The sequence below is a fragment of the Stenella coeruleoalba genome (assembly GCF_951394435.1).
Source record: "Stenella coeruleoalba genome assembly, chromosome: 9".
In the NCBI taxonomy this organism is placed as follows: domain Eukaryota; kingdom Metazoa; phylum Chordata; class Mammalia; order Artiodactyla; family Delphinidae; genus Stenella; species Stenella coeruleoalba.
The window spans coordinates 82614509-82902866 of record NC_137155.1 but is presented as its reverse complement, the minus strand read 5'-3'; the positions used below and the strand labels follow the sequence as shown (position 1 = coordinate 82902866).

At 42.6% G+C, this 288358-nt stretch overlaps 2 protein-coding genes across 13 annotated transcripts in view; one reads left to right on the top strand and one right to left on the bottom strand.

The window, feature by feature from the left end:
- UBE2H (ubiquitin conjugating enzyme E2 H) overlaps nt 1-86410 on the top strand; it is a 98138-nt gene extending 11728 nt beyond the window's left edge. The window contains exons 1-7 of one of the 3 annotated variants that reach the window (XM_079932656.1): nt 11882-12478; nt 43302-43378; nt 43964-44038; nt 60999-61038; nt 62346-62398; nt 76977-77105; nt 81989-86410. In XM_079932656.1, coding sequence (XP_079788782.1) covers nt 12453-12478; nt 43302-43378; nt 43964-44038; nt 60999-61038; nt 62346-62398; nt 76977-77105; nt 81989-82113 — 525 coding nt within the window. In that variant the 5' untranslated portion in view covers nt 11882-12452 and the 3' untranslated portion in view covers nt 82114-86410. Of the gene's footprint in view, nt 1-11881; nt 12479-43301; nt 43379-43963; nt 44039-53162; nt 55107-60998; nt 61039-62345; nt 62399-76976; nt 77106-81988 lie in introns of those variants that run through there. The other 2 variants (XM_079932655.1, XM_079932657.1) reach the window with 2 other exon arrangements.
- Nucleotides 86411-147997: 61587 nt separating this feature from the next.
- On the bottom strand, nt 147998-284168 carry NRF1 (nuclear respiratory factor 1). 10 transcript variants are annotated; one of them, XM_079932660.1, is made up of 14 exons: nt 284063-284168; nt 237232-237463; nt 229264-229378; nt 226220-226346; nt 211827-211967; nt 199491-199649; nt 198274-198471; nt 197126-197227; nt 190514-190671; nt 190220-190325; nt 188873-188931; nt 182690-182814; nt 151426-151467; nt 147998-149200 (listed from the first exon to the last, which is right to left on the bottom strand). In XM_079932660.1, the coding sequence occupies exons 2-14, from the start codon at nt 237452-237454 to the stop codon at nt 149037-149039; spliced, it is 1719 nt and encodes a 572-aa protein (XP_079788786.1). In that variant the 5' UTR covers nt 237455-237463; nt 284063-284168; the 3' UTR covers nt 147998-149036. The 10 variants fall into 10 exon arrangements, with proteins under 10 accessions (XP_079788786.1, XP_079788785.1, XP_079788787.1 ...); XM_079932659.1 differs by lacking the exons at nt 188873-188931; nt 190220-190325; XM_079932661.1 differs by lacking the exons at nt 188873-188931; nt 190220-190325 and having other exon boundaries at nt 237232-237460; nt 284063-284155.
- Nucleotides 284169-288358: the final 4190 nt, after the last annotated feature.

Genomic DNA, 288358 nt, shown 5'->3' with positions numbered 1-288358 from the left:
ATGTTATCTCTTTACAACAGTAGATTAGATGGCATTGCATTTGGTATTCTTGAGATGTCTGAATTATATATGCCCTGTCAATAATTTTTAAATAAAGTAAGCCTTGTAAAAGTGCCTGATTTATGAAAGCTTTTATCAGGATAGAATGGCAGCATGCTGTTCTTTCAAAATTTTATGTATTTAATTACCTAAATTATATTTTGGTTTTTAAAAGGTAAAGTTAGGGAATGTGAGTATAATTGAGTAAAAGAATATGCCCAGAACCAGTGAAGGATCCTATCGGAGTTTGAAACAGTTTGGTACTTAAGCATCTAAATATTTTTTACCTTTGTCCTTTTTTCCCCCCTAGATCATATTTTAAATTTTGACATAGAGATATTTCTGTTATAATGCCACAAATGCATTACTAAAATATCTTGCATTCTGCAAAGTCATGAAGTGGAAATAATAGTGCTTATAGATACCTTATATCTTCTAATACTCTCCAGATATTTAAAATATATCTTTTGAAGAAAATTTAGTTGCCTACATTTTTATTGATATTTAAACTGAGTGTCTCTAGTGGATCAGTTTTGCTTTGTGTTATGGTAATTTTAATTATTAGTCTCAAGACAGCCAAACATGTACTTTAGATGCTTAGTTTCTTAAAAGTTGGGATGATTTTTATAACAGAAAGCTTGGGATATAAGCTGCCCTGCCTTTTTTCTACTGTTTTTGCCTTAATATTTTGATAACTTTTTACTTTTTTTAGGTAAACTTTTAATTTTAGATTTACAGAGACATTGCAAAGACGATAGAGTTCTTGTACCCCACCCAGTTCTGGTCACCCCTGTTATTTATATTACTGAGACGTGTTTCAAAACTAAGAAACCAACATTGGTATGTTACTATAAACTAAACTCCAGGCTTTGTTCAGGTTTCACCAGTTTTTCCATGAATGTGTTTTTTTTCTGTTCCAGGCTTCCATGTAGGATAACACATTAGTTAGTGGTCATGTCTCCTTAGCTTTCTCTAGTCTGTGTCAGTGTCTCACTCTTTCCTTGTTTTGCATGACATTGACAGTTTTGGAGTACTGGTCGGGTATTTTTTGGAGTGTTCAGTTTCAGTTTATCTGATTTTTTTCCCCTCATGATTAGACCTCATAATAGTGAGGTATTAAAATTTAGCCAAGGGACTTCCCTGGTAGTGCAGTGGTTACGAATCTGCCTGCAGGACACACAGGTTCGAGCCCTGGTCCGGGAAGATCCCACATGCCACGGAGCAACTAAGCCCGTGCGCCACAACTACTGAGCCTGTGCTCTAGAGCCTGTGAGCCACAACTACTGAGCCTGCGTGCCACAGCTGCTGAAGCCTGTGCACCTAGAGCCTGTGCTCCTCAACAAGAGAAGCCACCGCAGTGAGAAGCCCGCGCACCGCAACGAACAGTAGCCCCTGCTTGCTGCAACTAGAGAAAAGCCTGCGCGCAGCAACGAAGACCCAACACAGCCAAAAAAAAATTTAGCCAAACTCATTGTGGGTTTTGGAAAGAGTACTGCAGAGGTGAAGCGCTCTTCTTATCACAAGTCGGGTGTGTGTGTGGGGGTTACCTGTGTCCTCATGACGTTACTGGTGATGTTAACTTTGATCCACTTGGTTTAGGTGGCACTTGCCAAGTTTCTCCACTGTAAAGTTACTATTTTTCCCTTCTGTATTCTATTCTTTGGAAGCTAGTCACTAAGTGTACCTGACACTCAAGGGGGCCAGAGGAGTTAGGCTCCACCTCCTGGAGGGAGTAATTGTTTTTGACTTTTTTTTTTTTTTGCTGTACGCGGGCCTCTCACTGTTGTGGCCTCTCCCGTTGTGGAGCACAGGCTCCGGACGCACAGGCTCTGCGGCATGTGGGATCTTCCCGGACCGGGGCACGAACCCGTGTCCCCTGCATCGGCAGGCGGACTCTCAACCACTGCGCCACCAGGGAAGCCCTGTTTTTGACTTTTGATCATAACGTAATAGTGCATTAATCTTAGTTATTAGTGGATTTTGTACAGAACTTACACTTGATTTTGAATGAAGTGTAAATTGGTACTGCCTTTTTTGAAATAAAATGGGATGTAAAAATATGAGGATGTGGTCTAGGAGCACACAGATTTGATGGGTTTGTTTATTTAGCAGTTTGCATGCAAATTTAACTTTCAGCATTTGGCTGATTTTAGATCTATAATAACATGTGAAAATGAAGATAAACTTAAGATGAGTTGCAAAAATATTAGTTAAAAGCCTTATAACTCAAGGAATTCTATCATCTTGAAGAGTTTTAGATCAGAAAGAATTTGGGAATGGGGTAGTGATAAAATGCCATTACATTCTGTATACCTTCTTAACTAGTTATATAGTTAACTTAGAAGAATATGTTATTAGCTGTGAATTCTAGCAAAGGGTCATTATTTTGGCCCATAGACACGTTTTATTCTATCTTAAAGGAGCATATTTTTCACCATTTTGCTATCTGGTTGTTTTTTCTTTGTTTTTTGCAATTCTATTTGTAGTTTCAGTGAAAACCTTGACATAATTGTAGTTGGCGATATTAACCAGAAATTCAATTATTATGGGAAGATTAACTGTGTAGAACTTCACTTTTTCTTCAGAATTTTCTAAGCAATTGAAGCTTACTCCTTTAAATGAGAAAACTTGTTTACTTTGACAGTTTTTGGTGTGTTTTTATTTTGGCTGATTTTTTCCTCCTTTCTCCCTGGGATAACACTAACTGATTTTCATATGATGAAAGTCTTAAAGTATATATAAAACATTGTTTTCTTGAGCAGAGTATATTTATAGTTGAGGTTATTGGGTAAGTGACCTCTGAAGAAGTATTAGAGGTTAAAATTTGGCCAAACCCATTTGGTTTCTAGGCTAAAAACTTAAGCCAAATTATTTATGTCTCAGGGGAGTCCTTGAAAATAGTGAGGAAATTGTGGTAGCAAGGTAGCAAGAATTAGTATCTTGCTAGTAGTAATATATTCTTTAAGACTGTAGAGAATAGTTCAGAATTTATGAATAGTTCAGTATTTATCAACTCATGGGGACACCTGGGTTTTTGTGTGGTATGTGAGTCAAGTGTTTGTAACCAGCTGTTTACTGGTTTAGTGACCCTGGTGGTGCATTTTTAGACCTTTGACCTTAAATAATGCGAGCACCTGGATGTCATGTCAGTGCTAAGAGTCAATAGTGTGGCACTTAGTGCCATCTTACTGGCGTTATGACTCTGGGCAGATGTTCAGCTGGTTCTTTTGTATCCCTGTTTCCTTTGCTCACTTTCTTAAGTTTGAGTGCCCTGGATGGCTTTTTTTAAATTAAGACTGTTTCTTTAGAGCAGTTTTAGGTTCACAGCAAAATTGAAGGAAAGGTACAAAGATTTCCTATATCCCCTTGCCCCACTCATGAACAGCCTCCCCCATTATCAGTATCCCCCACCAGAGTAGGGTGTTTGTTACAGATGATGAACCTACACTGACACATCATTATCACCCAGAGTCCACAGTTCACATTAGGGTGCACTCTTAGTGTTGTACATCTGTGGGTTTGGACATATGTGTAATGACATGTATCCATCATGGTATCATACAGAGTATTTTCACTGCCCTAAAAATTCTCTGTGCTCTACTTATTCATTCCTCCTTACCCCACCCCCTGGCAAGTACTGATCTTTTTACTGTCTCCATAGTTTTACCTTTTCAGAATCATACAGTTTGTGACCTTTTCAGATTGGCTTCTTTCACTTAGTAATTTGCATTTAAATTTCCTTCCTGTCTTTTTTTTTGGCTCATTTCTTTTTAGAGGTGAATAATACTCCATTGTCTGGATGTACCACAGTTTGTCCATTCACCTTGGTGAGCCATTTTTTTGTGAACAGAGCTAATAACTCTTTTAGTGGTTTCTCATTTTTCCAGATTAGCCTTTGTACTTAAAAAAAAAAATCTCTTAGTAGCAAGTAGCTGAATTTTATACTGCTGCCCCATTCTATCGTCAATTCTACCTTTCTTATCCCATTATACTTGTTCTGTAATGTGCTACTTCTCATTCTAATATATTTCACATTTATTCTGGTACAATCCTTGCTTTGAGATATTACGACTCACTTTATGTAAATAAGAAACCTGAGTTACAGAGATTGGTTGAAAGTGCTGAGATCACAGAGTTAAGCCCTCCTTGTGATGGGTCTGGAGCCTATGAGAGTTTCTCATGCTTTTGTCCCTTCTAGCACATATTTATCTTTGCATATGAAGTAGGTGTTCAGGAAACACCTGTTAAATGAATTTTGATAAATAATATACCACAGGTTTCCACCAAGTCCTTGGATCAGTTTTAGACTGAACTTTGTTTCTGTATAGAAACAATATGGAAACCTCACAGGAGAGAGGCAGATCTTCCTTATATGATAAGAACTTCAGTTCTTTTATGTGCAGATGCCATTTGCCATTTCATATACACTGTTCATTTTTCCACATGTGACGTGTATTTGTGTTCTGAAATTGTCCTAAATGCTAGTACTTTAGTTTATCAAATGCCATTTTCAGAGGAGTTCTTTTTAAAGATTCCTTGATTGCTGGTTTTATTTAAGATCAAAGGAAGTTATTAAGATTGGGGATTGGGGAAAGAAACAGCTGAAACTTTTGTTATTTCACTTGTAAAATAGAATACCTTAAACTCATCAAATCATTTAGCTTACTAGTGCTCTATTTTGTACTTTGTAAAGTGTCTCAAGTCCCCCCTTACAAATTAGTGGTTCTGAAGGTGACTTTTACTAGCTTAATATTTGATACTATGAACTTCTTGGTTTGTATAGGATTTTATTGAGGACCTTACTTTATTTTGTGTTTATTTTTACCTTTCACCCATACTCTGTGAAGAAAGGAGATTTAAGAAATGCTTTAACAGCTCACACCTGCTATAAAAATTATATGCCGTCTATTTTTAGTTACTCAGAATAATGGGGGAAATGTAATAGCCAGATAATTAAAAATAATTTTTTTTAATCGAAGTATTAGTTGATTTACAATGTTGTGTTAGTTTCTGGTATACAGCAAAGTGATTCAGTTACGTATATATACACACACACACATATATATGAGTGTGTGTGTATATATGTATATTCTTTTCCAGATTCTTTTCCATTATGGTTTGTTACAGGATATTGAATACAGTTCCCTGTGCTATACAGTTGCTATACAGGACCTTGTTGTTCATGCATTTTATATATAATAGCTAATCCCCAACTCCTAATTTATCCCTCCCCCACCCCCTTTCCCCTTTGGTAACCTTGTTTTCTATGTCTGTGAGTCTGTTTCTGTTTTGTAAATAAATTCATTTGTGTCACATTTTAGATCCCACATATAAGTGATATCATGTATTTGTCTTTCTGACTTACTTCACTTAGTATAATCTCTAGGTCCATCCATGTTGTTGCAGATGGCATTATTTCATTCTTTTTAATGGCTGAGTAGTATTCTATTGTATATATGTACCACATCCTCTTTATCCATTCATCTGTCATTGGACATTTAGGTTGCTTCCATGTCTTTGTAACAGTGAGATATTTAAAATCTCATTTTACAGATGCAAAACTTGAGGTTTAGTGATATATTTAAACTGTATAGACACATGAGTATATTTTTTTTCTTTCTGTGTGCGTGCACAGGCTCTTAGGAAAGAACAAATTTTTGCTCCTTAGGTTTTTGGTAAGTTCTTCAGTCATTTGAACCCTCTAACAAAGGTTGGAGGTTCCAAAGTTGCCTGCAGACCACTGGGGATCCCCAGGATACTTTCAGGGAGACGGTAAGGTCAAAACTTGTTTCATAGTTACATTAATTAATTTTTTTGCCTTTTTTGTTTATTCTGTAGTGACATTTGTACTGATGGTGCAAAGGCCAAAACCAACAATGGATAAAACTATCAAAGCTTTGGGAGTTCTCTGGCGGCCCAGTGGTTAAGACTCCACACTTCCACTGCAGGGGGCAAGGAACTAAGATCCTGCATGCCTCGTGGCCAGAAAAAAAAAAACCACACACACACACAAAACTCTCAAAGCCTTAGCGCATCAAAACCTTATTAATAGTCATTCTTCATCACAATACATGTAGAGTTTTTTAAAAAGACAGTTTCAGTTGAACATGCTCTTGATAAGGAGTAATGACAATAACTTTTGACCCTCAAGTACGTCTCTTTACTCTTCTGTGTGTTGAAATGGGGAGCACCTTTCCTGCATACTGAAAGTATGGTGGTGGTTTCCAGAAAAAGCACTTAGGGCAACCAGCTGTTTGTTTGTTTTTAATTGAATGCCATTTGAACTTGAAAGTATGATTGACTGACAAACTATGATTATTCAGAGTTGGATGTTTGTCAGACATTTTCTCAGAAGGGAACAAAGTGAGCCCATCACTTTAAGGAAAACTGATAGTGTGTGTTGCTGATGATAATATACAAACTTTAAAGTGAAAATCAGAATTTGGGAAAACTTGTATCTGCCACCACATGCTTGACAGTTGTCTAATACTTAGACATTTCTGATGAGATCAGTGGTGATATTAACATAATTTTTTGATATTGTGTGATGAAATGTGCCAGTGTTTGGAAGATCTGTATAAGTCAGTGAACCAGTATTTTCTGAACAGCTAATGCATGATAGAAAAATCATGCTTGGATAAAAGATCTGTTTAAAATACAAGGTGGACTAGTGGATTTTAATGTAACAATATGAAAATTTCATTGGTACTATTTCAGATGCCACATTGCAGTTAGCTTTTAGGAATCTACCACTTGTCAAGTTTTGGTGTAATATCAGTGAAGAACGTCCAGAATTTTCTGAAAAGTCTGTTGAAGTATTCTTCTCTTTCCTAACTACATTCAAAACATATTGTACCAGATTGAATGCAGAAGCAAATTTGAGAATCCAGCTCACTTCTATTAAGCCAGACATCAAAGAGATTTGTGAAATTGTTTTTTCTTTTGGAAATTAGTTATTTTTTTCATAAAGATAATATGTTAACGTGTAAGATTTATTAGTACTTTGTAAAAATATTTATTTCTTTATTTACTTATTTGGCTCCGCCGATTCGTAGTTGTGGCAGGAAGGATCTTCGCTGCGGCGCACAGGATCTTTTTTTTTTTTTTTTTTTTTTTGTGGTACGTGGGCCTCTCACTGTTGTGGCCTCTCCTGTTGCGGAGCGCAGGCTCCGGACGCACAGGCTCAGCGGCCATGGCTCACGGGCCCAGCCGCTCCGCGGCATGTGGGGTCTTCCCAGACCGGGGCACGAACCCGCGTCCCCTGCATTGGCAGGCAGACTCTCAACCACTGCACCACCAGGGAAGCCCGCACAGGATCTTTTAGTCACGGCATGCGGGATCTAGTTCCCTGACCAGGGGTCAAACCTGGGCCCCCTGCATTGGGAGCGCAGATTCTTAACCGCTGGACCACCAGCGAAGTCCCTTATTAGTACTTTTAAGTGAATTAATGTTTTAAATTTTTTACGTGGTAAATATCAATAGATATTTTCACATAAAGAAGCTCTTTGGGGTCATCAATTTTATAAGTGAAAAGGGTGCTAAGACCAAAAAGTTCGAGAACTGCTACTCTAACAAATGTGTGTCAGTTGAGAGGTTGTCATGTTGTTATGAAGTCTAGGATGCACTTTATTTGTATATAGCATAGTGTTGGCAAAATAGTAGGTTCTCTAATAACATATTTGAATCAGATTGAATTGTACAGTAAACCATGTAAATACATATTTAGCCAAGAAGGAAAATTGATGTGTGAAGATGGCAAGTGATTTTATGATAGTAAAGAATGTCAGGTTTACATCATATTTCACAGATTCTAAGACATTTTTTCCCTTAACGTCTTTGAAACTGAGAAGTCTTAGAATTGGTCGTGAGTCGGTTTGATTGTCAGCTGTTTTCTTTCTTGGTGTGTCGTAGATGTGATGAAATAAGGTAGTGCTTGTTGTGTGGAGATGAGGAGGAAACACATTGGATAGCAGTTTACTTCTTGGGCTACAGTATATGCTGCATTAAATGTTTTTGTCAGGCACTGAGTTGACTATGGGCAGTTGACAGTGGGCCCATTGTCAGAATATTCCATTCATAAAGCAGTTATCTTTATTCCAAGCTGGAAGACTAGACTCTAATGCTGGAATTCAGGCTTTTAAGATAAAACGTAGAATATGATATAAATTTGGGGTTTTTTTATATGTAATGTTTTTTGTTTTTCTATTTAATCATATTGTTGATGGACCATAATGGTGAGTATTGAGTTATTCCCATTTCTGTTGTAAAGCAGGCTTTGGAAGGTTTTACTGTGTGGCTCTTAGAAAATGAATGAAGAAGAGTAGCAGAAATAAATTTTTTTAAATTCTTTTGATTAAAAAAATTTTAAATCTATTAATACTTTACTGAAGCTTGAGGAATTCACAAGTTCACTTTTGGCGTCTGTTATTCTGAATCTGAACGCTGTTAATATTTATTCTGCATGGTTTTATCAGGACCTGGGAGGTACAGATGCTCATTTCTTCATCTTTAGAGCTTTTTCTGTTCTCTTGAATAGGTCTAGTAAATGATAAGTTACTGGGTTCTATTATTAACCTTGTGCCTCTGTTTAATTCTATAAAAAAAAGAATAAGACCATAATACGAAGATTAAAAGATACTGTACAAATAAATAACAAAGGCATCCTTAAAAATAAGTTTAAGGCTTCCCTGGTGGTGCAGTGGTTAAGAATCCGCCTGCCAGTGCAGGGGACACGGGTTCGAACCCTGGTCCGGGAAGATCCCACGTGCCACGGAGCAACTAAGCCCATGCACCACAACTACTGAGCCTGCGCTCTAGAGCCCGCAAGCCACAACTACTGAGCCCGCGTGCCACAGCTACTGAAACCTACGTGCCTAGAGCCCATGCTCCTCAACAAAAGAAGCCACCACAATGAGAAGCCCACGCACCACAACGAAGAGCAGCCCTCACTCACTGCAACTAGAGAAGGCCTGCACGTAGCAACGAAGACCCAATGCAGCCAAAAATAATTAAAAAAAAAAAAGTTTAAAAAGAGGGTAGGAGCTTGGAAAAGTAAGGAGTTGAGTCTATTCAAGAAGGCTTCTGGAGGAAGCTGAATTTCATAGAGACAGGAGGTAAGTAAGCAAAAAGGTACCTGTGGGGATGGCAGGTGGTTGGTGGCTTAGACTGATGAAAGGATCAGAGGTTGTAAATTATTTGTCACTGTAAGTATGTATGTACTAGAGTGCAGTGTGTGTGACCATGATTACGTGGGTTGCTGTAAGGTGAACAGGCTGAGTCTTGTTGCTTTTTATCATCTAATGGACACTCTGGAACCAGTAGAGTCTTGTTGCTTTTTATCATCTAATGGACACTCTGGAACCAGTAGGGCCACACCTGTTATTTGCTGGAGGTATGATCTCTCATCTTTAGTCAACCAAAGAAGGACTCTTGGTAAAGAATTTACTCACATAGGTTGTTGAAATCTGGTCATGGATTGGCAGGATTTTAATGGTGTTAGTAGAAGGGAATACATGGATTTTATGGCAAGTTATATAAGAATGATTAAGATAGTATTTTGAGGGGCTTCCCTGATGGTGCAGTGGTTGAGAATCTGCCTGCCAATGCAGGGGACATGGGTTCGAACCCTGGTCTGGGAAGATCCCACATGCCGCAGAGTAACTGGGCCCATGAGCCACAACTACTGAGCCTGCGCGTCTGGAGCCTGTGCTCCGAAACGAGAGGCCGCGATAGTGAGAGGCCCGCGCACCGCGATGAAGAGTGGCCCCTGCTTGCCGCAACTAGAGAAAGCCCTCGCACAGAAACGAAGACCCAACACAGCCAAAAATAAATAAATAAATAAATTAAAAAAAAAAAAAAAAGATAGTATTTTGAAATGCATATACTTTTTTTTTTTCTTTTCGTGATACGCAGGCCTCTCACTGTTGTGGCCTCTCCCGTTGTGGAGCACAGGCTCTGGAAGCGTAGGCTCAGCGGCCATGGCTCACGGGCCTAGCCTCTCCGCGGCATGTGGGATCTTCCCAGATCGAGGCACGAACTCGTGTCCCCTGCATCGGCAGGCGGACTCTCAACCACTGCGCCACCAGAGAAGCCCCTAAGCTCAGCTTTTAAATTAGAGTTTAAATTAGCTGTTACAGCTGCACATCTTTTAAAAATTCAGCACTTAGGGCTTCCCTGGTGGCGCAGTGGTTAAGAATCCATCTGCCAATGCAGGGGACGCGAGTTCGAGCCCTGGTCCGGGAAGATCCCACATGCCGCAGAGCAGCTAAGCCCGTGCGCCACAACTACTGAGCCTGTGCTCTAGAGCCCACGAGCCACAACTACTGAAGCCTACATGCCTAGAGCCCAGGCTCTGCAACAAGAGAAGCCACTGCAATGAGAAGCCCGCGCACCTCAGCAAAGAGTAGCCCCCGCTCGCCGCAACTAGAGAAAGCCCGCGTGCAGCAATGAAGACCCAACACAGCCAAAAGTAAAATAAATGAAATAAATAAATTTTTTAAAAAATTTAGCAGTTTACATAGAATTAACTTGAAGTGTACCCCCATATTCATTGAATTGATTTTTTAAAGCAAGGTGACCAAATGGAGCCTAGATTAGCATTCATTGTATATGTATTTTTTTTTTACACAAACTGCAAAGGTAGGATACATTTTAGTAAAATTTCAGCTGGATGTGATTTTGGAATAGATTCTTTGGATTAACTGAAAATTGAGCAGAAGAAACCCTTTTGATTTGAATCTATATTAAAATCTTTTAAAAATAGATTAATCCATTTTTCTGCCCTCAGAAAATGTGGAATGGTAAATACAATTGGACCCTCAAGATTAAAGACCAGAGGCAGTGATATAGTCATCCTAATAGAAAAATGATAGTGGCTGCCACAGAGGCTGTTGAATCAATTAAGTGAGACTGTGTACCTAGAGCTTAACACAGTGTCTGATATGTAAGCATTTCAAATGTTAGCTTTAAAGAAAAATGTGTACGTATTGATTTGGAGCTATAGACACCAGGACATTTGCAAGATTACTTTTTTTTTCTTTTGATTTATTCTAGTTATTTACTCATTTAGAATGTTTTTAAAATGACGAATTATTTTGAGCACCACAACAAATATGAGGAGTAAGATAATGATAGTAAAAGAGGTTTTGTCAGGTCTTAACATATTGCCTTATTTGCTTCAGAGAATTCATTTTTAAAAAGAAGTAAGACCTGAAGTTACATTGAATCCCCCTGTGAAATACTCCCAGATTCTACTTCCTTCCCTCGCTTATGAAATAGAGGTAGCTACTATGTTGAGTTATCTTTCCAATCATTTTAAAAGACTTTCTTATATATGTACATATCCATAAATATGTAGCATTGTCTTGCATGGTTAAATAAATGATAGCATACATTTTAGTTCAGTATTACTTTTGAGATTTGATGTTGATAAAAGTAGATCTACTTCATTTGTAACTCATTTTTTTTTCCATTATACCGTTTATTACTAATCATCATTCTTGTTGGTACTCTTATTGCTGTCGTGATGGTCAGGGGGAGCCATGCATCTCTGGTGGTCTCCATTTGTAACTCATTTTTAATTCGTTTGTAAAAGTTACATGCATATACCATATTTTACTTATCCATTTTGTTAATTTTCATTTAGGTTATTTCCTGATTTTCACCATTATATATAGTGCTGTAAAGAACATTTATGAATGTCTTTTTGAGCGCATATGTGTTTCTCTATGACAGTGTTTTTAGACTTTTTTGTTCATTGGACACAATAAGAAATATACTTTACAGTGAGACACAGCATATATATATATATATATATATATATACACACATACCATATATATATATATATACACACACACACACACACACACACACACACACACACACACAGAAATTTTACTTTTATAATAATATTTACTCTGAAAAAAAGTTTAGGCATACACCCTTGAGATATCTCTCTGAAAAAATGCTAATCATGCTCTACTTTTGACAAATAATGGCCCAGTGTATTTAACCTGAAGTAGAATTGCTGGTCTTAATGGTGCACATCTTCAGCTTTGCTAGAGATGAAAACATTACTCTTCGAAGTGGTCGTACCAGGCTTTACGTTTCAGCAGCATGTGAGACTTTCTGTTTACTCATATCCACACCAGCACTTGTCTAGCTTTCTAATGTTTGCCAGTCTAATGAATGTGATATGGTATCCTAATGTTTTCTCAGCCTGTTTCTAATCAAATATTTTGAGTGCCTTTTCTCTGTCAGACCTTCTGCAAAGCAGGACAGATGCTACCAAGACAAGTGAGACATGGCTTCTCTGTTCTAGGAGAGAGAGGTGAACTTTGTCGATCTATGAGTAGCAGAGGGACACAGGAAGGGGCAATTTGCAGCCCACTTGGGTATTTTTGTTGCGAGGGATGAAGCTTGACCTTGGTCTTGAAAGGTGAGTAGGCATTTTCAGACAGCACATAACAGTTGAAGGACATTACACGTGGAGAGGAGGGAACTAGGCAAAGGAATAGAGCTGTAAAACCACATCATTCAAAGAACTTAGTGTTAATGACTGTGCATAGAGTCCCAGCATTGGGAGGCCAAGGGAGAGGCAGAGGAGAATCTGCAGACGTATGGGCAGGCTGAAGGAGTTAAGTACTGCAGGCATCCATAGTCACTGGTGAAAGTTTTAAGCGCAGGGTATTAGCAGGAGATTTTTTTAAGTCTAGAAATGAATTTGTGTATTTTAAAAGTTAATCTAGTTTTTGTTTTAATTTCAGTTTCAAACTCATTAGCTTGTCTCTTTTTTTTTTTAAGATCTTTATTGGAGTATAATTGCTTTACAATGTTGTGTTAGTTTCTGCTGTATAACAAAGTGAATCAGCTATATGTATACATATATCCCGATAACTCCTCCCTCTTGCGTCTCCCTCCCACCCTCCTTATCCTACCCCTCTAGGTGGTCACAAAGCACGGAGCTGATCTCCCTGTGCTATGTGGCTGCTTCCCACCAGCTATCTATTTTACATTTGGTGGTGTATATATGTCTATGCCACTCTCTCACTTCTTCCCAGCTTACCCTTCCCCCTCCCCGTGTCCTCGAGTCCATTCTCTATGTCTGCACCTTTATTCCTGTCCTGCCCTTAGGTTCTCCAGAACCACATTTTTTTTTTTTTTTTTTAGATTCCATATATATGGGTTAGCATATGGTATTTGTTTTTCTCTTTCTGACTTACTTATTCTGTATGACAGACTCTAGATCCATCCATCTCACTACAGATAACTCAATTTCGTTTCTTTTTATGGCTGAGTAAAGTTCCATTGTAGATATTTGTGCCCCACCTTCTTTATCCATTCATGTGTCAATGGACACTTAGGTTGCTTCCATGTCCTGGCTATTGTAAATAGTGCTGCAATGAACATTGTGGTACATGACTCCTTTTGAATTATGGTTTTCTCAGGGTATATGCCCAGTAGTGGGATTGCTGGGTCATATGGTAGTTCTATTTTTAGTTTTTTAAGGAACCTGCATGCTGTTCTCCATAGTGGCTGTATCAATTTACATTCCCACCCACAGTGCAAGAGGGTTTCCTTTTCTCCACACCCTCGCCAGCATTTATTGTTTGTAGATTTTTTTGATGATGGCCATTCTGACCGGTGTGAGGTGATACCTCATTGTAGTTTTGATTTGCATTTCTCTAATGATGAGTGATGTTGAGCATCCTTTCATGTGTTTGTTGGCAATCTGTATGTCTTCTGTGGAGAAATGTCTGTTTAGGTCTTCTACCTGTTTTTGGATTGGGTTTTGTTTTTTTTTTTTTTTGATACTGAGCTGCATGAGCTGCTTGTATATTTTGGAGATTAATCCTTTGTCAGTTGCTTCGTTTGCAAATATTTTCTCCCATTCTGAAGGTTGTCTTTTTGTCTTGTTTATGGTTTCCTTTGCTGTGCAAAAGCTTTTAGTTTCATTAGGTCCCATTTGTTTGCTTTTGTTTTTATTTCCATTTCTCTAGGAGGTGGGTCAGAAAGGATCTTGCTGTGATTTATGTCATGGGGTGTTCTGCCTATGTTTTCCTCTAAGAGTTTGAAAGTGTCTGGCCTTACATTTAGGTCTTTAATCCATTTTGAGTTTATTTTTGTGTATGGTGTTAGGGAGTGTTCTAATTTCATTTCTTTTACATGTAGCTTTCCACTTTTCGCAGCATCACTTACTGAAGAGGCTATCTTTTCTTCATTGTATATTCTTGCCTCCTTTCTCAAAGATAAGGTGACCATATGTGTGTGGGTTTATATCTGGGCTTTCTCTCCTGTTCCATTGATCTATATTTCTGTTTTTGTGCCAGTACCATACTGTCTTGATTACTGTAGCTTTGTAGTATAGTGTGAAGTCAGGGAGCCTGATTCCTCCAGCTCCATTTTTCTTTCTCAGGATTGCTTTGGCTATTTGGGGTCTTTGTGTTTACATACAAATTGTGGAATTTTTTGCTCTAGTTCTGTGAAAAATGCCATTGGTAGTTTGATAGGGATTGCATTGAATCTGTAGATTGCTTTGGGTAGTAGAGTCATTTTCACAGTGTTGATTCTTCCAATCCAAGAACATGGTATATCTCTCCATCTGTTTGTATCATCTTTGATTTCTTTCATCAGTGTCTTATAATTTTCTGCATACAGGTCTTTTGTCTCCTTAGGTAGGTTTATTCCTAGATATTTTATTCTTTTTGTTCCAATGGTAAATGGGAGTGTTTCCTTAGTTTCTCTTTGAGATTTTTCATCATTAGTGTATAGGAATGCAAGAGATTTCTGTGCATTAATTTTGTATCCTGCTACTTTACCAAATTCATTGATTAGCTCTAGTAGTTTTCTGGTAGCATCTTTAAGATTCTCTATGTATAGTATTATGTCATCTGCAAACAGTGACAGTTTTACTTGTTTCCGATTTGTATTCCTTTTATTTCTTTTTCTTCTTTGATTGCTGTGGCTAAAACTTCTAAAACTATGTTGAATAAGAGTGGTGAGAGTGGGCAGCCTTGTCTTGTTCCTGATCTTAGTGGAAATGGTTTCAGTTTTTCACCATTGAGAACGATGTTAGCTGTGGGTTTGTCATATGTGGCCTTTATTATGTTGAGGAAAGTTCCCTCTATGCCTACTTTCTGGAGGGTTTTTTAATCATAAATGGGTGTTGAATTTTGTCAAAAGATTTTTCTGCATCTGTTGAGATGATCATATGGTTTTTCTCCTTCAGTTTGTTAATGTGGTGTATTACGTTGATTGATTTGTATATGTTGAAGAATCCTTGCATTCCTGGGATAAACCCCACTTGATCATGGTGTATGATCCTTTTAATGTGCTGTTGGATTCTGTTTGCTAGTATTTTGTTGAGGATTTTTGCATCTGTGTTCATCAGTGATATTGGCCTGTAGTTTTCTTTTTTTGTGGCATCTTGGTCTGGTTTTGATATCAGGGTGATGGTGGCCTCGTAGAATGAGTTTGGGAGTGTTCCTCCCTCTGCTGTATTTTGGAAGAGTTTGAGAAGGATAGGTGTTAGCTCTTCTCTAAATGTTTGATAGAGTTCGCCTGTGAAGCCATCTGGTCTGAGGCTTTTGTTTGTTGGAAGATTTTTAATCACAGTTTCAATTTCAGTGCTTGTGATTGGTCTGTTTATATTTTCTATTTCTTCCTGGTTCAGTCTTGGAAGGTTGTGCTTTTCTAAGAATTTGTCCATTTCTTCCAGGTTGTCCATTTTATTGGCATATAGTTGCTTGTAGTAATCTCATGATCCTTTGTATTTCTGCAGTGTCATTTGTTACTTCTCCTTTTTCATTTCTAATTCTGTTGATTTGAGTCTTCTCCCTTTTTTTCTTGGTGAGTCTGGCTAATGGTTTATCAATTTTGTTTATCTTCTCAAAGAACCAGCTTTTAGTTTTCTTGATCTTTGCTATTGTTTCCTTCATTTCTTTTTCATTTATTTCTGATCTGATCTTTATGATTTCTTTCCTTCTGCTAACTTTGGGGTTTTTTGGTTCATCTTTCTCTAATTGCTTTAGGTGTAAGTTTAGGTTGTTTATTTGAGATTTTTCTTGTTTCTTGAGGTAGGATTGTATTGCTATAAACTTCCCACTTAGAACTGCTTTTGCTGCATCCCATAGGTTTTGTGTTGTGTTTTTGTTGTCATTTGTTTCTAGGTATATTTTGATTTCCTCTTTGATTTCTTCAGTGATCTCCTGGTTATTTAGTAGCGTATTGTTTAACCTCCATGTGTTTGTATTTTTTACAGTTTTTTTCCTGTAATTGATTTCTAGTCTCATAGTGTTGTGGTTGGAAAAGATGCTTGATATGATTTCAGTTTTCTTAAATTTACCAAGGCTTGATTTGTGACCCAAGATATGATCTATCCTGGGGAATGTTCCCATGAGCACTTGAGAAGAAAGTGTACTCTGTTGTTTTTGGATGGAATGTCCTATAAATATCAGTCAAGTCCATGTTGTTTAATGTGTCATTTAAAGCTTGTGTTTCCTTATTTATTTTCATTTTGGATGATCTGTCCATTGGTGAAAGTGGGGTGTTAAAGTCCCCTACTATTGTGTTACTGTTGATTTCCCCTTTTATGGTTGTTAGCATTTGCCTTATGTATTGAGGTGCTCCTATGTTGGCGCATAAATATTTCCAATTGTTATATCTTCTTCTTGGATTGATCATTATGTAGTGTTCTTCTTTGTCTCTTGTAATAGTCTTTATTTTAAAGTCTGTTGTGTTTGATATGAGAATTGCTACTCCAGCTTTCTTTTGATTTCCATTTTCATGGAATATCTTTTTCCATCCGCTCACTTTGAGTCTTTATGTGTCCCTAGGTCTGAAGTGGATCTCTTGTAGACAGCATATACACAGGTTTTGTTTTTGTATCCATTCAGCCAGTCTGTGTCTTTTGGTTGGAGCATTTAATCCATTTACATTTAAGGTAATTATCGATATGTATGTTCCTATTACCATTTTCTTAATTGTTTTGGGTTTGTTATTGTAGGTCTTTTCCTTCTCTTGTGTTTCCTGCCTCGAGAAGTTCCTTTAACCTTTGTTGTAAAGCTGGTTTGGTGGTGCTGGATTCTCTTAGCTTTTGCTTGTCTCTAAAGGTTTTAATTTCTCCATCGAATCTGAATGAGATCCTTGCTGGGTAGAGTAATCTTGATTGTAGGTTTTTCCCTTTCATCACTTTAAATATGTCCTGCCACTCCCTTCTGGCTTGCAGAGTTTCTGCTGAAAGATCAGCTGTTAACCTTATGGGGACTCCCTTGTATGTTATTGTTGCTTTTCCCTTGCTGCTTTTAATATTTTTTCTTTGTATTTAATTTTTGATAATTTGATTAATATGTGTCTTGGTGTGTTTCTCCTTGGATTTATCCTGTATGGGGCTCTCTGTGCTTCCTGGACTTGACTATTTCCTTTCCTGTATTAGGGAAGTTTTCAAGTATAATCTCTTCAAATATTTTCTCAGTCCCTTTCTTTTTCTCTTCTTCTGGGACCCCTGTAATTGGAATGTTGGTGCGTTTAATGTTGTCCCAGAGGTCTCTGGGACTGTCCTCATTTCTTTTCATTCTTTTTTCTTTATTCTGCTCTGTGGTAGTTATTTACATATTTTATCTTCCAGATCATTTATCCATTCTTCTGCCTTAGTTATTCTGCTGTTTACTGCTTCTAGAGAATTTTTAATTTCATTTATTGTGTTGTTCATCATTGTTTGTTTGCTCCTGAGTTCTTCTAGGTCCTTGTTAAACGTTTCTTGTATTTTCTCCATTCTATTTCCAAGATTTTGGATCATCTTTACTATCATTACTCTGAATTCGTTTTCAGGTAGACTGCCTATTTCCTCTTCATTTGTTTGGTCTGGTGGGTTTTTACCTTGCTGCTTCATCTGCTGTGTATTTCTCTGTCTTCTCACTTTGCTTAACTTACTGTGTTTGGGGTCTCCTTTTTGCAGGCTGCAGGTTTGTAGTTCTGTTGTTTTTGGTGTCCGCCCCCAGTGGGTAAGGTTGCTTCACCGGGTTGTGTAGGCTTCCTGGTGGAGGGGACTGGTGCCTGTGTTCTGGTGGATGAGCCTGGATCTTTCTGGTGGGCAGGACTGCATCTGGTGGTGTGTTTTGGGGTGTCTGTGAACTTATTATGATTTGGGGCAGCCTCTCTGCTAATGGGTGCGGTTGTGTTCCGGTCTTGCTAGTTGTTTGTCATGAGGTGTCCAGCAGTGGACTTGCTGGTCATTGAGTGGCACTGGGTCTTAGCATTGAGACAGAGATCTCTGGGAGAGTTCCCATCGCTTGATATTACATGGGGCCAGGAGGTCTCTGGTGGTCCAGTGTCCTTAACTTGGCTCTCCCACCTCAGAGGCTCAGGCCTCACACCCGACTGGAGCACCAAGACTCTGTCAGGCACACGGCTTACGTGTAAATGGGTTAAATTCTCCAATCCAACGACACAGGGTGGCCAGCCTTCTGCACTCTGCTCGGTCTTCCAGCCAGGTGTTGTCCTCCAGCCCTAGTCGATAATGGAGAGCCTGCTTTGGATCCAGGTCCAGCTGCATTCCCTAGTGTCTAGAAGAAGCAGCTGACGCCCCCATCCTCCCCTGTCCCTGCTGCAACTCGTCATGATCCTGGAGTGCCTGAGGCTCCACCCCCTCATGCTCTAGCTTGTCTCTTATTTATTATTGCCCATTTGAAACAGAAAGATGATAGAAATTGATATTTTTTCCTTCGAACTGGAGTTGGTCACTTGCTTTCCAAAATAGAAATAATTATAGCGTAGCACATGATGCATTTGCTCTCATCCATGCTCCTTGGTTTTAAGTGGGACAGCAGATGGTCTTCACAGTATTTTATTTCTGTTATCAAATAGGTATAGGTTTGCACAGAGATGGTAATTTTAAGAATTTGTGGTTTTGGACAATGCCTTTTGTAAGGAATTTTCAGTCTTCATGTCTTTCGCTACATCATAGCAAATATTGTATAGTTGAAAGAACTTCTTTAGGAAGCTTGAGTGCTTTTTGTCAGCCAGCTCTGTGTGTATGTGTGTGTGTATAGGTGATCTGAGAGGTCTTTTGGGGGTCCTTGTCGCTTTTGGCATTCCTCGGCTGCCAGTTCTTTTTCATGGGAGTATTTGTCTTGCTTTAAGGCATGGAAGTTGAGGCCTCCCAGCACCTAATTTAAATGGAAGCGATTTTAGAGACCAGGTTGGAGAGAGTTACAGTATTTTGAAAAACTCCCTGCCTTAAAAGAATGAATGTTAAACATCTAGCACAGAACAGTCAGCACTTGTAACAGATCTCACACTTGTGTTAGTTTTAAGGAGAGTGTTCAGAGGTATGTTCATTGAGTTGCTGGGGCAACACTGAGTACTGCATAGATATTATTTTTAATTTAGGAAAATCATTTGCAAGTAGATTCTTAAACGAACTTTTCTAAACCTTACAGTTCAAAGTCTTAGTTGTCTTTCCTAGCTGCTTGATACCCTAAAAATACCCGGTTCCCTCCATGAGATCTCTAAAAGGGCTTTTTATTAGTATAGGACTTAATCCAGGGAGAGCTCTAATGGAGAGGACCATGCCTGGGATTAAAAGAACTAGAAGTTTGTGTTGCCCAGTCATCCTGCCTGTGTCCTTTCCTCTCAGAACCTCCCACAGTGTTGATTCTCTCAGCCTCATCATCTCTTAATCACCCACCCAGCCTCCAACACACATACACACACAGTTACAGGTGGGGAAGGAGTAGGGATATGAGGGTCTGTCCTCGGGGTAGGAGCTAGGTCTGTTGTATTTACTTACCGCCTCTAGCAAATGTAATACATGTTAACATCTTGGCAGCAGAAGTAGGCTGGGTCATTTGGATACAAGGTGACTGTTCTAAAATAAACAAAATGAAACAGCATAATCTTGAATTCGTGAGCAACATGTGAGACTGAGCAAATGAGACTTTTGCAGGTGGTTTGGCCATTAACTGTGAGCATGCTAGGAGTATGTTAGGCAAGTGGATAGGATGTTCTCTGTGTGTACTGTATAACCTTGAAGACTTGCATCTATTTCCATTTCCCCAGGAATGAAATCTAAAACAGAAAAGCTACTTCTTAGCTTTCAAAACAAAAGTGAAGTTTATAATCTGAACTAGACTGTTGCATAGTGCTGGAGAGGACGGCTCTGTTCCCGGGTTTGATTTTTGGTGAGGATTTCCCTTTTTAAAAAATTCTGTTAGAAGTTGAACATAGATAAATGGTTTTGAAAAAATGAGAGGAAAGCCCAGGACATTGATCACTGTGCATATTCTATAGCAAATGGCTGAGAAATTTAACCAAATCTGTTGAGGTCTGTATAAGCTGAGCATTTTCTTTTTTTAATAAATTTATTTATTTATTTATTTATGGCTGCATTTGGTCTTCATTGCTGCACACGGGCTTTCTCTAGTTGCGGTGAGCGGGGGCTACTCTTTGTTGTGGTGCGCGGACTTCTCGTTGCAGTGGCTTCTCTTGTTGCGGTGCGCAGGCTCTAGGCACGCGGGCTTCAGTAGTTGTGGCATGCAGGCTCAGTAGTTGTGGCATGCAGGCTCAGTAGTTGTGGCTTGCGAGCTCTAGAGCAGAGGCTCAGTAGTTGTGGCGCGTGGGCTTAGTTGCTCTGCGGCATATGGGATCTTCCCGGACCAGGGCTCGAACCCGTGTCCCCTGCATTGGCAGGTGGATTCTCAACCACTGCGCCACCAGGGAAGCCCAAGCTAAGCATGTTGATTTCTGTAGTAGGTAAAGCCAGTGTCATATCTGAAGACTGTTTTCCTATTTTTTTTAGATCCCTTTGGAACTGGATATATTTAATGGCAGAGGATTTCTACGTTAAGCCAGTTATAGTGCCCATCGAAACTTTGTGTTTAGAGTATGAGAGTTCTGGACTAAATAAATGTGATTATCTGCCTATAAAAAAATCGGTAAAGTCATTTGAAGAAAAATGAACAGGTGCAGGAATATAAGCCATTTGAAAATGTAAAGTGCATTTGAGAAAGCTTTCTGAGAGTCAGAGTGTTTTATGGATTTCTTGTCATTAATAATTGAACTTGGTGTGAAAGACACATTTTAGTTGCATGGACTTACAAGGCTTGTAAAGGACAAGGAATTTTTTTTATTATAGAATGTCTTTGCATTGCCTGTGATCTATTTCTGTATCTTGAGCTAATGATTGAAAGAAAAATCTGTGGAACTCAGTACTATTATGGCTTTTGAGTTGGGGGTGGGACTTAAAGGTGACTGCGTGTTGGGGGCAGGGGGAGTCCTTTTGAAAGACAGGCAGACTGGGGTCGTGGGCCACTTAGCCTGTTTGCTTCTGCTTTGGCCACAGGTGCAGGCAGGCTGTTTTACAAAGAGTTAAAGTTCTGCTTCTAAACAGATGCCTTTCCAGTGTTTCTTCCTGGCTTTCTGAAAACCATATGTGGGGGGAAAGAGTCTTGTTCTGTTTAAAGGTTAAGGGCGTTGCCTGCCTGAAAGCACCAATAGTATTATTTAATATTTATTTTAAGGTTTGAGGCAAGAGATGAAGAAAACTTCCCGACATTAACAAAATGGAGCCAAGCCACCGTTTTTTTTTTTTTCGGGTGGAGGGAATGTTTTTCTACTACTACTCCTATAAAGCTGTAAAAGTTAATTTCATATCCTCAGGGAAAGATGTTGCTTCCCTTAAAGATCTGTTCTAGGAGGGTTGGAAGTTGACTTGTCATTTGGTCTGTAACTTAAACTGATAAAAAGGTTTTTTGAGTGTTTACTGTGTGCCAGGCCTTGTGCTTTAGCACTTTGGATATCTTGCTTAATCCTCAAAAAACCCCAATAAGTAGATCCTATTGTCATTTTTCCTGTTTCACAGATGAGAAACCTGAGGTTTAGGCTCCAGTCTCATGCCAACTAAGTTGCAGAGCTGGGTGATAAACTCAGGCTCTCTGACTCTGAGCCACTAAACTCACACTGTAGTACTGGTATTTCCCCAGACCACGTGGCAAGGAGGGGGTGGTCTTATTTCCTGGAGGGAGTGGACTCAGAGAAGATACGTAATTTACTGTCATAAGGCTGGTGTTGAAACCAGAATTCAAACCTGGGTCGGTTTGAAGTGAACACCCGTGTTCTTTCCACTAAGTGTATTGTATTACCTCTTAGAGTACATTACTGTAATATCTGATTTACTAAGATCTTTTTATTTCTTGTGTTGGCTGCCCTCAGTTTAGAGAGGGAGTTGTTTAAAAAGTTCATTTGTGAGGTGGTGGTTTGGAACTCAGAATACATTGTCTGCTGGCAACAAGTGTTGTACCTGGTTATGGTTCCAAGGCCAGAGCCCCTTGGGACAATCGATATGCTTCACCTTCTTTACGCTGTGATACCAACCTGGGTTCTAAGACCTGCTTTGAGTTCCAAGGGAGTAAGAGAAGCAGATATGTGTTCCTAGTTGTTTCCAGGTTCCGTTTGTCCCTTTACAGATGTTATCTCCCTTGGTGTAGGTAACAAACTATAAAGTATGGGGTTGAGGATAAGTGTGGAGCCTCTGAGGTCAGACCTGGTTCTGATTGTGACTGCACTAGTTACTGGTTCTCCCACCCACTCTCTACTAGGTGACCTGAGATGAGCCTTAACCTTTCTAAGGCTGAGTTTCCTCATCTGTAAAATGGATGGGTACTGTCATTGTAGGGTTAGAATGAGACAAAGCATTAGGTGCTCAGCATAGTATCTGGACATGGAAGGTGTTCTGGAAATGATGGCAGTGGTGATGGAGACGGTGATGATTTATTCTCCTTCGTGGGCCATCTCTTCTGTTACCAAAGGTTTTTGTAGTGGTGAATATTTTCTGGAGTAGACTGTGGTGTAACATTCTGAATTGGGTATAAGGTAAAGTTTGGGATTCCCTTTATTTTGTAGTCATGTAAATCAGTAAATTGCCTCGGAATTTAAATACTACAGTATTCTCAAATTATATGTTGTAAATTTTTGTATACTTTAAAACCTTGATTTTAATTGGAAATACATTGGTTGATGAAAGGCTTTGATACTAACAACTTTCATGAGCCTTTTAAGTTTTTGTTGCATTTAAATATAAATATAATGGACTTTTTGTTTTTCAAGTGGAGAAACTGAGGTAGGAAGTAGGGATGGACTTTTGTCCAAGGGCCAAAAAGTAAATATTTTAGGCTTTGTGGGCCACACAGTCTTTTTTGCAGCTCTGCTCAACTCTGCTATTGCAGCACAGAAGCCACCATCAACAATTCACAAATGGATGGGCTTGGCCTGGTACAATAAAATTGTATTTATAATAACAGACGATGGGCCATAGTTTGTGCACCCCTGGACTAAAGAAACATATTCAGTTCTATCTCATTGTAAAGCCCTACCTTGGTCCTACATCTCTCTCTATAGGCTAATGTAGATTTATTAAAGGTTGGTTTTCCCATGGGCTTTATCCTCATTCTTCTTTTCACATAACACTTCCTTTACCATAAAATGATTCATATATACACATCTTCAGTTGAATTGTTTCCCAATCTCTAAATTAGTATAGCTGCCTGCCTTCCAACTTCTCTCCAAGAATATCCCAACAAGCCCCTTAACATGTCTGATACTGATTTTAGTACTGTAGCCTTCAAAATCAGACTGTAGTCTTTTTATGTGTTCACTCATCTGTTACCCAAGTGGGAAACATAGATATTCCCTTAACTCCTCCCTCATCCTCTTTATTCTGCCCCTTTGAAATCTCTACTCTCTCCCCTTCTCTCCATCCCTACCACCACTTCTTTATTCAGGCACTCATCATATACGTGGACTGTTGCAAATCATCTCTCAACTTCAGAGCTCCCTATGTCTAGCCTCTGTCTCCTTCCAGTCTGCCTCTCGTTTTGCTGCTAGAGTGATCCTGTTTTTAGTACATTTGATCATGCCACTTCCTGCTTAAAACCCCTCAGTTGTTCTTTAGTCTCTGTGGTTTAAAGCCTAACCTTAGTATAAAAGTCAATTCAATAGAGAGGTATTGCCTCCTTACTTGACAGTCTGAGATGTGGTGCTGCACCCACCCTGCAGTACGCCAGCCTTCTCAGAAGACAGTTCCTAACTGTTCTACATAGTTCCTTTCTCTTCTTCTGGCTAACTTTGGTTTATTCTTTAGTTTTCACCTTAGGCTTTGCATCTTTCTCAAACACCCCATCTCCATATTTGCCTTAGATGCTTTTCCTGCCTTCTACCTATTTTAATAGCACCCTTTATTTTCCCCTCAGATGAGCCGTTACCACTTTATTATCAGCTGTGCTTGTGGCTCCAACTCCCACCTCTTTCAAGCTGCCCCTTGGAGGATATATACTGAGTCTTTTATACCTTTGCCCCTAGCTTCTTGTACATCTGGGTTTGGACATTTTGAAGAGTGGTAAATATTCATTAATAAAGAGGTGGGGACACATGTACATTTTTCTTTCCTTTTAGTGGGGGGGTTCTTATTTCTGCTCTTCCAGGGGAATTAAAAGCCTAAGGAAAGTGGCAAAAGGAAAAGATCCTTGGGCTAGGGTCTGTGGTACGAAGAATGCACAGTGGACAGGCCTGGGGCTTAGAACTGTCCCCTTACATGTTCTTCATGGCCTGGCAGCTCATTCCCTAGAGCAGTGGTGCTTCAAAGAATGTATGCATGTCTGATGAATACCTACTGCCCACTATCCCCACCCAGTTAGCAGTAGGGGCAGCGGATGTTCATGTCCTGTTGATTCTTCTACATGTATATTTCTTCTTTGCATTTCCAGTCATTTCTCCCACCTGACATTTTCTCCCTGTTCCTTCCATTTCAGAGTTCTTCATGATGATTCTTCTAATGTCTTATTTCCCTTCTTCTGAGAGAGGGGCTCTAGATGCAGCGAAGTTCAAATGATGATGATGTTAGCATCTCAGTGTACAACTCTGGATGCATTGGTACTTTCTAACAGAAATATTGATATAGATGAGGATTAACAATCCAAATAAAATAGTGTACTTCAGATATGAGTTAAATTGGCTTTTATTTGTGAGAAATTACATTCTGAGTTTTAAGAAATTTTGAAACAAAACTTAAGTCTGTTAGTTAAGGGCTTACCTGCTGTGGTGAAGTTACCATCATGCTGTACCCTTTGCTGTACCCCCCCCTCCTTTAGTACCCCGATTTCTTAGCTTTGCAGATAGTGACCTAAAAGTTCTATAAAGGCACCATTTCTTGGGAGGAACTCCAAGTTGGCCCCTCTGGAAGGTGGGTTGGAAAATGGGGAGGAGGTGCACATTTGTATTTCTCTGCAGTCAAATCAGAAAGGTTCAAACAATTATTTGCTGTCATATTTAGAGTACACTTGGCTGGTTTTGAGATTGAGTTTATGCAGATAGTTAGCTGGAGCCTCTAAAGAAGAAAGCTCTTTATTCTTAAATGACTGCTTAGTAATCTACATAACAAATGAGCCATTTTGCTTCAGAGATGTGAAATAGGCATCTATAAGTGAATAGTTTTTGAAACTAAAGTTGTTAAGACAAAGTTCATCTTTTCACAGTAGGGTTTCTCCAGAAAACCCTCTTTACTCTATTGAAATGCAGCTAGTTTGAACTAGGAAAGCATATTCCAATAATAGGCCCATGCAATTAGCCTTTACTATAATGGAGTGGATGCTGGAATTTTTTTGTGTATTATTATCATCAATTGATGTTAGTCCCAGGGGAACCGCATAATAGCTAGAAAACCTTGATTGAGAGATGCAGACAAAGGTTTCTTATTCATAGGCGTGCTTTAGTTCTTGAAACTAAATAAATGTTAGGCTCTTAAATCTTATACTTTTTTAGTAACCATCTGTCGATGGTTAAGATTAAGAATTGGTGCTTCAGAACTATGTCATTATTTTGAATTAGAAGAAAATGTTGTCACTTCATTTAGTGCCATATTCATACGAGACCTTGTGTAGAAATGACACAGTGGTGTGCTGGTGAATGCTGAACAACCACCTATGGGGGGATAAAGCCCTGATTTGTAGCATTTACTGATTTTTGAGGTATAAATATACTCCACCATGCCTGATTTCAGACTACAGATGGTGAGGTCACTGAACTTGAAGTTGGGAAGAGATGCATATAATCAGTTGGCTTCAGCACACTGCCAAATTCACCTCAGCCACTAAATGTTTAAAATCTTACAGCCGGTACTTTTAATACTTGTCTCATTCCTGACTGTACTTTTGTCCTTTATTTTCTAAAAACTAGCCTTATGGATGTATAACTTACGCACAACAAAATGTAGCAGTTTCAGATGTACAGCTTGATGAGTTTTGACGAATGTGTGCCCCGCCACAGTCTTGACACCTATTGCCTCTTCTGCGTGCAGTCGCCAGATGGATTTCCCCAGATCTTGCTTTGCATCCACTGCTCACCTGTGCCATATACTGTTCATACGATAACGTGCAGAATTCCGTAGCCTGGCGCTCAACCATCTTGCCTCTTGTTGGCTTCTCTGGCCTTGTTTACTATGGCTTGGCTACGTGAATCTCTTATTAAAAAACAAAACAAAAACTGTTCAGCTGGTTTCTAACACAGTTCCTGTATCTGTCCCTCTGCTCGTGTCTGTACCCTGCTTGCAACACTACTGTAACCTCACATTGCTCTTCTCTTGACTGTCCTGCCTTTCCGCAAATCTGGCTCACATCCCATTTTCTTCTTATACAATCAAGTCTTTAGTGATTACTCCCTCATCTGACCTATTGTACCACTGTTCGGCACTTAAGTTTGCAACTTATATTGAAGTTCCAGATTTTTTATGGAGTAATTTGGTCTTCCCTAGCAAAGTTGTAAACTATGATAGGGTAGAAAATGTCGTACAGCTCAATTTTTAGCACGTGGCTTTGTTTAAAAAAAAAAAAGACTTAAGCGGTTCTTCTTTTTTTTTTAAATTTATTTAGTTTTGGCTGTGTTGGGTCTTCGTTACTGCATGCAGGCTTTCTCTAGTTGTGGCTGTGTTGTGGTGTGCAGGCTTCTCATTGTGGTGGCTTCTCTTTGTTGCAGAGCATGGGCTCTAGGCGCGCCGGCTTCAATTGTTGTGGCACGCGGGCTCTAGAGTGCAGGCCCAGTAGTTGTGGTGCACGGGCTTAGTTGCTCCGCAGCATGTGGGATCTTCCCGGACCAGGGCTCGAACCTGCGTTCCCTGCTTTGGCAGGGTGGATTCTTAACCACTGTGCCGCCAGGGAAGCCCAATAAATGGTTCTTGATGACAGTAACCTTTCCAGTGGCTCTTCCAAATCAGCTACCAACTCAGTGACACTGTTGGGGAGAATAGTACTGTGCTATATCATAGATCTCTTAGGGGATGAAAGTTTGGTTTGTCACGGAGTATAAATTTATAAATGGCCAGTAAAGTCTCTCAAAACCAGTGTTAGTCATTAAAATGCACAGTGGAGCTTTTATATCTGCCTTGAACATTCATCCAAAGGTGGTTAGCATCATGGACTTTGAACTTTTGGCAAGATTTAAACATTTAAAGTAGGTCCCAAAAGAAAATTCTTTGTTCCTTTCAACCAGCTTTATTTCACTTTTTGGAGTCCTAGTAAGAAGTCAGTAGGGTGTATCTCATTGATTTCCTTCCTGTTCCAGGAAGCCATATTATGGTATTCTGAAAGAACTTTTGTGTCTTTCTCAGTAACTTTACTGTAAGATTGTTTTTCTTTTTCTTTTACTTTCTCTGTGCAGATGTGCTTTGTAGAAATCTGACGTTGAAAGATAACCTAACAAATATTTAGGACAATTATAGGTGCCTTTCTCTATTTCACAGCCTACCTTGCCGGTTTCTTTTCTTCCATCCTTTAAATAATGGATTTACTCAGGTTCCTCATCTTTTGGTAGCTGCCATGCCTTTCTTGGGTGATTTCATCTATTGGTGCCCAAATACAAGTGTCTCCAAATTTTAAAAATTCCATATCTCTTGAGTTCCAGTCTTGGATAGGCAAATGCTTACTGGATATCTTCAATTACCTGGCCTTCAGAGACCACAGATTCAACATGTCCTAAATGGGACATCTTCTACAAGTCTAATGCCCTCTCTTACTGCTGATGCTGTCTTGCTGAATGGTATCACCATCCCCAAATAACTGAAGCCTAAAACCTTGGAATCATCCTTGGCATGTCCCTCTTCCCTCACCTTCCATATCAGTCAGATTCACCTCAAACATTTCCCTTAAATCCTTTTCCTTAACTCTGTTTGAAGTCAGGCTAACCTCATGCTTTGTTGGGAGGGTGACTTCCCCACCCCCCAAGTCTTTAATTGGTGAACTAAGAGCAGATCCACTTCCCTGGCTTCAGATTAACCGAGCTCATGAGTCTGAAATTGGAAAGCTAGTATATAATTTTCAGTGTGTTCTCTCCTAGGCATAGCCAGGAGCCCATACCATAATTAGAGAAGGTTATCTGAGAAGGAATCAGAACAAAAGCTAAATCAAATGTATAATGGCTTGTCACGATCAGATGATACGATACCACTGTCTCATAACAGGGAGATCCCTTGTGACCAAAAAACTCATCTATGAGCAAAGGCTCCTCCTCTCCTGCCTAGTTGCTTCACTGGCCCCTGCCAGCCTTTCTCTTTTTTAATTCTTCTTCAGTGCTTGCAGGGGAGACCATTGCTGTTGAATACCTTGTTTCTTTACATGTATGAATGCATTCTTTCTGGCTCTGCTTGAATCTTGTTTTGTGGCAAACCAGGCTTTCTCTTTTAGATGGCTTGCACCCCTCTCTTACTAGTCATTATGTGTTGATCTTGAGTTGAAGTTTGAGGGCCTTCTTATTTCTTGTGTTTGGAGAAAACTTCATTGTAGCTGCTGAGAGCAAAAGGCTAATCTCCCCTTGGGTTCAGCTGGCAACGTTACCTCCTGAAAACACCCTCTCCCTTCCCCACCCTCCTGGGTTTGGAGCATCCTCTGTATACCTCCTTCGCACCTCTGGGTAACCCTTATCATAACACTCATTTATTTCACCGTTTGGTAGTTGGTTGCCTGTCTGTTTCCCCATAAGAACTTGAGCTGTCTGAGGGCTGATCCCACTGTCTAGCATGGTGCCTGGCACCCATTTACATAATTCACTTTAACCAGTGTTTGTTGAGCACCGACCATAAGCCAGACAAAGAATAAGTGAGATAAGGTTCCCTGCCATCTTGGAACTTAGATTTTCTGGAGGTGAGGGAGGATGTAAACAGACAAAATAGTACTGTGGTAAGACATACAAGGAAACAGACAGTGGGCTGAAGTAGAGAATAGTTGGGGGTCTGTTGGGGTATGTACTTCAGGTGATAAGAAAGATTGCTGAGGAAGTGGCATTTAAGACACACCATAAAGGATAAGAAGAAGCAAGCTATCTGTAGAAGTAAAGAAGTCAGGGCTAGCCAGAAGTAGCCATTGCAAAGGCCCTGAGGAGGGCAAGAGCTTGTGTTTCAGGAAATGAAAGACCAGTGTAGCTAGAAACAAAGGAAGAATGGGCCATGAATGTACTGTGTCGGTCATATTATGGGCTCGGATGAGTGAAATAAGACAACTGTTGATACAGTGATTCACATAGGTTAAGATTTGTTTGGAACTAGAACTTGGTTATTTGTTAGAACTTGTGATTCTAAGTTTTCTTTTTGCATATTCCTTTCTGGAAAGTGAATTTTCACAAATAACGATTGAAAGAGAACTGAGAATTTCAGTCTTCTGTGAAACATAGCCTACAATTGGCCAAACACTCATAGGAAGTTCCTTTTTATGCCTAAGTTTCTATCCCTAGGGAGCCTATAGTACAGCCAGATAAGCCTTCTATATCATACTGAGCATTTTCACTTAGTCTTACTGACTGTCATTATTTTCTGCTGGTTGATCTACTATTTCAGCACAACTCTTGAGATAAATATTATTAATTTAATATGATATCCTCATCTGAAAACCAATTCAGGATAAGCATAGCTGATTTAAACTTGTATGAGTACATTTTGTTTTGTACTCATGAATTTTGAATTATAATGATTGAGGTAACTTTAAAATACTATTTAAAAAACTATATTTTGGGGCTTCCCTGGTGGCACAGTGGTTGAGAATCTGCCTGCCAATGCAGGGGACACGGGTTCAAGCCCTGGTCTGGGAAGATCCCACATGCCGCGGAGCAACTGGGCCCATGAGCCACAACTACTGAGCCTGCACGTCTGGAGCCTGTGCTCTGCAACAAGAGAGGCCGCGACAGTGAGAGGCCAGCGCACCGCGATGAAGAGTGGCCCCCGCTCGCCGCAACTAGGGAAAGCCCTCGCACAGAAACGAAGACCCAACACAGCCAAAAATAAAATAAATAAATTAATTAATTAAAAAACAAACAAAGAAACTATATTTTGGGGGCTTCCCTGGTGGCGCAGTGGTTAAGAATCTGCCTGCCAATGCAGGGGACATGGGTTTGAGCCCTGGTCCGGGAAGATCCCACATGCCACGGAAGAACTAAGCCCGTGCGTCACAACTGCTGAGCCTGCGCTCCTGAGCCCACGTGCCACAACTACTGACCCCACGTGCCACAACTACTGAAGCCCGCATGTCTAGAGCCCATGCTCTGCAACAAGAGAAGCCACCACAATGAGAAGCCTGCGCACCGTGACGAAGAGTAGCCCCGGCTCGCTGCAGCTAGAGAAAGCCCACACACAGCAACAAAGACCCAGTGCAGCCATAAACAAATAAATAAATCTATATTTTTAAAAACTATATATTTTTAAAAACTATTGTTTGGATTTTTGTTAGGTGCAAGACTACTTTCCTTCCCTTCTCATCCATTTTGTGCCTTTCTCTGCCCAGGTTGCTTAAGCACTATTGGGCTTAATGGGGAGCAGAATCCTGAGTAGGTAGACAATGAGTAGCAGCTCTACCACTTACCTTGGAAGGCGTCACAGACTGGACATACCTTCATCTTTATAGTGGAAGAAGTACCTGCATGATAGGCATTGAGAGGATTAAATGAAGTAATATATGTATGACACTAACATCTCTTTGTAGAGGCTTGGTAAGTATTTGGCACCTATTAACCTTCAACTACCCTGTGCATAAATATGATTATCTCCACTTTTGTACAGGCGGGAAAAGCAAGCCTTAGAGAACATTCACTTGCTCTAGGCTGGTGCTTCTCAAACTTTTATGTGCACACAAATTAATGGCAAATATTTTTAAAGTGCAGATACCGGTTCAGTTAGTCTGGAATGGGACCCAGTTTCTGCATTTCTAACAAGTTTGCCACCTTGAGTAGTTAGACCCTAGGCTACTTACCTAGAAAGTGGTGGAGCTGGGCCTGAAACCCAGGTTTGGTCTAAAGAGAACTATTTAAAATATCAGATTCACCCAAGAAATAAGAAATTAACTTCACATCCTAGTTGGGGCATAAGTTTAGACGTATAAAAGATTTAAGCATTTAGAGAAGTAGGTAAGATACTACTCCTGTCATTTAATTGAGTGATGCCATGTCAGACTAAACTTTCCTTGTTTTCAGCTTTTTCTGTCCAGGTTCTGGAGTTAACCTATTCGATGAGTTAAGTGAGATTTAATTGGCTAGCTTTGTCTTTGAGATAGTTAGTGAAAAGGGCTTCATATCCTAGTGTGTTTTTGTTCATGAATCTTGGAGGGCCACCTTCACAATCAGGTGTTGTGTTGGAGAGGCAAGAAGGAAGGTCAGCAGAGTGGGAAAAGCTTTAATTGCCAATATTGTTGAGAGTATGAGGAAAACAGGTTGGCTCATATGACAGTGGTTAGAAAGTGACTGTATGCACCCTTTTTGAAAGACATTTAGGCACTATCAAAAGTACAGCAAGGGGCTTCCCTGGTGGCGCAGTGGTAGAGAGTCCGCCTGCCAATGCAGGGGACACGGGTTCGTGCCCCGGTCTGGGAGGATCCCACATGCCGCGGAGCGGCTGGGCCCGTGAGCCATGGCCGCTGAGCCTGTGCGTCCGGAGCCTGTGCTCCGCAACGGGAGAGGCCACAACAGTGAGAGGCCCGCGTACCGCGCAAAAAAAAAAAAAAAAAGTACAGCAAGATACGCATACTGAGATGTTCATTGTAACCGTGTAATAGCAAAACACTAACAGCAACCTACCTGCTCACTAATGGATGCTTAGTTATTTAACTTATGGTACATGGACATTGCACAGGCATTTTTTTTACGGGAGCTTAGATCTATGTGTACTAATAAAGAGGTCCTCCATATATAACCTGAAGAAAGGTGTTTACAGAAGAGTTTACACCTGTCTGTCTGGGTGTACATGATGATGTTAATGTGTGTATATATAAACATTAATATAGACAATAATAATATCTGGGCAGTGGGATTAGAGCGTTAAGGGAATGGGGAGGCTGCTTTATGCCCCACACACATTTTAAAAGACAATTTTTTAAAAACCTAGAACTCAGTGCTTCACCAGATGAGGTTATTTAGCTGTACTGTAAGGCGTTCTCAGAACTGCACTCTTGCCCTGTGACTGTGCCGTCAGCAAACTGTTTGTCTCACTTAGTGGCACCTGAGCCTATCAATCCTACTTCTCCCCATGGTACAGACATGGGAGAGGGAAACCTAATAGTTTTGTCACCTTTTCAATGCCAAATTTTCTTACTATATATATACCCACTGTTGTGTATGTCTAGGTTTATATTCTCTTGTTTTGCTAAATAACCAATTTTTTCCCCCTCATTGTTTAATTATTCAGGAAACACTCCTAGTGAGAACCTTGATTTTTTAACGTCTTAACCATAACTCATAACAATACAGCCTTTATTCACTTTATTGTGTGTGTATATTTAAATCTCAAACTTCTGTTTACTTTAAATTATTAGGCTAGCTTATCACATATTTATCACTCCCATGTCTCTTAATTGTACCTGACAACCCATTTCTTAGTATGTATTAATCATTTCTGTTGGTCTTGAGCTAGCAAGTTTACTAACATAGGAAGAAAGCTTCCTTTCTCAGCTCTGTCACCTGTTACTTGTATGATGCTTAAAATAGCTGCAACCTCCCTTGTTGTATCACATTGCACACCTAGTTTACAGTCCACTTTCACCCCACATCTCTTGACTTTCCAGGGTTTTCTACTTAACTCAGTCACATTGGGGTTGTTTTTCTTAGGGTAGGATGTTTCTTTAAAAGAAACTTTTTTTTTCTATTTTAAAATATTATTTCTTTCGCTTATTTTCCTTATGGACTTTTTTTTTTAAAGCAACATTTAAAGTTTCTGGTAATTTTTTATCCCATTTTTTTATCCTAATTATTTATAAAGGTAATAAATGAAGGCAGCTTATAATGGCTACTTGAACATATCAGATAGAGTATTTGCCTACCAACTACCCTTGGATATAGTTTTTAAGCAGAATTTCAATCAAGAAGACACTGCTATTTTCTGTATCACTTTAGATTACTTTTTAATCCTTTTTTATACTGTTTAGCCAAGCCTTTATTAAATTTCCAACAGATACTTGCTATGTTACCTCTCATAAGTCTTCCAAATGGGTAATAGAAACTGGCCCAATTGAATAAAAGCATATTCGTTTGTTGTGGAATGCAGAGTTCTCTACATGGTGGATTGTGCTTTAATTTAGCATCCTATCCAGTGTATTCATCTGTAGTTGTGCTTTTTTCAGTATAAAATCTTGACAGTGATCTTGAACCTGCCACTTATTCCTTTGTACATGTATTGCTTTAAAAAAGCCTGAGTCTGTGCTGCTCACTTCCCCCTTATACTTTTTATGAAATCAGGGTTGTTATTAACATTTGACATCTACTCTGCCTAATGAACATGGAGTAGTAAAGGGAATGGCAGGCATTGGTCATTCATGTTCTGGGAAAGAACTAGGGAGTGAGGAGGCACTGAGACCAGGGCTTACAGAGCAGTGATTTATAAGGGCAAGCCAATTGTTATCTTTCCCCCTTTGTTCTGGGTTTACAGGCATTTATATTTGAATTTTAAAGAGCTTGCTGTAAGAAATTTTCCTTGAGATTATTGAAGTCATAAAATTACGATGAGGAATCATTGGTCTCTAGAGACACAAACTCGTAATTAGCCAGTGCAGAGAAGGAAAGGAAGAAGAGCCATGGCCTGGGTCGCGGACCTGGGTCTTTCCATCAGTAGTTCCATGACTTCAAGGTGTGTTGATTGTTCTTTTTTTTTTTTTTAAGACTATGACCATATATCTAAGATCTGCTTCTCATTTCTGTGATCCACTGTTTTTCACTCTTCCATAATCTTCATCTACTAAATGGGTACCACTGCTTGGTATTTGTTAATTTTCATGGTATTTATTAATTTTCATACATCACCTTGCATTTGTAATGTACTATATTTCACTTGGAGACTGGCAAAGAAAATATTTCCTTTAAAATGTCACTGCTTACTGTGAAAGACTCACATATGCCTTGATTAGAATATCTGTGGATAGGGATTATCAAACACTTAGCTTAATTCTATTTTCATTGAGTGGCATTGTAGTCTGCATGTCAGGTGTTAGGGTAAAACCTGGTCTGCTATATTTAAAATGAATAAAAGAAGTAAAATTCTCAAGGATTTTCTGAGAAGAGAAGAACACTGGAAACATGATTACAAATACACTGCATAGATACTCCATAAAGCAGTATTAGCTTCTTACTGAGAAGCTGCTTCATGATGCACTTTGCTCTGCACTGTGGATGGCTTGGTTAAGTAGCCCAGAAGGGGAGGTAGAATGTGTTTTAAATAGACGTTTCCGTTAGGATTTTGCAGATGGCCACCTGACTGTGGGGAATTCATCTCTGGGGAAATTATACGTTGCCTGGGACTTTGAAGTTTTCAGGTGCTATTGTCATCTATAAGGTTGTGATTCATGTGTTTTTCTTCTCCAGCCTTCTGTGATTAGGTAGTCTGCCTTTGGAATGACAGCGTTCTTTCTTTTAATATGTCCTATCTTCTAAAAAAATTTTTAACAGATTTTCTAGATCATTGGTTTGGATTTTCATTGTCAACTTGATGTCTCTGGGGTATCCTGCATCTTGGGAATTTTGCAAGTCTTTATTTTTTCTCAGCAGTTCAAAGTTGTATTCCAAGTTTACACATTTAAACTGGGTGTTTGACCAGCTGATAGTTCTTTAGCAGTGAGTGTCCCCTATCTACATAAGTAGAGTGTAGTTAAATATATACAGTCTTATGATTTTAAAAAAAAGAAATGATAAGTATTGGAAATTAAATAAATAATGTCATTAAAATTTTCAAGTGTACACAAGATTAAAGATTACTTTAGGGCTTCCCTGGTGGCGCAGTGGTTGAGAGTCCACCTGCCAATGCAGGGGACACGGGTTCGTGCCCCGGTCCGGGAAGATCCCACATGCCGCGGAGCGGCTAGGCCCGTGAGCCATGGCCGTTGAGTCTGCGTGTCCGGAGCCTGTGCTCCGCAACGGGAGAGGACACAACAGTGAGAGGCCCGTGTACCGCAAAAAAAAAAAAAAATTAATGAATCCCCATTATCCAAATTAAAATTTTACAGTTATCAGTATTTTCTCTCACATCTGTTTCTCTTCTTTATGAAATATTTTAGGGTAAATCCCAGACATTGTTGTCATTTAACACCTACATATATCAGTAGGCCCCTCTTAAAAATGTGAACGTTTTCTTAAATAAGCATAATGACATTATCACACTTAAGAAAATAAGCAGTTTTGGGGGAAGGTGATTTATTTTTAACGTACTGTGAATCAAGCTGTAACAAACCAAATTCTGAAAAGTAAGCTTTTCATTAACCTTTTATGAGTTATTTAAGAGTAATAATACTATTTAAGTAATACACTGTTAATTTATGTACATGGATTTGTATATTTTTAGTTAAAAATAAGCAATGCTTTGTTGCCATAAAATAGCAAAGCATCAAAGTATATTAGGGACATCCCTGGTGGCGCAGTGGTTAAGAATCGCCTGCCAATGCAGGGGACACGGGTTCGAGCCCTGGTCCGGGAAAATCCCACATGCTGCGGAGCAACTAAGCCCGTGCACCACAACTACTGAGCCTGTGCTCTAGAGCCCGTGAGCCACAACTACTGAAGCCCGCGCGTCTAGAGCCCGTGCTCCACAACAAGAGAAGCCACTGCAGTAAGAAGCCCGCGCACCGCAACAAAGAGTAGCCTTCTCTTGCCGCAACTAGAGAAAGCCCACATGCAGCAAAAAAGACCCAATGCAGCCAAAAATAAATAACTAAAATGAAAAAAGAAAGTCCTGGGCTGCAGTTGTCCAACTTGAAATAAAGATCAAAAAAAAAGAAAAGTTTGTATGTTAAAGAGCTGTTTCTATTTTATCAATAGCCTTCTAAATATTTTGAGGTGTTTAATAGGAATTTGAACTTTTTAGAAAATGTAAATCTTATTTCTGTTTTGAGTATTTTCTTGGTCTCAAGATGGCCTCATTGTTTTTCCATATTTCCCTTTGCTTTTCTCTCTCTCACTTCTGCAACTGGGTCATTTCTGACTATCTGACTTTGTAAATCTGCTGTATAAAACATTTTGTTGGGGTCGAATGGCGCTTAGATTTCTTATGTATCTCTCTGATACACTTCTTTTTTCTAAAACCTATTTGAAAAAATTATTTTCCATAACTTATGACTCTTAATTTTTCTTTTGAGTTTTTTACTTTATTATTTGGGAATCTGGTAGCAGAATAATGCATCTAGGGAAGAGCTAAGTTATAATGATTTTCCCATTTAACATTTACTTATATCATGCCAGTGTTTACTTTGGTTTCTGACATGGAAGCTTTAAATGAAAGCATAAACTTGAGAAGAGAAAAAAAAAAAAGCCCCAAAACTCCAAAGGCTAGTATGATTTACAGTCTGCTGGGTGGTAATGAACATGCTTGCTGTTTAACTTAATTTTTGCACTATCTTTGTAAAATTTAAGAAATACATGCATGCTACTTTTTACCCCTTAGTGAGTCTTAAGTGTTCAGTATATCATAGTAAGTTGTCAGATTGTTGCTTTACTTACTTCTGGACAATACATATTTATTTTGAAGAGGCTATTTTTAAATAAGTGATAACTTCCTCACTCTGAAGTTGTTTAGTTTAGTTGTAAACCTGAAAACATACAGCTAAAAATTATGTATTTTATTTACTGGAGAAAGTCTTGCTTAGAATTATTTACCCTTTTAAAAAAAAAAAATTCCGTGAACTTTGGTTATCTGATTTTTGCATCCTACCATAGATACATTTGAAGGAATGGTAGCCCAGTGACGGCTCTCAAACGCACCTAAAGAAGGAAGAGAAACTAGGAAAAGAACCTGCCAATCCCTTCAGCCTAAGAGTATGGGAAATTTCTACTTCAGGAAATAAGTATATCCCTTACGGTTCCTAAGGGCATCATTGTATTTTGTAGTACTGTATAGCAACTATTATTCATAATGATGACTTAACATGAAGAAAGGCTTAAGGGGCTTCCCTGGTGGCGCAGTGGTTGAGAGTCCGCCTGCCGATGCAGGGGACACGGGTTCGTGCCCCGGTCCGGGAAGATCCCACATGCCGCGGAGTGGCTGGGCCCATGAGCCATGGCCGCTGAGCCTGCGCATCCGGAGCCTGTGCTCCTCAACGGGAGAGGCTACAGCAGTGAGAGGCCCGTGTACCACAAAAAAAAAAAAAAAAAGAAAGGCTTAAGGATATAGAAGGAAACTTAATTTTTTTAGATATTGTAAAAAAAAAAAAGTGTTGCTTAAGTAAATTTTAGTCACATGGAAATTAGTCAGCTTGTGTATTTATTTTATGTTAAAAAAATTGAATTCCTGGTTCTGTCTGACGCTGAGCCAGGTAGATACCTTTGTAGATAGATCATTTCATCTTCAACAATTCTGTTTGTGAGGTAGTAACCCCTCCCCAAAGTAAAGCCCCCCCCCTTTTTTTTTAGAGATTAAGAAACAAACTCCAAGTTAAGCAGTTTACAAGGTAACTCCTTTTAAATCGCAAGTTTCCCAAGCTGCTTACAGTATATTGCCTCTTGGTTCGTCCATTTATACTTCAGATTTAGCATGTTCAGAACTGAACTTAGCATCTTTGTTCCACTTTGCCCTTAATAGTATCACCTCATCTCTCTGACAAACCTAAATCTATCCTTAGATCTCAGACTGGCAGCCTCAGTCTATGCCTGCCTTACAGCTTCATTCATGTGTTCATTTTATACATATTGATTGGGTACCTACTGTGTGCCAGGTACTCTTCTAGGCGCTAGGAAATGGCAGTGAACAAAATAGACAATCCTATTGGCGCGCGGGCTTCAGTAGTTGTGGCTCGCCGGCTCTAGAACACAGGCTCAGTAGTTGTGGTGCATGGGCTTAGTTGCATGCCGCATGTGGGATCTTCCCGGACCAGGGCTGAAACCTGTGTGCCCTACATTGGCAGGTGGATTCTTAACCACTGTGCCACCAGAGAAGGTCCCTCATAAGCTCTTAAGAGAGCTGCAGTAGCTAAGTTCTTCTAAATTGTCATGCTTGTTAAATGCTAAAGTTCTGATAACTGACTACATTAATTTTTCAGAACTTTTATAACGAAAAAATTCAAACTAGAGAGAAAAATATAATGAAAACCCCATGTACCCATCACTCAGATTCAGTAATTGTTGACTCAGGACCAATGTCCTATCTTCTGTACCTCTCTCTCCTAACTCTTCCCACACTGGATTATTTTGAAGCAAATCCTGGACCTACATTTTAATTAGTAAATATTTCAATTTATATCTCTAAAGGAGAAGGTTTCTTTATAAACATAACCCTCACAGTATTATTTTTGTGATATTTTGTTCGTTAGTGGATTAGTAGACATACCATATTTTTATCAAGAAAACTAGGTAGTGAAGGTTGCCCAGTTTCTTCAACTTTCGTGATGTGATTAATCTCAAGGAGAGTTTAAGCAGACTGGTCTGAACATGTGGATAGAAAGCCCACGCAAATTGCTTTTACCTTCTGCACAGAAGCAACCCGTTCTTTATCCTAGTCCCTTACTGCCATGGGCACAGCTCAGGGAGGCCACCTTCCTTTATCTTACAGACTCACTATCAGCAAATTTAGGAAGCAATGCTGTATGAATCCTTGACCTGTTAACAGGCTTAGCCCTTGGCTCCCTTTCTGGAAAATCCCAGAAGTATATAAAAATCATTTCTAAAATCCCGACAGACACGTTTTGCCAAGAATGTCAGTTATCTCTTGACGGCTTGGCATTAACCTTTAAATATTACATTGTGTAATCATAATGCCATTCAGGGAAAATAAGTTGGTGGGTGGCTGGCATTTTAAAAGTGAAATGAACTTGGGTTCCTGGGAATGTTAATCATTATTCTACTGAAAATGCTGACATTTCTTAATAGTGAAATGCTAAGTAAGTAAAAAGCAGTATTTTACAAATAACTTAGAGGTGAGTAAAATGTGATTTTTATGGGTTTATTTAACATATTTTTACCAGAACAGTATCTGAAGGATATTTTATATTTTCAAGCTTTGAAAGTGAGAAAGTAATGAAGGAACCTTCTAGTGAGTTCCCACCAGGCTACTAGCCTGACCAGCACATCTCAGAAATAGATCATTGTAACCTGTCATTGTAACCTGCCTTCTCATTTGCCTTCCTTGTCCTTGACTTTGCAGCAGGGAGCAGAAAGAAACTCGTGGCCTCTACCATAAATATACATGGTAACAGTAGTCAAGTAATTTTATATTTTTTGTGGGTAAGTCATTCATTCATGGTGATGGAATGGCTTATTTTTAATGCAGTGTTTTTCTTTCAACTAAACTTAAATTCTTTTTTTCCATCTGATTTAGTGTCTGTACCACTCCAAGGCAGCATAAATTTAGTACAGCTTCTTCATTTTACCAACTTGGTAGAAGTTTTTAAAGGTTTCATTCAGTTTACTTTTAGCTTTTCATGTGAAATGGACTATAATAACACTTTAATTTACAGTATAATGTGTAATTTAAGACAGACCCAGTGTATCTGGAATGTGGGTTATACCAGGGATCATGGGAAAGAGGAGGTTTGGAGCATTAATTTCTAATCTCATTTTCACATGACCTTTTCAAAAGGAGAATCTTCTTTGAAAAGTAGGTAACAGCATGGACTAAATCCCAAACAGATCACAAAATGGAAGAAACCCAGACTTAACTGCATCTACATAAAAGATAGAAAAGATATCTTCAGTTTTCAAGAGGGGACATTCATGTGGATAACTTATAATTTTAAATGATTAATTAAGAGTAATTGCTGTAGATTAGTGTCATTCATAGCAAGTTAGGTCTGATTGATAGGGAATGCTGCTTTTACAGATTCTTATATTGTAAAATTAGTTTGACTTCTTTTGTTAAACTCATTTAATCCTCTACCTTACTTCATTATTATCCTTGCAAATTTATTTAGTTTAATGTCTGAGATATCTTTATATGTGGTACTACAGTGTATTCATTTTGACTACTTCTGGATACCCCAAGTTAAACAGAAACATACATTAGAGGAGCTCTGGTTGGGGAGAAGACACTAGTAAACAATAATAGACACTAGTAGCAGCCTGTTGCATAAATGGCTTATAATTCTTTTTCCTATTGATAAATACTTAAATTATTTTCATTTTAAAAATTTAAATAAAAAATATCTGTACATGTATCAGATAGTCTTATATTTAGTAAACTTCTTTTATTAAATAGTAACATATGTATAAAAAGTGCACAAATCATTTTTGTAACTCATTGATAAATGGAACTGTAAATAAAAGTGTAATCAGCACTCTAGAAGTCCCTCTCAAACCCCTTTCCAATGACCAGGCCCCACTAGAGGGTGACCACTATCCTAATTTCTAACACCTTGATTCATTTAGCCTGTTTGAAATGTGTGTAGATGGAATCATATTGTATGTGCTCTTTGGTATCTGCTTTCTTTCACTTACTGTAATATCTTTGAGACTCATCCATTTACATGTACAGTTAATTTTTTATTGCTGTGTAATATTCTGTTGGGTGACTGTACCATAATTTATCCTTTTTACTGTTGATGAACTTTTGGGTTGTAACCTAATTTTTGGATATTACAAGTAGTGCTATACGAACATTCTTAAACGTGTTTTGGTGAACATAGCTATTCCTGTCTACTGGGAATAGTGCTGATGAGTGTGGGACATGCATGTGTGCAGCTTTACCGTGCCAACAGTTTTCCAAAGTGGTTGAAACCGTATCACACTCCCACCAGCAGTGTCTGTTTTTTGTTTTTTTAAAAATAACTTGAAAGAAGTGAAATTTGAGTAAAAGAGTAAATTCATTTTAAGTAGTATAGTGCTAAATTTGTCCTCAGGAATACCAATTTATACTCCACTGAACACTGGGTTTTATCTAGCTCTTTCATCTTTATGAATTAATAGTGGAAAATATCTCATTTTTAAACTAATGAGTTGGACTTTTTATGGCTTAATTTCAATTTTCTCAACTTGGCTCTTCTGGTCTTTTCTTTTTAGTTTGTCCTTTGTCCTGACTTTATTTTTTATAATATAGAAGTTTTAAATGTGTGTCTGTGCTTGCATCTGCTGATTTTTCCCTCTGTGGTTTCTGGCTTTGGTGTCATTCTTAAGAAAGCCTTTTATCCCCAAGGTTTTTTTTGTTTGTTTTTTTTGAGAACTTAGTTATTTGTAATTAACTTTGTTTATTGTAACTAGATTTGACTTTTACTAACACAAGGGAGCTTTTTTGGTTGTTTTTGTTTTAAAACAATTTAAACATGTACTTTAATTTATTACATTAGCATTAGCTTTGGAATATTTTGTAAGGAGGTGCCAGGAAGAATTTAGTACACCAAAGCATGCATGCATGTTTCGTTTGACCATGAGAAATGAAGCCAGTTTTCCAATGTGGATACTATTTGAATCCTTTCAGTGTGCATGTTATTAAAATAGTTTTCAAAAAGAATGAGATCAAATAGGCTGAATTATCTTATTATTTAATATCTCTAGTGGATACTGTTCATTGCTCTTGAGCAAGGACTTTGCCAAAAATACACCTGGCCTCTGTTCTGTGGCCTACAGGACAAAGGATTGGAGAGCCAAATACTTAATTTCAAGCCTTTAAAACTAACATTTTTCTCTATTTAAGAGATCACTTAAAATTTCTTTGGCTTTTTTTCTTTTGTATAATAGTACACATAATTAAAATGTAATTTGCACTGGTGGTTGAGAAAGATGAGACCAGTCTGTCATATCTGGTTGTTGTTGGTGGTTTTTTTTAAGGTTACAGTGGGATTTGAGAGCTCCCGAAAGCCCCCACCATCTAAAATTTTTCTAGTAGAGTCATTATTGGGTTAGACCACAAAGCAGAGACAAAACAGATATTAAGCCAGTAGCCCTCTCTTCTGCTGATGTGGGTTGGTTTGGTTTCTATAATCAAATCTTAGTACCTTAAAGGGGTGGGTCTCGGGACAAGTAAATTTTTGAGGAAGGGCACACAGAAGTGTTAGTGCTCTGTGATTCCAACCCCGAGCACATAAGAACCTAGAGGCCAGTCTCAAGGGGATGGAAAAGAGGGAGGAAAAGAGTAGGTGAAAATAAATACTACAGATAAGATTTAAAAAAAAAAATTTTTTTTTTGCTTGTCTTTTGCATTTGGCAATGCTACTTATAGCAAGGTTATATCACTAGTTATTTTGATTATTCTCTAAGCTAGGGAGAAAATTATGGGGACTTCCTGAGTAAATGTGTAATTTTAGGAGCACAGCATTTCCAGTTCAGGAGAATCGGTGTTTTGCTGAGTGCTTGAATTTGACTAAAGGGAATGCTGGATTTATGTTAAAGGGTCATTGGGGATAGGATGGGGTGGGGACAGTACAGAGGGGAGAAAAACTAAAATTAAGTGCCTATTTTTCATACTTATATATACAATGTGGTCTTACACATTTTACATACTTAACCCATTTAATCTTCACAGAGGTCTGTAAAGTGGTGTTTTCCTGATTTGCAAAGGAGAACAAAAGGCTCAGGGAGTGAGTTTACATTATTTTGTCTAGGCTCAAATTCAGTATATGGCAGTTCTAGGATTTGAACCCCAGCTTCTCTGAATCTAAAGCTCATTCATATTCTTTTCACAAGAGCGTATATTGCCTTTTAAATTACAAGAATTATTATTCATGTTTTATATTTTATTGCTTTCATTATAAAATGTTGGTAACACTTTAAATGGCATATCTTGAGGAAGCCATCTTTAGTTCTTCTGGGTAATACAAAGCCTGTGTAATTTCCTTTACCTTCCACCTTAGCATCGAGAGTAAGCATGAGGTTACGATCCTAGGAGGACTCAATGAATTTGTAGTGAAGTTTTATGGACCACAAGGAAGTAAGTATATGTGTTGGTATGTGTTTTTTATTACAATCTTTTACTCTATTCCTTAATAGACAGTGAGAATATCAAGGGAGATGGTGATATGTGTAGTTTTTGAAAAGTAAATTTAATTTAATTCTAGAAGCAGTGAGGAAATCTTGCTCTTATCATAATTACTTTATATGCTTTTCTCTTTTATCTCTGTGTGACAGTATTAAACATGAATTGTGAATTCTGGGTTTTGTGGAAATGTTTTTTGTTGTTTTTTGGGGGTGAGGTGAGCATGGTATAGATTGAGACAGTAGGCTATTACTTACCAAATAACTGAACAGTGTTTGATACTTTAAAGAATCAGGTAAATTTGGGGGAGAAAATGAACCTTTGCTAACTCTAGATTTTTTAAAGAAAAGTATTATAATTGAACATAGAGTACCTACTAGTTATAGTAGTTAGTTAGTTATAAGAGTTCCCTGACTCTTGAAGGAATTAATTTGCAAGGTTCTCAAAACAGGTTAGGATTTAATGTTTAACTTACGTTCAGATTTATCTTCTGATTTGGAGGCACAATCCTAATGTTTAACTTTTTTGCTTTTATTTCAGCACCATATGAAGGTGGAGTATGGAAAGTTAGAGTGGATCTTCCTGATAAATACCCTTTCAAATCTCCATCTATAGGTATGTAACTACCCAGTTTCTCTCCTTAGAGAGTTTTGAAATGGAAAAAAAAAAAAATCCTACGTTTTATGGGAGATCATTAATTCCAGAAATATTAACTTAACTGAATTTTTTCCTTTTTTGGCTTAGGTTAATTAGTAATTTGGTGGGGAGGGTACTTCCATAGTGTGATAGAAAATGTTTAAATATACCCTTTGCATGCTTGTAATGACTATAACTCTAGATTTTTCTGTCAGGGTCAGATTAAACAATTTTAAGACCCACTGTCCATTCAGGCTATTAGCAGTAAAATAATAAACATCTTAAATCTCATTTTAAATGTCAGATTGTTGGAATTAATATTTTACAGTGCCTATTCTAATTCTGCCATTTAAAAATCCTGTGTATATCCTACTTTACTTTTGTTCACTCCAACTCTGGGTACCCTTTGCCATTCTCTGCATTCCTAATCTTTTTAGCCCTCTAAACAGCTAAAGAAAGTAGAGAAGAAACCTCAGTGGGGTTGTATAAAGGGTATTTTTTTCCTCACCTTCATCTTCTGCCCTAATTGTTGATATTAACCTATTACCCCTATTAAGGCATTTAGTGACAATTTAGGTATTTTAGCATCAGATGCTATAGAGGTATATTTGATTGAAGATTGATAACCTTTAAATAATTTGAGACTGTAGAATGGTAGTAACTTAGCTAACTTAAGCCCACTTTTAAAAATTTCATTCTGTAGATGATTTTAAAATGCTATAAAATATTGACCAATTTTAAGAAGGAAGAAGAAGATAAAATTGGAATATATTAGAGCATTCTCTGTCACACTGAACCGCATGTTCAGAATTGTTAGTTTCAGATATCTTGCTACTGCTGTGGGCTTGTCTTCAGAGCTAATGCCAGAACTCTTGGAATTTAGACTGCCCCACCACCCCAAAAGGGTTTTTTAAAAGAGGTGGACCAAAGACATTCTGAGCTATATGTTTTGATTCTAGGCCCCCACATTTCTGTCTCGGATAAATAATGCAGGAACGTTAGAATAGTCACAGGCTAATTCCCAGTCAGATGCAACGGCCTAGCCCCCTGACATCTAGCTACTTTATATGTTTTAGAATTTCATGCTATAAAAATACTACAGAGTATCTATAATCGCTTCTTAGACTGGGATTCTTAGTGCTCATTTTAAGAATAAACTGGTGATTTCCTCTTAAGGGCCCTAAAGTTGAGTTTTTAAACTCAGTAATTGAGAAGATACTTTATGGATAATTGAATTACTATAAGGGCCTCCAAGTTTTAGAGTTATCAGCTGGTGATGTAGGAAGAGTGCTGTGAGGTGCTGAATCTTTGAGACAATCCCTGAATGTATCTGACTTAATACCTTAGCATACTTGGGACACCAGCCCTTTCTCAGTTCCATTCCAGTGTGGTGGAATGTAGGTTTCACTCAGTTCGGGAGGGCTTTTGTGTCACATTGGTTCCCTATCCTCCATTTGTCTTTTAACTTTAGGGTGTTTCTTTCTATATAGGCATTTAAAACTTTTATGTAGTTGAGTGGTATGATCTTTAAACCTTTACAAACAGAATGTCCAAACCATGTAAATTCATTCAAATATATTTCATACATACCTATTTACTTAAAGACTAAAAATTGGCTTGGTAAATCTAGTTTTGTTACCCTAGATTCCTAGTCAGAAAGGAAACAGTATAGCTTGTTGAAACTAACAATGAACCTATAGAAATGCAATTACATATCCTGTAGAAATGTAGTTTTTTCTCAAGTCTTGTCTTAACATATATTTCCAGGTAATATAATTATTTCATCATAACTTTCAAAGTGTAAATATCTAAACTTCAGACATTGTTTATTAACTAATGACACAACAGAAGCCTCTGTACTTTCTTAAATTAATGATGTAACATGAAATTGGTTAGGACAAATGACTAGGCAAATTTAACTTCTTTATAATTTTTCCTTTGCCTTTCTGTGTGCTTTTAGAACTTGGTAATACCTGCAAATGTGTACCATATTCTCTTAGGGAAGTAGATCTAGTTGAAATATTTGTACAAGCTGTCCTTGTTTCCTCCAAAGGAAGATTGCATAAGAGAGTTTTAATCAGTTGTGTGGGGTGACCCATTTTCAGGTCGTCAACAATGTAATTACTGTTAGAATGTGCGTTAAACATTTTGAGAGGTGGTGGCTCATGTAGAATAGGCAAAGATTCCTTTTTGAATTGTATAGATAGTTGCAGAATTATACAGAAGGGCAAGGAGATAAGATAAATCCAACTTCACTGCTCTTTTTAAACCCTGCCTCTATAGTATCTAGGCAGGCATACCCTTCTTTCTGAGCCAAATTTTGAGATGTGCAAATTTAGATTAAGTATTTTAATGTTTAGCTCTTGGAATTTTAAAATGTATATGTATATACTTTTTTGTTTAATATTACTATGTATTTTTTAAATTGTATAAATGCTCCATATCCACAGTAGGAATGTGAGAAGGTCCAGGTGAGCAAAAGTAAAGAAAAATTAAAATGTCTTATAGTCCTATCCCTCAATAGATATCATTATTTGCATAAAGTGCATAAAAATGTACTTTAAAACATTTTTCTATGCATATATAAGTGTATATGCAATGTAATTTGACAGGCTCATCTTTGGTATATACTCCAAATACAGTTTTAGAGAGTTTTCAGTAGTTACATGATTGCATGAGGTATAACTACAAAAGTCCTTTCAGAAACAGTTTACGTCTTTAAGTAAGTTTTTAACCCCCAAATAGCAATAAACTCCCTCAACTCCTCTGTGGAAAGAGAAGGAATATAAACAGACTCCTGGGGAAGTTATGAGCTTACTCTTACAATGCCATCATTGTTCCAAACATCTTAAGCTCATCTTTTGGAATTTTACGTTCTCTTTGAATATCATGAGTGATGGCAAATCTTGATGCTTTGAAGCTGGATATAAATTTTTGAAATGGCTAAAGGTCATTTAATTCTAGAGAATAAGATGAATTGAAAACAAAGTAACATCAGTTGAAATCTAAAATGAAATATGGTTGTGAAAGTGACTTAAGTTTAAGGATTATGTTTTCTTTTAAACTGGCCCTATGGGCTCTGTCAAAAGGAAATTATAAAACTCCTTTAATCAATTGTAATGTCATTGAAATATTTGCATTGTTTTCCAGAGAGACTGCTTTGATGTAAATTATATTTGAATCTTTAAGTTCTGATTTATTTGAAAGTACAGACTTTTATCTTTTTCATTCAGAAACATTCCTAGAATGCTAGCAGTGCTGCTGGGTGTGTCACTGTGTAGTTAGGCGAATGTGATTGGTCAGTGGACTGGTTCAGGAAAGAGTGGGAAAGAATGGTTCTGGCCCTGATTCTCCTTGACTGTGAGAATGATACTTATCAGAACTGTTGTTTCCTCTTCTAGAAAATGAGATAATGGAATTAAATGAACTCTGTATGTTTGATATTGACCAATGTATTAAATACTCAGAATACATGATATATGGCATTCTACCCAATAGTTAGGAAGGCTGTGTAAGGCTTTCACTAGTTGGGAGGAAAAAGTCAACACATACAAAATACTGCATTTGCTTTAGTGACAGCATTTCCTTGCTTTTTAGGAGAAGTGTGAATTAGCAGCTCAGTTGAGGAAGAAAGAGTATATGGAGGAGATAGGCTTTTACAAGAATTGTATTTCACATATTGAGAATAGTCTTTACAAAGCTTCAGAGATGTGAAGGTGAACGTAAGGACTTTACAAATACTCTTTCAAAACCGAAGTAATGCCCAGCCCATGAAGATTATGTTATATGCAGAGGAGTTTCTACAGAGACTGCCATATTCCATACTTCAGATTCACAGTTTTCAGTCATTACACGTGTGCTCATCTACTAAGGAAGAGCTTTTATCCGTCAAAGATAAGACTTGCAGTTGCTGTGTGGGGAAATAAAAATGAGTGATCTCATATATACAGAGGTCACATGGAGCAATTTTTTATAAAAATTAAAAATAATCGATAAGCATAGGATACAAATGGTTTTGTGTCTAATCCAAAGAATGCAGATTAAAAAAATAAGAGAATATATGACTTATCAAATTGGCAGGTTAAACATTGTTGGCAAAGTTATTATGATGTAGCCAGCCTAACAGTATATATTGATAAAATTTTGTATCCTTTGAGTGATTTTACTTAAAATAAGGAAATACCCAGAGGTGTACACTAAGATTTATATACAAGAGTATGTAAATTGCAGTGTTATTTTTAAAACTTAAAAGTTGGAAGCAACCTAAATCACCCAGTTGATAATAAAGTAGTTAAATTGTGGTACATTTTAATGGACAAAATGTTTCACAACCATTACTCATATTTTAACACCATCTTTAAAGGAACACATAGGAGGGAATTCCCTGGCCAACCAGTGGTTAGGACTTGGCACTGTCACTTCCAGGGACCTGGGTTCAATCCCTGGTCAGGGAACTAAGATTTTGTAAGTCACACGTGCAGTGCGGCCAAAAAATGAATGAATGAATAAATAAATAAATAATGGAACACACAGGAAAATGTATAACATTATATAGTGTAACAATAATTTTTTCCACGCAAATTCCAAGTATGAATGCCAAATACTGGCTATAGTTATCCATGGCTGTTAAGGGAATTAAAACCATTTTTCTGTAATTCCCAAATATTCTGCAGTAAGTTCCCTTTTGTTATAAAAGTAAATATTTAAAAACATATGGCAAGTGCATGTCTTTTGAGTGTCCTGTCTACATCTTTGTCTGAGTCTATGCTTTTCCTGTGTTTTGTTCTAGAAAGCCACCAAGCAATCCTTGGCCAGAATTCTTACCTGGTAGCTTGCTAAGGGCCTGTTGGCCCCCATGTTTCCCACCACCCTCCTTTCTTTTTTACCTTCAGTTTTAATTATTTGTGCGTGTAAGTGTACCTACTATTTCCTTTGTTTCTCTGCTTACAGTTTAGTTTACTCCATCTTGGAATAAACCTTTAAGTATAGCTATTCTACACTCCTTTTCTTCCTTTCCCTTTTCCCTTCCCTTGTTACTTGAGCAATTCTTATCTGCTTCTTTTTTCAGTCTGACTCCTCCACTTGTGTTTCCCTTTGTTCCATTTTTCTCTTCATATGAACCAAGAAGGCTCCCGTTTACAGCTAATAATAACAGTAATACTTTTTTTTTTTAACAGAAGGGGAGGGGAGAATCTGTTCTCTTATTTTCAACAGGCAGAATTTTTATTTTTATTTATTTTTATTTTTTAAATTTTATTTATTTTTTGGCTGCGTTGCGTCTTCATTGAGTCACTCAGGGACTACTCTTCGTTGCGTTGCGTGGGCTTCTCATTGCAGTGGCTTCTCTTGTTGCGGAGCACGGGCTCTAGGCACACGGGCTTCAGTAGTTGTGGCTCGTGGGCTCCAGTAGTTGTGGCTCGCGGGCTCTAGAGCGCAGGCTCAGTAGTTGTGGCGCACAGGCTTAGTTGCTCCGTGGCATGTGGGATCTTCCCGGACCAGGGATCGAACCTGTGTCCCCTGCATTGGCAGGTGGATCCTTAACCACTGCGCCACCAGGGAAATCCAGTAACAGTAATACTTTGGAAAAACCTCACCCAAGAGGGCAAAATTATGTCTTCTGATAAAATACAACATACAATATTAAATTTAAGCTTTTCAGCCTCTAAAGCAGCGGTCCCCAACCTTTTTGGCACCAGGGACTGGATCTGTGGAAGACAATTTTTCCGCGGGGGGCGTGGGGGCTTGGGTGGTTCAGGCGGTAACGCAGGCGATGGGGAGTGGCAGCTGAAGCTCCGCTCACCCGCCCGCCGCTCACCTCTTGCTGTATGGCCCAGTTCCTAACAGGCCGCTAGCAGTCCATGGCGGGGGTGTTGGGGACCCCTGCTCTAAAGGTCTTGAAAGTACCTTGAAAAGTTCCCTTCAAGATCTACAGTAGTCTCCATCAGATCTACTTATTTTACTTAAACACTAGCATTCAACAGAAAATTTTAAAGTTGTCATTTAATCTTATTTTTAAATGTCTACTGACTAGTATATTAATAGACATGTATTCTACTAATTTCAGATAGAACTATAGAGTATTTTAGAATCTTTTGTAGATAGCCTTAAGACCAGCCTGGGAACTCTGTCACCATTTATACTTTTTTAAAATAGAAAACTCTTTTGTAAGAGCCAGCTAACAAGTCTAGAAACTCACTTTTGAAATACTGCCTGTGTGTATCTCCATATTAACAGTGAGGAGGACCCTCTCAGGAGCAGGCTATATGCTATGTGTGTCTGGACTGTAATTTGATGATACCAAAGCTGACTGTGTAAGAGGAATGGTTGAGAACAAGATTCTGGAGAGACCACTTAATGTGTTTGCCGAATGTTGATAGAATGGCCAGGGAAAAACCCAAGCTCATTCTTCAGTGTAATTGATGTCAATAGCATATGGCAAGAGCTAGCCAAGTCCATTTGAGTAAATAGAAACAAAATGAAAGAGTCATGGACAATAACAAAAATTAGAATGGTATTTTGAGCTATACCAGTGGCCTTTACAATTAGGTCAGACTGTCATCTAAATAGAATGGTTTTAGGTCATTCTTTTCCAAAGGAAACTAGACTAGATAACCTGTCTGAGTTCCTTCTAAATTTCCCAATCTGCCACCAGTTTTTAATTAAAAGATATTCTGATATTCAGTGCACCATATTCTTTTTACTTGTGCCAGTGATTAAAGGAAATGTTTTCACCTTTTTCATTGGCAGATTCACAGACTCTTCTGGCATAATACATTTTTTATTTCACTATGGCCAGAAATTACCTCACAGTATTTTTGGAATGGAGTTTTATAACATATGGTATGACTAACTGTAGAGTTTAGAATATTTACCATTTACTTTGTGTCTTCCTAGCTGGAAACATTGTACAATTACTCCCTCAGGAACTATTGTGAGTAACTTAACTGAGCCCTGCTTAGTCAGGAGTAGACCAGGATTGGGAGTAGAGAGGAGTGTGTCATGCATGAGAGGTTTGGGGTCAGTCATTTAACAAAGACTACTTGAACCACTATATTTCCACAAATAGAATGAATTCTTAGACTGAGGAAGCAAATTCCATTAAGATCACCTATATACTTCTCTACTTTTGCAACCTTGGGTTTGAATTTAGTTCCTGTTTCAGTTACATTCTAGTAGAAAAGTTTCCTAAAAAAATTTTTTTAGATAATGCTATGAGAATGTAAGCCATTGTTAAAAGCTCTCCTTTTACTGGAGTTCTGAAAACGAGATTTTTCAGGATAGATTTTTGAAAAGATTATGTCTAGCAGCTGAGGCACAACCTGCTTTCTCATAAAATGGATACATCTTGCATCATGTCTTCTAATCAGCTCCACAAATTTATCAGATACCAGCTGTGTGCAGGGCATTATTCTAGGTGCTAGGGATACAAAAGTGAACAAATTGCTCCCTTCACCCTTAAATCCTTTTGTGATGATGGGAGGGGGAGATAAAACAAAATTTTAAATGTCTGATAGCTTTATGCAGAGAACTGATGTGATAGAATTGACATGATAGCTATCTTAGATTAGGTATTCAGGAAGGGCTTCTCTGACAAAGTAAATTTAAGCTGAGGTTTAAATGAAAAGGGGAAAAAAGCCAGCCCTGATCCTCCAAGGTCAGGGATTGAGAGCATTTTAGGCAGAAGAAATTGTGAAGACAAAGACCCCGAGGCAGGAGCTTTGCATGCTCAGGGAAGAGAGATGAGGCTGGGAGGCTGGGTCGAGAGTGTGAGATATGAGAAGCGGTCCAGGTGGTAGGCAGGGCGAGGTCCTGAAGAGCTTCGCTGGCCAGGTTAAATGGTTGAGTTATATTCTTAATGTAATGGAAAAAAAATCATTGCAACGTTTTAAACAGGTTCAGTGATCACTCTGCTGTTGTGGGGAAAGAGTAGAGATACTGGTGGTTTGGATCAAGGTGCCAAGGTTGAAAACTCTGGTGTATTGGGTTGGCCAAAAAATTTGTTCGGTTTTAAGTAAAAATAAAAGACACATTTTTTATTTTCACCAATACTTTTATTGAACAATTATTCACTAACCGAATGAACTTTTTGGCCAACCCAATAGATACACATTACTTGAAGAAACCTATCTATATAGAGGAAAGCATACAAATGAGGCTGTTACCTAGAGGAAGATAAAAGGAAGGCTTTACTTTTTATTTCTTGAATAGGAGATTTTGCTTCTTGCAGGGAGTTGTCTAGAAGAGAGGGAAAGCTTGGTGATGTTGGACGTCAGGAGGAGAATTAAAGGAGCAATGCCTTTGACACTGTAGCAAGGGACAAGATCAGAACACAAATAGAAGACTGGTGCTTGAGAAGACCATGAACATGAACATTTGAGCAAGCTGTTGAGGCAGGAAAAATTAGCATGTGGGCGGCTGGATTTTGTTGGGGATGATGAGGGATCCTGCCAATTGGCACCCATTTTCCAAAAAAAATGGGCAGGGCTATTAAGTCAAAGTGAGAAATGGAGGGGCAAAGGGAATGGGAGATTTGCAGAATAATGGTAAAATGTCCAAGTCATTGGAGAATGGGGGAGCAAGCTACTAGAGAAAGAAGAGAGGAAAATTATAGGGGATGTTGAATCCACAAAAGTTGTTATAGAGCATACTTTTTAAAATTGATACATTTGTTTACTTACATCTCTCCTCCCTGCCAACCCAATAGATATAAACTCCATGAAGGCAGTTCCTGGGTCTGTTTTACTAAAAATCCGTCTCCCCACCTCCAGGCTTTATACATTGCCTGTTCTGCAGAAGAATATCTGTTGAGTGAGTTAGTGAATAATGAGTGAATGCCTATTTAGAGACATCCTCAAGTCCAAGAATTGTGAATGATTGGTTTTCTCCAGTTGTAGATGGGTATTTTGGAGGGGAGAGGGCAGGGGATTTGCAGAGAATTGCCAGAGAGTGATGATGGTGATAACTCTTAAACCTAGTTAGGGGAAGACATGAAAATAAGAGGGTGGTAGGTAGGAATAAAGAGGGAGGGTGAGTGGATTAGAGTTCACAGGTGAAAGAATTGTTCATGGGGTGGGAAGCTCTTTGACAAGGATAGGAGACCGTAGTGGGAGAGGGTATGTCTGAATTTGTGATTTTGGAAGTGAAGCTATTTGTAGGGATGCCAGACTTCAAGGCATGTCCTGGGAGTGTGAATGAGATAGAACTGAGGAAAGATCATTAAGAAGAAGCTTAGAGAACTGAGAGGCCCCAGGGTGTGAGGAGGGTGGTCTATGTAGGTAATAATGTCACTAAAAATGACAGGAGTTGGTGGGGGAGAGACTTGGCTTAGGTGCTGAAGTTCTCAATGATGGAAGAAGTCAGTAGTCACATTGGCCCTGTCAATGAAAAACCTGTTGTTAGCAGTTTGTAATATCTAAATTTATTCAGCTTCATCTTGCTGTATAGCCAGAGTAAAAATAATAGTCGGCTTTGATTTCCCTTCCCCAGGCCACCTCTAAGGGGTAACCTCGCTTTTGCACATGCTTGCTTCTGTGAGAAGGTTTGTGCATTTCCTTCTTGAAGCTGGCTTATGTCAGTTTTAATTCTGCCTTTGGCAATTCATTATTATATAATCTTCCCATTTGCTGTATAAAAGTTCCACCTAACTTGCTGTTTAGGTTAGTTCCTACTTGAACTTTAGTTCCTCTAGCTTTTGAGCTGGTTGGTTATTCTGACATCTTCTGGGCATAAAATTCATTTTCCCTTTAGGATTGGTGTTATAATGAAAACATATTCTTAGCTTCATTTTTCTTTAGTTAAACTGAAATTCTTTTAAAAACAAATAAGAGTAATATCTTAGTTCCCTTGGAAAAGCTTGTTCACACAGTTCAAGATTTGTTCATATTCTTGGTGTTGGTGAAAACCATATTGCTAGAAGGAACTTTGGAGATTATATCATCCTGTTCCGTTATTTGAAGGATTGTAAAAATGAGACTCAGGAAGGCGGAGATATATTATTACTAATTAGTTGCAGAGTCTGCCTTCTAGCTTCCAGTCCAGTGTTTTTTCCATATGCCAAATACAATCAGAACAATCTTTTTAATAGTAAATATTAGAGTAACTGTATTTGCCATTTCCAGTGTGATAGGGTTATTAAAAAAAAAACTAATATCCCATAATCAAAATACCTTCTAATGCTCTTGACAATTGCTAAAGGATTAAGAGATGGATATGTAGGGGCAGATATTTTCATTTTTAGGATGAGAAAAGTGAGATGAAATTACTTGCCTGAGCTCATGAGTTACTGGTCACATGCTGTGCATATATATTCCTTAAATCTTGGTGACAGTCCTGTGATATGTGGATACCATTATTTAACCCAGCTTTATGAATAAGGAGACAGAAAGGCAAAGAGATACAGTAGGTCTAAGTGGAACTTAGGCAGTCTGACTGGAGCCTGATCTTTTAACCACGACTTTGTGTAGTAACAGTGGCAGAGACTTGAAATTAGGTCTCGAAATTTCAAGTCCAGTGTGTTCTGTCCATACTCTGCTGCCTCTGACCATGAAAATAAATCCTGCCTGATTCAGACAGTGTGGTTATATGAATGACCAGGAGAGAGAAAGATAAACTATGGAGATAGGAAAGAGATTACAGTCTTCCAAAATTGGATGTGCAGGAGAGTAGATTTAAGGCTGCAGGCTTTGGTAATCTGCTAGGTTGGTAGAAGAGTTACACTGTTGAAGGATAACACTTCACCTTTTCTTAGTTATAAATGAATAAATGAACTTTTCTTATCCATCCAGCCCATTCCTCAGACTCCATATTATCAGAGAGAAAGGAAGAAACAGAAAAGAGGACCCCTTGTTGAGTTTAGATCTCCTGAACACACACAGGATCAGTTCAGAAGTTCCCATGACACAGGGCAATGAGAGTGAGCTCCTTGCTTGGTTCCTCACCCAAGAAGAGACCGGCCCAGGTCCATCTCTCCTGAGTAGGAAAGGCTCAGCTCTCGGAAGAGACTTCTGCCTGGGTGCAGGCTGCCACGGGCTGGGCCTGGCTGTCTGAGGTAAGATGAAAATCTATCTGAGAGTGCACTAATGCACAAAGCTGGCAGTATAGCTGTCACCAGTGAAGCTGGCAGCATCCCCACCCCTTTTTTATCTGGAACACCCTAACTCTGATCACCTCCTGCATGCTTGGAATCGAGATCCAAGTTATTGCCCTTAAAAAATTTATAGTCTGAGATACTTCTAGGAGAGATAGGATTTAATCTTTAATAAATATATTTTAAATAATTATATCTACTTTAAAAATAGAGAATTAATCAGTTTCATTCTGAATGGTCTACTTTATGTGGGTATTTGTCCTGAAGATAGAATATCAGAGTAATTAAATATATTTATTTACTGTTTTCTCACAGGAATTCATAAGCTTATAATTAAATCATATCAACCACAGCTGCCTCAACCATCTGCAGTCCAGGTTCATTTTATCTCTGGGATAAAGTTTTCATTTTTGCCTTTTGTGCTTTTCACCCTATTACCTTAGGGTGGATTTACCTTGTTTCATGTGTCACCTTGTTTGACCTCATTTCTTCAAGATTATTCTGGATGAAATTTCTGGATAGATGACTGGCCCTTAGGTATTTCGTTGTATCCACAAATTTGATCACTAAAAATATCCCCACTTGTAAATGGAACAAAGACAGAAGTATAATTATTTTTTGCCTCTTTCATGTACATATTGACCCCAATATCAGTTATTCGAAAGTGTACAACTTTGTATAGATCCCCTCCTGGGATTGGACACAGAAACAGTCTGAAATAAAAAACAGTTTTCAGCATGACTCGGCACAGCGTTATTTACTTTCTCTCTTTATTAGCCTATGGGTCAAGAGATTTGTTATTCTAGAGCAATTGAGTATTGGAGTGGAACAAGCAAAAGCATGGCATATTTTTCTATTTTAATAATCTGTGCTTTTGTTTTCTAAGATATGTAGTTTTTCATCAACTAAGCATGGTTTGGATTCCTCCTCCAGAATTATAAATCTCCTGATTCCCTTCTGATAAGACAGAGGACAGAGGTGGTAAGATTTTTAGCTAAACCTTTGTACCTGTTGTCCCCCTTTTTTATAAATGCTTGATCCATGCCAGAGAATAATTGTCCAAAAAATTTAAACAAAGGAGTTCTGAATTTTATCTGATCAAATCACTGAAATGTTATCATTAGAAAATGTCTGGTAGTGAATAAAATCTTAAATCATATGGATTAAATGTGACTTGCTGCTTCCACTTATCATGTTTCCATAAAAGCAGTTTTCAAAATATGTTCTCTTAAAATATCTTCAAAATAGTTCCTGGTCAAATGGAAACAAGTGTTGGGAAAATTCTCTTGTTGCAGACAAATTCATTAATGTGGTGATAGCATTGCCAAAAGGAAGGAAAACATGCCAGGGCAAACACACTCAGTCCTGAGAATGTTCCTTCTCTGAATTCCTAGCCTGTTCTTTCTCTCCTCCCCTCCTTGTGCAGAAGTTCCATTGTTGCCATCATTATCCAGAATGTAAATAGCTTTGCCAGAAATGCTGCCCACAGCTTGTCCAAGGACAAATTTAAAGGAGATATATATATATATATATATATATATATATATATATATATACACACACACACACACACAGATATAGATAAATCTACCCCTTTCCATTTATTTGCGTTGGGTATTTTTCTAACAATAGAAAAAGCCTGGTATAGGAAGAGATGATTGTAGTGTGGAAATTGTTTTTTAGTAGAAATGGTCTGGTTGTGCTTGTTGCTCAATGGCAAGTTTATAAACTCCATTTCTGCCTACTTTGGAATAGTCAGTGGATTTTGTGTCTCTTTGTGGTATTTTAGCATGTTAGTAACTTTGTATTATATTCTCCAGAATACTTATGTACCTAAAAATGTGCCTCACAGAATTAATTTCCTTTATGGACTTAACCATTGGCCATTTCCCCTTAAGTCCTCTGTTCTCAGAGGTCTGGCCATTGTTATTAAATCCCAGATTTTAGAGCTGATGGTCCTTTTACAGACAGAATAAGAGTGGAGGTTTTGGAGGTCATGTAGCCCAGCTGTTTCTCTTTGCAGGTAAAGAAGCAGACCCACAGAAGTATAGTGACCTGATCAAGGCCTGCAGTTAATAGCAGAGTTGGGACTAGAAGCCAAATCCCTATTAGTACTTTTCTCTTTCCAGTCCGATTCTGCTCTCCACCTCAGAGCTCAGATGGGGTTTTATATTTATCAGGGGCACTGGGGACTGGGCTCCAACCCATTTATTACTAAAGAATATGTTTACTAAGCCCGTTTTGGCCCTCTTTCTTATATAGTCTTGGACTCAACCAAGCCAAAATCTAGATTAAATTGAAAACAGTGTGGAAACTATATTGATTCCAAATGTAATCTCCAGACCTTGTACAAGGAGGGAGGCAGGAACCTTAATCTTTCAGAGACAGTTTTGATAAACATTTAAAGCTTTTTTCACCATAGCTATTTCCTTGACTTATACCTTTGAGGTTCCCTGTGACATCAAATTATTGAAGCTTCATTCTTTTATTTTTTTAATTTTTTGTTGAAGTATAGTTGATTTACAGTGTTGTGTTAATTTCTGCTCTACAGCAAAGTGATTGAGTTATACGTATATACATTCTTTTTTCATATTCTTTTCCATTATGGTTTATCATAGGATATTGACTATAGTTCCCTGTGCTATACAGTAGGACCTTGTTGTTTATCCATCCTGTATGTAATAGCTTACATCTGCTCACCCCAACCTCCCACTCCATCCCTCCCCCAACCCCCTCGGCAGCCACCAGCTTGTTCTCTACATCCATGATTCTGTTTCTGCTTCGTAGATGGGTTCATTTGTATTGTATTCTTTCTTTCAGACTTACTTCACTTAGTATGATAATCTCTAGTTGCATTCACATTGATGCAAATGGCATTATTTTGTTCTTTTTTATGGCTGAGTAGTAGTCTATTGTATATATGTACTACATCTTTATTCATTCATCTGTCGGTGGACATTTAGGTTGTTGCCATGTCTTGTGAATAGTGCTGCTGTGAACATAAGGGTGCATGTATCTTTTTGAATTATAGTTTTGTCTGGGTGTATGCTCAGGAGTGGGATTGCTGGATCATATGATGATTCTCTTTTTAGTTTTCTGAAGCTTCATTCCTTCTAACCCATTTCCATTGCTGCGATCCTACTTCTGGTATGGGGTGGGGCTGGTTTAAAAAGGATAACGGAGAAAATATCCCCACCACTAAGAACTAAGCACTGTTGATATTTGTACATATTTGTTACCAGTTTTTTATCTATGTGCACACTTTTTAAAATACCAGGGCAAATAATATACAAGCACATATATCTTTTTAGTATGTGAGCTGCCGAAGCAAGAGCTAGCTCTTTTTTAAAGGAATATAGTTTTACAGATAAATTCATCTTTAATCACCATTCCTCATTCTGTTACCTATTCCCACCATGACCTTGACCCTGCACCCTCACTAAAATACTCTTATAAATTTGGTATATGTTGGTCCAATACAGTTTTCTGTACTCGTTACCATAGAGAATATGTAGTGTTGCTTTGTTTTAGTTTATGTAAATGGTGTCATGCTGTAAATATATCATCCTGCAACTTTTTTGTTTCCCCTCAGCTTTGGCTCTATACATACTGACCTAGTGCACTACCTTGGCTGTATAGGACTCCCAGTATAAGGATGTACTACAGTCTCTCCCATCCCTTGTTGATGGAGTTGAACTTGGTTCTTGGCTTTTATAAACACTGCTGCAACAGATATCCTCGTAGGCCTTCTTGGACACATGTATTAGTGTTTTTCTGAGGTTCGATAGAATTTTTATTCTTCTTTTTTTTCTCAACATTAAGGCATGAACATTTCAATTGGCTTAGTATAATCGCCTCATAAACACATACCTTGTACATCTAGACTTTGAAACATCTTGAATGAAAAATGAATGTGAAATGGTAATTGGACACAAATCTTTTTGCATCAGAGTCATTTAAACATTGCATGGGCTCTCTTGATAGTAATAAATAAAACATTAAGCTATTTCAACACAAAAGATTAAAAAACAAAAATTGGAAGCATGATTAGTACTTGGAGTGGCTAGAGCACGTGAGGATTGGAATGTCTGGGATTTCATATAGTCTCATCCCGTTTTCTAAGTCTAGAGAAGTTTCTTAGCTTTTTGGAGATGACCTCTGTCACACCTCATCCTTGAGGATCTTCCTTTGATGCCACTTGTCTGCATCTTTCCTGACATCTTCCTCTCCTCATACATGCTTCCCCTGTCACCTCTTTTTTTTTTAAAGGGCTTCAAATGCTTGGCTTTTTTTTTTTTTTTTTGGCTGTGTTGGGTCTTCATTTCTGTGCGAGGGCTTTCTCTCGTTGTGGCAAGCGGTGGCCACTCTTCATCGTGATGCGCAGACCTCTCACTATTGCGGCCTCTCTTCTTGTGGAGCAGACGTTCCAGACGCGCAGGCTCAGTAGTTGTGGCTCACGGGCCTAGTTGCTCCGCAGCATGTGGGATCTTCCCAGACCAGGGCTCAAACCCTTGTCCCCTGCATTAGCAGGCAGATTCTCAACCACTGCGCCACCAGGGAAGCCCCCTGTCGCCTCTTTTTGCACACTGCATTATTTCTTTGTGTGTCTTGTCCATTGCTCCAGTGACCTCCTCGAGAATAGAGTACTGTCTTTATTTGGTTTTGTACCCTAAATAAGCACAGTGCCTGACACATAGATGTTGACCAGATATATTTTGAATGAATGAAAGAGAACATGTAAGGTGGGGGTGGGGTGAGGGAGGGTGGGATTGGGACGTGGTGATAGCCACTTAATAAGGAACTTCAATTTATTGAAAGGAGGGTACGGAATAAGGAAGTCTAAAAAGGAAGTAAGGGGACTTCCCTGGCGGTCCAGTGCTTAAGACTCTGTGCTTGCATCACAGGGGGCACGGGTTCAGTCCCTAGTCAGGGAACTAAGATCCCACATGCCGTGTGGCACGGCCAAAAAATAAATAAATAAAATTAAATTTAAAAAAGGAAGTAAGGCGATAAGGATGACAAAATGAGGGCTTTGACAGTGGATCTCTGCTTTAGAATACTGTCATTTGCTTGTATACAAACTGATTAACTCACTGGTTTTGAGTTAGAAAATAATTTCTTTTTGGAATTTAAATATCAATATATTTGTTTAAAAGTCTATACATACTTGTTTTTCTAGGAATAAATCAAAAAATTTGAATCCCTGACAGATAACAGCCATCTTACAGAATTTTTTTAAACACCTTGCCTAATTTCTTGGTTGCCCCAATTTTAATCAAAACTGGGTTTCCTGGAATGAGTAGACTAAAGTTAAAGGAAATACTTTGGTCACTGTTCTTATGAAATCCTTTGCGGTTTGGAAGCAGTACTCCTTTAGCATTTCAGCAGCTTCATTCATGTTCCGCACACGGTGTAGCACAATGATACGAGTAACTGAGCTTCGGAAGGAGAAGTTCAAATGCAGAACCTCCACATTTAGTGATTGAACAATAAAACTTTGGGGAGGAAAGTCAGAGTAGCTTTCTTAACTTTTATCATGGCACTAGTTATAAACCATTTAGTACTATAAATTTTCTTGGCAAGTACCTTCATAGCTCAGAAAATAATTTCTTGTAATGATTATTTTGTATTAGAAGCTGCATTGCTCTCAGAGTTTGCTCATTTGATTAGTAGAATTCTGATGTATTTTAAGTAATTGGCACATTCAGGAGAATATAGTCTTACCGGTAACCAAAGATCTAAGATTGAAAGTAATGAGTTATCCTAATACTGAAATTGTTTCCGTACTGAAATACTTTTAAACTAATTGTTCTCTGGATACTTTTTGCTGCTAATTAACATCTCTTTTTACAGGATTCATGAATAAAATTTTCCATCCCAACATTGATGAAGCGTAAGTAACTGTTTAAAAATGTTTAAATCTTAGCAGCAGCTGCTCTTGGTTAGAGTTCATCTCTCTGTTATTAAAAAAACCTCAATTATCTTTTTGGATTTTAACAACAGATAGGACTGTAAGAATGGTCACTTCCATTATAGAATCCAGGACTACGATATTCCACCTTAGTTCAGGATCCACTATTGGACTGCTTGGTTTTTTCCACTGTCATGAATGGGTCTTTCATTTCCCTTGATATCCAGCTAACATTTGTAATATTCCATATCTCTGTTTTCTTTGTATAGACACTGTCCAGAGATCTGTCTTCAGTGTACAGATTATATTATTTTCAGCCCTTAAAGTATTTCTCAGTCCTTGAGAGTAAAGCAAACAGTTAATGAATCTTAATTATCCCTTTCTTTCCTTATAATATTTTATTAGTGATATTTTAAAATGTGATATCAGTGCCTCCTATTTTATACTTCCAGTGCTATTTAGAATACTATTTGTCCTGCAGTTTTTCCTTGTCATGGCACTAAATTTTGATATTACACACACGCACACACGTGCATACATATGAAGTATTCTGAACTCTGAGGGGTTGTATGTACATATATACATCATGCCCCATGGTCCTTTAATACTTTCATGTATCAGTCATCTTAACAAGGATGTTCTCTTATGTAACTGCAGTATAGTTGTCAGATTCAGGAATTACATATTAATGCAGTACTTTTTCATCTACTGCCATATTCTGGTAATGGACTTTTTAGCACTTTTTTTTTTCATTCATTAAAGGATCCAGTCCAGTATCATCTACTGCATTTAGTTGTCATGTTTCTTTAAACTACTTCAATCTGAAACCATTCCTCAGCTTTTTATAAAATTGACATTTTTAAGGAATAAAGACCAGTTATTTCATACTGTCCCTTAGTTTGGGTTTGTCTGATTTTTTCTTATAATTAGGTTCAGAGTATGCTCTTAAGGCCAGAAAACCAAAAAGTGAGATTGTGTCCTCCTCAGGGTATCCTTTTTGGAGGCACACAAGTTTGTCTGCCCTGATAACCAATGGTAATTCTCATCACATGGTTAAGGTGTTGTCTGGTTTCTCCATTGTATAGTTACTGGTTTTCCCTTTCAATCTGTAAGTAGACACAAGACTTTGTGTATATTCTGCTCCTCATCATGTTTTCCCCAATTGGGATTCTTTGGTTTTTTTTTTTAATCTATTAAAAATATTTTTCCTGATGATTAAACTAGTTGCCAAATACATGCAGCTAACTTTGTAATTTTTTTAAAAATGCCATTCTTTCCATCTGTTTCAGGTCAGGAACTGTGTGTCTAGATGTAATTAATCAAACTTGGACAGCTCTGTATGGTGAGTTTGGCCATGGAATATTTTTTAGAGATGTTGAGACACTGCCTAAAAAAATGTTGTTTGGATTTTCTTCTCTGGTTTAAAATGTTTTGTTGGGAATGGGAAAGGATTTTGAAAGCCGGTGGGAAAGTTTAATCAGTGAAAAAAACGTTTTCTCATGAGTACAGACTTTGGTTTAGCAGTGGAAGTTTGAAATTATCTTGTAAGATTCTGAAATTAATGTACAGTGTTACACATATGCAGACACACAAATACATACGCAGACATTTTATATATGTGTTATTCTGAAGCACATTGTATACATGTTTATCTGTAATGCCTTTTAGTTTTGGAAAAACTCTTAGGAATGTCCCTTTGAAATGAGATGGTGTATTAAGAGGTTTGGGGGATCATCATCTGTTTCAAAGGTGAAAACTTTGTTATGAAGCAAAGAATAATTTAGCCTTACCTTCAGTGCTGAAATTGACATATGATCTCTTACAGTGAATCAGCATGTAAATTGAGATCACAGAGAGAGAGAAGCCTTATCAGGCCTTGTAACTTGCTTGGGGAGCTAAAAGTATTTTTAAATATATTTAAAGTTTATTAGGGATACAACAAATCAATCTGTTCTCCCCACATGTCCAAGTTCTCAGGCTTCACAGACTCTCCCTCTTCTCGTGCACCCACCTCGTGAAGCTTCCCCTGATGCTCCAGCTGGAAGTAATCTCTGGACATGCCTAAATTTTATAGCTCTTTTTTTGTGGCCTGCTTTTACTTTCTACCTTGTGTTTGTTGTCTGTGCCTACATTTTCTGTGCTACTGGATTATCTCCTGCCCTAAGGGCTGTCAGGGTGCTGGTCTGATTTGTGTTTAAGTCCTGGCACTCCTAGCACGGTGCCTCGCACCAATGTGTTTGTAAGAATGAGTGGTACAGACAACAAACACTTGCTGAGAGGTGCAGAGCGGGAAAGATCACTTCAGGCTGGGGTTACCTAGAGACGGCCTCCCCTTGTTGGAGAGTTGTGAGACCTTTTAGCGGTCTTAAGGTACATAAGACCCCTTATTCCAGCCACCATCTGCAAGTCACCTTGTTTGTACTAGGATGGTGATAAGAATCACAGAGGTTGGTCACCAGCAGCACACAGTTAATCCTTTTTTTTTTTTTTTCCTCCTCCTAATTCCTTCAAGAGTTATTTCCTCTGCCTGGAGTTATCCTCCCTGATCTTTGTGTAGCTGGCACCTTCTTTTATCATCTCAAACATGCTTCCTTAGAGAAGCCTCATTTCCTGGCCACTTGATCTGAAATAACGCCCCTCCATAGCACAGCACCCTCTTTAAAAACCTTAAAATTTATTTATTGTTTATCTTGTCCTGTCAGATTGTAAGCTCCACAAGATCAGGGACTTTGTCTCATGTGTGCGCATGCGTGCATGTGTGCGTGTACATATGTACAAGTGCCTAAAGCAGTAGCCCATGTACAATGAGGGTTCACATATTTGTTGAATTAATAAGTGAATTAATCATGCCCAGTACTGTTTAACATGAGAGTTTTAGGGAAACAGCAGCTTATAAGGAGATGAGGCAACAAGAAAGGACATATACACTGAGGTTGGTTAAAGGGATTCCTTTTAAGATGGTTTTTCGGTAAAAATGTCTTGTGGCAGGTTGCCTGGAATATCTGATGTAATAATGTATTTTCTTAAACTGCATTCACATTGTAGAAATATACATAACTAAATGCTGCAAGCTGGTTCCAATGACAATAAAGTAAATTGGACTTTAGTTTAACTAATTCTTTTACTACTGACCAGAAGAGCTTTGTGGAAGAGGTTTGCTGATTGTCAAGTACCTCACATCTCAGAACAGATTTTTTTTAAATAACAGTTTTATTGAATTATAACTCACATACATAAAATACACCCATTTAAAGAGTGTAATTTGATGATAGTTTTTAGTATATTCACAGTTATTTACAACCATTCCCACATTTTTATCATAGAATATTTTTATTACCTCAAAAGGAAACCCTGTACCCTTTAGCTATCATCCCCTCATTTCCCAGCCCCATCCCCCAGCCCTAGGCAATAACCAACCTTCTTGTTGTTTGTGTAGATTTGCCTATTCTGGACATTTCTTGTAAATGGAATTATACGATATGTGGTGTTTTGTAACTAACTTTTTTACTTCATATAATGTTTTCAAGATTCATCTATGTTGTAGCATGTATCAGTACTTCATTCCTTTTTATGGCCAAATAATACTCTGGTCTACAGATATCATTTTTATTTGTCAGATGATAGACATTTGGGTTGTTTACACCATTTAGCTATTATGAATAATGCCTCTATAAATATTTGTGCACAGGTTTCTCTGTGGACATATGTTTTCATTTCTCTTGGGTATGTACCTGGGGGTAGAATTGCTCGGAGATATGGTGACTTTGTTTAACCATTTGAGGAACTATTTTCCCAGGTGGTACCATGTTAACATTCCTGCCAGCAGGTGTATGAGGTTCAGAATAGACTTTCAAGCAACAGGCCAACGTGACTAAGGTTTCATCACATCTATAAAATGTTAGAATATGTTCTTGTATTACCTTGCAAAGCATTTAGTAAGTAACAAGAATTAAACCACATTGATGAAAGTGAATTTTGATTTCTGTATTACATGTGTACAAGTTACCACTAAGTGTTCCATAATACAAGAACATGAACACACTAACAGGTAAGTGTAGGAAAGCAGGAAGAAAATATTTTTATAGTATAGTCAAAATTATACTCAGCATGGGAAAACTGTTTTGACATTTTTCTCAAGTCCAAACTATTCCTCAAGAAAATTCAACATTTCTTTCATGGAAAGATTTAGGAGCAGGTAAATACAATCTATATGAAAGTACTGGTAGAAAGGGTTGGTTTAGATGACCTTGAAGTTTCTTTTAGACTTATCTGATCTTGAGATCTAAACTGAATTTTTATTACAAGCTGCTAAACCCTCCGGCATTGAAGGTTAGTTTCGTCATTGGTGAATTTTGAATCACTCAATTTCCTGCTGTGATTCTTGAATTTTAGTTCAAAGGACAAAAACAAATCTAACTTAATACGAAACAACTAATAGGAGAAAGTTGGCAAGTTAACACAGATATTCAACTGAAAAGCAAAAGGCTTAGCTTGGTAACCAAAACTTGTTTCAACTCTACTATATAATATGGTAAGGAGCAGGGAGTTACTTGTGAAATTTCCTGCAATTACCTTTGCCCCAGGGCATGCATGTACTGTGCAATAGATATACATATTTTTATTATAACAGCAATTCCCAGATGAAATTCAGATTTATACTCATCATAACCTGATAATAAACAATGTTTATGTTTATTCCTCCACCACCCCTCACCAACTCCACAAAAGAAAATTGATTTCTGGCAGCCCATTTGACTCCTTGCCTCTGTTCTCCTCCTGTTTTCCTTTGCCAAGTGTACATGCAGTTTGTTCATTCAGAAGCTCAAAATTGGTATAATTGTAGTTTAATCACCCAGTAATTTAAAATTTTATATTTAATCTTGAAAGAGAGCATATTATAGTGGTTAATTTTGTAAAGAAGCTTGTCATCAATATGAAGCTATCTATTGAGTTTGAAGTTACTATTGTTACTCTTTGTGACATTAAAAGGAAAGTAGCAGATGCCATCACAGAATTGATTCATTTTGGCTTCCTGTATGATGGCATCTTTTTTTTTTTTTTTTTACATCCCTTCGTGCTCTTCCAGACAGGAATGATAAAAGCTCTGGAAAACTTAAAATTCAGCCAAGGGGATCTGGATTTCAATTTCAAAAACAACTAATTTTAAAGACTGATGAAAGGAAAGTTCATTAAGCCATAGGTAGCTTGTTTTCTGTTTTCCTTTTTACTCAAATATATTTTATCCATAGTTGTGTTTTCACCCCACACTCCTGGAAGCTCAGGTACCTTCACTGCAGTACAGCTTCAGTTTCCCTCCCGCCATTCTGAGCCATGCATACTTGACCCTCGTAAATTGTGTTTCTCTCTCCGACTTTCGTTTTACTCATTTCTCGACTGACTTGGTAAATTACTTATTTGTGGACTAAGTTGTGGACAAGTAATGTAGAAGACAATTTTCATATAAAATTGGGCAGTTTATAATTTTATTCTCACCTTTAGGGTTGCTAGCCAATGGACTGGATAGTCCTCTTATTTTGCTGGTGAGAAAAATCAACATTTGGGAAATTATTTCCCCTAGAGTCATTTGGGGGGGCGGTCAGTAACAGACAAATGAGTTTGACTACAACAAAAGGAATGCTTCAGGAACTTTGGGATTAGAATTAGGAGAAACAGTGCTTCTTTTTACTAGGCATTTAGAAAAATTTTAAATCATAAATTTACTTAATAGTACTATGCTGTAACCTAATGATTTTAAGCGGCTAAATGAATTTAAGCCTTTTTATGTTGGAAGTACATTGTTATTACATACCTCTTTTCAGTCAGGTAGCCTGTGAATCTTTCCAAACAACTCAAATTTTGGCTGAGGGTAACTTTATCTTAAAATAATGCTTTATGCTGCATGAGTGCTTGCTAGCTATGTTTCTAGACATTTTAGTATAGTTGCAGAGATAAGAGATACATTTATCTATCTGCATGGATGATTGAATGGCCAGCAACCACTGTTTCAACAGGCTTGAGAACTCAGTATTGATCCATCCATGCTGGAATCACAAACATCATCCTGCTTTTGGAACAGCTGGATGTCATTATGAGTCTCCTAGACAGACCCAGGTAGAGCAGTTTCTTTCTAGTACTATGGAGAAAGGTCAGCTGTAGTAGATAAAGAAGAAATATGCTGAGTTTGGGATTTGATGGTTTCCACAATGCTAGCTCCATGATCCACCTCCTTTGTCTGCTTGTAAATATTTAGATTTGGTGTTGGCATGTGCCCCAGGAGTTTAATTAGCTATACATAGAAAAATGGGGCTTTCTTGGGTTGAACAACCTAGCAGAAATTCGTTAAAAACACCACATTCACTGACAGTCAGCATTAGAACCATGGAGTGGTCCAGGCTTTGTGGATCGTGGGATATGAGCCAGGCTATGGTCCTGAAAGACAGCCACAGCCATGTTTTTCTTTCTTTGGGGCTGTAGCTTCAGGGCTCCATTGTGATTTTATGGATTTGTTTTGTCTTCATTTGCTTGTGATCACTGTGTCTAGGTAAAGTCTTTCCCCATGCATGGTCATTTATCTTATAATTGCATGAAGTTATCTTGTTCTTTTCTGACATTAAAGACAAACTAAATTATTGCCTAGTAATTTAAAACTTTAATAATGAATTTTAGTATGACTGTAAGAATACCCAACTAGCTAATTATACATTAACTGCCCTCATTTCTAGAAGGGTAATAACAAATCCTACTACCGTGTTTTAGCTTGCAATCTTTTAAGGTAAGCAGGGTCATACCAGGTTTAAACCAGGATGAATTGACCTCTCAAGAACACCTAAGTAAGGTGGGAAGTGTTTTGAGATCGACATGGCAACAAGGGGAATGTTTTTTGGTGAACAAAAGTCTGTTTTCTTCATTCTGATCTATGTAGTAGCATTCATTTCCTTCTGCAGATCTCTACGGTTTAAATACATTGTGGAGAGGGAGTTGCAATTAGGCAATGGATGGAAGATGATTTTCTAAGACAGTGGAATGCTTTAAAACGTTCCGTGTTATAAAACTACACACCTCTGGTTGGTGACCTGGTGATCTGGCAGTTAGGATATATCTGGTATTCCACCAAGTTTTAATTAGTACCCTATGTCTTTGACATTGCTCTTTCCCACATATAACAGGAATACCTATTTTTAGCTTGGAATACTTAAAAAAGTGTAATGGTAGTGTAGTGAGATTAAGTATATCTCTCAGGAATATTGCAAAAATTCTTCAAGTGTTTGCTGATTCTTATTAATTCCTGCTGATTGCTCTCTCTCTTTTTTAAGAGGTGTGAGGAGAGAAGAGTTTTGTTTTTTGCATGCATGACCCTCTTCATGAGACTTTATTCTATCTTTAAAAGATCCGCATGGACTAACACGAGATCACGTGTACATCTAATGAGTTTCACACCCTTTGTATATTTTATCCACACAGAAGACCCTCTCAGTTAAGTGATTGGACACATTCTTGAATGTATCATCTGGGATACTGGTTTGCTGTATGTATTATTCCATTAAAGCATGTTAGCATTCAGTGGCCAGCTGGTTCTGTGTCACAGCACCACACAAGTCTTTGTGGTGGTCTGCTTCAGCTTGCCACATGTGTGCCCTCAAACAGCTAGTAAGAGAATATTTAATCTCAAGGCCATTTCTTTTTTCAAATCTACCTGCCTATCTGAAGGCATTCCTCCTAATTGGCTTTATTGAGGTTTTCCTCTAGGGGATGTCTGTCACCTTTTAGGGCCCACTGCTTACTCAGTCTTTCATACATAACAACTGCTTGACTATATGCAATGCTGATCCTCCAGCTGAAGAGAGGTATAGGTTTCTGGCTCCTCCTCCTTTTAGGGGGTAGAATTTCACTGTTTTTAGTATTCACAGACTACAAGCAGAAGAAAATTAAAGTAAAAGACTCAAATTCATCATTAATAGTGCAACTTCTTAAGAGCTGACAAGAGTAGAAAAGTAAAGATCTATTAATTAACCCAAAATTCTTAGATAACCTGAAGAAATCTGGAAATTTTATTTGTCCTCTTTCAGTCTTGTAAACTTTGACCACATATATGTCAGTGTGTTTTCATACATATTGTTAGATACCACCCCCCCCCAAAAAAAAGGACAAAAAAAAAAAAACCTTGAGCAAATGAAATGGAATTCTATGATTGTTTTTATTTTGAACATGTAACTATAAATTCATGGCTTGCTTAGCAATATGATGAATTAATTACGGTTCCTTATAAGATGAGCAAAGTCAATCAATGGGATTTTGAAAGGTCAGCTGATGATTTTCTCTAGCAAATCAAGGATAGCATGGGTTTGTTTGGTTTTTTAAAATTATTGTATTTTTGGCTGAGTTGAGTCTTGGTTGCTGCGCGCGGGCTTTCTCTAGTTGCGGAGAGCAGGGGCTACTCTTTGTTGCGGTGCGCGGGCTTCTCATTGCGGTGGCTTCTCTTGTTATGGAGCACGGGCTCTAGGTGCACAGGCTTCAGTAGTTGTGTCACGTGGGCTCAGTAGTTGTGGTTCACGGGCTCTAGAGCACAGGCTCAGTAGTTGTGGCGCACAAGCTGAGTTGCTCCGCGGCATGTGGGATCTTCTTGGACCAGGGATCGAACCTGTGTCCCCTGCATTGGCAGGCGGATTCTCAACCACTGTGCCACCAGGGAAGCCCCGGATAACATGGTTTTAATTCCCAGGTGATCTCAACTTACTTAGCCATCAGCTTCAACTATAATGGCCAAAAGCCATGGAAAGAGGAGGTCGCAGTCATTGGTTCTGGTTCACTAGAATCTACTTCTTGTGGGTTTTTACCCAGCTTTTTACCTCTCTGATTGTGAGCAGGACTTTTCCTTTCTTCCTCTCCTTTTAGCCCTGCTCCCTATTGAATTACAAAACAGTTAAATACCTTAAGGAGTCATGGCTAACTCAGTGATTCTGAGCTTTGGAAGCCAGGAGTCCTCCAGGAGGGAGAAGGTCAGAAAAATGTAAGTTTGTTTGGATAGCATGCTTCTGGAGTACGAAGTTTTGTAGGAAAAGAAAAGGAACTTGCTCTTGATGGGCAATGACCTGAGTGTTTTAAGGAAGTGTTCTCTGCTTCCAAAGGTAAGAGTTTGGAGGCTGGAAGGCCATCCAGAGATGGTTGTCCTAATCCAGGTCTAGAAAGATACATTGGGCTTGATGTAGTTACATGCCAGTGGAAACAGAAGAGGAACTAGAGGCATTTCACTAGGATTAATAGTGAGTCTGGGAAATTGACTGAGTACATGGAATAAAGGAGGAAGGCCTAACCAAGGTCCTTCCGGAGGTTTGGAGCCGTCGATCTAGGTTTTAGGAGAAAGGAATAGGTGCTCAGGGAAATAATTTTAGGCATGTTTAAGACCAGAAATGTAAAGGACCAATTAGAAGGATTTGCTAGTTATCAGCATAGACTTATTTCTTTAAAATTGTGAGATGATGAGCTTCCTGGAGTAAGAGTATAAAATACACTCTGTATTACAAAGACCACAGAATTCACATTGCTGAGCAAGTGGCTGATGTCTTTCCAAACAAGTTTTTTTGTATGTTTTTTGTTTGTTTGGCTTTAAAAAGAAGGAACCCAGGGCCTCGGACATCTGGGGAACAAGGAGTGGGGTGAGAAAAGGGGGGAAGGATAGGTGGCATTGGAGAAGGGAGAAGGGCTATGATGGCTGGTGGTACCTGGCCGTGACTGTGCTGTACCATGGTGGTGTTTCCTGAGTCACAGCATTTGGGGTGTTAAATCTGAAAAACAAACAAAGATTATGCAAGTTCAAGTCTCTGAGAGGACTGCTGGCTTGGTAATTGTGGTTCCTGATGGGGCTGACCAAATCAAGCTTTGGCATCCACAGGGTTTTAACCTGAAGATAGCAGTATGCTTTACAAAGGTTTCCATTTTAATGTTCAAAGGAAATAGAGGAAGAAGAAATAACTTATGGTCACTGGTTCATAAACAGCCAAGAATAAAACATGAGATATGTGATTCATCCCCTCCTGAGTGTCTTCTCTTTTAAGCCATGTACCCATCTTTTTGTGAGTCACCTGGAGTAGGGTGGCTTTACTTTAGGAATTGGTGCAGGGTGTCCTTGATGGCACAGTGGTTGAGAATCCGCCTGCCAATGCAGGGGACACGGGTTCGACCCCTGGTCCGGGAAGATCCCACATGCCACGGAGCAACTAAGCCCGTGCGCCACAACTACTGAGCCTGCGTTCTAGAGCCCACGAGCCACAACTACTGAGCCCGAGTGCCGCAACTACTGAAGCCCACGTGCCTAGAGCCCATGCTCCACAATGAGAGAAGCCACTGCAATGAGAAGCCCGCGCACTGCAATGAAGAGTAGCCCCCCGCTTGCCACAACTAGAGAAAGCCCGCGCACAGCAACGAAGACCCGACACAGACAAAAAAAAAAAAGAATTGGTGCATTTTTGTGTGGGTGACTCATTTTAATTATTAATAAGTATTCCTTGAGGGATACAGGTAGCTGTAATTTCTTCTGAGAAGATGGCATATTTGTATTAATATTTTAGTCCTTTGATGTAGTTTGAAGCCTATTTTATAGTCATTTTTAGAAATGTGTATTTCTTCTTGTAAGGAGCTGCAGTATTCTCTTTTTGCAGATGAAGAAATTGAGATGCAGAGAGGAAGAGACCTGCTTTCCTACCTATAGTTTGGAATACCTCCACCTGGAGTGAATGATGGTGACAGCAGTGTGCAGAAAAAGGACAATGAAAGGGTCAGGGAGGGCTACTAAATTAGAGCCTCTTCAGCAGCTTAGCTGTCAAGACCTAAACATTTTCTTGAGCTAGAGAACCCACAAGCACATAGCTCTTCCCATTTGGTCTCTGGGGTTAGGAGTGTGTAGAGTAGGCAGTGCATTTCTGCACACGTATCACAAACATGCAGATGCTAACCAATCCTAAATCAGAAGCCCTGGGGTAGGTATGCATATTTTGAAAAACCCTGTGGGTAATTTTAATGGACGAACAACCAGGACCTAGACTTGCCCAAGAACCATTGCTGTAGACTGAGTGGGGTAAATGCTGCTTTTGATGAGAGATAAGTATAATTTGAGTGTTTTTAAAAATTAAATATGGATATAAATCATTAGTTTATGTGCCTAAGCTGAACTATGAGTGTTGTAATATTGTTAACATTAATACTGTAAGATCAGGTTGAAGAATCAGTCCTAATGAACTGCATTTTGGTAAGTGCTGATTTAGTCCAAGGCAAAAGTAAGAGCTGTTTGCTCATGGTAGACCATACTTATCAGGGTTCTTGGGACTTTCTTTAAAAATTAAGGTATCCAGGGCTTCCCTGGTGGTGCAGTGGTTGAGAGTCCGCCTGCCAGTGCAGGGGACCACGGGTTTGTGCCCCGGTCCGGGAAGATCCCACATGCCGCGGAGCGGCTGGGCCCGTGAGCCATGGCCGCTGAGCCTGCGCGTCCGGAGCCTGTGCTCTGCAATGGGAGAGGCCACAACAGTGAGAGGCCCGCGTACCGCAAAAAAAAAAAAAATTAAGGTATCCAGTAATGGGGGCACTGACTGTAATCTCTAGATTGTGCGATCCATGTCTGGTTCTCTCCCTTCCAAAAAGTGGAAGGTCAGTGTTTTTTAAAAGACTTTGGAACTGATAGATGTTTTATATTATTAACAATTCTAGGGGGAAAAATTTTTATTATGATGGATTTTTCCAAAGATGAGTATCTTTATTTCATTCTTGGTTTATGGTTTATGTCTCTTCTGCTAGAATATTTATCTTGAAAGAAGATTTTGTGCACATCTGCATGTTTGAGAGATGTTTCTTTGGGGAGGAACCTCTCAATGGTAGTCATTCTGTTAGCCACTTTCAGGAATACTTTACTGCTTTAAAATGGCCATGGCAACAACATCCTGGCCTTCAAAAGCTGTCATCTTTACCCAAAACTGGGCTGCGTACTTTTCCTTTCCTGCTCTTCTGTTTTAGAGGTGTGACTCAGCACATCTGTAAAGTGGATCAAAAGTATGTTGATGTCGGAAGACAGTAGACACAGGAAAGGAGAAACCAATAATTGAAGGTTCTTTTTTTTTTTTTTAATTGAGGGTTCTTTTATTTGTTTGGAACAAATACATAGGCAAAGCCACTTATTGGTAGCTTGAAAAACTTAAAAGTAATGGTGAGGGGTATAAAATCTTTTCATGGAACACATGAAACACCTAGTTATGAGACATGTTGTCTGCAGTATTTCTCAAGTCCTGAAGTGCTTCTGAACTTAAAACCTGCACTTTATTTTTTTTCAAGTTTTTTGTTGTTTGATAGGAACATTCAGCTGTTAATCTTTTGGGGGCAGCACCAATAATGCTGATGTGGCAGGAGAGGTCCCCAGTTTACTCCTGAACATTCTCTGCTTAGAGACCATCCTGTTGGCCTTGAACATGTGAGAAAGAGAAACTTTGGGGAGGAGGGTGGCCATTTCTGAGGGTATACAGTTTGATGCAGAGATGTGGGGAGCTTTTGCCATCATGGTTGAGACAGTGTTCCTTTCATCCACTAACAGAAGCAGTGTAGTGCATAAGCCCAGGTTTGAAACCCAGCCCCTTGGACAAGTTACCTAACCTCTCTGTGCCTCATTTTCCCCATATGCAAAATGGAGATAGTAATGGTACCTACCTCATTGGCTGTAGTGAAATTAAGAGTGTATATAGGGGCTTCCCTGGTGGCGCAGTGGTTGGGAGTCCGCCTGCCGATGCAGGGGGCGCGGGTTCGTGCCCTGGTCCAGGAGGATCCCATGTGCTGCAGAGTGGCTGGGCCCGTGAGCCATGGCCGCTGGGCCTGCGCGTCTGGAGCCTGTGCTCCGCAACGGGAGAGGCCCGCGTACCGGAAAAAAAAAAAAAAAGAGTGTATATGTAAAGTGTTTACAGGGCCTGGCTTGTAGTAAGGGCTGTGTAAGTGTAAACTCTTGCTGCCATTACTATTACTGTTACTATTATTAGTGTTACTGTAACTCTGCTTTGGGATCATGTTCAGTTTGTAAAACTTGGGGTTCACACCCCTTTTCTTCTTAATTTGCTTACCTTTTAGCATTTTCTACCATTGCCTTGATAACCCACCCACTTAAGGGTAAAGAGAGGAAAATTTTTTTCAGACTTTCCATGTTTTATTAAATGTTTCAAACATATGCAAAAGTAGAAAGGACACATTTATATGCAAATACTATTTTTAAAGGCAAAAAAAGTAAAGTGTCATTTGAAGTGTGAAAATACAAGCCTTTTGCTTTGACATAACTTTTTTAAAATTTTTATTTACTTTTAATTTTTCCTTTTTTTTTTTTTGGCTATGTCAGGTCTTAGCTGGGGCACACAGGATCTTCATTGAGGCCTGTGAGATCCTTCATTACAGTGCGTGGTCTCTTCGTTGTGGCACTCGAGCTTCTCTCTAGTTGTGGCCTGCGGGCTCCAGAGCGCATGGGCTTTGTAGTTTGCAGCACACGGGCTCTCTCGTTGAGACATTCAAGCTCGATAGTTGCAGTGCACGGGCTTAGTTGCCCCACGGCATGTGGGATCTTAGTTCCCTGACCAGGGATTGAACCTGTGTTCCCTGCATTGGAAGGCAGATTCTTTACCACTGGAGCACCAGGGAAGTCCAACATAACTTTTAAAATATTCTTATGCATAACTTTTAAAATATTTTTATGCATCATACTGTGTACATCATTGTAATTCTAGAGAACATAATATTTTACAGACTTTCTCTATTCAGCATTAGAACATAAGCATTTTTCTCTGTCCCTTAGCATTTACAAATAGTTTCAATGATTTTGTACCATGAATAGTTATTGGTTTGTTAAATATGTTGCTTCCTTTAAAATATATATATGTAAAACAGCAGTGAAAATCCTGCCACGGATGGTTGGGGTTATGTTGGAAGATCATTTTTGTTTTGCTTTTTTGATTAAGGATCTCTGCATTTGTTTCCTGGTATGTGGGAATTTTACTTTAATGTGGTTCTTTGGAAAGTTGGCCTTATCAGTTGGCCTTATTGGCCTTATCAACAAGTCCCTAAGTTGGGGTTGAAGGTAAACCTGCTCTGTGTTAGTATCTGGTGCATGAGGATAGGACTGTGCTGGCTGTCATGAAGTACAGCTAGCACAGTCCATATATCACTCTGTAGACCTGAGTGGTCCAATATGGGATCTACTAGCCACATGTAGTTATTTAAATTTAAATTAATTAGAATTAAAGATGAAAGATTTAGTCCTCACAGTCAAACCAGCTATATTTCACGTGCTCAGTAGCCACATGGCTACCATATTGGTAGCAGATGCAGATCATTATCATCATTGCAGAAAGTTCTATTGAATAGTGCAGCTCTAGGTTTTTTTTGACTGCTCAGTTTTTTTACCTTATAGTGACAAGGATGATCTGCTTCTCATAGGATTTTCTAGAGCAGAGGTCAGCAAACGTTGGCTGCCTGATTTTGTATATAGTTTTATTGGAACACAGCCACACCCATCTGTTTATCTATTATCTATGGCTGCTTCTGTGCTAGTGGCAGGGCTGAATGTTGAGTAGCTGTGACAGACCAAATGTGGCCCACCAAGCCTAAATTAGTATTTACTCTGGCCCTTTACGAAAAAGTTTGCTGACCCCTTTTATCTAGACCAGGGTTTCTCAACCTCAGCACTATTGACATTTTGGTCCCAGATAATTATTTGTTGTGAAGGGCTATCCTGTGCATTGTGTTGTAGGATGTTTAGCAGCATCCCTGGCCTCTGTCCAGTAGACGCTAGTGGCACCCCTGCACCTTCCCCCACCCGGTTGTGACAACCAGAAATTTCTCTACACATTGCCAAGTGGCCGCTGGGAAGCAACATCACCCCTGGCTGAGAATCATTAATCTAAAGTGACATGGCTTGACAAAACATTCACTTACAATACTGCATGAGAGCACTCACTCTAAAACAAAATCCATTAGAAAAGCAGAATAAATTGAAGAGTAGTTTCTATGCTACTATACTTTAGCATTCCCTCTTGAAACAGAAATGTTTTTTATAAAACATGATGAGTAACTAGAGTGGGCAGAGAGATGGAAGCGCTAAGGTTCCACAGTTCACTGTCTGCTAACTGAGCAGCGAATAGAATGGAAGTTAGAGCATCTCTGAAGTTATGTGGATATGTGGTTTATTTTACAGGTTTTCAAGCCCTACTTCCTTTATAAAACACTAGGTAACTGCAGGGTTTTTGTTGTTTTTGCTGTGTATGTAGATGTGCACCCAGCACCTTGTGCTGAATCTAGTAAGAAGGGAGTTGTTAATGTTTATTAAAATGATTATTAATAAAAGCAGTAAATTGGTACTTATCTGTCTTATGATTATGATTTTAAGTGATTCATATAGGTTCCTACCCTCATTACCTAGAATAATTGAAAAACTGGTTATATTTACCTCCATTAGAAGTTAGGAGAATTGAATTAAATGTCAAGGCTTATATAATTGTATTCAGTTCTTTTAAGATCTGGTGCTTGAATACTTTCAGAGTGGGGATTTTCAAAGCTGTAGAAAATGGCGATGTTAAGAAATTAACTGCTTGCTTTGTAAGAATGTAGAGTGCTGTACAGTATTGGGGTACAAGTTTTAATAAACCATGTAGTATTTCTAAAATCTCAGTTTACAGAGTGGAGTGAATTCGAATTGGGACAGTTGCCTTTCAAAGAGAATACCAAGTGTACCTGGTTCTTCAAATTAAAATTAAAAATTGGTATTGAAAGGAATATATAAGTCACATGTAATGGACCACTATTTTATGAAAAAATATCAGTGTAGTTAAATATGTTGACTACTGAATTCAAGTGAATTTTAGGTGAACTTGCTTGTTCCATGCATGATATATTTCTTGCTTGTTTTTCAGATCTTACCAATATATTTGAGTCCTTCCTGCCCCAGTTGTTGGCCTATCCCAACCCCATAGATCCTCTCAATGGTGACGCTGCAGCTATGTACCTCCATCGACCAGAAGAATACAAGCAGAAAATTAAAGGTAAGGCAAATAGCTTAGCCTTGAGACAGAAGAACTTAAGTCTGTTAGGTTTTGATCATTAAAAGCCCTTCTTAGTTACTCGTAATTTTTCTCAGGCCTAAAAAGAGACAGCTGTGGGCCAGAGCAGAGCTCACTAGCCTCTGTAGGTTCAAGGGTCAGAGACACCTTTAGAAAGCTGGAGGTTTCAGCAAGAAAGGAGAGAGAAAGCAAAAAAGGAAAGATGAGGAAATGGGTGACTTATTAGTTGGGTGGTAAGTAGACATAACCCTGCCAGAAATCCCTGTGACCCCCTATTTGAAAGAAACTTTGCTTTCATTTGCTTCCTCTTGTCTTAGAAAATTAGAAAATTGGACTGGAGAGTAAAGTATTAATTGAAAGGCATAGTCTCACATTGGTTTATAAATGGAATCATCCTGGCCCTTCAGGACAGCAGTTAACTTTGGGAGTTGGGAAATAATTACCAAATTCATCTTTAGACTTCGTTTTATTATATCATTTTACCTGTTGAATAAAAATTACCCAACTGGCTTCTTTTCTTGGTCCCATACTGATTTGCTTACATTTTGGGAAGTTTACATCGAAGGCACATTTCTACTGCAGATACCTGGCCCCAGTGCCCTGGTGCTATGGATTTTTCTATTAAAACTTAAAATGTGCTATTAAAGTTTAGAAATGTGCAAATGGTGGTAGCACTAGTTAGCTCATCCTTTAAGATTTAGGATCCTGTTTTCCCATTCTCAGTTTACAGGCTAATGGGAATTTCATTAAAATGAAAATGTGGTTGTGAAAGAACAGCTAAAGCTACACACAGGGTTACCAGCATTCACCACGTTGTCCTTTTACCTCTGTCTATGTTTGAGAACTTTCATAGTGAAAAGTCTAGATACATAAAGTTCCACCAGAAAGGAGAGGAGTTCAAAGTCCATGAAAATAGGCCTACTCTTCTTAACAAATGGCAGGCATTGGTATTTACCCAATTTTTAGCTTGACTCGTTCATCTGCACAGCAGCTCAGAACATGAGCTTCTGCAAAGTGTATAGCCCCTCTGAGTACATTTGCAGGAGATGGCAGTAGAAATAATTTATGAGAGCCCAGAATGCATAGGTCTTCACTCTTAAATATGAAAGTATGAGACAGGATGTGAGCATCTGGGCCTATTTGTTGAACAGTAGTTTTTCCTTTTCTTCGTCTTCTCCTTCTTCCCTGGTCTCGTAGGGTATTGTTTGGTACTTTTTGTTGAGATAAAGTAAAAATAAATCTACTCTAATTAACTTACTTAGGTCTCAGGTGCTTTGCAAATTAATATCTAATTTATGTAACCAGACATAGCCAAAGAAACATAATTCAAGAAAACATGTATTTCATTTTTAACCAGATAAAATTCTGTTATGAGACTGTCTTACTTTGACATAAGAATCACTTAACAGTGTCTGCAACCCACAGATATCTCTGTGCAGAGCATATTTCTATAGTTCTTGTATTCATTATGCCTCTATTTAACACTATTCCTGTTTTAGTACATATCTGTTATAGTCCCAGTTACAAAAGGAACCTAACCTACGTTTTTATCTTTGAACAGCAAGCTCTAGCTTAGGGGGCTCTAGATTTCTGAAACATTAGTGTTGGCTATCACTTCCTTAGTAATCTGAGAAGATCATGACTATCAGACCTGAGCTCACCCCAGCTTCCTACCTTTATATATATCGGGCCCCCCCCCCGCCCCCGCCAATCTTTTCTTTGTTTCTTCCTACAGGAAATAAGAGATCTTATTTCTCGGACCCAGTCCCCCCACCAACATGATCTTGTTCTCCATTTATCCTTCCTCCTAGCACTGTTGGTCTTCCTTCTCTTCCTGGTTACCCACCACCCCCATACTCAAAGGTATCCCCATGTCGGAAGCCTTTATCTGTTTCTGTGGACTCCTTTAGGAGTCCTGCTGTTTGTTTCCCCTCCTCTCTCCTCTTTTTTTTTTTTTTTTTTTTGTGGCTGCATTGGGTCTCACTGCTATATGCAGGCTTTCTCTAGTTGCGGCGATCAGGAGCTTCTCCTGTTGTGGACCACGGGCTCTAGGCGTGCGGGCTCAGTAGTTGTGGCTCACAGGCTCTAGAGCACAGGCTCAGTAGTTGTGGCGCAGGGGCTTAGTTGCTCCGCAGCATGTGGGATCTTCCCGGACCAGGGCTCGAACCTGTGTCCCCTGCATTGGCAGGAGGATTCTTAACGACTGCACCACCAGGAAAGTCCTCCTGTCTTCTTAATCATTTGGATTTTTCTCATGACCCATTTTCCTCTCTGCAGCTTTGGTATTTTACCCCTTACCTTTCTGAAAACTTTTCTCGTTCCATTCCTAAACGTGATCATTCTCATAAGATTTGGGTCCTTCGGCCCCTCTCTCCTTCCTCCACCCGTTAGGGAGCTAATTCACCCCTTACCGCTTTAGATAATCCCCTCCAGGTAGTCAGTTTCCACGCCTGACATCTGAGGTCAGTGTATGTAACCTTTCTTACCGTGAACATGATTCATATTTAGTTGGTGCTATTTTATCTTGTAAATTATTGGGCTTCCCTGGTGGCGCAGTGGTTGAGAGTCCGCCTGCCGATGCAGGGGACACGGGTTCGTGCCCTGGTCTGGGAAGATCCCACATGCCGCGGAGTGGCTGGGCCCGTGAGCCATGGCCGCTGAGCCTGCGTGTCCGGATCCTATGCTCCGCAATGGGAGAGGCCACAACAGTGAGAGGCCCGTGTACCGCAAAAAAAAAGAAAAAAGAAATATTGGACTGTCTGTAGGATGGGGCACCGTTGGAGCTGTCTAAAGATATGTCACTTCTCAAAAACCTTCCCTGAGTGGCATCTTAGCCTGCCATTCAGGGCTCTCTTGTTACTGTGTGTGATCTACATCTTTGCCTTTACTCCTCTAAATATATCAATATGTAACGCACAAATTGGATGAATTTTAGATACCCAACTGTATCTGCTTCCTTAGTTCTTCAGGGAAAGTTTTCAACCATACAGAAAAACAGAGTGACTTAACTACGTACCCACTATCCAACTGTAGCAAAACCTGTACATTTTGCCTTACTTGCTTCAGATTTTTTAAAAGAAAGAAAACAAATATAGTTCTCTCTTAATGTGTTTTAATATCCCAGCCGCTTCCTTCTCCCCTGTGCTTCGGCGAGGCTGTCTATGCCTTTCCCCTGGAGTGGCGTCTCCTATGCTGCAGCTGCCAGAGCTGCTTCAAGGGTCAGTGCAGATACTGCCTTCCTGGCTCTCAGGAGCCACAGTCCCTTCCTCCTGCTTCCCACTGATGGCACTTAACCCCCTAACTGCTTTTATCTTTGTCTGTGTTTCCTGCTCATTAGTGACCTTGCTCTTCATTTTTCTATCTCCTGAAAGGCCTTATCCCAGTAAGCACTTAATACACATTGGTCTCCTTGAATATACTGAAGAAGGCTGATAGTGTCGACTTACAGTGTCCAAGAGCAGTGCCAAAGTGCAGCAACTTCTTTCTACAAAGGAAGAAAAAGTAGCCAACCCAATAGAGAATAAAAATACAATTTCTAAGACTTCAGTAAACATTTCTCTCACTCTCAAAAAAATGAAGGCAAGTTCCTACCTAGCCAGGGGCTTTTGAAATCTCATTATCTCAGCATAAAATTTTGCTCCAATGAATCTGTAGGGGTGTAAGTCAGAAGCCTGCAAACTTTTTCTGTAAAGGCCCAGATTTGGCCACATATGGTCTCTGTCACATACTCATTCTTTCTTTCTTTCTTCCTTTTTAACAGCCCTTTGAAAATATAGAAAATAATCTTAGCTGGCCCTGCACTGCATCATTCAGACTTGGCCCATATACCTTCTCTTCTAGTCCCTGCAACTCCATAGGAGGAAAAACAAAGCATTCAGACGTGAGGATGTGTTTTTCTGGATAGGATTCTGTCCTGTCTTTTCATATTGTGTGTAGGCTACTTACTTGAAAAACCATCTGCACCTAGAGTTCTAGGAAAACGTTTAATTGTGTATTCAGCAGTTCTTAACATTTTTTTCAGCTAGCAGATACAGCCTAGGCTATAGCATCATAAATCTTCAGGTAAATAAATTAATAGGTGGTAAAGTCACTCAGGCTAGCTGTGTCCCCAGGCAGCAGCTCATTCCTGAGCAGATTGAGAGACTGTCTTCACCAGCTGCTTCAAAAACCTGACAGGCAGGATCTGTTTAGACTAAAATCTATTTCTAAAATAATAGATTTGGGCTGACTGTAATTATATAACTGCAAATCTAAAAATGATGCGGGATTTCCTTATAAGTTACTATGGAATCATAACTAGTCCTGTTCTATCTGGGGGGTGAATAGTTTTATTAACATAGAAAGTAAAAGAAAATGTGAGGTTTACATTTCCCCCGTCCATCAAGTTTGGAGGAGTGCAGCCATATCAGTAGGCAACAAGGAGAGAGTGGGAGCGCCCTGGCTGGAAAACTGGGGCCTGGTTAACCCCAGACACTGTCCTGGACGTCTGCCGACCTTCCTGAGCCTTGCAGGCGAGGCCCAGGGTGCTCTGCTGTCTTCTACACATCCACGTGGGAGGTAATGGCCCAAAGAAGATCTAGCATGGTGGTGCAGTGTATCTGTTCCCCTGCAAATCAAGTGTTCAAATTTGCCTCTCTTACTAAGAGGGTGAAATGCATAAACTCCAAAGACACCTCCCTGCACAATTTTCCCCTTAGCTTTAGTGACTATAATAACTGTCATCTTTGTCATTGTCTGTTCCCTACTTCCCAAACCGAATAGGGAAAGCTTGAACCTCCCTGGGACTTGCCAGCTTTGGGGTCGCTGAAGCACATGCCTGCCTGCTCACTATCCTTGTGTTTTTTTAATCCCAACCCCCTGTGCAGAGTACATCCAGAAATATGCAACAGAGGAGGCACTGAAAGAACAGGAAGAGGGCACCGGAGACAGCTCATCGGAGAGTTCTATGTCTGACTTTTCGGAAGATGAGGCCCAGGATATGGAGTTGTAGTAAAAAAAGCACCTGCTTTTCAGAAAGACTATTATTTCCTAACCATGAGAAGCAGACTATAATATTCATATTTAAACAAAGCAATTTTTTTTATTACTAAACAAGGTTTTTATGAATAATAGCATTGATATATATATATTATATATCACCCTTTAGATCTTGATTTCTTGGTCATTTCTCAACCTGAGGTGCATAGCATATTCCCACATTCCATTTTGGTAGCAATATGCGGTCCGAATGCATGCATTCATAAGTCCATTTAGCCAAGTCAGCCTGTGTGCTACTGAACTGTCAAAAGAAACAGCCGCTCTGATAGATAGACATGAGTAAAAATAACAGGAAAAAGTTGCTTCTTTTATTGACGGTTCCAAAGAAACAAACCAAACCAACCAGCTCTTGGATGTGAAGATAGAATAGTACTTTTTCAAACTGGAAAGGAAGAAATTGGGGAGGAAAAGCCCTGCTTGGGAGCATTTAGAGCCAGCCATGTCAGAATCAGAGCTGCTTCTTCCTGTGCATCCTAGGTGGCCCCATTTCTGTGGAGTAACAGTATAAAACAGGGAGCTAATAATTTTTTTGACTTGGATTTTAAGTACATTTTTATATGTAGATTCCTGCCCTTCTCGCTACCAGGCCCTGCAGCCACAAGTGTTTTGCTTTGGAGAACCTTTTGGAAATGTTTTCTGAATCTGATTCTTTTTCTTGGGGGTAGAATTTGTAATCCAGACCTGTTTTTTGAGAGGACAGGACAGGAAGAGAAAAGTGACTGGGAAGATGTTTCCTCTCATCCAACACGTGCAGAGTCACATCCTCATCCTATTGTTGGCCACTGTGAGACTGCTACCCTGGACTCAGAGCTTTATATTTGAGGATGGTTGTGGGGTTTGGTTTTTTTTTTTTTTTCTTTTTGGTGTGTGTGCATTGTGCTTAGGTTGCAAATTTAATCTTCACCTACCAAGAGATGGCCTCCTCCTTGGACAGCCACTCAGTGGACCATTAGACTTGGGAAGAAGACCCTTCTGGTGGCTGTGACTCCTGGGTACTCTCATTCAGGTTTTGATTTTGTTTTCCCTTCTGCTGCTGCTCTTGGCAGCAGCCTGATCATCGTCTGCTCGTGGGAGTGGGAAATAGGTATTTTAGACCCAACTCACATTCTAAATTTAAAATGAGTAATAATTGGAACAAATAAAGGTTCTTGTACCCAAAGTGACTCTACATGGGAAAAACAAACAGCTTTTTTTTTTTTCAGAGTGAGACTGAATAGGAGGAAAGGATTCAGAAATATGATGTAGAACAGGTTTTGAAGGAAGAGAATTTTCTCTCCTGTATGTGTTAAGAGGAAATCAGTTTAAATGCCTGCTAATCAAATGTTTACTCAGCTAACCATATGTCCAGGTTGCTGGCAGAGTTTCTTTCAGATCTGAGTGTTGCCTGCTGAATTTGGAGAACTTCAGACATTAGCTGGTGGGGGGGGGTGGGGGGGTGGTTGACACAACCAGTAGGACAATAGCAAAATTAGCCAATCCTGAAATCTTCTCGAGATGATTTTTGAATGTCCTACTGGGATAATTTAATCCTTCTCTCTGTGTGTTTTTAGTTTATAAGTGCTATATTCCGCAAAATTTGAGTCAATGAGATTGAAGATACCCTATCTTTTTTATTCAAAAAGCACAATCTTTTCTTTGAAAATCTATATAAAGTACAACTTGTTTTTAGCATGATTATTTTCCTAAATAAAAACAAAGAATTTACTTATTTTATGTTAATTACGGGCATGAAGCAAAAGGTTTTCTTTTTTAAAAAAAAAATTAAAAGTGCAGTTATGTAGGGCTGTGGTTAGTTAACCGTACTGAGTTATCTATCTAGCATTTGTGGCTTGTTGGAAGGGTAGTATTAACTATTTAACATGTAATGGAGTACTTTAACTCTTATCTAGCACGTTGTCTTCTCATTACTTTGGGGGAGGGAGGGTCTCTGCTGGCACTGTCTAACTTGCTTACCTGCTGAATTAGCAGTTTGCTTGTGCTATAACCGTTATTTGTAGGTGCGACTTAGGGTAGGCTTAAAGTGCTGGGTGGTGATTTGAGTTCAAACAATAAAAAACTGTATTTTTTCAATATTGTATAAACAATAGTGTTCTAATTACCGTTCAAAGAAAATAATGTCCAGATAATAATTGCTTTTAATCTTGTCAAAAAACAAAAACAAAAACTAGTAGAACCAAGTTTAGGGATGGTATGTGAGCAGTGCCACAGCTCTGCTCCCTGACTAAATCCATGTTTCTCTAACCAAAAGACATCAGCTTGCCTGTGATCGAGAACTCCAGCACTAGGAATCTGTTGGTGCAGAATTTCCAAATGAAGATTTGTTGGAGGTTGCAGGGGTTAAGAAGCAGATCTGAGTATGGCTACAGTGTGTATGCACGTGTGTGCGCGCCCATCCAAGTCTGTGTGATAAAGGTGTAACTAGGCTTCTCTGCTAGCACTGGAAGCTCCTGGAAATTGCTGCTCAGATCACACTGTACCCTCTCATTCTGTGCAAGTCTATCCTTTTTGGGCACTAACCTTGATCCCATGCATGTTTTTGGCTCTGTGTGGAGCTTTTCCTCTCCACTTGGAAATTGACTTTTGATATGTTGAACAGAATCCCTTCTTACACTAACTTTTCGTCCCTTCCCTGTGCCTGGGAGAGGTAGGAGTAGGAGAGGAAGCTGGAAGAGGGCCTGGCTGTGATTCTGAGGACTCTGGGCCCCCAGTAGTAGATGGTAGAGTGAGTCTGGAGCAGGGGGTGGTATGACACCAAAAGCTTTTCCACGTTGTCCCATCATAACACTCAGAGAAGCATTCAGAGCCCCTCAGAAAGGCTGCACATTATTGCTTTTAAAGGTGGTGGTGGTAGGTCAGAGCTGCTTCTGGCAGTTTCCCTTCCCTTCCCTTCCCTTCTTTAGTACCCAACATTTTTGAAATCCTGCCTTGTGGTTTACCAGCGCAAGCCATTCTTTGCCCCTGTTCAAATGACTGAGCTCCAGCTCTCGCCAAACACCAACAAGCAAGATGGCTGCACCACAGCAGCCTGCAATCCGCTACCCTCCAGCCACCCCAGCACCGGGGCCTCGTGGGTTGCGTTTTAAGGTAGCCAACCTAGACACTGGCGTATTTGCTCTTTTGTCTTCAGTTGTATCGCGCTACTTGAGGTTGCTGTGCAGTTTCAACCAGCGTTTTATACTAGTGAGATAATTATCAGAAGTTGCCATATCTCTCTCCAGTACCTAACGTTTTTCTTCCACTCCAAAAGCTGTTCTAATTGCCAACTGGCTGATATAAGCTCCAGAAGAGTGTCTCCCCTCGAAGGAATTTTTTCCCTCACAAGGCTCCCTGAAGCCCTAGTTGGCCTTGGCCTGACACTTGCTTTTTATTAGGCCTCCTATTGGGATGGCTGAGAATCATGAAAGACAGATCCTCTGCTAGCCCCCGTGGTGAAGTTGTTAGATACCAACTTTCTGGGAACTAGTGTTTGACTTTAAATGGCATGTGACCCTTCTGTGTTCTAGGGACTCAATTAGAAAAGTGAAAGCCATTAACAAAAGTTAGAGTTTTATTCATCTCACCAACTTCCTGACTGGGTTCACAGCCTTGTTGACTGAAATCATTTCTGATTGAGCTCAAAGACCTGCATTTCTTTGGACTTCTGAATCCATGTTCATATTTTCTCTGGCCACTGAACACCTTGGTGATTCCATTAGGGACTGAATGGAGTGGAGGCCCCTTGGGGGGAAGGGAGAGTAAACCCTCAGGTATGCAGTTTCTCCACTCACCTGAGGAAGGGCCAGGACTCTTAATTCAGCAAATATTCATCTTGGCCGTGGGCTTGGGAAGAAATGGCCATTATTTACTGATTGTATTTGGTACATATTGTGTGATACTTGAAGAGATAAAAGGGACTTACCAGCCCTTAATTGAAATCTAAGCTTTTTATCACTTATTTTTTCCTTGCCCCCTCTCCTCCCTTCCACCTTTTACCTTGCATTGTGATGATCTAGTGGGCACTTCTGTCAACAGGACAAATGCCTCCTCTGACTATAACCTCTTAATAGTTGTGTATAATGAAAACTGTAAACTTTTTTAAATAAAATGTGTATATACCTTGGCAAATGGCTGGACCTTGATCAATAAGATAATAGCCCCCATGATTACTAAGCCCGATATTTTAGAACACCCTCCCTACTCATCCGGCTCCTCTGAGCAGCAGACGATGGCTTGCTTTTTTTTTTTTTTTTTTTTTTTTAACTGAGACTCTCCTACGAGGCAGGTGACTGGGTTAGTTTGGGAAGGGATTGTCATATGTAGGCAGTAGTAACTGAGAGGCCCTGCCTACAAGAGCCCTACCCCTATACCTGGAGTGGCAGGTGACTGCTGGCTATAAACAGGGCTGGCTCTGAGGCTTCTCTACCAGAGCCTTGAAAATCCATCTGTTCTGTGAAGTCCTGTAGCCTGGAGGACCCCGCCTACCCCCATGTGGATCAACAGGTATGGCTCCTGTGTTGCTGTTCAGCCCAAACCTCTAGACCCTGTTAACTAATGCTGAGCAAAGGGTACCCACTTGGTCTGGAGTTCACAGACAGTACAGCTTCCTGCTGGGGCTGGTCTGCCTCAACAAGGAAGGGGGAAAGCCGTGGGTGTTGCTTCTGAAGCTGATCACTGCATTAGCCCAACATTTCAGTTCCTTTCTAAAAGCATATGTCCTCATCTGCCACCAGGTGGCGATGTTGCCTCATTAGTCTATTTACTTTTGCTGGATTTAGTTAGAAGAGACCCTTTAGACAAAGGGAAAAGTTGTCCTTGGGTCACATGTCCTCATTCCCCCAACTCTCTTCCACTGTTTTCTTCTCCTTATTCATTTCTCCCACACTCCCTTTTTTTCCTCACTGCATCCCGATGTAGTTGACTGTAGGCACAGCTTTGTATCTACCAGAGAGGAGGAGGGTAATAAGGCCACCCAGGAACCCTGCCAACAGACATCTCAAGCGCCCCTGGCTGCCTCCAGTGCTCAGAAACGAAACAGTCAACAGAAGGCTTTGCTGTTGGTCTTCACTAACTCCTCAGCCATGGTCACAGTGGACCAAAGGACGGAACCAGTGCTGTGAGTCCTGGTGCCATCTCTTCTGATAACCAGCTGTGCGGCCTTGAGCTCTGTGGGCCTCAGGTTCATCTCTAACATGTGGTCCCTAAACTAGTAGGTTCTGACTGACACTTTGTGACTCAGAACTCCATACAGGCTCTGAAATGAAACCATACCATAGGACTCAGTATCCTGAGAGAGGATATTATATCAACCTGAAAAACACCAAGGTTTCAAGACCAGAGGTTAGAGTTTTAGGACCCAAAGAGCTTTGGGGATTTAGAGCACCCATTTTCCAGCTGAAAGAATTAGATCTATGGGTCACATGAACAGTCATCCTATTGATCTCACGCAGGCAGCTGCTTTTAAAAACCCCATGAGGGGGACTTCCCTGGTGGCGCAGTGGTTGGGAATCCACCTGCCAATGCAGAGGACACAGATTCGAGCCCTGTTCCGAGAAGATCCCACATGCTGCGGAGCAACTAAGCCCGTGCACCACAACTACTGAGCCTGAGCGCCACAACTACTGAAGCCTGTGCGCCTCGAGTCCGTGCTCTGCAACCATAGGAGCCACAGCAATGAGACGCCCGCGCACCGCAACGAAGAGTAGCCCCTGCTCGCCGCAACTGGAGAAAGCCTGCGCGCAGCAACGAACACCCAACAAAGCCATAAATAAATAAATAAATTCATTTAAAAAAAAAAACATTCCATGAGGAATCTCAGTGCATCCAGTGGGGCTTGGGTCCCTCCCCCACCAGTAATTTCTCCCAGCATCACTCTTACCTCTCAGCCTCAGTCCAGCTGCTTCCCAAGCAGCAGGTGGCTCTCCACTGCCTGCCCGAGGCACTGCCCCTTTCCTGAGAAGGGGAATGCAGGGTTTCTGAAACATATTGTCCTGGAACAGAAAGTTATGGGCTCAGAGCCCCAGAACTTTTACTTACTTTAAGCTCTTCTTATCTCTGAAGGCTGCTCTCTACCCCAGGGAATAAATTTCTATGACACTGGGCCCTGGTGTTTTCTGCTCCCTACCTAGAACGAGGGCAAAGAGGATTTGTTTGGCTCCCACAATCCTTGGACCTGCAGAGGCCTGGGGGCCACCTGGCAGACTGAGCAGCTTTGCTTATGCGGAGCCCACAGGCTTCTCAGGGACTCAGATGCCCGAGTGAGCCTGGGACAGTCTGCCTCGGGCCAACCCTGCTCTCCAGTGCCTCACATGGTAGGGTTTGTGCACCCAGAACTTCTTAGAACTGCAGAGTTACCCTTACTAGGGATTTAATGTTTGAAGGTAAAAGACACAGGGGCGTTTCCCCTCTCACTTTGTGTGTGTGTGTGTTGGGTGGGGGGGCGGGGTAGACGCATATATGTCTATAATGAAGGATGTTTAATTTTGAAAAAGGGCCAGGGCTCCTCAGAGCTATTTGGGGCTCAAACTTGGCTTCTGGTGTCAAATGACGGGGGTGGCAGGAACAGACCTGGGCTCCCTAAAAGACAAACTTGGCCCTTCTGGCTGCCCCATCATTAACAATTAACCTGGGAAGGGGCTGCTGGACAGCCGGTAGGGTTTGGCCTTCAGGTCTCTCTCAGCTCCCCTTCCCTTGGCTCCTACCACCTAAATCAGCCAGCACAGAGCTAGCAGCTCCCTTTGAGAAGCTTCAGCCTAAGTTCTGTTCTCTCCAGCTCTATAAACAGTGGATCAGGTGCCTGCCACAGTCTACTAACGTGCATGTAAAAGTGTGGAACAAAGCGTTTAAAAGATGCTCTTCGGGCTTCCCTGGTGGCGCAGTAGTTGAGAGTCCGCCTGCCGATGCAGGGGACACGGGTTCGTGCCCCGGTCCGGGAAGATCCCACATGCCGCGGAGCGGCTGGGCCCCTGAGCCATGGCCGCTGAGCCTGCGTGTCCGGAGCCTGTGCTCCGCAACGGGAGAGGCCCGCATACCGCAAAAAAAAAAAAAAAAAAAAAGGTGCTCTTCTACAGATTTCAAAAACGTATGTGCTGGTAACAAATCAGCATTCCAGAAACTTGTGATCACAAGTCTTCCACAGTGCCCTCCTCCGCAGACAACCAGCATCAGCGGTGGCCGGAGAGGCCTTCCCCTTGTGATCCTCACACTGGCCCTGCGAGCCCCTCTGGAAGTGGACCAGGACTTGGCCCCTTCACATTAACTCCTTGTGAGGTGCCAATACACCTGGGCACACAGAATTCGTGGCACAGCCAATGCTGGACCCACATCTTCAGGCCACAGATGAGTGTTCTTTCCATGCTCGACTGGGGCTGTGGGCACCTGTGTCTGTGTGAGCCTCATCCTGCCACCTGGGGCTCCTACGAGATGCCTCCTGGTTGACCGGGTGAGCCTGGCTGACCTGCCCAGAGGCCCTGTGGGCTTGGTCCTTGAGGGTCAGGGCCTTTCCCTACACACATCCCCATTTCCACTGATAGCAGTGACCCCACCCTCTGGGCCCTGCAGTGGAGTCAGAAAATAAAACTCAGACTGAACCCTAGAGCAGAAATATAAAAATAGAATGCCATCTACATAAATAATTTAAACTTTCTAATAGCTACGTTTCTTTTAAAACAAAATTAATGTTTTGTTTAACTCAATCCATCCAAAATATTATTTCAGTGTGTAATTACTATTTAAAAATGAATGAGATATTTTGCATTCTCAATTTTGTACTAACTTTGAAATCCAGTGTGTATTTTACACAGCACATCTCAATTTGGACGCTTACATTTTCAACGTTAAAGGTAACACGTAGTCCTACCAAAATAAAGTTGGGTTACAGAAAAATGTACACTGCTTGTTTTAAAATTTAAGTTAATTATAATTAAATAAGATGAAAAATTCAGTCCCTCAGTCACCACCTGGCACGGGTCAAGAGCCACAAGTGGCTCGTCGTGGCCACCTACTGGACGGTGCAGCCCTGGAAGCCTCCAGGTAGAGCAGGAATTTTTAGGACACGCAAATAAACCACAAAAGCGACTTCTATGGGGGATCTGGCGCAGAACCCATAACCTCACCCTCCGCAGGGAATGTTCTGGGGTCGTGCAGAGCCCACAGGCCGCGGGCGAATCGGGGCCGGGGTTGGTGGGGGGGGCACCCTCTGGGTCCGGCCGCCGCAGCCCCCCGGCCCGGGGGCGTGGCTTCCAGGACGCGAGGGCGGCCCCGACCGTGCGCCCCGCCGCGCGCTGCTGGCTAGAGCCCGCGAGCTCACGCTACAGTCCCTCCGGGGGCTCGCAGGTGTCCCCTGTGGGGACGGAAGTGGCTCCTCCACGAGTCTGGGGACTCTTCCTCGAGCCGGCTGCGGCGAAGGGCCCGGGGCGGGCGCGGAGGGGCGCGGCCCAGCCCCGGCCATCTTAGCGCGCCCCCCCTCCGCCACCAGGGGGCGCGCGGGTCTCGCGCTGCGGCGCTGGCTCCCGGGAGGCCCCGCCCTTCAGCCCCTGCGCCCGCCCAGCCGACCCGGTTGGGACCCGGAGGCCTCCGGGCGTCTCGCACGCGGGAGACACCACTTGGACCTGCCGAGGTGCCCTGCAGTTGCCAGAAGGAAAACCAACGAGGTCACGCAAACACAAGCCTGAGACATGGGCCCCACCCGGGGTCCCCCATTAGTGTCGCAGAGGCCGCCCCCCGCCCCCCCTTCCCCTGGCCTTGACCCTCCTTGCCCGTCTCAGTAGGATCCAGAGCCTCCCAGCCTGTCTGCCCCCTTGGCCGTGGCTCCTGGTGGCCAGCGACAGATGAGAGTGCTTAAGTAAGCAGCGGCTTGTTGGAAGGTCAAGGCGGGGCCCCAGAATTCCTGGAAGGCTCTAAGACCAGACTTGGAAAATGAAAGGAGCTGAGGAACTTCGGAGAACGGCCTCGGGAGCAACCTGGCCAGAACAAGTCCACCCCTCAGACTGCCCGGCCACCCACTGAATCTAACCATCCCTCCTCTCTGCTTCAAGTGCTGAAGACAGAAAAGTCCCGGCAGAAGCCAGGACGCTGTGCTAGTGGGTGGGGACCCGGAGGCGAGGGATGTAGACCTCTTCAACGTGAGGTTTCCCTCTAGGGAAAGAGCCCCCAGAGCAGAAAGGGAATTCAGCATATAGGCACCAAAGTTGATGTGCGTACTACCACTGTGCCCGCCACTCTACAAACCCTCTGTTACTCCCGGAAGGGGAGAGGCAACTTACCCCGCCTGACCTGGCCTCCCCAACTGACCTTTTGGGCAGGGAGGAATAAAGTTCTCAAAAGAACCACAAACCACAACGAGGGGGCTTCCTGGAAGAAGGGGTTTGATCACGGCCTGGCTGGATGGGAAGGGGTTGTATAGAGAGAGAAAGGCACAGGGCAGCCCAGGTAAGGGAGTGGCCAGGGATGAGCAAGGAGGTGTGAGTGGGTCTGGGGGGAAGATGAAGGGGGTGGGCAGTCTCAGGGTTCTAGCTGGCCTGGAGGTAGGCAGGGAAAGGAGATTGAATGGTGGCTTGGGGCCAAGTCAGGCATCAGAGGCACAAAACAAAAATACAGAAAAGGAGAGAGAGAGACAGTAGTGGACAGGGGCCCAAAGTGTTCTGCAGAAGTGAGAGGGTTGGGCAAGGAGGGACAATGGCACAGGCTGCAGGGGCAGGTGGGACAGGGCAGCAGGGCAGGAGCAATGGGGGTCTGGAGCACAAGGGCAGGAGAAAGGGGCAGGAAGGATAAGAGAGGCTTAGGGGGTATTGCTTCTGAGACCCAGTGGAAGACCACAGCCTCCACCTTGAGCGCCCTCTGTCTTGTTCCTTCTTTCTGTCTTGGGCCTCTCGCTATAGAGGGTGGGAGTCAGCTGATGGGTTTTGAGCTGCCCTTTGGAGAGACCCACATGACTGGGAATTGAAGCCCTAAACTAGTGGCTCCTCCAGACCCAGTCAAGCTAGGAATGACTGCAGCCCAGGCCTCACGGATCCCAGATTCCCGACCTTCAGAAACTGAAACAGAGAAGCAGTGTTTGTAGTTTTAAGCCTCTAAGTTTGGGGTGTAGTTACACAGCCATAGATACCTAATACTCTGTGACCTTGTGGAACCACTATATTAGCCCTAGACTGCTTATCTCAACACTTACATTATAGGAGAGAGAAAAATAATTTCTATCATATTTAAGCCACTGCTTTAAAATTTTTGTTTTGTTTTCTATTTATTACAACTGAACCTAATATTAAATTACTCAATAGTATAGCCTAGAAATAACAGTGGAGTGGGAAGTTAGGTTCCTACTCTCTGTCTGTCATCCTAGCTTTGGCTTCCACTTTGCACATGTCCCCTCACAGTCCAGGAGAGCTGCTAGAGGTTCAGAAATCATATTCCAAATTCTAGGCAATAAGAAGAAGGAAGGAGGGAAGAATAAAAGGTCTTTATCTCCCACCTGACAACTCCTTTTAAGGAGTCTTCTTGGAAGCCTCTTCCACGCTTCCACTTATACCTCCTTGGCCAAACTGAGGCACAGGGAAGTGGGGGAAATGTACTTCTTCAGCTGGGCACATTGCCCCCTTGAATAAAACTGGGGTTCTACTAATGCAATATGTGGACCTCGTGTTTTGGGAATCTGTTGGAACAGTCAGTTATTTAAAAAATTATGAGACAATTGCGGAAATTTGAACAATTAGTGGTATGTGATGATATATTTTATAGGTGAGAAAGGTATTGTTTTATATTGTGTGTGTATACACATGTTCAAAGACTACCTTTTAAAAATACATATTGAATTTATGGATGAAATAATATGAGGTTTGGATTTGTTTCAGAATAACCCAGTAGTGGGTGGGGATGTAATAGATGAAACAGGATTAGCCATGTGTTAACAATTGCTGAAGCTGAGTGATGGGTACATGGGAGTTCATTATACATCCTCTCTACTTTTGAGTAGATAATAAATGTTTCATTATAGAAGTTTTTTAAAGTTCTGCTATTAGGTAAAAGTATTGTGATTTATATTTTAAAAATTTGGGTTCTAAAACGCTGGAGTTCTGTTAGTAAGGAGTAGCTCCGGGGACACACTGGCAGTCTCTGCCAGTTCTAGCAACTTAGTTCAATTCCTACCTGGCAGAGATGGCGCAAATGTCCTATGATCTGATGTCCCTCCAGGCCATGATACCAGCTAGACACTTCTATTGGCTGGTATTTACTGGATCCTTCTGTGTGCCCAGATTTGCATTATGGGTCAGGGAGGAAGGGGGTGTAACTGAAGGCATATGAGACCTAGGCCCTCATCCCAAACAGTTTGTAATTTATTTGAGCAGACAGTGCCAATGCAACGACACCCACATTCCACGTGGTCACTCCAAGGTAGGAGATAAATAAGTGACAGATTGTTCCATGTGTGTTCCTTCAGCAAGAAGGGTGAGGCCAAGGTGTACAGGAGGGCTGCATGGAGGAGGATGCGGGGATGAACTGGGCCTTGACCTGACTTGATAGGGAGAGGAGGCCCATCTGATGAGAGGAGCATGAGATCTGGAAATGGATAGCAGTGATGGTTGCACAACATTGTGAATGTGCTTAATACCACTGAAGAGTACACTTCAGTTAAAACAGAACAAACCAGTTAAAATGGTATATTTTATGTTATGTGTATCTTAACCAAAAAAAGGGATGTAAATGAAAAATGTAAAAGAAAAAGAAAGAAAGAAAGAAAGGGTAGAATACCTGATAAACACCTAAGGAAAGGTAGATATTTATATTCCATACCCTGGTGGAAAAGACAGACACGGGACTGGACAGTTATAAACTCTGCGGAAAGGGCTGTGATGGAGACACAGGCAGGGCGGCATGGGGCCGTGGTGCTCAGGGAAGGCTCCTTGGAGGAGGAGACCTGAGCTGCATCTTCCGAGCTGAGTGGCAGCTGGGGAGGTGGAGGATGGGGGCGATACCCCAGGCTGAGGAAGAGGCCTAAATTAATGCTGAGAGGCTGGAACAGCCTGAGGGGGACCACACAGACATTGTTCCCAGATCCTGCAGTGGGGGGTAGGGGGAGTGAAAGGCGCAGGGGTGGAGGTGCAGGCAGGGCCCGGGAGGCAGGCAGAGCTGTGGAACCACGGTAGGAAGCGGGACTTGATCCTGAGATGTGGGAACCGTGAATGCGCTGGAAGCAGGGGAGATGTGAGCGATCGTGCACAGGGCAAATGGTGTTATTCTGCAGGCGGGGAGCCCAGCCAGGGTCTGTCGGGGGTCGAGGATGGTGTTGGTCTGCACCAGGGTGGAGGCCAGGAAGATGGATCTCATAAAAAGGGGTTTCTGGGATGGAACTGGAAAGACTTGGTGACATGGGATGGGGGAGAGGGAAATGACAAAGATGGCTCTGGCAGGATCACAGCTGTGGGGAAAGCAGGGTGGGGGAGAGTTTTGGACCTGGTGAGAGAGCGAGACCCTCCGGGGTGTGGAGAAACTCTGGGGATGCCCGGAATCTGCTTCGCTGCCCAGGTGGAGGCCTATGGGGCCAGCAGTTGGCCTTCCACGGGGAATCAAGATACCCAGCGCTGCTGAATTATTCAACGGCTGCCTCTCAGCTGTGACTGCATGAGCAGGGCCATGGCGGGCGCTAGAAACCCAGGCTGCTGAGCTGGCTGCCTGGGAAGCTGGGGACAGCGGGGGCCCTGAGCCTCCAGGGAGAGAGCCCACCCCTCGCTTGCTGCTGGGCCTCTGAGCCTGGCTGGGCTGGGGCACGCTCTCTCTCTCTCTGATACCCTCCCTCCTGCCCAGGGGCCTGGTGCCCTGGACGGGCCAACAAGAACCAAGCTCGGAGGGTGGGTGATGTCCTCACCCTGGTCCAGGGTCTCTGCTCCCACCATCTGTCTGCTTATCTCTCCAGAACCCAGTTCTACCACCAGGATCCCCAGGTCCAGGGTGTTGACGCTGGGCAGCTGCAGCCACTAGGCAAGGTGGGCACTGGGGCGAGGCCTCTGGTCCTGACCCCCAGAGCCTGGTGTTGGGCAGTCAGTTGAAACTCTGGGTTCTTGTGAAAGCTTCAGCCAGAGAAGACCACTCTGGTCATCCTGTCCCGAGACCCGTGTCTCTGTCCCGGCCTACACCCATTGTGGACCCAGATGTCAGCCTCCACAGGTAAAGGTAGCTCTGTTCAGAGCCAGTCTGGAGATACACTCAGGGCCGTGGGTGGGTGAGCAGGAAGTGGGCTGACTGCCCTCTAGGGTCACACAGCTGGCCACCCAAGGAGCCTGGGCTGGCCCCGCCCTCCCGCTTCCCTCTTGTCTGCACTTTCTCAGTGCCTTTGGGCTGCCCCAGACCCCCACTTGCCCACCTAAGATATACCCCCTCCCCCCAAAGTTTCCCTTCCTGCACAGGCCTATCCATCCTCTCGCCGAAGGCCTCATTTCTGGAGGTGTTTTCTTCGCCAGTGTGATATGTGTTCATGTAACAATGCCTTATCTCTCACAGGGAGAATTACAGGACTCCTAGGAGAAGCATTTTGGGGTGTCCAGGTCCTTCCCACCCAAGGACAGCTGCCAGAGACAAGTCACAGGCCCCAGCACAGAGCTGGAGTCCCTTGGGGACATCCCAGAGCAGCTGTGGGAGTGAAGGGTGGTGCAGGGGGAGGCAGGGCCCAAACCTCTGCCCCTGGGAAGGGAAGAGGAGCTTCCTGCAGGCCCAGGGTGAGAGAAGCTTCCCAAAGCCTCCTCCCTCCCTCCTGGGCCAGAGGATGGCTGAGGTGTGAGCAGTGCCTCCTGCACCCCGCCATTCTCCTTGACTCTTACCATCCTCCAGACCTACTTGGTCTAGGATGCCCTCTGAGGAGCCCCCGCGGCTGGGCCTCTGCTGCTCTTTGGCACACACAGTTACCCTGCTGTGGTCTGACTGCGGCCCTGCCGTGTCTCCCACCATCCACTGCAACCCCCATTAGGGCAGGGACCAAGTCCCAGAACCCCGGAATCCCAGCCTCAGAACAGACGTGAGCACTCCAGGTGAGGAAACTGAGGCCCAGCCCAGAAAGGCCTTGCACTTCAGCCAAGGTGCCCTAAGAGGTCTCCCAGGTCACCTCCTAACACTTGCATCTTGAGGAAACCTCTGAAAGAAGTGACAATGTGAATAAGCAGTGCTCAGGATGTCGGAGGAGAAATAACTTCTTTGCTTTTCATTTTGATGCAGAGATCGAGGACCAGGAAAAGAAGAGGTATCCGATGGTCCCACCATAGGTTGGAGTCTGGAAAGCAGGGGGCACCTGGGCTCCGGTTACTGCCCCACTCTGGAAACAGGGCGCAGGGCCAGCAGGATCAGTGGATATTACTAATGCATGTGCTGGTGGTGGCCAAGAGGCCATCTCAGGCTCCCCAGCTGGGCCCAGGGTGCATGTGGGTGGAGGCTCAGGGGCCCATGTTCACCCAGCTCTGGCCCCAGTGACAGCCCTGAGGAAACGCAAGCTGGTCTGCGGAAAGAGCCAGCCGCCACGTTCTGAGAGCCCAGACCAGCAGAAAGGAGGAGTCAGGTGGAATCCCTGTGTAGCACTGTCATGTGACGCGATCACCTGTCCTCACAGCCTCTCCGGACACTTCTGTGCCCAGCTGTCTTCTCTGTGCTGATACCACCTGAGATGTGAATTTCATTTTTGCAAGGGAAATGACCTGTATTCCTGCCAGGGCCTCCACCCTGGATAATCCTGACTCTTCCTGGGGTGCCCGGCACCCTGCAGGCCACTCTGTTCAACGCAGCTCCCCGCCAGACACACACCAGGCAGCTCTCTCCCCATAGAGCCAGGATCAAGATGCTCCTGGGATGCTTGGGTACATGGCTTTCCTGGGCTGGGCCTCACTCTCCACCCTGGACCCCGATGCTGTGGGTTGTATTGGTCTGTCTGTCTTTCTGAGTTTTTTGGTTTTGCTTTGTTTTAACTATTTATTTATTTATTTGGCTGCGCTGTGTCTTAGTTGTGGCATGAGGGATCTAGTTCCCTGACCAGGGATCGAATCTGGGCCCCCTGCATTGGGAGCGTGGAGTCCCAACCACTGGACCACCAGGGAAGTCCCTGTCTGTCTGTTTATACCCTGCCTTGTTGCAGAAAGGATTTTAGACATTGACATTTTGTACCTAGTAACCTACTCGGTCCTGTGAGATACAGAGGGCGGATTCCTGCCCTGTGGGACATGAGCAGCCACAGGTGCTTCAGCGCAGAGTTTAAGTGACTTGCTTAAGGCCAAACAGAACTCATCCAAAGTCACACACCAGCCTCCTTATCGCCAGCCCAGAGTTTTTTCCACCAGACTCTATACCTCCCAATGAATAATTTGTGCCTGGCTGGCAGGGCAGTCATCAACCACATCCCTCTTCTCACTTTTCTGGAGCATCAACGCCAGCCTCTCTGCTCTCCCTCTGACAGTTCCCCGTCCACATCTGTGAGCAGGAGAACCCGTGTGTTCAAAATTCTTAGCCAGTTCCTTCCCCTCCAAATAATGTCTCTTTCCTTCTCAGGTGAGCCTCTCATCTCCTGAAGCAGCCTTGCATCATCCTGATTAGAATCTCATTCATAAAATCATTCATTCGGTTCTGGCCCACACATAAATATGAGACGTTCACACACACACACACACACACACACACACACACTCACTCACTCACGGGAGAGGCCACAGCAGTGAGAGGCCCGCGTACCGCAAAAAAAAAAGAGTAAGAGGAAATGTACCTTTGCATTCTATATGCAAAAAAGTGTTGAGTAAATAAATAGCATAATTGAGAAAAAAGCCTTATTTAATATCCTACGAGGGACTTCCCTGGTGGCACAGTGGTTAAGAGTCCGCCTACCAATGCAGGGGACACGGGTTTAAGCCCTGGTCCGGGAAGATCCCACATGCCGCAGAGCAGCTAAGCCCATACGCCACAACTACTGAAGGCAGTGCACTCTAAGGCCCACGTGCTGCAACTACTGAGCCCGCATGCTGCAACTACTGAAACCCACGCACCTAGAGCCCGTGCTCCGCAACAAGAGAAGCCACCGCAATGAGAAGCCTATGCACCGCAATGAAGAGTAGCCCCCGCTCGCTGCAACTAGAGAAAGCCCACGTGCAGCAACGAAGACCCAACACAGCCAAAAATAAATAAATTAATTAATTAATTAAAAAAATATATATATCCTACGAGAATTACATGCACAGGGTTCTTCAAGTTTGCCTTTGGAGTTCATGGCAGGGAGACTGGCTGATGGGAGGATGTCTCCTCAGCTGCACCCTGGGTCCTGAGACCCAGACCTCTGATGGAACAAATCCCAGGACCATTTGGGTACAGCCAGAGCACTTGTGACCTTCATCCGTGTATGCCAAAGGAACTCATGCTTCCTGAAACAGACGCTCTGATCGGATCCTTGGTCCCCTTCAACATGGAGAGCCCCAATTGGGGCTCAAAGCCTCCTCAAATGCTCTTGGCCTCCCTGAGGTCCAGTCTGTGGTCCAATGACTGGCACAAGCATCTATCCTTGGCACTGGACAGGCTGGTGAGGGGGATTTCTCCGAAATCCGGGGCATGTTCTAAAAGGAGCACCTGGTGGCTTATACAGAACAGGGCTGAGGGTACAGAACCTCTCAAATACCAAAGTCGATTGTTCCCAGGTGCTTCAGAAACATACCTGACAACTAACCATTTGTAATAGCAAAACAATGGAAACAATTCAAATGGCCACCACAAAGGAGCAATTGAATAAACCGTGATATATTTACATATTGCAGCTGTTAAAAAAAAGGAATGAAAAATATCTCTACTTCCATAGATAGATATAGATATGGAAGATATATTAAATAATTTTGTGTGTGTGTGTGTGTGTGTGTGTGTGTGTGTGTGTGTGTGTGTGTGGTACGCGGGCCTCTCACTGCTGTGGCCTCTCCCGTTGCGGAGCACAGGCTCCGGACGCGCAGGCCCAGCGGCCATGGCTCACGGGCCCAGCCGCTCCGCGGCATGTGGGATCTTCCCGGACCGGGGCACGAACCCGTGTCCCCTGCATCGGCAGGCGGACTCTCAGCCGCTGCGCCACCAGGGAAGCCCTAAATAAAAATTTTTAAAAATGTTTAAGGTGGAACTCTTTTTCTTCCTTCTTTTCCCTTCCCTTCTCTTTCTGAACAATTCATTCCAAAAGCCATGAAGTGGGCTGAACAAGGTAGACATGCATGCTGTGGTGCAGGTGGGACCCTGAATCAGGTAAGGAGGGCATTGGTGCAGGAGGGCGTGCAGCTATAAAAAAGAATGAAGATGACTTTTAATTTTATGAAATGATACTGTGCTGAACAATGTATAGATAAACCAATTATATAATAATGAATGTAATCTATATTCATATTTGCCTGCATTTTAACACACTCTGAAAGGATAATCAAGATACTAATAAAAGTGGATGGAAAGGGGAAAATGAAAAAGAGAGGCCGGAAAATTTTTCATTGTATATCTTTTTATGTTGTCTCAGGTTTTGACTATGTGAATGTATTCCCTCTTTAAAAAAATTAGTTAAAATGCCATTTAAAAATGAAACGTAAGGGACTTCCCTTGTGGTCCAGTGGGTGGGACTTCTCTCTCCCAATGCAGGAGACCCAGGCTTGAGCCCTGGTTGGGGAACTAGAAACCGCATGCATGTTGCAACTAAGAAGTCCACATGCCTCAACTAAAGATCCCGCAGGACACAATGAAGATCCTGCATGCTGCAGCTAAGACCCGGCACAGCCGAAGTAAATAAATAATAAATAAATTAAAAAAAAAAAATGAAATGTAAAAAGAAATTCCTAAAAATCAGAAGTGGACTAAAACAAAGGAACCCTTATGTCTAGTTAAAGGTCATATCCACGAAGAGAGAAACTATAGCAAGTGACTTTTATTTTTGTTTGTTTGTTTTTGGGTTTTTTTTGCCGTACGCGGGCCTCTCACTGTTGTGGCCTCTCCCGTTGTGGAGCACAGGCTCCGGACGCGCAGGCTCCGGAAGCGCAGGATCCGGAAACGCAAGATCCGGAAACGCAGGCTCCGCGGCCGTGGCTCACAGGCCTAGCCGGTCCGCGGCATGTGGGATCTTCCCGGACCGGGGCACGAGCCCGTGTCCCCTGAATTGGCAGGCGGACTCTCAACCACTGCGCCACCAGGGAAGCCCCAACAAGCGACTTTAAAACACGGTACGTAACTTAACTGCATATTCCTCACAGAACATACTCAACAGACAAAAGAACTGAAAACACTGAAATTTAGCAAGCATGCTGTTGGTGGTGGGGTTAGCTTTGTTGCTCTGAGCTGCGTTGTGCGTGAACTGTAGAATAAAACAAGTGAGCCGTTATGTTGGTGTCCTTGAGAACTGACATGGATTTGGCACGGTTAAAAGCAAACACAGAAGATCAGTGAGGTTAAGTAAAAACACTTGGGTCAAACAAACAAACAAACAAACACTTAGGTCTTAAATTTGAATAGAAATTTCTTGCTTGCTTGCTCGCTTGCTGTGTTGGGTCTTCATTGCTGCACACAGGCTTTCTCTAGCTGCAGAGAGCGGGGGCTATTCTTTGTTGCAGTGCCCCGGCTTCTCATTGCGGTGGCTTCGGTTGTTGCCAAGCACGGGGTCTAGGTGCGAGGGCTTCAGTAGTTGTGGCACACGGTCTTAGTTGCCCCGCGGAATGTAAGATCTTCCCAGACCAGGGCTCGAACCCGTGTCCCCTGCACTGGCAGGTGGATTCTTAACCACTGCGCCACCAGGGAAGCCCCTAAAGAATTTCTTTTAAAAAATTATTAAGACGGGCTTCCCTGGTGGCGCAGTGGTTGAGAGTCCGCCTGCCGATGCAGGGGACACGGGTTCGTGCCCCGGTCCAGGAAGATCCCACATGCCACGGAGCGGCTGGGCCGGTGAGCCATGGCCGCTGAGCCTGTGCTTCCAGAGCCTGTGCTCCGCAACGGGAGAGGCCACAACAGTGAGAGGCCCGCGTAAAGAAAAAAAAAAAAAAAATTATTAAGACAAATAATATTTCCTAGCTCTGATGACTGGAAAGGACTAGAAATAATGACCAATCCAGTAGCAGTGAGTACCCCCTGACATCCAGATTCTAGACTCTGAATATTATCTCCCACTAAAAAGAAACAGGTGTCATTGGAGGAATTGTTGATTCCAGGTCTGAGGCAGAAAATGTCCAAGATGAATCTAGAACTTGTCTACCAGAAAGCAAAGATGCTCTCAAGGAAAAATAGGACTGAGTCAAAAGGACTCAGGAGCCAGCATGAATAAGCTGCTCGGCATCATTAGTTATCAAGGAAATGCAAATTGAAGTCACCGGTGAGACGATGTGAACATCATAAAGGATAATAGCTGCAGTGCTAAAACACATCAATGCCATTCCATCCCTCGCACCACAACAAAGCCCTCTCTGATCAATGGAGGGTGTTAGGGAACCACTTCATTCTGAAAACTGGCAAATAAAAAGAAAGAATCAAGTGTGTGAACTGCCTTTCCTATATGAACTGTACCAAGGAGCTAATCAAATCAAAGAGGGGAGACCCCTCTTTATGGAAGTAGTGCTGTGAATAAATGGAGAAGGAGTGATAGACGGTCACCGCTTTGAAACGTTTAATGAAGCAACAGATCTAGAGCAGCAGTTCTCAAAGTATGACCCTGGACACAGGGGGCCATGTGATCCTAGGATTTTCTTCATATATTTCAACCCAAAAAACATATCACAACAGATTGAATGCAGAAGCTGATAGGACAGTCCAGACGTTGAAGACATTTGCAAAAATGTAAGACAATGCCATTCTTCTTCTTAAGTACTATTTTTTGTTTTTGAAAATGGTTATTTTCATAAAATATGTTATTTTTGTTAACATGTAATACACTTACTGTTGTTATTTTTGAAAGAACTAATAGTTTTTAAATTTCTAAGTTTTAATTTCTAATAAAGTAAATGCAAATAGATACAACTCACATAAATAAAACCTCCTTGGGGCCCTCAATAATTTTTAAGAATAGAAGTATTCTAAAACCAAGGATTTTGAGAACCACTGATCTAAGCAAAATGTCATCAATGGTTGATAACATCTGAAGAAAGTCTTCGGTACAACCTACAAAGTATCTTGCCTAAATAAAACCTGAATATGATCAAAATACCAATTTATAGGAAAAACAAGAACAAAAGAATGTATTAAATGACCCCACGGGGATGCAACTGAAAATATCCTGACTGTGAGAAACTCTACAAGATAAATGACCAGATTTCTTTAACCAAAAATTGGAAAGTGGGACTTCCCTGGCGGTCCAGTGGTTAAGACTCCACGCTTCCACTGCGGGGGGCACGGGTTCGATCCCTGGTGGGGGAACTAAGATCCCGCATGCTGTGTGTGGCACAGTCAAAAAAAAGAAAATTGGAAAGCAACTACAACAACAAAAGGAAATGGAGGGCAAGCGGGTAGACCTCATTCTGTGTTCTTATCACAATAAAGTAATAAAATAGAATATAAAATAAAATATTTTTTAAAAAGCAAATGAAGGGGAGCCTGTCTTGGGATCAATTAGAAGAGACAAGAGACATATCAATCAACAGCTATGTATGGACCACAGATGGATTCCAGTTCAAACAAACAGAGGGGGTGTTATGGACAGAATGTGTGTGTCCTCTCAAATTCATATGCTGAATCCTGAATCCCCAAAGTGATGTATTTGGAGGTGGGGCGTTTGGGAGGTAATTAGGTTTAGATGATGGAATGAGGATGCAGGTAGTGTCGTTATAAGAAGAGGGAGAGACCAGAGCTCTCTTTCTCCCTGCCATGTGAGGACACAGAGAAAGTATTGGTCTACAAACCTGGCAGAGAGCCCTCACGAGACACCAAATCTGCCAGCACCTTGATCCTGGACTTCCCGGCCTCCAGAATTGTGAGAAATGTCAGTTATTTTCAGCCACCCGGTCTATATTTTGTTAAAGCGGCCCGAGCTGACTAAGGCACCAGGGGCCTTGAGGCTGGGGAGATTAGAAAGAACCTGCTAGCAGAGACAACGCTTGCTCTGCGTTTTGAAAGATCAGCAGGAATTATTCAGGCAAAGAATGTTCCAGAAGAGGTACAAACTATCCTCATTCAGGGAACTGCAGTAGTTCAGTGAAGCTGAAGTGTAGGGAGCATTGGAGAGTGGAGAGGTGAGAGGGTGGGATAAGCAGGGCCATACCATGCAGTATGTGAGCCCCAGATCGGAGAGACGGGGTCAGCTCTGTTTCAGGAAGAGGGGCTGGTGTGCATCCCGCCACCCCACTGTGCTCCATCTCTCTGACGCCTGGCCATGCAGGGAACAGCCAGGTCCACATCTGGTCACAGTCACTGGTCACAGTGGACTGGGCCCATGTGACATCTGGCCATTGTTATAGAACCTTCAAATGGTGTGGCATGAGGCCCTGGTGGCATGCAAACAACTGTGCCGAGAATCCTAACCTTCAAGACGGGTGACAGTGTGCTTATGGCAGTTTGGGGATCAATATAAAATAATTATGCTGGAGTTTCAAGGCGATATACCAGGGGACTAGAGGCTTGATGAGCCCTCACTTGGGGTGTCCTATAGAACCTCCTTTGCGACAGGCTGACAGGTAGCCACCAACTGGAATATGTCCCCCAAGAACCAAGAGAGGAGCCTGGAGGAGCCGTATCTCACCAGCAGGTATCCTGGGAATCCTTTGCTGAACGTGGATCCTTCCCACTGGACACAGTAAGTTGCATGAGAAAGAAGTGTCTGAGGGTCACCTTCACCAGTCCTTGGTATTGCAGGGCTAACGTGAAGTGGTGGAGTGTAAATGGAGAGGTCAGCGAGGCGGTTACTCCCAGAGAGAACAGCCGGTGACCTGCGTGAGGGTGCAATCCTGGAGATGGAAAGACCTGGAAGGACTGGGAGCTATTTGGGTGGCCTGAATGTGGGCAAGAAAGTTCTCCCAGGTTAGAGTGAGGTGTACCATTCATGCGAGGGGGAGCCTGGGAGAACGAGTGGGTTATGGATTTTTTAACATATTGGCTTTGAGATTCCTGTGGGACCCACACGAGGCTACTGGGAACAGAGATCTGAACCTCAGGCTGGAGATCCACTGAGAGAGACAGATTTAGCCATCGGCAGCCTACGGTGGGTGGTGGTGGGGCTCTGGGTGATGTTCCAGAACACCAACCATATTTATTTTGTGAGGCTGCTGTTAAAAATTACCACAACTGGATGGTTGAAAACAACAGAAACATATTCGCTCAGTTCTGGGGCCAGAAATCAAGTTGGCAGGGCCCCTGCCTCTGGAGAAGCTGGGAGCAAATCTGTTCCATGCCGCTCTCCCAGCTTGTGGGGGCAGCCAGCAACCCTTGGCCTTCCTGGGCTGGTATGGGCGTCACTCCAATCTCTGCCTCCGTCCTCTCACTGCCACCTCCTCTGCTGTGTCTGTCTCCTCTGTGTCTCTTATAAGGACACTTGTCACTGGATTTAAGGCCCACCAGGATGATCTCCTTGTCTCAAAATCCTTAACTTGAGGGGCTTCCCTGGTGGTGCAGTGGTTAAGAATCTGCCTGCCAATGCAGGGGACATGGGTTCGAGCCCTGGTCCGGGAAGATCCCACATGCCGTGGAGCAACTAAGCCCGTGTACCACAACTACTGAGCCTACGCTCTAGAGCCCGTGCTCCGCAGCAAAAGCCACCGCAGTGAGAAGCCCACACACTGCAACAAAGACCCAACGCAGCCAGAAATAAATAAAATAAATTTAATTTTTTAAAAAGTCCTTAACTTGATTATATCAGGAAAGACCCTTTTTCCAAGTAAGGTAACATTTGCAGGTTCTAGGGATTAGGACGTGGGTGGACATATCTTCGGGGGGGGGGCCACCATTTAACCCACTACACCAGCCATTAAGGAGAAGAAACAGGCAAGAACTTGGTGAGTGGGAGCTCACCTGGACCCTGCGGGGCTGGACCTCGGATGCCGCAGGACTGCAGAGGGACCCGCTTGGGGATGGGAGAAGGTGGGAGTGGATATTTCTGGTTTGTTTGCTTTGATGCTACTTCTGCTCCTTGGATTTATTTCCTTTGGTGTTTCACAAAGTCTCTTTTGAAAGTTCTAGTCTGTCTTGGCTGTGTTGCAAAGAACCTGGTTGTTGGACCAGAGTAACAGAGGGGGCTCAGCTCACCTGGGCCAAGGTGGTGTCAGCAGCCCTCAAAGGGAGACACTGGGGGAAAGGAAATGAGGGCACAGGCAGCTCCTTGAGGCCAACGGGCCTGCCCTCCTGGAAGCCTCCTCTCAGAGCCGAGCCTCAGAGAGCCAGGGTTCTGTCCCATCAAGGAAGTGGTGTCCTTTACACAAGGCCTCCAGCCTGGGAAGCCTCTGGGCGCCGGTGGTGCTGATGGAGAAATACAAAAGGCAGAGAAGAGGCAGGAGTTGGGTGGGCTGCGGAAGGGAGGGGAGGGAGGTGGGGTCCAGACTCTGCAGGTTCCGGCTGCCCCCCGTGCCCGGGGAAAAGAGCCTTCTAGACTGTGAGCCCCAAGAAGGCTGGGAGAGCCCCTTCCCCACCCCCGACGTTAGCCACACGGAGGGTGGGCCGACGTGGCCCTGCGCCATGAGCAAGCGGTCCAGCGTGGCGTGAGGGAGGGCAGGCGCCCGGGCCAGCCCCGCCAAGGTTCTCTCTGAGCCGGAGGCTGGAGGCAGGCGGGGGAGGGGCTGACACTTGAGAACCTGGAGAGAAACGGGCGGCCCACCTTCCAGATCGCCCCACCCCCACGGTCGCCGGTCGCCAGCCAAAGGATATAATAATAGTGCCGGTCTGGAGGGCGATTGTTGCGCGAGTGAAATAGGCTGTTGCTGTGAAGCTTTTAACACACACCTACTCAGTGGTCACTGATGGTATTAACTAATGGTCAGTGGTCGTAAGCACATGGGAGGCGGCAGTAGACTGAGGTGGCTCGCAGGGAAAGTCGAGCACCTCTGCAGGGACAGGGTGACAGGAGCAACGGTTTGGGGGATGGCGCTGGGAGGGTCTGGGGTGATAATCCATCTCTCTGAGGTCCCCCCCCCCCACCTAGAAAAGTGGGAGTTCATGTCCTGAAAGCAGAGAAGCCCCTTGAGAGAGGAATATCTTAGTGAATCTCACAACTCAGGTCATGGAGGCATCATCCAAATTAGTGGGGACCCTAGGGGAAGACCCGTTGGTTCGATTCTGGTTCCCCAGGCCTGAGAGTGCTTTCCAGAAGAACTTAAGGAGGAGGTGCCACGCCCTTCCTTACCTTCCAGTTGCCTGTCCTCAGGAAGTTCTGCTTGGTATCTCTCGGAAGGCTCTTGTGCTGCAGCCCTGGCAGATGCCCTGTGTTGGGCTGGGAGACGTAGGCAGAGGGTCTTTGGGGGGCAAAAAAAGAGACATACAACAGAATTGGAGAACTCTGCCCAGCTCCATGGTGACAGCTATACACCCTTGGCTTTGGGGGGCAGGCAGGTGGGGAGGTGCCTGCCCACCTGCCCCCCAGGGACTCAGTCTCTGTCAACTTCAAGAGCAATTTCCTTTATTACCAGCACCACTGGCTGGAACCCTGGATGAGCAAATGAATGTTGGAAGCAGGTGGGCACAGTTAATGCCTGTGGACGGCTTTATGTTCTCTCAGTGGTAAACAAAGATAATCTGAACTCTAAACAGCTAGTCCAGGCTGCCCACGCAGTCCTCGCCACCCACAGCAGCCCTTGCTCAGCAGATGATGGGCTTGTTTGTTTAAAAGACGCCAGGGCCCTTCCTTAACTCTGTCCAGATTCAGGGCGGTGGAATCACAGGATTCCACGAGGAGGGGGCCGCCCTCACCCTGCCAGGGCCGCAGCTCTGCGAGGAGGATCCTCCTGCCACTTCCCGGCCCCTCACCTACTCCAGCCTCTCACTGCCCCGCAAACAGGAAGTCCTGCTGCGCTGCAACCGCCACGATGATCTTGTGACACCCAGAGCCTCCAGGCCAGACTGGCAGAAGGGGTAGAGGCACCTGGGCACCCCAGCCCCGACTCCCCCGACATCTGCTGGGCAGGGTCTGCTCCCTCCTTCTGCTGGGCCAGGACTGGCTGGGCTCCTGCAGCCTGCGTTCAGGAATATCTTAGTGAATCTCACGCCTCAGGTCATGGGGGACGTTGTGCAGATTAGTGGGTACCCTGGGGGTAGGCCCCCTTGCTCCACTCTGATTCCCCAGGTCTAAGAGTGCTTTCCAGAAGGACTTAGGGAGGGGATGGCACGCCCTTCTCTGCTTTCAGGACCTGAACTCCCACCTTCCTAGGTGGGGGGGCCTCAGGCTGCTTACTGCCCCAACTCCCCTCTCCCAGACCCCATGGCCCCGAGGGCAGGACACTGTCATAACTCAGCAGGCCTTTCCAGGGGCCGACAGTGCAGAGCCCCTTAAGGGCACCCTGCAGCATCCGAGGCTGACTGCATGGGGGTCCCAGGGCAGGGCCCCCACTACTGATGCCTGGAAGTAAGAATACCCATTCCTAGCTTTTGAGCACTTACTATGTATGTGCTGAATTGCCTCTCATACTGGGGCTCACACAGATTTAAGGTGGGTTCTGCAGGAGAGGTGGTCTGGGGGTGGGTCAGGAAGCATTGAGGCAGAAGAGTTGGCGTGGGCAAAGCTGAGGCAGGAACATGGGGTCTGGGGACCTCTGGCCAGGAAGGGGAGTCAGAGCAGCCCCTCAGAACACAGGAGTGGACACTACCCTCCCTAAAACCCTCAGGAGGGGCCTGGAAGCCCTGGAATGGCAGATGGGAAGTGGGGTGTATTAAGGGGTTGCAGTATTGACAACCTTCCCTCGGGTGGAGGTTTCGAAATACCTGAAGGGTGATTGAGGGTCATAGTCTAGTTCCGTCACTGGGTGTTACTAACCAGCTGTTACCTTGGTCACGTCATTCTGGTCGCTTAGTCTCAGTGTTCTCATCTGTAAAATGGGGGCATAGGTTGGGGCAAACTAAACCACTAGTCATTTTTCCAAATTTTTTTAGCATTAGAGCCTGGAAGCTTTTCCTTAAAGGAGGTCTTTCTTGGGAGGCTTAAGAACAATGGATAAAAATGGAGCTGTGCCAACTGACAGTGGGAGGGAGAAGCCCAGGGTCTGATCAGGTTCCCCTCTTGTGTCTGCCCTGGGAGGCTGTTTGACAATCTCTGGGTTTGGTATCTGTCACGATAGCGACTCCATGGTCCTGACCCCACCCCACGATGGTCCCCTGACCCCCACCGCACATCCCCAGCTCAAGCAGGTGACCCCACCTTCACGCTGGCCCCTCCCGGTCTGTTGCTGGCTTTGGAAGAGGGACAAACGCCCTAAGTCCCAGTCCTGGAAAAAGAAGGAGGAGTTGGCCCGGCCCCCAGTCCCCTGGCATTAGTACTGAACTGTCCGTATTTCTGTGCGCCCAGAACCCCTGCACCCCGGAGCAGGGGAGGGGAACAGCCCTCCAGGGACCTAGGATGTAGTCGCAGGACCTGCCCGGCCTCCGGAGCCGCCCTCAGCCCCGCCCCCAGCAGACCCCGGTCCAGGGGCAGTTGTCCGATCTCCCAGGGCTATGCCCGAGCACCTACTACATACACAACTGGCTCGTTGGCATTTATGACACTGTGTGTGGCTTCTGTGATATGAACCAGTAATGTTTTAAATTTGCACACCCTTTGACATATACATATATATATTTATCAAAATATATCTTTTAAAAAAAATACGAGGGGGACTTCCCTGGTGGTGCAGTGGTTAAGAATCTGCCTGCCAATGCAGGGGACATGGGTTCAAGCCCTGGTCCGGGAAGATCCCACATGCCGCAGAGCAACTAAGCCCGTGCGCCACAACTACTGAGCCTGTGCTCTAGAGCCCGTGAGCCACAACTACTGAGCCCGCATGCCACAACTACTGAAGCCCGCGCCCCTAGAGCCCGTGCTCCACAACAAGAGAAGCCATGGCAATGAGAAGCCCGCACACTGCAACAAAGCGTAGCCCCTGCTTGCCGCAACTAGAGAAAGCCCACACGCAGCAACAAAGACCAGTGCAGCCAAAAATAAATAAATTAAAAAAAACCAAAATACGAGGGACTTCCCTGGTGGTCCAGTGGTTAAGACTCCGTGCTTCCACTGCAGGGGGCACAGGTTCATCCCCGGTCCTCGGGGAACTGAGATCCCGCATGCCACAGGGCACCACCAAAATAAAAAAAAAAAAAAAAGAATTTGTGTAATAACAGGAAATTGGAAACTGCCCAAATGTCCTTAAGCTGAGCTTGATAAATTAAGAATAACCATAGGATGAAATACTGCAGCAACTAATCGTCATATAATGTAATCTTCCCAAGAGGGAAAGCTTACTCAGTGAGAAAAGTGAGGTACCAAACAGTACATACAAAATGGTCTCTTTTTTTTAATTATTATTAAAACAAAATGCACGGTGGAGAAAGACAGGACGACCCTGCATTGGGTGGTGGTCCATGGGTGGTGATGGCGGCTTTCTGGGATTCCTCTTCGTGGTCTTCTCTGTCTGCAGTCTAGGGGTTACTTCCATGATGGAGGGGCAGCAAACATTAGTTTTAAAAGAAAATTAGAGAAAAAGGAAAAAAACAAAACCCCAAAGCCTCCAAACAAATTCTGCCAGGAGGCACACCCATGGGCCTGGCATTTCTGTGGCTGCCCTCCCCTCCCCTTTTTCCTCTGCTTCTGTGTCGCTCAGGTAATGTGACCCTCCTGGTGAGGAGGGTCTCCATTCCCTGGGCTCCTCTTTCTGAGGTCAGCTGCTGTTTCCTGGGCTCAGGGCTCAGGCCTGAAGAGGGAGATGCTGCCTCAGGCTGTACAGCGAGCCCAGGCCGTGGCTAAGAGGAAGTTCCTCTAGTTCAACACTCACTGCGTCCAGGAGTTGGACTGGGTCTGCAGGACCTTCTGAGTTTGTGTGGGCGGTCCTGTCTGCCAAGGGCTTCTTGCTCTTTGGTTAGTTATCCCGTAGTGAGACACTGGAGATGGCCCCTGGCCTTCAGAGACAAAGAGGAGAAACCTATTTCAAGGGTCTCCCATTCCTGCGCCCTGTGCTCAAACCTCTACATAGATCACTGAAGTTAAGTCTAACGTTCCTATGAGGGGGATAAACTTTTATCCCCATCTTCCAGATGAGGAAACTGAGGCTCACAGAGGTGAGGTAGCTTGTTTCAGGTAACAGCAGCCACAAAAGCTAGCAGACGCTCCTAGCCGCTGGCAGGGCTCAGCCCCAGTCTCCCAGGCTTGTTCCAATGGGGCCAGGTCTTACCCCCTTTCCTGGGTCAGGAAGGCAGTGGGACGTCCCTTCTGCTGCCGCTCAGCTGGGCCCCCGGGTGGGACACGTCTGACTAGGCCCTCTGCTCCCAGGCCCAGCCAGCTCTGCCATGGGTGGGTGGGGCCTGGGAGCCTGGCCATGCACAGGCTGTTCCTGCTGCCTGCCCCTCACTGGGTGCAGAACGGACAGTGTTTACCCCTTTAGGGCACATGCCCAGCTGCCCTTTGGATGGGCACCAGCCTGTTCCAGTGTGAAGAAGGGTCTCCCGAGAGGCTGTGGGTGGTGTGTGGCCTGGAGGCCCAGGTTTGTGTTTCTCACATCACGGGGAGCCGGGCCCGACCCCCCGTACTCCCTCCACCCTCCGGGGTCTCGCCTTCCCAGCTGTGCGGACTGCCCTTTGGGGCATCCTCAGCAGCGGTGTCCTTCGCTGCGCTGTCCAGCGTCCCCTAGGAGGGCAGCAGGGTGTGTGCGAGGGGGGCCGAGGGGGGAACGTCTGAGACAGACAGCAGAGGACAGGAGGGCAAGATGGAGACAGAGCCAGCAAGAGCAGGCAACAGAAGGATTCAGAGAGGCTCAAGGAGAACACAGGGGACACCCACTGGGCCCAGCAGCTTTGGGGACTGGGGGTGCAGTGGGGGATGGAGGCCAGGTGGAGTTGCCAGATTTAGCAAATAAAAATATGATTTCCAGTCCAATTTCAATATCGAATAAACAACGAATACTTTTGGGGGGTATAAGTATGCCCTATGCAATACGGTTGACCCTTGAACAACACGGGTTTCAATTACATGGGTCCAGTTACAGGCAGATTTTTCTTTCCCTCTTCTTTCTGCGGTACGTGGGCCTCTCACTGCCGTGGCCTCTCCCGTTGCGGAGCACAGGCTCCGGACGCGCAGGCTCAGCAGCCATGGCTCACGGGCCCAGCCACTCCGCGTCATGTGGGATCTTCCCGGACCGGGGCACGAACCCGTGTCCCCTGCATCGGTAGGCAGACTCTCAACCACTGCGCCACCAGGGAAGCCCTACAGGCAGATTTTTTTCAATAATAAATCCTACAGTACTACACCATCCGTGGTAGGTTGACTCCTCAGAGAACCTCAGATATAAAGGGCAGCTATAAGTTTCCATTGGGTGGAGGGTCGGCGCCCCAACTCCCAGGTTGTTTAAGGGCCAACTATATTTGGGACATATTTATACTAAAAAAAAAAAAAATGATTCATTGTTATCAGAAATTCCAATCTGACTGGCATCCCGTTTTATCTGACAACCCTAAAGCCAGGGCCTCTGTTTTCTTCAGCCGCAGAGGCCACTCAGAAGGCACTGAATTGCTCCCTCTGGCCACTGACCCCCAACTTCACACAGCCGGGAAAAGGCCTCCCAGTCCTGGGACGCGCTCAGTCTCATGGGGGTCAGGCCTTCCCTCAGGGTAGGGATATGCTGACCCACAACAGGGCGCTCCCTTCAAATGCCGGCTCAGACTCAGAAGCCACTTTACCCTGACCTGTGACGTAACATCCTGAGCTCCCAGAAACCATGCTGTGGAGCCCAGGTGGGCTGAGGTGGGTTCCTCAGGGATGAGTGGCAGCAGATGGTCTGGTGCAAGTGCCCAGAGGATGCGCAGCTTCTGCGAAGGGTATCCAGGGGCCCAGGCTTGGGCGCGGAGACCAGGGAAACACCCCAGCCCGCACCAGGCAGTCTCTTAGGACAGCATAGAACACCTGGGCTGGAAGGGAGTTCCAACTCTGCTTTAGGCATGAGTGCCCGGAGGCCCAGAGAGGCAGTTCTGGGGGCAGAGCCCAGGCCCCTTGGCCCTCACAGCAGTGCTTTCCACTGCGGTGTGGAGTGTCACCACACCACTGTGGCCTGTGGCCATGACATATTACTGCCCCTCATGGGGATCCAGCATTTTCTATTTAGCAAAACAAAGTTCTCTCCCCTCCTTTGTCTCATTTGGGGTGCACAGCCACCCTAGATGCCGATGGAACCACCAGCATTGGCCTTGTTTTACAGATGCAGACCCCGAGGCACGTATATGAAACTAGCCCAAAGTCTTCCAGAGAGGTGGTGGTAGAGCTCCAAGCAGAACCGGAGCCATCTTTGCTGCAGGCAAAGTGAGGAACCCCAGGGCAACTTGTTGCTCATTCTTCAGCCAGTCTGGGTAGGGACCCAGAGAAGTTACCTAGCTTCTGTAGACAGAAACTCAAGTTAATGGACATGCTTGGATGACGGAATATTCTGTGTATTTGCAAACAACTTCACCCAACCCCGAGAGTCTTGGTAGATTCCAATTCATGCAAGAAGGGACTCTACAAACTTCAGAAACATAGCAGAGGTGCCTCCGGCAGCACCTCCACTCCCCCTCGCTGGCAAGCTGAGCCCCACCCTGCTCTCTGCGAAGGTGTGGGCTGGCCTTGGAGCCCAGGGCTCTGAACTCCCCACTGCCTGCTCGGCTTGAATGGATTACTTCTGATCCTCCCCTGCACCTCAGTTTCCCCACCAGTGAAGTGGGTGGAAATACGCTGTCATCTCAGGCTCTTAGGGGCCCAGAGTGATGCCCTGTTTGATTACAAAGTGGATTAAAAGTCTTGTGTACTTGATACAAGTAATTCTATCCTGTACATGGATAGTTTCATTGAAAAGCAGCCTCAGGTGGCCTTTCACCAGCCTCCCTGCCCCTCCCTTCAAGCCCCCATGGAATGGGCTGTGAAGGAAAGAGAGAAAGATGATAGGCTCTTCCTGGTGCCCTGAGGTATCACTGTTGCTGTTCTTTCTTGCAGAGGGCTCCCAGGAAGACCCAGGGGGGCTGGGTGTCTAGGCCAGGCAGGCCCCAGTTCATACCTCGTTCCTCCCAAGCTGGAAGTTTGTCTCTCCCAAAAAGGGCCATAATGGCTGGACAATGGGCTCAGAGCGGAGGGCCAGGGTTCCTGCAGAACACATGGAGGCGCTCAGGTGCCCAAATGCATAGCCCAAGCTCAGATCTGGCCTCTGGCCAAGACCTGGTCCCCTCCTGTCCCCCGGACGTCTAGGTAGAGTGAGAGTGTAAGCTGCCCCAGGGGAAGCTGCAGTCCTGTTGCAAGGCCACCCTTACTCTGTTCCTCACAGTGCAAGTAGGAAGGACTCAGCTGAGGCCCTGAGGTTGGTGCATAGGTAAGCGTTCGGTCACCACTACATTAGCTGTTGGTTCGGTGTGTTTCTGTCCCCCTCCTTCTGTGAGGGTTTTGCTGTTCCTTTTCTGTGCACAGCTCTTCTGCTGACGGTCTTTCATCGTCTGCTCCTTCTGGAAGCAGGCCTCAAATCAACAAGTGCATGAATGATATGTGTCCCGGTGGTTTTCAGGAAGTTGGACGTTAATGGAGCAGCATTCCCATCCCCACCATGACCACCATCTCCCCCTCCCATAATGCTGACACCCAGGCCCCTGGTGGCCTTGACCAGTCGAAGCCGCAGGCTGCAAATAGCTGTTGTGTGCAGCCCGCTGCCTGCACGAGCTGGAATGGCTGGGCCGGCCTGTTTGATTTCAAATGGATAGAGAGACTCCTGGACTTCATACTTTGGAGCAGTGATGTTCTCCTTTGTTATGGCTGATGCTGGATTCGGAGACACAGCTCTAGAAGAAAGTTTGAAACTCATAGTTTTGTGAGCAGCGACTACCGTCACTGGCATAGTTGGCGAGATGGGGCCAAGGGCCGTCTGGAGCTCAGGATGTGGGGCTGCCTCTCTGCCCACTGGAAGCCAGAGGGTCCCTCCAGGGATATCCACACTCACTGTCACATAATGGCACTCAGACAGACTTGGTCCAAGTCCTGGCCCCACCCCATCCTGGCTGAGAGACCAAATTCCTGAACCTCTCCAGCCACAGTTTTCTCATCCATAAAATGGGCATAATAATGCTAACCTCACACAGCTGTGGGGAGGAGTGTAAAGCGCCCACGCAATAAGTGTGATTTCCTACCTCCTGGGTTTTTAAATAAATTACAGATCAGAAAAAGAAAACATGTTCATTAACAAATGCCATTTATATATTCAACAAACATTTAACAAGTGCCTACTGTGTGCCAGAAAGGTACCGTTAGCACCTGAGCTCTCAGACAATTGCGGGGTGGTGCCTGAGCTTGCAGGTAGGAAGTACACACAGGGACACATAGCCTGTGTGGTCATGAGGCATTTTGCATTTGGATTTTCATGAGGGAAATGGAAGGTTCAGCAAATGTGACAAGAGTCTTCAGGAGGAATTTCATGGTTTTCTAACCTCTAGACTGAGGGCAACCTGAAGCAAGATGTCCAGGAGTCTTCAAGGCAAGGTCAAAGCCACCATGTTAAGAAAACAGTCCTATAAATGTGGCTCAGCGAGAACTAGCTTGGGGCTGGCTGGGGCCTAGGGCAGATGGCCTGAGTAAGCCCCTACTGAGGCCTCCAGTAGACTGGAGTGGGGCAGAGTGGATTCCTGGGATCCTGACAGCCAAAAATCTAGGGTTCAAGTTTCAGCTCTGCCACTCACTAGCTGTGGGACTTGAGTGAGCCAATCTCCTGGAGACTCAGTTTCCTCATTGGTGGAATAGGGTTGTCCTGAGAATCCGATGAGATGACGTGTGTAAAAGCTGTTTGTAAACAGCCAAAGTGGCATTATCGGGCTTGGGAGTGAGAAAACCTGGGTCCGAGCCTTCGTCTGCCAAGGGCCCTCTTAGTGAACTTGAAAAAGGCACAGTCTCAGCAAACCTCAGATCTTCCCATGCCACCGAGATCTGAGGAGGAGAATTCTGTAAGCCGTGATCTATCAGGTCGCAGTCAATCCGTGGCCTAGGCGCCCCAGGTTTCCCTGGTGGCTCCAAGGTGCCTGGAGCCCTTCACTGTGGCGCTGCACTCAGAACATTTCCTCAGTGTAGAGAACAGATCTGTGGTTTCCAAGGGGGACACAAGAGTGAGGGAGGGATGGATTGGGAGTTTGGGGCTAGCAGATGCAAACTATCATATACAGAATGGATAAACAACAAGGTCCTACTGTATAGCACAGGGAACTATATTCAATATCCTGTGATAAACCATAATGGAAAAGAATATGAAAAAGAATGTATATATAACTGAATCACTTGGCTACACAGTAGAAATTAACACAACATTGTAAATCAACTATACTTCAATTAAAAAAAAAAGAAGAGGAACATTTCCTCAAAACACAGAGCCAGGGAGTTCCCTGGTGGTCTAGTGGTTAGGATTCGGCGCTTTCACTGCTGTGGCCCAGGGTTCAATCCCTGGTTGGGGGGAAAAAACACAGAGCCAGGTCCTTGTTCCCAGCCCCCTCAAAACTTACCCGTCCAGGCCAACAAGCACATGAAAAGATGCTCGACATCATTAGTTATCAAGGAAATGCAATTTGAAACCACAAGGAGATGTAGCTTCACACCCTCTAGAAGGCTAAAATGAAAAAGACTGGCCAATCAAGTGTTGGCAAGGATGTGGAGCCGCAGGAACTCTCAACTGGTGGCAGCACGTTGATAGTTTCAAATTGCCATGATGGGAGTACTCATACCTCAGAAACCAACAGAGGCTGCAAATCAGGGCTTCCCTCCATTCCAAAGAGCTGGTTGTTAAACATTTACCAGCATAATTTCTGATGGAAACATGCCCATAAAGAGACTTGTACATGAATGTTCATAGTAACATAGTATTCATGATAGCCTCAAATTGGAAATAACCCAAATGTCCACCACCTGGTGAATGGATGAACAACCTGTGGTACATCTAGGCAACGGAATATGACTCAGCAATAGAAAGGAGTGAACTAGTAACACACATAACAACGTGGATGAATCTCAAAGGCATGCTAAGTGAAGGCAGCCAGGTTCAAAAGATTACATATCATAATGGCATTTAGATGAAATTCTAGAAAAGGCAAAACTATAGTGATAGAGAGCAGATTAGTGGTTGCCAGGGGTTGGAGATGGGGTGGGGGTAGGGAGGCAGGGGAAGGAGGTTGACCTGGAAGGGGCATGAGGAAAATTTTAGGGGTGATCAAAATGTTCTATATCCTGACTGTGGTGGTGGTTACGTGGGTGCATATTCTTGTCAAAGCTCATCTAATTGTATGCTTAAATTGATTAATTGTACGAAAATTATACCTCAACAAAGTTGTCCAAAAAAAACCAATACCAAGACTTACCCATTCTGTGTCCCACTGCTTTAGGTCCCTCTCTCTGCTGACATATATGGGATACTGTGGGTTCACGGGCTGCAGGACCAATCTTAGGCAAAACTCCTCACCTGATGTCTACAGGATAGGCCGATGGGAAAGCGATTCTGAAGCAGGAGATGTACCTCAAGTTACACCTCCTCCGAGGTGGGCCAGGGCCTGCTGGAGTCAGGGAGGGCAAGACTGGGCACAGGCTGCTGTCCCTTTCAGTGGGCGTCCTTGCCACCTTCTGCCCCCCACATGAAGTCACTAACCTGTGGAGCTGACTGACAAAACTTATGTTTCCCCCAAAGCCTAGTGGAACTGAGACAACTGGGGTCATTGACGCTAGAGGAAAGATGATGGGAGGGGGGTGAGGGCAGGGAGGGACCAGGACCATGTCATTATTTACCACGTGTGCTTAGAGGGTTAGCATATGGCAGATAATAACCAGCTGTTCTCTGTCGGTTCCAGATGGATTCAGAGAAAAATGGCCTTGGTTGGTAGCATGAAAGATTTAGGTGGGCCACAGTGATGAACTTCCTGAGAGAGTTCTTGAGAAAGTGGACACGTGTGTGCTCACTCACGTAGGTGCGTGAGTGTGTGAGGGTGCATGCGTGTTGTAAAACCAGAGCAGGGGAAGCAGGCACTGGGTGTACATAGCTCCTTTCTCTGCAACACTTCAGGAATTGGAAAGACCAACCTCATTCTGAAATGAGCCTGGGTCCCTCTGGGCTGGGGACAGAGCGATGGCCTCAGACCCTTTCTCTAGGTACCTTGGAGGGCAATTAGCTAGCTTGTCCATCAGTAAGACCCCCAAACCAGAAGTCTGTGGAGCCAGATGGGTACTCACTTCCATGGCCCGACCCCCCTTCCAGACGGCCCTGTGCACTCTCTTCCCCATTAGTGCAGAAAAGACCATCCATCACCAGCAGGGATGGTGATGTCACAGCTGCAGGCCTGCGAGTGCACAGGAAGACTGCTCCAGCCCCTCCAAGGTGCTAAATCATTCATGGGGTAGAGAGCCTGGGTGGCAGGAGATTTACTGCTGAGGAAACACTTTAGGGACTAGTGGAAATCAATTCTTTAAAGAGATCCCATCAGCTAGCAGGTGGCCTAAGGCTGAGGCTTGAGCATGTGATAGGGACCCAGTGAAGTGGGAACTGGCAGCGGGCGGGGGCAGCTTCCCAATTCCAAAGCAGAGGATGGAAGGGAGACCAAGGCTTGGGGCCCAGGGTAGGTCCAAAGCAAAGGCAGATTCCCAGCACCCTGGGGCGGGGGTGGTGGTGGTGTAATGGGAGGGCGGCTCTCAGATCTCCAGCTCTGGCTCACATACTCCTCCTGTCACCCCCTATGGGGCTTCCGCGCCCGTACCCACAGGGACTCTGCAGGTCAATAAGACAGAATAAGGAACATTGTTGGAATGTGTTTGCTGAGACGCTTGGCTCTTCCATCTTGGACTACCTCATCCCAACCAGTCCCTGCCGGAAGGGGAGTTCTAGGCCAACTTTGGTTTCTCTGAAGTGGAAGTTGGAGCATTCCCTGGCATTCATCTTCTTGTCTCAAAGAGAATGTGAGCTCCTAGAATGCTCAAACAGTCTGTTTTATGATGTAGAATTCCAGGACTTGATTCAGCTCCTGGGGTACCATGTGTTAATTTATGTGACATCCAGAAGCAGCCTGGGACTCCTGCTGCCCCACACCATGCAGCACACAGTGGGAGCTTCGTATCCAGCACAGTAGGGCTCTTCTGGTCCAAGTCCAGCCCAGCTCATTTCTATAGCCACAGCATACTTCCTCCATGTGTCTGTTTTTTTTGGCTGTGTTGGGTCTCTGTTGCTGCGCGCAGGCTTTCTCTAGTTGTGGTGAGCGGGGGCTACTCTTTGTTGCGGTGTACGGGCTTCTCATTGCAGTGGCTTCTCTTGTTGCAGAGCATGGGCTCTAGGTGCGCAGGCTTCAGTAGTTGTGGCACACGGTCTCAATAGTTGTGGCTCGCGGGCTCTAGAGCACAGGCTCAGTAGTTGTGGCGCATGGGCTTAGTTGCTCCACAGCATGTGGGATCTTCCCAGACCAGGGCTCGAACCGGTGTCCCCTGCATTGGCAGGCAGATTCTTAACCACTGTGCCACCAGGGGAGTCCCCCTCCATGTGTCTTGAAAAAGAAAAACGAAGGGATGAAGGAGAAAAGGAACAGTATTTTTAGATCAGCTTTGGAAAAGCAGACATAGCTCTAGGGTTTCCTTTACAGATAATGAAACTGAAGCCTAGAGGGGGAATGGACTTGTCCAAAGTCCATGAGATGGGAAAATGGAAAGAGAAAAGACCCCCAGAAGTCATGCTGAGCAGTTTCCACCTCCCTTGAGATGACCTTGGTCATCGCTAGCTAAAAGGGGTGATGTAGAGCAGGCAGCTGTGATGGAGAGAAAGAGACCAGGACAGGTTCTGGTCCTTGTCCTGCTGCCTGGCTCCTCTGCAAGATGGGTCTCACTGTGCTGCAGGGGGATTCCTGTGGGACCCTGGTTGTGACTGCACTCTGTACCCTGGCTCATTTATTCACTCAAACACATATTTATGGAGGGCCTTCCAAGAGTCGGGCATGGGGATACAGCAGTGAACAAGACAGATGTGGCCCTTGCCTTCCTGAAGCTTGCATGTTATGTTACCTGGGACTAGTGCTAAAGGCCGGGGCAGGTAATCTCCCCAATCCAATCCACCCAAGGAGGCTGGGCCCAGCCCTGATCCAGCTCTGCAGGGTGCTCATAGCAGCTCCACATCCTTGACTCAGGCCAAAGGCTGCTTCCTACAGTAGGGACCCCACAGTTTTCAGGGCAGGGCTTCCACTTACTGTATAAGCTGCATCTTCACCACTTTGGCCAGCCCCTCCCTCAGCTGCCCTCAGTCTCAGGAGGGCCGGTCTGAACTGGTTCCCACAGGGCAGGAGCCAATGCTGGACTCTGGTTCTAGGTAGAGCTTTGTGTGAAAAGCAGACTCCAGGAGAATCAAAGAGATTCAGGAATTCCTGATCTGCCCAGTCGCTACTCCCCACAGCCCTGCATCATCTAGGGCAGGAGGGAATCTTGGCTTGCAGCCCTTGTAGCTAGGGACCCAAGATACCCTCCTTCTAGACATCCCAGCACTTGCTTTGTGCCCACCACCCCTCAGGTTTGTCCCCAGGAAAATCTCTGCAGCTTTGCAGGTCCCCTCAGCCCCCCGCCCTTGGCTAGATGCCCAAGCCCACCTAGGGGACCCGGGTGTTTCTGAGGCCGGGAGCTCCGGCGGACGGTGGGGGGGAGTGCACCCTCAGTATTTCTTAACCACTGTTCTAGGAGTTCTCTCTGGATCCGCCCAACTCAGCCCAGAGGTAGAAGCCCCCAGGCAAGCAGCCAGAGAAGTGTGCTCTGGTCGCGGCTCTGGCCCCAATTAGGGGCCTAGCTGGGTCTCTGATCCCTCCCGTGAAAAAACTGAGGGGTTGGGTCAGACAACCTCCACAGCCCTGGGAAGGTCGGAGGGGACGCGCGGCAAACCAGATGGACCCCAAGGCCGACAGCGAGTGTCCGCGAAAATGCGGGGGCCGGCTGGGCGCAGGGCGTCCGGGAAGCGGCTGCGGGGAAGCGCGCACCGCAGGGAAAGGGCCCAGGCGGTGCGAGCCGGGAGACGCCTCCCGCTAGGAGCGAGAGAGGAAGGACGCCGTGCCCCTGAACGGAACGCCTCGCCCCCTCCACAGCTGTCTGCGAGCTGGGAAAAGACCATTTCGTGCCCGTGCAGGTGCTCCGGGCTCTCAACCAAGAAAGGCGGACAACCTGACCCCCTCGAATTGGGGTGGTGGCTGCAAATCTAATTTGGGAGGACGAAAAAGAACTGTCCCCTGAACAAATACTTTGCAACTTCCAAAGCGCTTGCAAAAAAACATTTCGTTATTTGATTCCCCCAGCAGTTCTCTGACTTGAACAAGCTCCCAATTTACAGTTGAAGAAACGTTTAGAAAGGTCAGGCAGGCACCTCACAAACACAGACGTGTTAAGTGGTTAAAAATGCAGGTTCTTCTAATTTGAGACAATTAAATCCTCACTCTTGGAAGCATCCCAAAACAGAAATACAGGTAAAAGCAGTTGCCTGGTTTGGGGGCTGAATTATTCAGTTAAATTCTGCTTTGGACATAGGAAGTGAAACATAGCCCGTGGCCAAAACCATTTCTGGGTCATCGACCTTTGGATAATCTGCTGAAGGCCTCGGGACCCCTCCCCCACCAACTGCAGACACAATCTCTCACAGAACCTCGGAGTTCCTGAGCCCTGGAGACGTCCCCGGGCCTCGGATTGGGGTGGGAAGCTAGATTTCTAGCCAGGAGAGACCCTGGCCGAGCTCTGGCCCACAGGGCTCCTCTCCAGGGCCATGCACCGATTTTCTCCCTCTTTTCTCCAGAAGGAAAGTGCGGTGGGTGTTCTCAGCTTATTTCGCAGAAGAGGAAACCGAGGCTGTACTCAACCCCAAGCGGTGAGCTCCCACCCAGTGCTCGGTCCCCTATCCCCACCAGCTGCCTCCTTCGCTGACTCCGGTCAAGGACACCTCTGAGGTGGGCGCTCAAGCCTTGGCTGCCACCGGGGCCAAACTCAGCCGGGGTGTCACCTGGTGGGAAGGTGGGAGACGGAATGCTGCAAAACTGCACTGGCCGTGCCCGCTAGCTCCCCTCCCCCGGTCGCCCTCGCTCTGAGCACGCGTTCTGCACCCGCATCGCCCCGGAGCCGAGAACCCCGAGGCGCCCGCCCCGCCCCCCGCCTCTCTCCGCCCTCCGCGCCCCAGTTCGCTGTCTCTCGGGCTCAGCTCTCTCTCCGATTGACTCCTCCAGGCTTCAGCATCCCGAATCAGATTTTTAAAAAACCAATTCCTGCAGTTTCTTTTTTAACTGAAAGTTTAATACAAGCATGTGGTAAACACATACACTTCAGATAGTCCAGAAAGACGTAGAGCAGAAAGTCCCCTGCTCTCTGGTCCCCGGTTCTCCTGCACGGAAACCACCCCTATTTGCTGTGTCTTGGGTCTCCGGGCAGAGGCTTTTTGCGCATAAAATAACCGACACCTAGACACCCCCTCATTTATATTTTTACACAACCAGAAGCCCATGTGTCCTTTGCGTTTTTCACTTAACATCCAGGATATTTTCCAGAATATATAACGACTATATATTTTTTCCTCACTCTTTTTAAAAGCTAGAAGATTAATTTCTATGACAGGATCGCTTTTCACTTGTCTATTTTTCTCGTTGTTTCTCCATCCTTTCATTCACTCCCCGCCCCCAGCCCGAGCTGGATCTTGGGGGTTCCCCGCCCTTTAAGAACCTTACAGAGACATTGTGCTGCTCGAAGAAAAAACGCACAAACGCACAAACACACCGTTTTTCGAAAAATGTCGGGGGATTAGTTGGGTTTCGAACACCCCTGCGAGTGTCGACCGAAGCACATCACATCTAAGATTCTAGAACAAAGCCCCGAGGGCTGGGCCTGGGCTAAGATCGAAAGACAGCGCTGCGGCTCCGCCAGGGGACTGGAGCCCCCGGCACGTGGCCCTGGCGTGGCCTGGGTGGTGGTGGTGGTGGCGAGATCTCGAGGGGCGGCACCAGGAGCCTGGGATGTGGCGGCGGGGTGGGGTACCGGGAAGGCATCCCACAGGCCGGGATGCAGGGTCCGCGCCAGTGATAATACGGGCTCTGTAGTTGGCAGAGATCTACGGGTCACGAAGTACGCGCGTGCCTACACGTGCATTCTTTTTCTTCCTGAGAGGTGGGAGTCACTCTAACCATTTTGCAAATGGGGAAACTGAGGCTCTGAGAAGTGAAGTGAATCACTGAAGAACGCCCAGCTGGTAACTAGCGTGCAGGAGGACCCAAAGCCGGGGCTCGGTCTCACTGGGGAGTACTAGTTACGCATGTCATGGGGCGGAGAGCCAGGGTCAGCGCCGGGACCCGACCAGTCCGAGCGAGGCTAGTGACAGAATTGCCCCCGTCAGGGCGGGTCTAGGTGGGGGTGGGAGGCCTGCCTCCCACACACCCCGCCTCCCAGCTCTGCCTTGTAGAGTGGGAAGAGAGCGAGAGGCCAAGGGTTGATGGATGACCTCTTCGCCCAACATCTTCAGCACAACGGGAACTGCCATGGAGGGGGCGAGGTTGGGGGTAAGGGAAGCAGAGTGGGGCAAGGGCCAGGAAAAGAACTAAGATGGCCAGAGAGGAAAGTCGAGACGCCAATAGAAAGAAAAGCCGTGTCCGGGGTCAGAGCTAAGGGCGCCGAGTCCTCCAGGTTGGAGTAAGCAAGGCAGTCCTTCCTAAAAATTTAGGGGTCCTTCCTAAGCCCGACCCGTCGGGGAACCCAAAACTACACGTCGCGGATGCACGGCTTCGGGCGGAGACGGATGTCGGTGGCGAAGCGGAAGGAGTCTCTGTAGGGGGGCGGACGCCGCCGCGGGCCAAACAGACGTCGGACTTGATGAGGGAAGGCAGGAAACGGGCGTAGGGTGCGCGGGACAGAGCAGCAAAGTGAGGACCTGAGGTCGGCCGAAGCCACCTCCTCCCCCGCCTGCGCCCGGAGCCGAAAGGGATCCGGGGTATCGGGTCCCCAGGGGCCGCCCCTTCACCGTCGAGGTCCAGCTCCGGTTACCGGCCCGGCCTGCTCCCTAAAATATGTATGAGCACTTGCGGGTGCAGTTTCGCTGCCCCTCCCGGAGTGGGGCTGGGGGCGTCGGGGTGCTCGGGGAGCCACGGGGGGAGAAAGCAACGCTGGCTCCTGAGGCCGGGGCCGTCTCGACTTTCAGCCGCGCATTTAAGAAAAGGTGGAAACTGGATCCGTCTCGGCTGCGCCCCCGCCCTGCCAGCCCCGACGGCCGGACCGCGCGGCCCGGTGGCTCGCTTTGCGCTGTTTGGTGTCTGGTTCTCAACAGCAGGTGAATGGGCTCGGGCGGGGCGCGCCGCGCACGGGAGGCGGGGCGCGGGCTATAAAGGGGGCGCTGCAGGCTGCGGGGGCCACTCGAAGCCGGCAGGGCCTGCGCTCCCGCTCTGCGGTCCCAGGCACACCGCGAGCTTACCACCCAGCATCCTACAGTCCTCGGGGACCAGGTAGGGCGCGGATGGGGACTCAGCTAGGGAAGTTCAGGGCGACCTTGCTGGGTGAGGGAATGCGTGCGGGCCGGGGAGGGGTTAATGTGGAGCCAATCACCTTCCCGCTTTGGCCTGTTGGGCCCTGTGCGTTGCCCCTGATCTCCCCAGTCCCGGCCCTGGCGCACTGCGCCCCATCTCTGGCTGCGCTGAGAGCGACAACAAGGCTGCGCGACTCGCCTGGCCAGCGCACCTGGGGTGGGGGTCTTGCCTCCTCCTCTGGCTGCGACAACCAGGGCTGGAGCAGGCCCCACCCAGAAGTCGGACCTATTGAAGGGTTCGTATCAGCACGAGCACTCTCGGCCCCTCCCGGCACGGAAGGGGCGGAGGTGGGAAGGGCCGTAGACCTCCACCCCCATCCCACCACCACTGCCTACTCCCTTCCTTCGCTCGAGCCCAGGGCACGGTGCTAACGGTCTTCCATCTTAATACAAGAGACCTTTAGATTTGATGGGGCCAGGAACCTTCATCTTTAGGGGCTTCTCAACCGCCAGACATTCAGGGGTCGATCAGGAGAACTAGGAGCTAAACGGGAGGAGGTCGGATTAACGTTTTATTTTAATCTTGTTTTGTACCGTGGTTGCCGTCTGGGGCAGCCAGGCGGGGCTGAGACAGGGAAGGGCGCCCAAAACAGCAGGGGGTGGGGGCGCACGGGTGCTCAGGATGCTGGGGAGGGAGGAAGAGGCCACCCCAGCGCTGACAGCCCGGGAGTCTCCTAGCCCCTGCCCCGCCCCTCGGAATGCTCCGGCTGGTGTCCGAGCGAAGGACGGCTGAAAAGGATCTAATCCACGCCCGCGCCCCAGCATTTGCCCGCCCCGCCCCCTCCTGGGGGAGCCATTGCCGCTGTGGGGGGGAGGAGGAAGGGGGATGGGGACGGGTCTGGGGGCGGCTCCCCTCCCCTCCCCCTTCTGGGACAGGCAGCCTTTGTTCACGGCGGCGGCAGTGGCCAGACACCTGTGGGGCCGCAGAGCTGCCCGAGCGCAGGTGGGTGAGGCCGTGGCGTAAGCCCCTCGTACCCACTCCAGCCCTGCGCCCCCGGCGGGTCCACTGAGACAACTCAGCCTTGCGCACCTTTCTGCGGGGGAGAGTGCGGAGATCCGTCCAGCGGCCCCACAGTGCGTCCCAGCTCCAAACGCACTTCCCTTCCCCCAGTCCAGGATCGGATTTCCAAGCTTGCTTGCTACGCTACACACACCTCGGCTAGCTCCCGGCTCAGAGGGCGGTGGGGTGGCAGGGCGCTGGGGCGCACCTCGGCCAGCTGCACCCCGGCCTGAAGGCAGGAGGCAAGGAGAGAGGGCGGACGGCAAGACCCCTTGTGTCCGGACCCGGACGAGTTGGGCGAGCAGGCGGGGCTCCCGGCGTCTCCGCAGTCCCTGTCGGGCGTTCCCTGCGCTGTGCACCAACCGGAGCCACATTCAAGGTGAATCATCCCGGGCCCGCCCCCTGCCCCTCCCCCGCCTCACGGCACCTGAGCCAATGGCGCGGCGCAGGGGGCGGGCGGGGCTCAGGGGGCGGTAAACCCTCCCAGAGTCATTATCTCTGCACTCGGCGTAGCCCCTGCACCTCTGTGCCGGAGCCTGCGAGCCTCTCTGGCCTCGCCGTCCAGGGCACCCTGCGCACACTTTTCCTCGGGCTTCGGGGCCCCCATGCCTCTCCTGCCCTACCCCGCCTGCCGCGCGGAGGCGGCTCCTCCTCAGGTGGCCGGGCCAGGGCCTCCCCCAGCAGACCTGTCACCCGACACCCAGGAAGCGCGCGGCCCCATCCCGGCTCCTCTTTGTTCCCCCGCCGGGCTCCGCGCTCGGGCGCCGCCGCCTCCAGCGTCGCGCTGTGGAGGTTCGGGGCGCCGCCTTCGGTGCGGCCCGGGCGCGCCTTGGGTTCCGTCCATTGGCCCGCTCCGAACCAGCGTACTTTTTGCCTTGTTTCTCCGGTATGGACTCCTCGCGGAGCTGGAAGGCGGCGGTGCGCCCAGCTCGGAGCCGGCGCAGGTGAGTGTCCGGGGCGGGGCCAGGTGGAGCCAGCGCCGGGAGAGGAAGAGAAGGTGGAGGCGGGCGCCCTGGGGCGAGCAGTGCTAGAACCCGAGTTGCGGGCGGGTGGCCGGGCGGGCAGGGGCTGCCCGGCGCGGGCGGCCTTCGGGGATGACGCGGCAGTGCGGCCTCCTGGCTCTCGCGCGCCTTCCGGAGTCGCCCACGCGACCCCGAGGTCCCGGGTCCCCCAATGGAGATTGCTGTGAGCCCAGGGCTGTGCCCCGGACTTGGGGCGGCAGCGCGGCTTGAGGGCGGCTGGTGTTTAGCGAGGTGCTGATCGGCGCGGGCCCGCGCACCTCCCTGGGGAATCGAGCGGGGGTCATGTAGGCTTTTCGCCGCCCTGGTGGGCTCCGGGGGAAGCGCAAGGCTGAGAGGAGGGCTGCAAACCAGAGCCGGGAGGGAGTTCCTGCTCTGAGAATTAGTTTCTTCAGTCCCTTCTCAGGGCATCACTGCAAGTCGTTACCACTTTTGTGGCCCCGGGGTGGCCCCGCCCAGTCTCAGGGGGCAAGCAGTTCTCGGACCTTCTGCTTCGCTGCCACCCATCCTGGGAGCCTCGGAGAACGCGGCTGAGACATTCTGCCCCCTTGCCCCTACTCCCATCCCTGTTTGCTCTAGGAGCACCCGAGGCCCCTGAGCTCTGCTCTGGGGTGGGCGGCGCGTCTCCAGCGCCTCACCGGTGAGCGCATCCTACGGATTGCGCTGGGAAGGTGCCGCCCCGGAGTCTGGGATCGCCCCATTCCGTGGCCCCCTCCAGGCTGAGCCATTCACTCTCCCTTCCCCCAGCCCTGGCATCCCTACGCTGTGTATAGACGTACCCTCCAGGGGCTGGGGGTGCTAATACTGGCTCAGAGAGATTAGGAACTGGAAGCCGGCGGTGCCCTAATCAACCTCTCCCCACCCCCATCGCCACCCCCATCGGTTAGGTGAGGACCGAGCCTCTCTGCATTCTGCCCGGCTTTGCAAAGCTCTTGAGGATTAAAAGCCCGATTTTCCTCCTGGGGGCCAGGTGGCGGATGTCTGCATTATACCCCTGGTTCTCGGGGGAGGGGGGGGTCACTGGGCTCAACCGGGTGCGCACCACCCTCTGCCCAGCCCGCAGTGGGCCCAACGGGCACCGAGTCGGCAGGTCTCCCAGCCGAGAAAGAAATCTATCCTGTCTGTGGACCGAGCGCACCCAAAGGAACGTGGTGGCCCCATGCCCAGCTCTTAGCTGCAGCCGGCCAGCACATTCCCCGTGAGGTTGGTTCTCGGTTCAAATTCTGGCTGCTGACCTGCAGCCTCCGCTGCTTGTCTCTTTATCATTCATGACCGCCCCTTCCTGCACTGAAGACCCTGGCCCTGCTACTGGGAGGGAAGGGGGAGCCTCTGGAGTCGGTCTTATGCAAAGAAGAAAAAATTCCGGGGTACCAGTCTCGCTTGTAAGAATTTTGTTTATGCCTTTTCCTCTACGAAGTGGGTGAATGGGGCGCAGTGGCTCCTGGCTTGAGCCCACACAACTCCTGCCACCGTGTTAATGGTGGGTGCACTGGCGTCCAGGACAGCGAGGAAAGCAGCTTTGGGCCCCTCCCCTGCGACCTCATGGGGAGAAACGGCGGCAGGTACCGCGTCTGTGGCATGTCCGGGGGCCCCAAACACTCCTAGCCTCCAGCCCCTTGGACCTCGGGGACATTCGATGGAGACCCCGTCGCTGCCGGGAGCGGGTAGCGCAGCTGGGATCCGGAACTCCAGAATCACTGTATAGAAGTCAAGGGGAGAGGCTGGGGGCTTTAGGATGGTCAAAGACCCGGAATCTCGGAGGGCTCGGCCTCTTGACCTCTCAGGAGCCCTTAGCACAGGAGGGGAACATGGGACCTGCTCTGTGCTCCAGGGCACCTGCGCTGAGAGAGGGAAACCTCTAGGGGAAGTGAGACTCGGATGTCAAGAGGTCCTAGTACAGTGCAGGATGGTGGGGCTGAGACCACCGGGGAAGGGGTTTGTCAGCAGAGACCTTGTAGGGTGTGTAGGATACAGGAGACCCTCAAGTATTTTGGGCAGTTTGCTGGCACTGGTGTCAACCTGCCCCCCTCACCCGCCCCCCCGCAGGTCAGCTCTCCTTTTGACCTGCGCCAGCCCTTGGGTGTTCTTTTCTTTGCCAGGAGCTCACTCACGGCCAGGGTGGGAGATGGGGACCAGCCTCCTCGGGGACCTTATCTTCATCTTCCCACTCCCAGAAGTGGATTTCTGTGCCTATGGATTTCAAGGTCAGGGCTGTGTCGTCCCCCCCACCCCGCCCCCCAGGGAGGGAAGAGGGGGTGGCTCCGATGACCCCCTCAAACCGCAGTTTTCCCTCTTGACTTTTCAAATGAGATTTTTGTTGCTTACGACCCTCCCAGCTCTCCTTGCCCCCCCATTTTCCACAGAGCGGGGAGATCCTGCTTTCCCGGGGGCCAGGCCTGAGCCCACCTTAGTTGAAATTGGAGACGTACTGCAGGGCCCTGGGGCTTGACCCCAGCGGGGGTGGCAGTCGCGGCGCCACCCAGGCACTGCGGCACTGGGGCCTGACGCACTCCCGTTAGCAGGGGTGAGGCAAGCGCAGGGGAGGAGCCTTGCCCAGGTCTGCGCTGAGAAATGGAGGCTGGAAGGGGATTTGGCTTTGTAAGCTGTTCTCTGCAAAGATGAGGAAAACGGAGACCGCGTGTCTCCAGAGATGCCCCGTTAGTCAGGAGAGCACCTAAGAACCTGGGGACCTGTTATGGCGCCCTTACCTGTGGTCGCTTTTACTTCCAGGGCTGGGGGGAGCAGGATCCATGACTACAGTCCTCTCCCCAGACCTCTGCCTGCTCCTTCGTTGCCTGGTGCCAGGCTAATGCCCAGTGTTGCCCCCCAGAGAAAAGAAAAAAGGAATTCGGGGTTCTGTTTAAATACCCCAGGTAAGGCTTCTCATTGCTTAGAGTGGAGGCCTTGGGAAAGAGCTCCCGGACATTTCTCGAAGAGGATCTGCATCCCCTGCAGTGGAGTGGCCTGGGTTCCTATTAACATGCAGATTTGTGGGTGGGCCTCCTAATCTGCATTTCAACGGCCCCTTGCCTGAGTCTGCAGGTTACACCCAGGGCGCCGTTGAAAACTACCTCCCCTGGACACACTGTCTTTGCTAACACGGCTTCCCCAAACCCCCCTCCCGCCCCCCAGGCTGGGAGATACCCTGTCTCTTCTTTTCTTTAGCAGAGTTCAGAGTTGTAGTGGGGGACACTGAGACAGACTGCCAGGCAGTGACTTCTAAAAACCTCCTTCCCACCGGGCTGGGCTGGCTTCTGGAAGACCAGAGCCCAGCAGTGGGATGTGTTGAGGCAGGACTGGGGAGTACCTGGGGGTGGGGAGGGTGAAGCGTAGAGCAGTGATTTGGGCCCCCCTGGGCACAGGTGACTGGGGCAGAGTTGGGTGAGAACTTGGCGTAGGTGCAAGCAGCCCTGAGGTCACTGGGAGAAGCATTGCCAGGGGGTTTTCAGGGTTTCCAGACCAGACAACGCTGGGGCTCTTCTAGCCACTGTGCCTCTGGGCTCCAGGCTGCCCCGGAGTAGGCCGAATTACTGCTCTGCTGAGCCCCCAGCCCTCTGGGCACCAGCTCCCCTGGGGCCGACCCTCTCTCCCTTCCTCCGCCTTCCCAGGGCTCCTGGCACCAGAGGCAGGAGCTGCCACAGTGACTTCTCGAGGTAGCTGCTCTGGCAACCACTGATGCAACCTCTCCTTGCCCCTCCCTTGCCTCCCTCGCCTCTGCTTTCCTCTTCGGTTCCCTCAGAGCCAGCCAGAAGCGTCTCCCCTTGCTGGAGGGCAGCTGTGTCTCTAGCTCCCTCCGTGCTGCCTGCCTGGCCGTGGGTCTTCCGGCCCACCTGCCCTCCTATCCTGGCCTTCTCCTGCCTCGGTCCTAGCCACAGGCCAGAAGCAGAGATGCCCAGCCTGGGCAGTTCACGGTCTGATCTGGTTTGGGATGGGAATCCGGGGAGCAGCAGGTTTGGTTTGCCCCCTGGGGCTCTTTCTGCCATTACGGGGCAGGCTGGGGATGGTGGATGGTGGAGACCAAGGCCTCTCGGAACAGGACTGCTGGTGTCTATGCTCAGGCCAGGAGAGGTGCCCTGGATGTCCTGCTGGTCACCGTTCGTTCGGGTCCTGGCGTGACGGGCGGAGAGGAGGCTCTGGGCAGCTGCTGGCTGCTCTGAGCTGGATTTACTCCATCCCCAGCCTGAGCCAGGGTGGGCCGGGGGATGGGGCAGGGGCTGTGGTGGGCTTTCAGGTCGAGACAGGAAACACCTTGATATGGACATCTCCCCCACCCTTTTCAAAGCCAGGCGTTCGGCCCTTCTCCCCTGCTGTCATTGTCTCCCCAAAGGTCAGCTTGCGCTGAGTGGCTTGTGAAGGTGTGGGCTGCGGGGGCTGCCAAGCAGGGGTGGGAGGCTGGGCCTTGGGAGCGGGAGTCTCTCCACAGGGTCGGCAGGCTGGAGAGTGCGACTCCTGTTCTGTGTATGGCACTGGTAGAATTCACTGTGAACAGTCTCAGTCAGTGAATTACCGAAGGGCCATAAACAGAGCAGAGACAGATCCGCGAGTGTCTCGGGAGCACCTCACCCCACTCTGGCCTCCCCAGTGGGCCTGGACGTCGGAAACGGGCTTCTTCCAGGGAGTGCAGGGATGCTTAAGATACCCACCCCTCCAGCGGGTCCCCAGAGGGTCCGCACCACTACCATCTGCTTGGCCGATTTTGGCACTAGCACATTTTTGCTTGTGTCTCTCCGCTCTGAGCAATCATGTGCAGTGCCAATATGGGAGAAGCGGGATGCTGCAGCCTTTCACCTCCCCCCGCATCTTGTGTCCGGGCCCCAACGCTCCTCGCTGTCTCCCTGGCCCATCTGGCTCAGCTGCCGCGAGGGCCATGGCCCGTGGGCAGCCAGATCGCCTTACACTGCCTGGGGCCACAGCAGAGCTGGAAGCCCGGCAATCTGAGCTGGGCCAGCAGATGGGGCTGCCTGCGGCAGTGGAGGGGGTGGGTCACCATCTGTAGGGCCAGCCTGGGTGGTGCCATGGGTTGGAGAGGCTCAGCTCGGCTCCCAGCACACCCTTGGGGTGAGACCTGGGCTGGCAGCACAGGGCCTGGCCTTCTGCTGCAGGAACTGAGGGAGGCAGCTCCTGGCACTGGGGTGGCCTTGAGATCAGGCTGGGTGTTTGCGGGGGGCTGTTGTCCCTGGGGGAGCGCCTGCCATGGACTGCGTCATCTGGATAGCGCTAAGAGCAGGGTACTTGGTGAGCTTGGAGTTGGAGTGTGGTTCAGGCCCTGCCTCTGGAAGGTTCTGGGACAGAGGCCAATGGTCCCCTTCACACACCACAGACAGGAATGTGGCTCCCTGGCTCCCTGGGTAGGGGCTTTGATTATTGAATCTTTGCTGTCGTTGGTGTATCAGGTGACATCACATAAGTCATCTCGTTGATCTCCACTACAGCCCTAGCCCTGTGGGGTGTGGGATTTTTAAAGTCATGTTACGGACAGGGTACCAGGCTCTGAGAGGGAAGGGCCTGGCTGAAGAGCCCAGTCAATGAGTGGTACTTCAGCCACCAGCCACAACGTGGGTGGGGTCAGCCCCATTGATGGGTTTTGTGCTGTGGGCCCCCAGGGCCTGCAGGCACCTCAGCTCTTGAACCTATCGGCCTGGGCTCCCGAGGATGCCCCCAGACAGCAGACATTGAGGCTGAGAGGCCCGGACCCAGGAGGCCTGCCAGCTGACCTGGGATACTGAGCACCTGGGAGCTGTCAGGCCTGAAGTCACTGTCCCTGTCCCTGACGGAGCTGCTTCTCCGTGGAGGGGTGAGCCTCAGGCAAGGGCTGGTGACTTAGTCTGTATCAGCAAGAGCCAAAATAAGAGGCAATTTTGGTTTCTGGGCCAGGGAGTGGTGGGGGGAGGATGCCTGGTTGAGGCTGTCAGTGGAGGACAGCTGGATCCAATGGGCTGCTCCCAACCGCCCCTCAGGACCACCTTGGATGGGCCAGCCCATTTCCCTGCCTGTTTCCCAGCAGGGAGGAGCCCCTTCCTAGTTCCTCCTGGGTGTGGTGATGGTAGTGCAATGCAGCAGTTCTTACGAGCCCTGCAGAAAAAAGGAGCTGTTGGCTTATTTCAGGGTAGACGGGGAAGGGGACTTCTGCCCTGGTTAGCTGCCCCTGCAGCTGGATCTCCCCTCTGACAGCCCAGCCCCACACGGGGCGGGCTGGCCGGTGGCTCTCCCTGTCTCTGCTCCAGGCCTAAAATGGCTGACCTGCCGGAGAGCTTCCCCACCAGAGCTCGGGGCTCTAGGTCTGAGGGGCAGGGAAGAAGGGAGTGACCCCTGGCCAGCAGGGGCGTTGGAAGCCCACTGGGTGCGACAGAGCATCTCTGGGACTTCTGGAGGGTGGCCCTTGCAGCTGCCCCTCAGATCCCGGGTGGTCTGCAGCTGGGCTCCAATTCTTCCCGTGGCTTTGCTTCTGTGCCTCACACCTGCCCAGGTGGGCACCTTTGCTGAGCCCTGCCTAGCAGGTGCCAGTTAGGGGGTGGAGGGACCAGTTCTGTGTCTCCAGCCAGCCTCCATGCCCTGCTGCCTCTGGGGGCCCAGCTCAGGGGTCCCCGGGGAAGACCGCAGGCCCCAATTAGTTTCAGTCAGCCCCTCACTTCTGGATTGAGAGATGAGTTCGCCCACAATAGTGATGACCCCAGGATGGGACCCCTGCAGCCGGCTCTCCTCCCCGAGATCAATTTCCTGCCAGTTTGGGGTGGAGGGGGAAGGCTTTCCTTTGCCTCCCCACCCGTCTGTCCCGCCTTTGTTCCTCACCACCCTGTACAATGGGGCCTGAATCCTTTGCGTGTTTCCCAGGGGAAATGGGCAAAAGGTTTTACCCATTCAACAGGAACCTCGGAGTCTGGGAGATGTTTAATCCATCCAACGCCCTGTGCCCCACAGGAATTCCTACGGTCTGACTTAAGTCTCTCCCGCTGCAGCTGAAAGCATTTTCTTGTCAGAGTGGGAAGGTGTCTGGGAAGCACTTTGCTCTGGTTTCGGGTGTTTTTCAAGAGCAGCCGCTCCCGGGTGTCTGCCTCCCAGTGCGGGGCCCCTCGCCCGGGGGGCTTGGAGCCGCTGGAGCTGGCAGCTCCCTGGAGGGGCTGTGTGAGGTGGATTTTCCTGACTCCCCGCCCTCCCCCGCACTCCATTTCCGTAGGCAGTCCCGGCCATTATCCCAGTCCCTGCCCTGGCTCCGCGAAATGCGATCCGGCTCCATTGATTGCCCGTGGGGGCCGCAGTGCTGCCGGGCTGGTGCGCCCGTGGCTGAGAAGGCCCCCCCTCTCAAAACGGCGTTCACAGGCCCCAGGCTGCCCTGCGGTGTGGCCCCTGCAGATGGGAAGGGCGCGACCCTGCCCACCTACACACTCTTCTGGGAGCCCCCGGGGGAGCCTGCCTCCTGGCCGAGTCGCTGCCTGGGCAATTCTCTGGGACCAACAGCCCCGTTTGCTCTGGTGCCTCCAACAGGGCTACCCACGCCCACAAGCCGTGCCCTTGCTCAGCGCTGTGCCATTCACCATCCAGCAGATTTCTCTCCGCAGGGGAGCCTCTCCCAACAGGCAGGCCCACTGGCCCCGCCCGGAGCTACAGGCACCCCTCCCCAGAGGGGTATCTGTCCCGGTGAGTCACAGCTGAGGATGGCCTGGCTCTGTTGTGTGCATCTCTCTTCTTCCCAGTGGCGGGGCTGCTGTCTCCCGGCCCCTGCGGAGGGCCACAGCCCTGTGGGATGGAATCGGCTGCTTCTCCAGCCTGGGCTTCTGGTTTGGAAACAGGCCCACCTGTGATTTGGTCTTACTGGCCAGGGGCCTTTAGGGCAAATAGATCCTTCCAGCCTTGGAAGGCTGGGCTGCCATGTGGACTAAAGACGTGAGGACCTAAGGGGCTTCAACACCCCTTAGGAAAGGACCTGACTACATCTGGGGGATGTGGGGCACAGGTGTGTGCTGTCTCTGGGGTAAGTTACCTGGAGGCCTGAGGAGGTGCTACTTTGGGGAACCAGACTGCCCTAACCCTCCACGGTGTATGGAGTGGAGGGGCTGGTGTGGGTGTATGTGGTGGGTTCCTTGGTGTACATGGAATGCTGTGTACATGGGATAAGCTGGCTCTGGCCTGGCCCATTCCTGCCACTGACTGGCCAAGATGAGCGAGGTCAGTGCACCCAGAGGCTACCCTAGCCCAGTCGTGGGTGGAAGGCCCCGCCCAGGTGTTCACGACCATCCTCAGGGAAGAGGCGGCAGCAAGTGGAGCGAGTTGCCTCTTCGGGGCTTGATAGGGAAGAGTATTATGTACAGAAACTCGCCTGCCTCCCTGCGGAAGGAGGGACTGCCATGGAGGGGTCTTCCTGGATCAAATGGGCCAGTGACACGGAGTGCCTGGTAAACGGCAAAGCTCTGCCACTTTAGCTGGCTCTTCTCTAGAGCCCAGGCAGAGGACTCCCAGGTTTAGAGAGGTGCCCCAGTCCCTGAACTCCCCCCACCCCCTGCGGCACACCTGTCCCCTGCTGAACCCCTTGCTGGTGGCCTGGAGTAGAGATACCCGGCCTGGGGTTCCCCCGAGAGCAGGTGGGCATAGCCTCGAGGCCTGGGCTGGGTCCTAATGGCTGCCCCCTCCATGTCCCCTCCATCCTGTCCAGTGGGACTGCACAGGGACTGCGAGGAGAGGGAGGGACCGAGGAGGGGCTGGGCTCCCACACCAGGGCAGCCACCAGGAAGAAGGACGTAGTGACGTCGTCCTAGCTGTGGGGAGGGTGCCTCCCTCCTGGCCCTCCCCGGACCTCACTAACTGTCCCTGTCTCTTCCCTCAGCACAGGCCTCGGCCTCCCCAGCCTCCGGGGTCCCGGGTCTGCCGCCGCTTGCCTCCCACTGTTTTTGGCAATGGTAGAACTCACACTGGTGAGGTATTGGGATCCGGTGGTTCTAGACTTGCCAACTATGGTGCGAGGGCTCAGCAACTCTGCAGCCAGCCGCCGAGGGAGGGCCCACGCGCTACCAGGACCTGCTGCCCCGCTGGGACAGAGGGGACTCGGATCCGCAGACCACCGGGCAGTGGCAGAGGGCAGGTGCAGCTGGAAGTGACACTCGGTGTTTCCCTGCATCCCCCTGAGGTCACAGGTCTCTGAATCAGCGGGAAAGCTGTTCTCTGGCCCTTGGAGCTACTGAGAGAGCTTGCGGTCCCGGCCGAGGTGAGGGGGTGGGTGGGGTGCCGGGCTTAGGAAGGAGGGAACGCTGGGGTTCCGGTGCCCTCATGGCTCTTCGAGGTGATGAGCCTCTTCACTCTCTGCGTCGGAGGCCCTGTTCAGGGTGGGCTCTTGAGGCCCCTGGGGAGGATCTCCTCTTCCACACTGAGAGCAGGTCTTCCCATTGGGCTGTTGGCTGGGGGTATGAGGGCAGAGGGAGGGCTGGCTGTCCATCCACAGGCATCCAGTAATCTTCCTGAGGCAGTGGAGGGACAGACGGATGGGACAAAGGCCCCCGAGATGTGATGTTTAAGCGGCTTGCATGGTACGGGACTGGCTCCTTGCGGAGCTGGTGGCCCGTGGGCTGGACCGCTGCCTCCAGCTGCAGCTCTGTGCTGGGTGGATGGGCTGCTGATGCCTCAGAGTCTGGTAACAAAGCCTGCACCTGCCTTCCCAGAGCCTGGTTGCAGCAGGAGCTCCTTGAGACAGACCACGGGGTCAAGGACGTGGCTTGGGTCAGGATAGGTGGGAGAGTGGGGTGAGGCGTGGCTGTTGGGGAACCTTCTGTGCCTACAGAAGGCTCGGGGGCAGCTGGACTAGAGCTCCAAGCGTGTGCGTGCGCGCCTGCCTCTTCTGACTCACGGGGAGCCATACAAATGCAAGGTCCTGCCCCCCTGCTCCCCAGCTCCAGGCCTGGCCAGCCTTCCATTTCTGGGAAGACCCCATCCCCTGCAGCTCTAGCTGTCTTTCCCTCTCACCTACCCTCAGAGGGTTGTCAGAGGTTCCAAACACTGAGGCTGATGGTGGGCATCGCCAGGCAGCCCGCTCTAGGCTTGCCCTGGTCCATGCAGCTGCAGCCTTTCAGGAAGAGATGGGCCGAGTGAGGAAGTCTGAGGGAGAAGAAGGCTGTTGAGCGTGTGTCCCCCAGAAGAGGGCATTGAGCCTATAGCTCTTAAGAACGAGAAGGGGACTGTCCTTTCGTAGGAGTTTAAAAACCTGATGAATTATGGCCAGGCGTGGGGAGGTCGTGGGTTTGTTCCTTGTGCCACACGTTTATTAAGTACTCACTGCGTACCACAGTGTACAGCTGGAACAGGCAGTGTGAAGGGTGTGAGGGGCACTTGCCGGGATGTGGGAGCCCTGGAGGATGAGAGACATGGAACTGGGATGAGGGAGAGGAGGAGGAAGGGAGCCGTTGGAGAAAGTGCAGGTTTCCTTGGGGACCACGCCAGGCTGGAAGGCAGACCATTGTTGAGGGCCTTGGAGGCTGTTTGTCCTTGAACCCGAGGGTAGTGGGAGCCGTGGAAGGCAGAGAGAAGGGATGTGATCAGGTGTGTGATTTGGCAAGATCACTTGCAGTAGGCGGAGGTAGAATGGAGGGACGAGACGGGCACGGGTCCCTGGTGAGGGCGCTGATCCGCGTGTTGATCTGAGGGGGAGATGGTGGTCTGGATGAGTGGAGGCGGTGAGGTTGGATTGGGGCGAGAAGAGTAACCAGAAACAGACCCCTTGGGAAGGCGAGTGAGCGAACATGGGTCTCCTGCCTTAAACGAGTCTGTTCCTAAGCCTGTGAGCGGCGAGGCGAGGGTGAGCTGTAGTAATAACACCGCAGGCACCTTCAAGGGGCAGCCCGTGGTCCGCTGGGCGCAGGCCCTGTGTGGTGCTCCAGGGCAAGCTCTGGGCTAATGGCCTGATGAGAATAAATTATCATCAAAGCCAAGGAGGTGGGCAGAGCAGGAGGTCAGGGCGCCCACATCCAGCACTCTGGGCCTCTTTCCTGCTCCAGGGAATTTTGAGGCCTGGAAGGGCAGACAGGAATGGGATTATTCTGGGGCCTTGGTGGGGAGTTGAGGAAATCGGGGGGTGGGGGGCTTTGGGCAGATTTAGTCAAGGTGAAAGCGACCCACCTTTGAGCAGCTTATTATGTGTATTTTCGTGATTTCAATTAATCCTCACACTCAATGGGCCAGCCGGGATCAGGGTGGATGAAGCGCCTTGACCTCAGTGAGGGGCAGGGAAGCCCACCCCTGGCCATCTGCCTCCCGAGGCTGCGAATGAATGCTGCTTTGCATGCCTGGAAGGAGCTGCCGTGGGCTGTGGCCCCTTTAACCGCTGCAGGGTCCTGCCCTACCCTGGGAGCCATGGTTGCCGGGGCGATGGAAATAGCCAGGGCTGATGGAGGGGACCTGGGCACCTGGGCACTGTCACCACTGCTGCCTCCCAGCCTGTTCCCCAGACCGTCCTCAGCGCTAATCTGACCATCGCACCCCGCCCCTCCCCCACCCCAGGATAAACCCAAGCGCCTTACCTGGTTTACGAGGCCGGCCCCCTGTGACCTGGCCTGCCACCTTGTCGCTGCTCCTGGTTTCCCTTCGTGCTCAGCTAGGAGGGGAGTCCCCGTGGGGGTCTTGCCCCGCCCCTCACCTTTGTCGGTGTCCTTGAATCTACATCTATGGTCTGGCAGTGACCCAAATGCCCGGGACTCACCTCTTCCCCAGTCCTAGCCGCCTCACTGAAAGCATCTGCTAGCAGATCCACTTCCCAGGCCCGAGCCTCACTCATACTTTTATGCCCAGGGCCGGCAAGGTGTGTAACAAGGCATGTGACAGGGAGGCCCTGGAATGACAGGGCATTGAATTGTAGCTTCCACACTCTGCATGACCTTGGGCACCTCCAGGATCCTGGTCACCCCAGAGCCCCAGTTGCCCACAATTGGGAGGGACACTCATGGCACAGGTAGCCCATCAGCCCCCTTAGGTCGAAGGGAGGTGCTCCAGTGAGCCAACTGATACTCCTGTTGGACCTTAACGGCAAAGGGCTGGGCTCGCTGCTGGAGGGTGTAGACGGGGCCTGTCCTGCCATATACAGCTCAGCTGGGGTGGTAGGACAGGTACAGTAACAGCCATGTAGGTGGAGGGCAGGTCCGTGCAGTGGAGATGGTAGGAGGCACTGGGCCCAGAGGAAGGAATGGCCCCCAGGGCAGGGCTTTGAGTAAACGCAGTACCTAGACTGAGCCTTAGAGGAGAGGATCACATGGAGAGAGAAGCGGGCAGCAGTGGGCTACAGGGGGACAAAGCCATAGCCAAGAGAGGCCAGAAGAGTCAAAAAGGAGTAGTGGGAGATGAGGCTGAGGAGCCCTGGACTCACCCCTCAGAGTCTGCTCAGCCTGGAGGACGTGATCCTGTTCTCACCACAGTCACTGGCCACAGGCTACCGTCAGAGCATGTCATTGACACAACCAGGACAGGACAGAACAGTGGCCTCATGGGGGCAATTTTTGCCCCGCTGGGGGACACTTGGCAGTATCTGGAGACTTGATTGTCACGACTGGAGTGGTGGTTGCTACCAGCATCTAGTGGGTGGAGGCCAGGGATGCTGTTCAACACCCTACAATGCACGGTATAGCTTCTCACGACAGAGAATGATGGGCTCAAAATGTCAAGAGAGGTTGAGAAACCCCAGTACGGAGTGATAGATGAGAAGCACCAAGTTGGCATCTGAGAAGAATAAGTGTGAAACCCTATGTTTCAGTTAGAAGAAAAATCAGTTGTACAAGGGCAAGAGTGGAGGAGACCAGACTGCTGAAATGAAGGTGGAAGAAAGCACTGACGACTCTGGTTAACTACATATTCATCTGGGACGGCACTGAAGGAGGGACTGCAGCAGGTCATGTGGGCGTGGTGGGGTGGGAAGGGGATAGGGTGTGTGAAAAGACCATATCTGTGCCTTGGTCAGGGGCTGGTACAGTCTTCAGAGCATCTGCATCAGAGATCTGGATAAGTGACAGTCCAGGGACCCAGGTTCCCATCTGCAGACTGATTACTTTAGGGCTAGCTCGTTGATACATTTAAAGAGGTATTAAAAAATATATTTTTTAATGCAGTTTTTTTGGTTTTCCCTGGGAGGGTCCTTCAGGAAATCTAGTCCACTTTATAATTAGAAACAGCTCACCAATCTCTAGGAAATGTCGGAACTGGAGATTTTAGCTATGAAAAGGTTTGGGTGGGAATGTGAAGGCTGTTTTCAAGTATTTGAAGGCATGGAGACCTTCACAGTTCTCTGTGGCCCCAGAAGCAATGGGTAGACTTTACAGAGTAGCAGATTCTGTTTGTCTCACAGAACTTCCTGACTGGTGTGTCGGGCTGTGACTTAAGACGGGTTAAGTCCCCATCTCTGGAGATGTTCTAGCCAAGGTGCTGGGGGGCTGCAGGGGATGGCAGCCTTAGAGGGGGCTGGACCAGATGTCCCTGTTCCAGGTGTCAGTTCAGGCTTAGGCTGGTTTCTCAGTCAAGGTGGGAGTGGGGGGCCTCTTGCACCTCCTTAAACTTCCCGGCCACAATCTAGGCATTAGTCAGCTCACACACAGCTTTTTTTTTTTTAAATGATATTTCTTTTCTGTTTTTATTTATTTATTTATTTCGGTACGCGGGCCTCTCACTGCTGTGGCCTCTCCCGCTGCGGAGCGCAGGCTCCGGACGCGCAGGCCCCGGACGCGCAGGCCCAGCGGCCACGGCTCACGGGCCCAGGCGCTCCGCGGCATGTGGGATCTTCCCGGACCGGGGCACGAACCCGCGTCCCCTGCCTCGGCAGGCGGACTCTCAACCACTGTGCCACCAGGGAAGCCCTAAAGGAGGCGCCCTCTTTTGAGGGTAATACTTTTTTTTTTTTTTGGGATCTTCCCGGACCGGGGCACGAACCCGCGTCCCCTGCATCGGCAGGCGGACTCTCAACCACTGTGCCACCAGGGAAGCCCTAAAGGAGGCGCCCTCTTTTGAGGGTAATACTTTTTTTTTTTTTTGGGATCTTCCCGGACCGGGGCACGAACCCGCGTCCCCTGCATCGGCAGGCGGACTCTCAGCCACTGTGCCACCAGGGAAGCCCTAAAGGAGGCGCCCTCTTTTGAGGGTAATACTTTTTTTTTTTTGGGATTTTCCCGGACCGGGGCACGAACCCGCGTCCCCTGCATCGGCAGGCGGACTCTCAACCACTGTGCCACCAGGGAAGCCCTAAAGGAGGCGCCCTCTTTTGAGGGTAATACTTTTTTTTTTTTTGGGATCTTCCCGGACCGGGGCACGAACCCGCGTCCCCTGCATCGGCAGGCGGACTCTCAACCACTGTGCCACCAGGGAAGCCCTAAAGGAGGCGCCCTCTTTTGAGGGCAATACTTCTTTGTTTTTTTTTTTTTTTTTGGCGATACGCGGGCGTCTCACTGCTGTGGCCTCTCCCGCTGCGGAGCGCAGGCTCCGGACGCGCAGGCCCAGCGGCCACGGCTCACGGGCCCAGGCGCTCCGCGGCATGTGGGATCTTCCCGGACCGGGGCACGAACCCGTGTCCTCTGCATCGGCAGGCGGACTCTCAACCACTGCGCCACCGGGGAAGCCCACACACTGCTTTGTTAAATGTGTGTAAGTGCTGTTGTGATGAACAAACTACAAACTGAGTTTTGCATTCATGGTGGCTGTATCTTTTCTCAAACACCAGATACTGGAAAGTTAATTGCTGCAGTGGTAGGGCTGGTGGGCTACGGGGTTTTGATGGTGGCTCAGTCCCATATAAGGATTCTCAAAGCTCTGCTCTAAGTGTTGGCCGAAGCCTGACTTGAACCTTCTGGGAATGAAGGTCTCCCCCTGCACTGGCTCCACTGGGGTTTCTCAGGGTGAGAGGCCGGCCAGAAGAGGAGGCAGCCGGCCTTGGGCAGGGCGATGGAGGTGGCAATGAAGGCTCCCTCTTCCCAGTCTGGGCCCCCTGCCCAGCACCATTAACAGAGACGTTTCTGGAGGGTCTTATGTGTGTGCTCCCCTGCCCACCAATGTTATCTGCCCTGCCCTGCCCTGGAGGTCCCTACCTTCTGCCTCCTCAGCTCTCCTGAGAAGGCGGCATGGGGGCAGGATGGGGGCTGGAAGTCTTTAGGACCAGAAGAACAAGGACAGCTTCCTGTGGAGATTATCAGGGGAGGTGAGATGCAGGCAGAGGCGCTCCTTGTGTGGAAATAGAGCCCTTCGTTGCCACAGATGGACCGGCAAGTCTGAGGTGTCTTCTCTTTATGAAACCAAAGGCATCTTGCCTTGGTGGGTTTAAATACAAAGCGGTTTTACTTTCTGCAGTCATTGCCTTTACGATGTTCTGTTGACTCTCCCTTCTAGTTCCTTAATGAGGTTTTGAGTGAATTCCATAATTTTGTAAATACGGTCCATCATTAAGTCCAGACCATTTGAAGCTTCAGTCTCAATCCTGAGTTCAACTTCACCCTCTTCCATGCTTGGAGGGAAGGCAGGACCTGCAGTGTTTGGGGTGGGGTGTGGTCCAGATCCTCCAGGATTGGGGGGGGGGGTGGAGCGTGGTTGGCAGGCAAGGAGGACGGGAAAGGAAAGGCAGAGATCCTGTTAGCTATAAGCACTTTCCTCAAGACCAAGGACCCCAATAGCTCCTCTCCAGTTCCCTGCAGGTCTTATACAGACAGGGGAGGGACCAGCTGGGGTGGCAGCTGGAGGCGACAGGGCTGTTTTCGCCTCTTAGTGAGCCCTGGTGGAGGAGAGTGGCTCCTGTGATGGGTGATTTTCAGCATATCACTATGCTGACTCCACAGTTGGCAAATGTGTGGCCTCCTTTTATTTGGTCTTGATTTATTCTTTTTTCTTATTTCACTGCATACATCCTTCATGTAAAATGCTTCAAATTATTTTTGGAGAAAAGTGTTAAAAAGAACCCCTTTCCTTTGGGGATGACGATAACGTTCTGAAATTGGATTGTAGCGATGGCTGCGCACTATTGTAAATACACCGAAGACCCTTGACTTGTGCACTTAATAGTATGTAAATTATATATCATTAAAGCTGTTTTTAAAAACCTCGAGGTTATTGGGGATAGCGGGAGTGGGGAGATGGGCACACAGTTACTCAATGATCCCTAATTTTCGGACTAACGACATTCAGACTCAGGAGGATCTTTGGTAGAGGCAATGAGGGGCAGTGGGAAAGCTGTTATGACCCCAGCTTCACTGTTCCCTGGTTGCTGCAACTTCAGTGGAAATGACGGCAACTCCCTTTTGGTGGACCCATATTCCAGCCCCTATGGGGCTTCTCTACCTGTGGGATAGGCCCCCACCGCCCATTCCCCACAGCCGGGTTTGGGTACCCCGCCCCATCCCTGATTAGCCCGGAGACAGACACGTGACCTCAGCCGGCCAATCAGCTGTGCCCTCCTCCCTGAGACCGCAGCTCCCTGTTGCGGGGTGCGAACTTGGACAGACCGAGGACACCGGTCTGTCTTTGTCAGGCACCTCTGGGATTTCTGCTGTTCACAACCGGAAAGGTTTTGATCACTAGTGGGCACCAGGAGCTTTCCGGCATCATCTCATTCCGTCTGCGCAGGCGGGCGGGCAGTGCCAGGGCATGGACAGCACACTGAGGCCAGGACTCACAGCCAGGATACTCCACCTGGACCAACCCAGCTCACGTGGCTCATCTGTGGAACAGGAGTGACACTAGACTCAGCTACTTCATTGGGAGAAGCAAGGGACTCCACTTTACGTTGGTGATAGGGTCCCCAGAAATGTCCATTGTCCACGGAGTTTAACCAATGTTTTGTATAGATGACAACTGTGGGCCAGGATAAAGAACCCTATTGTGTGATTAGTCTCCCTTAACTTTTCTCTTGTGAATTAAAAAAAAAGAAAAAAAACCCCGCTGTCTTTAAAAATAGTTCTGGGGGGACTTCCCTGGTGGTCCAGCAGTTAAGGATTCGCCTTCCACTGCAGGGGATGTGGGTTCAATCCTTGGGCAGGGAACTAAGATCCCATATGTCGTGGAGCAACTAAGCCCGTGCGCCGCCAAGTAAGAGCCTGCGCACCGCAACGAAAGATCTCGCATGCCACAAGGAAGATCCTGCAACTAAGACCTGACACCACCAAAAAATAAAAAAATCCCAGCAGGATTAAAAAAAAAAAAAAGTTCTGGGGATTTCCCTGGTGGTCCAGCGGTCAAGACTCCGTGCCCCCAATGCAGGGGGCCCGGGTTCGAACCTTGGTCAGGGAATTAGATCTCGCATGCTGCAACTAAAGATCCCACATGCCAAAACGAAGATCCCGAGTGCCAACTAAGACCCAGCGCGGCCAAATAAACATTAAAAAAAAAAAGTTGTAATGAGAGCCATACCTTTCCAAGACTGGGCTTCGTGCTAGAATCATATTGAGACAATGCTTAAAAAAAAAAAAGAAAAAAGCGTAATGTGACTGCTCACGCCCAAGAATGTGTTCAAGCACCAGCAACTTCACTGCCTTTCACCCTTGGGACAATCTCACAGGGCCAGTTTTTCTTAGGAATAAAATCAACATTATTTTACATCAAACAGTGTTAAAACACTTAACACTGGATTTTTGCAGAAATATTTTGAGTAATGAGGATGTGTGGGAATGGATGTTTTGGGTTCCGTGGATTTTCTGATTAAGGAATCACTGAGAAACTAAGGTCTCTCATTCGATGGGATGTACTGGGCGCCTGCTGTATACAAGTTCCTGTGTGTGTTTGCGTGTGTGCATGCATGTGCCGAAAAGGCCCAGCCACTGGGAGGCTGCTCTGGGTGTGGCAAGCCCTGGGCAAGGACCACAGCCTGTCCCTTACGACCTGCTCAGAAAACACGGACCACTGGGAGAGGCTGCACATGGGCTGAGCTCAGGACTCAGCTAGAGGTTACTTTAAAAATGAGAATCCAGGGACTTACCTGGTGGCGTAGTGATTGGTTGAGACGCTGCGCTTCCAATGCAGGGGGCCCGGGAACGATCCCTGGTTAGGGAACTGGATCTCACATGCATGCTGTAAGAGTTCACATGCCACAACTAAGGAGCCTACCTGCCACAACTAAGACCAAATAAATATTAAAAAAAAAGAGAATCCGGATGTGCAGCCCGTTTTCTGTCACCTGCCCCGAGTGGTTGGCACAAAGGGCAAAGCTTCTAAAGGCAGACATATCAGAGTCTGACCCCAGTCCTCCATTTACTAGTTCTGCATTTACCTTGGGAAGTTGCCGAGTCTCAGTTCCCACACCTATAAAATGGAATCAAACCTCCATCGGAGGTTGTGGAAAGGATTAGAAATAAAGGCGTAAAGCATTTTGCATAGTGTCCTATGCAGAGCAGCCATTTAGTAACTGATAATTGTAACTATTAGTTTCTTAAAGGGTAAGTTCAGAAGAAATTTGAGTTGAGACCCAGTTAATTTAAGTTACACCAACAATTTTACTTATAAATGCATTAAATTTGGGGGACTCTTTCTAGCTTTCTTCCCCAAATATTAAATAAGCTACCTCTTAACCTCTCTGTGGTTCAGTTTGCTCATCTGTAAAGTAGTGACAATAACAGTACTTTGTAAAAACTAGTAAGTTAATATATAGGCAAATCTCTTAGAACAAGGCACATTGTAAGGGCTGTATAAGTGTTAACTATTATTATTGCTACCATATAAACACTCTTAATTGCAGATAAGCCATAGTTCTCATAAACTAAAGCTAGAAACACCTCTGAACAGGGCTGGGGGCACAGGCCTGTCCTTGCCTTATAAGTTGGCGCTGGATAAGGCCCGGGTTCTCGGGGGATCCTCATTCCCCCCCTCTGCAGATGAATATTATCCCTGTTCCTTTGCCTTTCCCCTCCCAACTCTGCAGAAATACACTCCAGTACTCAACAAATATTTGCTAACAGGTCAGCGGTTTTCAGGAGGGAGAAAGTCAAATTCAGGGTGGGTTGGGGACTCATTCAGGGGCCCAGCAGCACCAGGAGCTGAACAGCAGGTGGAGAAAAGCCTACGTTCTCCAGCTATTTCAGGGTCCAGTCCTAACGCCATATCTCCCCGCTCTGTGCACCTCCTTCCTCTGTGCTGCCTCCACCGTCCTGAGTGGATCTTCTCCAAGAGCTGCCAACCTGGAGCAAACAGCAGAGGCCAGGTGGGAATGCACTGACGGGTGCCCCTGACTCTGGCATCTGAGCATGAGCTGTGCTGAGGCCACAGGCTGGCTTGGGCTGATGACCTGGGCAGCCCACAGCCCACTGAGATGGAGGTGAGAGCAGAAATGTGGGCTTGTCTTCCTCACCCCACGTAGCCTCTGCTCCAAATAAGCTTTGAAGTTTCCCCTGATTGGTTTTGGTGCCGACACCAAAGGGAGCCACCACGGGCCTAGTACAACTCCATCCATAGCTAAGGCTTTGGGGGCATGATAGAGGAGGGGAGAGGAATGGCAGCAGGTAGGGAGGAAGGCGAATGCAGGAGCAGGCCCTCTTCCACCTGAGAAGCGGCTGGAGATGAGCCTTGCTTGGGTCTGAGTGAGGCTAGCGCGCATTGGCAGCCTGAGCTCTTCTTACAGAGCGAATAGTCCCTTCTCTTCCCTGCCCTTCTGGTTCTCCTCGGCTCACTTATCTGAGTTTGGAAGACTCCAGTGGTCACCAGCATTGTCAACAGATCTTCTCAAATGCAGGACTTAAAGCCAAAAATTGCTAGCCCAGTATCTTGGTTTCGCTGAGCACCAGATTCTTGTCTGCAGCCTGGATGATAAACTACTTAATGCAGAGGACCCTTAAGGAGATAAAATGAGATAATATAACTCACCCTGCCATGGCACTCTGTCCAGACGGCACCTTATCACACCGGGCTGCTGCGATCTGTTCACACGAATATCTCCTCATCTCCTCCCGTTTCTCAGGCAACTGCCATGACTTATTCACCTGGCAGTGGTAGGCATTCACCAAGTTAAACAAAACTGACCTACAGGCCAGAGCTGGTCTACAGGTGGGTTTTATTTTGCCTGCAGAGTATGTAAAGGAGTTTTGATTTGTTGTTGAAATCAGGAGATTCATACACAAACCTGGACTGCCCAGTTTCTCTGGAAAATTTAAAAGATGGGGCTTCAGGGCCCATGTTCCTCCCGCTTGGAGACGATCTGCTAGCACTCAGGAGGGGCTGCTCCCTTTAGACAGATGCTCTCCACTCTGTCCTCTCCATCACTCCTCCTCCTCTCACCACTGAATGGCTTCCACTTTACGCATTGATTCCACCTGCCTGGTCCCTGTAGGCAGCTGAGTTCGCAGCTCCTGCTGGTGGTTTGGGCAATAATGAAAGCAAAGGTCTCCACCTACCCCACCAAAGAAAGTTTCGATACATGCTTGCTGAAAAGGCAGCATCTGGGTCTTGCCAGGCAAACAGAATGTACTACACCTCTGGAGAGAGGCCATCCCCACAGACGTACTCTAGACAACCCAGCTGCTCCCTGGGTGGCCAACGGCAGTGATGTTTGGTTCATCTGGCTGCCATCAATCCTTCCTGGGGTCCACCCTCTCTGGTGACAACAGGTGATGACGTGCCATTTGTTCAAGAAGAGAGGGAAAAGGTGGCACTGGCTTTATCGAGCCCCTGTCAGGCAGCAAGGAAAACACTTCTGGCCTTCACATGCAACTGTTCTAGTCATTATCACCAGGAAACCGACCCAAACATCCAAGGACAAAAGGAAAGAAAGGGGTGGCGGAGGCGGCAAGGAGCGCATCACTCCAGGCTGAGGCTCGCAGTGGGCACGAGGGGCACAACGCGGAGGGGCAGACTCAAGGGGCTTGGAAGGGCCTGAAGCTGGGGCTGTGGCAGGAGGCACGGGCGCAAGAAGGGCAGCTGCCACATTAAAGTAGCGAGCTGTGCGCGAGCCCAGGGAGTGAGGGCCCAAAGAAACAGTTAATGGCTTGGGGCTCCTGCTTCAAGAAGAACAAGCCACTGCAGTAGTGAACAGCACTCATGTGGGGAGGACACAGATGGACGGGCACCACCACCCACCCTGATGTTTAATGTGGGATGCAGTTAACCCCTAGAAGGGGGACTCCGGAATAGAAGTTTTCAAAGTAGATCCCCCTAATCCCCCAGGACAGCATTTTACAAAACTGATTCAACAGAGCTGCTCTGGTGATGGGGGACGGACAGGAGGCCCCAGCCTCACCCTAGCACTCCCCTTACAGGGCTCCACAGCGCCAAGGAGCACAGTTCAAAGATCACTGAGCTTGAGTAAAAGCACCTCTGCCTTTTACAAAGCAGAACAAGCCTCCCCGAAAGAGAATTCCTAAGAGGCTAAGTGTTCCTACAGAGATGAACAGTTCCACTTCCTGTTGCCACTTTGTTACTATTTATTGAATGAGGCAGTAATAGACAGAATGGAAAACGACACAGAATCCATGCTCTGCTACTGGGGTCTTGCTTTTCTTCTTCTTCTTCTTGGCAATTTCTCAAACTATTAGGAGGTTATTTCACCACAAAGGAACACGGACTTTAAAGCCCCTGGACAGTTTCACAACGACGATAAAAAATAATAATTAAAAAAATAACAAATTGTAGAACTAGGGCTGTTTTATGTAAATTTCCCCTCCCTCCCCCATTACGTACAGAAAAAAACATACAAAGAACATTGGATAGTTTTATATAAAACAAGCAAATACAAGAATCTGAAACTTTTCTCAAAGGCTGAGCAAGATGTGAAGAATCTTTTAATGTCGCATTAAAAGAAAAAAAACATTAAATACACTATCACACATGGGGGGCCCGGGAGGAGGGAGGAAGAGTTGTCCCTGTACTCAAGGAGCAGAGATTTGGCCTGTCAAAGTCAGGTGAATTTAGCCGCTGGAGACTTGGGGCTTGCAGCTGAGAAATCACAGAATTTAGTTACAAGAACACCCAGACCAATCAACACCTGTGAGAAGGAAGCTGTGCGGGGACCCAGGCCCAGCAGGATGCACCCGGGAAAACTGCAGGGTTCCTTCTGAAACAGGGCCTGATCCAGGAGTGCAGGAAGCACCCTCAGCCCTCTCTCTCTAACTTCCCCCAGCGTGACGGCCAACCTTCCACGAGCCAGGTGCCCCCGTCAGTTTCAGTCTCCTCTGTTAAGCTACAGAAAGTTACAGGAAAGGAAAAAATTGCTCCCATTGGTGTAACCTGGTCTTTGAAGATTTTTCTCTCCCTCCTTCCTTTCCCCTTCCAACCCCTCCCACCCCCCCCATTCTCTCCCCACCACGCACACACTCACAAGCACACTTAACACGCACGCACTCCTCAAACCCTTAATACTTCTGTTACCTTCAATTCATATACACGACCAATTCAGGACTGACCTTAAAACCAAAGTGACATGTTAATAGTCATGAGATCAAGAAGGTTTCCTCGGGAGGGGAGGAGATAGGAGGCTGAGGAAAACCCTCTCACCCCTGCCTGGGAGTTTTAAGGACGTTCACTTGCCCGTGGCAAGGTCAGCACCTGGGCCAGCCCGAGGAGCGTCCCAGCTGCCAGATCACGAGGCCCTGGACCCTGCAAGCACAATTTCTGGACCTCACCCCATTCTGGAACATCCTTCCTCAGGCAAGTCCAGCAGGGAGAGTTCTGGGTGGCCACTGGGAGGCAGCTTTGGTGAAGGGCATGGTCACCTCTGCCTGAGTTTGTCAGTAGCTCAACGCATGACCCTGGTATGAACAAAAACCGGTGGCTGTGTCTGGCCACGTACCCAACACCCACTAAACTGGGTGAATTATTTTTTCCACAGCTCACCTTGATCTCATACAGATAATTCCATGCGGGTTTCATACATACATTACATATATATATATATATATATATTTATATATATATATATACATATACATACACACACACGTATACACACACACATATACATACACACACACATATATATACTTTATATATATATGTAAATGCGTATATCCATATGTACACATATACATATATTCACACTCACACATACAAACACGGAACTATACACACGTTTTCGCAGAAAGAAGTCCTTGCCACAATTTGGCTTTTTGGGGACAGTGAAATTGACAACGCAGTATCTTGTTCCACCAATCCCAGAAAATCAAGAGTGGTGCTTTAAAAAAATGCAATTCCAAAATCCGCTGCCTTTCTTCCTTTTTAAAAAAAAGGTTAACAAAACTTTTCTTCCAAAGTCGAGAGACTTAATTTCATTTGATTGCACCTCTGCAAACGTGTAAAAAATTTTGAAGTAGACTAGAAAACGATGCCATGATATGGCTGCATGTCACTGTTCCAACGTCACCACCTCCACAGCCTGGCCGTCCATGGTGACTGCGCTGTCCGATATCCTGGTGGTCACAGGGGCCATGGCCACCTGCACCGGCCCATTGCCCTGGGCGAGGCTGGTTACCACAGTCTGGTACATGCTCACAGGGATCTGGACCAGTCCTGGGGAGACAAGGGGAGACGGTTGGTGGGGATTGGGTGCAGCTTCCCAGATGCTGGCTGGACAGGGCAATGAGCTCCAGCCCTCAGAGTATCACTGTCTGCAGCCTCAGGTAACTGCACACCCACTGTCCAGGCACGAATACAACCCTTTTCTCACCCCATTTTAATTCTTTAAAACAGACTATCAGGAAAGAAAATTTGGAGAAATTGTAGAAACATGCCTCAGAACAGGGCCTCCCCAACTTGCCAAGAGATGACCCTGCCTGCCGGCCTACCTTCAACTTTAGGAAGCATACACAGGCCCATCAGGTGTGAATTCTCCTCTCAACAAGTCCATCTCTTCTGACTGCCTTCTTCTCCAGGAAAGGCCACCATTAATTTTCTCTGATATTCTGCTACACTGACTTCTTCAACCCTCTGGCTGCCTATGCTCGTTTCTCTCAGCTTGAAAAAACTTCTCCCTCAATCCTTTCCTGTCTTCTGGCCATTATCCCTCTCCTCAGAGTCAGCTTATTTAAAAGAGAGAAAAAAAAAAAAAGCCTAGGTAATTAGTTTTCTGATATTAGATTTCATAGACCAGTAAAATTTTTAAATACGTTCTGGGGTCAACTTTAAAAAAAAAAAAGACCTCCAACTACCTCCTAATATCACTATTATTTTAGAAAGGAGGGTTTAACAGAAAGAAAGGAGGAAGCAAATAATTTCAGAAAAGGGCAGTCCTCCCTAAGAAAGGAAAGTTGATAATTTTATATAACATTAAAAAAAAGATTTCCAATTAAATAAGACAGAATAAATGCACATATAAAATTCCTCTTCCTTCTAAAATAAAAATTATAGTGAAGGAGGAAAAAAAGATATAAATGAGGGATGTCAACATATTTCTGGAAGATGCAAAGCAAACGTAAAGGCGTTCTGACTTATCAGAGAAGGGGAAGCTGCAACTCCTGTGTCCCAGAGAGCTCAGGACATGGAGGCTCAGCCACTGCAGAACGAGAGGAAGAAGCCAAAAACAGGCGTTAGCTGACAGCTTGTATTCAACTGACTGGACCAGCGGGTCCCACCAACCCCAACACCCAGACCTTTGTTGACAGGACATCTGAAGTTCACCCACTGTATTGAGAAACTGACCCGGGGAGGCTGCAGGGAAGACCTACGGTGACATCTGGTGGGTGGGGAGGTGAGGGGAGGGGGGTGCGGAGACAATGAAAAACCTGGCTTGCGGCCCTAATATTTACCACCCCAAGGCCTACAGGCCACCCAGCTCTGCCCTGCATACCCCAACTATCAGTGTTTCAGTGTTTCACTCTTAGGGAACACAGAGGGAACAGAGACGATGTGGGGAGCAGAAAAAAACAAAAACGAATGCCCCCAAACTCTAATATCTTCAGAGAGAAAAGGCTTGTATCATAAAAGTGGACAGCTTTATTAAAAAGGAATGAGAGAAAACTTCTTTAAAAATCAAATAGATGAAATCCATGCCACAGAAAGATCAGAAGGTTAAGTCAAAGAAATCTAGAGAGCAGGAAAGGTTAAAAGGTGGAAAGCAGGAGACCTTAAGAGGTCCAAGCTCTGATAAAAGAGAATTCCGAGACCAGAAAAAACAGAAGGTAGGAAATCATCAGACATGTTGTAAGTAAATTTCAAGAACTGAAAAATGTGAGTTTCAGATTGAAAAGGCCCACTAGGTGCCCAGCAGGACAGATGAAAAAAGATCCAGACGCTAAGACACAGCTTTGCAAAATTTCACAACACCAGGGATAAAGCAAAGCTCCCAAAAGATTTAAGGAAAAAAAAAAAATCGTCATATACAAAGAACTGGAAATCATAATATTGTGGGACTTCTCAAAAGCAAGCCTGGAGGCTAGAAGATGATGGAGCAATGTTTTCAAATGTCTGAGAGAAAATGCTTTCAGCCTAGAATTCTCTCTCCAGACCATATATGAAGTGACACCCAGGTCAGTTAAGCGTGGGGGCAGAATAAACACATCTGCAGACTTGTACGGGCTCTAAAAATTGGCCCGCCACGCACACTTTCTTTCGAAGCTCTGAAGGATGTACCCTACAGAAACGAGAGAGAAAACTTAAGAAATAAGTGGCCGTGGGGTCTAGGAGACAGAGAATCCACTGTAGGGAGCGTGGGGGCAGCAGGAGGGCCCAGGAAGGGGGCTGTGCAGCACGTCTGAGAGGACAGGGGGGAAGTGGCATGAGCTCGTGGGATAAAGTACCTCGAGGGGTCTTCCAGAATTGGGTAGAACCGGTGATTACTCCTTAAAAAGTAGAAGAAAAAAAAAAGCAAGGATTAACCATACCCACTCGTCTTGGCAGTGAACAATTTTTTTTTTGAACAATTTTTACGTTTATAAAATTTTATGTTTCTAACAATATAAACATAGAAACTGAGTTATCAAAAATTGATAACAAATAACGTCTCAACTCAAGACTATTGTTTAGAGCAATAAAGATACATACCAGAAAAAAGAGCATGAAGTGTTGCCCTTGGGGTACAAATATTTTTTTTAAAGGCTTTTAGTCCTTTTTGTCATTTAAAACTATATATCACTTTGATGAAAATAAAAATTAAAAAATTTTAACAGAATATTTCCTAATGCAAAAAAAAATCAAACATAAAATAAAATGTTATTTTACAATGTCAAATTGTATCTAATTGTTTTCGAGGGGTAAGTGTTGCCAGTTTAGAAATAAGTATTCTATGATGCAACCTGAAATGGGGCTTGAGGTTCTGCTTTGTCGACATTTTTGGAAATCCAGGCTCACCCTGGTGTGTGTTAATGGAAATGCAAGGCATGGCCCACCATCCTCACACTTGAGATGCTGGGACCTAAAAGGAGGAAGGAGGAGGCCAGCTCAAGCAGGCTGAGGGGCCACGGCACGCACTGGCTTCAGAAGGCTGTCGGGTTCAATTTCTTTCATCTAGCCCTTTGCAAATGGCTCTTACATGTCTCTAATCAATTCCTCTTTCCGTTCACCCCCCTTCCTGCCACCTGTTATGTTTCTATAACTCGTCATTCCCCAACCTCAAATTTTCAAATCCCCTGATGTTAAAAAGGTTCACAAAGCCTATAATAAAGTTCAAATGTTGGGTATGGTATTCAGAACCTCTTGTGATTTGTCCAGTCTCATTTCCCTTACTCCCTGTGCTCTGGGTATCACCCTGGACTATTCTCAGTTCCCCAACATATTGGTCACATTCCTTTCTCTGGGCCTTTGCTCAAGTTGTACACTAACTAGAATTCCCTTACTGCCCACTCCTTCCCCTTTAAAACCCCTCTTGGAAGCCTATCCCAGCCCTAGTCAATACTGATAGCAGCCTCCTTGGGGTTCTCAATAACCACTCGACAGTGGGGTATAATCTGGCTTGGCCCAGTTAATGTATGTAGATAGGCCTTCCCACTAGACTGAAGGCTCCTTCAAGGCCAGGCTTGGCTCTGGTTCATGTTCTATTCCCCACAGTATGAGGTACAAGGTGTGCCAAACACTGGCATCAACACGGCCTCAAGGGCAGCAGGCCAAGGGACTCTATTGTTGGCCTCGACCAACATGCAGCTGGGCTCTACTCCCCAGGGTCTAGACTCCAGGCATGGGCCTGAGTGTATCTGAAGACCAAATGACCCCCTTCCATCACCCCAGTGTATCTTGATCATCTTCACTTTCATCCTCTCTTCTGGTCACAACAGAAAAAGTTAGTGAAATAACCCAAAATGCCCTGTGGCAAAACCAGGACACCTCCAAAGAACCCACATGTTAGTAAACAGCAACCAAAACCAGAAGCAAAGATCAGTCTCATTTCACTGTTGTTGCTTATGGGCTTGATTCAGTTCCAAAAGCTCCAAGCTTGGGGAACAAGTTACATACTTTACAAATACAGTGAATACTATGGGTGGGGAGCTTCTTCCTGACTATGAGCGACCGTCCTGGGTTAGTGATGGGGTGGAGAGAACCTTGAAGAACTGTGAGACTTAAATCTCTTCCACCCTGGCTTACGATGTGTTTGGGTTACCTAGGGTGCGGGTCCATGCCCAACACTGTTGTTAAAACACTTTTTAGTATCGTGGAAGATTTTCCCCAAAATAAAATGGAGAAAGGTTCAAATGCAAAACTACAACACTGCTATAACCAGAATGATCTTTTGAACACAAACTGATCTTGTTGCACTCTTTTACAATTCTTCAGTGGTTTCCAATGGCCTGTGTGGGATGTAAAGTCCAGATCCCTTTGCAGGTATTTCAACCCTTCACATCAGCCCCTGTTGCTCAGTTCAGCCTGGTGATCCATGAATCCTCACCCACTGTACATTCCAGGCAGGTGAACTATTTGATTGAGGTTCTCTCCACACACACCTCCATGGTGTGCACACACTGTGACTTCTGCCTGGAATGACTGTCCCTGGCTTGTTCCTCGAATGGGCTTCTATTCTTCCTTCAATAGTCAGCTCCAATCTCTCCTCCTCTGTCTTAGCTCCTCTTTCCCCAAGGGCCCACAGCACTTTGCACTGGCATCCATGGAGGCAATGGTCATATTCTTTATCACTGTTTGCATGTCTTGTCTCCAAGGAGACTGTAAATTCCTTAAGGGAGAGATGGAGTCTCCATACCTGAGTCCCTAGCGATCAGCAGGTGCTCAGTAAATGTTTTCTACACTCATGAATGAAACCTGCCTTCTGAGGTTTCACAGGTGTCCTCGCCTAGGGACTAAATGACTGAAGTGGGTGAGTCTTCAGGTGATCAGGCTGTTTCAGAATGGGAGCTCTCAGTCCAGAGAAAGCAATACAAAAACAACTACACTCAGAGCTCATCCAAATAAAACCATTTTTAAAGATTTCACCTTCTGTCCTTCACCTCACATCAGGGAAGGAGTAAATTTGACCTCTACAACTGGGTGATAAAATGACTCCCATACAAAGCTGTCTCGAGAGTGAGTGACTGGTGACAGCGACTACATATCTAAAAAGCTTCTCGGAGGTAGAAATTCCATATACAGGGTCATTTCGTAACCTCTAATGCCTTGAAATCCCAAGTCCGTTATTTTCTACATGCAGTTTCAGTCTACCTCTACCTTAAATAAGTGCATTACCATCCCATTGTGGGGATTTTAGAATCTCTCTCTCTCACACACACAGCCATTCTGACATGGGATTAGATTAAATCGACTCAGTGTCTCTGACCTAGCAGCCTTTATGTCTGTGGAAAGGGGGAGGGGGCTAGAGGCTTGGAAACCCAGCGTGCACTAAATCGGCGGCTGCCCTTGGAAGAGAGATGATTAAATGCTGAGGTTCAGTAATCAGGCCAGGATTGTCCCTGCATCTGCTCAGCCTGCCCCTGATTAGCCCTAATCTAGAAGGCGTATGTTAATCTAAGCTTGTATTCGGGGTCATTTTGATTGATTAGGCAACAGGAAGCCCCTCCCATTCTACTTTAAGGACTTGAAGTTCCCCTTCAAGAGAACTTCCTAGTAATAAGACTAGCACAATCCTAGTAATAAGACTCTCCTGGCATTTGTGCAGCACTTTTCAAAGCCCTCTCACACCCACTGCATATCACTAGATTTCTGCTAAGACTCTGTAGCAGTAGGCAGGGCAGGTATTCTTCGCTTTTGCAAATGATAGGCAAGTTCCTTTGGCAGAACTACGGACTTATAAAGGCACGTACTTAACAAAATCCTGAAGATTTTAGTACCCCAATCTCTAATACCCCCATCTTTCAAAGCTATAAGAAACCTTAGAGTTCTTCAGTTTAGAAAATCTAACCCCCCTTTTCTTTAAGTTCAAAAGTAAACAGATAAAAAGTTTACTTAAACAAAACAAAACACGGACTGAGAGAGACTGAGTGACTTTTTTTCCCCCTCAAGATGACCGAGTTTGTGGTAAAGTGAAGCATCTGGGAGCCTTTGCACGCACTAGTAAGCCCTTACCATCGAACACTATGTCCAGCAGGGACCCAGAAGGGAGAGGACTACCCACTTTGGGCTCACTGCTGCCTCGCCTCTCAGGCTTCTTGGTAAGGTTTACAGAATTGGCCAAAATGGAAAAAGAGGCCAAAAGAGACTCAGGAACTTCACGTCCCAGCACAACGATTTCCTTGTCAAATAGCAGTCAGCCCCAAACCCTGGAGGAACTGCTGACTCCAGGACCACATTCCCCTGTAAAAGAAAATGAGACCTGACCCTGCTCTGTTTTTCTACCAGCTGGGTATCATTCTTGAACCCAAATGGTCAAACACACTCCTCCCACTCTTCTCCCACCTCAACAAGTGGCGATTACATCCTTCCAGTTGCTCAGGCCAGAAACTTGGAAGTCAAGCCATCTTTGACTTCTCGTGCAATTCATCAGCAAATCCTGTCAACCCTCCTTGCAAATATAAACCCAGGATTCAACCACGCTGACTGCCACCATCCTGGACAAACTCCTATCCTCTCTTGCCTGGACTACATTTTAGCTTCGGCCCTGGCCCCACTGCACCCTGTTCTCCCCTCCACAGAAGCCAGAGGATCTTCTAAAACTTCCACACGAGGTGATGGACATGGAGGCACATTCTGAAAATTCAGACATTTGCTTGGCCTTGTTTTCTGCACAACAGGAGGTCATGAGGTTCTGTAGTGGTCTGTCTCTGATGGTGTCACCAGGGGAGGCTTTGTGGTAGACCACGGGCACCAATGAGAGTAAATTAAAGGTTAGTGTCACAGCCTTGCACACTCTGGATTTATCATTCATGAGCTGATCTACTCTATTCCTGACCCCTCGTGAGGTAATGAGTTTCGTCACTTACCTACCATGTAATGGATCTCTCTCACGCACGCGCGCGTGTACACACACACACGCACACACAAACATATGCGTATAATTGGAAGTTACTTAGGGGAATTAATTCATTTTTCCCAAGACTAACTTCTTTTAGTATTCTGAGATTTGATGAATAAATCTATACAGCACAGTTAGCTAAATCTTCTTGAAATATTGTTTGGCAGTGGCCACCCCACCACCTCTCCCTGCCTTTTTGGCGGCTCTCTACTAAAGGAAAAATAAAGTCCAAATAGCTAATAGATGAGGGATTACACCAGCCTTTCCCATAAATACTCTATATTACCCCTTCATCACAACCATATCTGTCCTCTCAGTATACCCTAACCATCACATGTATTTACTCAGGCAGATTCCTCTGGCCTAGAATTATCCCTGCCAACCTAGGTCCTGTTCTTTCAACGATTTCCCTGTCTTTCAGGGGTTCCCCTAGACACAACAGCCCACCAGGTTCTCTCCTTCAGGGGATTTGACTGCCTCACCATTCATTCGGCACCAGATCTTTGCTAACCTGTTTCCAAATAATTCGGTTTTCCCTATACAAATCTGCTTACTTAGATTGTTGGCAGGACTATGTCTTTGAATACTGAGCAACCTGAACATAGTAGATGTTAATAATTGAATATGACAATTGATCATGTTCTTCATGATTTTCAGAAACTTGATTACATTCCCATTAGCCTTGGCCTCTGCAGCCTGAAGAGGCTTAGAGCCTTTTACTCTGCTCCAGAATGAGTAGGATTTTCTCCACAACATTATTAAGGTAGCACAGCCAAATGCCGTATGGTAGTTCAGGTGCATTTTATGTGAGGGTAAAATAGAAGGTTTTATTTCCATTAAAGGCTTCCCAGGCAGAAAAACCTACGTGTGAATCCTGGCTCCTTCACTTACTGGCTTGTGAGCCTCACTTTCCTCATACATAAAATGGTCATTACTAATTTCACAGCGTTGTTGAGAATTAGATATGCTGACATAGATAAAGTCTGGCACAGTGCCTGGCACACAGTAGGTGTACAATAAATGTCAGCTGCTTTCAAAGATGACTTTGAATAAGAGGTTTGATGAAGTCTGGCTAGGGTCACAGATGTTAGACTAAAGCTCTCAGGAAGCAGAAAGGAAAGCAGAGACAGCACAGATCTCCTTTCAGCAGCAATTTGCTCCTGCCAGGAAGCACATCATTCGCCAAAGGCCTTCAAAGATGTAAAGATTAGAGATAAAAACCATGAAATCAGGGCAGATGGGCTGGCAGGCAGCTTCCTTTCTGAATGCAGCTATGGTCAGAACAGGCACTGGAACTGCACCATGACATATATGAAATAGCTGCTGATTCAGTGCATCAGTAAATAAAAAACCTAGGCTAAACCATTAATCAGTATTAAGAATGTTAAATATATGATCAGGGACAGTATGATATGATATCATCATGCTGATAAACTTCTAAACCCAAAAACTAATAACACAGGCTAGAGCCCAGTAGAGCACAGAGCTGCAGGCCTAGTCAGGGTCACCCAGAACCACAGACTGCCCTCCCCCCACCCCACTCCATGACAAGATAGAGCAGGACAGACGGCCTGAGGAAGAATGGGCCTTTCATTTGCCCTCACAATCTGGGAAACCTTTGGGAATTGTTGTTTGCTGTAACTGAATCTTTCAGCCCAAAGGCCTTCCAAGTTGGTCATGGAAATATCTTTAGCTGGAAGAAAAATATTGATAGTTGTGAGAGAAAAACAGCTAAACAAATAAATTATCAAATAAACACAACAGTTGGTGGAAATGCAATAATTCTTAAAGCCCAAAGGAAAAATTCACAATGTAATGCCTTCTGTGGCTTATGGACATGAAAGCGAACTGTATGTATCAATATTAGGAAAATGCTGGCTTAAATGGGGAACCAGAAGACTGTGACTGGAAGGGATCAGAATAAATAAGAAATGAAACCATGTATTGTATCACCTAAGTCACTTCTGCAGTTTTTAAAGAGCCATCGAGGGTATCTATAAGTGTTTTTAGGGATGACAGGCAGGAGGGAAGTCCTTTAAAAAATCTTATCTTCAGGTCTGGAAAGAAGTTTACATCAGTGCCTGACATCTCAGGAAAGCCACTATTATATGAAGAAAAATAGGCATGTTGTGTTCTGGTATAGAAATGGGAGAATATGAAGGGAAATCAGGTAAAGAAGCTAGTGCAGTAGGCAGGTGGCAGGCAGATAAAGAGGCTGAGAATAACAAACATGGACCAGATGGAAAGAGGACAGACGAGGGCGAGAAAAGGAAGGTCATGAAAAGAATGTCGATATCAAATGAAAAAGGAGCTCCAGGTAACCCTCATAATAGTAAGACAAGGGGGAAACAGAAACAGCATTTCTCTCCCAGTGGTTCTGTTTCTGTTATATTAGCTGCTTCTGGGACATTTAATCTTCCTTTTCCGTGTTCTTTAAGTCCGTGGCTTTTGAGGGCATTTGAGGGATTTATGGATTAAAATATGTATTACATCTGGCAAGTACTGAATATTCTCATGAAGCCAATAGCAGCCTCACAGGTACCCTGGTGTAATAGGCACTTCTCAGCATCCAAAGTTTTCTCCCCTCTCTCTGGGTAGGACAGTGTCACTGTGTCCTTAGCCTTGATTTTGCAGACCACCAAGAAAATCCTCTTGCCTGTATCCCATAAGCCAAACGTTAAAAGTGAATTCATTTTTACTTTATTAGTGAATGTATTTCAAAACATATTTTGGAGATATAATTTCACAATTCCCTCTTGAAATTACTGAAGTGCCCAAGAACATTAACGAAATCAGGGTTTAGTGCTTCAGAGTTCAGAATCACCATGGTTTATATCCTGGAGACTGAACTCCCAATGTGAGATTGAACAAGCCGACTCCAAGGCCTGTTGTCTGACCAAGAGGGCTTTAAACTGAAAATGGCAGGAAAGGAAAGTGTTCAGCTAAAGCCTGTGGGACATGTATATGCTAGGGAGGACATCTGATTAGAGATGTACAGAAAAGGGCAGGAGCTATACAGTAAATTTCCAGAGATCACTGGGAAGGGAGATAGGGAGAACACCCAAAGTCTCCAAAGTCTATGTTGTGGACAGGGTGTGAGCAATATGTGAAGAGCTTATATCTTTAAACAGGAAATAGAGCCCACATGACAGAAACCTCAGGAGAAAGCTACCAAGCTGTTTAAGAGTTTGCAATAGTCAGGTGTAGAAATGAATACGAGGGCCAATCAGGAGTCATCCAGAGTTAAGAATGGAGAGTTATTTATTTTTCTGTTATTATTTTCAATTTTTTTATTATGGAAAATTTCAAATAGGTGCAAAAGGAGAGAGACGAGGGTAAGGACCCCCATCCCCAGCCCCATGTGCCCAGCATCTGGCCCTTGCCTCCTCTATCTGAACAGGGAAAGATGGAGGCAAAAGGCTTCCAAAGATGCTCTCCTGATTCTTCAAGCCCTCACTTAGCCCAGTCTGTAGAGCACCATTTAGAAAGCAAGCAAACAAACATCACTAGAACTTTCTAAGAGCATGCAAAGGGCAGAATTAAATTTGCTTTAAGCAGTAAGACACCTGAAGACAGCATACTGGAAAGTGGAAATAAACAGTTATGGGGTTTGACGGTCGCAAAGAAAGAAATCTATCTTATAAACTTCATTTTAATCGATTATTTATCCTGCCTTTCCTACCTGGACTGTATTTAGCATAACCAAATTGTTAATGGGAACAAGTTCTTTATAAAAGAATTCCAGCTAATAAAGGCAGAAGGAATAATAACAATAGAGAAATCACTATTTTGAAACTCTTGGTGAAATAATGGATCTACACAAAGTCATCAATGGTTACTAAAACCATTAGGTGATCGGGTGATGAAGAGTGTAGAACAGAGGAATCCCACCACCCAGGCAGGATGCAGCACCTGGAAGGGTATAGCCTCCTAGTTACTCCACCCTCTAGCCGCTTCCTTCCTTCTGCAGAGATGAAGCCCCTGTGGCGTTCTGTCAGCATCCACTCGCAATGGGCCATATGCCATACAGAGGCTTGACAAGAACACAGAACTTTTAAAAAGCACTGAGCAGGAAGGGCCCCCAGAAAGTGGTGTGGAGAGGCAGCGGCAGGAAGACTGCCTCCACCCACACCCTGGTGCCTGGGCCACAAAGGTGTCTCTGACATCCACCTGTGGAGGTTTACAAATCCTTCGGCAAACATGCCAGCACAATGAGCGCCGATGATGCACATGTGTCTAAAAGCAGATCTTACAGTCGGCTCTTAGCTGAGCCAAAGGCAGGAGAGGTCATTTCCTCCTCACCACGCCGTTACACTGGAACTTATGATGTGCTTTTCTTGTAGCAGACTGACTTTCTTTCTTTCTTTTTTTAAACATCTTTATTGGAGTATCAGACTTACTTTCTAATTATGTCTTCTTTAAGCTAATATGAAAACTAATTTGTATTCCTTAAGAACACAGCAGCTGGCTGGGGGTGAAGGAGATGGGCCAGGCTTACCCTAGCTTCCTTAGAGAAACTGTCCAAGGATTTAAAATGTGTCATGGGTCATCTGCATACCAGATAACCTGTGTGTGGCAACTAAGAATTGACTATGTTTACATTTATAAAAGTGACAGGCCATTTCTGTCTCATAGGGCTGCTCTGAGGATAAGCAACATTATATTTATATGATTTAAGTTCCTGAGAAAAGAGGTACTATTATTTCATACAGGTTTTCTCCCAGGAGTCAAATCAACCATGTAGTAGCTACTAGAGGCAGACAAATGGAAGAAACAAGCTTAAAGGTCCTGCCCTTGCTCCCCAGAGGAGCTGAAAATGGAAGATGCCACCAGCTCAGTGCTCCACTCCCGGGAGTGTTGTTCACGCCCCACGCCGTGCACAAAATGAACAATCCATATACACGCTCTTGGCCCCTGAGTGTTCACACGCCCTCTTGTCCATGAGAAGCTCTGTTTAATGAGAAAAGAACTCTTAAGTCAAATAGCAGGGAGGGATGTGAAAGCTTAAGGAAGGGAAGGCCAGGAAGCAAGCCAGCTGTAAGTGGGCATTCCTAAAATTAAAGTCCTTTCTCATGGTTACAATTCATTATTATCATCATTATTATTGTTTTGTGAGGAGTGAGCAGGGGGTGGGGAAAGGACATGAGATTCTTGGAGGAAAAATAATTTTAAGGTGAAAAGACAAAACTTATAGTCAAGCAACATGGCTGGAAGTTGTTCCAAAAACATTCAGGCAACTTCCTTTTCCCCTTCCAGCAAGCCTGAAATTCAAAGTCCAAGGCTCACTTAAGCAGTCAAGACATTTCAGGAGGTACAGACCAATCTCTGAAACAGTCCTGTACACAAGAACTCACCGTGAAGATGGGCACACTGTATTTGTGCACTGACAGTAAGGTGGCTATAGAGTACTTGAAACGTGGCTAGTGTAACTGAGGAACTGAGTTTTTAATTTTATTTGATTTTAGTTAATTTCAGTTTAGAGAGGGCACAGATCTAAAACCTTCCCAGAGCTTCCAGTGAGCCAACTCCACACCATAAGCATGCTTCAGTTGCACACACACTGTAGAACATAAGTGTTGCCTTTGTTTAGATGGAAACTCAATCTGAAATTGGATGCTCTGCACTTGCCTAAAATATATTTCCCTGGCATTCCTCTTATTTATATCGCAGGTTTTTTCCTTTGCTGCCCTACCCCATCAACTTATTTTAACATACCCTACCTCCTAGGCTTGTGGGTGAGAAAATTTATCAGCATTTGAGAGTACTATAGTATAGCTATACATTATAGCGCTACAAGTAGTAGGGAGAGGCTGGGCTGGGAAGAGTCAGAGAATTGCTGGACGCCTCTTTAGTGAGCCAATCTGATAGCAGCGTCTTTGTAGTCTCGCTCAGAGCAGTGTCTCAGTTTCCATATTTAGACCCCTTCAATGATTCTCAGATCCATTTGCTAGCTTTACAACGGAAAAGATGTTTTTACCAATTCTACTTTTGAAAATCTCATTTAGGCTCTGAAAATCTCTAAATTGGGGCCTTTCTAATAATGAAGATTTGGTATAATTATAATGTCACAGGCAATTGTGCTGACAAAGTAAAACCAATATGTCTCCTTGCTGGGCCTTTGCTCTCAGTCTGACCAAGAGGAGGAGAAAAGAGGCTTTGTCAGGAGCAGATACGCAGTGGGAGGCGCCGGGAAAGCAGATCTGCTGAATGAAGCAGGTGCCACTTAGACATTCACTTTACTGACTCCGACCACAACCTCCCTTTCATTTGATAGCCTGCTCTTGGCAGGAGGATGGGGAAAGAGCATCACACAAAAAGGAAGCACGTTCATCCTGTTCAGTTTACTGCCCTGCTAGGCTGCTGCTGCGGGGTTCTGCACATTTGCTCTTTATGAAGCAAACGGTAGAGCTGGGAAGTGAATCCCTGTATTTATACAGGTAATCTGAGAGGCAGAGGGCCCCAAACCATACTGGCTGAGCTGTGCAAGCTATTAGAGTTAATAACAGTGTGCTGACATTCCTTCAAAATCCTAATGGAAGCGTAAGTAAAGAGAGGAAAGTTCCCTTTACCCAAGAACCTTAAAAACTTTATTCTGTAAGAATTTTTCCTGTTATGATATTCTGTTCTTGTGTGAACAGTGATTAATCCCCTTTTTACATGCTCAATTAAAACCGTTTTTTCATCCACATATTGAATAGAAATGACTCCAGTTAAACTTGCCCAATTATGGCTCTGGATTTGGTATGCAAAAAAAAAAAAAAAAAAATCCCTTTACAGAATATTACCTGCAATGACAGGCACCAAGATTCTGTCTTGGTTACAAGGAGCTGGAATCATCTAAGACCAGAATCTGTCTTTCGAATACAAAGACTCAGAAAGATCTGGGGACCTAAAGGGAAGGAGAATGAGATAACGAAACATGTAACTTGGCCTTGAGGACACAGGGGATGGAGAGGATACCATGGTCAGTGGTATCCATCTGCCTGATGGCAGGCACCTTCTTGGGAATCTCTGCTCTGAAGCCCTGACCTGAGTCCTCTGCCCAGAATATCCCTGGCTTGTCAAGTTTCCCCAAGCTGAGAACACCTGATACAGTCAGACCAACCTGGCTTCACATGTGTGCTAATTCCCTCTGGGGCCCCAAGGAGCCAACTCTGAAGACATTCAGCTTTCAACATGTAAAGTATCTAAAAGCATCTGAAAGACACGGCCATGGCTCAGATGAGTACTAAGAATAGAGACCAAAGTATAGTGGTCATTCCATTGTAAAGGCCCTCTTTTTCTCTGCAGGGCCTAGATTAGCAATTCCTGGTATAAAATGATAAATGCCTGAGGCCACCCTGGTGTAGTGGAGACGACACATCCCCTCTGGACTTCCAGACTCTGCAAGGAGAAAGATGAATCTAAACATCACGACACTTTTTTTTTTTTTTTTGGCCGCACCATGTGGCTTGTGGGACTTTAGTTCCCCGACCAGGGATTGAACCTGGGCCCTCGGCAGTAAGTGTGGAGTCCTAACCACTGGGCCGCCAGGGAATTCCCCACAATGAGAGCTATTCTGGAAGGCCTTTTGGACTTCAGGAGGTCACAATGAAGGGAGTAGGAAAGGAGGACAAGCTTCTATGCTGTGAAAGGGCTGGGTGAGTAACATACATAGGGCAGAGAACTGTAACTCCCTTTGGGCTCTAGAATCAAGAGCCCCATTACACATCTCCATGTTCCCATTTCTCAAAAGCAGCCATGTTTCCTTGTGAAATCTGGAATTCACCCAATGGTAATAGCTTCTTTCAGCCTGTAAGCCACCAGGCTCTGGATATTTAATTCTTTTTGGGGTCATGATAAATCCATTAGAGCACCTGACCTGAAGACAGCTGGAGTTGAGAAGAGAAATTTGCACTTGCGGAGCATCCAAGTGGAAATGGCCAAGTGGCCTAGGTCATGAATAAGGCGACGAGGAAGTGGGTGTAGGTGTTGCCACTGCCTCCTGGCTCAGGTTTTCCTGCTCGGAACTCTGCAGTGCACAAAAATAGGCCAGTTCTTCTTGCAACCCTCTGCCCAGCTGTCCACTGGCTGCGGATTACTGTAGTCACGTGGCAGTTTTTTAGCAAAGGCTGGCTGTCTCTGTGCTGAGGTCACTGGGAAGGGAGGCTCATGACGCATTTCTGCTGCCCTCCCCTGTGCAGAGGGGCACAACTTGCCAGAAGACTACAGTATTCCTGCCACAGTCTTTAGATCGGCGCTGTCCAACAGAGCGTTCGGCAACGATGGAGATGTTCTGTATCTGTGTGGTCTATTAGTAGCCACTAGCTACATGTGGCTATTTAAATTTAAATGTGAATAAATTAAAATTAAATAAAAAATTCAGTACCTCAGGCCACATACGGTTATTAAGCACTTGAACTGTGGCTTGTGTGACTGAATAACTGAATTTTAAATTTTATTTAATTTTAATTAACTTGCATTGAAATTCAAATAGCCACATATAGCTAGTGGCTACTGTATGGGACACACTTTTATTTTATTTTATTTTTAAAACTTTTTGGCATGGCTTGCAGGATATCTTAGTTCCCCGAGCAGGGATTGAACCCGGGCCCCAGCAGTGAAAGCACCAAGTCCTAATCACTGGACTGTCAGAGAATTCCCGGGACACACCTTTAGATCTTGGGTTTTGATGCCATTTACTTATTGGCTTCTGTTAAGATTCATCATGACACTGACTTCTAAAGTGAGCAAAATATGGCTATGACCATTCTTCAAAACAAGCCTGCAAAAACAGTGAGCCACATCAAGTAATAGTTTAATCAGATAAACAGTAAAGATGATTTTCATTTGTTTTATACCTTCTTTACTTTCTTGGTTGGGTGGATTGGCAAGATGGAGTGAAGGGGGAAAAAGGGAGCCCACAGAGGCAGTAGAAACAGTCCTGGAGATCTGGGTTTGGTTTCCAGTTTCACTATTTAGTAGCTGAGTGACCCTGGGCAAATCCTAGCTTTAGCTGCCTCTGCAAAACAGGGCTATAAGCTCTGTTCTACCCACCTTACTGGGTGAAGGTAGAACAATGCAGACTGCTTACTTAGTCAACTGCAAGGCAGTGGCAGTAGTAGTAGTAGTAGTATTGGTTAAAAAAAACAACACAAAAAACAAGAAAGGAAGAAAAGGAAAGGAAAGAATGTAGAAAGAAAAGAAAAAGATGAAGGCCCTAAATAATAATGCTTAACGCATACAGTCAAAAGGCAAATAAAGAGCAAAACTGAAACAGTTATTTTCCCGGTATGACATCTACCAACATGCTTCCCAGAACGAAAACTTCATCTCAGGAGAAACGTTAGCTGGCTGAAATGGGGAAAACCCTGTCTGCAAACAAAGTGTGTTTCCCAGAGCAGCCTGGGGAGGACAGGCTGCGAGGCGTGCTGTTCCGAGCGCTGCCCTGGCTACTGCAGTTCCCAGTGTGGCACCAGCTTCTCAGGCAGCCTCAGATGCAAGTCCTGTTCATGCACTCAGCCCTTACCCTTCTTCTTTCTGAGTCACAGCTCAGAGCTCTCCTTATCTTATTTGTTCTAAGAAGTAATCTTTTCAGGTCTCTGAAAAGTATGTCCCACTACCCCTCCGCTTAAAAACAAGACATGATTCTGAAGGGGAACAGTTGTATTACAGATGAACCTTCATGTGCTTTTTCTTACAGAACAGGAAATGCCTCAGCTTGGTCTGACTGACACCATCCTAGTATCTTAGCTTCCCTTCAGGTCTCCCTGTCAGTGGGAAAGAGGGCCATTTACTTTACAGGAGGGTGGCCTGCAAACCCAGAGTGCCATAGGCGCTGCTCTCTAGGGACTGTCAGGGTGCGGGGCTTGCAGCCTGGGACTCTCAGCTCACACTAAACACTGGTGCTCAGGAGCTGCCTGCTTCCAGTCCCGGAGGCACTGAACTCCCCGTCTTTGCATTAAAGGTACAGTATCAAAGAACACAACAGTTCTTTTCAAGCTATCATCATGCTTTAATGGTGACTGAATATGCACATTTACAGTAAAACTACACTTAATACCGTGGACACATTTCCTAAATTAATTTAATATTTACATCTCCACTGACTCATTTAGGAACAAGTCCTTATACTAATGTGTCCAGAGAATGAGGAAAAGGGAGAATGAGAGATGTATTTTATAGTTTATCAAGATGAAGACTGGCATTTTCTCTCTTATTTTTAAAGAAGAGCTGGAACAGAAGGACATGCTGTAAGTAATAATGGATGATGGTGGTGGTGATAATAAGGAAAAAGTGAAAAAAAGTCACCTTTCATGATGGAAGCTGAAATGCTGCTGGAAGAGAACAGCAGCCCTGGCCCAAGGAGAGTGATATAACCAAATGCAGGAGCCATTAAACAATTTCACCTTCAATTTCCTTCACTCAAGCTTATAGAAAAGGCTATGATCTATTCCCATTTTTACAGTATTCATCTCTGGAGCGTAAGTTCTTCAACTGCATAAGGTAAGCATTTAGATCTGTCCTAAAGACAGGAAAGCAGGGTCTATGACAGTACTATGCACTCTGTACAACTTAACATATCTGGGGCAATGCTGGAGAAGAAAGTGATGCTGACAGCTAATAATAATTTCGTGTTTACGATGGCTCTATAGCCATCGCACGATGCCAAGCCCTATGCTAAGCACTTCACAGGACTCATTTTGTTTAATGCTCACAACCACCTTATGAGCATGGAACTATCGTCATCCTAATTTTACAGCGAAGGCTCAGAGAGGTTAATGTGCTGAACACAGAGCTTGGTAGTGGTGCAGCTTTCAGAGTATCCATCTAGGTCTGCAGGTCCTCCCATCTCCCTTGCCCCTCCTTTTACTCTCAGTGCCACACCAGATACTCACAAAGTGAAATGACCCTAGCCACACTCTCTATAGCAGAGGTTCTTAATTTGGGGAGGGGGTGGGGAAATGGGAGCTCTCTCTGATCTATTTGCACATCTGATCAAAGCTGTGGACCCCAGAAAAATATAAAACTTTTCTGCAGAATTTCTCAGGGTCCACAGACCCAGGTTAAGGATGCCCTAACATTCGTATAATATACATAAAGTAGGTTTCCACAGAAAATTAAAACACACACATGTTGCCCCCTTCAGGTCCAGCTGGGCTTACCTCTTTATAATAAGTACAGGACAGACCTTTCAGCCATCCCATCTCATTTGGGAGGCCTTGCAGGATAGGAATGTGTGTTCCTCATGCAAGGGCCCCACCCAAAAGTCCTGCTCCCTTATCTGAACTCCATGTTTCTGTCCTCATCCACCTACTCTTTTATCCCCCTTGTTAAGAAGGCCAATTTTTTTTTAAAAAAAGGCATTCCAATGAGCATGGTTGAGATTAAATTCAACTTGGAAAACATATATATATATTTTTTTTTTGTTTGTTTGTTTTTGTTTGTTTTTGTGGTACACAGGCCTCTCACTGTTGTGGCCTCTCCCATTGCGGAACACAGGCTCCAGACGCACAGGCTCAGTGGCCATGGCTCACGGGCCCAGCTGCTCTGCGGCATGTGGGAGCTTCCCGGACTGGGGCACGAACCCGTGTCCCCTGCATCAGCAGGCGGACTCTCAACCACTGCGCCACCAGGGAAGCCCCATATATATATTTTTCAAGTTTATAAAAAGGTCAGAGGAAAACAGGGAGGTGAAAGTGATAACATGGTCAATGTGAAAAGAAGATAAAGTGTTTTCTCTGAAAGAATCTGGAAATTGATTTAGTTTGATCTGGCAATTGGGATGGGTAATAAAATGTACATGTGTTACACAGTGCAGCAAGACTGCGTGGGGTCTTTGGGTTATAGGAAATTTTATATCTACGAACCTTAAGGGGGAACCTCAGCAGCAGGACCGTTGCCAGGGCCAGGCCAGAACAGAGAGGGATGTACGGCACTGAAAGAAATGAGAAGGGCTGCTCTTTCTGTGAGTATACTGTGAATGCCCTTGTAACCAGCTTCAATTTTTAAACAGACCAGCCCCCTAGTCCACTTCTCTTCATTCAGGGCATAAGGAAGGTAGCTGGCCCCCGGTCTCAACCAGGACAGAGCAGGTAGTGGATGGTCTCCAGGTGTCGGACAACAGAGAAAGATGTACTTTACGAACGCTCTGGGGAATGAAATCAAGGGCTGGAGGCAGAGCCAAGGGGAAAGCTTCAGTGAGTAGCAGGGGAAGCAAATTAGCCAGTCAACTTGCTCTAAGCAGAAATGTAAACTCCCCTGAGCCCTTTCCCACATTCCCCAACCCTAACACCTCACTCTCTATTTCCCTGGAAACAGGTGGGGAGGCTGAAAGAGCCCTGGCATAAATTGAAGGGCAGCAGGAGGGCTTGGGTAGAGGATTCTAGAAGGTGAGAAAATAACTCTTCAGCTGCATTTACTCCCTTCTGACCATCATCTACTTCCGCCCCAGACAGTGTCCCCTCGTTCTAAACAGCACCCACCCGGGAATTCCCTGGCGGTCCAGTGGTTAGGACTTGGTGCTTTCACTGCCGGGCCTGGGTTCAATCCCTGGCTGGGGAGCTAAGATCCCACAAGCCGTGTGTGCGTGCCAAAAATAAAAATTAAATAAATAAAAAATAAACAGCACCCACCCATCCCTCTTATGTTCACTAAGTGCAAAGTAACCAGTTCACTGAAAATACTTAAATCTGACGGCCAGCTGCTGACTGCTTCTGTGACTTCCGGAACCAGAGAAACACACAGACCTATAGGCTTCCCCAGGCGAGCAAAGGAAAGCCTGTGTGTGCATGTGCGTGCATGCGTGTGCAGTGGGTGGGGATGCTAGCAGGGGAGCACTTGGCATCAGAAACCACCAGAGGATCCCTACAGCCATGAGGAACAGCTGGGGCAGATGGGCACTGTGGCTAGACCAGACAAAGGCAAGTGGCCTTCAGCAGAGATGGGAGAAAGGCCCTGACATTTCCAAACTTATTTGTTCAACACTGGGAGACAATCATCACGCTGTATTTGTGGAGTCCAGACAGAAACAGTTCCCATCAAAGGGAGGCAGCAGAGCAGAGCGGTTTGGAAACAAACTGCCTGAATTCAAATTTCACTCTGCTACTCTCTGTGTGAACCTGGTCAAGTTACCAAAACTTTCTGTGTCCCAGTTTCTCCATATGGTAAATGGGGATAATAGTGTTTACCTTATAGATATATTCTGAGTTTTAGATAAGTTAATGCATGTAAAACACTTAGCAGAGTGCTTGCATAGGCAAGCATTATAGAAATGTTTGTTAAATAAATAAAATTAATGGGACAATGGGACTGAGAGACAGAATGCAAGGCTAACAGCAGAAAAGAATGCTATGCCCTACCTTGCAGTACACCACAAGTGGGCAGTGCCCCCACCATCATCTTTAATACAAAAATGAAATTGAAGTTGGGGAAAAAAGAGAAATTAAAATTTCAAAGTGCAAGAACTGAGCCTCCATAGAATTCTGCATAAACAGAATGGATGGCCACAATTTCTTAGTCTAGAAAGATACATCCGGTTTGGTCTTAAGAGAATGAACATGGTTGCAGCAGGGACAATGTATTCTCCAGCAACAATTACTGTCCCATTATTCAATTCACTGGGGCAGTATTCAGAGCACTTGTCTCCTACTCCTGGTCCATCTTTGTCATAATGAACACTCCCCATGTCCCCTGTTCCAGGGAAAACTGGGGCAGAAGGAGAAGAGAAGCCTTAAATTAGTCAATTTTAAAACTTCTTAGCAGTTCTGCTAACAGGCTTGGTAGGATTTTTTTCTAGGATGAGGCTTAATTTTTCCAGATGAACTTAAAAATTATTGTGAAGTTCACTCTGCAAAAAAACTCTTTGGAATTTTGATTGAATTTTTTTCAAATTTGGAAATAGGCCTTTCACTAGCTGCTAAGAATAACATCACAATAATAAAATATTACAGTATAAAGAACAGAACAAACAGATGAATAGAAACAAAAGACCCCCACACAAGACCTTACACAGTCTACTTAAGAATTCTGCATAATAAAGATGAGATTTCAAAAGTTTTTTTTTTTTTTTTTTGGCGGTACGCGGGCCTCTCACTGTTGTGGCCTCTTCCATTTTGGAGCACAGGCTCCGGACGTGCAGGCTCAGAGGCCATGGTTCACGGGCCCAGCCGCTCCGCGGCATGTGGGATCTTCCCGGACCGGGACACGAACCCGTATCCCCTGCATCGGCAGGCAGACTCTCAACCACTGCGCCACCAGGGAAGCCCTCAAAACAGTTTTAAAAGGATGGATTTCAACCTTTTTTATAGGATAAATGATGCTGGAATAATTAATTATGTAGGGGAAAAAATGATTCAGAGTCCTACCTAATGCCATATACCAAAATAAATTCCAGATATTTTATAGTATTTAAAATGAAAAGTGAGTCCATAGAAGAACGGGCATATAAATATTGATCTGACTTGGGGCCTACGTAAACATAAAGGTAAAAAGAGAAACAATTAAGGAAATAAAAGTGAAGGTGGGACTTCCCTGGTGGCGCAGTGGTTAAGAATCCGCCTGCCAATGCAGGGGACACGGGTTCGATCCCTGGTCCAGGAAGATCCCACATGCCGCAGAGCAACTAAGCCTGTGCGCCACAACTACTGAGCCTGCGCTCTAGAGCCCACGAGCCACAACTACTGAAGCCCGAGCACCTAAAGCCCGAGCTTGGCAACAAGAGAAACCACTGCAATGAGAAGCCCGCTCACCGCAACGAAGAGTAGCCCTGCTCGATGCAACTAGAGAAAGCCCGTGTGCAGCAACGAAGACCCAATGCAACCAAATAAATAAATAAATAATTAATTAAAAAAATAAAAATTAAATAAAAACTGAAAGTAACAGAAGTGAAATAAAAATAAACAGGGAAAGCTTGCAACATATACAATAAAGGGATTACATCTTTCTTATTGATTTGGAAAAACTCTTCATATGTTAAAGACTTCAGCAGAAAAACAGGTGAAGAACACGAATAGACAAATACAAAAATACACATGTGTAGATAAAATCATGAAGGAAAAAGTAAAATTATCTATCACTAATATTAAAAAATGCAAATTAAAATGAAATACAACTTATTGCCTACCAAATAGGCACACACACACACAAAGCAAATTATGCTAATATCCAATTTCGGTGTAGGGTAACGAAGCAGGTTCTGAACAGTTCTATTGTAAGTATAAGCAAGTATGAGCTATGTAGAGAACAAAGAATCAAAGGTATGGACAGATTATCAACAATAGGGAATTGGTTATTATGATGGATAATATGATGATATATTAGCAAGTATTAAACATATATTAGCAAGTATCAAAAAATATTTAACCACATGAAAATGGTGAAGTTATTTCAAAATAAGTTATGAAATAGTACAACATGATCTTAATTAGGTTAAAAAACCTTATGAATGGGGAAAAAAGGCCATATTTTAAAAACTCAACAAAAACAAACCCTCAAAATATTAACATTCTATGTAGTGGGATCATAGATGATTTTTATAATCAGGACCAAAACAACCAAAACAAACACCCCCAGGAAATGCTATGCTCCCCTTTTTTCTTGTGGTGTTGTCAGAAAAAGTGTCAGCCATTTTAGAAAATGTTGATCCTTTCTCAGCAGCTCTGGTACGAAGCTTGATGGACAATAATTGAAGCAGATGATTCCCATTACCTTTATTGATTAACTATGAACTTCAATTATTTGTTTTGTTTTCCCCCTATCTAGCTTTTTTCATTATTTTTTGTAGAAACAGGAAGAAAGCTGAAAGATCTGTGGATCTGGTTCCCTAGAGAATTTCTAACAATGGATGGCAAGGACGGATAAGAGGTGAATATCACTTGAGAGTTCTTCAACCCGTGTGAGCCTGCCTTCATTGGTTCTGGAGTCCATTAGCAAAGGGAGTTCTAGGGTACAGAGGATAGCAGAGTAAAAGGAAACCAATGGGCAATTTAAAATTGTTCAACCTCTTAAGATGTGTTGGGGGGAAAAGCAAGGGATAACTGTTAAAAAGAAAAAGAAAGAAGAAAGAAAAGAAAAGGTAAAGGAAGGAACTCAACCAGAGGCCTTTCCCAGACTTAGGCATTTCAAAGAGAAAGGCACCTGTGAAAATCTCTGAATTGAACCAAACCATGAAACACCATCATAAAAGACCAAAGACTCAATTACCACTATTAAAAAAGGGAGAGACTTCTGGGAAGATGGCGAAAGAGTAAGACGTGGAGATCACCTTCCTCCCCACAGATACACCAGAAATACATCTACACGTGGAACAACTCCTACAGAACACCTACTGAACGCTGGCAGAAGACCTCAGACCTCCCAAAAGGCAAGAACCCCCCCCCCCACGTACTTGGGTAGGGCAAAAGAAAAAAGAATAAACAGAGACAAAAGGATAGGGACGGGTCCTGCACCAGCGGGAAGGAGCTGTGAAGGAGGAAAAGTGTCCACATACTAGGAAGCCCCTTCGCGGGCGGAGACTGCGGGTGGCGGAAGGGGGGAGCTTCGGAGCCTCGGAGGAGAGCACAGCAACAGGGGTGCAGAGGGCAAAGCGTTAAGATTCCAGCACAGAGGATCAGGGCCGACCGGCACTCACCAGCCGGAGAGGCTTGTCTGCTCCCCCGCCGGAGCGGGCGGGGCTTCGGTCGGAGCTCAGGGAGAGGACTGGGGTTGGCGGCGTGAACATAGCCTGCAGGGGGTTAGTGCGCCACGACTGGCCGGGAGGGAGTCCGGGGAAAAGTCTGGACCTGCCGAAGAGGCAAGAGACTTTTTCTTCCCTCTTTATTTCCTAGTGCTCGAGGAGAGGGGATTAAGAACGCTGCTTAAAGGAGCTCCAGAGACGGGCGTGAGCTGCGGCTAAAAGCGCGGACCCCAGAGACAGACATGACACGCTAAAGCTGCTGCTGCCGCCACCAAGAAGCCTGTGCGCAAACACAGGTCACTATCCACACACCCCCTTCTGGGGAGCCTGTGCAGCCCGCCACTGCCAGGGTCCCGGGATCCAGGGACAATTCCCCCGGGAGAACGCACTGCGCGCCTCAGGCTGGTGCAACGTCACGCTGGGCTCTGCCGCCGCAGGGTCGCCCTGCACTCCGTGACCCTCCCTACCCACCCCGGCCTGAGTGAGCCAGAGCCTCCAAATCAGCGGCTCCTTTAACCCGGTCCTGTCTGAGCAAAGAACAGACGCCCTCCGGCGACCTACACGCACAGGCGGGGCCAAATCCAAAGCTGAGCCCCTGGGACCTGTGAGAACAAAGAAGAGAAAGGGAAATCTCTCCCAGCAGCCGCAGAAGCAGCGGATTAGAGCTCCACAATCAACTTGATGTACCCTTCATCTGTGGAATACATGAATAGACAACGAATCATCCCAAATTAAGGAGGTGGACTTTGAGAGCAAGATTTATTATTCTTTCCCCTTTTCCTTTTTTTTGTGTGTATGTGTATGCTTCTGTGTGAGATTTTGTCTGTATAGCTTTGCTTCCACCATTTGTCCGAGGGTTCTATCCGTCCGTCTTTTTTATTTTCCTTAATAATTACTTTTTATTTTAATAACCTTATTTTATTTTACTTTATCTTCGTTCTTTCTTTCCTTCCTTCCTTCCCTCCTTTAGACAACGAATGATCCCAAATTCAGGAGGTGGACTTCGAGAGCAAGATTTATGATTTTTTCCTCTTTTCCTCTTTTTCTGAGTGTGTATGTGTATGCTTCTGTGTGAGATTTTGTCTGTATAGCTTTGCTTCCACCATTTGTTCCAGGGTTCTATCCATCCGTTTTTTTGTTTTTTTTTCCCTCTTAATAATTTTTTTTATTTTAATAACTTTATTATATTTTATCTTACTTTATTTTATTTTACTTTATCTTCTTTCTTTTCTTCCTTCCTTCCCTCCTTCCTTCCTTGCTCCCTCCCTCCTTCCCTTCCTCCTTTCTTTCTTTCTACTTCTACTAATTCTTTCTTTCTACTTTTTCTCCCTTTTCTTCTGAGCCGTGTGGACGAAAGGCTCTTGGTGCTGCAGCCAGGAGTTAGTGCTGTGCCTCTGAGGTGGGAGAGCCAACTTCAGGACACTGGTCCACAAGAGGCCTCCCAGCTGCACATAATATCAAATAGCGAAAATCTCCCAGAGATCTCCATCTCAACGCCAGCACCCAGCTTCACTCAACGACCAGCAAGCTGTGCTGGACATCCTATGCCAAACAACTAGCAAGACAGGAACACAACCCCACCCATTAGCAGAGAGGCTGCCCCAAATCATAATAAGTCTACAGACACCCCAAAACACACCACCAGACGTGGACCTGCCCACCAGAAAGACAAGATCCAGCCTCATCCACCAGAACACAGGCACTAGTCCCCTCCACCAGGAAGCCTACACAACCCACTGAACCAACCTTAGCCACTGGGGACAGACACCAAAAACAACAGGAACTACGAACCTTCAGCCTGCAAAAAGGAGACCCCAAACACAGTAAGATAAGCAAAATGAAAAGACAGAAAAACACACAGCAGATGAAGGAGCAAGATAAAAACCCATCAGACCTAACAAATGAAGAGGAAATAGGCAGTCTACCTGAAAAAGAATTCAGAATAATGATAGTAAAGATGATCCAAAATCTTGGAAATAGAATAGACGAAATTCAAGAAACATTTAACAAGGACCTAGAAGAACTAAAGATGAAACAAACAATGATGAACAACACAATAAATGAAATGAAAAATACTCTAGATGGGATCAATAGCAGAATAACTGAGGCAGAAGAACGGATAAGTGTCCTGGAAGATAAAATAGTGGAAATAACTACTGCAGAGCAGAATGAAGAAAAAAGAATGAAAAGAACTGAGGACAGTCTCAGAGACCTCTGGGACAACATTAAACGTACCAACATTCGAATTATAGGGGTTCCAGAAGAAGAAGAGAAAAAGAAAGGGACTGAGAAAATATTTGAAGAGATTATAGTTGAAAACTTCCCTAATATGGGAAAGGAAATAGTTAATCAAGTCCAGGAAGCACAGAGAGTCCCATACAGGATAAATACAGGGAGAAATACGCCAAGACACATATTAATCAAACTGTCAAAAGTTAAATACAAAGAAAACATATTAAAAGCAGCAAGGGGAAAACAACAAATAACACACAAGGGAATCCCCATAAGGTTAACAGCTGATCTTTCAGCAGAAACTCTGCAAGCCAGAAGGGAGTGGCAGGACATATTGAAAGTGATGAAGGAGAAAAACCTGCAACCAAGATTACTCTACCCAGCAAGGATCTCATTCAGATTTGATGGAGAAATTAAAACCTTTACAGACAAGCAAAAGCTGAGAGAGTTCAGCACCACCAAACCAGCTCTACAACAACTGCTAAAGGAACTTCTCTAGGCAAAAAACACAAGAGAAGGACAAGACCTCCAATAACGAACCCAAAACAATTAAGAAAATGGGAATAGGAACATACATATTGATAATTACCTTAAATGTAAATGGACTAAATGCTCCCACCAAAAGACACAGATTGGCTGAATGGATACAAAAACAAGATGCATATATTTGCTGTCTACAAGAGACCCACTTCAGACCTAGAGACACATACAGACTGAAAGTAAGGGGATGGAAAAAGGTATTTCATGCAAATGGAAACCAAAAGAAAGCTGCAGTAGCAATTCTCAATCAGACAAAATAGACTTTAAAATAAAGACTATTAGAAGAGACAAAGAAGGACACTACATAATGATCAAGGGATCGATCCAAGAAGAAGATATAACAATTGTAAATATTTATGCACCCAACATAGGAGCACCTCAATACATAAGGCAAATACTAACAGCCATAAAAGGGGAAATCGACAGTAACACATTCATAGTAGGGGACTTTAACACCCCACTTTCACCAATGGACAGATCATCCAAAATGAAAATAAATAAGGAAACACAAGCTTTAAATGATACGTTAAACGAGATGGACTTAATTGATATTTATAGGACATTCCATCCAAAAACAACAGAATACACATTTTTCTCAAGTGCTCATGGAACATTCTCCAGGATAGATCATACCTTGGGTCACAAATCAAGCCTTGGTAAATTTAAGAAAACTGAAATTGTATCAAGTATCTTTTCCGACCACAACGCTATGAGACTAGATATCAATTACAGGAAAAGATCTGTAAAAAATACAAACACATGGAGGCTAAACAATACACTACTTAATAACGAAGTGATCACTGAAGAAATCAAAGAGGAAATACAAAAAAACCCTAGAAACAAATGACAATGGAGACACGACGACTCAAAATCTATGGGATGGAGCAAAAGCAGTTCTAAGAGGGAAGTTTATAGCAAAACAATCCTACCTTAAGAAACAGGAAACATCTCGAATAAACAACCTAACCTTGCACCTAAAGCAATTAGAGAAAGAAGAACCAAAAAACCCCCAAAATTAGCAGAAGGAAAGAAATCATAAAGATCAGATCAGAAATAAATGAAAAAGAAATGAAGGAAACGATAGCAAAGATCAATAAAACTAAAAGCTGGTTCTTTGAGAAGATAAAATTGATAAACCATTAGCCAGACTCATCAAGAAAAAAAGGGAGAAGACTGAAATCAATAGAATTAGAAATGAAAAAGGAGAAGTAACAACTGACACAGCAGAAATACAAAAGATCATGAGAGATTACTACAAGCAACTCTATGCCAATAAAATGGACAACCTGGAAGAAATGGACAAATTCTTAGAAAGGCACAACCTGCCAAGACTGAATCAGGAAGAAATAGAAAATATGAACAGACCAATCACAAGTAATGAAATTGAAACTGTGATTAAAAATCTTCCAACAAACAAAAGCCCAGGACCAGATGGATTCATAGGCGAATTCTATCAAACATTTAGAGAAGAGCTAACACCTATCCTTCTCAAACTCTTCTAGCAAGGGAGGAACACTCCCCAACTCATTCTACGAGGCGACCATCACCATGATACCAAAACCAGACAAGGATGTCACAAAGAAAGAAAACTACAGGCCAATATCACTGATGAACAAAGATGCAAAAATCCTCAACAAAATACTAGCAAACAGAATCCAACAGCACATTAAACGGATCATACACCATGATCAAGTGGGGTTTATTCCAGGAATGCAAGGATTCTTCAATATACGCAAATCAATCAACGTGATACACCATATTAACAAATTGAAGGAGAAAAACCATATGATCATCTCAATTGATGCAGAGAAAGCTTTTGACAAAATTCAACACCCATTTATGATAAAAACCCTCCAGAAAGTAGGCATAGAGGGAACTTTCCTTAACATAATAAAGGCCATATATGACAAACCCACAGCCAACATCGTCCTCAATGGTGAAAAACTGAAAGCATTTCCACTAAGATCAGGAACAAGACAAGGTTGCCCACTCTCACCACTCTTATTCAACATAGTTTTGGAAGTTTTAGCCACAGCAATCAGAGAAGAAAAGGAAATAAAAGGAATCCAAATCAGAAAAGAAGAAGTAAAGCTGTCACTATTTGCAGATGACATGATACTATACATAGAGAATCCTAAAGATGCTACCAGAAAACTACTAGAGCTAATCAATGAATTTGTTAAAGTAGCAGGATACAAAATTAATGCACAGAAATCTCTTGCATTCCTATACACTAAGGATGAAAAATCTGAAAGTGAAATCAAGAAAACACTCCCATTTACCACTGCAACAAAAAGAATAAAATATCTAGGAATAAACCTACCTAAGGAGACGAAAGACCTGTATGCAGAAAAGTATAAGACACTGATGAAAGAAATTAAAGATGATACAAATAGATGGAGAGATATACCATGTTCTTGGATTGGAAGAATCAACATTGTGAAAATGACTCTACTACCCAAAGCAATCTACAGATTCAATGCAAACTATCAAACTACCAATGGCATTTTTCACAGAACTAGAACAAAAAATTTCACAATTTGTATGGAAACACAAAAGACCCCGAATAGCCAAAGCAATCTTGAGAACGATAAGCGGAGCTGGAGGAATCAGGCTTCCTGACTTCAGAATATACTACAAAGCTACAGTAATCAAGACAGTATGGTACTGACACAAAAACAGAAAGATAGATCAATGGAACAGGATAGAAAGCCCAGAGATAAACCCACGCACATATGGTCACCTTATCTTTGATAAAGGAGGCAGGAATGTACAGTGGAGAAAGGACAGCCTCTTCAATAACTGGTGCTGGGAAAACTGGACAGCTACATATAAAAGTATGAGATTAGATCACTTCCTAACACCATGCACAAAAATAAACTCAAAATGGATTAAAGACCTAAATGTAACGCCAGAAACTATCAAACTCTTAGAGGAAAACATAGGCAGGACACTCTATGACATAAATCACAGCTAGGTCCTTTTTGACCCACCTCCTAGAGAAATGGAAATAAAAACAATAAAAAACAAATGGGACCTAATGAAACTTAAAAGCTTTTGCACAGCAAAGGAAACCATAAACAAGACCAAAAGACAACCCTCAGAATGGGAGAAAATATTTGCAAATGAAGCAACTGACAAAGGATTAATCTCCCAAATTTATAAGCAGCTCATGCAGCTTAATAACAAAAAAACAAACAACCCAATCCCAAACTGGGCAGAAGACCTAAACAGACATTTCTCCCAAGAAGATACGCAAACTGCCAACAAACACATGAAAGAATGCTCAACATCACTAATCATTAGAGAAATGCAAATCAAAACTACAATGAGATACCATCTCACACCAGTCAGAATGGCCATCATTAAAAAATCTAGAAACAATAAATGCTGGATAGGGTGTGGAGAAAAGGGAACCCTCTTACACTGTTGGTGGGAATGTAAATTGATACAGCCACTGTGGAGAACAGTATGGAGGTTCCTTAAAAAACTACAAATAGAACTACCATATGACCCAGCAATCCCACTACTAGGCATATACCCTGAGAAAACCATAATTCAAAAAGAATCATGTACCAAAATGTTCATTGCAGCTCTATTTACAATAGCCCGGAGATGGAAACAACCTAAGTGTCCATCATTGGATGAATGGATAAAGAAGATGTGGGACATATATACAATGGAATATTACTCAGCCATAAAAAGAAACGAAATTGAGCTATTTGTAATGAAGTGGATAGACCTAGAGTCTGTCATACAGAGTGAAGTAAGTCAGAAAGAGAGAGACAAATACCGTATGCTAACACATATATATGGAATTTAAGAAAAAAAATGTCATGAACCTAGGGGTGAAACAGGAATAAAGACACAGACTTACTAGAGAATGGACTTGAGGATATGGGGAGGGGGAAGGGTAAACTGTGACAAAGCGAGAGAGAGGCAGGGACATATATACACTACCAAACGTAAGGTAGATAGCTAGTGGGAAGCAGCCGCATAGCACAGGGAGATCAGCTCGGTGCTTTGTGACCGCCTGGAGGGGTGGGATAGGGAGGGTGGGAGGGAGGGAGACGCAAGCGGAAAGATATGGGAACATATGTATATATATATATAACTGATTCATTTTGTTGTGAAGCTGAAACTAACATACCATTGTAAAGCAATTATACTCCAATAAAGATGTTAAAATGAAAAAAAGAAAAATACTGCAGCCAACTGCAAACTTCAATATCAGAAAAAATTAATAAAAGCACAGCCAACTTAAAAAAAAAAAGATAACCGACTTAAGGGGGGGTGGGGGAGGGATGGATTGGGAGTTTGAGATTAGCAGATGCAAACTATTATATAGAGAATGGATAAACAACAAGGTCCTACTGTATAGCACAGGGAACTATACTCAATATCTTGTGATAAACTATAATGGAAAAGAATATGAAAAAGAATGTATGTATATATATTATAACTGAATCAATTTGTTACACAGTAGAAATTGACACAATATTGTAAGTCAACTATACTTCAATAAAACAAATTTTAAAAAATAAAATTTTAAAATAAGAAGAAAAAAAAAAAGCGAGAACATAAATGAAATAGAGTAATGCTAGTGCTTGAGTAGTCTCTTTAGTGTTGGGGTGAGGTAGGGTCCAGAAAAAAGAAGTCTTCAGATACAAGATCTCTTGTCCAGTCTGCCTTGGTAATTTGGAATTTAAACTTCTGCCATGAAGGTATCATTATCCTTAACTTGAAAACCACTGACCTACACTGCCCCAGCCATCTCACATTGGTTACTGTACTCTGTCAAGCTTCACACACAATGGTCCTCCATCCCCTCTAGTTCCATCCCAGAAGATGCTGAAACTCCTGCTTCAGGTCGGAACAGGTCAATATCCGCATTGTTCTTAGAAGAGTCATCTGCTAGAAGGATTTTTATTTAAGCCATATTTTGGAATCTGGGATGTATTTTTTTCCCCAGTAGTGTCTGTTACCAAATAGCACCTTGTTCTGCTGTCATCTTCCTGATAATAAACTCTTCCTGATAATAAATTTAGTCTACTGGCAGATACCATAAGCTTGTCATGACAAAAGTGACAAACAATGCCAATAGGACACAATCTGAAAGAATAATGAAAAAAGAACCCTTGAAATTCCAGACAGATGAACTAGTTGGTTAAATGAGCATATTTTGGTTCCAAGTCCCAGAGTAAATCCTATAGCACTCTGGGTAAAAATGCTAGAAGGCAGAAAGAGCATCAGAATTACCTGGATCATATCCAATATTAGATTCATCCTCTGGATTCCCAAGGGATAGATGACATGATATGTGCCTTCACCTAATATTACTAGGATAAGGCGCAACTCAACAGTCTGATTTGATATAGCACCAAGAAAGTGGTAAATCCAACTCTCAAGTCCGAGTTCACACATGTTGGCAGGTCACAAACTAGGGAATGGTCTGCTCTGGGGAACCACTGGCTTTTTGGATGTAGATTCATAATTTTCTCTTATCACAAATGCAGCCAACAACATGAAGTCAACACAACTGATTCACACAACCCAAGCTACTGAAAAGAAGCAGCTTCCAGGAATCAACAGTAGTGGTGTGGTTGACCTTTATCTCATGGCTGAATAGATCTACTTGGCGGGAGCCCCAGAGAGTCCTTACACTTACCTATAAATTCATCTACCTGAAAAGGTGAGGCTAGGGAGGAGCCAGAACTATAAAGCTTCTCCTCACCCGGACAGGTCAAGACCACTAGAAGGGATAACAAAGTCTCCCATCAAACCCACACAGGGAATTATTTTTAGTAGTTCCATAGTGAATAACTGGAATTGCACTTCAGAAGAATGTCACACAGTCAGATATCTTCTGTTCAAGGTAGATGAGGACTGAAATGAGGAATAGAAAAAAGATAAGGAAATAGGGGTAGGATTCAAGCTCAAGAGGGAGGTTTTCCTTAATTCCAACTATGGTCCATTTCACCCTGGACATACATGGCCCTTTACCTTGCAGTGTTCTGGCTAAGATCAACTTTATCTCTATTTGGGTTAGTTCATGGAAGCCCCTAGCGCTACAGAAAAAGCAGGCTGTAGTTTTAATATGTGATTTTTTGTTTAAGAAAATGATTCTCAGAAGCCACATGGCTCTTTACATTTCCTGTTATTCTTCTCTGGGAGACAGAAGTGCTTTCTTCTCCCCACTTTTGAAGGAGGATGCAGCATTGTGTCTTTCTTCAAAGACTTTACCAACTAACATGTTATTTAGTTCTTAGGGATCTACCCTAAAAAAAGTGCCAGGCCTTCAGCCACTAAATGCCATTAAGGAACAGTCTGCCTAAATAAAAGTATGTCATTATCTATCCTCTTTCCAGGACTTTAAACTACAAATCTCCAAAAACCATAGAGTAGTTAATTTGTCCTACTTAACCTAATTATATGTATATTTTAAAAGCTTAATAAACAGTCACACAGAGTCTCACAGAACAGGACTGGTCTTCCTCTTTGACTCAGACTTTTGAGGCACTTCCCAGGCAGCTCAAGACTTCGTTACTGACTCCCAGAGCCTGCTGAAGTAGATCCAAAGAGCTGGGCTGGAGCTGTAAATTTTTGTCACCATATTTCTATGAACTTTATCCCTCTTGTTTATTCAGGATATCACCAATATCCAGGGAGTCAAAGAGCCGGGAAAGAAGGGCAGGGTGGTGGCAAGTTATTGGCTCAATCCGGAGGTCCTTGGTGAGGCCACATTTAACAGGAAGCAGAACCCAGAGCATCAATCAGAAAAGCGCCTTTATCACAGCCTGCTGGCTGACCTTGTGGTGAGATGGTGGTGCCCTTCTCGAGATAGTCAGAACATTCCTCGCTACCACAATGCACTCGCCCACAGGAGAGTCTCAGCTATAGTAAAGGACACTGATCTACCCCATGGGAGAAAATGGACAAAATGTACCCCACGGAAAATTTAAAAATCCCTCTCAGCAAGTACTGTCACAGCAAATAGTCACTTTTCAAATAAGTCATTCAGTTAGGTAGCCATTATTATGGCTTTTTTTCCCTCCCAGGAAACCCCAAGTCTCCTACTAGTGAAAGGAATCAGAGGCTCCTAGAATTTTCCTAGGTATCAATTGCCTACCAATATAAAAAAACTCAAATCAAAGTTCAACCTCATTCTGAAGGGTTTGTTGTCAGTCATGTCATGAAGGTTTAAGTGGAAACAGGGAAGAAATTCAATAAAATATTTATGCTCTCTTACCATTAGCATCTTGGACTCCAGTAAGTGCTCCGACAGCTGCTGCGGTTTCCCCAGACAGGACTATCTGTCCCCCCCCTTGCAAGGTGGCCTCAGCCAGGGTGGCGACAGCATGGGCGGCAGCTTCGCTGTGGGTATAGAAAGAGGAGGGGGGAATGTATGAGTTGAATAAAGGTATAGCACTGCAGCAAGACAAACCAAACTTTCAACCTTTCCTAGGATCTCTCCACTGACTCCATGTTTGTGAGCCTACCAGCACGTAAGGCTATTGACAGAATCAGAGCAATTTTTAAATGATAATAATAAATAGCTAGAGAAATCCCAAGTCTTTCACGTTTATACAGCTAATGTGAGATTTTCTTTAAACCTAGGAAATGGGTGTTTAAGGACAGAAGGCACGCATTCCCAGTCCCTTCTTTATCAAGATCAATTGAGTGCCTGTAAGCCATAGGGGAAGCTCTGATCCATATTCAAAAGCCATTTTGGTTGTCAATCACAATGTTTTCTTTTTCTCTTTTCTCTTTACGGTAACACAAGGCAGACCACCTGAAACTGCCTTTTTGTTTGTTTTTATTTCTTTTTTGTGGTACGCGGGCCTCTCACCGTTGTGGCCTCTCCCGTCGCGGCTCCGGACGTGCAGGCCCAGTGGCCATGGCTCACGGGCCTAGCCGCTCCGCGGCATGTGGGATCTTCCCGGACCGGGGCACGAACCCGTGTCCCCTGCATCGGCAGGCAGACTCTCAACCACTGCGCCACCAGGGAAGCCCTGAAACTGCCTTTTTATAGCTAAGGATGGATGATAATGTGAGGAGTCAGCAACCTGGACTTGCTATTCAATTAATATTAAATAATAATTCTAGTCAATACTCTGCAATAACCTATATGGGAAAAGAATCTGAAAAAGAATAGGTATGTGTATATGTATTAATCACTTTGCTGTATACCTGAAACTAACACAACATTGTAAATCAACTATACTCCAATATAAAATAAAAAATTTTTAAAAGATACATAAAAATATATCAAATAATAGCAATTTGGTTTACATCCATGATTCCAAATACAAAGTAATGGCTGACTAATATCTTGCAAAGTTCAGCCCTTCCTTTTGCTTCATGTACACATAGGCAGAACTAAATTCACACTTAAAAGTTTAAATTATCACTATAAGACCAAAATCCTTGACTCTACAAACATAATGAAATAATAAACCTCCCTTCACTGCAAACCAAACACTCTGCAGAACAGAAAGATAGTAGCCATCTATTTATAGTAAACACTATTCTAGCAGTTTGTATCCCATTTTTCTTTTCCTTATTGTATGCTTTTACTATATGCATAAATACCCACTTTTATTGATTCGATGATGATACAAACTATAAAATGTATTACTGTTTCATGTGCCAGCAAAAAAAGAAAAGTTCCTGGGCATTCCCTGGTGGTCCAGTGGTTAGGACTCCATATTTTCACTGCCAGGGCCCGGGTTCGCTCACTGGTCAGGGAACTAAGATCCCCAAGTCCCACAGCACAGACAAAAAAAAAGTTCCTGACAATTGTAATCGTAAGATTATAGTTTACCATCCAAACTTCAGAGATGTTAAAATGTGGAAGAAAAGAAAAAAAGAACCCACCAGATAAATTCATCACCTCTCCTGGGAAAGTACCAGGTACCACTCTGCACAGTTACTGAGGGAATATCAAAAGTGGGCATGGAGAAAAGGAGGTGGCGTCATTTAGTTTATCAGAGGTGGACAAAGTCCTGGGTTTGACATCGAATAAGCCAGTTGATTCAGCTTTGTTCTGAAGCTGCAGACTTTGCCACAACTATGGCAGTCATCTCGCAAAAACAAGCTGTAGGGGAGGATGGGGCGGGGGGCAGCTGTAGACCGTTTAGGGCAAACATGTCACGACTGTGGGCAAAGCAATGTGTACTAAACTTAACAGCGTCACTTTCATCTAAGAGAGTCAGCAAACAAGTAAAGCAACTGACATAATCATTCTTCTGGGGAAGACTTCTTGGTCACTATAAGGATGTTAGGAAGCAGTTTAAGAAGTCCAATGGACAGAAAAGTCTCAATAAATAGAGAATTCTCCCCTTCTTGCTAACTTGCCTTGCTTTTTAAATTGTTATGTGTGTGTTTAAAAAGTTATTTTTCTCTGATAATAAGATGCATGTAGAAACTTGTAAAAATTCATTAAGTATAAAAGAAAATTTTTAAATATCATGCAGAGATAAGAGCTATTTTCCTTCTAATCTTTTTTTTTTTTTTTGCGGTATATGGGCCTCTCACTGTTGTGGCCTCTCCCGTTGCAGAGCACTGGACACGCAGGCCCAGTGGCCATGGCTCACAGGCCCAGCCGCTCCGCGGCATGTGGGATCTACCTGGACCAGGGCACGAACCCGTGTCCCCTGCATCGGCAGGCGGACTCTCAACCACTGCGCCACCAGGGAAGCCCCCTCCTTCTAATCTTAAACACAACTTTAAACAGATAATCAGGATCATACTGTACACACAGTTTTATAGCCTGCTTTTCTTACCTAACTTGGCATTTCCCCATATAAATATTCTTTGACATTTATTCAAAATAATAAGTTAAATGTAAAACTGCTGATTCCCCCCACCCCCTTTTCTAGTTGTTCAGCTGTGGTAACTTTTAATTTCCAGGCTTCCTTTAACTTAGTTCAAGATCATGATTACATATTTCAAATTTATTTACTTCCTTTATAAAAAATTTGGGGACGGAATTGAGGTTGAGCAAAAAGCTGAACAGAATCATAGAGTTTCCACGCAGCCCCTTTAAAAGCTAAGATCAATCTCTGTGCTAAAACGTACGTCCGATGTGATACCCACAGCCAGTCATTCCATAGTATCTGTAACATGAATTCAGAGCCAAAGTGGACCCTGGATCTGGAATTACTACTAAGGCTATTCTTTACCTTTTACAAGGTAGATTTTAATTTTAGGATGCTTTATAATTATTTGAGATAGTAAAATGAATGATTATTTAGTGCCTAGACCCTTAACTTTTAATATTTTTCTGAGAAACTTGTGTCAAATAATATTACCAGCCAATTCTGCAGTGTTCAGCTATCACGGATTAACGATAAAAATATTTAACACTCTGACCTGAGACTTCATGGAAAGCCAAAAAGGATATTCTTTGGAAAATGCTTCAGCTGTGTGGTATTTTGAAAAAGAAAGCTGGTATATGAGAACTGTTTATATGGAAATAGGAGCTGTGTTTACAGGGTACCTCAGCAACTGCTCATTTCCCCACTGTTTTTATCACAATCTACAATAATCTTATTTCTATGACCATCAAAGGTGACGTCCTGCCACTCTTGGACACATGCTTGCAGGGTGAAATTTCACAGGCTATGAGGGGGAGAGCAGCCACCCAAGACCTGACCCGGAAGAGTCCCTGTATCCAGTCATACCCATTTTATAATGTCTGAAGCTCTAAATATTTGAAGTCATTTTTCTTTAGTGCCTTTCTAAAATATGTTATGCTGGAAGAAAAGCTGTGAAGCAGCAACAACTAAAGCAATCTGGGATGCCAGGGATGAGGGGTCCGACAGGGATGACGGGTCCACAGGTCGGTGAGGTTAGTTACTGCATGCCCTGTTCAGGGGCCAGGGGCAAAGCAGCAATGGATGGATCTTTTACATGGTGCAAAAGACAATGGTGATGCCTGTGGTCAGCAGACTATCATTCCCAAGTCTATTCTAACCATTAGACTTCATGGAAAGTGATCAAACTGTACTGCGAGAAAAAGGTTACCTTCACTTAAAAGGTGAGTAGGGATCAAAATGTCTCTAAGCTACCACTTAGCAATTTTTCAACAAAAGTCATTTCCAAACCAGTTACAAATGAGAAGTTTCTAACAAGCCCCCCCCCACCTTTTTTTCTGTCAACGTTTTATCTGCAAGTGTCCCACCTTCACCTATAGGAAAAAGAGGCAGTTGCATAGTCCCTGTCCTCTATTTCCAGAGAGGATTTCTGATCTAGGTTGTCCATCCCATGTTACTGGACAAATAAATACAAGTTCATATATTAAAGCCATGTTTTATTTTAGTAAGATCTCTAATTTTAAGTCAATATTTTCATTTTAAAAAATGGTAAGAGTTGGGCTTCCCTGGTGGCGCAGTGGTTAAGAGTCCGCCTGCCGATGCAGGGGACACGGGTTCGTGCCCCGGTCCGGGAGGATCCCACATGCAGCGGAGCGTCTGGGCCTGTGAGCCATGGCCGCTGAGCCTGCGCGTCTGGAGCCTGTGCTCCGCAACAGGAGAGGCCACAACAGTGAGAGGCCCGCGTACCGCAAAAAAAAAAAAAAAAAAAAAAACAAAAAAAAGTAAGAGTAAGTTTTTCTTTAAAAATATGATTCACTTCTTTTCTTTAAGCAAAGTCTCTTCACAGCAAAAGAACAGCAACTCTAACTTTCTTGAGCATTTGTTTCCCCATAGCACTGAGTCACAGCACTACACACAGTAGACACTCAGTAAAAACTGTCTTCCTGTCAACAACATCACATAAATTTCTACCAGAGCAAATGTAGATTCAGTCTACCAGTATTTATCATGTATCTGTCTCTATGTGCAAGGACTGTACTGGCTTTGCAGGACTTGTGTAAGAGGGAATGTAAGTCTAGGACAACTTAACCAACGACCTGAAACTTCCAATTAATCACTGTATTGCAACAAGCAAATGATGATTTCATTTCCTGTCTGGTTGTTCAGGGTGAACAGGTCTGAGGTGTGACGCTCTGCTTTTCATTTGTTCACTTTGATTCTCTCTCCATCTCCTTCCTAAAAGTGTTAATTTATTCTGTATTTTGAAAATAATTAAAATTAACTAGCTTCTAGATTTTTAAATGACAATTTCTCCATACCCCTTTTGGGTATGGAGGGTGGGCTACAGGTTGTCTGAGCCCGGGGCCCTCATTCTAACTTGCTATACAAAATTCTTTTAACAGCATGGTTGAAAAAAAGGTCTGTCTTGCACCTGTCCTGATCCCCTTTCCCCTCAACAGTTGAGAGAACCCCTCTGCCTTCTTGTTCTCCAGCTGCCATTCCATGTAGCCTGCCTCTCTCTCTCTGCTCTGCACCCACATCTGCTGTTTACAGTGCAGCAGAGGTGCAGGTGATTGTTAGAGAACCATGCTTGTTCCATCTGCACCTGAAAAAGAGAGGCTGGAAGGGAGCAGCTCTAGGAAATCGTTTTGTTACCACAGGAACAAAGTACCACGCAGTGTACTTTTCACTAAGACGACTTCCAGCAACGAATTCTTTGGAGAGGCTGGGAATGGGTCTCATCCCATAGAGAAGCAAACACAAAGGGCTTGTGTCTTAAGTCCAATCCTCCTGACGTTAGACAGTGGGTTACCGCTCCTGGAATTAGAAGCCCATGATGTTCCCCTAGTAGCCTGCTATAGTCTAGTCTTCACTGCCAGGCTTGGTTTCTTCACCCTCAGCAGAGGCTGCAACACACCATCCCCCAACACTCATGGGGTGTTGAACTATCTGATTGCAAACAGATTTCAACATCTCTTTACTCCTACATGCCACAGTGAACCATATTCTCCTTCCTTTGGAGTAAACACTATAGCCACCTCAGCTGCATCTGAGTGTGTTAACAAGCCCTCAGGGGAAACCATTACCCTCCTTGCCTTTAGAAATAAGCCCTGGTCCTTACACTAAAGGGAGCCAGAATGTGCCTCATGTTTTCCACTATGTACAGGGTTCCCAGGACACTCCCACTTCACTGGAATAGCAAAGGTGCTGGCTCGATGAAATGAAGTTTTTCTGGTCTTTGATGGTGGCCTTTTAGACCCCATGCTACAGTGAGGGGTTACCGGACCAAAAGGAAGGAGGGTTTCACTCTGGCCATAGCTTTCAGGAAGTTTATCTGTGTGTCCTCTCTCAAAGGTACAAGTAGGATTGAGTCAAAGTGTAAGGAATCAAATAAGACTTTCATGTTACTGAAAAGTGATATGGTTCAATGGGCTAAGAAAAAAGTTTCTATTCCAGGTCACTCAGGGACTCACTGGTAACTCTGGAAGGAGAAGCGTTTGTGTATGTTTCAGTTTTTTATACCTGACCAACCAAGTCCTTACCATACTTCCTTCAAAATCAGTCACTTTATCTCCACTCTTACTACTAGTTTCCACGCCTTTGACAAGTCATACCTGGACTGCCTCTTCTTAACTGGCCTTCTACTTTTAATCTCTTCTTGCTGTAAACAATTCTAAGTAGACAAATTTTAAAATATAAGTTAAATGATAATAAGTATAATTCTTGAAATGCTAATTACAGGCCAGACACTTTGACAAGAGTTTTATATACATCATTTCATTGAATCTTTATGATTCTACATGATGAAAATTATCCTTATTATAATGATGATGAGACTAATGCTCAGGGGTTAAATTTCTCCAGATCAAATGGCAACTAAATGGCAGAGGAAGGATTCAAACCTGAATCTATACGACCTCAGAACCCTCTTCCCAGCCACTATACTATACAGCTTGATGGAAATCTTCTGTACATAAGCCTATCAAGGCTTTCTAGTGTCTACCACAGCCAACCTAAACTTCAGCTGATTTTCATATTTTGGAGGAAGTGATCCCCTTACTCTGAATTCCTACTATGTTCATAGTCTACACCATACATTTGGGCAGTAAATTACACTCTGAGTAATATGTTTGCTAAGTGTTTTACTTAAATCAATCTCCCCATTCACAGTATGATTTCTTTTAAGGCAGACATTATATCTTAGAGCATTCTTTATTTACAGCCTTACCCAGTAGAGTGCTGGCATGTCGCAAGAGTTCAAAGACTATTTGAGGCTAACAGCTGCTGCACATAATGTTAACAGCAACCTTACCATATGCTGGGCACTGAACTAAGGATTTCACATGCATTGACTTTTCCCATTCTCACAGCACCCCTACAAAGTAGGCACTGTTTTTACCCCCCCCCCTTTTACATAGAGGAAAGCCTTGGCATTGAGCTCAAGTAAATCACCCAAGGTCAAACAGCTAGTAAGTGACAGAGCTGGGATTCAAACCCAAGTAGCCTGGCTTCAAAGCACACACTCTTAACCATTAGTTAAAAGGTCTGGGTCCATTGAAAATAAAATTGTGTAAGCAATGAACAACAAGAATAATAATATGGGGATGATTTTTTTCTGTCAACAACGAATAGAAGGAACCAAGCACGGAACAAAACAATTTAGTTTTGGAAATTACCTCTTACTAGAGTATTCCATTCTGCAGTATCCTTCCTAAACATATCTGAAGAAAAAAAATTCAGTTTCTCCCAATAATCCAAAACTTATTTTATTTCGAAGTCACTGATAAGCAAGGGAAACAAACCTCCTGAAAGTCAGTAAAGTCAGCTCCTGACCAGCTAAAACATGGATTAATAGCCATAACAAAAAGCAGTTTCTTAGTAGGATAAAAGGAAAATCAATCCTGAAGCTTCTTGATTTTTTATTACATCCTTTGGCCCCTTTAAAAACACAAAGTACTTACATCTTGCTGCTTTTGGTCTGTTAAGGAGCACAGAATAGGATAAAGCAAAAGGGACCCATGTCCCTTGACCAGAAGGCTTGAGCTGGAAGTCAGGCTGGACTGGTTGCTGGGGATGGGATAGGATGGGAATGCAGTAGGTGAGGGCTGATTATAAAACAACTTACAGTATCCTATGGGTTAAGGGTATTAAGTTCCAAATGCCAATTGTGACAAACTGAGGTACAACATTTCTCTTTACATCTGTATACAGGGACAGATTCGACCTCCTCTTTTATCGCCCACCCCTGCCTCCACCTGTTGAGTGCCATGGTGACTGTGGCTCCCTGCTGCATCTCCTGAGAAGCTGCCACTGCAGCCTCTGCCAATGATGCCACTGCCTGGGTAGCCTCTGATGCTTGTGTCGTCTGGATGGTCATCTCACCTCCTTGTAACGTGGCCCAATTTTGTTCCACCTGAGGCAGAAAAGGACATGATAGTTAAAAAATCAAACTCACAAAAGGATTATGATTTTTAAAAGTCATTTTTCTAAAAAACTGCTATGTGCTCAGCCAAATACATACATACTTTTAAATTAACATGAATTACAACGTATAGAACAGGGTTTTTAGCATATCTTTGGTGTTAAAAAGGGGGGTATTAGAATATATATTTGAATTTGCTTATATTTGCGTAAAGAAACTCTGGAAGGAGTTTCACACAAAAGAAACCATTGAAAATATTTTCCTCAGTGTGTGCAGAGGGAGTTGTTGTGGGAATAGGTTGGATAGAAGGCAGAAAGAAGATTTTCCATTGCAACCTTTTACATAAATTTTGAAATATCTGAGTCATATCAATATAGTACCTATTCTAAAATTAAAGTTTCTGAATAAATCATAAGTATAATTCTAAAAAAATTCAAACTGTACCAAAGGGAATATAATGCCAGTACTCCAGACCCTTCACCCAAAGGCCACTGTTGTTACCTATTTCTCTATTTCTCATGCATCTTTGCAGGGATATTCTCTTGATATGTGAGCATATTTACACATACACATACACACACTCAAGAAAAATGGCAGTACTTGCTACATGCTTTTTGTACCTTGCTTTTTTCCATAAACAATACAGCTCTGAAATGATTTTACTTTGGAATGTATCAAACTGCTTCACTCATTCATGATTCATAATAATGGCTGCATAGCATTATATTATATGGATACACCATGATTTACTTAACCAGACATCTTTTAATGGGCATTTAGGTAGTTTCCAGCGTTTTGCTATTACAAACAGTACTGTGATGAATATCCTTATACACTAACTTTGTATAGTTTATGTGAGTCTACTTACTGAGTAAATTCCTAGAAGTGGAATTATACATCAAAATTATTTTGTATTTTTATTTTTGATGGAAACTGCCAAATTCAGTAAACAATTTTTTTAATGTAGCAAAACCTGCTTTTCTTTTACTGGGGAGGAATTATGAAGAAACGAAACAAGCAACAAAACAAACAAACAAAAACATACTATCTGGTTATATAGAGTAGATTAGAATTCAGCTTTTCTAGATCTAGAACAGGGTTTCTCAACAACAGCACTATTAACATTTTGGGTTAAATAATTCTCTGTTGTGAGGTCTGTCCTGTGGATTGTGGGATGTTTAGCAGCATCCTTGGTTTCTACCCGGTAGATGCTAATACATCCTCCGCAGTCATGATAATCAAAAGTATCTCCAGACATTTTGCCAAATGTCCTCTCTGAGGGGTATAGGGGTTGCCCCGGGTTGAGAACCACTGACTTTAGTACAATGCTTTGCCATTTAGAGATTTTTTTTCAGTCCTGGATACCTGAATCTAGCTACTTCAGTCCATTTTGCTCAATAAATACTGGTTAAGTATCCCCTCGCCCCCCGCCCCCACCCCTCCACCCAAAACCAAAAAGCAACAGGGGTAGTGAAAGCAGTTTTTATTCTAAAATACGGTAGGTGATAAATCAAGCAGCTCATGTATACTATTTCTACAGACTCAGGTCTCAGGATGTTAGCTGTGTTTACTGGAGCTCTTTCTGGGGCCCAGTGAGTGGTCAACTTGTGCCTTCATGTTACTGTGTCCCAAAGAAAGTGTCACAAGCTCTAGGAGACACAGATACTTAAAATGCCTCCCGCGGGACTTCCCTGGTGGCGCAATGGTTAAGAATCCGCCTGCCAATGCAGGGGACACAGGTTCGAGCCCTGGTCCAGGAAGATCCCACATGCCGCGGAGCAACTAAGCCCAAGCCCCACAACTACTGAGCCTGCGCTCTTGAGCCCGTGAGCCACAATACTGAGCCCACGTGTCACAACTACTGAAGCCCACGCGCCTAGAGCCCGTGCTCCACAGCAAGAGAAGCCACTGCAATGAGAAGCCCACGTAACACAACGAATGGCTCCGCCCACCGCAACTAGAGAAAGCCCATGCACAGCAATGAAGACACAACACAGCCAAAAATAAAATAAACAAAATTTAAAATAAAATAAAATAAAATGCCTCCCGCTTTGGCTCTATTGCTATACTTGGATTGTCATAGTGCTCCTCCAAATGTTTGTCAAAAGCTCCCCAGAGAATGAGACATTCCTTTGAGCTACATTAGTATTTGCCCTGAGTTCTTATAGACAGTGGGCTGTGCCAGCAAGCCTCCAGGGCCCAACATTAAGAGCCAGAGATACCCTACTTCCTTCCTGTAGAGCTGCAAAGTTGCCCACTCAGGAATTCACGAAACTCTTGCTTCTTAAGGTATTACCTCTTTGATCTCATTATTCCAATGAGCATCACTGCAAACAACGCCACTTTAGATGGCAAGTTACACTGCCAATCCATAGATGGTTGATGATTCCACTCAGAACACCAGCTGAAGCTGGCCAGCCCTGTAGCATTTTCCTCTTTCCAGATCTACCCCTCTATATTTCTGCCCATCCCATTGCTGAGTATGGCCTAGTGCAGCTCTCTCAAGTACTCATACTCTACGGCAGCAACTTAATACATATACATTCGGTTACAGCTATATTTGTAGTGAAAATGGTATTAGAATGTTGCCATACACAGTATACTTTAAGGAAGTTAAATTTGTGGCACAAAAGATTAATGGATGGTGGTAAAGGGTGGAGAAGTGGGAAGAAGCAGATGAAGAGATTTCTATTCAGAGTAATGACAGGTAATAAATAAATCAGCTTAAGTGTTAACGCTTCTTTGGAATTTCCTATTCTTGAGTCTCAGTGCTTTAGAGTTGTGTTTGCTTGAGCTCTTGCTGTGCTCCCTTTCCATCTTTTGGGAGCCACTGTGTGGTTATCTATGCCTGGATGTCACCATGTCCCAGAGAAAGGCCACAAACTCTAGAAGGGAAAGATATTCAGAAGATGTACAGTTAGCTTCTGTGCTTTTCTGAGAGAGACCCACTACAGTGAGGCCCTTCAAACTGTGGCTATCCTTGTCTCTCTTGCTACTGTGAACCACCTCGGCTTTTCCACACTTTCACACTGTGATGCACTGCATGTGATGCTCCCTTTGAGAGGAACACAACTCCCATCCTTTGCTTCCTGTTCACCCCTCTAGTCTGAGCTCAGGTGAGATTAGAGCCAAGACAACTCCACTTAAAGACAACTCCCTATAGTCCAAGGCTCAGGACCTCTCCTCTGGGTTCCACAGTACCCTGGGCTTGCTTCTACTAGATCCTTATCTGATTGCCATTTTCTCTGATGTGTTCTTCTCTACCACCTACCTGTGTGCTCCTTAAGAGCAAGAATGGTCTTTTTTTCAGTACGCGGGCCTCTCACTGTTGTGGCCTCTCCCGTTGCGGAGCACAGGCTCCGGACACACAGGCTCAGCGGCCATGGCTCACGGGCCCAGCCGCTCCGCGGCATATGGGATCTTCCCGGACCAGGGCACAAATCTATGTCCCCTGCATCGGCAGGCGGACTCTCAACCACTGCGCCACCAGGGAAGCCCAAGAATGGTCTTTACTCTCCTCCACCTATAGTATACATAGTGTCTGGCACAGGGCTCAGAAAGCATGTACTTAATGGATAGATGAAGAACATGTTCCTTTATTCAGATCTCCCTACTTGCTCTTCAGCATACCTATATTTCAAATAAACTGATATTCAATTGATATTCATAAATTGATATTCAAAAAAACCCCACCTAAAATAAGCTGTGCTACTTCAAAACTGTTACATGTGTTGATGGTTCAGTTTAAAATTCATGTCTCTAATGTCTCTGTACTTTGGTTTCTTCTAACAGAAGCACATGCCTACTATTATCAGATATCATTTCTCTTTCAAATTTCAATTTTTCTGACACATAATGCAATTAATATCACCCATACCAATTGGTGGTCTTACCACAGAATAAATTCTCAAATCCATTTGTACTGTAAATATGCCATCAAAATGGAAATTGTGTATTTTGAAATCAATATATATAGTTTATTTCATATTATTTTGAAATTCTTTTCTTATTCATTTCTAAATGTTTATGTAATTTGTTCTGTGTCCCTAATTAGTTTTAAGTTGCATTAGGTTAGAGATTCTTTTGGTTTCTTTATAACTACTTAGATTATTCGATATTCTCAGCACACAGAGTACTCAGAGTTGGGAGACCATTTTATTACCAGAAGAGACAGGCCCACAGAAGGTCCTTCTTATAAATGTAACCAATTGCAACTAACTGGATGTTAAATGCAGTATGATCTAATGTAAGAGCTCTCACTGGCAAGGCTAGGATAACAAAATAACCTTAAAACTTCCAGAAGTATAGGTATTGTTTATTTTTGTAAATAACTTTCTGTTCCTTGGAGAAACAATGCTACATACAGGCAGTAGGATGTTTCTACTGAGGCACCTGATGCAATGCTTTGTTGGCTTGATATGGTCTTATCTGTCCCAAGTCAGTGAGATATTCTAATTACAGTCCTCATGGCTCAAAACTAAGATGCTGACAACCATGTCAACATCTAATCAGAAGGCACATAGAAGCAAACTATAGACTCTAAAACATTTTGCCACTTTCTGAGATAACCTATGCTTCTTTTCTTCATATTTTTGTTTCATTGTAAGTGTGGGGTTAGAATTTTTTTAATCTGACTGAATCTGGGTATTAACCGACAGGTTATTTGTATATATCATTCACACACTTCCACACGATGACTTTAAAACGACATCAGTGTGCTGGAAAAGCCATAGATATGTGACTAAGGTTTTTGTATCCTTCATATTTTCCATGAACTTTTGGATACATTGGTTGTGTGAAGTTATTCTGTAAAATGGGTTTCAAAGAATTACTCTCTAGAGAAGTGTTTAAGCAACTCAAAGTTACTTTCTTTAAGAGAGTACCCAGGAAACACTCAGTAGGGAGATGCCTAAATAACTTTGACTGAGTCAAAAAGTAAAAAGTAACAAATCCCATAAATGTACCCACCACTGTCTTTGCTACCTCTTTCACACTTCAAGGAGTGTCTGTCCTCTAGTTTTAGTGTGTGGGGACTGACGAATTTTCCCCTCAGCTAATCCATTCTCTTTCATGATGTTTATATACCTTTAAAAGTAGATCTGTTGACTTCTACCTTTCTATACTGGAACAGCAAAGGGTAGCTCCTGCCCCAAACCTTCCCAGGCTCGCTCACTGGAAACACTCTCTCTTGAAGCTACAGACCACTTTGCAGCCTCTCTGACAGCAGGAACCACAGTTCATTTATGCAGATGCTTCTCTCTCCCTGAGAGCTGGGTTCCTGTGTAAATCAACACTACGTATCTAACACCTCAACTGCAGCACAGCGGGGGGCTCAACACATGCTGGCTGACAGGAGCCTGCTGTATCTCTCTTCACCTTGCTAGCCATGACCCTGTATCAGTTCTCTCCCTTTCCTGAGATGCACAAATGATAGTGATTTTGTGGTGTTCTGAGTGGAAATATTCCATGGTTTTGAACAAGGGTGAGATAATATTTTTAGCTTTATTTCTGATATTGCTTTGACATTTGTTGACTATTTTTCAAATTTCAGAAGTATAACCTTTAGGTGAAAAGTCCACAGTGACTTAACAAACCCTTTCCTGAACTTCACTAATGGCTCAGAGCTTAGACAACATTTTTCTAATTGCGTTACCCAGCTTCAGCACTTACACTGTGCCTTTGGGCAAGTCACCTAACCTTTCAGTTTCATCATGTATAAAGCAAAGATGGTAACAGAACCTGTACTTCCTAGGGTTGAGGAGTGCTTAGTTTACCGAGTGTCAATAAAGGTTAGCTACCTTCCTTTAAGTTAACATCCCATAATTATCTCAGTTTTGATAGGGAAGGATTTTCCTGTCCCTTTTTTTTTTTTTCTTCTGGCCGTGCCACGCAGCTTGTGGGATCTTAGTTCCCTGACCAGGGATTGAACTCAGGCCACAGCAGTGAAAGAAAGCGCTATGACCGAGTCCTAACCACTGGGCCTCCAGGGAATTCCCAGGAAAGGATTTTTCTTGTGAAGTCTTTTCAAAGGCTCATTTAAAATGCAATAAATCATGTCTACTGATTTACAAATATATATATCCCTTCAAAGAATGTTTTAGTCAGCTTTAGTTTTAATGATCTAATTTTTTTCATAAAGTCCAAAGATTAAATTCTTTGGGATTCACAGCATAAAAGTACTAAATCCTATGTTACAAATATACAATTGTAAGTTCCTGACAGTTATGCCTGAATCATAAGGATCCATAAATTTCGATTGTTATAATTAACATACACAGAGTAAGCTGCTTCACAAAACTGACATGGTGTGATGTCTTAAACGGTTTAAATAAAACAATGCTACAGACGTGTGGGCTACTTACAGTCTCTTCATCTTCTGGACCCTCCCTCTCCCTCACCTATACATTTGAGTATTTAAGTGGAAACAGACAGAATCCTTTCTTACCTCTCCATCAGCCACAGCAGAATAATTCACTTGGGCAACAGTGACTGTGGTTGGCAATTCTGAAGCATCAGCCAATGTGGCTACTGTTGCCCCTGTACCAACCTAAAGAAAAAACATGGAAAGTGATGTGTCAGTGGATGGATCCTCCAACCTCTCCTTTACTCAGAAGTTAAGATTCAGATAATCCCAAATTCAGCAGAGGTAATGATTAATATGCCTTGTAATATGAAACGAATTACTAAAATCACATCTCAGACACTAACATGAGTTTCAGAGTTTTACTTCAACCATATAAGTCACTATGAGAAGCCATCATGTTTCATCATTGGTGACCAGTGTCAGTCAACCAACTTTCTACTCTCTCCCCAATCTGAATTTTAGACGCTCCCTCTATCTACCAACAAATTGCGTTTCACCTCAGAAGTGGTAATTCAGAAGGAATATTTCCTGGCCACTGAGAGAGTGAAATGGTAAAAAAAAAAGAAGCCATTTTTACAGTGCTTTGATTTGGAAATGTCTAGAAATGCTATCTATAGCTTTGTATTTAGCAAAATGCAAACAATTTAAAATATTATTCAAAAAATAGAGTTCAGGTAGGAAGATCTTGGGGAGCTGTATAAAATTAATACAAGAATTTATATAAAGACAACTTTCTTGGGCTTCCCTGGTGGCGCAGTGGTTAAGAATCCGCCTGCCAATGCAGGGGACATGGGTTTGAGACCTGGTCTGGGAAGATCCCATATGCCACAGAGCAACTAAGTCCGTGTGCCACAACTACTGAGCCTGAGCTCTAGAGCATGCGAGCCACAACTACTGAGCCCACGTGTCACAACTACTGAGCCTGCACTCTAGAGCATGCGAGCCACAACTACTGAGCCCACGTGCCACAACTACTGAAGCCCATGCGCCTAGAGCCCATGCTCCGCAACAAGAGAAGCCACCACAATGAGAAGCCCACGCACAACAAAGAGTAGCCCCCACTCGCTGCAACTACAGAAAGCCAGCACACAGCAATGAAGACCCAACGCAGCCAAAAATAAATAAATTAAATAAATTTTTAAAAAAAAGACAACTTTCTCCAGTCTGAGGTGAGGTGCCCACTGATCTGCCTCAGAAATCACAATCTGGTAACCAGAAGGTTTACTCACCTGGATAAGCGAGACAGTGCCATCAGGGTTACTAAAGGTCTGGACTACAGTCTGTGATGGTACAAGATGGGCTATACTGTGTGTGGTTGTGGCCTGTGTTTGTGTTTGCTGATCTTCAAAAGCATACAAAAGGTCCTCCCGCCCATGCTGTTTATAACAGTTTTTAACTATGGTCCGTAGTGCCTGGGTCCATGAAACCTGTTATCAAAAGACCAGAAAAGCACATTAAGTCACAAAGAATGTTGGTTATTCAGTTCTACTGTGGAATAAGCAGCTGCTTATTTATCAAACCAAACCAAACTTGCATGGAGTAACTCTCTCAGGATTATTTCCCACAGACCGATTTGGACATAAAGAAATTCAGCACCAAGTACCAACAATTTCACACTGGTTTCCTTCCTGATCAAAGTCGGGTTTAACTTTTGGGTTTTCCTGAGGCCAACTGTTAAACTTCTCACAGAAGAAGGTTACTCTTTCGTCAAGAATTTTATTTAAGATTTTAAAAAATATTTATTTATTTGGTTGTGCCAGGTCTGCTGTTGTGGCACACGGGATCTTCGTTGCAGCATGTGGGATCTTCAGTTGTGGCATGTGGGCTCTTAGTTGCAGCATGAGGGACCTAGTTCCCTGACCAGGGATCGAACCCGGGCCCCCTGCATTGGGAGTGTGGAGTCTTAACCACTGGACCACCAGGGAAGTCCCTTTATTTGAGATCCTCAGTAGATTTTTAAAGCTAACTGAAAAAAATGAATATGCAGAACAAGTAAGGGAGGACACCTGGTTTAGTCTTTCTTCTTTTTTAAAATAAGTTTCATTATCAGCAGACTTCACTAACTTCACATCTCTCTATATTTATATTTTCAACAGTGATGCTTGCTAATCAGAAATAAGGACATTTCAAGTCTTCAAAGTGATTAATACCTTTTACTTCAAGTTTCGTTAGTTTTTCCAAGCACCTTATAAAATTAAAACTGCTCCAAAAGGCAACTATGTAGAGAGAAGTGTAAATTCACAGAGCCATCCCAAGTCTTTACAGTGATGGAGTGATGAATGGGAAAGGCTATAAATCAGAGAATATCAAACCTCTTTTGGGGGATAGGTTTGACTATTACACAAATGTTTTTAGACTTTATAGCATAAGAAGTAGAATAATAAAAATGAGGTGGTTGATTCAGAATGGAAAAGCAATAGGAAACTCAGGCCAGAGGAACCCTCACCCTCTGCTTTTGCTCTTCTGTGCGGACATCGCTCCGAACGTTTGCCCATGGGATATCTTCAGGCCACCAGATGGGCTTGCAGCTTTCTTTACCCCAGCCTGGTTTTCCCCGACCTGTGGAGTACTTCAGCATCTCTGGAATAAACGCCCGAAGCTGGGCCTGGAAAACAAGAGTGTGGTCATCAGTAGTCATGAAAGACGTCTGGGATGTGTTTGTGCCTCCCAACAAATTCTAAGATTATAAAAGACAGCCTTCCTGGAGGGTTATGGAGAGCCCCAAAATGTGACTGTGAGAACCGTCTGTTTCTCATAGGTCACTATAGCTCCATGGGTGATGGAGAATTATACATATGTTGGTAAAGTACATCTTAAGCTGTATTTCATACACTTGCTCCTATAAGATCAAGAATATCTGTCCCCATGTTTGATTTCCGCCCCCTAAGGTACTATTGATGCTATAGCTTATTTCCCTCCTAGAACGTCCATGCATTTATGGTGTCAAGGTCAACGTGTCTTCAACATGTTGTTCTGGAGGTAGTAATCAGAACAATTAGATGAGAGAAATAAGAGGTGACGAACAGATAAAATCACCACTATTTGCAAATGGTATGACGGTGTATCTGGAAATCCCCAGAGAATAAAATGAAAAAACTACTATAAACAATGAGAGTTTGGTAACATGATTGGTCACAAAATATATGAAAATAAATGGGCTTTACTTAATAAAAAGAGAAAATAACCCTAAAACTCTTCTAAAAAGTTTCTAGTAAGATAGTCCAATGTCTATGAGTCTGACATATAGATATACATAATGAAGCATGTGTTGATCTTAATGAATTTCATTCAAATTTATTTTACAAATCAAATCCAGACCAGACAGATGTTAAACCACAGAAACAACTACCTTTCTTTATCGCCTGGCATGGTAACCACGCTGTGTGTGTATACTGGGGGAGAAGGGGAGCCTACTTTGTGAATATTCTCAATTGCTGACAATGATTTTTGGCAAGAGAAGCAGTTTATCAAGTTATAATCTTCCTCCTCAGACCTACTGCTTTCCTTTGAACCTGGTGGTCTATAGCATACCAGAGATAAGCAGCATCCTTCATCTAAGAACACACTCATAGTGCCTCTTAAGACCAAAAGGAGAGGACAATTTTAGCATGAGTCACACGCAAGGACACGGGCTTGTAGCCGTAAAATAGAGAAAGAAAAAAAATAGAAATGGGAATACTTAAGTATTAATGAGATAATGAGTACAGCAAAACTTGTATTAAAGAGCCTATTTAAATATCAAGTGTTCTCATTTAAATACTATTTTACCAGAAGATGACAGAAATTAGTACATAACAGGGAAGCATGAAACCAAATCAGTAATGTTTACCTAATAAAGATAGTTCTTGCTGACTGTACTTACATCGTTAATTCTTGCCCCAAGCCTGCCATTTCACCTCCATCTAAGTACCCCCCATCTCCCAGACAGTCTCCTGCCTGCAGGATAGGGTATTATATACTCCGTTATATATTTGGCTCTGTGGCATCAAGCAGCAGGCTAATAGAAATGTATCCATTTGCGAACCCAGGCTATCAGCTGGCTCATGAGGTCACTTCTTCAGTTATTTTAAGAAAGTGCATCTCAAAGTCATTTTTCCCTTTATCCTGGCTTCCTGGGAGTGTCTTTTTCTAGCCTCAGTTATATAGAGAAGGAAAAGGCTTAGTCCTCACACACAATATTTATATTTCTTCATATAAAGAAATAATAGCTTTCTCAGATGCATAAACAAAATAAACTCATACCACAGACTTTTATAAGTCTTCCTCTCTCTTTTAATCCCATTACCAGCCTCCAAAAGGAGAGTTCTTTATATCCACGCCCAGCAGAGTGAGGAGATAATGAAATAAGAAGGCCAAATATCTCTAAATTAACAAAAAATGAAAGTTTTTAAAAGATGTTTTATGTGCTAGAATTTCTGGATGGGAAATGTTTCAAAGCCCCAGGAAGAAGACAGTAGAGGCTAATATGAGAGGCAGGAGAAACGGAAGCAGCACAAAGGAAAGGTTACTTCCACAGGCAAAAACCTCATTAAGTTAAAAAAATGGGCCCAGAGTGAAATTAATAAGTTCTAATTCAGAGTCAGATCTTAGCTTTTTAAAGTACTAACTATCAACTGTACAAAATTTGCCCCTACATCAAACAAGAGGCAAAAAGCTCTTTCTACTACAAAAGTTAACTTTTCAAGACTGCACAGTTTAGAGATGAAGGACAATCTTTGCTTTTAAGTGCAAAGATAATGTGACTTCACTGAAAGAAGCAATTTTCCACCAGACTATTTTCATACTGTCCCAAATAACTAGTGCTAATAAAGGGATATTAATAAGGGTAAATGAGCTGTCCAGTATAGAAAGAGTTAAATGATTCCTTTCCAGAATTCAGCACTGTGCTCTCATTACCAGTTGGATTAATTACTGGTCCTGGAGAGTTTTGGAAACCCAAGCTACTCAATGCGCTTGTTAAGGAAGGTTTGTCTTTAATCCGCAGGGGAGACAATCAACAGGATCAGCAAAGGTAAAGCCTATCCTCTCCGGCTATCCTTTAATTGGGCTGCAACAAGCTTTCCCGGCCTCTCATTCTAATTTAGGGCTCTAGATGGGCTTCAAGTGCCCGGCGTGGTCAGTAAGCCCACCTCAAACCAGCAGAGAGTAGAAAATACCACTCCTTCCAGGGCACACTCAGCAAAGAAAAAAGATATTAAATTCATGCCAATGGCAATCAATAGTAAAGATTATGTGGAAATCACAGATGGTTTAAAAAAAAGATTTTCTAAAACTGAAAGTTTTAATCTGGCCAAAATGAAACAATATTTCTTATTATGCTAGAAATTTTCCACTTGTAAATTTTGTTACTTTGCTGTCCAACAATGCATTATCCTTATATATTCCCAAGTACCCTTCTCCTCCCATTTCCTCTCTCTTTGCTCTGCATGTACCCGAGATGAGGAATTTTGAGGCTCCAGATGTCCATTTAGGTTCAGTAACCAAGAAACGGCCTTTCAAAGCAAAATGTTTGCCAACTCCATATCTACTGAAGAGATCAGAGAATATGTAACAGATTTAAAGAGAAGGTAGCTAAAATCAAACCACATTGAAAGGTGATGTTTTCTATACCCTACAGGAAAACAGCAATGGAGCAGGGGAGGAAAAGTGAAGAATTTTCGGACTGTGGCTTCATAACTGTAATTTAAAATTATGAACTTCCAGGTTGACAGTCCCAATCATACGCAAATGGATATTTAAAGGGCATTAGAAAATAAAAGCAAAATGATTTTTTTGCTCACTTTTGGTAATTATTTGTACCACTGACCTCTGTTCATAGAGATAATGAAAGTGGCTTTCCTTACTAGAAACACCAATCCTATATCCCCATGTTTGGTAGTAGTGCTAGCAGAAACACTGGTTTCTCTTAATCGCATCTTCCCATAAAACACATTCCCATAGAAACATGGGAAGAACAAGTTTGGAAGGAAAGATAAAATTAGAGAATTCAAGGGACAGCCAATGAAGACACTCCTCTCTCAAGCCAACACTTCTGCTTCTCTATCTCCATACCCCATCTACCCATTACACTGTCTCCCTCCCATTAATCAAAATGCTCTTAAAATTCCACCTTCTCTTTGAAGGAGTCTCAGATTAGTCAGTTTCTGCTACCTTATCCTAGTTGTACTCTTTTGTATAAAAATTTAAATAACACAGATAAAGTCAAAGCTCTCTTTTTGATCTACCCTTCCCCAATCTAGTCACCTGTCCAGGGGCATCAATTTGATGAACATCCTTTCGCACAGGCCAAATTCTATGCATTTACATAAATACGTGCTGGAAAGGCAGTTTTATGTGATGAAAGAAAACACACGTATTCACATATTTTAGTATAACTCACTTTTTCTACTCAACATTTTGCCATAGAGATCTTCTCACAGTAGTACAACTAGAATAATCTCATTTTTAAAGAAACAGTTGCTTAGTATCCACAGTATAGATTTTTCCATTTTATTTAACCATTCTCCTATTGATAAACTTTTAGGTTGTTTACAGTGCTTGTACATGCTTCTTTGAACACACCTGTGAGTATTTCTGTAGCAGAAAAGTGGAATTGCTGGTTAAAGTGTATATGCATTTTAATAGATACTGCCTAACTGTCCTCCTAAAAGACTTTGTCGATCCTATTCCCACCAATGGTACAGAACAATACCCATTATTTCAAAACCTCCCTTCACACGTTAAAAAAAAAAAAAAGCTTTAAATCTTTAATTTGTTTTCATGTTTTTCCTTCATTTTGCTTCCAAAAGGAAATGAGAGCCTAGCTCTGTCACCTGTATATTGTCCACAGCCTCTAGGCTGGGGCAGGTCCTGACCCCTGCCTGCCAGCTGCCTCGAGGCCACAGGGCGCCTGGGGGTTCACGTGCAGCCCCAGGGGTCGCCTTCACATTTTTTAATTACCCTGCTTTCTTATTTTGGCTCATCGGATGTTAGGGAAATGATTTAATTTTCATTACTAGTGAGGCTGAGACTCTTTTTACGTTTACTGACTATTTTTCCTTTTTACAACTGTTCGTAATGCTTTGCTTATTTTTCTAATTTTCTTATTAATTTGAAAGAAATATTAATCTGTTCTAGCTATTCTGTCATATAATATGCAACTACTTTTCCCTAATCTAGTTCTGTCCTGAATATGGAATTTATATGCGTGCTCCCTGCTCTTGGTATTCCTGAATATACCCCTCAATTATTTTACTCTCAAAATATGCTGCGTTCTATCATATTCCCTTAATCTCATCCTGCTTACCTAAAATTTACAAAATGTGGAGTGGCATCATATACATCAACCTTTTTTGATCATTTCAGACAGTAAGAAAAGCCTACTCTGCACATAGATTCTGACACAACAGTAGGAGAAACAGCTGGGAACTGTGATCTACAACAGTGGTTCTCAAAGTTGGCTGCACACTGGAATTGCCCGGGGAGTTTAAACACTGCAGAAGCCTACATCTCATCCCCAAAGATTCTGACTTAATTGGTCTGGAGTGTGGCCTGGGCACTAGGATTTTAAGTTCCCCAGGTGGTTCTACTGTGCAGCCAGTTTAAGGACCACTGAACTAATTTAAATACTTTTTATCCAGCCCTTCTTCTTTAAAAAAAATTTTTTTAATTGTAGTAAAATATACATACCATGAAATTTACCATTCTACAATGTACAATTCAGTGGCACTAAGTACACTCACAATGTTGTACAACCAACACCACTATTTCCAGAACGAATTCATCATCAAACAAAAACTCTGTACCTATTAAACAATAATTCCCCATTTCTACTTCCCCCAACCGCTGGTAACATCTATTCTACTTTGTCTTTATGAATTTGCTCATTCTAGATACCTCATGTAAGTGGAATCACAAAATATTTGTCCCTTGTGTTTGGTATATTTCATTTAGCATAATTTTCTACTCTTTAGGTAGAAGAGGCCAGATCTATGCTTTTTCAAAACAAAACAATACTCAAAAAACCTAAACTGATAACTGATGAATGTTTTCTAAGTAAAACATGTCAATCCCTGTGAATAATTTCTTTCAAAGAAACAGTCGCTGTGTTGAGTGCTTCTGAAGGTTTCCCCTGAAAACTTGTAAAGAATTTCTATCCTGTTGCATCATCACTCCAAGGGAATATTAAAGCAACGAAGATTGCCCCAGTGAGAGTAACAGGAGGGCAATAAGTTCAAGGTAGGAGAGGAAAGGGAGAGGGGGAAAAGGAGTGGATTTTAACCAGTAATACTGGACTGGTCTTTCCAGAGATATTTTTTCTATAATTATATTCTTTGCCTGGATCTCTTCTAATACAAAGTCCAAAAAGATTAACAACCTCCCAAGAACAAGAGACTCCCATAGGACTCAAATGTGGTAAAGAACATAACTGATTTTCCACTAGCAAAATCATAATTATTGCTTAAAGACTCTATAAGAAACAATACAAGTCCTTTAACTCAAAATGTAGTCTGTCGTAGAGAATGGACTTGAGGACACGGGGAGGGGGAAGGGTAAACTGGGACGAAGTGAGAGAGTGGCATGGACTTATATACACTACCAAATGTAAAACAGATAGCTAGTGGGAAGCAGCCGCATAGCACAGGGAGATCAGCTCGGTGCTTTGTGACCACCTAGAGGGGTGGGATAGGGAGGGTGGGAGGGAGACGCAAGAGGGAGGAGATATGGGGATATACGTATATGCACAGCTGATTCACTTTGTTATAAAGCAGAAACTAACACACCACTGTAAAGCAATTATACTCCAATAGAGAGGTGAAAAAAAAAACAAAAAAGTGTAGTCTGTGAGTCAGCAGCATTGGCATCACCTAGAAGTTAGAAGGCAGAATCTCAGGTCCCACTCCAGTCCTACTGATTCACAATCTGCATTTAAACAAACAAGACTCTCAGGTGATTCCTATGCATACTGAAGTTTGAGAAGCACAATTTAGCCCATCCTCTGGTCTCTGGTCTGAAGTATCCAAGAAAATTTTGCTGACCTGGCTTTCAAAATCTCTGAAAAAGATGACTTCATTATTTCATTGTAAATGCGATTGCAGAATCTATACCATATTAATGATTTCTTCTCCTAAGCCTTTTCTCAACCTCCTTCAATTCTTACACAAAAGAGGCAGACAGAAATGGGATAAGCTCTAGCCCCTAGCCACTATTCTTAAAGGTGCCTAGAAATTCAAGTTTTCATTTTTTCACTAAAAATATTGCAGAGCTATGTGTTTTTTACCACATACACCAGAAAAGGCTTTCTCAGAATCAAGATATATTTATAATAGTAAAAACAGAAGCTTTTCAGGTAAACATTTTATTTACTCGTATAGAATTACACTTTTATCAAAACCAACAAGCAAAACACAACAAAAACCACAACTACAGAGCCGCTTCCTGAAAGAATCAGGACATTCAGCTCACACAGAATTTAAGATACTATGTTATATGTAACTTCAACCTGTTGCAGAAGACAATTTTGATAGTTGCAAGGAGCAAGTATAGTTGCATAGGAGCAAGTCAAGAAATTCTTTTACAACAGTTAACTGTCCAGTGTAGATTACCAGAGATACTCAGTCTGAGCGATGATGGCAGTATAGTTTCATTGAAAAAAAGAGGGAGAGACAGTAATGGGGGCAGGAGGAGAGAGAGAGGCAGAAGAAAGCACTGCCAATATGGACTCCACCCTAAGTTCTATTTGTTTGTCACTAGCTTGCTTCATAGGCTGCTTCCTCTCTTTATGCCTCAGTTTTTTAATACATTATGACCTGTATTGGCCACTTCACTGCTGAGCAAAAAAAAAAAAAAAAAAATCTAGGTTCATTAACTTGCTCTAAGTGAAAAATGGGTGAGAAATGGTATGTTCAGATTATTCAAAAGTTAATATAGGTAACGTATATAACTAGTATTAATAATTAGTAATAATACCTTTGTGTAATTCCTTAGTTTTCAAAGTACTTTCCAATATAACATCTCATTTTTTCTTCCTCCAACTCCATAAGGTAGGAGGGCAGGTATTATTCTCACTTTCATAAGATGAAACTGAGAACCAAGGCTACTATGTAGTAGAACGGGGATTTAAAGACTAGATCTTCCAGCTAACTTCCTAATTTGTAAAGAATTAAAATAATGGGACACATAACTTTAGAACAATATTGAATATAATTTACTCTCTTTGGATGATTCACAACTCATCTTAGGATTGTATATGGAATTATACTTGTAAATTAGGGTCATCAATATAAACATTAGTTATCTCCATAGCATTCAGTGCAGATAAGATGATTAATAGAGCTGTCTGGTTAACCCAAAGTCCATCTCTATTCCAGTGCACTTTTATAATTCTGGAATTTTATCACTTCAAGGAAGTCATGAATTATCCATATGGTTTCAACTCTAGAACTGGTGTCCACTTAAACTTACGTTGTCCTTTATTGCTACAGACCATATCTGAGCTCTTCTTCCTTGACTATAATAGAAATTACACACACACACACACACACACACACTCTCTCTCTCTCTCTCTCTCTCTCTCTCTCTCACTGGAGAGCAAGGTTTAAATGAGATACTCCCGTAAAGAACTTAGTGTTGTGCCTTCCAATACACAGTAGCTACAGAAGAGAAAAATAAGAGAGAGAGAGAGAGAGAGAGAGAGAGAGAGAAAAGAGTTGACATCTTCACTGGAACATTAAAAAATCATTGGACAAAACAAAGCAGAAACATCAACAAACTTACACTTTAAAAAATTCAATTTGGGGTTTCTATGGTTATAAAAGAAATTCATGCTTATTAGACAAAACACTGAAAATCACCCATAATGCCACCACACATATATAATCACTGTTAATATATTGGTGTATATCCATCTAAAGTTTCACACACACTCACACACATACAGGCAAGTTTCGTGTGCATGTTTTAAACAAATGAGATCAATTAACTCAATCTTGTATTCCCTGGGGGGGGTGGGAATCTAGCCGTCCCCGCCCCAAGTAGAAGAAAACAAACAAAAATAAAACCCTAAACCCCTCAAATTAGAGTACATAAGAAATGCTATTTTATAACTAGTTTTTAATTTAATATACCACAGTATTATTCTACTGCAACAGAGAGCAAATCATCATTTTTAGTGTCTAATATTTCACTGCACAGTCACTAATAGTCTCTTTTTTGGGCTAAACTGCTCTTCTTTCCATGTAAATTCTAAACACCACTATTATAATTTATTCAATCACACTGTTCTCAGACTTTCCTACTGTAAACAATGCCATGAGCATACATCTTTGCTTACTTGGAGGGCATGACATGCACATTTAAAATTTTGCCAACCTGCCCTCTGGAAAAATTGTACCAATGTATATTCTATTGATGATGCGTTATATTCCCATAACCTTGCCTATCTAGGTTTGGTTTGAAATAGAACCCTGCTTTTACTACCATTAATAGTGAAAGGCTTTAGGATCAATAAGTTAAAAAAAAAAAAAGGTGTTTTGCTAACATTAAGAAGAAAGCAAATATTTAAGGAAAACAAAATAAAACACAATTTAAAAAAAAAAAAGGGTTGTGGGGGGAGGAACCGCAGGATCCGACTCCTCAGAAATTCCTGTTCAGCTGGAAGCTGGGTTCTTCATCACCCTGCTCACTCCTCCTCACCATGTTTGTTTTATTTGTTATGCGTTATTTTTTACTCGTCATCTGTGGTGAGACGGGTAAGGAGGGAATGTACAACAATAAAGAAGATGCATCCAACAAGATGCATCCAACAAAGTACCTCTGAGACCGACTCATGACTTAGTATCAGCTTCCCTTGGATGTACCACTGCACCAAGCTCTACTGAGTGCATATTTCATAAAAATGGAAAACAACAGTTTTAAATGTTTTACCTCCAATGTGAAATTAAACTGTTTGCTCTGACTTCTGTGACCATCCCCAAATTTTCCTAATTATCAGTAGCCATGATTTAATATAATAAAAACCTCAGATTATTTCAACCTAACACACCAAATGTTGACAAAGAAGCAAAACATGCCCATCGCAGGAGAGGAGTTTACCTAAACATAGTGTACTCCTTCTCCTTAATGATGACTCCTTACTTCTGATTAAGTAAGCTTCTTAATGAGAAGCTTAGTTAGCTTTAGATGTACTTTCTATCTGAGATACGGAGTAGATTCTGTACATTAATCAGATAAGATTCACTTTATGTTTTCTTTAACCAGTCAGAATGGTCCTAGGGATAGAATAACAGCAGGTATGAAATGACAGGAAAAAAGTTTGGATAACGCTTTCCTTCGGAACCATTATCCAGATACTTCAAGTGTCCACAGAAAGATCTGTGAATCCAACAATCAAAAGATTACAATTCAGCATTATATTTCTAAAATACTGCATTACTTCAAACCAAGTTGTTAGTTCAGACTTAGGTAAAAATAAAGCACCATCTCCTGAGCTGCAGCATCAATGTCTGCAGTGAGTGAACACCCACTCAGGAGACTTGTGACCCAGTTACCCACGCCCTGGATTCATTTCTGCTCTGCCTCTTAGGTCATTTACTGAACAGATATTGACTGAGTACTACAGTCACCCCTAGGTATCTGCGGGGGATTGGTTCCAGGACCCCACCACAGATAGCAAAATCCGAGGATGCTCAAGTCCCTTATATAAAATGGCACGGTATTTGCACACAGCCTACACACATCCTCCCATACACTTTACAGCATCTCTATATTACCAAGATACCTAATACAATGTACAAGCTATGTAAATAGGTGCAGCACTGCAAATTCAAGTTTTGCTTTTTGGAACTTTCTGCAATATTTCCCCCCCAATATTTTTAATCCGAGGCTAGTTGAATCCACAGATGCAGAACCCACGGATATGGAGGGAGGGCCAACTGCATTTAGAATACAGATATTATCTGGTGCCAGGCAGCTGTACTGGACAGCAGTGAAGAACAGAACTAAGCCCTTGCTCTCAATTCTAGCTGAAGAGACAGACCACACAGAAGTATAAATGTTAACAAATAAGATAATTTCAAGTAGTGGTAAGTGTTACAAAGACAACAAAATAGGGGATGTATTAGGCTGTAACTTGGTGGTGAGGAGAAAGCTTCATTAGATGGGATAATCAAGAAAGGCTTGTCTCAGGAGGTGATATCTGAGTTAGACTTTGAATAAGATAAGGTCAATCATGCAATGAGTTGGGAAAACAATGTTTCAGGCAGAGGAAATAGAAAAAGTAAAAGAAAGAGCTTGGGGTATTTGACAGGAAGAAAGAGGGTGAGTGTGGCCAGAGCACAGTGACTGAGGGGGAGAATGAGAAATGAGGTTGGAAGAGGCCAGGTTAATATAGGGTCTCAGAGGCCATGGCAGAGTCTAATTTGATTCTAGGAATAGTGGAAAGCCATTAAAGGGCTTAAACAAGAGGGTGATATTACCTGATTTAAGTTTTTTAAAAAATCTCTGGTGGCTCTGTAGAGCGTGGACTGCAGTAGAAAGGAGATCAATAGAACTGATCACTGGAAACAGTCCATGCATGAGATGCTAAAGGCTTGGGCAAGGGTGGTGATGGGAACTGAGAAGAATGGTCAGATTCAGAATACATTTCAGACATGAAATGACATGACTTGCTAATGAATTAGATGAGGTTTGTGGGGGAGTGAGGGCAAAACCAAGGATGACTCCTATGCTGGGACTTGAGCAACCCGATGGACCGTAGTGCCATCAGCTGATATGAGGAATACCAGGGGAGGAACACATTTGGAGTGGAGAGTGGGGGCAGTCAAAGGTTCTGTTTCAGGCATGTTAGGTACTGGAGATCTAACAGTGGTATAAGCCGGGGTACAGATAGCATACAGATGGGATATAAAGCTCACAGGACAGGATGAGATTACTTGGAGAAAAACAGATAGAGCCCTGGGACTTGCCAATATTGATCAGGTGAGAAGAGGAAGAGGAGCCAGCACAGAGCTGAGAGGGAGCGCCCGGTGAGGCAGGAGGGTATTCAGGAGAGGGTGGGGTACAGAAACCAAGAGAAGAAAGTATTTTTAGAAGGAAGGAGTAATCAACTATGTTAAATGCTGCTGGAAGTCTGAACAAGATAAGGAAAGAAAACTCACAACTGAATTTAAAGCTAGAAGTAGTAATAAAGAAATAAGGTAGAAAGATGTCATAAAAAAGGCATTTGATCTCGATCAAGCTATCACTTTTAAAGTTAAAAAACTTATAAGGGACAGTCTCAGCAAAATCCCTGAGGTATGTTGATTTATCAGGCTGAGTACATTTTGACTCCCCTCTCAAAGGGAGAGGAGGAAAGCAATGACTCAGGAGGGTGTCCTTCTGAGTTTTCCATTCTTATTCCCTGGAGCTGCAAGCCTTACTTGGCAATAGTGTGGTGGTATTCAGAAGTTATATGGAAAGAGGAGCAGCTCAGCCCAAAAGAGACTGAAAGTTTACTTGTCCCCCTGATTGTGATTCATCAAAGTCCTGACAGTCTCCTGTCCAAACCAACTCCAGCTAAAAGTTTCTTTATCTAACCCAAGGGCCCTAGTGAAAGGAAAAAACTGCCAACAGAAGTAGAAGACCATATCCATGCCCTCGGCTGGAGCATTCTCCTGGCATTACATTTTCTTTTCCAAGGCTGCTACTGTTTCACTATCAGACTCCAGCCTGTGTCTCACTCTGGTGGTATATCACTGAGGACAAAACTAAAAAAAGTGATCTGAGGCCCGCCCACACCTGTGCCACCTCATTCCCTGCCCCTTACCTGAGTCATTTTGTCCACAGAGACTGGAATTCCATCGATGGTGAGAGGCGGCAGCTCTGAGTTAACCTCCTGTGGCGCAGGGGCGTGCTCTGCCAGGGCAGACTCCAGGTCTTCCAGGATCATGCTCTTGTACTTACGGACCTGCAGGGAATTAAGGGCAGAAGTAAACAAGATGCCCAACAACCAGGGAGGGCTGGTGCCAAGCAACCAGAGAGTGGGTGGGGTGGGCCTCCCTCAGCCATTGCAGAGCCCTAAGAACAAACACGTCCACAGCTAGCAGATAAAAATACCCGCTGGTCCCAAAGACATCACATTGTACAGAATTAAATGAAAAGATGATGAAATTACAGGTAACAATTGTAGAAAGAAGCCAGAGGAAAAATCTTTTACAGAAATACTGCTCCTCAGTTAAAATCACCTTTTCTCCGTAAATGCTGGCCCCAATACCTGTTCCAGATCTAACAGGAATGGCATTCATTATTCTGCATTTCCCAGGCCATTTGATAAAACCTAGCTGTGGCAGTTAATTACCAAAATCATTTTCAAGATCACTGAGGACTTATGTCTCTGAAAGTCTAAGAAACTTATTTGAAACTTTCCTATGCCGTTACTTTCCTACAAAGCTAGACTACCAAACAAATAGGAGATTCAAGTGTACAAGAGGCTGCACTGAAAGGCATCAGAGAAAAAAAACTAGCTGGGTGTCATAGGTGTCACTATCAGTAAGGCCCAGGGCCAGAGAGAGCACCACAGGTCAAGTCCTCCTCCTTTCTGGTACTCCCTGGTGACAGAGGTGAACTTCAAACCCATGATGCGTCTGTAACTCTGACAAGCCCAGGTCTGAAGCAGATACTGTTACTGACTCCATTCCTTCCACTGCCAGTGAAAGGTCTCTCAAAAAACAGAACTTAACAGCAGCACATTGTACATGTACACATTCTTCTATCATGAGCAGAAATGGCAGGCAGACACTGGATCCTACCACCACCAATAATGGGTTCATTCACTTACAAGAATACACAAGGGGGATGAGGATACCTTTGGGGATAACAAAGAAGCCATGGAATTATAGAAATGTGACAAGATGGGATAGAAAATTAACTTGCTTTCAGGGCTCAGGCCATTATCTTAGGAAAAAAAAGAGTAAGAGAAAATGAGGTTTACCCAGAAGTTATGACAATGTCTGAGTCCTGGGTTTTCTGCTAAGTGGACTGAACTCCAATCACCACACACTTCCTTATAAATATCTCACTATGAAGATTAAAAGAGAAAGATTCCCATACTCAACCTCAAGCATATGGAAAAGTAAAAATTATTGTTGGCTATGATGTACAACTTTTACAGAGTTTTCCTAATAGATCAACAATAAAAGTGATGAAAGAAAAATAGTGCAAACATGTAGAATCATTATTATCTCTAGAGATTCAGTTTTATCCTGGTTTCCAATAAAAGAGAAAGTTTCAAAAATTACTGCTGATATATTTATTGTAACTAAACAGCTGTGTTGTCATGGCATCTTTAAGGATACATATTTTCTGATTTCTAGGTTTCTATATCCTAAGTAGAGTTTTTACACTACCAACTCACAGAAAAACTGAGTAAGCCTAGTTTATGGTCTTTGAACTTTACTGTATCAGGTTAAATCATTATATTAGTATGTATTCCCATAGTAGGAGTGAATGAAAATAATATAAGGGTAAATTTCATTGTGCAGAAACACCTGGCATTCAAAAACAAAAAATCATTAGATTATTACTATTATTACATTATTAGCTAGTTTGAAACAATTTCAGCCATTTGTATGGGTCAGCAGAATTCTAGGAATTCAGATCCAGGCATTTTGCTAAACTTACCCGTGCTATATAATTCCTTAAAAAAATCTTGATTAAAAAAAAAAAAAAAGAAGAAGCTGGTAAAGCATCCCTCAGAGTAATTTACAAATTCAGGTGTGAACACAATATTCCTAAGTCTGCTTAGTAAAGTTAACTAACTTTCCCAGAATTAAAAAGCTAGGGCTTCAATTCTACCTCATCTATCAATCCTGAGATGAACCCCACCACCACCACATTTATCATTCCTCTGAAATTGGAATACATGTTAAAATTGCTGTAGACCAGGTGTTATGGGGCATAGCAGTCACTGACTGCACATATGTGAACATGGCTGTTATCCCTGGAGGCATGACTGTAACCCCTGGCCTTTAAAATCAACAAACCATTTAGCACCATTTCAGAAAGGAATGTGAGTCTTGGCTGTTGTCTGATAACTTCCCCAGTGATCCTTCTGGTAAGACCAAAAAGCACCAGCATCAAACTTGTCGCAGCGTGGAAAAAGTCTCAGAGACAACAGTAGAGCTCTTTTTAAAGAAATGAAGCACCATCCATGCTCTTGATGGCACAGAGGACAATATTACATGAAACCACACATACAATGATGACTCTGAAACAAGAAGTAATCCAGAAGAATTGGACTGTGAGTGTGAAAAAGTTTCAGGAATAGCTAAAAAAAAATTTAGAAATAGGAAATTTATTTCACTTACATTTTCCTTTTTATGTATTTACAAAAGCAGTATGATTAAAATCTGTATCTAAGTAAGCCTGAAAGAACTCTTTCAATAAGTATAAAATAAAAATTCTAAGTGATAATAAGCATTGTGTCAGAGTTTGTCATTTTTTCTTTTTTTGGTGCTACATAAATAATGGTGCATCTTATAATTGATGGTATCAGAGATATGATGAAATACAGGTTTGTTTGTTTTCCAACTTCCACCTTCTATTCCAAAAACCACAGCTAAAGCCTTTGTCACTTCACACCAATGTCGCTGTCAACTAACTTGTTTCACAATTAAAGTTAAAATCCACTTAAAAACAAAATCAGCGGTCTGCCTACCAATCTCTCCTCCCCCAATTCATCCTCTATACTGCTGCCATTTAAAATTTCTGAAACACTGATAAATTATAATCAAATACCATTTACTGAACACTTGCTATGTGTCATGCACTGCATACATTATTCAATTAATTCTCACATAATTCTATAAAGAAACTACCATTATATCCATTTTGCAGATAAGAAAATTCAGGCTTAAGTAACTTCCCCAAATTATATAGCTAGTATATAGGAATATAGCAGAAAATCAAACTAATTTTTACATAGCTTCAAAGCCTATATGTTCAGCCACTTCACTATCATTTATCTTTTTTCTCAAAAATACTCCTACAGTTCCCCACTTCTTATAGGATGAAGTCCAAACTTCTCAGTCTTGCATTTCAACTGTTCTGATCATTCCCTACTTTCCCAATACTCTCCACCAGGGCCACCACGTACAGCTGTGCATGCCCAGCTCTGAGAACTATGTGAATAGCACCCTCCTGAGTTCCCAGCACATAACCCAGAGTCCTACTGGGCAGCTTTGCTCACCATCCTCCCTCTTTAGCTGGCCATCCTCCTCACTAACTTCTGCATCTAGCAAGTTCTTTTGTCTCTGGGTATTTAATTCTGCTTCTTATCCAAATATTATCCATCTTTCAAGGCCCAACTCAACTAATTCTGCTTCTTATCCAAATATTATCCACCTTTCAAGGCCCAACTCAACTTCCACTTTCTCTGAGAAAACTTCCCAAGTGTTCTTGCCATAATTATCTTACTCCTTTAAACGTCTACAGATTCAAATAATCATGTGTCACTTACATGTTATTTCCAGGCTACACTGTACACAACTAGTGTTATGAAATCACTGAGCACAGGAACCAGGCCTTTTGTTTATTTTTAAAATATATATTATGAAACATTTCACATATTCAGACATGTACAGATAATACATTAACAAACATCCTCATAATTAACAGAGATGAGAGCGTTTGGGGTGTTTACAGGAGCCATTAGAGTTCTGGGCACAGAACGCGCTTGTTGAGGATTTAGGAATTGGCTGCTACAACCGTAAGGTCAATGGGCCTTTAGTGAGGTTGCAAAAACAGTCCCAGACAAGATATAATTATTTTGCATACTCAAAGCTTTTCTGGATAAAAGAGGAATCTTCAGGAAGGTCTCAAAATAGATTTTTAATATTTTTTACCTATGAGCCCCTCTGAGATTAAAAATACATTGTCATCTGAGGTATATAACAAAGAGATGCTCAAGTGCAAAGCTGCCTTCAGACCTGTGATCCTGAAGCATGCCTGGCACAGAGCCAGGCCACAAGCTGTGGCCCAAGAAATCTGTTGGCTTCATTCTGTTCTCTCTTCAGTCCCAATGTCAGCCTCTTCCCTCTCCTGCCTCAGTCCAGATCTCAAGTTTTCCCCTTGCCCCCTGGATCCCTACTTTTGAACCTTGAAACCTCAAAGGACTTAGATGGATGGAATCCTTATCTCGTACTTTGTATCTAACAGTGTTAGTTATTTGTTGAATAAGTTAATAAACAAACAATATGGCTTTTCCTTTACTACTTTTTAAATATGCTTCCACATTTCATGTAACTTGAAGCCATTTTTTAAAAACCTATCTAAATAAGTGAATGACTTAGAAGAAATCATGAGAGTATTGGAAAGGTGGAATCAAACAAAGGCAGAAGGATGACTTCAAAGAAGCTGGTGATAACCCCAGAGCTACCTCTTGCTTCTGTGACTGTGACTAATATCTGTACCTTAGAACTGGTTAGTCATACCCAGAGTAACCCCATCTAAATGCTATGGATTATTGACTCTGAGGAAAGAGCTCCACCTTCAGAAACTCCCATGGTTCTTCTGAAAAAAGATGGAAATTCTCTCTGTCCCTCAATAAAATTTTTCTAGGCCTATTCTACAAAGCTCATAAAAGTATGTGATAAGGCAGTAAGCCACCAAGACAATGTCCTTAGGGCACAGCAACTTTAAAATCTACCATTTGCCAATGCCTTTCATGCCAGTTCTCTGTAAACATTACATATAGGGGAATGATAATAAACTTTAATTAATTTCTACTGCTCCCCAGTGAAGTTGGTATTATCCTTATTTCACACATGAGGACACTGAGCCACATATAGGAAAAATCAATGTGGGAAACCACTCAAGAAATCAAAGCCTAAACAGAGTTTTCACAAAAGGGAAGTTTTTAGCTACATATGCCCATTCTAGTTAACATCAACCCATGGGCAGGACTGAACTAGCCTGTCTAAATGTTGATAACTCTGTGTGTTACTTTGGGAGCCACACCTTCATTCACTAAGAATGATACTCAAAAAGACCAATACGTTCAATGGAATTATTCTGGAGGTCTTTTAACTTGCTTTGTTTTAAAGAGCAGAGGCTTAAAAAGACAAAAGTTTTAAACTGCAGAGGACATTAGATCTGAAGGTAGTAGATCCCAAGCAGCTTAGAGAAATCTTAAGTTTCTAGGTTAAGGAACTCTCATTCTCCATCATAGTCAGAGGCCCCTGAGAGTTTGCCTAATTTTAAGTTATTTCACTACCCCCATGTTACATATATAGACATGGCATATGTAATCTCTGAACCAGTAGCTTCTCCATCCCAAAAATATTTATTATTCATTTGTATGCTAGGCACTGTGCTAAGGAAAGGGCTGGGGACAAAATGGTAAGCAAAGTTATCAGTCACAGTGCCCCACTGTTGTATATATTCCAATCTAGTGGAGAAGACAAACACAAAAATAATCACAAAAATAAATGTGTAATTACAAACTGGGACAAGTACTATAAAAGATGACACAATCTAACTTAATAGATCTTTACTTCTCAAGATCTCAATTTTGATCCAATGCAGGATCAGAATTTAGAAACCAAATCTGCATTCTGAATTTCTGAGTGCTGCCAAACATTTAGGATGCTTCATTCATTCAACAAATACCATTGAGCAACTGTTCATGGCAGGCACAGTACTTGCACTGGGAGCACAATGGAGAATAACGTAGATCCAGTCCCTGCCACCTTAAGAGCTCACAATCTAGCTGGGGACAGACATTAATCAAATAATCACACAAATCGGTAAATAATAAAGCATCTATAATAAGTGCTCAGAGGCGCTGTGAGAGTCTTGGATAGAACAAGGGGCTTTAATCTGCACAGGGAGGTCAGAAAGACTTCACAGAGGAAGTGTCAACTGAGATGAGTTCTTAAATATGAGTCAAAGTTTAATAAGGTGAAGAAGGAGGTAAGAGAGGGCAAATCAGAGGGAAGAGCATACACAACAGCTTTGTGGAGGGATGAAGCAAGGGAGTGAACAAAGACTGTGGTTGGAGTAGAGAGAGAAGCTGGGGAATGGGGCAAGATGAGGCTAGAGACAGGTGGGAGTCAAGCAGAGGGCTCCTGTCACCGAAAAGGGAACTGGATGGACACCAAGATTGGTAGCTAGGGTCGTGGCAATGGAAACAGAGAAAGTGGGCCAATTTCAGAGATATTTAGGAAATGAATGGAGAACAAAGTAATAGATGGGGTGTGGGGTGGAGAAGAGGAGAGGGAGGTGCCAAAATGGCTCTAGGTTTCTGCCTTGAGTAACTGGATGAGGAGGACAGATATTGGAAACAGACATTAATTTCTTTGGTTGGGGAGGAGAAGACTTTAGTTTTGCTGAACTTGAGACGCTATTAAAATATCCAGGAGGAGATTTTTCTCTTTCCTATTCTCTTTTAGTCAATCATTTGAAAGTATTTTTGATAATGTCTGTTTTGTGTTATTTGCATCTTCAATATACATGGAAATGACTTTCTCCCTTAAAAACTACATACAAACATATGCACATATAGATGAAGTTTCTCTCTCTTACTTCCTACTCTCTTTCACCTCATCACTTACTCACCCCCAAGGTTCTCTGGCCTCTTCTCTTGGTTCTGCAGGTCTGACCAGGAGAAGCGAAAGGGAAAGCGACCTTTGCTGTTCAGTGGCACCAGAATAATGACCGTTATACTGCCTCTTTCCCTCCCCAGAAAGAAGCTAGCAGTAGCTATAGTGGGTGGCTTGCTTATAGCAACCATACTGACCTTTCACAGAACTGGGAAGAACTGGAAGGTATATTTGTCCCCCTTTAGAGGAGTGGGGGAAAGACTAAGAAAATGAGATTAAATTTGAAACTCTATATTCAATATCCTAGACAAACCTATGGGAGATGTTGGGCCCTGGCTCTACTATTCAGAAATTGGGGAATCTTGGGCAAATCACTTAACCTCTCTGAGCTAGTATTCTCATCCGCAAAATAAATACCTACATCTCAGGGTTCCTGTCAGGACTACTGAGAATATAAATCTGCTATACTATACAAATGTTAGTTACAACAATCCTCTGCACTCAGCAATTTCATAAACATGTAGAAAATGCAGATTTACTTTTAAAGTAGGATCAAATTCTGTATGGTTCTATTAACCTGTTTTCTTCACTTAATAATTCATCATCAGCATCTGAAAATATTAGAAAGATCTATGTCATCATGCTTAATGGAGTGTAGCAGTCCTATCTATGGATGAGCCATCGATTTATCTGACCAACCCCTTATCTTTGAACTTTTAGGTTATTCTCAATTTTTAAAAAAATACTATAAATAGTACAGTGACTGGTATCTTTGCTCATTTAATCAATTATTTTCTTAGGAGAAAATTTCAAAAGGAAGCTGGATTAAAAAGTGTACACTGGGGGCACTTTTTATCCCAGTTGCCAAAATGCCCTCCAGAAAATTACACCAATTTACATTGCCTGTCTGATATGCCAACACTGCAAGTTATATATCTTTTTCCTGTTTGCCAACATGAGCCATGTAAAATGACTTTTTGTTTTAATTCCCATTTCTTTGAAAATTTCTGTGGTTGTTAAACATTTGTAGTTTCTCCTTTTATTTATGTTCTTTTGTCTTTGGGTATTTTAAAAAATATAATTTTTAAATGAAAAAATTTAAATATACAGAAAGGTGGAAAGAACAGTAAAATAAATGTCTGTACATCCACCACTTAGATTCAATAGTTGTACATTTTGGCATAATTACTTTATCTGCCATCTATACACACACACATTTTTTGGGCTAACCACTTAAAGTACAGACTTTGCAACACTTTTTAAAAACATATCTATCTATCTATCTATCTATCTACCTATCTATCTATCTATCTATCTATCTATCTATGTATTTGCGCCAGATCTTAGTTGAGGCATGCGGGATCTAGTTCCCTGACCAGGGATTGAACCCCGGGCCCCATGCATTGGGAGCTCGGAGTTCTTTAACCACTGGACCATCAGGGAAGTCCCAATACTTCTTAATATTTCAACATGCATCTTGGAAAAATAAGGGCATTCTCATATACAACTACAATACAATTATCACAACCTGCAAAAATAACGTACTTCCTTAATATCATCTTCTAATATCTGACCCATATTCAAACATATCTTTGGATCTTTTTTATTCATTAATCTGTTCCTATTTTTATTGATTTTTGAGAGCTCTTTTTATACTAAGAATGTTAATCATTAGTTCACTCCTTACTGTGTGACCCTGGACAAAATACTTAAGCTCTTAAACCTTCAATTTCTACATCTGTAAAGCACAGATAATAACAGATATATATACACATCATAGGGTTGCTGTAATGATTAAGTAAAAATCATAATGTGCTTAGCAGAAACAGGCACATTGTAAACACTCAGTAAATTGTAGTTGTTATTTTGAAAAATTTTTTTTCCAGTTTGTTGTTTTTGTTTTTGTTTACAGTGGCTTGCCATACATCCCAACTGTGGGCAAGGAGGTAATATGGGTAGAACACAGTATGGAGAAATAAATGAAACCCTAGAAAATATAAGAGAAACCTCAACACCACCTATTAAAAGACCCAGTAGGGACTTCCCGGGTGGCACAGTGGTTAAGAATCCGCCTGCCAATGCAGGGGACACAGGTTCAATCCCTGGTCCGGGAAGATCCCACATGCCGCGGAGCAACTAAGCCTGGATGCCACAACTACTGAAGCCCGCACACCCTAGAGCCCGTGCTCTGCAACAAGAGGAGCCACTGCAATGAGAAGCCTGCGCACCACAGCGAAGAGTAGCCCCCGCTCACCGCAACTAGAGAAAGCCTGCGCACAGCAACGAAGACACAATGCAGCCAAATAAATAAATAGACAAAAGTTAAAAAAAAAAAAATGGCCCAGTAAAGTTTTCAATCCCCCTTTGACAAATTTGTAAAATAACTGACAATCTTGAATCTGAAATCCATATTCCAAAGATGAATGGCCCTACTGAATTTTAATTTTCCAGAGTTCCCAGCAGCCTCCAGAAAGAGGAGCAAGAAGGAATATTAATGATGGCTTCAGGTAGGAGGACAAATGCAAATACCAAAATTTTAATAATGTTTAATGAGATAATACATGCAAAGTGCTTATAACATAACCTAGAACACAGCATTCAATAAATGTTAGACATTATTACAAAATCCAAATCATTTCTTTTACTGTTGTTAATATGAGATTATGTGGAATACACTGCATAATTGATTATGGTAAACATGAGCTCTGATTCTTTAATACCACACTGTGTACTGGTATATATATAAGATTAAAGAATATTCTGTACTTTGAAGGTTTACCAGAAGTCACCCCAAATAATCAGAAGCGTAGTGTCCCTTTGAAGGATATGGTTTAATTACTTTAGTTTTGTACATGTTTATTATCCTACTGAGGTTTAGATATATTTTCGTTATTTTATTTTCTTACTGAATTATCCACTTAGTTAGGATTTTTAATTTAAAAGAACAAAATTAATGCATATCATTTCCTTACAATGTTCAATCTATTCTTATCTGCAATTATAACTCTTATCTCACTTCTAAGACTGTATATTTTTCTTCATCCTTTTTCTCAATTAGCATGCTAGAAGTTTTTCTATTTCATTGGATTTTTCATAGTACCATTTCTTGAATGTAACAATTCTACTTCTGTTTACAAAATCATTAATTTCTTCCTCATGTTTACTTACTCTATTTCTTAGACTTATTTTCTTGTTCCCTTTCCAGCTTCTGGCTTTAGATGTAGTTTCTTTTCCTTCTTGTGTATAAAAAAAAAAAATCAAGGCAATAAACATTCCTTTGAGCATCAGTGTAGATCATAATTTTTAAAGTTTTTTAAAAATTGTTTTTAAGTAGTCTGCAAATTAAGTTGTTTTTTCAAATTTCCATGTGGCTGAAAATTCCTGTCACTCTTTTTTATATTAAGTTCTAAATTTTCTATACTTTGGTCAAAAACATGGCCTGTGTAATTTTCTGCATTTTACAATTTATTAAGATTTTCTTTGGGGCCTAACATATGGTCAATTCTTATAACCCATTCATGTAATTTTTCAAATATGGTATATTAAAAATATATTTGTAAGATATCAATGTTAATATATCTATCCTTTATATTAACCTTATTAATTCTAATATTCAGATCTCTATGTCCTTAGTTATATTTTTCTTCCTTGATCTGACAAAGATAGCAAAGCCTCCTACTACCACTGTAGTTTCTTTTTATTTTTTTCTCCCATTTCTAACTTTTTGATCTACATTCTTTGCTTTAATGTTACTTGAGACATAAACTGCTTATCAACACTAGAAGACCTATGGTTCTCAGTTAATACTCATCTGTCTTGAGAATCTGGCTTTGTCTGATATTAATGCTGTGATCCATGATTTATTTTTGTAGGGATTTGTCTGACATACCTTTGCCTGTTATTTTGCTTTTAAAATTTTAACACCTTTACTGAAATATAATTCATATACCATACATATTAGTTTCCTATGGTTGCCACAAAGTATCACAAACTTGGTGGCTTAAAACAACAGAAATTCGTTCTCTTAGTTTCACAGGCTCAAGCTGTTGGCAGGGCTGGTTGTTCTGGAGGCTCTAGGGGAGAATCCATTTTCTCATCTTGCCTAGCTGCCGTCTAGCACATATTCCTTCACTCTTGACCCCTTCCCTGCACCCACCCTCTTGCTTCTGCCAACACATCTCCTACTTCTACATCAATCTCCCTTTGTCTCCCTCTTATATAAAGACACTCTGATTAGATTTAGGGCCTACCTGAACAATCCAGGATAATGTCCCCATCTCAAAAATCTTTAACTTAACCACACCTGCAAAGTCCTTTTTGCCATACAGTAACACTCAAAGGTTCCAGGGATTTGGATCTGTATATCTTTGGTGGCCGTTCATTAATCAGCCTACCACACACACCATACAATTCACCTGTTTAAAGTGTACAATTCACTCTTTTAAATATCTGTAGGGTCATGTAATAAGCATTATCATAATCTATTCCCCCTAAAATAAACTCCATACCTACTAGCTGTCACTCTCCATTCCTTCATCCCCTTTCTCCAACCTGGCAACCACTAACCTACTTTCTGTCTCTATAGCTTTGACTATTCTGGACACTGCACATAAATGAAATCATACAACATGTGGCCTTTTGTGAATGGATTATTTCACTTAGCACAATGTTTTCAAGGATCATCCATGCCGTAATATTTATCAGTACTTCATTCCTTTTTATTGCTGAGTAATATTACACTGTATAGATAATACAACTTTTTTTAATCCATTCATCAGCTGATGGACATTTGGGTTATTTCCACTTTGTGGCTATTATGAATAATGCTGCTATGAACACTGTTATATATTTCTGTATGTAAGTTTTGCTGCAATGAACACTGTGTGTATAAGTTTTGTTTTCAGTTCTCTTGGGTAAACGTAGGAGTAGAATCGCTGGGTCATATGTAACTTTGCTTTTAACATTTTGAGAAATTGCTGAAGTTTTCCAAAGCAGCTGCATCATTTTACATTCCCAACAGCAATGTATGGGGCTTCCAATTTCTCGACATCCCAACACTTATTATTGTCCATAATTTTTCCAACACTTATTATTGTCCATCTTTTTTATTACAGTCATCCTAGTAGGTGTGAAGTATTTCATCGTAGTTTTGACTTTCATTTCCCTAATGATTATTTATAAAGTGCTCATGTGCTTCCTGGCCATTTCTATATTTTCTTTGGAGAAATATCTATTCAGATTCTTTGCCATTTTAAATTGGGTTAATTGTTTTTTGTTTTTGTTTTGGCCGCACTGCGCGGCTTGTGGGATCTTAGTTCCATGACCAGGAATCGAACCCATGCGCCCTGCAGTGGAAGCACGGAGTCCTAACCACTGAATCACCAGGGAATTCCAGGTTAATTGTCTTTTCATTGCTGAGTTATAAGAGTTCTTTATATATTCTGGATACAAATTCTGTATCAGATACATAATTTGCAAATATTTCCTCCCATTCTGTGGATTGTATTTTCACTTTCTTGATGGTATAGTTTGCATCTACTTTGAATATTTGTGAGTCACTGTAAGTATGTCACATAAATTAAATAGAATTGGGTTCTGATTTGGGTTGTTGTTGTTCCAATCTAAAAGCAAATCTTTATTTTTAACAACAATATAAATATAGTATTTATATTTATGGTTTATAACAGAATTAATTGGTCTCACTTATATTCCTTTGTTCTATACTTTGTGTTTTGTTTTTTTTTTTAATTCCTCCCCTTATTTTCTATCTTTTGTGTATAGACTTTCTTTCCTCTTTAGTGGTCTGGAAGACATATTTTGTCTCTAATTCTACTGGCATTTATTCTTTAGCCTATATTTATCAAGTGTCAGTCAACAGAAAAATATCTCCTGCTTTTTCTCAGTTTAGGCTATCATATGACCATTTTTTTCCCGTTTCATAGAGTCTGTAACTTTTTGTATTCTATGGAGGACTCCAACAGTTTTCTAACACTTTCTTTTGAATTTTTCAGTGAGTAATTTTCAGAGGTATTTTTCTGAGTCTTCCAGATGAGGCTTTTTCATAGATCACATTATTATTAGTAATAGTAATAATATCTAAAAATTTTAATACTGAAGAAGACATGCCCAGATTTCATGTTTGTCAACTACATGAGGGCTGCCTGTTAGGTACCATTTTGCACTAGAAGCCATCTACCACATTCCTGTAAGAAAAGGTCCTAATATGCATCCTATTCTGGGGCCTCGGGAATTTAAAGGAAAACTCAAAACAAAACTCAAAAATGTTAAGAAAGAACCACAACATCTGTGTGTGTGAAAAAAAATACACTAAAATCTCAACTGATTACTAATTCTGAACTCTTGAAATGTCTGTTCAATGTGGGAGATCTAATAAATGTTATTGTAAGCTAATAAATCTTATCCCAGTAAAAATAAAATGCAATTTAAATCTAGACAGATCATCATTCTACAAATGATTCAAAGTTATTTCAGCCAGCAATGAGTAGTTCACATAGTATAAGTATGCAAGGGTAAAATACTATTTTTATAAAGTTAGCTATGGATAAATATATAATCAAAATATTCAACTATATTTCAAAATTGAAGCAGTGTTAAATCAATTCTTTGAAGAAATACAAGAGATTTAAAATATGCAACTCAGACTTCCCTGGTGTTGCAGTGGTTAAGAATCCGCCTGTCAGGGCTTCCCTGGTGGCGCAGTGGTTGAGAGTCCACCTGTGGATGCAGGGGAAACGGGTTCGTGCCCCAGTCCAGGAAGATCCCAGGAAGATCCCACATGCCGCGGAGCAGCTGGACCCGTGAGCCATGGCCGCTGAGCCTGCGCATCCGGAGCCTGTGCTCCTCAACGGGAGAGGCCACAACAGTGAGAGGCCCGCGTACCGCAAAAAAAAAAAAAAAAAAAAAAAAGAATCCGCCTGCCAATGCAGGGGACATGGGTTCAATCCCTGGTCTGGGGAGATCCCACATGCTGTGGAGCAACTAAGCCCGTGCACCACAACTACTGAGCCTGTGCTCTAGAGCCTGCAAGCCACAACTACTGAGCCCGCGTACCACAACTCCTGAAGCCCACGCACCTAGAGCCCGTGCTCCGCAACAAGAGAAGCCACCGCACCACAACGAAGAGTAGCTCCTGCCCGCTGCAACTAGAGAAAGCTTGAGTGCAGCAACAAAGACCCAACGCAGCCAAAAAATTAATTATTTTTTAAGTTAAAAAAATAAAATAAAATATGCAAATCAGAAATCAGTGATCAATAAAATGCTCCCAGGTTTGCCTCATGAAGTTCACATCTTGAGTAAACACCATTTGTTTCTGACATAATCAGTAATATTCTTACAAAATCTTGCATTGGTTTCTTAAAGAACACAACGTCATTTTTTCCATTGCATCTGATGAGGTAAAATACCTTGTTATGGAAAGTAGAAACAGAAATGATCTTTTTATTTCGATCTGCATAAAGGAGTTTGAAAACCAGGCCCAACTCCAACCTCTGGATGAAGGGAAGATAGAATAACTATTGTGCTAGACTAAGGATCAAAAAAATATGAACAACAACCCATAGAAAACAAACGGTATCTGAGAACACAACTCAAGTTTTCTTACCACATTCTCCAAAGGAGCTGCACCGAACACTTTAAAGACAGGGTTGGGTTTGGAGGGTGAGATACAAAGGACAATAGCTTGCTGTCCTACTCGAGTAGTGTATTCATCTAATGTGGCTCGAAGTTTCCTGAATCAGAGAATGAAAAGAAACAAAAGCAGTTAAAGGAGATAGAAATTACAGCGATACAGACACAAGATTTACTTTGACTTGGGACAATTTATTCTGATTAGATATGTTTCTTTTACCTGAATTGTGAAAAGGAAGCGTGTGAGGTTTAATATCCTGTTCAGTAGAAATATGTACATACCTTTGTCCTGAAGACCCACGATTAGCTCACTGATAGATATAAGGGTCTACCTCAGGTTTACCTCAGGACACAGCCATGACACAATGCTGAACACAGCGAGTATCATACTTCCTGATCTCATCAATACCAAAGGGGTTTTCTCTTCCTGCTGCAAAGATTAATGCTGAGATATCCTCTTATAGACTTTATTATATCAACTCCATGTTTAATGAAGGGGCCTTAAATCACCTGCTTCTAATTTCTTTGACCGATATAATCATTGTTTATGTCTTACTGACATAATTTTATCCAAAAATACTACTTCAAAAATGTTGCCATTTGCAGATTTTCATTGTGATATAAACAATAATTCTTAGTCCCGAAGTATTTTACAAATGAGGATGGAGTAAAAGTGCTTTTTCAAATATATCAACATTGGATGAAAGAGAAACACTGTCCTTTCCCTCTGAAATCATGGGAGATTAAAGTTCTACATCCTATAATTCTTCTGGGAACTTGGTCTACCCTTTCAAGGGACTGGTGAGTCATGCCAATTCAAATGAAGCAAAGCCAACATATCACAAGAAAGTTTTCCATCTTTCTCCAAAAGCATGTACTATTGTGTCTATGACCATTATAGAAAAAATATTTCTATAAATAATACATTCTAATTCCTCCTGCCTGTACTATCATTAAAGGAAATGGAATTTATCATTAAAGGAAAGGAAATTTTTTGGCCCATCTAGTGGTATATAACTTCTTTGCTGAAAGCTACTGTTAAGTACTTTCTGGATTTTCCCTTCAGTTTCTTACTTATGTTCTTAATACAGACTATATTTTCCAGCTTTTGTCACATATCATTTACATGGACTGGCACTCTGAATTCAACATTCCAGTAAACATCTTAAGTATTTGGATATAGTATTTAAAACACTACAAGAAGAAACTTCTGGAACATTTTATAGACTAAATTTCTTATCATATATGAATACATGTTATGCAACCTGTCAAAATATTAAGTCCTCCATGCACCACATCTGTGTAATAATCTTTCTTTGCAACCTACAAACTCTTCAGAAGAAATAAAACCGAGCAAAGGACCACATACCAAACAAGAAATTTGGTGGCATTCCTTGAAGGAATGAAGATCGAAAATATATTCACTGTCTCCAATTCCTCTCTTCCCATTCTGTCTTGAAGACACTCCAGTCCTTTCATCCTTACTGCTCCTTTGAAAACACTCTTGTCAAGTTCAATCATGACCTCCATGTTGCTAAATCTAATGGTCAATTTGCATCTTACTCAACCTGTCAGCAGCATTTGACAGTGCTGATCACATGCCCCCCTTCTTGAAACACTTTTTGCACTTGGTTTCCAGAATACCACTCTCTTGGTTTTCCTCCTGACTCACTGGTTGTTTCTTAGACTCCTTTGATAATTCCTCTCATTTCTCTAACCCCTAAGGGTAAAGTGCTTCGGTCCACACTCATTCCCTAGGTGATCTCTTCCAGACTCATAGTTTCAAATACTACCAATGTGCTTGTATCTTCAGCTAAGGTCTCTCCTTTGAATTATAGACTCATATACCCAACTGCTTATTCTGTATCTCCACTTAATGGTTAAGAGGTATCACAGACTTAATGTGTCCAAACCAAATTCCCGATTCTGCCCTACCCTCACTCTCATACTTGATCCTCTTCCAGTAAGTGTCATCTCAATCCTTCCAGGAATCAGACCAGAAACCCTGAGGTCACCCTTCACTCCTTTTTTTCTCTCACACAGCACATCCAATCCATCAAGGAATCATATTGGGGTTACTTTTGAAATACATCCAGAACCTGACCACCTCTTGCTGGCTTTGCTACTGCCACATTGGTTTTAAGACACTGTCATTTCTGGCCTGGATTACTACAATAACCTCCTAATTGGTCTCCCTGCTTCCATTCTTGTACCCCCAGAGACTATTCTCAACACAGTAGCCTGAGTGATACTTTTAAAACACAAGCCAGATCATATCATTGCTTTGACCAAAAGTCTTCATTGACTTCCTATGTCACTCCGAGTAAGAGGCAAAGCCCTTATATTGGACCAGAAGATGCCATGGTGTGGCTCTCCACTACTACTCTGACCACACCTCCTCTCATTCTTTCCCTAGTTGTTCCTCAAACATGTCTAACACATTCCTTCCCACTTCAGAACCTTTGCTCTTACTATTTCCTCTGCCCAAAAAGTTCTTCCCCTAGACATCAACATGGTTGCCCTTATACTTACTTCAGGTCTCTGTTCAAAGGCTGGCTTATGAAAGAAGACCATTCCTATAGAAAAAGAGAAACTACTATATCCTCCCTAATCCCCTAAACCTTTCTATTTTCCTTACTCTGCTTTGTTGTTTCCCATAGCACTTTCATCATCTGACGTATTACATACTTGTTTATTTTCTTTTTCCCTCCACTAGAATATAAGCTCGTTAAGGGAATTTATTTTGTTAACTGTTGTATTCCCAAGGCCTAGAACAATGCCTGGCACATAGCAGGCATATAAGTTTTCTCTGAATGAATTAATGTGATACTACTCATCTGTTAATCATACTTCTAGTTTCATTTATTTATCTTGCAAGAGTACTTTAAAGTCTAATTCTGTCATCAAAGAATTTAACTTGATGTCCCTTGATGAACCTAATAAGGTATAGTCTAACTCTGTCATCCACTCCATAAAGTATTTGAGGAACAGCAACAATATGAGAAAGGAAGCCCTCACCTAAGCAAACGTGTTTGCTGTCTCTTCCGGATAGACGGATTAGACTCAAACACATGAGGCCGTTTCCGTTTCTTTCCTGTTGCCACAGCAGCAGCAGCAGCCATTCCCACAGGACCTGAAATAAGAAGGGATGCGCTGAGATTAGGCAGAGCCTGTTAGCTATACAAGGCAGAAAACAATTAGAGGTACAAAAAAGTAGCACTTATTTCCTCATATGTTATCAATAAATATAGATACTCCTGATATCAATATACTTCACCACTGTTCAACATGGATCATTTTTTAGTTTACCATTAAAACTTACAACAAATCTTTTTAAAAAGTAAATGACTTATACTTCCCCGCCACACACCAGCTTGAATTTTATATAATGTGTTTTTTTGTTTTGTTTTGTCAGCATACCCATACTGTTAAGGCAATATTCTCCAAGGTGCTAGATGAAATTGCAGCATTGAGAGGAACAGTTTGCCAAAACAAAAAAGTCGCAGATTTCAAATTTCGTTTCCATCCCCGTGTCCCTCTATCCATTACTCCAAGAAACTGCCAAGTTAAGGAAGTCAGAGAAAATCACTCATACCTGGAACTCCAATACCACCACACCACATATAAGAGAAATATCTAGAAGGATACCATCTTAATCGGAAATTTTTTTTTTCTATATCTGAGAATTATGCCCTAAATGGAGCTGTTGACCACAAGGTCATGTTGATGAAAGCATCCTGGCAGGAAAGAGATGAAAACTGTCCCACTCTAAGGAAAAAATGTTAATAAAATTTGGTCTGGTTTGCCCTGAAACTAATAACTGAAAGAAAGGGTAGGCCTCAAGGAATTATTACAGCCTCCGATTCATGCAATCTCAACATATCAAGGGCATTCCTTTTTTTAAACAAAACAAAAAACCCGACAATCCACCTTCATCCCTATTTGTGAACCTGTAAAAGGCTTAAATGAAAATTAGGTTTAAGTGCTCACGTTATCCTAGCATATACGTTCTATAAGTGGCTCAATTAAAATAGGCCTCCCTATTTTAATCTAGATGAGCCTCTCTACATGTTGTTTAGTAGTATACTCAGTCTGACTTAAATAAACTCCTCTAAAGAGCCCCAAAGTAATTAAAAAATAAATTAATGCCTTTTACCTTCCTTTCCATCATAAACAGCTGGAAGAGGAAAAAAATCTTATTGATGCATTTTTTCCAACATTTAATTTTTTAAAAATTGAGGTAATAACACTTAACATGAGATCGACTGCCTTAACAAAATTTTAAGTGTACAGTACAGTACTGTTAACTATAGGCACAATGTTGTACAGTAGATCTCTAGAAACGTATTCATCTGGCAGCACTGAAACTTTATGCTGTTAACAGCAACTCCCCATTTCCACACCCCAGCCCCTGGCAGCCACCGTTCTACTCTCTGCTTCTAAGAGTTTGAATATGATACCTCATATAAGTGGAACCATGCAGTAGCTGTCCTTCTGACCTGGTGTATCTTACTTAGCATAATGCCCTCAAGGTTCATCCATGTTGTCATATACGGTAGGATTTCCTCTTTCTTTAAGGCTGAATAATATTCCATATATACATACCACACTTCCTTTATCCATTCATCTGTCAATGGACATTTAGGTTGTTTCCACATCTTGACTACTGTGAATAATGCTGCAATGAATACAGGAATGCAAATATCTCTACGAGATCCTGACTTCAATTCTTTTGAATAAACATCCATAGGTAGAATTGCTGCATCATATGGTAGCTGTTATTTTTAATTTTTTAAGGAACTTTCATACTGTTTTCCACAGGGGCTGAACCATTTTACATTCTCACCAACAGCATACAAGGGTTCCAATTTCTCCACATCCTCGCCAATACTTATTTTTTGGTTTTCTGATAATAGCCATCCTAACAGGGGTGAGGTGGTCTCTCAACTGTGGTTTTAATTTATATGTCCCTGATGATTAGTGATGTTGAGCATCTTTTCACATACTTACTTTTTGGCCATTTGTATGTCTTTAGGGAGATGTCTATTCAAGTCCTTTGTCCATTTTAAAATCAGGTTATTTGTTATGCTATTGAGTTGTGGGAGCCCAACACTTTATTATTAAAACTTTAAAATATATTAAAAAAACTTTAACATATATAGCAAAGTTGAAAGACCTTTACAGTGAACATTCATATATCTACCACCTAGATTCTACCATTAACATTTTAGTATATGTAACTATCCATCTTTCTACACGTTCATCAACCCATATTGGGTTTTTTTTAATGCATTTCAAAGTAAACTGCAGTATGATTCCCCCTAAATACTTCAGTAGGAATATCATTAGCTAGAGTTTAATATTTATTCACAATTTTTTTCTTTTGAGGTAAAATTTACATATTACAAAATGTACAAATCATTCAATAAATTTTCAAAAATGCATACAACTATGAAACCCAATCCCTTACTAAGATATATAATAGTATCATCACTACAAAATTTCTCTCATGTCCCTTCCCAATCAGTTCCCACGGTACCTCCCACCATAAGAACACAATTACTGTTTTTTCACCCTACGTTAGTTTTGCCTATTCTAGAGCTTCAAATTAATGGAATCATACAGTATCTACCCTTTTGTGTAAGATTTCTTTCAATTAGAATAATTTTTTTAAGATTTGTCCATGTTGTTATATGTATCAGTAGATTGTTCCTTTTTATTGCTGACTAATACTCCAGAGTATGAATAAACCACAGTTTATCCATTATTCTACTGATGGTCACTTTGGCTATTTCTAGTTTTAGGTATTATGAATAAAGCTGCTTAACTAAATTAATTAATTAATGCAGTTTAAATAAAAATCCTCATTTTTTTGTGTGGAACTTGATAAAGTTATTCTAAATTTTAAATGGAAGTGCAAAGGCCTAAGAATAGCCAAAACAATTTCTGAAGATTTTAAAAAGGAGGCAGAGGCACTCATCCTACCAAGTATCAGTAGTTACTATAAGGCTACAGTCTTTAAGACAGAGTGGAACTGACTGAAAGATAGACAAATAAACCAACACAACTGACTCGAGAGTTCACAAACACCCTTCTGTGTCAGAAGACAGAGGTGGGAAAAGGATGGATAATTAAAAGTATGGTGCCGGAGTAACTGACTGTCTGCATGGAAAAATAATGAAAGTAGATTCATACATCATACTATACATGAAAATAAATTCCAGGTGGATTAAAGGGCTAAATGTAAAACAAAAACATCAATAAAACAACAAAAATAAACTTTATAACTTCTACAATAAACTACTGGAAAGTATTTATAAACTCAGGGTTAAGAAGAACTGCTTAAACAAGACTCCAAAAGCATAAACTGTAAGGTAAAACACTAATAATTTCACAATAATATAAAATCAAAACCTTTATGGACAAAAAGAAGTAACAAAAAATTGGGGAGGGAGTGGGCAACAAACTAGGAGATAATTGCAATACATATTACCAAGAAAACACTAGTATTAAAAAATATCAATAACTCTTTAAAAAAAAAAGACAATACATTTGGAAAATGGACAAAGGAAATATGCAAAATAAGAAAAGTTAATAGTCAATAAAGTTCTGACATGATGCTCTATCTTGTCTTCCCTCACTGGCTGGAACCTCTTGCTCAGACAAGCAAATTAAACCAACACTGAGACACTGTTTCATACCCATCGGACTGGCAAAAATGAAAAACAATTGACAATATCAAATGTGGTGAGGATGAGAAGCAACAGGCACTCTAGTACACTGCTTGTGGGAATGCAAATGAATTAAACTATTTGGAAAGACACTTGAGATATCTAGTAAAGTTGAAAATGTGCCTATCTTTGCCCTCCAATTCCCCTCCTGGTTATACCCTCAAGCAGTGTTTTTGTTTTGTTTTGTTTTTTTAAGCAGTGCTTTTCAAACTGCGGATTTCCACCTGTTGGTGGCTCATGAGTAGTTTTTGTTTCTGTTTTTTTAATAAAATGGAATAAAGTAAAGAGATTAGAACACATGAGAGTGTGTCACTTGCAGGAGGAGTTAAGTATTGCTTCATGAGAAATTATTATTTTAGTTATATGTGCATCTGTTTATTCTAGATCACAATGTATTACTGTGGGACACTGTCAAAAGAACTTTGAAAACCAAAGCCAAGAGATCTCTCAATGTGTACAAGAAAACATATAAAATAATTTTCATTTGCAGCAATTGTAAATACCAAAAAATTATAAACAACCTAAGTGTTCTCCCAATATACAACATACTTAGATAATGAATGGAATACTAAATAACAGTCAAAATGAAAACATCTAGCCACATTATCAACATAAATGAATCTCAGAAAAATAATACTGAATGAAGTACACACTGTTAGACAAAAAATATCAGAGTGATACCATTTATATAGAATTTAACACATGCAAAAACAATGTTAAATATTGTTTACTGATAAAACACATACAAAAAAATATGAAAGACATGTAAGAGAATGATAAAGACCAAATTCAGAATAGTGGTTACTTCAGTAGAGAGAGAGAAGGAAATAGGATTAGAAAAAGCAGTAACCAGCTACCCCTCCTGCTCCGTTTACCTTACACTTCATTATATTCTTCAGAGCCATCAGTGCTTTATGAAATTATTTTACTTTATTATTTGTACCCTTCTCTCCACCACTGGTCTGTAAGCTCCTTTAGGAGCAAGCTCTTGCCAGTCTTTGTTCACAGTACTATATATAATAATATAAGGCATATAATATTGATAATTCCTCAATAACTGTTGAATGATTCAGTGGTAAATCATTTCTACCAGTTGGGCCTCAGTTTCCACATCTGCCACATGAAAGGGTTAAAGTTCTTTGCTAATCTTAAAACTATGACAGGGGCTTCCCTGGTGGTGCAGTGGTTGAGAGTCTGCCTGCCGATGCAGGGGACACGGGTTCGTGTCCCGGTCCGGGAAGATCCCACATGCTGCGGAGCGGCTGGGCCCGTAAGCCATGGCCGCTGAGCCTGCGTGTCCGGAGCCTGTGCTCTGCAGCGGGAGAGGCCACAACAGTGAGAGGCCCGCATACCGCAAAAAAAAAAAAAAAAAAAAAAAAAAAAACTATGACAGTGCAGTACAGTAATGTCGCAAAACTGTGCCTCAAAAGCATCTTCCATCCTAGGAAAGAAGTTGAACTGGATTTATTGTGTTAGGATGCCCTCTTCTGGGAAGTATAAAAATTTCAAAACAAATATTTCACAAACAGTTTATGTGTGTTTTGTCACTAAGCCTTATTTTTAAATTCACCATTCCAGAAATACACAGTAGATAACACCTGATAGGAATAAGTTTATTTTCATTGCAGCTGTCTTCTTCACCTTAAATACAGCATAAACTAAAAAAAATGTAGTATTTTGGCCATTTCTGATCATTGATTTCCTGTCCAGCTTTTCCTAAATATCTTCTAACATCAGTGTTCCTTATACAATATTAGACCCATCCAAGCATGGTCTACATGTAGTCTTCCACACAGTGCTTAATATACAATGTAAATAGCAAAGAGAATGACACAAAGTATCACTCAGCTTTAAGTCATTTAGAGGCCCAGAAGAAAACCTCAAAACCTGGGCTTCCCTGGTGGCACAGTGGTTGAGAGTCTGCCTGCCGATGCTGGGGACACAGGTTCGTGCCCCCGGCTGGGAAGATCCCACGTGCCGCAGAGCGGCTGGGCCCGTGAGCCATGGCCGCTGAGCCTGCACGTCCAGAGCCTGTGCTCCGCAACAGGAGAGGCCACAACAGTGAGAGGCCTGCGTACCACAAAAAAAAAAAAAAAAGAAAAAGAAAACCTCAAAACCTTAAATTGGATTAAGATGATCCAGGATTGCTAGTGCCCTCAGGCATTTGGTAGAAGCAAACAAAAATCTTCTCTAGAGGCGGATAATATTATTCTAGTTCCCAAATTATTTCTGAAAATGGTTTTCCAAACACACACACATCCAGCATTCATCCAAATATAACCAATATGTGAAGAGAAAAACCAACATGAACAAGAAACAGCACTAGTAACATATCACAGGAACAGACCCATAGGCACTTCAGAAAGTAAAATGACTAAATGGCCTGTAAAATCATAACTCTTACTTTTCTCATAGATATTAACAAAAAAAAATATTTTTTCTATAATAACTGAAAACTGTAATACTGCAAATTTGGGAGGGAGAAAAAAAACACTAGAAATTCTAAAACTAGAAAACAAAACCATTACCAAAACTAATAACTCAATGGACAGACTTAAAATCACCTTAGACATAGCTGAAGAAAAAAATTAATAAACTGGAAGACCGTCTGCAGAAACTACATAGAATGAAGCATGAAGAGACAAAAGGGTAGTAATACAGAACAGAAGGAAAGAGACATAAAGGCTTCAATATGAAGACTAATATATTTAATTGGAGTCAAAGAAGGAAAAGAGACGGAATGGAGGGGACGCAAAACTGAAGCAAAATGTATGGCTAAGATTTTCCAGGATTGATGAAAGACATCAATCCAAAGATTCAAGATGTTTAAAGGAACTGTAAACAGAATAAATGAGAAGAAATCCAGAGCCAGCTATATCACAAAAACTAAAGACAGAGAAAATCTTAAAAGCAGTGGAGGAGGGGTCTGTGTGGGAGATAACCTTCCAAGGAACAGCTGTTAGAATGAAAAAGCTGAATGCTCAAAAGCAAGAATGGAAACCAGAGACAGTGGAAGAGCATCTTCAATATGAGGAGAGAAAATAACTGCCAACCTAGAATTCCACACCTAGGGAGACCATCCTTCAAGACTGAAGGTTAAATAAAGACATTCTCAGGTAAGCAAAAACTAAGAGACTCTACTACTAGCAGAACCACGCTGAAGGAAATAAAATGGTATCTTTAGGCAGAAGAAAAATTCTCAGAAGGCAAGTGGGATATAAGGGGGAAAATTAACATTGACTATGTATAAAACAAAAATAATGTCGTATAGGGCTTAAAATATACAAAGAATTAACACACAGAACAACAACAGCATATAGGTCAGAAGCAGGGGAATGAAATTCAAGTGTTCTAAGAAACTTGCATTATCCCTAAAAAGAACAAAAGTACCATTTACATAAGACTCTGAAATAAGTGAAGGGTGTATATTTCTAGGTGTACCACTAATAGCAAAAGTATGCATAACTTCCAAACTAACAAGAAAAAAATGAAACAAAAACTTTTCAATCACTCCAAAAGAAAATTGAAGGAAAAGTAAACAGAACAAGTGAGACAAAGGGAAAGCATATAGTAAACATGATAAATTTAAACCCAAATATATCAGTGATTACATTTAATGTAAATGGACTAAATGCTTGAGTTAAAAGTGAAGAGTGGGGACTTCCCTGGTGGCACAGTGGTTAAGAACCTGCCTGCCAATGCAGGGGACACAGGTTCGAGGCCTGGTCTGGGAAGATCCCACATGCTGCAGAGCCACTAAGCCCGTGCGCCACAACTACTGAGCCTGCGCTCTAGCCTGTGAGCCACAACTAGTGAACCCGCATGCCACAACTACTGAAGCCCACGCACCTAGAGCCTGTGCTCTGCAACAAAGAGAAGCCACTGCAATAAGAAACCCATGCACCACAACGAAGAATAGCCCTGCTCGTGGCAACCAGAGAAAGCTCGCGTGCAGCAATGAAGACCCAATGCAGCCATAAAAAAAAATTAATTAATAAATGAATGAATTTTTTTAAAAAAGTAAAGAGTGCTGGAATGGAGGAAAAAACAAAACCAAAGTTTTTATCACTAATAGTACGTGAGTCTGCAACTTAAGTCTCAGTGTAATACACGTACAAGTTATAAATTTAAGGCTTAAAAAGAAATCATGAAGATATGATGACAATAAATGTGAGTGCCTGTATCCTAGGTTCTTTCAGATAAGCACAGTATCAGAGTTAAGCCAAAAATGAAGAGCTTCCAATACAAACATTACCTGCAGCAGCCAGATGGGCTGTTACCTCATCAGCCGCTGTGGAGTTGAGTATGTCTGAATCATCATACGAGGTGTCTTCAGGAGAAGAAGGTGAGTCTTCATCAGCACTCAACATACTGTGTTCAGTGTAGGTAGCCACATGGACCTGCTGAACTTGCTGGGCCACTGCATGGGCTTCTATGGTAGCCATGTGTTCAGTTTGGGTCACTCCGTGTTCCTCCATGAAGATCTACTGTCAGAAAAAAGGCAAAGAACAGGATTCAGTGTGTAATATATTCCAATGCTTAAAATAAGAGATATTTTCCTCAAGAGCAGAGGAACTCTGACATGCCTTTGATTTTACTACATACCTCACCACACCAAGTCGTAGGAAATGGGGAGCATCATTCCAATGACATAAAAATAGAATATTTTCCTTGTGTGAAACTATTTTGATAGTTTTTTTTTAACCAACTGTGTGATTTTTATTGATGGGCGACAACTTTATACTCCTAGCTATCACTAACTGTGTACAATTAGAGACGCGGCATCGTAGAAGAGCAGACAGCAGAATTAGACAGCAGACGCAGGGAATTATCAATCTTCATTATTTTGCCCATTTTTCATTATGTGTACACAGAAGCACGAATGCAATTTGAAATCTTTTAATGGCAATAAAGTTACAATCACCCACCTATGTGACTGACATCTTAACTCCAAATATTTGATCTGCAATGTGTACGTAAGCAGCTTCTCGTCGCACAATTATTAAAATGTATTTTTCCTATTAGGAACCAGCAACTTATTTTTTGTGTTGGTTTATCTTTTGAAGTAAGAACTATTTCTTCTCTGATAACTGGCTCATTTTTATCATTTATCAAAAACTAAAGGCTGGGCTTCCCTGGTGGCGCAGTGGTTGAGAGTCCACCTGCCGATGCAGGGGACACGGCTTCGTGCCCCGGGCCGGAAAGATCCCACATGCCGCGGAGAGGCTGGGCCCGTGAGCCATGGCCGCTGAGCCTGCGTGTCCGGAGCCTGTGCTCCGCAACGGGAGAGGCCACAACAGTGAGAGGCCCGCGTACCGCAAAAACAAAACAAAACAAAACAAAAAACTAAAGGGCGAGGGAAGAAAGTGTGATGGATTAAAAATTTTATTTTTTTAAGGAAAGATAAAATTCATTTTCACAAATTTACAAGTGTTGCTGCTGGTGCAGGATTTATTCTACTATGCAGTTGGACTGGGAATCAAATGCAAGTTCCCCTTCTTACTCAGGAACGGCATTATTTCGGAAATGTGGGTTTTTGTGTATTTGCTTAAATCAAGTGACAGTCTGTCTCAACCAGATGGAAATTCATTGTGCTAATTTTATACCTCAAGTCACAAAACAATAAATATCCTTGATATTATATATAATGATAAAAAAGATATTTAAAAGATCCTGGTGACTAGCATATGACACTGTGGACATAAAAACAGTAAGTAAGGGCTTCCCTGGTGGCGCAGTGGTTAGGAGTCTGCCTGCCGATGCAGGGGACATGGGTTTGTGCCCCGGTCCGGGAAGATCCCACATGCCGCGGAGCGGCTGGGCCCGTGAGCCATGGCCGCTGAGCCTGCGCGTCCGGAGCCTGTGCTCCGCAACGGGAGAGGCTACAACAGTGAGAGGCCCGCGTACCGCAAAAAAAAAAACCAAAAAGACCCCCCAAAAAACAGTAAGTAAAATACTTAACATTTTCTTTATATTTCAAACACAAATGGGAGTTAAACATTTTGTCCCCAAAATGTGATTATTCAAATTGGTTTTTCTGCTTATAGAACTGTGTTTCTTATAAACCCTGAAATGATGCAGTAGTAAGATAAAGGTTTGCTCTCCTAGTGTACTTATGATCTGTCCCCTCTTCTTCCTCCCTAACCTACAGAGAAGTATATTAACCTTAAAAATTTTTTTGAAGCATACGTACATACATATGATTTAAAATAAAAAGAGGTTCGCAATACATATATTATTCTTTGACAATATATCTGGACTTTTTTTTTTTTTTTGCGGTACGCGGGCCTCTCACTGTTGTGGCCTCTCCCATTGCTGCTGAGCACAGGCTCCAGACGCGCAGGCTCAGCGGCCGTGGCTCACAGGCCTAGCCGCTCCGCGGCATGTGGGATCTTCTCAGACCGGGGCACGAACCCGTGTCCCGTGCATCAGCAAGCGGACTCTCAACCACTGCACCACCAGGGAAGCCCTATCTGGACATTTTGACATGTCAAAACATACAAATCTACCAGATCTTTCTAAATAGCCAAAGAACACTTCACTGTATCGATGTGCAATAATTATGCAACCAATCACCTACTGATATATAGGAAGGCAGCTTTCAAATTTTTGGTATTGTGAACAGCAGTGAAGTGAACATCCTTTTATATCAAACTATGCATACTGGTCCTCAAAAAAGTTTAAGAAGAATTACCATATGATTCAGCAATTCCACTTCTGGATGCTATGCTGGGAGAACTGAAAGTAGGGTCTCAAAGGGCTATTTGTACACCAATGTTCATAGCAGCATTTTCACAATAGCTAAAAGGTGGAAGCAATCCAGCTATTCACTAACAGATGAATTAGTAAGCAAAACGTGGACATACATACAATGGAATGTTACTCAGCCTTAAAAAGGAAGAAATGGAAACTAGGAAGAGAGGGGATCTTCCTCAAATTGATAAGAAAAAAATCTACAAAAAATCTACAGCTAGCATCATACTTAATGGTGAGAAACTAGAAACTTTCCCGCTAAGATGAGAAACAAGATAAGGATGTCCCCTCTCATCACTCCTTTTTGACATTGTACTGGGATTCCTAGCCAATGTAGTAAGACAAGAAAAAGAAATAAAACTGTCTTTGTTCACAGATGACATGATTGTTTATGCAGGAAATCCAAAAGAATCAATAACAATTAAAAAAAAAACCTGGAACGAGTAAGTAATTATAGCAATGTTGTAGGATACAAAGTTTATATACAAAAGCCAACTGCTTTCCTATATACCAGCAATGAACAATAGAATTTACCATTTACATTATCAACCAAAAATATGAAACACGTAGGTATAAATCTCACATAACGTACAAAATCATGAGGAAAACTATAAAACGTTGATGAAAGAAATAAAGAACTAAAATAGACAGATATTCCAGTTCATGGATAGGAAGACTCAATAATGTCAAGATGTCAGTTCTTCCTAACGATCTATGGATTCAATGCAATCCCAATCAAAATCCCAGAAAGTTATTTTATGGATATTGACAAATTAGTTCTAAAGTTTATATGGAGAAGCAAAAGACCCCGAATAGCTAATACAATATTTTATTTATTTATTTATTTATTTTTGGCTGCGTTGGGTCTTTGTTGCTGCACGTGGGCTTTCTCTAGTTGCAGTGAGCGGGGGCTACTCTTCCTTGCCGTGTGTGGGCTTCTCATTGCAGTGGCTTCTCGTTGCAAAGCACGGGCTCTAAGTACATGGCCTTCAGTAGTTGGGGCTCACGGGCTCCAGAGCACAGACTCAGGAGTTGTGGCACAGGCAGCATGTGGGATCTTCCCGGACCAGGGATCGAACCTGTGTCCCCTGCATTGGCAGGCGGATTCCCAAGCACTGTGCCACCAGGGAAGTCCCTAATAAAATATTGAAGGAGAGGAATAAAGCTGGGAGACTGACACTCCTTGACTTCAGACTCACTATAAAGCTACAGTAATCAAGGCAGTGTGGTACTGGTAAAAGAATAGACAAACAGATCAATGAAACAGAATCGAGAGCCCAGAAATAGATCCCCATAAATACAGTCAACTGATCTTTGACAAAGGAGCAAAGGCAATACAATGGAGCAAAGATAGTGTCTTCAACAAATGGTGCTGGAATACTGGACATCCACCTGCCAAAAAAATGAATCTAAACACAGACTTAACACCTTTCACAAAAAGTAACTCAAAATGGATCATAGACCTAAGTGTGAAACGCAAAACTATAAAACTCCAAGAAGATGACACAGGATAAAACCTAGATGACTTGGGTATGGTGATGACATTTTAGATATGACACCAAAGGCACGATCCATGAAAGAAAGAACTGAAAAGCTAGACTTCATTAAAATTAAAAACTTCTTCTGCTCTACAAAAGACACTATAAAAATAATGAGAAGACAAGTCACAGGCTGGGAGAAAATATTTGTAAAAGACACATCTGATAAAAGACTATGTTCCAAAATACAACTCTTAAAACCGAACAATATTGAAAACAAACAACCCAATTAAAAAATGGCAAAAGACCTGAATAAGACAGCTCACCAAAGAAGACACACCTATGAAAAGTATGTGAAAAGATGTTCAGCATCATATGTCATTAGATAATTGCAAATTAAAACAATGAGATAACACTTTGCACCCATCAAGAATAACTAAAATCCAAAACACCAACACCAGCAAATGCTGATGAGGATGTGGAGGAACAGAATTCTCATTCATTGCTGGTGGGAATGCAAAATGGTACGGCCACTTTTGAAGGACTGAGCCTCAATTTCCTCATCTTTAAATTAGACATCCATCTCTGAGGATATGGTTTTCTTAATTGTGTGCAAAAGATTTTGAGTCAGGCATCTAAAAAACCTTTCTTTATTCTATTAATTCCAACGGCTCAAATACCACTCTCTAAAACATTAAAATAAGGAAATTATAGGGAACCAATGCCCCTAACATAATTTTATGAGAGTGCACAAAATGGAGAATGGACCCGACAATGATTCCTCTGAACAGATATGAAAAGCAAGATGAATGCCCGGGCAACATGTAATGAACTGTGATTCTAAACATCACATCCAAATAAAAAGGCATATCTGTCTATTATCTGGAACCAGTGATGTTCAGCAGATTAGTCAACACTCCATTTAAAAAAAATCATTCCCCCAAACAATAACAACATGGTAGCAATTTTACTAAAACCTGTTTCTTAGCCTGGATCATCACCTGGGATGCAACAAATACTTCATCTAAAGGTTCTTCTTTAATATATGATCTATAAGGGATCGGAGGAGGGGCAGTTTTGTACAGAGGAGTTCCTACTTTTGCCATTATCGACCAGCAGGCGTGGGACTAAAGATAATTAATGGAAGAGAACTCAGAAAAACAGATTTTCTGGTCAGGAGCACGCTGGTAGCTATAGTCAACAATACCTAAGGAGCTACTGGAATTTGGATAAAATATCTAAGGGCGCTAAATTTAGTCTAATCCACACATAATGAGATTAAGTGTAGAGTATTTTAAAAATCAAAGTTGGAAGAGCAGTTCAGGATACTCAATCAAGGTATAACTAAAAGTAAGAGAAAGCCTTAGTCTCATCAATAGCATTACCATATCAAAAGAAAAGCTGCAAGAACCGCCTACGGGAAAGTCTCAGAGCAAGACAGTGTCTACAGCCAAAACGAGGGACAGGAAAACCAAGAGGCTCAACTTAATTCCTAGACATGTCCAGAATCTAAATTTCATAACTAGGATAGAAATTTTACTCAACACAACAGCCTTTCCCAAAAAAGCCCAAAGCCAAAGAAATATTTGATTCTCGGGCAGACAACGGGTAATAGGTCAAAATTTCACCAGAGCAGGAAAAACTTTAAAACAACTGCACAGGGGCTTCCCTGTGGCGCAGTGGTTAGGAATCCGCCTGCCAATGCAGGGGACATGGGTTCAAGCCCTGGTCTGGGAAGATCCCACATGCCGTGGAGCAACTGAGCCCGTGAGCCACAACTGCTGAACCTGTGCTCTGGAGCCCACGAGCCACAACTACTGAAGCCTGGGTGCCTAGAGCCCGTGCTCCGCAACAAGAGAAGCCACTGCAATGAGAAGCCCGCACACCGCAACTAAGAGTAGTCCCTGCTCGCCGCAACTACAGAAAGCCTGCGCGCAGCAATGAAGACCCAATGCAGCCAAAAATAAAAAACAAACAAAAACTGCACAAGAAAGTTTAGAAATAGTCTTGCCTTGAGTGAGGCTAACTTCCTAATTTGGAGCATCTAAAACTAATTTATGACTGCAATCACATAATATTTTTCATTCCAATGTTGATAAAATTTATAAATGTTCATTAATATTAATAACAACCCAAGAAACCCAGTTAATAATAATGCTTTTATACAATATGTGAGAAAAACAAGCTTTACCACACAACTTCATAATGATTTGAGTGTGAGTGAATGGTTTTGTGAAAACAATATTCTAAGTTCACTGAAGGCAGGGCCTGGGTACATAAAGTCTCTATGAACAGCAGCCATCATAATTTGTTCCTTAATAAATGCTTGCGGGTAACTGGCTGCACATTATACTTAGTAAAGCTAGACCCAGGCAATTACAGTTTCCACAATTCTCCCATAAGGTTGTGCTGGCCATTCATCTCATCTCTCAGCTTCCAAGCCCTCTATTCTATACTTGTTCTGAACTGCTCTATAGCCATCTCTGGGTTGGGTCAGCCAACCTTATTTACCAGACTTGTCTGCCAGCTTCACGTTAGGTTTTACCAGGGGGAGGCAACAGGTTAAGATGGGAAGAGGCGGGGAGAAGAGATTTTCTTGATGTTTTCATTCTTATTAAAGTTGCTCCAACAAGAGAGGACAGCCTCATGTGCCGACTCCAGCTGTGTCTCTTCTCCCCTGCTGGTTGAGTACCAGCTGCCTGGCATCCACGTGGAGGTGAGATTACCTGCTGTGTGGGGGCCCCTCCGAACTCCTAGGTTCTTCTATTCCATTCCCCCAGCCCAAGGGGTGGTTATTAAAATCTGGATTACTTTTGCTCTTTTAGTCTTCCAACACCTGTGTAACCAATTACATTCTCTGAAGTACCTCACATGGTTTACTGACTGATAACAAAGGGAAGAAAATATGTACCTTTCTTGAAATTACTCATAGAGTGCTGGTAAGCAGCAAAACTTTACATTGATTTATATAAGTCAATACAATAAAATGTATTGACATTTTTATACTATCAGTAAAGTGATTCTAAGGACATTTTTATAAGGCTACCACTAGGGTTTGTTTCCATATGCCAATGGAAGTTGAATACAAAACCTTGAGTTTGATTAATCATTAAAAAGAGGCTAAGTTAGAGAGTATAAAATGCCTCAGGAAGAGAGAAATGGGACACAGAAGTGAGAAGGGGGTACAGACAGAAAAAGAAGTAGGAGATATACAAACACAAACTTTGATCTGTTTATGAGTCTGTCTTACCTGCTCTTTAAATAAGATACTTAATAAGTCTAACATTCCAGCAAACCACAAAATCAACATCACAGTAATAAAATAAGTGCTTTTTTATGGAAATAATAGTGACAAACAATCACAAAAAGATTTTTCATATTATTCAATGAATATACGGGGTCTGATATTTGGACAAACCAAAGAAAATTGTGGTAGCAATGGCAGCTTTGACCTTCATCTACCACTCTAAGTTCTTGGCAGACTATATGGAGAGATCTATGCATATCTGCTGAAAATCAATAGTAGGTACTAACTATAATTTCCAGTGTGGCTTGCAGAGATTTAGAGTTTTGTTTTCTTATTATACAACTAGGCCCAAAGAATCTAGTACAAGAGCATGCCAAGAGTATGCAAAGTGTCCTCTCCAACCCACCTCATTCCTGCTTAAAGGCTTATCCTCACTTCCATAGCAGGGTGGTTAAGAGTGCAAACTCTGGAGCCATAGTACTGGATTCGAATCCTTGCTCTGCCACTCACTACCACCTTAGACAAGTCCCAATTGACTCCTATGCTTTCGTTTCACCACATAAAAGGGATTAAAACAGGACATGTATATAATAAGTGCTAGATAAGTGTAACCTATTACTAGTGGTAGTACTATTCCACATAAAGACAGATAAAGCATAGAAATGTCAAAGGGAAAGTTACATGAGAGAAAAAAATGCTTATAAATTGGGAGAAAAAAATTTATACATTGGGAGAAAAAATGCTTATAAATCACAAACTAGTTTTGACCATACAAGGACCTGTATCAGAACATAGTTACTTTCTGAAGTACAGACCCTTTTGAGGATGTGTGAAAGCTACAGAACTCCTCCCTAGAAAAATGCATATACACACAAAATTTTCCAAAATATTTCAACGTTCTTGGACTCAAATCACAAATAGGTTATTTCATGATGATATAGCTATACCAAAGCTGAAACACTAGAGGGTGCCACAACCAAAGAAAAATGTAAAGAAAGCACAGGGAATTTCAAGCTGCTTAAAATTCTTCAACTGGAATAAACATCCTTCCACAGAAAATAGTTAGGTCAATCTACTTCACCAAATACTTCAAAATACATCAACTCTCCTATAGGCTCTAGATCAGCACTGTTCAATAGAAATTTCTGTGATGATGGAAATGTTCTAAATTTGCACTGTGCCAAACAGCAGCCACCAACCAATGTGGCTACTGACATGAAATGTGACAACTGCGACTAAGGAACTACATTTTAAAATTTTACTTAGGTTTAAATAATTTTAATATAAATAGCCACATGTGGCTGTGACTATCACAATGAACAGTGCAGTTCTTCTACATTCTAGTTGTAAGTTTTGAAATTACTTGTTTCTAATTGTTGTTAAAGAAATTTCTAATACAGTAGGTTCATACAATATTTCAAGCAAATCCATCCCTTGGTGAAAATTCAACACTGCAAAGATAGGAGAAAAGACTGTCCGTGTCTCTCCCTCACCCTGCAGGTGTTCACAATCAAAAGTAAAGCTTTCTTTTACTCATTATAGAAACCCTGCCTACCCAATTCCCTGACTGTATTTCTTAAAGATCCTGGGTTAAAAGAGCTTAAAAAAAAAATAAGTACAAATTGATAAAGTTAACTTAGAAGGCTTTTGCCTTTAAAAAAGCCTTTTCCAGGACTTCCCTGGCAGTCCAGTGGTTAAGACTCTGCGCTTCCAATGCTGGGGGCGAGAGTTCAATCCCTGGTTGGGGAACTAAGATCCCACATGCCATGCGGCATGGCCAATAAATTTTAAAAAATAAAATAAAAAAGCCTTTTCCTTAAAAAATAAAAAAATCATATTCGAGTGATAATATCACCAAGGGCTAAAGGAGCACTGGGAAGAGAGGACTACAAGGACATCGAGTAGGTACCATGAAAAGGAGGACAGGGGCTTCCCTGGTGGCACAGTAGTTGCGAACTTGCCTGCCGGCGCAGGGGACATGGGTTCGAGCCCTGGTCCGGGAAGATCCCACATGCTGCGGAGCAACTAAACCTGTGCACCACAACTACTGAGCCTGCGCTCTAGACCCCGTGAGCCACAACTACTGAAGCCCGCGTGCCTAGAGCCCGTGCTCTGCAACAAGAGAAGCCACCTCAATGAGAAGCCCGCGCACAAAAAACGAAGAGTAGCCCCCGCTCACCGCAACTAGAGAAAGCCCGCACGCAGCAATGAAGACCCAATGCAGCCAAAAATAAATAAATTGAAAAAAAAAAAAAGAAAGAAAAGGAGGACAGAGTCTTTAGCCAGGAGTTCGTCAGGTGCCACAATGAAAGGAGACTGCAGGCTGAGGCAACAGCTTGTGAAAGCACATGGCACAGCAAGAGGACATGAATGAACACCCAGACTCAGGAGGAGTCTGGGGACCAAAGGAACAGCTCTCAGCTGCCTTTACACCAGAATCTTTCTTTACACTGTAATTTAACCTTCTAAAAATAAAGTGATTCTAAGAACACTGATGCTGACCCACCTGCCAAAGAGAAAAGTGGTCTCCACATTACAGCTTACAACCCTGTGTCTGTCACAGTGCCCTGAGTGAGAAGGTACCTAATGAATGTTGATGACAATGATAAAAATGATTAGAAAATGCATTCTCAAATATTCAGATGCTTATTAACAGCTACAAATATAAACAAAAAGCAGGTAAGTTGCAGAAGCTATCCCTGGATCAGAAACATGGTGGATAGGAAGTTTAGTAATGCCTAGGCATTTGCAAATGGGTAAGAATGCAGCTGGTTCTCTTTGCAGAAAAATCATTTCTCCACAGCTGCTCCCCAAATCACCAAAAAATAAGGAGCTGTCATGTGATAGCAGGATTAGAGGCTCCCTCAATTTCCATTAAGGAGAAATAACATAAATTGCCCCAAGACTCACCCCTCAATCTCATGAGCACAAAGGACACTTTTATTCAGATCCTGCTTACTGTGAAATGTAGCATTGTTGCCTGGCTGCTTCTGTGGTGGGCCTCAATCCTGCTGGATTTGCCTTTATACAACCAACATTCAGTTAAAGCTGTTTCTTAGATTCTTCAATACATGATTTTTCTTTTGAGATAACTGAACTAGGATAATATTTCTGGATAATATTATGAATGTATAAGTGTCAATACTATGGATCTAGGAATTTCTGCAATTCAATCATTCATTCATTCCACAAATATTTACTGAATTCTTATCAGGTACTCCTAGATTAGTTTAACATCAGTATTCCAAGAAAAACTATGACTGGCAATTCTAATTTTTTATCTTTAGTTTAAAAAATGTATTATCATAAAAGTGACACATGTTCTTTTTGGGTAAATGAGAAAATACAAGTCAGAAAAAACCAAAAAAGAAACAGAAATCACCACCACCTGAGATAGCTACATTACCAAATTAACAATTTGGTATACATGCTTCTAGCATTTTCCCCCTGAGTTTCTTAGATGCTTTTTTTTAAAACAAAAGTGAGGCTGTTGTGTATATACTGTTGTAGAAATATTTTAAAATTTAATATAGAACAGAAATTTTCATGTTATTAACATTTTACATCATTTTTTAATGTTTACAGAGCATTCCCTATAAAAATGTACAGTAGGTATTTTACTAATTCCCTAAAGTTAAATCATTTAGGTTGTTTCCAATATTTCACTATTATAAATACCACTGTGATGACAAGTTTGATATTCAATAAATATCTGTTGAATAAATGAGTAAATGAATAGTTTACTAAGTTAAGTCTTTAAGTACATACCCAATTATTTCCTTAGCTTTTAAGAGACATAAAACTTTCAGTAGGTCTTCCCTGGTGGCACAGTGGTTAAGAATCCGCCTGCCACTGCAGGGGACATGGGTTTGAGCCCTGATGCGGGAAGATCCCACATGCCAAGGAGCCACTAAGCCCATGCGCCACAACTACTGAGACTGCGCTCTGGAGCCCGTGCGCCTAGAGCCCGTGCTCCACAACAAGAGAAGCCACCGCAATGAGAAGCCCGTGTACCACAACAAAGAGTAGCCCCCGCTCGCAACTAGAGAAAGCCCTGCGCAGTAACGAAGACCCAACGCAGCCAAAAATAAATAAGTTAATGAAATAAATTTAAAAAAAAAAACAAACTTTGAGTGATCGTATAGTTATGATTCTGGACATGCTAGAATCATTCTGTGCCTGGACATGCAGGCACAGAAAGGTAATGTGATAAAAACAGTAATCTAAACATAAAGGTGAGCACATAATACTTGTGGGATGCAAGACAAGATAAAAATATTAACCTTAATGATGTAAAAGTAGAGTATGGCTCCCAGAAGCTGGAATATAGAAAGAGGGTAGTGCAGGAGCACTTATAATGCCATTCTACAAAATGGCAAGTTGAGAAAGTTTAAAGTTGATGGATCAAAAAATAAAAGTTTATCATTTATAATTATAAAGATAATTATTTTAAAACTTTCAAAAAGAATATAAATATCAAATAATGGGAGATGGAGAAAGGAGGGAGTAGAAAAAGTGACTTAAATTCTTATTTTTCATATCAAAAAAGACCACAGATATTGTGTAAAGTTGATCAATCAAGAAACAGAAGTTTACACATACTATTAAGCCTTATGGAAGTAATTCCAAGAGAAGCTAAAAACAGAAATAGTGAAATGGCTTTTTTCTTTTTTTTTTTTTTTGCAGTACGCGGGCCTCTCAATGTTGTGGCCTCTCCCTTTGCGGAGCACAGGCTCCGGACGCGCAGGCTCAGTGGCCATGGCTCATGGGCCTAGTTGCTCCACAGCATGTGGGATCCTCCCAGACCGGGGCACAAACCCGTCCATTGGCAGGTGGACTCTCAACCACTGCGCCACCAGGGAAGCCCAGTGAAATGGTTTTTAAAGGTGGTCTCTGGACTGTAGGGCTAGGGATGGAAAGGAAAGAGAAAAGGCAGGAAACATTGTTTTTTTCATCATCAACTCTCCTCTGCTATTTAATTTGTTAGGAAGCACAAAGAATACCCTGATAAAATTGGCTGGAAAACCTGTAATTATTCACTTTGGATCCCCTAACTATATATATATCTTCTTACCTTGATAACCAGTCAGACGCAGCTGCTCACAGAGTTTTCCTTTAACCAGAGGCAAACTTAAAATGCCTAAGACCTTGGAGACTACCTAGTCTGATTTTCTCATTTTACAGATTAATTTGAGACCCAGAAAGACTAAGTGAGTTACCCAAAGTCACAGCTCTAGTTGGCGGCAAAACCAAAACTCGAACCCACATTCCCTGCCTTCTAATCAAGTGCTCCAACAGCTCCATCAGAGACCCACCCTTTGTGGGTCTCTAGCCATTACTGGCTTGGGCACGTTAACTTCTGGCTTGGGCACGTTAACTTCTATCCCACACTATCATGTGTATATCTTCAACCCAAGGGTTTAACTGAGGGGCCAGTGAATTTGTATTATAAAATAACATGCATACTGAACTGCAGTGATTTTTCAAACTGCACCTGCAGTAACCCATCCCAGTCCCTCTAACATGCCTTCCGTTCCCTTCACTCTTCAACCCTCACCATCACTGCCTTAGAGGATACAGCTGCTTTGAGGAATGGTTCCTACAGACTGAGAGGCCTGACAACATGCTTCCCAGCCACAGGAATAAATGCAACTCGTGAAGTTGCCAAAAAACAATGTCTTTTGAAGCTACTATCTTCTGTGAGCACCAGGGCAGTCAAATTATTTCATGTTTTTCTTCACCCATATTACATGTGTTTATCTAGCTAATTAGACACTCCCACTTCCAATAGATGGAAAGGGAACAAAACTTTTTTTTTTAAAAAAAAGGAGGACAAGGGACTGACTTTTTTTAAAAAAAAATGGAGAACTGCGCTCACATTTTATACATTTTATAATGTAATCATTATACCATTTTATAAAAATTATTTTAAAATGAATTTTAAATGGTATGAAAGTCCATTTATATAAATTATTATTTGTATAGATTATTATTTACATAAATTTAGAAACAATAAAAAATAAGTATATGCAGAAGAGTCAAGATCTAAAAGCCAAAACCCCGGCTTCCCTGGTGGCGTATCGGTTGAGAAGCCGCCTGCCGATGCAGGGGACACGGGTTTGGGCCCTGGTCCGGGAAGATCCCACATGCTGTGGAGCAACTAAGCCCGTGCGCCACAACTACTGAGTCTGCACTCTAGAGCCCGAGAGCCACAACTACTGAAGTCCACGTGCCACAACTACTGAAGCCCAGGCACCTAGACCCCGTGCTCCGCAACAAGAGAAGCCACTGCAATGAGAAGCCCACTCACTGCAACAAAGACTAGTCCCCGCTCGCCACAACTAGAGAAAGCTCGTGCACAGCAACAAAGACCCAACACAGCCAAAAATAAATAAATAAATTTATTTTAAAAATAAATAAATAAAAACCCAAACCCCAGTATTGACTGTTTTTTCCATAAATTGTGCACAATTTATGGACAGCGTATGTCTCACTAATTTAAAATAAATAACACTGAATGTTTAAAAGCATGCTTTCACACACATGGAGCTGTGCATAATGGGATCAGCGGGGCAACAGCAGTACAGATTAATATTGAAAAGCAGGCTGAGCAGTGAGCCTAACACTTATCACTTCCTGGTTTACTTCCTGCATTTTACTTCTGATCCACTGTGAAACTGAGGGCTAAGGGACACATACATACAGTTTGATGGTGGCAACATCAATTGAGGCTTTTAAAAAAGTCAAACAATGTATATGAAAGCACCTTGTAACTGCAACATGCTAAAGAAACATAAGGCATTATTTTACTGTATTTTATTGTGGAGCAAGAAAGTGATGCAGAAGAGGAAATGATTGCTGCATCCATCCAGCATTTGAGTACCAGGATCTTAAGGGTTGGACCATAAGCAGCTCCAGGTCTAGTCAGAGAAAAACCATATAAACCAAAGCAGCCCTTCATACCTGTTTTGACTGGTCTGCAGTGTTTTTTTGTTCGGTTTTTCAATGTGAATGAATTGCCAACATTTTAAAATAGGGAAATAAGAATAGAAGTTCCAGACTTCTGACTTCTCTTGAAAAATCAGGAAGATCTGGGGACACCAGTAAGCAGTACTGTGTTAAAAGCTTGGGCTGAAGAGTCAGTTCTGTCATTTGTTAGTACGGTGATACTCAACCTCTCTATGTGCCTCAGTCACCCTATTTATAAACTGGTGATAATGTATTAATACCTTCCTCAAAGTGTTAATGTGAGGATTAAATAAAATGAAGTAATTAAGTAAAGGACTCAGCAGAGTGCCCCGCCACCCCCAATAAATGCTAATTGTTATTATCATTTCAGATTGGCAACAACTGACTGGCTAGAGGGAGAAGAACATGCTCTTATCAACAAGATAATAGCAACAAAGACTCTACAATGCAATGTATAAATGCTAAGGAAGAAAATTACAGGGAGAATGGGGCTCAAAGGAGAGGGATGATAATCCAATCAATCAACAAATATTTAAGAAGGCATACAGATGGCTAAAAAGCACAGGAAAAGATGCTCAATATCACTAACTGTTAGAGAAATGCAAATCAAAATTACAGTAAGGTATTACCTTACACCGATCATAATGGCCATAAAAAAAACCCTACAAACGATAAATGCTGGAGAGGGTGTGGAGAAAAGGAAACCCTCCTACAGTGGTTGGTGGGAATGTAAATTGGAGAACAGTATGGAGGTTCCTTAAAAAACTAAAAAGAGAGCTACCATATAATCCAGCAATCCCACTCCTGGGCATATATCAGGAGGAAACCATAATTCGAAAAGATACATGCACCCCGATATTCACTGCAGCACTATTTACAATACACATGGAAGCAACCTAAATGTTCATCAACAGAGGAATGGATAAAGAAGATGTGGTACCATATACAATGGAATATTAGCCATAAAAAAAAGAACGAAATAATGCCATTTGCAGCAACATGGATGGACCTAGAGATTGTCATACTGAGTGAAGTAAGTCAGACAAAGACAAATATCATATGATATTGCTTATATGTGGAATTTTAAAAAAGGGTACAGATGAACTTACCTACAAAAAAGAAATAGAGTTACAGATGTAGAAAACAAACTTATGGTTACCAGGGGGTAAGGGTCGGGGAGGGATAAATTGGGAGATTGGGATCGACATATACACACTACTATATATAAAATAGATAACTAATAAGGACCTAACTGTATAGCACAGGGAACTCTACTCAATACTCTGTAATGGGGGCTTCCCTGGTGGCACAGTGGTTGAGCGTCTGCCTGCCGATGCAGCGGACACGGGTTCGTGCCCCGGGCTGGGAAGATCCCACATGCCGCGCAGCGGCTGGGCCCGTGAGCCATGGCCGCTGAGCCTGCGCGTCCGGAGCCTGTGCTCTGCAACGGGAGAGGCCACAACAGTGAGAGGCCAGCGTACCGCAAAAAAACAAAACAAAAGAAAACAAAACAAAAACAAAAAAAAACTCTGTAATGGCCTATATGGGAAAAGAATCTAAAAAAAAGGGGATACACGTATATGTATAACTGCTTCACTTTGCTGGACACCTGAAACTAACACAACATTGCAAATCAACTATATTCCAAAAAACATTTTTTTTTAAAATTACTGAGGACCAGGTTCTAGACAAGAGACACAGTGGTAAGCAAGAAGGCAGAGTCCCACCTCAAAGAACTTACATTCTGGAGGAGGGAGCCATGACAATAAAGACATAAAGGAATAAACAAGAATTTCTGGAACTGACGTGCTATGCAGAGGATAGAATAAGGCAATATGATAAGAAAATGCCTGGGGAGAGGGGTGGTCTCTGATGAGGCACATCTGATTTGCGACCTGAATGGGTGAGAAGAAGGCAGTCACAGGAAGAGCCTGGTAAAAAGGGAAACGGTGGAGGGAGACAAGATTGGAAAAAATCACATAAAGCCTTTGTAGGCCTTGGAAAGGAGTTTGGATTTTATTCTGATCAGGAAAAATTTTACGGGAGTAGCTATTTGAGAGGTGCCGCTGGGAAGGAGGGTGGGGTGGAAGTATTCGGAGCAGAGGAAACAGTGTGGCATATGGAACATGACCAAACATGGAGTACACCAGAGGTTCAGCTAGGGGGAAACCAGATGGTGGGGGCCTATGTGCTGTGCAAAGTAATCTGTACTTCATCTTATAGCTCAGTGGTACTTAATATTATGAAGATCCGTTTATAACAACGGAAGGAAGGAAGGAAGGAAGGAAGGAAAGGAAGGGAGGAGGGAGGGAAGGAAGGCGGGGAGGGAGGGGAACCTCTACTACATGATAATTGTATTTATTCAGAAAACCAGAAAATGAAAAGAGTACACTATAAATTACTTAATTTATTTGAAAACTCAAATGTAGGCAATACTTTTGAGAGACAGTATTATCTACTCAGTCTACAAATAACCACAGGTCACAAAAGCCCACTGCTATAACTCCTGGCCACCCTTAGGGTTCTAGGTTATAGGATGAAGCACTGCTAAAGGCGATAAGGAGCAAACATTCCTCCCAGCTCTGTGAAGAATCGCTTGGGAAGGACTGAGCCTAGACTGACTAGTTACCAAACCAGTCAGGTAACTAATTCAGTGGTCCATGAGGGAGCACTAATGGGGGCCTGAACTAAGACAGTGGGGTGAAATATTTAGGGGGTGAAAATGGAAAGGATTTAGTGAACAACTGGATGTGAACAGTGAAGGAAAGGTAAGTCCAGGATGATGCCAATGTTCTGGCCTGGGTTAAAGAGTGGCTCATTAAACAAGACAAGGAATAGTAAAAGAGCAGATTTGCAGAGGACGACAGTGCGTAACAATATTTACATGAACTGTCCAATGAGATACCCAGATCTGGAGCTGTGATGCAGGAGCCTGTGATGCAGGTGTAAGTTTGGGACTCATCAACAAGGAGATGGTAATGAAAGCACAGAGCATGAATAAAATTGACCAGGAATAATATGTAAAATGGGACGATAAAAGAAGCAAGGAAACTTAGGGATATTCAAAGGAGCATATAGAGGAAGGAAAAAAAAACAACGTGTGAACACAAATGAGAAGTTGGAAGGAGAAATGAGAATCAGGAGATAGTAAGTGTCATGGTAGGCAAATGAAGAGAGAAGTCAACAATATCAAATCTGGTGGAAGAAGAATTGAGATAACGACTTGCCAAGAAATTCAATTCATTCATTCATTCAATACATACATAAAAATCACCTACTGTGTGTCAAGCATTGATGTAGACACAGGAGACAGCAATGAATAAAAAAAAAGTCCTCCCCTTCTTGGATTTTACATCCTACCAGAGGGAGATAAACTAATCAAATATATACATAATATTTTAGGGAGAGGAGAGGTGCGGACAAGAGAGGGTGCTGGCCAAGAAATGCCTTTCTGACAAGATCTCTCAGTTCACATCTGTAGGAGTGAGGGAGACAGCATGAAATACTTGGGCGGAAGAGTATCCAAGGCAGCAAGAACAGCAAATGCAAAGATGCTGAGACAGGAGCATGCTCGGTGTGATCAAGGAACAGCAAAATGGCCCGTGTGCCTGAAGCACCCTAAGCTAGGGGAGAAGAAGCAGATGAGGTCAGACAGTTTAGCCAGGATCAGGCCTGTGGGACCTTGAGGGCTACTTAAGACCTTTGGATTTTATTCTGAATGAGATGGGAAACCCTTGGAAGGTTTTGAGCAGGGGTTAAGATGTAAACTGATTTTCTTATTTACATTTTTAAAGGGTCACCTGGGCTGCTATATGAGAGTAGACTGAAGGGAGGAAAGGGTGGGAACGGGAAGACCAATTATAAGGCTACTTTAAGATGAACATGGCTTCGGGACTTCCCTGGTGGCGCAGTGGTTAAGAATCCACATGCCAATGCAGGGGACACGGGTTCGATCCCTGGTCCGGGAAGATCCCACATGCCACGGAGCAACTCAGCCCGTGAGCCACAACTACTGAAGCCCGCACTCCTAGAGCCCGTGCTCCACAACAAGAGAAGCCATCGCAATGAGAAGCCCATGCACCACAACGAAGAACAGCCCCCGCTCGCCGCAACTAGAGAAAGCCTGTGCGCAGCAACGAAGACCCAATGCAGCCAAAAGTAAATAAAAAAAAAAAAAGATGAACATGGCTTGGACCAGGGTAGCAGCATCAGAGGTGATAAGAAATAGTTAGATTCTGCATGGTTTAAAGGTACAGCTGCCAGGATTTCCTGACAATTGGGATGCATGGTAGAGTGAAAGAGAGAAGTCTAAAAATGACTCCAAGGTTTTTGGTTTGAGCAACTGGAAGAACTTAATAGGCATTTACTGGGATGGGAATGAATGTCAGAGGAACAACTGAGATGCCTATTTTATATATATATATATATATATATATATATATATATATATATATATATATATATATATATATATCCACGTGGAAATGTGAGTAGGATATTGTGAATTGGAGGTTTAAGTTTGCTATTTTTAAAACTTTTAGATGCTTTTAAATGCTTTTTAACATTTGTTTTTGCTCCTTTTTGGAAGAATATAATTAAGAATTGCACTTATATTCTTAGAAATATTGAGGTAAACATTTATTATTTAGGTTCATTCACTTCTGGACAAATCAGCTACAGAAGTGCCACTATTACCCTTTCTAAGGTAACAATGTAACACTAGGTCACAATTATCTATCATATCTCAGATTTCTGTCAAACATTTTTCTTTATGGATGTCAAAACAGTCTATGGAAACAAGATAACTAAGTTAAAGTAACTATGTTGGAGAGATTCAAGTATGTGCTCTATAAATTACTATATGAATACTCTTTCTTCCTTCTTTTTTCCTTTTCTTTCTTTCCCTGATAGCTGTAGTGCAAGGAGAAAGAGGCCAGAACTTGGAGTGAGAAATGTGTGGTTTTGATTTCTAGTTGCATAATCTTGGAAAATCATAAAATCTCTATGAGCTTCTGATTGATCATCTGCAAAACTGACAAGGATGATGCCTGCCCCATGGGTTAGTAATAGTAATAATAGCTAACACTTATTGAGCCTTTACTATGTGCTAGGTGCTTTTCTAAGTACCTTTACATATATAATCACATTATAATGTATAATGTAATCCTCACAACTCTAAGAGGTATTATTATCTTCACTGTCATGATGAAGTGAGGCACAATGAGGTTAAGTAATTGCTCTACAGCAAACAGGAAATGAGTGACAGAAACAAAATTTAAGTCTTGTCAGTGTGCATAATAGTGATTTACAGTTTATAAAACATGTTCATATTTTGTTTTTTTGTGTTTTTTTAAAATTTATTTATTTATTTATATTTATTTTTGGCTGTGTTGGGTCTTCGTTTCTGTGCAAGGGCTTTCTCCAGTGGCGGAGAGCAGGGGCCACTCTTCATCGCGATGCGCGGGCCTCTCACTGTCGCCGCCTCTCCCGTTGCGGAGCACAGGCTCCAGACGCGCAGGCTCAGTAGTTGTGGCTCACGGGCTTAGTTGCTCCGCGGCATGTGGGATCTTCCCATACCAGGGCTCGAACCCGTGTCCTCTGCATTGGCAGGCAGACTCTCAACCACTGCGCCACCAGGGAAGCCCCATATTTTGTTTTTAAAGGTAGGTACAGCACAGTATTAGAATGATCAACGTGAAATAGGTCCAAAACAGTCAAATATCATCAATTTCACATGGTTCAACCAAAACTATTATGCTATAGCCACTTAAAAAAATGAAACATGAAAATGTTTTTTAACTGTAAAGCACGATGGAAGGTATCATTTTTAAGCAACAGTAAATAGAACCACACTAAGAATTAACACAATTGTAAAAATGAAAGTAGTATGAAAGGGAACAGACAGTAAATACAGGAATCTGTTCAAATTACACACCACTCAATGATGGATAGTCAATGTGAAGTCCGTTATATATCCAGCCCAGGTTTCCATTTGCAGCCTTGGTATTTTTGAGGATTAATCTTCTGAAAGATATGGAGACAATCTCAAGCAGACATCACCTTCCCCATGGCACTCATTACCCCCGATATAATATTTATTTACCTTTTTAGATAGTAAGTAAGCTCATGGGGGCAAAGATTTTTCTGTTTTATTCAACGCTTTATCCCACCACCTAGAACTGTTCAAGGCTCACAATAATCACTCAAATTTGTTTATTGAATGAGTGAGAAAATAGAACTTTCTAAGCTGGACAATAACATATGAAATACATTTTAAGACAAAGAGTACTCAGAGATTTTGTAACGTAAACAACAACAATAAATAAACCTTTCTAAATAGTATAATAATGGTCCCTACCATAAACACTTCAGAAAGTGTCAGACATCTAAATTTGAATAGTACCTATTCAAAAATTAAAATCCCTATATTTACTTTGTGAGTAAATTAAAACAAAGTATATCTTGAATTACTTCCAAAATTAAAATTAGAATAGCAAATAATCAAAGTTTCAGGCATAGTAGTAAGAAGGAAAAAATATCTTAGAATCCTGACAAGGAAAGGAAGTTAGAGAAAAGTAAAAAAGCACATGTGTTTCAAGAATAAAATTTACAAAGTGGTTGAATATAAAATTAAAATTCCTTAAAACTGGGAATAACATTTCCATTTTTGAATTTGTTTAACCTGTACAAGATTTCCCTAAACTTAAAAGGGGGAGGAAGAAATGCTATCCTAAGTTTCTAATGAAATATAAGCTGCTTAAATAACATTTACACTATATTTCCTTTTCAAAAAAAAAAAAAAATCACCAAAATTCTTCCATGACTATGGAAATGTTGCATCCATTTAGAATAAGTTATTTGAAAAATTACAGAGCACTACATAAAGAAAAAACAATAATCATCCTATAAGAATAAAAAACATTTTTCTCACTACCAATTTCTCAGTGTGATTGTTGATAAAATTCTAAAAATCAGAAGGGGAAAAGGGACCATCAAATGTAATTCACCACAAATATTTATCAGCAGCCACTTAGTCCTGACCACAACAGACGTCCTGCAGCTAGCTGGCCGTCAAACCACCAAAAGCTGCTTGTCATCCACCTTCCTGGCTCTTAGAACTAAGCTCACTTGGGTCAAAACAAGTCAACTACCTTTCTCATCAGTAGTAATATACTCGAATAAAAGTATAATTCTGTCTGCCAAGGTTCTGTTCTTAAGAATAGTCTTGTAACTATTAAAAGGGGACATTAAATTAGAGCTATTGAAAAGGGTTATCTGCATCTGTAGCTTGACTGGGATAATACTTCTGAGGTCTTGATGTGTAATCAAACCAGAGGAAAGAGAAGAACTGGAAAAATCAACAAATATCATAACCCCCAAAAAGAGTGAATAAAGAGTAAACTATCGAAAAAAATGCATATGCCAGTAGTAATATGTAAATAAAAGTAGGTTCATACTTTAGAATAGATTCCATGTATTGTGCAACAAGGAATATTCACAATGACTTAGTATAGTTACAAATCATTAGTCAGAGAAATATTACATAGGTATTAAAGGATGAAGTAGACTGATGTGTACTGACACAGAAAATGTCCACACTATACAGCTGTAAACTGGGGAGAAACCCAACAAAACAAAACACCCCAGGTTATAAAATCTGCTAGAATAAGTGTGGTCTCATTAAAATAAACAAACACCCCACAAACAAATAAATTACAGATATGGCTATGGAAAAACAGAAGAATCTAGAAAGGTATACTGAAACTGTTAAGAATGCTTTTCTTCTGTGCATAATGGAATTATGAAGACTTCTTGTTTTACAGATTTTTTTTCTCCCTTTAAAACAATAAGCATGTAGTTACTTTTATAATGAGGGGACTGGAGGGGTGGTTAATCCCAGATATGGGAAAGAAAAGACAAATAGTATAATAAGCCCCTCTACCCCTTCACCAAATGAAAAATCTGAGGGTGACCTCTAAGCTCATGGAATCAGAGAGACTCATATAAAGACCATCAAAGCTGCCCAATGTCCTCTGGGTACTCTTTCTTTAAAAAGAATCCTACGTAGAACCTCAAAATATAAGATAAAAGTGGAACACTTCTTATTGAAGGAGCTGGGGAATGCTGACAGCTATAGGCGTTCATTCCCCTCACCTCCTGCAATACCCTCTGAGACTCAGGACTCCACAGAGCACAAGTGGAAACTCCCTAATTAATGCAAGTCTTCCATCGTGCAGTTGGGAAACTGAGACCCAAGAATTAGCCTCCTATTAAGATATCTGCCTAACAGACAGGCTCCAGGGTTATTTTATATACTAGGCATTATAGACACAGTCCTTGGGGCCTGCAAACTTTTCAAATACATACAGAAAAGTTTAGAGAAAGCTGAAAACACAAAAGAACTGGCTCCAAAATACCAAAAGAATGAATAATCAAAATTAATAAATGTCCAAAAAAAGAAAAAGAAGAAAAATAGATATAAAGCTTCTTTATATGTTCAACATGAAAGCACACTACAGCTCCCTAGTGGCTCTGCAACTGTACATGTTTTTCTATTATCTGAGGTTCCAGTTTAGCTATACATATCCATCAAAGTAACACAAGCTGGCATCTGCCACTGAGAAAAAGAAGTGGAAAAAAAAGCAATAATGGAGAGACATTGTTTTGGAAACTGCAAAGAGACAGAAAAGATATGTTAATCAAATAGGTGGATAACTAGAGATTCAAGGGATAATGAAGTCTGTCCTCGGAGGGTAAAATCAAATTCCAAAAAACTCAAGCAGCTAAAATAATGAGCAAAATATCACAGGATAAATTTTAATAAACATAAACATAATATTCTGAACTTTGGCTTAAAAAACCCATTGCAGAAGAACATAGGATGGTGAAGACTGTGTCATCACAAGAAAAAACAAAACAAACAAACAAAAACTCAAGGGGTGCTGGAAATAATATGGAAATAGTATGGAAATAAGCACCATGCCAAGCATCATACATAAAATATGGATAATGAAAGCATCAACCTGATCACACTTGTATTTACTGCTTGGCACTACACTTTTTTTTTTGAGTAAAATGTTTTTTATTCTTATCTGTTGATTAGAAGAAAATGAATAGTAATTTTAATATGGGTGTGAAAGGATACTTTACCTGCACTTTACCCTCCCTTCCCTTACTACTCAATATTCACCACTGTCTCTAGGTCAGGAATTATATTCTTTTGGGGATTATGTTTTTAAATTGTCATTTTGGGAGCATTTATATTACCTCAAGACCAAACTTAAGAACTAGACATTTCCTGTTGTCATTGTACTTTTTAAAGACATAGATTATATTTCACTGGGACTGTGAAAAAGCCAATATTATAAAGAATAGTTAGAAAAATATATATGTCTAAACCTAGAAAAGAAAGGGCTTTAGGAAAATGACCTCTTATTAAATATTAAAGAATTATTATGAGGAATTATAAATATCATGTGGCCCCAATAAGAACAAATAGCCAAGAAGTTAGGGTAGACAGGGCAGAATTGTGGCCAATATAGATCATTCTTCTAACAGGGGTGTGAAAACAGCAGGTTGCCAGGAAGCAGTGAGCTCTCCCATCAATAGGTATCTTCATGCAAAGCAAAGACAACCACCTGGGGGCATGGGAGAGGTGGGCTTTACACATACACTAACAAGCCAGCATGCAGAAAGTAAGGGAGCAAAAAACAAAACAAAACAACTCTAAGATTCTGCACCAGGAGATTTTGAACCATGGGGTCCACAAATGTGTATCAGGAAGACTGTCAGGTGAACTGGATACATACCCCAAAGAAGATTTGATACAGTTCTTGACCTTCATCTACTGAGAGAGTATAATCTATTGACACATAATTTTGCTGCAGTTTGGGGTATGTACAAATGTACACACAAACAGAATTACACAGATACTATAAAACAAGCTTTAACTAAAGGTTTTGTCCTCTTTGAGAACTGTAACAGCAGAAACTGAAAGGTCTTCCTAGAGAAATGTAGGGAAAAAAACAAAACTCTTCTGCTAGCATAGACTTAAACCATTTTAAATCAGTTTCCTTATTTTTAAATTATAAAGCAAAGAAGGTTTTATTAATGTACTGCTCCTCTAATCCCATCTTGGAAGATCTGTACAGTGAAGCTAATCATGCAACAACTTTACTAAATGCTGCAATCGTAACCATCCATAACATGGTTATGGGAAAGGGTTTTAGTTTTGTCTTATTTGCCTTTTATATCAGTACACTAACTACCAAATGTAAAATAGATAGCTAGTGGGGAGCAGCCGCACAGGGAGATCAGCTCTGTGCTTTGTGACCACCTAGAGGAGTGGGATAGGGAGGGAGGGAGGCGCAAGAGGGAGGGGATATGGGGATATATCTATACATATAGCTGATTCACTTTGTTATACAGCAGCAACTAACACAACAATGTAAAACAATTATACTCCAATAAAGATGTTAAAATAAATAAATAAATAAAAATAAATCACTACACTATTCTAACAAGCATAGCTCTCTCATTCCCCAGGCCAAAGCAAGGAGAAGCAGTAAGGAAGAATAAAGAGTAAGAACAATAAGGGAGAACAAATAAAACAAATAAATAAAAGAAAAAGCAGACAAGAACAAAGTGCAAACAGCTGGTATTATTTATGAAGGGACAACCAGTCCTAAGACCTCAATTGCTTGTAAGGGCATCATCCTATCATAGGACAGGCATTCATTCCTTTACATACCTGACAAATGTGCTTTTGAAAAAGCATAAGCGATGTAAAAATACATATGTCAGTCACTTTGGAAGACAGTTTGGCAGTTTCTTACAAAACCAAACATACTTTTACTATATGATCCAACACACTCCTTGGTATTTAGCCAAATAAGCTGAAAACTTATGTACATGCAAAAACCTGCACACGAATGTTTATACCAGCTTTATTCATAACTGCCAAAACTTGGAAGCAATCAAGATGTCCTTCAATAGGTGAATGGATAAACAAAATGTGGTATATCCATACAATGGAATATTATTCAGCACTAAAAGGAAATGAGCTATCAAGCCATGAAAAGACAGGGAGGAACCTTAAATGCATATTACTAAGTGAAAGAAGCCAATATGAAAATGAAAAGGCTACATATTCTGATTCCAACTATATGAAATTCTGGAAAGGGCAAAACTATGGAGACAAGAAAAAGCAGTGATTGCCAGGACTGGGGGTGGAGATGGGGGAAATGAATAGGCAGAGCACAGAGGACTTTTAGGGCAGTGCCAATACTCTTCATGATATAATGATGGATATGTCATTATATTAATACATTTGTCCAAATCAACAGAAATATACAACACCAAGAGTAAACCCTAAAATAAACTACAGGCTTTGGGTGATTATGATGCGTTAATGTAGGTTTATCCTTTGTATATAGGAAATCTCTGTACCTCACTCTCAATTTGTTGTAAATCTAAAACTGCTCTTGGAAAATGAAGTCTTAAAAAAATGAAAAAGAAGCCTACAATGACTATTTGTGTGCCGTTTACACCAAAATACTAGGTACTGATTATAATTTTATCTTTTCTTGGCAAATAAATGTCATGGTGGAAAGCACTGATTACTGAACAGTTCTGAATTTCTTTTGACCTAAGTGCCTCTGAACTCCTGTGCACTTTTAGTTAGACCTTTATTAGCATACCATTCCACTGGGAGGAAGGGAACAGGAACAGCATGACACAAAATTTGAGACAAATGCCATCACAGGCTACTGCTGGCAAACATTAGCTCCATCAAATTATTATTTAAAGTGAAGAAGGAAAAGTCATAGGCATTTCTCTCACCAGGGACAGTGTTAGGAAAGCTCCACCAGCAACAGTCTCTTCATTAGATGAAGTTGACCCACCCCCGATTTCTTCAGTCTTTCCCCACCACCATGCATCCTATACATTCAAATGTATTCAACAGTATATAACTATTATTAACTATACATTATGTATATTATATATAAATTATATATTTACATTTATATGTAAATTATATATACCATAACATTATATAACTATAAAGCTATTCAGCATTATCTAACTACAGGTTATGATGATTTAGTTTGGAGGAGTTCCTGACTACACCTGAAAATCCCTGTACCCCACCTCTACCATGGAACATTGGTGTTTGACATATGTATTTTTCCCATTAATATATTTTATTTTTAGAGCAGTTTTAGGTTTATAGAAAGCTGAAGCAGAAAGTACAGTGAGTTCCCATATAACCCCTTCACCACTTCTCCCTCTCCTATTAACATCCTGCTTTTAGAGTGGTAAATTTGTTGCAGTTGATGAATCAATATTAACTAAAGGCCATAGTTTACATTAGAGTCCACTCTTTATGTTATACAGTCTGTGGGTTTTGACAGGTGTATTATGACGTACCCTCCATTTGAGTATCATACAGAATGGTTTTACTGCCCCAAAACCCCGTGCTCCCTCTCTCCCTTCTCCCAAACCCTGGCAACCACTGATCCTTTCACTATCTCCACAGTTTTGCGTTTCCCAGAACTTCATAAAGCTGGAATCATACACTATGTAGCCTTTTCTGGTTGGCTTCTTTCATTTAGTAATATGCATTTAAGATTCCTCCACGTCTTTTCATGGCTTGATAGCTAACTTCTTTTTAGTGCTAAATAATACCCCATTGTATGGAGGTACCAGTTATGAATTCTTTCTTTCATGGATCATGGCTTTGGTATTGTATCTAAAAAGTCACCACCATACTCAAGGTCATCTAAGTTTTCTCCTATGTTATCTTCTAAGAGTTTTATAGTTTTATGTCTTACACTTAGGTCTGTGATCTATTTTGAGTTAATTTTTATAAAGGGTATGAAGTCTGTGTCTACATTGATTTTTTGGCCGGTAGATATCCAGTTGGTTCCAGCACCATTTGTTGAAGACACTATCTTTGCTCCATTGTATTGCCTTTGCTCCTTTGTCAAAGATCAGCTGACTATATTTATGGGGATCTATTTCTGGGCTCTCTATTCTGTTTCATTGATCTGTTTGTCTATTCTTTTACCAATACCACACTGCCTTGATTACTGTAGCTTTATAGTGAGTCTTGAAGTCAAGGAGTGTCAGTCCTCCAACTTTGTTTTTCTTTAATACTGTATTAGCTATTCTGGGTCTTTTGCCTCTCCATATAAACTTTAGAATCAGTTTGTTGATAACCATAAAATAACTTGCTGGGATCTTAATTGGGACTGCACTGAATCTTCAGATTAAGTTGGGAAGAACTGACATCTTAATACAATTGAGTCTTCCTATCCATGAATATGGAATATCTATTTTAGTTCTTCTTTGATTTCTTTCATCTGAGCTTTGTAGTTTTCCTCATATAGATCTTGTACATATATTAAATGCATACCTAAATATTTCATCTTTTTCATTTTTAATCAAAAAGTTAAAACCAAAAAAGTACTTAATGTTTAAAGAGATAAGCATCAAAATCTGATAATTTTGTTTACTAGAAAAATCTCTCAGATAAGTTTAAAAACATGTTAAACAATACTACCTAACTCTTCCCAGATATCACTTACACAGTGTTTCCATACTAAGAAATATGCCATCAGTATTCGATATAGATAGTAAATTTACTAGGTATATGTGGAATACCTGGTATACGTGGAATACCTAATATGGAAAGCTCATTTTCTTTTCTTTTTCAACTAAAATACGATTACAGCCCTTATGTGGCTGTTTTGCAATTTTATGTAATCCATAAAACTGTGTCCCATTCATATTAAAAGGTACCCAGAAAATACATAAACTTAAGTGGGAGGGGGGGGAATCAAAGGAAAAAAAATTAACTGTGGTATCTCTGGATGGCAGAGCTACAAATTTTTTCATCTTCATATTTTCTTTTATTTTCAAACTTCTCTACAAAGATCATATATTACTTTCACACTCCATTAAATCAAATATTATATAGCATGTAAAATGAGTAAACTATAACTACATGCCTCAATAAAGATTAATCTCGGGCTTCCTTGGTGGCGCAGTGGTTGAGAGTCCGCCTGTCGATGCAGGGGACACGGGTTTGTGCCCCGGTCCGGGAGGATCCCACATGCTGCGGAGCGGCTGGGCCCGTGAGCCATGGCCGCTGGGCCTGCGCGTCCCGAGCCTGTGCTCCACAGTGGGAGAGGCCACAACAGTGAGAGGCCCGCGTACCGCAAAAAACAAAAAAACAAAACAAAAAAAAAATAAAGATTAATCTCATATAACTTTAAAAACATACGAAACAATATGATATCTTTCCTATGGATACAACACATAAAGGTATAGTTTTTCTGTTTTTGTTTTTTGATACAGGGGAAAGGTAAACATCAAATTCAGAATAATGGTTACAGCTGGGAAGGGAAAGGATGAGGAAGGAATGCCCAGGAGGCATTATTATCTGTGATTTTTTTTAAGTTGGGTAGAAGATACATGGTATTCATTATATTGTTCTTAACAAACTTTTAAAGGTAGCAGCTATAGAAGTCATACCAAAGTAGTAGTACTTAACCCTAATCTCCTCAAACTACTTAACTAGGATATGGTACTAGAAGAATAATAGATACAAATATATCTTCCATAAAGGATAAAATTCTTTGAAAAATTTAAAGTAGGAGTCCTGAAAGTGGGTTTTCATGTGTATATTTACAAGCAAATAACAATCTGAAATCTATATTCCATAAAATATCTGCAGCAACCATTCCAATCTGTGCCTTGCACACAGAGTTCAAAATTAAATCTGTTCAGGAAATGTAATAGATAAATTATTTTTAATTTGACCTTATTTTACATTTCCACTTACAACTCTGTTTGAAAGCAGACATTTTACTTTGGTCAGTTTTAAAACAGTATTTAGTCTTTTAAGGATGTCATAAAAATAACCTTATTTTTATGACATCCTTAAAAGGCGACTGGTATTTTCCAGTTTGATTTTAAATGGTTTCTAACCAGGACATGGCACCTATGACAAGAAGCACAAGTGGCTCTCACATAGTAACACACCCCTGTACTAGCTGAATCCTCTCATGCTGTTACATAGGTATGATGATGACCAAAGTTTAGGTAATGCCTACCCTACCCAACTTTTTGGGAGTATCCATTGTAAATTGAAGTAATGACCTTCAGGGACAAAAGGTAAATTCACAAGATGTTTGAAGGAACTTCTTAAAGTAGACTCAGTAACTTTTAACATGAAACAAAAAAACTGTGTGGTTTTGATTGTTAGAAATGCCTTAACTTATCTCTTACAATCTTTACTTGAAATAGGAGTAAAAAGTTTTTTAAAAGTTGGGATTGGGGGTGGGAGTAGTGGAAGGCCTGGGATGGTTTAGAACTAATACTGTTCCTTCCCATTTCCACCCCCAATTTACTACCCATTCCTACATCCTAGCCCTAAACTAGAAATAGACTGTAACAAACAAATCACTTGAAAACAAGAGGAGGAGTATTATTTAACAAAATTTGAGATTATCAAAATGTAGCTAGATGAACTGAGGCTTACACACTAAAAGAGGGTATATCACACCATCTTATCACCCAATTTCTTGCCCCAAAAATACATAGTAGGGTATTAACAGGACAGGTTTCCTTAAAGAGGAAAATGACTACCTGGGTCTGCAGTTTATATAGACCCAGGACTTTTAGTCACTATTCTTCAAAAAAAGTGATTTGTTTTTAACATTCACTGTCAGTAACTCTTTTTGAAAAGACTTTACTAGATTAAGCACAAACCACGACCTACTGAAATTTAAATGAGATGTTTGCTTTTCAGATAAGATCCATCTTACTTGAGGATCCTCTCTTAGACCGCTACAAATTAAAGGACCCAAAAAGTAGAGGACTCATTAACAGAAACCTAACAAGGCTGAAATCGCTGGCTGTGTAGGAACTTGTACATGTGTATCCTTTTCCTGTGCATTCCTGAAATCAGTTAGTTCTAATTTCAACATCACCTTATGTGTAGTTATTTCATCATTTGCATTTACCAAGTATATTATCATCCACATTCCATTAGCTCAACTTAGTCTCACCAATGTCTGTGGGAAAGCTGCCTGATCAAGATTGCTTGGATGGATGTAGGCTGCTACATAATTTTACTCACCAAGTTTTGTCCTGTTTAAATGTCATCAAATCACATTCATAAAACAAATATATATTGAGCACCTTTTCTGTGAAAAATCCTGGATCAGAAACTGAAGGGGGATATGTGGGGTGATTAGTCTAACCCTCAAATAGCTTACAGCAGCAGTTCTCAAAGTGAACCTTATAACCCTGGGAATCCCTGTGATTTCTTCAAGGGATCAGTGAGGTCAAAACTATTTTCATAATAACTAAGACATTCTTTGCCTTTTTTCACTGTACTTATATTTGCACTTAGAATGCAAAAGCAATGGTAGGGTAAAACTACTGGCATCTTAGCACAATTAATTAAAGGCAATGGCACCAAACTGTACTAGTCATCATTATATTCTTCACCTTCATGTATTCACAGTAAAAGGAAAGAGTCAATTTCATAATTTAAGAATGTGCTGATGAAAGAGTAAAAATTATTAATTTTATTAAATCTTCACCCTTGAATTCATGTCTTTTTACTATTCTGTGTAATCAAATGGAAAGTATACATACAGCACTTCTGCATTCGGAAGTGTGATGGCTATTTCAAAAAGCACATAAACCATGCTTTGAGTCGCAAACTGAATTACCCACATTTTCCCCCAAGGAATACCATTTTTACTTGAAAGAGTAGCTGACAAACTGTATGGCTATTCAGACCTGGGTAACTGATAGTTATTTTCTCAAAAATTAACAAAGTGAGCCTATCACTTCAAGGAAAACAACTGAGAGCATTTGTTGTCAATGATAAAACTGGGTACTTCAAGTGATAATTAGAATTTTGGAAAACTTGTATCTGCCACAGTGAGCTTGATAGCCTTCCATTCTTAAAAGTCTTTTCTAAAAAAAAAAAAAGTCTTTTCTGATGAGATCAGTGGTAGTGTTAATGAATGTGATTTTTGTGTCAACATTTAGAAGATCTGCATAACTCAGTAAACTAATATTTTCCAAATGATCAATGTATGATGTTACAAAATTATGCATGGATTAAAAGATCCATTCAAAGTGCATGATAAACCAATAGATTTTAACATAACAAAGCACAGATATGGTTTCAGATTCCACATTGCAATTCACCTTTAAGAAATTAACACTGCTGAGTTTTCATGTAATATCAAAGAATATCATCCACAGTAATCTAAAAAGGTTCTTAAAATACTCTTCCCTTTTCCAAACAGATCTTCTTATACTTTAACCAAAGCTGTAACATACTGCAGCAGACTGAGTGCAAAAGCAGATAGGAGTATCCAGCTGTCTTCTAACAAGCCAGACACTAAAGAGATTTGCAAAAACTGTAAAACAATATCACTCTTCTCACTAAATTGTTTTTGTTTCAGAAAATATAGTTTTTTGTTTTGTTTTGTTTTGTTGCGGTACGCGGGCCTCTCACTGTTGGGGCCCCTCCCATTGCGGAGCACAGGCTCCGGACGCGCAGGCCCAGCGGCCATGGCTCACGGGCCTAGCGGCTCCGTGGCATGTGGGATCTTCCCGGCCTGGGGCACGAACCCGTGTCCCCTGCGTCGGCAGGCGGACTCTCAACCACCGCGCCACCAGGGAAGCCCGGAAAATATAGTTATTTTTAATTAAAATGTTTCATTAACTTTAACATGTAGTGGGTATATTATTTTAAAATTAATAAACATTTTTAAAATTTCTCAGTTTTAATTCCTAATACAGTAAGTATCAAAAGTTATAACCCATATTAACAAAAGCTCTTGAGTCCTCAATGACTATTAAGAAGGGTCCTGAAACCAAAGATTCAGAACCACTGGCCTGGGACTTCCCTGGTGGTCAGTAGGTAAGACTCTGCACTCCCAATGCAGGGGGCCTGGGTTTGATCCCTGGTCATGGAACTAGATCCCGCATGCATGCTGCAACTAAGAAGTCCATGTGCCACAACTAAGACCCGGCAGAGCCTAAATAAATAAATAAATTTTTTTTTTTAAAAAAAAGTACTGGCTTACACTGTAACAAAAAGGAGGAAAAAAAACCCCCACATATAATAACCCAAGGTAGACTGTCCATCAACAGATGAATGGATAAAGAAGATGTGGTATATACATACAGGAACATTACTCAGCTATAAAAAAGAATGAAATAATGCCATTTGCAGTAACATGGATGGACCCAGAGATTATCATACTAAGTGAAGTAAGTTAGAGAAAGACAAATATCATATGATATCACTTATATGTGGAATCTAAAAAATGATACAAATGAACTTATTTACAAAAGATAAACAGACTCACAGACTTAGAAAACAAACTTATGGTTACCAAAGGGGAAAGGTGGGGGGAGGGATAAATTAGGAGGTGGGGATTAACATGTACACACTGTATATAAAATAGATAATCGACAAGGACCTACCATATAGCACAGGGAACTCTACTCAATACTCTGTAATAACCTATATGGGAAAAGAATGTGAAAAAGAATAGATATATGTATAACTAAATCACTTTGCCATACACCTGAAACTAGCATAGCATTGTTAATCACGCCCTATACTCCAATATAAAATAATAATTAAAAAAAGAGAAACATTGGCTTATACTTTAACAAAAGAGGGGGAAAAAAAAACCCCACAGATAATAACCCAAGGTAGAATGTTATGGCTACCATAGTCCTCTATTCTTGAATTTTCTAGCTCTTTTTAAACTACACCTATATTACCTACCTGGCTCTTGAAGTAATTTATTTCGCCTTGCTGTCAATATAATCAAAATGAGTAATTCACTTAGCAAGCATGAAAAGGCCTCAGGCAACACCAGGATGATGTTTTAAACCAATTTCATGAGTTTTTCTTCAGTCATTTTCTAAATAAGTGGTCTGAATTAAAACTGGTTTTATTTCCCTGGTATAAACAGCCTATAAAGAGAATTCTTTCACAAAGAACTATATAATATACAACTCTCTTCAAAAGGCATCCCACACAATCAAATCAGTAATAGAAAGCTATGAAATTTGGTTCCCTGTCTCTCAACAATAGGGTAAAAAAACTAGAAATCCTACACTGGTGCTGAGGGTCAGGATACAAAACATGACATTCAAAAACAAACAAAAAAAACACTTTCTAGAGGACCATATGCACATAAGCAATCATTTGTGTTTTTTAAAAAGGACACACACACACACACACACACACTTTTGCTTACCCTACCTTGAAGATTACACAAGAAAACTGATAGTGGTAGTTGTTTTGGGGGTGGGAAACTGTGGGAAACTCACTTTTCATTGAATTCCTTTTATATTGTTTGATCATTTAACAATGCGCATGTAATACTCTAAAATAACTATTTTAAAAACACCATTTCTACATCATCCATTTCTCCAGTGTTTTATCTCAAATGCAAATTCCAAATACTAGCAGATATGGAAATAATTAAATGCATATTTGTTAAATAAGCAATGGACACATATCTCATATACCTGATGGAAGTATCAAAAGCAACCCATCCATCAACCTGGAAGTGATCAGCCATTGATTACCTGAAAGGGTATCTAGTGATGCCATCCATCTGCCCAATATAATTGATATAGTTGCTACTTCAATGGTAACTCTCTTCCTTTTTATATTCACCCCAGCGTTTGTTTTAAGAAATGTTCTCTGAACAACACCAAAGTAGATAGTTTAAAGATTCCTTTAGGGAATTCCCTAGCGGTCCAGTGGTTAGGACTCTGCGCTTCCACTGCTAGGGGCCTGGGTTCGATCCCCGGTCAAGGAACTAAGATCCCACAAGCCATGCAGCACAGCCAAAAAAAAAAAAAAAAAAGATTCCTTTAAACCATGCAGCAACATTAAATTCAGCATAAATTTTGCTCCCATTATGCACTAGGCACTATGATTTGATAATGTAACGCTTATAACATACAATGTAATGTGAAAATGTACACTTGGTTCTAAACACCTAACTACACAATAGAAGTTTAATAATTACACCAATGAAAAAGAAATGGGTTTTAATCAATTCTAAATTTAATGAGGTAATCTTATGATGTGGCTACAAATAAACATAATTCAAACTTGGACTACATTAATCATAGTGGCTATACACTGCCCCAAAAAACAGAAAAAAATGGACCCACTGTAGTTTGTACTTATCAGACCAGTTGCACTTGTGCTGGGTTCTAGGCCACGCTTGATATCTAGGGGCCCTGAGAAAGTGCAGTAGGGTCAGGGTAGTTTGATAATATGGAAGGCAACATGTAGAGTTAGTTACCATGTGTCAAGTACTTCACCTGAATTTTCCTTAAATCTCCTCATATCAATGATACAAGTATTATTATCCTTGTCTTAAAATTAAAGAGATTCAGGCTCAGAGAGATTAAGCAACATGCTCAAGGTTGCAAAATGCTAGGAGGTAGCATTATCAAGATTTAAACCCAGGAGCCCCTTTAGTGGGTTGAATGGCGGCTCCCAAAAAGATATGTCCACATCCTAACTCCTGGAAACTATGAATGTTATCTTATTCGGAAAAAGGTTCCTTCAGATGTAACTAAATTAAGGATTTTGAGATGAGGAGATCATCTGGGATTATCCAGGTTGGTACTAAATCCAATGACAAGTGTTCTTATGAGAGTGAGGCCAACAGAGATTACAGAAGAGTAGGAGACAGTGTGCCCATGAAGGCAGAGACTGCAGTGATGTAGCTACAAGTCAAGGAATGCCAGCAGCCACCAAAAGCTGTAAGAGGCAAACAACAGATTCTTTCTTAGTGCCTCCAGAGTGATTGTGGTCCTACAAACACCTGATTCCTGACGTTTGGCCTTCTGAATTATGAGAGAATAAATTTCTGTTGTTTTAAGGTACCAAGTTTACGGTAACTTGTTGTAGTAGCCCTAGGAAACTAACATAGCCCCCAAACTCTATCCTTCCGGCATATCTCATTACCTTTCCAAGAAGGTTTAAGGATCTCGGGATATTTAAACTAAAAGAGAGATGACTGAAAGGACTTTATTTAAAAAAAAACAAAACAAAAAAAACTATACTTATTTTTGGAAGTCCTAAAGAGCAAAAGTGAGACCAGTAGGTAAAAATTACAGGGAGAAACTTCAGTTGAAATTAAACTTTCTAACCATCTAAAAAAGTATTAAAGACCAAACCGAGTTTCAGTAGTTAGTACCCACCAAAATGATTTCCTATCACTGGATGTGTTCAAGAAGACTGATGACCATGTAACTTTGGGGAGCTGAGCTGGCTTAGATGACTTAGAATCTCTTCCCATTCCCAAGTTCCTAAAAATTATAAAATATTAGATGCTACCACAAAAATCTAATAATAAGATAAAATATTACAAGTGAATTTTGCAAGGTTTCTACTATCATGTATTCAAATAAATACTATTAGTTATGTGTCAGGCACTGTGCATGGTGATGGACACAAACATGATGTCTACTTTCATAAAGCTTACAATCTGGTGGGAGGGACAGACATATATCAAGTAATATATCAACAAATGTAAAATGACACGTATAGACATAAATGGTGAAGAAAAAGTATAAAAATAAGGGAAATGTGGTAAAACTTCCCTGAGGAAATGATGCTTGAGACTTGAATAAAATTTACAAGATTTTACCAGATAAAAGAGAGGAAAAAGCTTTCCAGGCAGAAGGAACAATAGGAAAGGTCTAATGGTTAGGGCAGCATGTTTGATAGAAAATGAGTCCAAAAGGTAAGTACAGCCACATTAAAGAGCTTTGTCTTCATCCTAAATGTGGGACATGATCAAACTTGTGTATTTAGAAAAGATCAATTAATTCTGCCTGCAATGAGGAGAATGGATTAGTGCTCAGCCAGAGTGGATGCAGGTGGACCAGTGATAGGTTATTTCAACAGTCCAGAAAAGAAACAATAGCAATCCAGACAAAAGTGATAATGGTGGAAATGAAGAGGATAATTTGAGCTTATTTAGAAAGTTAAACAGGATTTGACAATATGGAAAGACCAAGTTTCTGTTCTGAGAAAACAGATGAAACGGTGATACCCTTCACTGAGGTAAGAAAGAATGGAACAGGGCCAAGTTTGAAAAGGGAATCTCATTTTGGGATGAAGTGCATCTGAGGCATCTGAGAGGTGTCAATTAGGCCACTGGATATAAAGTTCTTAAACTCTGCTGGCAGGCCAAATCTGAGTATACATATTTACATGGAACAGCTGCATATTCTTTTACCTTTAAGGGAAAACAATTATTGTTATAAAATAATCATTATTCTTTAAAAAAAAAGGTAATTTCAAAATTGTGCTAGCCTAAAACACAAGAATCACTACCTTACCAAAGACCCTAAATTAATACTAACCAAAGATTACCTATTTAAAGGACATTAGATATATACCACTCATTTAGCTACAAAATGGATTTCTTCAGAATGAACACAATCCATCTTGTTGGATTCTCAAGTTAGGATTAGTGACTGCTCTCACATCTTTCAAACACAAAAACTGAAAAAAAAGTTTGAGGCAAAAAGTTTGTACTTTTTATTCCCAGATTGTCCACCTCTCCCTATGTCTGAAAGACACTGACTTAAGCATCTTAATTGTCAAGTATAAATGATAAAGTTTTTCTCCTGGAAAAGATTCTAATTTTCAAAGTAGAAGGGAAGAGAATAAACAAATCAGACTTTTTTTCTTCCAATACATACCTCCGCAGGCTTTGTATTATACTTAGATGGAAAATGACTAGACTACTTTAGATATTGTGATAACTAAGGAAATATTTACCCTAGATTTGTTTCCATGTTGTATAAACAAACAAACTAGCTACCAGAAAGATTAAAGACAGAACTAAATGAGTAGGCAAGAAAATTGGATTATATTACTAACTTTTCTAAAGAAAATCTACTGCACAAAATCTTTGAGAAAGAGCCAGTCTTCTTTTTTTTTTTTTTTTTTTTGCTGGCCTCTCCCATTGCGGAGCACAGGCTCCGGACGCACAGGCTCAGCGGCCATGGCTCACAGGCCCAGCCGCTCCGCGGCATGTGGGATCTTCCCGGACCGAAGCACGAACCCGTGTCCCCTGCATCGGCAGGCGGACTCTCAACCACTGCGCCACCGGGGAAGCCCAAGAGCCAATATTCTTTACATAAAACTAAAATTATATATATCACATACTTCATTGAGGCAGAGGATGAACTAGACTACATAGCATTTTATATTTATATATTTATATTTTACGTACATAAAATCTTTTGAACTCCCCACAAATAATGCTTTAAAAAAACAAACAAACAAGCTTTTTTAACACTCCTGTATTATATGACAGCTGTTACTAATATCAATTTGCTCTCAGTGGGAATATAACAACTCAGAAGGTCCCAGGGTAAGATAAAAGACTAATAATACTGAGACAAACTTGTTTGCTTTAGAAACTATCCTACAAATAGGCATCTTGGCTCATGAAGTGTGAGGGCAGAGTGGAGAAAAAGCAAGTTAATATGTGAATGAAACTGAGGTTAACCCAGGATTTAGCTCTCATTCTTCACTAAGTAAGCTTTCATAGGCAAGCCCTTCTGCCCTTACTCCAAGTTACCCTTACCTCAGCAAAACCACACAGAGCATGAAACAGAGAGTAAGCATTTCCTGGACTAATTTGTATTTGGATAGAAACTTTAATATCTTTTATATTTCATTAAAATGGATTTATAACTGCCCCATTAAGAATGTTTCAGGGCAAAAATAGACAAATCAAACACCCTTAGACATTTTTGGTTCAAGACAATATACAGAGTATTATTTTATATTATCATATACAGTATATCCATGCACAGTGTGTGTGTGTGCATGCAAGTACATACATGTACACTTAGGAAAATATCTAAAACCATATAATTAAAATATTGTTAAATATGTATGACTGATATACAATTATTTTAAATTTTCTTCTCTTCGCTTTTCTATAATAAACACATATACGTACCTTTTTACATTAAGAAAATATATTTGTTGTTTACCATGTCGTAACACGAGACTCAGAACTAATTTTAGAAGGAATTTTTATTTAGAAGAAACTTTACCATTCTGTCCTCTTCATTTTTCAAATGGGGAAAAAGGCCCAGTGAGGATAAGTGACTTGCCTGCCCAAAATCTGATAGTTGACTCCCTATGGCCATAATTATATTATTCATACTTATGTTTATTTTTTCTAATTATGAAAGTTAATGCATTTTCATTAAAAATAATCTGAAAAATAATGAAAGCTATAGGAAAGAAAATGAAAATCACATATATGCTTATAAACCAAAAATAACCATTGATTTGGGGGATTTTTTGTTTCCTTTCTAAAAATTTTCACTACAAAAATAATACATTTTCAATGTAGAAAAACTTTAAAAATATAAAGATAAAAATTAAGGAAGAAAGACAAAAATTTTAACACTCAATCACATAATTGGTGATACTGGAATTGTTTCTTTAGACTTAGTTCCTAAAGCCAGTTTGGGGTCAACAGACTAGTTCTATGATGGTGTTTTTATGTAGTAAACCCTGGTTGATTCTTTAACTTGTGATTATTTTTATATAAAAGATCTATTACTGAAAATTTTATTTTACAATTGTTTAATGAAAGACAAAGGACTAAAAAAAGATGAACAAAGAAAATACTCCAGTTCTATTTAGGGACAGATTTAGTGAATGTAAACATAATCCACAAACACAAGCCCAACTGCAAGCTGCATAACACAAATTTTCTTAAGATTACCCAATATGTTTATTCATGTAATTCTTGTATTTACCAATACTTTTACAGGGTAACCTATACAGTTGCCAACTGGCATTAATTACAGAAAAAAAAATGAATTATGAGCAAATATATTTATAAAAACAAGCAAATCAAACTCATAAATTACTGAACCATCATTAACTCAATCAGCAAGACATTTGAAAATATTCATTTTTATCCGACCCTTTTAAAATTTCTACCTTCTACATATTTTATAATGTACATAAATGTATTAGTACAATAACAGGAATACCATTTATAAATAAATGTGATTCAGAATGTGTGCTCAAAATTTACTTGTAAGGGTGACAATAAAATTTGGAGATCACTGCCCAGAATCCAGGGCCTAGCTGACAAAACTGTCTCCTAATGCAATTTCAAAGATCCGAAGATTAGAAGAAGAAAGTAAAAATGACCAATTATCTAAAACTTCATATGAAATATTTTAGGAATCAAGTAAGTTCTAGTATGAAACATTATTAAATAATCTGCTTAAATTTCCAGATTGTGGGACTTCCCTGGTGGTGCAGTGGTTAAGAATCTGCCTGCTAATGCAGGGGACACGGGATTCAATCCCCGGTCCGGGAAGATCCCACATGCCTTGGAGCAACTAAGCCCGTGCGCCACAACTACTGAGCCTGCACTCTAGAGCCCGCGAGCCGCAACTACTGAAGCCCGCACTCCTAGAGTCCATGCTCCACAACAAGAGAAGCCACGGCAATGAGAAGCCCACACACCACAACGAAGAGCAGCCCCCGCTCGCCACAACTAGAGCAAGCCCATGCGAAGCAACGAAGACACAACACAGCCAAAAATAAATAAATAAATAATTTTAAAAACCCAGGTTTTATCAATGGCTTAAGAAATGTGAACACTAGCAATCTGTTACCATTATATAATTTTAGACCTCAAAACATTTCATAATTGTCATATTTCACATAAACCCTATAAGACAGGCCAATGGTATTTTCATTTCATGGTCAGAAAAATTAAGCAAAGAGAGAATAAATGCGTTGTCCCAGATCACTGGATTGGTACATGTACCTTTTAGAAGTTTTCCGAAGTGCATATAAACAACTACCACCTTAAAAATGAATTTGACTTTGCTGTACACCTGAAACTAACACAGCATGATTCAACTATACTCCAATATAAAATAAAAATTAAATTTTTAAAAAATGAATTTGAGTGCAGTCTAATGAACCATTTAGCTTTCTTTCAAAACTCACTTTCTCTTTAAAACAATAGTAATTTGATCCCCGCACAAAGCCTATTGTATAGAGTGCATGAATAGTCATATACAGTGTGAATTCTGGAATATAAAAAAGGAATTCAGATGACTTGACAAAATCCTGAAGCTGGTTAAGCTGTGGTTTGGCATCTCTCCCACCTTCCTTCTGGTGCTCCTACTCCTATCTCCGAAAGGTACCTTACATCTTCCCAAAGTTCCTCACCCCAGACACCTACTCAAAGTTTCTTTCCCTTGCTTGATCTAGCCCAGTCAGGATAACTGATTTCAGCCAACTGACACAACCAACATTTGACTTAATCATTAACATTACCAAAAAGGCCCTTGACTTTCTGTATGTCAACAACCCCTTGAGAGGGTCCATAAAAGTTAAGGACCCTCTCCCCAGAAAAATCATATAGGCCCACACAGTATTTTTCAAACTATTTCAAGATTCAGGATCACACAGCCAAAATATATCCATGAACCCCAGAACTATAAAACCCAGGTTAAAAAACCCTGCACTTAACCTATAAATATAAAACTTCAAAATCCTTCAAAAGAGATTATAAACTTTAAAGATTATAAACTCAAATATACGATACTATATATACTCAAATACATAAACTCTAATTGTTAAAATTTAAGTCATCTCCCAAAGTTTTTAATGTTGTAATTCCCATGAGAGAAGGAGAGTAACAGGACCTATTTCTAAGCACGGGTCATCTATTAAATTGTGTTTTAAGGCCCTACCCCTATATTCAATAAGACTCCAGAAATCTATTGTGTTTATCATGATTCATGGCAAAACAATACATACATATACACACATAAACACATTCAGAAAATTTACTTTATTTCTTAATTGCCAAATCCAGTTTTTATCCCAGTGAGCTCCGTAGTATTTCACATTGCTAAATCCTGTTAAAATTCCATTAATCCCTATCCTCAGCTTCTTCAACTCTATACCATTTATCTTATCTCTTCAGCCATTGTTTTTCAACTTCCTTCACAGGCCTCTCTTCTTCCACTTGACCTTCAGATATAGATGCTACCCAAGGTTGCCTTAGTTGTTTCCTCACTCTTGATATTATACTCTTTTGCAGTTTCTATATGACATTATGCCAATGAATACAAACCTCCTAATAGATCCCCTCTTCCCCTTGAGCTCCAGTCCAAGTCTTCAGGTACCTAACCTATTTTGACATATCTTGATTCCCACACCTAGCATCATACCCTATTACCTTCCTCCTCAAATTCTGTTCTCCCTATACATTCCCTACCTTATTAAAGGCATCATCACCCTCATCCATTAACCAACTATAATCTTTAACTCCCCCATGCTCTTCCCAATCAGGCCACAACCTCATCAGCTTCATTTTCCTCTACTCCCCAAGTACAGCAAAATCTGCTTGCTTTCTAAAATCAGACTATCATTCCCTTCATCTAGCCTCTTCTTTTTCATCAGTAAAACAGCTACTCATCCTTCAAAGTCCTACTTAAGCAACCACTACATGAAAAGTCTTCCTTAACCTCACTTACTCTCCCTGTATCACTCACCCCTTCCCCCAGAATTCCCTCCCTCCTTCTATAATCCCACACCACTCTTTCTTTATTTTAGTTCTCAACAAACTGTATTATAGTTAGTTGCACCCTTATCTTTCTCCGCTATAGACAAAGCCCACGGTTTATTTGTTACTCTTGCACCTAGAACATGACTGGAATATAGTATGTCTTTAATCAGTGTCTGGTGAATAAATGGCAAAACTCCAGAGTGAGGACACACTTAAGGTTACTTCTCAGTGGAGGGTACGCCTCATCCTCTTTTGAACATAAAACTAATTAAGTCCCCTAGTCTCTAGCTCCCCATTTCTAGTCCACTGCTTAGTTTTAAGCAATGTTTCATGGGAACATTTCCTCACTTCCTCTTGTTCTTTGTAGGTTTAGCTGCCAGCCTAACCATATTAGCATTCAGTGGCAGCAACAAAACAGACTCTCCAAGTTCTAAAAAGTAGACTTTACAACTACCAACAGTAAAATATAAGCTCTTTTTTTAAAATGGTCTAAATATTTATGCATACATAGTTCATTCTTCATGATTCTGAGAAAGGCTTGTCATAGTTTATCCAACAGGCACCATTTAAGAGTTCTGAAGAAAACGTCCACCTAAACTGTCAGCCAAACTTTTCACATTCGTAACCACAGACATCAGCATACATGAACTAATCTAAATACTGTGCTTATATACTAAACAATACACTACAAATGGCAGACACTGTATATCACCAAACTGATGACCCAAACGAAAGTAGCTCTTTTAGCTTCTTTTAAAAATACTACATCTCCAAAATTCCAGCGATCATCCCAATCTGTAAAACTAGATTCTTTTACCAGTATCATCTACCCTTTCCCCCTCTCCTCCCCACCAACTCTCCCCCAACACACACACACACACACACACACACACACACACACACACACATCCCTCCCTTACTAGACATGGCTTCCTCAGAAATTATCTGATGGCTCGGGAGCAGTTTGATAACGAAGGCTACCAAGTCTGGAATTCTGGAGAAGATTCCTATGGTCGGTTTATTATCTAAGTGACTGCTGCTGATGATACAATACAGACCTCAAGGATCACACATGTGGTAGGCCTGCCTTAACCACCCCCTAGTTTTGCTTTGGTTGTTTTTGTTTTGGGGGAGGGGATCCTTTTAAAAATATACTAGAATATCTCTATGAAGTTGTATTTCTGATTTTTCTTCAGTTCATATAAATGTTCACATTTTAGGACTAAAGACCACATGATGAAATCTTTTTGAAGCTTCAGTTACTAAACTGCACTGAGTGGGGTTGAAATCATTTTAGCCTAATTATGAAATGCACTGCAGAAAAAAAATATATATTCCAAGGTATATATAATCCACTTATTTTCCTTGAGCAATCAAAAATTCTGTTTATTTTCTAAGTTTTGTCCTCATTACATCAAAATAACTTCAGACAAAGCATTCTTGTTGCTCCAGGATTAAAAGTTTCCAATAGCTCAATGTGGTTATAATCTTCTGGAAACACCTGAAATTGATTTGTTTCACCTCCTTTACTTTTTCTCTTCCAGCCTGTTCTCCTTAGTAAAATATTGATGGATAAAAGCACTAGCTGAAAAGCCAAGAAAGTGGATAATCCACTCCCTAGTTAATAAGGAAGGAACTATATGATACATGATGCTCAAAATTTAACATGTATCCAGAGCCTAAAAAAATACTGATTGGACTTGGTCTAAATAAAATGTTTCTAAAATAAACTTAACAAGTGGGTTTCTTTGTCATTGCTGTTTTACTAAGCATTCATGGAAAATTATATTTGGGTAAGCTCAGGCTGAAAACACTAGCTTTAGCTCTCAAGGAAAACATGAAAGAACAGAGAGAATTTCCTTCAGTATAAAACATTTTCTTAAATGTTTTTTACAAAACCAAAGATTGATATTTACCTGTAAGACTGATTTTCCAAATACTATTTATATATGTATTATTTAAAGCATCACACATAGATATACATAAACGTCTAAATTCAAATATCGAATTTCCTGGATTAATTACAGCCCCAGAGAGAGTAATGCCAAAACTTTTGAGGTTAGAGCAGACACTTCTGAGACTCAACAACCCACAGAGCTCCCCTTTACCCTCCAACTTTTCAGAGTGGCACTGAGTAGATGAACAAGCCCACTGCAGCGTGAAGGACTGGGCTTGCCTAAAGATATCTGACAGAAGCTGAACCTATGCAATAACTTCCTGTTCTCCAGAGACTGGAGGGTGTGCTTCTAAAGGCTGACAGTTTACAGAACTTCCAGAAACCAAAAAATCAGCATACCTTTTCAAATATTTGTGAAAAAATTTTAATTTCAATAATACTGTTCATTATTATTATTCCCCAACAAACATTTACTGAATGCCTTATTACATATACAGAAAGAGGTATAAAAAATTTAACCCCAGGGGCTTCCCTGGTGGCGCAGTGGTTGAGAGTCCGCCTGCCGATGCAGCGGACACGGGTTCGTGCCCCGGGCTGGGAAGATCCCACAAGCCACGGAGCGGCTGGGCCCGTGAGCTATGGCCGCTGAGCCTGCGCGTCCGGAGCCCGTGCTCCACAACGGGAGAGGCCACAACAGTGAGAGGCCCACGTACCGGGAAAAAAAAAAAAATTAACCCCAGACTACAAGGAGCTTAAATTTCCCTTAAAAGTCACCATTTTCTATCATTTCACATAAAATACTTCTTCAAGTAAGTCTGCTTGAACCTATGATGTATAGGCAATGCAAACTCAGATATTTAAATCATGGGAAGTTGGTCTTTAGCTCCCTAAAAAATTAGAGATGGATACATAATTGTGACTTAATAAAACCAAAAAACCGTACAATTTTGGGTTCCATTGGAGTATACATGAATTGGGAGGGAAACCTGAAATCCTTTCTTTAATTCCCTCTATATCTGGACAAGGACCCTCGTTATCTCCTACTCCTATAATTACTTCCCTAAATCTGCTGAATTTCCTTAAAACCTGGTAAGAAAACTCCTGTCTTGGGGATAAGAAACCTTTTTTTTCCCCCCCTAAATGAGAATATACCAAGACTCCCAAGCAAAAAGTAATTTTCCTCATGTATACTGAGTTTGAGATGGGGTGGGGGGAGGAGGAAGGCAGGCAGATGAAATCAAAGGACCTCAAATAAAGATGAACCAAAAGATAGTAAACAGTAATTCTTATTCTGATGGACCTTGTTGAAAGCCACATCTAACTCCTGTCAAAAAAAAAAGCCCCACAAAAAAGTCTGCACACAATTCTGGACCCAAGTTAAGAATAGTTATACTACATTACATTTACATTTGATAATTGTATGTTTGCCTTTGCACTCATCAAATAAGGAAATTACACTCGGATGCACAGGTGGAGCTAGTCAGATTTTCACTACCTATGCAATAACACATCAAGAACTTTCAAACACAATTCTAGGGAGTCAGGCCACTACTGAATTAAGGGAAGGAAAAAACCCCAGCATCTCCAAAGTCGCCCCTCCCCTGAGTGAGGAACAACTCAATAACTTACTGTTCAAGACCAAAGGAAAAGGAATTTTTTTAAAGGTTGGGCGAAGGTGAAATGGGGAAAGGATCACTGTGAGCTGTGACAGCAGATGATGCCCTCGACAAAAGGTGTAAGATGTGCATACCCATTCTCCCGCAGAGCTGACAGTCTCACTCACACTACCTTTCACCTTAAGAGTTTCCAATACATTGTCTCTACACACTTAAGAAAATGTGAATTTTGCTCTGACCACAGAAAGAATTAAGCACAAGTGACATCAGCTGTAAAGTAAGCAATTAATATATGCTAATCTAATGTTTAAGAAGGGATGGATACCAGGCAACAGCTCCTCCAACTGGCTGGATATCATTTGAAGCCCTAAAAATATTAAGATTTTTAAACAACTTCAAGTTCTGATGGGCACAAATAGACTGTCGAAACTTTAGGACGTACAGCAACGACACAACAGGTGAGAGAGGTGGTGGACATCATCGCCCAGTTAAGTGGATCACATGCAAAGGGCAAACCCTTGAGTTCCCCGAAAGGCTGGGGATGTGGGCTAATACCCATGCACAAGGCCATCCAGAGCCCCTGTCGTTCCAGTGGCAAAGGTTCAGTTCCTTCCCGAGGTCGTGCCACTCCCCCTGTCCCTCACACAGGGGACCACCACCCCAAGCACAGGAAGAACCGAGCCCCCTCCACGGGCAGCATCTCTGCTAGGGAAGAAAACACAATGTCGCTCCTTATTTCTGCGTACAAAAGGACTTTGCGCCCTCCTCCTCGAACTGCCGCCGCTGCCGCCTCCTAACTTGCAAGAAGGTGGGCAACGCGCCATATTCCAGCGTCCCTCAGTCTACCTGGGTAACAAGCCCACGCCACCCCGGCGGGAGGGAAGCTTCGGAGGTTGCCCGAAGAGCCAGCCTCCTCTCCCGCAGGAGACAGCAGCTCCTGCGCCCCGGCCCAGCCCGCCGCGCCGCGCCGCCCGCGGACCAGACCCGGGAAGGGCCAAGGAGGCGAGCTGGGAGCCGCGGCCCCCGTCCCGCGCAGCCCGCCCACCTCCCGCTCCCAGGCCGGCGCGCTCTCCCGGGCCTCCTGCTCCCGAAGCCGCGGGAAGGCCGGGCCCGGGCCCCGGGTTCCACGGCGGCGAGGAGGCCGCGGCCCCGAGAGCCTCAGGCGGCGGGGGAGGCCGGAACCCTGGGGCTCTCGGGAGGGCAGAGCCTCCCTCCCGAGCCCGCCAGGACGCCTGGGGCCTAGTGAGGCCTGTGCATCCTCGGGGTGGCGGTTTGACTGGGCCGGGCCGGGGCCCCCCGCCCGAGGCGGGCCGAATCCGGCAGGGGCCCAGGCCTGGAGCCGGGGGCGGCAGGGTGCCGGCTGCGGGGCGGGCCGGCCGGCCGGCAGGCGGGCGGCGTGTTGCGGCTGCGCCGGGGCTGAAATAGCTGGAGATTGCGCGGTAGGGCACTCACCTCAGAGCGGCTGCGCTACCGTGGGCCTGCGCCGTGGAGACTGCGACCGCGCCGGCTCCTCGCAGCCTCCTGCCACCAGCGGCAATGGCGAGCGCTGCCGCCTAAGCCGCCGCCGCCGCCGCCGCCGCCGCCGAGAAGGGGGAGGGGAGGGAGAGGAGGCACGCACGCTACGCACGGGCTCGGCTTCCCCGCCCGACCGCCGCCATGATGGGGAGGTCGGCACTGTCTCGGCGGGGCATCTCGGAGGGTGTTTGGGCTCGGACCCCGGCCGTCCCCCGAGGTCTCACCGCGTTCACATTTCCCTGTAGAGGTTTGGATGGAGCCGGAATCACGAAAGCAACTGTATTAGGGAAATGTGCACGCCCCGGGGAAGTAACGCAGGCGACCCAAGATGGTTGCTAATCTGTAAATAGTCACATTTCTCGCCCCCCAGCCCCGGGAAATAGGACCTCCTGAGCGTGCTTCGATAATCGGAGAGGGGCTTCCCCTCCTCTTCCTCCGCGCTGACTTGCCAGTCGCTCCCTCACCCTTTCTTTGAAATCACCTTTGCTTCCCTATTTCAAACCCTGCCCAAGTATTTAAAAGCTAAAGTTTTTGTACAAAGCAATATATAAATGTTTTCGCTCATTCATTCGTTTGGCAGACATTTCCAGAGGGCCCATTCGGTGCCAAGTATTCTTCTGGGCGCGCTGGAGATGTACCTGTTAGGAAAAGGAAGTCCTTACTCTCATGAGCGATGAGTGGAGGGAGTCAGAAGCAATAGGGACCCCCCCCAAGCAAGTGCCTGAGAAGTAGGGAGGGGTGGAGACTAGAAAAACTACTGTTAGAGACACAGGAGAGGTAGTTTTTGTTGTTCTTTGTTTTTTAAATTGTGATCTGGAGAGTACCTGCATCAGAGTCATTCAGACTGATTATTTAAATCCTGGAGTCCAAATGGTCTCTCCAGGATCTTGGCTTCTTAGCCCAGGAACCCGCATTTCTAACACCCCCCCCCCGTCCCACCCCACCCCCAAATACACACATTCTCCTGGGGATTGTCATACATACCCTAGTTTAAGAACCGTTGCTTTAGGGAATTACTAAACATCCCAAAGAGTGTCAAAAAACAATTTGACAAAACCAGGATACTTTAATTTTCAAGAAGATTCCATTTACCTCAGAATTCAACATAATTAAACACGGAATGTCTCTTTTGTCCAGCGTGTCTAAGAGATTGTCACCGCCTACCACCCAGGTGTTCAAGCCAGAAACCTAGGAGTGATCCATGACTCCTTTCTCCCTGAAGTGCCATTATCAGTTAGATCCTTTAAAGCAGTTGTTCCCTGTCATTTTTACCTTGGTCCAGGTGACTCTCATCTCTCATCAAGATACTGCAATAGACCCTTCATGGTCTCCCTGCCACAGGAATTGCCTTCCCCAATCCATTCTCCACCCTCCAGCTTGAATGGTCTTTCAAAAAAGTAAATCATGTCACTTTTCTGCTTAACAGGCTTAATAAGGTCCCATTACACATAAGTTAAAGTCTACAATTCTTTGAGGTGCCTGCAGGGCCCTTCGTGATCTCAGCCCCTGCTGCATCTCTAACCTCATCTGTCACAGACTTCTCCCTCAGGCTGCAACCAAACTGGGAAGCTCTCAGGTCATACAAGACAGGAAGTTCTAGCACCTCTCAACTTTTGCAAGGGCTGCTCTCTCTGCACAAAACTTCTCTGTCTTCTCCTTCTATTCATCTGCTTAAACCTGCCCCTGAATAATTCCTACTACTCCTTAAGGTCTCCTCTAGGAAATGTTCCCTCATTTCTCCCTTCCATCATCACACCCAGTATTTACCACCTATGTTTATTGAGCTCTCACCTTGTGTCAGGCCCTATTTTAAGTCCTTTACACACATTATCTCCTTTCTTATTTAATTCTCAAGTGGAGTCCATGAGGTAGGTACTACTATTATTATTATCTCATTTTGCTGATGGAGAAACAACGGTATGTAGAGATTGCTTGCTCAAACCCAGACAGTAAAAGGTGGAGCCAGGTCTGAAAGCCATCAGCCTGGCCTCAGAGTTGTGCTCTTAACCATTACCATATTTTTTCAGACTGCAGGTTGATACCCACTGATGAAGCACAAAATTAACTTAGTGAGCCATGACCAACATTTCATGAAAGAAATAGAAAATATCAGAGAACGTCAAACTTAGTAAGACTCTTGTTCTATGAAACTCATTTCAGATATATAAATGTATGTGCATAGGTGTGTGTGTTTGTGCTGGATCATGCTATAAAATGCACTTCTTCTTGGATTTCAGTTGCAAAAAAGTTTGAAAGCACTGCGTTATTCTTTCTACACAGTACTTCTCCAGCCATGTATCCTCCACAATCCAGAAGCTGCAGGAGGGCAGGGATTTTGTTTTGTTCATGACCATATACCAGCATCTTGTGCAATGCCAGTCTCATAGTAGATCTTTAAAAAAAATTTTTATTATCATTTTTTAATTATTATTATTATCATTTTAAAATTTTTTTAGGCCATGCCGTGCAGCATGCAGGATCTTAGTTCCCCAACCAGGGATCGAACCCGTGCCCCCTGCATTGGGAACATGGAGTCCTAACCACTGGACTGCCAGGGAGGTCCCAGTAGATCTTCAATACTCATATGATAGAAGACCTCTGTGTCTACCCTCCTCAGAAATACAAATTACAAAAATAAATAAAGAAAAAGAAATACAAACGACATTGGCTTATGGCCCTCACCATATGAGGGGGTATAATTCTAGGACCTCCACAGATACCAAAATCCCAAGATACTCAAGTCCCTTATATAAGATGGCCCACGTAGTATTTGCATAGAACCCACCCACATCTTCCCATTCTCCTGTATACTTTAAATCATCTCTAGATTACTTATAATACCTAATACAATATAAATGCTATGTAAATGGTTGTAAATACAATGTAAGTAGTTGCCAGTGCATGGCAAATTTGAGTTTTGCTTTTTGGAATTTTTTGTATTTTTTCTCCACATATTTTCGATCTACCGTTGGTTGAGTCCGAAGATGAGGGACCTGTGGATACAGAGGACCACTGTACTTCCCTAGACAAGTGAGCCTGGGAACCCCAGTTGCTCTATTCAAAAGACTCAAAATGACCTGAGATTCTAGAATCAGTCTCAGAAAAAATGCAGACAAATCTACCGTAAGAGATTAAAGAAGAGCTAGATTCCAACAAAGTTGGAATGGTCATTTGATTGACTGGTTACCTATAAAAAATTATACTGTGTGCTAAATACCAAGTGAGTGGTGATACAAATAGTAAGCACTCAGGTAATCAGAATTGAAGTCATGTGAGAACTCCTAGGGGGAGATAGAAACAAAGAGAGATGAGTTGGGGCAACTGGGGACTCTTCAGGACCCACTGATAAACTGCGTGGAGTTCCAAGAGCAGCAGCAGCTTCCCCACCTCTGCTTAGGAATGTGCACAGCCCCAACCCAATAAGGATGGATGGGAACCTGACACTGGGAGCAACTTCAAGGGAGTTTTACCTCTTTGGGAACGTCAAGGACTGGCCCAAGCAGGGTCTGCATTTCCACAGAGTGCTAGCCCAAGTGGCCAGAGCACATGCTTTCAGAGGCCACAGGCCAATACTGGGGAGGCATGTTGCTTCATAACATGGGTGCTGCGGTCAAATTCTTGGTTTAAAGCCCGGCCGTACCACTTCCTACCTGTGAGACTTTGGCAAGTGGTTTAACATTTTAAGCTTCCTTTTCTTCACCCATGACATGGAAATAAGGAGATAATATTCACAAAGGGCTTAACGACAGTACCTGGCACCCGGGAAGCACATAGTAAGTGCTGGGTATGACTAGCTCTTCCCATTACCATTAATCATGTAAATTGCTTGGTACAAAATACAGGTATGATAGGTGGTGGCTGCTGTGATGGTGACGATGATGATGATGAATAAGTGTTCCTGAACACATGTTTCTATCCCTGGAGACTCCCCAAAAAAGTTGGGAAGAGCTTTCAAGGGATGCCAAGACAAGGGATTTGTGTAAGGGAGCAGTGTGTAACAAGGTTAGAAATGTCAAGATGAGTTCTTTTATACCTAAGGGTGATTTGTGGGAGAGGGGACAGAAAAGACTATTTATTGTTACTTGTTTTTTTTTAATTAATATTTGCTATATTAAGGTAACAACTTAAAAAACCCATCTTTCCTTACACCTTTAAGGTTAATTCATTAATCTCATCTATTTATATATCTAGGGAGTTTTAACAATCATTTTCAAAGGGCCCTCCTCTCACTGA

Coding starts and splice junctions, on each gene's coding strand:
- NRF1 (XM_079932660.1), bottom strand. CDS start 237,454: ATGGAGGAACACGGAGTGACCCAAACTGAACACATGGCTACCATAGAA. Junction 190,326..190,513: donor GTCACCATGGCACTCAACAG/GTGGAGGCAGGG, acceptor TCCCATCCCCAG/CAACCAGTCCAGCCTGACTT. Junction 188,932..190,219: donor CAGACCAAAAGCAGCAAGAT/GTAAGTACTTTG, acceptor TTGTCTACTTAG/AATTGTTTACAGCAAGAAGA.